This window comes from Accipiter gentilis, chromosome 6 (genome assembly GCF_929443795.1).
Source record: "Accipiter gentilis chromosome 6, bAccGen1.1, whole genome shotgun sequence".
Classification (NCBI taxonomy): Eukaryota; Metazoa; Chordata; class Aves; order Accipitriformes; family Accipitridae; genus Astur; species Astur gentilis.
Window position 1 is genome coordinate 43,229,497 of NC_064885.1, and position 278,346 is coordinate 43,507,842.

General features: G+C 44.3%; 6 protein-coding genes across 23 annotated transcripts; 4 read left to right on the forward strand and 2 right to left on the reverse strand.

The window, feature by feature from the left end:
• Positions 1 to 1,232: 1,232 nt before the first annotated feature.
• Positions 1,233 to 73,633, reverse strand: KCNAB1 (potassium voltage-gated channel subfamily A regulatory beta subunit 1). Of its 4 annotated transcripts, none has more exons than XM_049802654.1 (15): positions 36,061 to 36,188; positions 35,630 to 35,744; positions 27,520 to 27,563; positions 21,310 to 21,347; positions 19,796 to 19,875; positions 18,900 to 18,944; positions 17,643 to 17,687; positions 16,954 to 16,997; positions 13,245 to 13,331; positions 8,286 to 8,371; positions 7,055 to 7,175; positions 6,275 to 6,369; positions 4,619 to 4,739; positions 3,388 to 3,476; positions 1,233 to 2,742 (listed from the first exon to the last, which is right to left on the reverse strand). In XM_049802654.1, exons 1-15 carry the CDS (start codon positions 36,158 to 36,160, stop codon positions 2,653 to 2,655), a joined length of 1,200 nt encoding a protein of 399 aa, XP_049658611.1. In that variant the 5' UTR covers positions 36,161 to 36,188; the 3' UTR covers positions 1,233 to 2,652. The 4 variants fall into 4 exon arrangements, with proteins under 4 accessions (XP_049658611.1, XP_049658612.1, XP_049658609.1 ...); XM_049802655.1 differs by having other exon boundaries at positions 36,152 to 36,186; XM_049802652.1 differs by lacking the exons at positions 35,630 to 35,744; positions 36,061 to 36,188 and adding an exon at positions 72,378 to 73,633.
• Positions 73,634 to 82,398: 8,765 nt separating this feature from the next.
• Positions 82,399 to 113,788, reverse strand: GMPS (guanine monophosphate synthase). Its single transcript, XM_049802446.1, has 16 exons — positions 113,649 to 113,788; positions 107,465 to 107,646; positions 103,756 to 103,870; positions 102,101 to 102,198; positions 100,943 to 101,046; positions 99,025 to 99,218; positions 98,554 to 98,719; positions 96,817 to 96,968; positions 95,999 to 96,172; positions 94,342 to 94,447; positions 93,178 to 93,293; positions 92,048 to 92,173; positions 90,794 to 90,909; positions 88,967 to 89,097; positions 87,197 to 87,369; positions 82,399 to 85,609 (listed from the first exon to the last, which is right to left on the reverse strand). Exons 1-16 carry the CDS (start codon positions 113,673 to 113,675, stop codon positions 85,508 to 85,510), a joined length of 2,082 nt encoding a protein of 693 aa, XP_049658403.1. The 5' UTR covers positions 113,676 to 113,788; the 3' UTR covers positions 82,399 to 85,507.
• A 1,295-nt stretch (positions 113,789 to 115,083) lies between these two features.
• On the forward strand, positions 115,084 to 129,257 carry SLC33A1 (solute carrier family 33 member 1). Of its 2 annotated transcripts, XM_049802777.1 has the most exons (6): positions 115,084 to 115,983; positions 120,116 to 120,306; positions 120,942 to 121,126; positions 122,094 to 122,211; positions 123,073 to 123,288; positions 124,966 to 129,257. In XM_049802777.1, the coding sequence occupies exons 1-6, from the start codon at positions 115,230 to 115,232 to the stop codon at positions 125,131 to 125,133; spliced, it is 1,632 nt and encodes a 543-aa protein (XP_049658734.1). In that variant the 5' UTR covers positions 115,084 to 115,229; the 3' UTR covers positions 125,134 to 129,257. The 2 variants fall into 2 exon arrangements, with proteins under 2 accessions (XP_049658734.1, XP_049658735.1); XM_049802778.1 differs by lacking the exons at positions 120,116 to 120,306; positions 122,094 to 122,211.
• A 238-nt stretch (positions 129,258 to 129,495) lies between these two features.
• C6H3orf33 (chromosome 6 C3orf33 homolog) lies at positions 129,496 to 134,342 on the forward strand. 2 transcript variants are annotated; one of them, XM_049803281.1, is made up of 5 exons: positions 129,525 to 129,706; positions 129,799 to 129,858; positions 131,550 to 131,703; positions 132,471 to 132,631; positions 133,137 to 134,342. In XM_049803281.1, the coding sequence occupies exons 1-5, from the start codon at positions 129,614 to 129,616 to the stop codon at positions 133,407 to 133,409; spliced, it is 741 nt and encodes a 246-aa protein (XP_049659238.1). In that variant the 5' UTR covers positions 129,525 to 129,613; the 3' UTR covers positions 133,410 to 134,342. The 2 variants fall into 2 exon arrangements, with proteins under 2 accessions (XP_049659240.1, XP_049659238.1); XM_049803283.1 differs by lacking the exon at positions 133,137 to 134,342 and having other exon boundaries at positions 129,496 to 129,706; positions 131,848 to 132,574.
• A 3,394-nt stretch (positions 134,343 to 137,736) lies between these two features.
• Positions 137,737 to 221,926, forward strand: PLCH1 (phospholipase C eta 1). 11 transcript variants are annotated; one of them, XM_049803235.1, is made up of 24 exons: positions 137,737 to 137,828; positions 152,077 to 152,194; positions 175,694 to 175,840; positions 176,898 to 177,141; positions 179,503 to 179,632; positions 182,455 to 182,625; positions 189,482 to 189,575; positions 192,324 to 192,527; positions 194,108 to 194,228; positions 195,753 to 195,924; positions 198,822 to 198,929; positions 201,173 to 201,334; positions 204,066 to 204,137; positions 206,927 to 207,021; positions 207,728 to 207,825; positions 209,269 to 209,448; positions 209,545 to 209,652; positions 210,635 to 210,759; positions 211,208 to 211,292; positions 212,070 to 212,216; positions 212,618 to 212,697; positions 214,707 to 214,766; positions 215,248 to 215,608; positions 218,689 to 221,926. In XM_049803235.1, exons 2-24 carry the CDS (start codon positions 152,116 to 152,118, stop codon positions 220,794 to 220,796), a joined length of 5,151 nt encoding a protein of 1,716 aa, XP_049659192.1. In that variant the 5' UTR covers positions 137,737 to 137,828; positions 152,077 to 152,115; the 3' UTR covers positions 220,797 to 221,926. The 11 variants fall into 11 exon arrangements, with proteins under 11 accessions (XP_049659192.1, XP_049659183.1, XP_049659185.1 ...); XM_049803226.1 differs by lacking the exon at positions 214,707 to 214,766 and having other exon boundaries at positions 207,725 to 207,825; XM_049803228.1 differs by lacking the exon at positions 214,707 to 214,766.
• A 30,958-nt stretch (positions 221,927 to 252,884) lies between these two features.
• On the forward strand, positions 252,885 to 263,135 carry STRIT1 (small transmembrane regulator of ion transport 1). 3 transcript variants are annotated; one of them, XM_049802884.1, is made up of 5 exons: positions 252,885 to 252,909; positions 255,677 to 255,779; positions 256,575 to 256,650; positions 262,431 to 262,530; positions 262,626 to 263,135. In XM_049802884.1, the coding sequence occupies exons 3-4, from the start codon at positions 256,638 to 256,640 to the stop codon at positions 262,523 to 262,525; spliced, it is 108 nt and encodes a 35-aa protein (XP_049658841.1). In that variant the 5' UTR covers positions 252,885 to 252,909; positions 255,677 to 255,779; positions 256,575 to 256,637; the 3' UTR covers positions 262,526 to 262,530; positions 262,626 to 263,135. The 3 variants fall into 3 exon arrangements, with proteins under 3 accessions (XP_049658841.1, XP_049658839.1, XP_049658840.1); XM_049802882.1 differs by lacking the exons at positions 252,885 to 252,909; positions 255,677 to 255,779; positions 256,575 to 256,650 and adding an exon at positions 257,658 to 257,953; XM_049802883.1 differs by lacking the exons at positions 252,885 to 252,909; positions 255,677 to 255,779; positions 256,575 to 256,650; positions 262,626 to 263,135 and adding an exon at positions 257,658 to 257,953 and having other exon boundaries at positions 262,431 to 262,545.
• Positions 263,136 to 278,346: the final 15,211 nt, after the last annotated feature.

Sequence of the window (278,346 nt, forward strand, 5' to 3'; positions counted from 1 at the left end):
TTAGAAGGTGGCAGATGTATTTTGCAGGAAATCTGCCATCTAGAGAAAAGTGATTTGAAGCAGCGCTTTCTTCTACTATTACTGTCAGTTCACTGAGTCTTTTATTAACGGCTTTTCATCTTACCTTAGTTTTTTGATACTGACAGTTGCAGAGGCCTGGAGCATAGTGTGTGTCAGAATTTTTCTGGAGGGAGAAATTTGCAGCACTGACAGCCTGAAACAAAAGCGGGTGGGTGGGTGGGTGGGCTGGGTTGTTTTCTACAGAAAGCCTAGTCTTTTCTGTGGACGTCTTCACAGAAAAGCGCTGGGTTTTTTTTTGTTGTTGTTGTTTTGGGGTTTTGTTTGCTTTTGAGGTTGGTTGGTTGTTTTTCCCCCTTGCAATCCCCACTACAAGCCACACCCAGTTTCTTCAGTATAATGCTGAAGTTTAGCCTAAAGCTAGGCTACTGCTTGGCACCCCATTGCGCCCAGAGCACTAGGCAAGCTGACTTCTAAGCTTTTGCTCTAAGTAAGGGACAATGCCATCTCCTTTTCAATTAAAAAAAAAAAAAAAAGTTGGGAATTAATATATTTTTAATATGTTGTTGGATTCCCATCTATCTGAGAAGGGGAAGAAAGAACATTACGTTGTACCTCCAGAGATGAGAAAAGGAACTAGTCTGCTACTGGGAAAATAAATCTACTATTAAAATAATTAAGCTGTTAACTGTATAACGGTCAAAGCCTTTGAGCTGCCCGTGAAGCAGATTTTACAATACTGAAATAGTTAATTTTCACAGCTAATACTGCAACATTAGGGGATGTGGCCCAGGGCAGTGAAAGTAAGTAATAGCAGGGAGGTGAGCAGTGCCTTCGGTGGCGGTCTCCACCTCGGCTAGCTGTGACTGACCAGCCCAGCGTCATTTTGGAGAGGCTGGTGACGGAGCGGCAGTGGGATTTCAGTGAACTGTCGGGAGGACGTTCACGTTGTGTTTTATTTCAGGACAAAATGTTGTATACGGCTGCTATCAGTCTGCCTTAGGAGACTAACTTCTAGAAGTACCTTCTCCAAGACGCACAGCCAGACCAGCGCAGCCCGTCGCTCCCCCGCGTGAGGTCATTGTCCCTTGCCCAACACGGGTACAGCTGAAGATTAGCGTTTCCCTGTGGAACGATACATATCCAGTTTCAACGTAAACCATTGCTGTTTCAAAATCGGTCTCGCTGTTAGTAACAGGTCTCCAAGTATAAAATTAGATGCACAAAATGCTTTTATTGTGTCCAAGCAGAAGTCAAAGTCAGACTGCATTTCTGGATATACAGCAGCTAAGTTCATTTACACATACCATAGCTCATTGGATTAAATACAGGAGAAGACAACTCAAGTATTAATATCTGTTCACGTGGCCCCCCGTGAACGCTGCACGCTCTCTGCAGGTGTCCTGGCATTAAGGGGACTAGGATACAAGGGTCCTACAAATACTGTACATAGCTGTACCCCCTAGGAAGTATGTGCCCAAAGTACGCGAGTCAATACGAGTGAGGAACATTTACCGAAATCATAGGTGCGTTTTACAAAGCAAACTCATGGTAAAATGTGACGTGGTTCTTGGGATGGGCAAATTAATATATAAATGCTTACTATCAACTCCTGTAGAGGGATGAAGTGCTCACAAAAAAACCCTACCTGTTTAAACTGTGTCTTAAAAATACTATGCATTTACTTATGCCCGATTCCAGAACATGTTAAAGCAAATGTGACCTTTCACCAAAGTACGTACCTGACTTGTTTCTGGTATTTTTCAGCAGCTATATATTATATATATTATAAGTATCTATATCCTTAAAAGCTCATGAATATTGAAATTTGCAATAGCTACATCTACAAGCAGGCAGAAGTAGAGGCAGGTTTCTGTAGATGCAAAACCCAATATTTTATCATGGCTTTCTTGGTTTAAGGTTTATGTGGAATTAGAATTTTGCAAACAGCCGTTGTTTTTATTAACCTGGCATGCGTGTTTGGGTTTTCTAACTGTGCTCTTCTGGCTTGTACTCGGAAATACTTCCCAGGAGCACTCCACAGCTGAAATAATTGTATAGTTAGGAGTTGAGCTATCTAATTTCTAACTAATTCTCTGTCTTACATCCCTTATTCAACTACAAATGAAATCTAAAGCATATATTCGGCATAAAAAAGAAAATGGAAGATTTGAGCTTGCCCCTTCTATCTGTTAACCTGAAGAAACTTTATAGTTGAGATTTCCCAAATGTGGTTTTATTAAAACCTTAAGTTGTATCTGGCTTTTCTTCATTGAAAAAATAGATCTGTACATCCTTCTTTAATTACCAAGTACCTGAAGGTTATAAATTATTTTTTGCTTTACAAGTGTTTTTCACAGCACAAGCATGAGGTGCTAAGAGTAAAGTAAAAATTAATGAATTCAGTCGAAGGTAAGAAAATACAAGGTTATTCTTGGTTAGAAGAGAGATCAACTGTGCTTTTAAATTTCACTGCAGATTAGTAGCAACAGCACACATCTCAAAGGATCCAGTGACAGTAGACACCGAGCAGCAAGCTGCTGAATGATTCTCATGACCGGATATTAATTCGGGGCTGTACTTCTGTACAGAGCACTTTTAAAACCATGCAGTCCAGGGAATTCATGCATTGCATTATGATCTGTAGTCCTTCTTGCTGTAGGGCTTATTTCCCAGAATATTATCTATTTCGTTTACAATATGGGATGTCATCTTTGGAAGGACCTAGGGGCAGAAGAAAACAGAAGTTTAATCAAGCTTCCGTTAAAAGGTTTTTCCAAATGTAAATCCAGATTTTATCAAATAACGTTTCCTCTGGGTTTTTGTGCAGCAGATATTGAAACATTCATCTAATACCTTTCTCCCTTAAAGGAAAAACTGCTGTCGTATCTTTACCCAGTGAGAGAATCACAGAAGTGCTCCTAAACTTTATGTGCACGGTATTGCTCAGCTGCCGCAGAAAGCGAGCTGGTGGCAAGAACATCAGAGGAGGCTCTTGTTGTGAAAAGCAACAGAGAATAATTAAGGTGGGTGCAAGTAACACGTGCCCTGTGGGAGACTTAGCACAGAATATATCACAACATGTCCTGGAATCAGGGCGCTTGCTTTTTCAGATACGTTAAACCTGCTGATGCCACCCTCCTGTTGCTGGATACGGCGATAACTACCAGAAATGGTGGTAAGTCACAGTGATGCACCGTAGGTTTGCCTAATTAACGTGCGTAACTAGAACTGGAAGATGCCTGGAACGAAATGCAAAGTATTAAAACTACGTTAAGAGAAGGAGGGTGCTACTCTCAAGGTGTGCTGGTGTTACCCCCGCAGGGAGCTAAGCACCTCTCTTTAGGTGCCACCACCACCTGCACTTGCCTGTATGGCTCCCAGGTTCTCTATCAGCTGCTCTGGGTTGGAAGATCCTAGAAGAACGGAGCTCACCCCCTCGTTTCTCAGGCACCATGCTGGGAATAAAGTCACAAGATGGTCAGGAACATAGGTGTCACGACACAGTGTTACTCCAGATCCTAACGTTTGTCAGAGCTTCTATCTCTATTTGAAAAAATAATGACAGCATTAGTTGTCTCAACCTTCCCTTTACTCCTCCGGCACTACCAGGAAGAAGATGCATGGGTCGGATAACAGACCATATCGCGGATCTTCCAGCATCCCGTCTGACCCTGGTCCCTGGCCCAGGAGTTGTCTTAATAGCGGGGTTTGGGGTTTTCCCTATCACAAATCACAAGGATTCACCTCTTTGCTATTTGAACCAGGGATCGTTTTTCTAACAGACGTGTGGTATTTTTCAGCCTTGGCTCTCAGCAGCACAAAGATAATTATTAAAAACAACCCCAAAACAAGAAAAACCAACTCTCTTTTTAAAAAGTAGCGTTCTCTTGTGTCTGTCAGCCCAGTGCGCTGAACAACTGAGGTCTTCCACCTGGGGAGGGACCGTTCGGAGAAACAGGCAGGTCAGGGTTGGACCCCCGAGGATAGCCCAAGATACACTAGCCCTCTTGTCAATCAAAGCCTGATGGTGATGCTGGAAACAATCTTATTTTAAGTAATTTTTAACTTTACTGCTCAAAAAAAGGAAGTTCTTTTGTGTGAGGCTAATGGTTACCTCAAAAGCAATACATGGCATATTTAATTAACGCCTACAGTGTGTTTGTTTTGTTTTGTCTTGTTCTTTTACTGTGTTCCTTGAAATGTATTAGCGTTTTCCTTGAGAGGCATTAGCCTTCTCCTAATGAGGTGTTGCATCGCCCATCTTCAGTCTTTCTATCTTTCTGGCATTTCCTTCCATAATCCCTGATAGCAACTAATCATTTAAGTGTTTAAAATAGATACAGGCAAAGACAAAGCCATCCTCTGTCCTATTTGAAAGACGACCCATCTTTTTCTGTGCTACCATTTGCCTAACCATCACTGACACTTAACCAGAAGACAGCAGCACTAACAGAGCACCCGTAGCTTTAGGGCTTTGTACAGGGTTTCCCCAGACTCTCTCTCTGCGTTTCCCTTCCCACCGCAAGGATGCGAGCTAGGTGATGCGCCGGTGACAACGCATCGGCGCGGTGCCGTTCGTCCCCGTCCCGTCACCTACCGACGGCCAGCTGAGGCAGCGTGCACCCGAGGCGCTCGGCGATGGGCGACAGGTCCTTCAGCTTCACCTGCTGCTTTCTGCCCTCCTCGCTTATGATTTTCTCTTTCAGCCACTGGTAGCACTGGAGGTGAATTACATCGCAATCGACTGTTAGCTTTAATCTTCCGCAACGGAAAGTTGAAGGCAATTATAAACAGCTCTTAAAAAGCCATATCCAACCCAGGAGATAATGGAGGCTGAATAACACAATGCTTTGCTACCCGAAGCAATTACGACAGGACCAGGATGTCTCCTGTGAGAGCCTATATCTATATCTTTCTGGCTTTATGCAACTAATGGACTCGGTCCGGAATCTGGAACCTCTGCAATTTTATTTTTGGACCGCTGGATCCCATCGCGGAGCGGAAAGAAGTGAAGTATTAGTCAACTTGAGAAGATCTTGACACAGACCCCCCACAACAATCGTGAGAGAACATCTGATCTTGTTCAAGATTGACTATTGCCATTCAAGATTAGAAAATTAATTAAATGAAGCTGAGATTGCAGTTCTCCCAGCTCCAGATTCAAAACTTGATTCTGCTTCACTCTCATCAATTTAATTTGGATGCCTCTCTGCAATGCTACCTGCTTAGCCAGCTTTTACCGAATATTAATAATGTATTTCATTTTGGGAAAAAAACCCCACAAATGCAATGAAATACCACATTTGAAAACGTTGCCCTTTGTAAGCGACTCAGTGCAGACTGCATCTTTCCTTTAAAAAGCACCAAGCTGAGCAAAAAGCAGCACAGGGATGTACGTCAACCTGCTGGCACTTGTCAGGCAGTGTTGGCTTTTGCCCATCAGCTGTTACAGAGGCTCAAATACCACTTGAGTTGGGTTTTTTTCCCAAATCCATGACATTTCAGCGCTCTGCCGTTTTTCAAGCTGTTAAATAACATGCCTGCCACAGGCGTGATATGGGAGGACACCCCATAACACCCAATAAGAATAAAATCCGGACGATTGTGGGAGAAACCAAGCACTGCGGTGACACCGCAACGCTAAAACCTGTTAGAGAGGGTGGCTGCCCTGCCCGGCAAAGGGCAGGACCGCCGGGGACCCACAGGTTTCCTGGGGTGCTGGGGGTCTGCCCTGCCTGCGGGGGTCCCTGGAGGGATGCTGCGGGGCTGAGCTCCACCACTGCTCACCCCGTGCGCTCGCTGCCTCGTAGGCTGGTGCCCAGGGAAGGGTAGGCAGGAAAAATGATGTCCAAGTCTGTTCTACCCGCGCCGTGTGGTTAAGAGGGTTCGAAGTCACAGCAGCTGTATCGATTAACGTCAGCTGGGAGCATCAAACACGACAGAAACCTTGGGCTTGTGCCTTCTCGTTGACTATGGCTGGTCCATGTAAGGGTGGTGACACATCCTTCTGCGGACCCCACCGGAGCCTGGCTCCAGTGGCGTGCTGCCCCACAACCGGCGCGAACCCCAGCGTCTTTATAACCCGGATTCTCCCGCACTTTGAAGTGTGGTTGCCAGAGAAACCAAGCTGATCCATCCATACAGCAGCACACAGGCCGGCCTTCTCACGAGGGATCCGTTTTCCCTTTGTTATTTGCTTGCCCTCGCAAAAGCGGCACATCTACTTCTCTCAAACACGCAACAAAAAAAGTACCTTTAGTGCAGCCCTTGAGCTTTCAGGGACCCCGTTGCCGTATTTCCCTGAGATGATCCCACAGGCTAGCGGAGACCACGTCATTGCTCCGACCCCTGCAGAGAAAACAGAGGAGGAGATTTTTAGGGGACTGGGGGAAATCAGAGTTGTATCAAAACCAGGACTTTCAGTAAAAAAAAATAAAAGCAGAACAATCGCTGCTTGTTTCTATTGCCGCTGGCAGTGACGTTCAGTTGGAGTCTTCCAGGAAGATGCTGCTGATGCCCTTAAGGGGCACCGACTAGCTTATTCATCCAAAACCTTATTGCGAGACCCTCCAGCCCCATCCTGGCTCCTGCTGCAGCAAAGCACCTGAACTCCTGACCAGGTATCTCCTACACCCGTCCTGCCTTACACCACCACGTCCTTCCTGCGTTGGCCCCGCCTGGCAGGGGCACCAGCTCCCCGCCGTCCCCGCTCAGCCTGGTGCTCAGCCCCGCCGCCGAGGACACCCCGGCAGGAGATGCACAAGGAGGCATCAGTGTCTTCTGATGCCGGGCAGAGGTGGCACCCACGTGGTCCACGGGAGTCAAAGAGCAAGAAGCAGCCGTCTCAATTAGCACCTATTTCTATCAGAGGCACAATAAGCCCGTTTTTCTTTTGCGTCACTAGATAGATACTTGTCTGTCCCCTTCAGATCCAGGGAAGGCGAGTGCTGTTCCCATGCAGAGCCCCAGGTCGGCCTGCTCTGTATTTCTTTCTGCAAGTGAAATAGCTGAGAGGCACGGCAGTCCGTCTCACCGATTTTGTGATATAATTCCGGCAGCTGAACCTCCACTTTCTCTCTTTGGAAGAGATGGTATTCAGCTTGCTCACACACGGGCGGTATCATGTTAAACTGCCTGGCTACGGAGTAGGCTTCCTGGAGAAAAGAAATCAGTAGATAAAATACTTCACTAAGCAAAAGCATCTTGCAGGACATAACCTACCAGCCAACCCTCCTTGAGCGTGCAGGTGCCAACGAACTCATTTCGCTACCCCTTAGCAACGCCACGCACATCCCTCCGAAATCTGCCGTGCCGAGGCAGAAACGCAGCCGCGTCCCTGGCTGCCCTGCTTCCCCCCACTGCCCCTGTGCCCACCGCAGCAGGGAACGTGCCCACCTCCCGCCTCCTCCAGCCCAAAGGTGCTTCAGCGCCAGCGCGGCGACAAGCCAAACAACTTCCCAGCTGAGATGGCTGGTGCCGAGCTTGTTTATTGTGTTCTGACCCCGCCACGAGAAGCAGGGACCAGCAGGACGCTCTTGGCATCTCTTAGAGTGACAGAACGGTTTGGGTTGGAAGGGATCCTTCAAGGTCATCTAGTCTGACCCAGCTGCCGTGAGCAGGGACATCTTCCACCGGCTGAGGTTGCTCAGAGCCCCGTCCAACCCGACCTGGAATGCTTCCAGGGACGGGGCATCGACCACCAATCTGGGCAACAGCAAATGCTTCTAACAAACCATTAAGGATGAGCTGTCGGGACGCTGGTTGCCCCAGTCTAGGGGTTTTCAGGTAAAGCCAACGAGAAGGTCCCTACTGCCGAGCAGGGATATTTCCCGTCTGGACGTGACATGTTCAGAGCGGTGCCACCCACGGGGAACTCTCCGTTCCCACCGCAGCGGTAGCTCCGAGGGTCTCGCGGGTCGTGGACCTGCTGCCGAGAGCCACGTCTGAAACAGGGCCATCAAACAGGCGCCTTATCAAAATTCTTGAAGTCAGATGAATAAAACCAAAATGAAACAAACCCCAATTAAGTGACCCAAGACACCCAAGCCCCCAGATCAGCCCATCTTCTCCTAGTTAACACTAGACTCATTCTGGAACAGGTTTTAAAATTATTTTAGATGAAGAGATGCTGGATGGAGCAGAAGGCAAACTTCCCCAGCCCAGACACCTGCTTGTAGTTCAGGTCCCAGCATGGCTTTCAGCAGACTCTGCAGCCTGGATGGAGAATTACCAAGTGTCAACACTTTCCTAAAAATCAACTTTACCATGATCTCCATAGCGCTCCAGCGCGATGTTCCCCAGTACATCGCCATGCCTTGATTTATTACATGTGTCATCGCTCGGACAATTTCTAAAGGAGGGGAAAAAAGAAGTATGAGAACCGCACAGAGACCAATTTTTCAGCACCAAATCCTCCCAAAGCCACTTATAAATGCCAAGTCCGCTGACAAGCCTGAGCAGCTTTGCATTAAACAGTACTTCTGCTGTGTTGTCTTGCTCGAGCATGGATGAAAAAGCATTGACAGTGTGAATGTAAAGACATTTATCCTGCAGTTGTTTAAAAACTGCTTTTACTGACTGGCCATTGCCTACCACGCCTTATGGTAATATCTCTTTTAAAATTTAACACAAGAGGGCAGCACAGTCGAAAACTAAAATGAAAGATAAATTAAATTTATTTTAAAATTTGTTTACCGAAAGCATATATCTGGTCCTGCTTCTTTTTACTAGGAATATTAGGATGCTGGGGATAAAGTTGCGAAACTGGATGATGGAACCCCGCACCATTGAGGGCCCCGCCGGCCGTGGGAGGAGCAGGCGGCACCTCTGCAAAACCCGGCACAGCTCCTTAGCGCAGCAGTCCCACGGTCCTCGTTTTTCTTTGGGGAAGATGGAAGCCTACAAGGCTATAAGCACCAGGGCAGGATCTTTAATTTCCATCCATCAGACCCCTGCTGAGCATCCCTGTCTCCTTGCGGGGGGGAGGGGAAAGCCATCAGAAACTTCAGTTTGCAAGAAAAAGGAGAAAAAATTGTCTATCCCTCATGGTTGCCCAGGAGGTTACAGAGCCTGGTAGGATGCCTCCCTAATGCTATAAAGAAAATAGCCGCTGCTTACTGTTTGCAACTCATTTTTAAGGCTGATTTCTCCCTGGGAGCAGCCTGCTGGGTACGCAGCATCGCGGGGAGCCCAGGCAGCACCGCTGCAGAGGAGCGGGGTCCCCGGCACCGAGCGGGGTCCCCAGGCCACAGCAACCATGACAGTATACATAACTGCCCCGGCTGCAGTAATAAATTCATATTTTTTACTCCTTGCCCTTTGGAGCCGAGCAGTGGCTGCCAGGGCACTGGCACTCCGCCGGCCGCTAACAGCGCATCATTTAAACGGACAAAAATGGGCTAAACGCGCTCTGAGAAGCAAAAGAAACTAGTACCTAGTCACGATCCCAGTGCCGCACGAGGCACCTCGCCATCAGCGGGAGGTCAGCACGCTTTTCCCTCGGGAAAGCGGCAAGGAGCCGATACTCTACACCTGCACCATGAATTTCTGACCCATGGAACTACAGTGAGACGACTCTGCTCGGCCGCGGGGCCGCACGGAGAAGCCCTGTGTGCTTGTGACATCCCTGCCGTTACTTGGACAACGACTCTGGGCATCGCTGTCTCAAGATCAAGATGAGCTGCCTTTTATATCATGAGGATTCTCATCCTATTTATGGAAAAAAAAAAAAAAAAAAAAGAGCTTGGCAGAGGGGTGATTACACTGCCAATCTTGACGTTATTGTGAGATTTCTTCTGCAGGAGGCGACAAGCAGCTAAAGATGATGAAGTCTCCATTTATAACCTCGGAGGGCTGTGCGGGAGACACTGTGCCTCTTGCGCTGGGCTTCTGCCTTCCCACTGAAAAGGGACATTTCCTCTCGAGGGAAACGTCGGCTTGAGAAGTTTTTTCCCTGATGAAGAGCAGAATTCAAATGCCAGATATTATTTTCTTTTTTTTTTTTCTTCTTCTTCATTTTGGCCAAAGCCACACTTTTCCCTATTTCCAAGCATTTTATTCTTGGGCATGTATTAGTCCGACAAAATGCCCCACTATCAAGCAGCTACCTTGCTACCCGCAGGCATGCTGTGTGCGATGGGCAGGGGTATGGCAATCCCTCCCTCCTCGGCTTCTCACTGCGTTTAGTTTTCTATTTTTGCCACACTACCATTTAGGAATTCTTATAAGCATTTCATCATATGCCTCTTACGCATTTCAGTCCATGGTTGTTTTCATTTCTCCCACCTCTACTCCTTTCAAGAAAAACTGAAGTCAACTCAGAAAATATATATATCTCTCTCTTGTTTACCAGAGACTGCTCCCATGGGTATGGCGATGGGATGCTTTGTGAAGAGCACATGCCTCGACCGCTCGGTCTGCCAGCTGGGTAGCACAAATGGCATCACTTAAGAAGGGGCGATTTTTTCTTAAATATAAATGGGTGTTTCAAAACCCAGAAAACAGCCTCCAGCAGCCTAATAATAATAATTGTGAAGTAACTTAAAGTTCCCCGATAGGAACCGTGTCACCTTCCCTCCCCGCTTGCCAGGGCTGGGGGCTGGCCGTGCAGTGGGTGCCCAGTCCCCCAGCGCCGTGACAATGTGGGGGGGTCTCACCAGGGGACCCCGGGGTCCCCGCAGCCGGAGCTGCCTCCTCATCTGCTGGAAAAGCTGCTTGGGACGGAAAAAAAAAAAAAAAAAAAAGCACCTGCTAGTGCAATTGGGGGGATCAGCTCTCCAGCCTGACTAACGAGGCACGAGAGTGGCAGAAATTCAGGGGAGAAGCACAGACCCTTCCCATCGCCCATCTCCCGAGGTCCCTGTTCGGGGGGACCACGCGACGGCAGAGCCCCCCAGGTGCCGGGAGCAGGATTTTTCCCCCGGATGGCCAATCCCAGCGAGGGCAGCCCCTCGTCCTGGCTGCCGCGGGGCCAGGAGGGACACGGCTGTCCTGGCCAGGGACCTGCCCGGCCCCGACTGCAGGGGTGCGCGAAGAGCTTTGTGCGGGGTCCTCATCTCCAGATGTCCCCTGAAGCTAATATTGCATTGCTTTTACAACGAAAAGCTTTTTTAGTTTGCTCTGAGACTTTTAAGAAAGGGAAATACATTTCTGATTTTTAGATTCAGCAAGCTTTGCCTGACGCTTCGGGGACCAGAGTCACCTACAATAAAGGAATCTGTACGAAATGTTCATCTTCTCTTATTAGCTCTCCGTTACCCACGCCTCCTAAGGCAGCCTGAGTGGGTCCGTGACCAGCCTGGGGGAGCGGGAACCGATTCTGCCCCAGCTGGGCTGGACCAGGTGAGTAGATCTGAACGGCTGATCCATCGCCTGCTGATGCCCACAGACACGCGCATCACAGCAGATGGAGCACCCCGAGCGACAGCAGAGCAACCTCACCTGCCTGCGTGCGGCAAGCGAAGAAAACAAAATGAACATTCAAAGTTTATCCTTTGATTTATTTGGCCGTGCCTTACCGCGGACAGCCACACTGTTTGCTCGAGCAGGACCCTCACGTGTTAGGGTGAGCGGCACGAGCAGGGAACGTTTGAAGGCTCTGGGTTTTAAGGTTAAGGGTTCTGCTCCATCAGAAGCAGCTATTTGCTCGTGGGAAAAGCATAGGCACGTAAGGAGATGGAGCGGGAATTGCATGTCTTGTGAAGGTAGCTCCGCGCTTACTGTGCGTGCCAGATAGTGCAGAACCGACAGATGGTTCAACAGATGCTCTGGGATAGAAGTGGCTTAGTAGGTGAACCATAAAAAAGAAGCATGAAGTACATAGGAAGAATCAACACCACACCATTCATAATAAAAACGCCCCTTTTTTCACCCTGCTCAAAATCTCACCAAGCACCACAGTTTATACCTTATTGCCAAGCTCCAGCGCTGCTAGCAGTATCTGTAGCATCTTAAAAGCTGCAAGCGCCTGAGATCAGCTGTCTGCGCGGGCACGGGAAATATACTCAGCGCTGCCTCATTAGACGACAACTGACTGAGCAGAGAGGTCATTTCTCCCTCCGGGATACAACATGTCATCTTCCTTGACCTCATCAGCTACTGCAAAAGCTGCACTGCTCCTAAAATCCCAGGCCAGTTCCCTGAACCCGTCGCTGCCGGCACCGGTCGGCCGGGGCAGCAGTAGTGCCATCCGTCCAAGGTTCGTGGCCGGTGGCACGGCCCTGGTATCGTTAAGAAAATAGGTGTCACGACCGCCAAAAGTCACACCGGGAGCTTCGAAGGGGCCTGTCAAGCTCCAGGTCTGTTTGATTTACACATACTTGTCTATGACAGCTTCTGCAGCCTGCGAGCCTTTCTTCTTGCTATTTTTTATTTAGCTGTGAAGCTAATCTTCTGCCACAGTGTGAATGGTTGTGTTAACTCCGATGGGAAAAGAGAAGGAACGGGAACTGGTGCCCATTAAATAGGGCGCTAACCCCAAAACATGTTGATGAAGGCTCCTGGAGAACTGGGCTACACCACCACGTACCGAACACGCATATATGCTTATCGGCAATCGTGAAACGTGATTAAAGCGCGCAGTCACAGATCTACCGAGTTCCTAAATCCGTTCCCTGAATTTCCACCAGGACCGAGGGGCGGGCGGCTGCGGTGCCGAGGCTGAGCCCGACCCCGAGACCCGGCTGGAGCTGCTCAGGCACTCGCAGCAGGGAACCCTAAAGCTTCCCCGTTGTTTCTTGTTTCTGACCACGCTTTGGATCGCACCCCTGGACTTAGCGCCGGGAGAAGTACGTGCTATGCGGGCAGCCCAGGGGACAGGGACGAGGATGGGGACGGCAGCACTGGCACGCTCCCCTCTCCAGAGCTGACCGCACCAGGGGCAGGGATGTACCGGTTTCATTTGACACAGAGAAGACCTGCCTTAAATGCAAACGCAAATTCCCTTCCTATGAAGGAATCAGGAAAGGGAAATAAAAAACCAAACAATGTTAAGGCCACTGCTGGGACGTAAAGGAAACTTCAATTTCCTTCCAAGAGATACAAATCCATTTCATTGAAGTGTAAATATATGGGGCTCCAGGATATTACGAATGAGGTATTTCATATTTAAGCTGCCACACCTGAATATTTAATAAAAAATTGTTTTTCATTTCCTACCGTCATCGGTCTAAGCCTGTAAGCCAGGATCAGTCACATTAAAACCTTTAATTCAAGCTTCCACTAACCTTCCATGGGCGTATTATTGTCTGGCCGGTTGGCGAAGACGACGTCCACGTACTCCAGCTGCAGCCTCTGGAGAGAAGCCTTTAGCCCTGGAAACAGCAAAGCAGAGACAAGAACCTGCACGGTCAGAGCGAGGCAGGAGTACGGCGGCACACAGCTGACAGGTACAAAACGGTGCCGCATTAGCACGGAAATAGAGCTCGGCGTACCTAACGTACATACGTATAATATATATACACACGCAACCACATAGCATAGGAGAAGGATGCTGCGTAATGTTGTCGCATATCTATGCGGCCATATTAAGAAGAAAACACTGGTTTGGCCACATGCAGAGTCCCCCTCTTCCATGAGAATTTGCTTTTATTTTTTAACTACGCTGAGATTTGGATTGGAATCGACACCGGTTATCAAGCGTGCCCGTGGCCAGCCTGTCAGGAGGCAGCTGCCAGGGCCCGACTTCAGCGCTCCACTTCTGTCCAGAGTTTATTTAATCTAAATAATGTCACAGAGCCCTTCTGTGCAAGCCCAGGGGCACGTCGCCTGGGTGCTGTCCCACCTAAGGAAGCCCGGCCCCAGGGGAGCCTTCCAGAAACGCGAGCCCAGGTGGGAGGACGGTGGCCCTCGGTTAGATACGTTATCGTGAGCAGATAAAGCACCACGAAGGGCTTTACCCTCTCCGCAGGGTCAGCAGGCTGTGCCCACCAACGCACTGCATAGGGCAGAGAGAGTTTTGCAGAGCAAGACGGGGCGCAGTTCAGCAGCGACAGTCCAGGACTGCCCAGGCTTCAACGGCTTCTCTAAGAGGATCTGATGGGAGGTGGCATCAGAAGCCTACATATATATATTATGTGTGTGTGTGAGAGAGGGAGAGAAGAGGATTTCTAACACTTATTTTCTATGAATCTTCCCAGGAACAAAATGTTTTTATGAATGTTCACGAAGAATGAGCCAAAATAGAGCAGTCTGAATATGTTCGCTGAATTTTGGGATGAAAAAAAATGGCCATTTTTGCCAAATGTATTTATAGAAAATAGCTAACGTTGACCTTAACATTAGTTGCTATGTGTTCTGTGAAGTTATTTCAACTGCTGCCAGTATTTTTCTATCGTTTCATGAAGTAGCTCCACAAGAAATGGAAAATGGATGGGTTTGGACTGCCTGTGACATGGCTGCAACTTCCCCCAGCGCCTCTGGGTCTAGTGCCACCAGCGGCCGGGACACCGCCTTGGGGGGTGGGGGGGGGGTATTGAAATGAAAGTTCAATAACATGTTGCTAAAAAAAAACCCAACCACTTTCTGCAGCATTACCTTAATATGAAAATCATATCCTAACGTAGCTGAATTCTGTAAATACTAAATAATGAAAACTACCCAGGATGATCCCAGATGTATGAGCTGGCTACTATGGGGCAAAATCAACCATGCTCCAGTGACGCTCCTTGTCCCCAAGAAATAACTCCTTTGCGATGGAAGATGGCCAAATCTGCATCCCAGGGAGGAGGCTGCCCTGCTCACCCAGTTCGCTGATGCCACGTTCATCCCACCTCACCCCCTTGGGACAGCATTAGCCAGGGTGTGATGTGGGTGGCAGTGACATCCCAGGCAAGGGGTGGATAATACAAACACAGTATTAATATTTTCCATATAATTTACGTCCTAACGCATACAGAACAAATCCCGGTTGTTGAAAGCTGTGACAAATGGGCCATTGCAGATTCAGGTGACAAAACATGCAAATGGCCAAATACAAGTTAAAGCTGCCGTTTCTGGCAGGCAAACCCGATTTTCTGCAGACGGATGCTACCTTCTGATAAGCAAAGACCAAAGCATACCTCCCGCCTATTCCGCAGTGTGTATCGTGAACGGGCTGGTCCCCCCCCACGCCATCAAACCACCGACACCGCGGCACACGTGTAATGTAGATGAGCCTGAATCTTTCTTTTCTAATTTGTCTTGACAGCAAACATTAGCTTAACCAAACACCACTGTAAACAATTAGGACTTATCTCATGAATCAAAGAGGAGGCTAATTACCCCAGCACACCCGGCGCAAGAACGAAAATCACTTTTCGCTGCTGCAGCCGTTGCGGCGTGTTGGTTGATGGAGGGTGCTGCTCCCCTGGGGCTTCAGCCCTGCATTACCCAGGCTGGCATCGCTCCGTGCTGGCCCGGGGCTCCCCCGAGGACGGCGGCGCAGAGCATATCATTTCCTACTAACCCAAAGAACACGTTTTGCGCATCCCTCCGTGGCAGCAGGCAGAAGCGGCTCAAACAGCAGCAAGAGGCGGGCGCTGCGAATCCCTCCGCAGGGAGGTGAAGCACAGGGAGCAAGCCTGGTGCTGCCCTTCTGTCCCGAAGGATCCCCGGCCCCCGAGGAGCCGGACACCCCCCGTAACTCCCTTCCACGGCTTTACGCAGCTTTTCTCCGAACCCTGGCTATTTTTGCTCTGGATTTATGCAGAAGACAGATCCTGGCCCCCATGCTGCTGGCTGCTTGTCTGGGATCCGCTCACAATCTGCACGGAGGGGGGGTTGTCAGACCCCATCAGGTCCTCCTGGGGGGTCTTGGGGGTCTGCTCCAGCCCCCGTCAGGAGCCAGCCCAGGCTGGCACCTCTCACTGGGAGAAGGTCGTGGCTGACATTGCTGATCCTTAATAGGACAGAAACGTGTCTTTTTATGGGCCCTGCTCTGCGTCCTGCATGTAAAATCCTGTTTTAAGTTATTGTTAACTGGGCAAGTTATAATTATGCCCATGGCCACTGCGCCTGGGTGCCTGACCCAGCACCCAACAGCCCTCCAGAAAGAGCCAGATCGGGTGAAACACGCTTATCCGTATAGAAAAATGTATGTGCTCTCACTCCCTCTCCAACAATAACGCATCCGAGAGGACAAAAAAAAAGCCATCGGAATGAAGATGAGGAGCATGCGTTAGACCCAGCAGAGACTTGGGTGAATAAATCCCGCTGGATGAGTAAGGTAACGCACGGCATCGCTCAGCGGGATGTGGGACCGGGTGCAAGGAGCTGGGCGAGGGAACGTACAACCAAATCGAGAAGAAACAGCACCGAGAGCAACCCACAGCCCTCCCCAGCCGGCTGCTCGGCAGATGGGACCAGAGAATATTTCTGCAGGCTGACATCGTGCCCCGCATCCTCATCCCTCCCTGCTCCACCAAGGGAGTCCACGCAGCCACGGCCACGTCTACCGACCGCCCTGGTCCCTCCGGGAAAGAGCCGGGGGGGGTCAGCAAAGCAGCTCCGGACCCACCGAGCCTTCCTGCCTCCCGTCATCTCACGGCAAGCAATGAAACCCCGGCACGGCAAACCCCGCTTGCCGCAGGTAAGCGATAAATCTGCAAGCGACGCACACGCAGCCGGCCAAGGACAACGCTCTTGCTTATTACAGCAAAAACCCGAAAGGTTATTGCTGCGTGGAGGTGTGGTAGAGAAGGCTTTTTGCGTGCAAAATGCGTTCGCTCGCGCTTTTTGAGAGAAGCCAGAATAACCCTGCAGTGCTTTTTGGGCACTTCAGAGCCAGGCTTGGGAACTGCCCTGCGCAGGGCTGGCACGGAGGAGCCGTGAGCGCCGGCGTCGAGGAGACCTGGCTCGTGGGAGAGCGATCGCCCTGGGGTCCCGCTGGTTGCATCCCACCGTGCCCGTGCCGGGATACTCGGGCACAGCCAGACCCCCGCCCCGTGCAACACGTACCTTCAATGATGTGTTTTCTCGAAAGCCCTCTTTCTGTTTCAGCTCTGCAAAGAAAAAACGGGTACGCGGCTGTTAGAGACCTGAGGTGCTGACAACCGGGGAGCGTTAATTTTGTATTCTGGTTTAAGCATCCCAAAAATGAAGTTACAACTCGTACGACAGAGAGACCCTGAACTTCATTTGGGTTCCCGGTCTCAATGACAACAGCGCCTGGGACGAGTAATGCCATTTACTTTAACGTGGCAAGAGCTACGGATATTGCCTGAGTGCAGAGCTACCGTCTGGCATTTCTAAGAGGAGGGGTGAGGATGCTGGCAGGGCAGCAGGGGGTGCTGGGGCCAGGCAGCGCTGGGATGGAGCTGTACCCTGGCCGACCGCCCGGTACTGAGGCTTCCTTGACATTGTCGGTGATTTTGGAGCAAGGCAGCCTTCACCCTGCTAGTTCCAGCTCCTGGAGCCGCAGGGATGCTCGGGGCGGGAGCGTACCCAGCGCAGCATCCCGGCCTCTGCTGGGGGCTGCCGCCTCTGCCGGGCTCCGACTCCTTAAAAGACTCCGCAAAGTCAGGAGAAAGAAAATGAGAGCAGCAAACCACCCCTCCAAGTTGCTATTGATCTCCACCGGGTTGTACGGCTGTGAAAGGGAAAAGCACGCAGCAGCAAATGCCACTATGAGTAACTGTGAGACTTACTTTCCTCCCCAGTACAGCTTTGTTGTTATGACCAGACTGGACCTCCTGCAAACAGAACAGAAAAAATTATTATTGTTAAAAAAACTATACGTAAGCAAGCAGGATGGTGTTTATCGACACGCGGCAGGACTCCGGCTTCCCGCGGCGGCGGCCGTGCCCGGTTTCGCAGCCCCGGGCTCAGAGCGGGTGTTCACACATCGCTATAATCCTTTTTACAACAGGCCACTTCTCCTCCCACGCTCAGGTCTGCGGCAGGCAGGGAGTGACCAGAGGCCGGTGTCTGGAAACTGAAGCTAATTCAAGTGAATTGACCAAAAAGAAGACACATTTTTAATTACGGAGTAAGCAATCTCCAGAGTCCTTAACCAAGAGCTACAGCGCTATTCTCCCCTGGTATCCAAATCCAGTGCTTCTTGTTATCATGCAGCATTCCCAGAGTTACTAAAACTCCAAGAGCAGCACATTCACTGAATTAATCTATAAATTCCCGTGTGATAGTAAATCAAAGATTTATCATTCGCAAACTACTCTGCTGCATAACTGTACGTGCACAACACAAAATTTCTCCAGCTTTTGCTAGGCTTAACTTTTTTTCTTCCCCAGTATCCAGGATATTTCTTACTGAATAATCATTCCCCTAACACAGGGGATACTGATTTTGGAGCGAGCACCGCCAGAACCCATTCTTCAGTTGAAGGCTGAATACGACACACAGGGGAGGTCTTTAAAGATTATGTAAATGCTCTTAAAACTACACAACATATGCTAATGTGCATCATTTAAATTAGGTATCATCTCCTACCAGGCTACCCAAGATGAAGGCCCATCACAGCTTTGCATTCTTAATACGCAGCCTTACGTACACAGATAAGGATGCCGATGCACAAACCATCTGTCTCGATACACCGTGCACGGCAACGACGGCGGATACGCTCACAAGTTGCGTTAACTCTGCCCGGCACAGAGGCGACGGTCGAGGCAGCACCGCAGGCTGACGATCGCAGCCTCTTAAAGCCGGTGTGCGCTCCCCCCCCAAAAAAAACAGGAGAGCGTTTTTATTTGGCGCTCGAAAGGGCTGGCTGCCTGCTCTGCGTGCGACCGTCGCACACGCGAGCCCCCGGCACCGCCTGGAAACCGCAGCACTGGCTCCTGGGCCAGCATCGCCTAACACCCATCATTATTTTAAAAACCAGAAGGATTCTCCTATTCCCAGGGGTCCCGCTCGTTTGCGGGGAGCACCGTCCGGCGGTCCAGTACCTCCAGCCCTTCTTCTTCAGGATGTTCCCCAGGATGACTTCAGCCCTGCGCAAAAGAGAGAGCCCCACGTGAGGGGATGCGGGAGGATGCTCGACGCCAGGTACCCGGTCGCAGCCGCCGTCCATCCCAGTTCCCCGGACAGGGACACCCAGACGCCAGCCTGCAGCAGCCCTCTCGGCTGGGCGGCTCTCCCCTCCAGGGGTGATGGTGACCCAGCACCGGCTGCGACGGGGCGGGCAGACATCCCCGTCACGGGGGACGGTCCCCCCCAAAGCATCTTGTCCACCCGCTCCCGCTGGGACAGCCCTCCACCCCCGTGCCCTACGTCTGCCTGAACTTGCTCTGGGAAGGCAGAGCCGCTTGGTCCCCCCCGCCCCAGGGACGTGATGTCCCCATCCGCCTTTTAGACTAAATACAAAGCTGTATAAATCAGCCCGAGTCAAATATATTATGGATGGATATTTTTTTTTTTTTTTTTCCCCCAATTCCGCAGTGGCACTAAGAGCATTAGCTCTGCTGCAGCCAGAGCGGTTCCCCGCGCCGGGATCTGCGCCTGGGAGCTGTCACTGGCACAAGCCATTCATCACCATTATGATGACTTTTCATTTATTCAGGAATGACTTTTCATTTATTCAGGACATTTCTCTCCCTGTGCCAACAGCAAGCAGCACGAGTGATACATTTCAGTCTTCAGCTGGGTACAAGAGTTTTGGTTTAATTTTTTTTTTTTTTTAAAGAGTTCTCCAAATATAAAGCTTTTTCTCTCCCCCCTCAGGGGGCAGGGGGCTTCCCAAGCACCACCAGAGCCCTATCCATCACGAGTGACTGTGACCCAGGGGGGAGCGGAGCCAGGCAGAGGGACCCCAGGGAAGCGGAGCGGGATGCTGGGCACTCACTTGCCGGCCGCGTACACCTCGGCCGTGTCGAACAGGTTGACGCCGCTCTCGTAGGCGATGGTCATCAGCTGCTCAGCCACCTCGGGGAAGCAGAGACGGAGAGGTGAGGGGTGGCAGATCGCATCCCGAGCGGCCGGCGGTTCGTCCCGCACGGGGAGAAACCCTTGGAGGCTCAGCAAAGGGGGTCCAGCAGGGCCGGGAGGGGTGTCAACATCCCCTGCCCGGGGGGTGAGACCCTTTGGCAGGGCAGCCAGGGATTCGTGCGCTGGCCCGAGAAGCACCAAAACACGGATTTACATCAACTTCCTTTTGACTCATCCTGGGAGGAATTAATCTCTTCTCATAGGAACTTTCTAATAGGAAAGCAGCCAAGAATTTAATAGGGTTATAGAATATAGTCTGCAAATCTGTGGGGTCTAATACAGAAAGGGTATTTCCATGGCAAGAGTTTAATTATTTTTTTTTTTGGCTACCAAACATGCCATCCTGCAGTTCTCCAGATGACTTCAGGAGGTATTTAAACAGCTGAAGGTCATTTCACGCAATCCCCATCAGAGTCCCGCTGCTCCCTGGGGGGATGCTGCACCCCGAGGGGGCTGGCAGCTACCCACGCATGGCCAACGTCCTTAGGGTGGGCTTCCCTCAAGGACGGGGCTGCGTTTCAGTCCTCTTTTTCCATGCGTGAACACTTTTGCATTGTCTTATTCTAAGCAAGAGGGCCAGAGAGTCAGGGAATAAATTTATAATCGGACCAAGTCATCTCCCTTCAGCCTGCAACGCCAAGGAACAGGAAGGAACTCAGTGATCCATCGTCAGCAGAAGAAATACCACCAAAGATCAAGTGACTTAAAAAGCAAAAAAACTTTGAGTTCAGACTCCTGAGCTGTTTTCCTTCTGCCAGAGTTATTTTGGGGCTTCGTCTCATGTACTAGAGGGAAGGCAGCCGGGAGGTTGCATCTCCTTTTGATGGATCTGCAGCGTACCTGAGACGGAGGGAAACCCACGTGCTACCCAGCACTAGGGAGGATTATTAACGGAGATTAAAAGCCATCTGGAACAGGCAAGAGTGCGTAGGAAACCCAAGTTCATTTTCATTTGTTTCATCTTATTATGTAAAAAATAAATCATCAGGCAGCTCCTTGTAAGCCAAGCCCCTGCCTGTATTTATGACTGTTGCTGGTTACATACATGATGCAAAAATAGTTTCCGATTTCTGCTCCAGGAACAGTGCCACTACCAATGGTAAGGAGGAAATATCGCTCCAAGCAGCATGGAAAAGAAGATCGATTTAAGGGATAGGTGGGGTTTTTATTAAAGTTGATATCTGGAAATGTCAGATTCATTAAGGGTTTTTTTGCAGAAGCAGCGCAAGGTTTGTATTGCTTTGCATAGTAACTCTCTGCCATTGCCTCGAACAGACACGGGCTCTCATTTCGGTAGCCATGGTTTCATTTAAAAATATCTCATATTGGTTTTTACTTCATTGCATTACGCTTACACCAAGCATTACTTACCTCATCCGAGATTTGACCTCCAAAAGTGACCCACGTCCCTAGAAAGAACAAAATAAGCTGTTACTATGACAGGTTTTTGCCAACAAAAATTTCACGCTACCAAAATTCAGGCTCCTTGGGATTAAACAGGTTTAAAATGGAGTTAACTGGCTCAGAGGCTGCTGTGTCCTCGAGCGAGAGCTCCTGCAGCCGGGCAGGCACTGGAGACCCCTCTCCCGGGGCGGGGGGGACGACGACAGCGGGGACCCAGGACTGGCAATGAACCCGCTCAGGGAAGCACCGTTAGGATGCTGTGCTGCCAAAATACACAGTTTTATTGAAATGTGAAGCTCTCTGCAAAACTGATTTCATTTTCCAAAGCTTCAATTTGACAAATTGGAAAAAATTTACGATGCTGCTGAAACATGTCATTTGGGGAATGAAACTCTTCCTAAATTTGTGCTTCAGCATTTAGCACCATACAAGTCAAAATTAGAAAAACGGGGGAAAAAAAAAAAAGTATTTCTATTGACATGAAGTATTTAAAACCCAAAGTGACTTTTCTCCAGGACCTTTTCCATAAAGCCAAGGTCTGACACCAGTGCAGCTGATGAGCAGCGCTTTCGCTACCTGGCTCAAAAAGTAGCTGCAGTTTAGACTCGGTTGCAGACTCTGGTCTACTGTTCGGAAAAACTTAGGGCATTAGTTCTTTATGACCACTGCTTCGGAAAAAGAAAAAAAAAAAAAAGATAACATCCTGTGGTGGAAACAGCATGTGGATTTAATATTCCTTAAGCTATAGGAATATAATTTCCTATATATATTTTATATGTGTGTATATATATATATATTAGGAATACATATTTCCTAAGCCACTGGAAGCAAGAGAGGGCAGCGAGCCTGGGAAGCGCCAGGCCCCATATGGGACACTGATCAGACGGCACGTACTCACCCTGGCAGACATCGCTCCTGCCCTACTTCTCTGACCTTACAAAACCCCCCCCCGGAAAGCGATGCCGAGACACAGGAGGCGGCTGTGACATTACCTGTGACTTCTGCCAGCTCGTCACGACGTCACTTTGAGCTACGGCACAACTTTTCCCCGCGCTTTTTCAAGACCTGCACGCCAGCTACGTATAAAACCACGCGTTACTCATTGAGTGGATGGATCAAAGCTCACGTGGCTCACGCAAAAACCCTCCGGAATTTAAAATCCTGCCCTATATTGTCCCTCCATAAGGAGGGCAGAGGGGTTCAGGCCCCGAGCTGGAAAATTCAGTGCAATTTGGGCAAGACGGAGGAGAGACCGGGGAGGGGTCGAGCTGTGATGCTGCTAAGGGGGAAAAAATTAAATGCTCCCTGCCTGCTGGCACTTGCAAAGGGCTTGGTGCAATGGATGTGTAAGCGCTCCCACACCTTCATTAAAAATGTATTGGTTAGCTCATTGCTCACAGCGAGCGTGGAAGATGAACCTTGAGCAGGAGTCAGAAAGCAGGGAGCGTGCCTGCTGCGAACGCTCGAGCTGCTTTGATCCGTCCCTGGTTAGAAACAAAACAAGGAGAGTCGGCTCCGTTCGGAGGATCTTGCTCTCTTTCTCTCAGAAAAGGTCAATCTGAATTTATTTTATACATAGGTTTCTTTGAGTACAAAAAAAGTTATTTTTAAAGATGCGTATTTATGGTGTATTTAAACTGAAACTCTTGATCTCCCGCAGAACCAAGTTTTCACGGATCAGAAAGGCGTAACACAGCTAATGCTACCAAAATAAAAAGAATGAGCAAAGACCACATGTATTTCTAACTAATTTTGCATTTACTTCTGCTCTCTCTGAGGGCAATAATTGGGCGACAGCAGCACCCGCCCAGCCCAGAGCTGCCCCTGCCTGCCCCTGTTACGCCTGACTGGTTATAGACCTCAGGAAAGGCATTTGCTCTTACTGTTGGAGTAAAATGCTCAGGTCCTGCACAATTAAGATAAAAAGGGAAAATACGTTTCAGTTTATCATTAAGCTTCTTTATGCAGATGAAACAAAAATCCAAATGAAGCCTGATTTCCATGTTAAAGCTTCAGAAGTGTTATTTTTATAGGAATACATTAAAATGGATTCCTACTGAAAAATGGGTTGAGACTGTTTATCCCAAAGTGATTATTTTTTTTTCCCTTAGTATGCATACAGGTCCCCAGCACAGGTGAGAAGCAATTACTTATACACCCTGTGGATCGCCCATCCTCTCTCAAATTTAGGTGACTATGACCCGGTGACACAAACCGTGCCCCAGCGAGCCGCAGAGCGTAACGGTGGGGCAAAACGCTCCAGTGTTTGGGTACACGAAGAGCAGCCCGAGCGCTGGCCATGGCTTGCGTAAGAATAACGAGCACTTTATATCTTTAAATGTCAGTAGTAAATATACACAATAGTGGGTACACCTGCCCTGGGTCTCCCCAGCGGTGGGTGCAAGGGGCTTGGGACCCTGACGAGCGAGCATCACCAGGACCACATGGGTGGGGAATCCTTGGGTTTTTTGTGTTTTGTTTTTTTTTTTTTCCTTGATAATTGCAAAAAGCAAGCAGGGAGGCGAGTTTTTGCTCGGCAAGGTGACCTCTAAAGCATCAGAGGCGCTCGGGAAAGCGAGATGCTCTGGTACGGCCCCAGCCAGAGCCAGGAGCAGGGAAGGCAGCACAGGAATCCCCCTGCCACGACCACCCCGGGCAGTCGGTGTGGGGGGGGTGGTGGGCACCTGCACCCAAAGCAGCTGGGGCAGCTGCGGGGGCTGCGGCACAGCACAGCGCCCGCTGCTCAACTCCAGTAAAAATAAAAATTAAAAAAAAAAAAAAAAAATCACTCCAGAAAGCACAAGGTGCACTTGGCATTTCAAACAACGACTGAGGATGATTCACAACCTCAGCCAACGGGAGTATTTTGGAGGAAAAATATACTAGAGAAAGAGATATTTTTTTGAATCATTACTTTTTCCCTTTACCAAGTCACTCTCTTTCTCTTGCCTATCCCAATTCATTGCTCAGAAGCGCATCCCCCCCACGACTCAGCGTGGCAGTGGCAGATAGACCTCCCTCTCCTGCCCCTTGCCCATTGCGTTGTTCCCTTGCATTGGAAAGCAATTTCCCAGCTGGATATCCTCACCTTCAACAGAGGAATTTCTGTATTAAAACTGGATTTGGCTCCATTTCCATCGCACACCAGAGCCTAGCAAGGTGTGATTATTAGTGGGCTATTCGCTGATGCAAAATTCACCACTTGATAATGTCATTGCCAGCAGATGTGTCACCTCTGCAGGAAAGAAAAAAAAAAAAAAAAAAAAAAAAAGGCGTTCCTGGCTGGAAGCCAAAGCTTTGCCTCCTGCCAGTACAATTTTATCCCTGGCTCGCTGCTGGCGAGCACGACGCCACATGGAGATCTGGCACGTGGATCTGGTCTGGCACTCGAGCAACCAGCAAATGCTCAGCCCTGCACGCCGCGAGTGCCTGGGGGAAAATTGGGGCCCTTTGCTGCCGTCCTGGGCCAGCTGACGTTTGGGGCTGGGTTTGCAAAAGCTTCGCCCCAGAGCGAAGCACCAAGGGACGATGGCGGCCGCCGACCCCTTTCTGCTCACAAAACGTCTGGGTTTGTACCCGCTGGCGAGCGCAGGGTATCCCGCCGGTGGCTGCGGGAACCGCTCGTTTGGGAAGGTTTCTTCTGCGCTTTTGTACATCGAATTGGATTTGGGGGTTTGGGAAGGCTGGTTTCGTCCTGCTGCTCGTTTCCTTGGAGTCAAGACTAATCACCTTGTTGGAGGCCGTCTCAACGTTTTCGAAAAATCAACAGGCTGCCTCCACAGGCAGAGTTCGCTCTGAATTAACTACAAGAAAAACGTGACCTTATTTTTTCCCCCCCTGCATCACAACCGTGTTTCTGAGCAGGCATCACAGAAAGGACCTCATGCGCCTGCCCGGGGTTAGACTATTAAGATTCCTCAAATAAAACCTCGCCTGGCTTTAACTTGCTCAAAGGAGGAGGTGAAATCCCAGCCCGGCTGGGAGCCACCGGGACGCTGCGGGATCCGGGTCCCGCGGGAGCTCAGGGCGGCAGAGCGGTCCCAGCCCGCCGGGAGCGATGCTCAGCCACCATCGCACCAACCCTTCCCGAACGTTTTTCCTTGTGAAACATGCCGCTAACACGCCTGACCTCGTATCCTCACTCAACACTTCTCGCGCTGCAGGCAGCACCCAGCAAATGAATTAATTAGAGAGCGTGAGCTGGGAGAAGCGGGACGTAATTAAAGGGTGCGCGTTGCCTCAGCGCTGCCTGCCTTTGATTTCTGTCCCGCTTCACATTTTTCTCCACTGACTTTTTCATGCTACAGGATGAAGCACACTCCCACCTTGCTGAGATTTTGGAAGGCTTTTAAGGAAGATTGCTGAGCCTTCAAAAACTTTAGTAAACCTTAGATTAGATTTTCATGCTGCAGAGAGTTTAAGGAAACACATTTATCTCTTCGGGAGCTGCGAAAGAGAAGCTATTTAAAAAAAGTGATGTAAGCCGGCACTCAAAGCAGACACCTGACGGACCTGCGCTGGGAGGGGAGGACGAGCTGCGCTGCAGAAGAAAAACCTGTACGTTCAAGAGAAGGTGGCAACTGAATTTCGGGCTTTCCAGTTCTCCCCTCCCCTGCGCCTCCAGGCACGGCAAGGGCTTGTAGGGCTCACTGCTTCGGGAACAGGCTGGTGCCTGGCTCTAAACCGATGCCCGGCAGCTCTCCCCCAGCCCTGCCCTCGCCCCCTCCTCAGTCCCCACTCATCCCGTGCAGCTGCACTCACAAAGGCTCAATATATTTAGATGTTGCTGCAGCTCCACGTGCTTGAAAGGAAAGAAAAGCTCTGCAAGACGTTTCTTCCTGCTGCTACTTCCTTCCCATCGCTTTTCTCCACCACAACATTAGCTCTTGGTGAAACTGTAAGGATGATAAATAAAATCTCTGCACGGATAAGAAGACAACTCCTTTCAAAGCCTGGATCTATTTTAACCAGAAGAGCTCTTCTTGGCAGAATAGGCCTTATTTGCGTGACTTGTGATAGAGGGTGACTTTCACATTGCACTCTATTTTAAAATCAAATCTCGAAGCGTCTTGGAAAAAATGAGCTAACCCCTCGGGCACCTGCCCTGTGAACACAACCGGCACCAGCTGGGGACGGAACGGGGAGCTGGAAGGGGATGCCCGTAGCCACGGCAGGCACCGAATGCAGGCAGAGCCCAGGTCCTTGCCCGCTCCTGCCTTCACCAGCTCGCCCCCGAGGCGGCAGCACAGGAGCCCAGCACACCCAAACGCTGTCCTAAAAACGCACCGGTGCCTCCACCTCCCTGTGCCAGCACCTCTGACCCCCGGGGCAAAAAGGAAACCCCCTTTAATACGGGGCTGGAGGGGTCCCGGCAGCGGTGAGCATCCATCCCTGGGGGGGTCTCTGCGCATCCCCGGAGCCTTCACGCTCCTGATGCCCCACAGGACGGTGCTCGCAGCAAGAAAAACAGCCTCCTCCTTTCTACAGCATTTGGGTGGGGTTTTTTATATATATACACACGTATAGATGTACTTTTAAGCATTCTTCACATGAGTGGTTCAACGGCCATCAAAGAAATTACTCGCATGAGTAGAGCCATCAGGAGATGTCCAGTCCATCGCACACGCTCTTACCCGGCAGCTGGAGGCCTGCGGGGCCGGCACGTATGTGCCGCAGTGCTTGTAGAGGCTCTTTTTGATAAAATATTGATAAGGTAAAATATTGATAAGGCATTCGTTAGTTTTCAAATCGGTATGGAACAGAAATAAGGTACACACACTGGATAAAATAAAAATCTGCCCGCAGCCCAGGCAGATTGCCATCCCCCGAGACGGGAGCTCCGACACTCAACGCCCTTGGGGGCACTCACAGACATCCCAGACGTGGTCTCTGCGGGCTGTCCCTCCCGGGGATTGGGTCGTATTGGAAGGATTTTTAGGCCGTAAACCCTCGTACGGTTCCACTCGAGCGCTAAGGGTGGAAAAGCATCTCCTCACGCCGTGGGCAAGCGCCCCGGCTGATGCGCACAGCAGTTATTAACACACGTAAGGGCTTCTGCCACGAGCCATCTGCAAGACTGAGCGCGGGCTGGGGCTCTGAGAACACACTTTTTTTAACCGAAATACCAGAGCAGCTACCGCTATCCCAGGGCTACGGGCAGCCGCAGCGTTTACTCACCCAGCCCGAGGCACGAGACTCTCAGTCCGGATTTTCCAAGGTTCCTAGAAGGAAAAGAAAATAATTAGCAAAATATCGTTAAGCCCTCAAGGGACACACAACTTAAGCACACGGAAAACCAGCGGCTGGAGAAGACGAGTCTCTGCTTTTGTCCAAATCATCTGTTTTCCTCCAAAAAGGGGCCGACTCTCCCTCCGCCCGGCTGCCGGCTGCCCAGTTTGGAGAAGGGTGGATGCCCTGCCATCATCCTTTGCCTCACCAGGCTGTGGGAGAAGCTCTGAGCGCTTATGGGGCTGGGAATAAACCCAGATACATTCAGATGTATCTCACATCTGATGTCGTTTGGGGTCCCATGAATAAGGCACGCACGTTCCCTTCGCTTTCATCATTGTATGGCATTCATTGTATTAACACCCATTAAAGTATTCACCTTATTCAGCTTCACTTTTTTAATTCACCCTCATATTTGTCTGAACGGTGACATCCGTCGCAGCAGACCCCTGGTCCGGTTACCGCTGATAGCCCCAAACTCCCTGAACAAAACACCCCAGGATTTCCCAGCCCGAGGGGAGGCAGCGCCTCGATCCCTAACACCGGCTGCTTTTCAACATCAGCGAGATAAAGCTATTACCCTTCTCCCCACCTCCCAGAGCCAGGCTGGAGACAAGATAATTAGCCCTGAGGCCAGGAAATGTGCCACACATTAAACCCCTACCCCAACTTAAACCTATCGCTGCAGTACAAAATATCCTTTTAATTATACCCTCCTGCTTTAACCTTTACGTTACAGCTGGATCTGTGCAATTTTTTTGCCAGATTAAGGTATAATTTGGGGACCATCTATCTACCTTCCACTGCAGAGTGCCGCAAACAATCACTGCACTTTTTGCTGCTCCTGATGAATTATTTAAAGCCAAAAAAAAAAAAAAAAGCCCTGCTCACTCATGGTGAAAGGGGTTGGACAAAACACCTGACACTAGCGCAGGTCGTGCCCTGCTCTTTCAGATCTTTCAGCTCTTTCTCTTTTTACACGCTTGATTTTGTGGCCATTTCAGGTATTCACTCACACGCCACGATTTCCCATGTGGGAGAGCAGGAGGTCAGGAGAGCCAGCCCGACTCCAGCAGGCAGCCCTCCCGTCCCTCCCCAGGGCCCCCTAACACCACTGCTGTACCCAAAATTTAGCGCTGCTGAAAGGAATTTAAAATTTTGGGAGAGACAGGAATTTCTCCTCAAGTAGCTCTTTGAAAAGCTGGAACTGCATTTCCAGGACCACAGGCCCCCCAGGCTCACAGCACGGTCAGGGCAGGCACTGACCTGATTATTTTTTTTCCCTTTTCTATTTTTTTTTTTTTTCTTTTTTATTATTTTTTTGGAGTGAAAGCACAGCTGGACCCCTGCATAACGAAACCCATCAATGCACAGAATAGCACAAACGATGCCAGTCCTCCCCTGCTCGCTCACCAGCACAAAGCATAACCCTTAAAAAGTTCAAAGGCAAATCTCCAGCAGCTGCCTGCGCGCTCCAGAGCGAGCTGCAACACTTCTGGCAAGAAAGAAGAGCCCGGGCTGACGGGATTGGGATTTCCATGTTACTTCTGGAGAAAGCCCACCCGCTGCATACTGCTCTTTGGAGAAGTCAAGTGCTACCCTGCATTTCCAAACAGTTTAAGCTTATTTTGTAGAAGAGCTTTTTTAAGTCCTATTTCTCACCGAGCCGTTCTTTGCCTTCCAAATCGTGGTTCTGTCTTTGCACAGGCACAAGGCTACGAGGGCACAGCTTGGCCACGGAGCTGCACCCCTCTCTCTACATAGATATAAATACACACATATACCCTTTATATATATATATGCATATACATACCCTTTATATATATGCATATACAAACGCATACGTATATAGACATCAACACAGCGTGTGAGTGAAACCCTGTGGTGTTTGCATGCATTTATAGGGTACACCACTCCCCCAGCAGCGGGGTCTGCCACAGGGTCTCAGCCCAGGTACCGCCTGGCTGTCCTGTCCTCCTTCCCCGCGGGTCGCCTGTCCCCCCTCCCCGTGCCACAAAACCACGTCAGGGCTCGTCCTTCTGCACGCCGAGGACCTGGGGAGTGAAGCGCACACACACGGGAACCAGGCTTTGCTCCAGAAAGCGATAACCAGCTCTTTGCAGAGTCTGGTCCGCTAATGAATCCGGACAGAAATATTGTGTTTGAATTTCCAAAGCTGTCTTTGCCATTTACTTAGCGTACATGTGACCTAGGCACTTGGAAAATGTTGTGTCTATAGTCAAGAGCCGACGGTAAAAAAGGCCAAGCCTTTGCAGCGCAAGTTCCCTCTTGCAAAACGAGCCCAGAAGCTGCTCGGGAGGAGGTCACCCGGACCCGCAGTCCAGCCTGGAGAGCATCGCCAGGTCACAGCGCCCAGCTACTCCCGTGGCTTCCAGCCCTCCGTTTGCCTGCGAGCACTTCACTCAACTGCACGCTCTAATTAGCGGGCGGGCAGCCTGAAAGCATAGCGGCCACACCGACGCACGGAGTCACAAAACCAGCTAAAAACCTGGCCGGCTCAGGATGGCTCGCCTCCCAGTGCGCACCTCGTGCTGCTTAAAAGCACACAGCCACCGATTTGATTACTGGTCCTACAGCAGAGCAGTAATGTGTCTGAAAGAGCAACAGTTCTTGAGATCTAGTTTTCTTCTACCCCCCTAAAAACCCCAAAAAACAACAACAACAAAACCACCAAGCAAAAATATATATGTGTATACATTTACATCAGTTTTGCAACTTCAGGGTGTATGTGTAGATATATTACACACACACAGATATATATGGACACACATGCCCAGAAGCCGCAAAATTGCCAAGTACAATCAATGGCCGGTTTCTAAGTAACCAGGCACTAAAAGCCCTTTGTGCTTCCCTCTCACCGATTCCCAAATCCGAGACGATTAACCAGCTCAGTCCCCAGAGCTGAACCGGCAGCAGCTCATGCAAACCGCTGAGGACAGCTGCTGGGATGGCGATTGGGATGGAAAGGCGAGCAAATCCCAAACGCGATGAAGCCCGGAGACGCGCGGTCGGCATCGGCTGCTCTGGCCGTGCATGGGCTGAGCATCCTTCCCCAGGCAAACCTGCGGGAGCACCCGTGCCCACGGGTACCGGGGCTGCCGTTCACTTCCAGAGGGAACCTTCCCACTCACAGGGCTCCAGAGGGACGGCACGGGATGGGGGACATCAGCTGGGAAAGCGGGGGGAGTCTCTGCCATCGCCCTCCTGAGCAGTGATGGACAGCTTGGGTTTTTCTGGGCCGGTAGCGGAAGCTCTCAGCAACGTTTTCAAGGCCAGAAATGGTCTTTTTATACAAAGTAATTGCATGAATTGGCACTTGGCTATCGCCGACCCTCGCATGCTTTCCCTGGGGGATGCTGAAGCACCCGGCCAGTGCTGTACGGGGGCCGTTGCCCCCACAACCCAAGGCCATCGCACCCACCACCCTGCTCAGGCTGGATCCAGCGAGGGTCTCTGCTCGCACCCAGGGGTTCGCCACATAGGACAGGGTGGCTGGGAAAAACCCACGTCCCACCAGCAGCGCTTGGCTCCAGGAGGAAAGGGGAAGACGGCGCCTTCACGCGTGGTTTCGTTAGAATTGCCGGTCAGCGCATCGGCGTTAGGGTCCCAGTTGTCTCACTTTATTCGGCGCTTGCTACTGCCAGGTGGGGAGGAGATGGGGGTCCCCCCCCCCAGACAGCCACCGGCATCCGCAGCAGTGGTACCCGACATCCCACTCGCGTGGCAGCCAGCGGTGCTATTCGCTGCCACTAAACAAAGTCCTGAGCGTGCCGTTCCACCTCCGAGCCCCGACCTTGCCTGCCCAGAGCAGGCAGCCCAGTCTGCCTCCCAGATACCTGGCACCACCACCGCTCCTGGGGGTTTATGCGGATGCTGTTTAATCACTCTTTCAGGAGGGGAAAAAAAAAAAAAATAAAAAGCTCTTTTCAAATTGGTAGGCAGCGCTGCTGAGCGATGAAGTAGCCATTTAAAAGGATGTTGCAGGAGCCTCAGGTCTCTCAGGATTGCTTTGCCTAACCTAGAAGCAGCTGATTAAAAATGAGCTCTCTTATACATGCTTTTTTTTTTTTCATTAGCACAGCTATCTCGCTTCTCCTCTCGCTGACATTCAGCTTCCCTTGCACTTTGCAGAACCGGAGCAATTGCACCGCTCCCCACAAATCACTGCCCAACCCAACCACGTGCAGAGAAGCGCCAAGAGTTTTACCCAAAAGCGGCTTTGTTTTCTTTATCCCAAACTTGCACCACGACCAAGACCTGAAGCTATTCAACACCTCGCTCTGAATTCTTTTAAAACCAAAGCCTGAAGCCCAACACCCCTGTGCCAAAGCGCTGCCCAAGCCTTGGCTACGGCAGAGCAGAGCCAAAGACAGGCGAGCCCGGGCGCTGGAGAAGCCTCCCGAGGGGATGGGATGGGGAAAGGTGCATGGGAGCGGGGACAGCCCCCGCTGCACGAAGGATGAGGTTTTGTGGTGGGGACATCGGGCAGGAGCCACACAAACCTCACTGAAAGCACCCAGGTCACCGAATCCTTTCATAAAGGACATTTATAGCCACACTCAACACATCAAAAACCATAGGGTGCTAACTGACTTTGCGAAGGGACACACCACACCGTTTCTGCTGTTTGTAACTCTAAGATGTATTTTAAGTTTAACTTTAAATCTTTCCCGTTTCCTTCTCCAGGGAGCAGGCGAGCATACCGTGGCATTATTGCCCCGTCCCAGTGCCAGGGACCAAACAGGGGACGGCAAAAGACGTGGGGACACAAAGCCCCCGAGAGCCCATCTCGCACGCTGGTTTAACATACCGATTCTTTCCTAGCGTAAACCAAAGGTGACATTTTCCCAGCGCAGCCGGGAGTTGGAGCCAACGCAACCATCCCCGCAGCACCGGCGGCTTCGCCAGATTGCGCTGGGTTAACGAGCGCAGGAGATGAACGCCTGATTCATTGAAAACACAGCTTGCAACTCAGGGATGTTGTTAAAAATACACCGAGGTACCAAAACAGCGCGGGGAGGAACGACATTTCCCTTGACTAGGCTTTTTCCAAGCAGAGGGCACATCCATCTCCCAAGGATGCGCCGGTTCTTGGCGGCGTTTGGCCGCTCCGAGACGCCGGCATCCGCGGCAGCATCCGCGTAGACCGTCAGCCTCCAGGAGCGGCGGCTGCTGCTAAACGCCAGCCAACGCAACACAAACAACGGGACGGCATGTACTAACGGTGCCGGCGGGAAAAAGGCTGGGAAGGAGGCGTTCGGCCAGCACCCGCCGGGGCCGGGAGCCCGCAGCCGGCAGGGAATGGCACCTTCCCGCTGGAAAGGAGCGACTCGAGCAGCGAGACCCAAACAGGCAGCACAGCCACGGGGCCCGTTACCAATCCCTCTTGGTCTTCACCAAGAAAATCAAGTTCTCGTTTTCTCTTGCTAGTGGAGAGAGCTGCGCATACGCCACATCTGTGCCTGCTCCTTCCTCATCCGCCCTCATCATCCTCAGGCTCAGAGCCACAGTCCCCAGCGTCGTAGGGATTTTGCCAGGGGTGAGCTTGGGTTTTTTGCCTGGTGGTGTGGCAGGCAGCACCCCAGCTGAGCGGGCATCAGGTCCCCAGGAGAAGGGTTATTTCAGCCACACGGAGACCTAGAAAAATCTTTGCTCAACTGCTTGTGCCTCTTTCCAGCCCACAGCAAAGAGCAGAGCCTCTGCCCGGGCAGTAGTTACTGGGTCCCTGTGCCACAACCAAAGCTTAGTTTTTAAACATGGAAGAAATTCTGCTCAGGAAAGATACTTTGGTTCTGGACCTGCTGTGATGCTGAAGAAGCCCAAGTTAATTACAAGCAGCTAAATGGGACGGGTGGTCACGGGCTGACACCAGTCCGTGCAGGGACGTGGAGACCAGCCACTGCGAGCACAGGCTGGATCCAGCCCCGCGTACACGCTCAGGGCTGAAAAAGCCTTCAGTTCCCCAAAGCCGGGGGTGGGGGGGGGGGGAAAGCATTTTGCTCGTTACCCACTTTGCTGTGAGCAAAGTTACAGGCAAAACCAAGGAAAACGTTAGAGAGACGTATCAGATTTGAAAGATGGGTGAGAAGAGCTTGTTATGTGTCTGAGGAACCAGGACCTGACATGCACGAGAAAGGCCAAGGTGGCAACTTTTAACTTCAAGAGCTCTTTGGTTCAGCATCAGGAAGTCAAAAACCGACACAAAGGGAAGAGAGGGGACTTGCGCGTTCTGCAGAAATACAGAGGGGTGATGAGAGCAGCGAGAGGCATCTGGGATAAAGCCTGACAGTAAAAAGGCAGGGGAAAAAATTTACAGTTTTTCAAGAGCCTCAGGAGCGGAGGAGGGTGAAATCCATTCCCAGAGGATTTTTCCTTGTAATGTGGCCGTGTAGGAAGATTAGATTGTGTCTGAAACACTAATTTTGGTTAAAAAGACAAGAGCCAAAGGTTTAAAATTGAGATGAATATTTGGCAACGAAAAGTGAGAATGATTTGACTGTGCAGCAATTCTAAACCCATTTAACTCCTTCTCAGGAAGGATATTTGATGGAAGTAACATCCTAGAGCATTGCTGGCTACCTGGAAGTCTGAAATCATTTCTGTAATGACAAAGAAAGAAGACTTAGAAGTCAGCTGAAAAATTTTCCCCTATTTGCCAGTTTTGCTTTTAAGAGCCTTATTCAAGCTACCTTGCAATCTCCCTAACCACCCCATACAGCAGCAGTGCTCCAGGGCACGCATGGCTATCACTAGAAATTACTTTAAAATTCATTTTTCATCAATGTAAATCTGCATATAGGGAGTTTCTGCAGTATTTAACCAAAGCTTTTTATTCCCTCAATTCCCCTCCATTGTCCCATTAGGAAAGTCTTTTCACTGGAAGAGCTATTTGCAAGCCTCTTCCAGACCTCCTCTGCTTAAGCCAGTTTTTCAAGTAATACTAAGCCATTTCTTGCTGAAAAAAACCCCTGTCTTTCCCTATGACGCTGGTGTCCCAATTAACTCACAGGGCATGTGGGGGGTGGCCAATTATAACCCCATGGTCATTAAGGGCTCACCTCACCACGCTGAGGAAAACCTTTTCAAGTAAAATTGCATGTAGATGAGAAGCACACAGTCCTTGCCTTAAACCAGCGGTGCCCAGCCTAGCCCCCGCCTAAACCTCATTTAACATGGTACAGCAGCGAGGATTGCAAAAGACCTGAAAAACTCCTCGGTCCTCAATTTGCCTCTCGCGCTCACCCATCTCTAATGGCTTTTCTGGGAACTTTTAGTTGAATTATTGCCTCGGAAGGGTGAGTGCTGACAGCGCAGTCTGAGCTGAACAAGACCAAAAGGAATATATCGTTTATGTATATATATTTCACAGGCAGCGAGACCCGCGCAGCCCTGCACCGTGCCCTCCTGCCTGCTTTTCTGAGCCGGGTTACGGGCAGCGTCGCAAAGCCGAGCCGGCTGTCCTTGCAGCAAAGTCTCGCTGTCAGGGCCAGGGAAGAGGCGAGTTTTAGGAGGGACGTGAACAGGGAGAGGGTGGGATGAGTCTGGAGCAGAGAGAGAGCTCCCAGGGGGAGCGGGCACGGGCATCCTGGGGAGCCACGAGAAATGAGAGGAAAGCCGGAGAGCGGCGGGGCTGACGAGGCTTGGCTCTGGCAGAAGGTATTCAGAGAGAGGATTTGGTAAAAAAAAAAAAAAAAACACAAACAACCAACAACCCACCACAGTGACATTTTTATGACTAGGCACTGCTAAGACAACGCATACCGGCACAGCCCTGCACCCCTTGCGACACCCCCAGAGCTCGCACCCTTCCAGCAAGGTGCCTGGGTGTCGGCAGAGGGGATGGTCCCCATTTCATGGCCCAGCACCTCGGTCTCCCCCAAACCGGGCTCCATGCACCCAGCCGGCTGCAGGAGGGGGCTTTAATTAAGCGCCTGACTCATCTCCTGCGTTTGAAGCCCCATATTTGCATGGGTGCCAGGTAGTTCCCACTGGCATTGGGGTAGAAGGGACCACCCCAAACCCACGCACGGACGCCCACATCCTCCCACACCGCCGGCAGGGCTCCCGTCCCCAGCGGCGAAGCATCGCCGAGAGCCGTGGCCGGGTCTGCCGGCACCCGGTTGGGTCTGGAGAATTTTCAGAGCTGACAGCCTCTATAATTAAAAGAAAAGGGGGAGAAGACAGGGGAGAAAACGTGTCTACAAAGCAGCCCGTGCCATATGGCAGGAGTGGTATTTGTCTCCTGTGGCACAGGGCAGAAAGTGATTGTAATTATTCACTTTTAATTAATTCCAGTGTAGGGGAGTCAGTAAGAGAGCCCATCAATGGCGGCGAACGCTGCAGCACTGAAGGCAGCACCGAGCACCCCATCACCCCGGCAGTGATCCCTCCGAAGCCGCATCCAGCAAGGGGGGACGGAAACCACAGAGACCCAGCTCCCCAGGTACCCCAACAGGAGAGACCACCTACCCCAGCACCCAGCCCTGGTTTGCACGGAGCAAACCCGTTTCCCCTTGCACTTCACCGAGCAGCAGGAAAGAGTAATTCCCTTTAAAACAACCTTCACCATTAATCTTCCAGCACACGCAGCGCCACCCGAGGACCAGATGCTTCCCATCGCGCACACAGCTGGAAAAGAAAAGGAGGAGCAGCAGCTTGAGCCCCATCACAAGCCCCCCGCATGGGGACCCAGCCAGCTGAGCCAGCACCCACCAGCAGGGATTTATGGTCTGAGCCACCTGTGCTGCTTAATCAGCTCATTAACCTACAAGTGGTTCCTCCTATCCTTAAGGGACGAAGCAATTATAAGAAAATACATCCTGGTTGTCCAGGTGGGAGATTTGTTTTGCTGCTGCCCTTCGTTGTTTGGAGGGGGGAGAGTTTGGGTTTGGTCACTTCCATTAACGCACACCCAAATCAGCCCAAATCTTCCCTTCCCGGTGCCGGGCAGGGATGCCACACCATCTAAACCTGTACTGGTCTCCGTAACCCCACCGGGTCCCCGTTGGTTTGCAGAAGGGGATGTGCCTCCTGTTCAATCCAGAACCATCTGCCTCCACGTACGGGGTAAACTTCACCCGGTGTCCGACACCAGGCTGAGCTTACCGGCTGCGTCGTGCTTTAGCGAAGCTGATCCCAGCCAGGATTCCAGCCTGGACCAGCTCTGGGTCCCCCCAACCCTGTGTCTGGCCGGCCTGGAAATATCTCCAAAACAGCCTGGTGTTTGGTGGAGGCTAAAACCAAAGAGTTTAAGATTTTAAAGCAGTAAGTGATGGTTGGGCTGCTTGGAAGCCGAGCAGCTTTGCTTCAGTCTGAGGTGCGCTGAGCAAACCCCGATTTAAGCTTATCTACTTCCAATAGTCTCATCTGTACAATGGGATCAGCCTAACCATCCTATCTGCCTGTCTATCCGTCTGTCTGTATATCCATCTATCTGTCTGTCTATCCATCCTTTATCTATCTATCAGAAATGAGAGTGAGAGGTTTTTCTAAGGAAAACCATAAGTTTGAAATAAAATCTCTGCAATAACACATACAATGACTAAAACATTTTCGACTCCACACCCACAGAAGAATCATCAGGCTTAGAAGAGCTCTACAAAAACCAGCTAATGCTGCTTTTCGCTTGTTCCAGCCCCAGTTTAATTGCCCTGTGTTGGTGGTTTTGCCCACAGAAGCCAACCTCTGCGAAAAATGCAAAACCGAGGGGACGGATCCTGCGCGGGTCCATCCTCCCACAGCCGCCCCGGTGGCCGGTGCCCCTCCAGGACCCCGTTTCACAAGCCCCCGGGGGCTGCCAGGGAGAGCGGGTTGGGGTCCCGCGTTGGCGGGGGCATCGCTCGCCCCCCGGTGCGGGGCACCTCCGGCTCCCGGTGCCCACGCCGCGGTGCCCACGGCCACGGCGACAGCCTCGGCGCGAGGGAGGCGTGCGGGGGAGGCAAAATCCGGCGCTCCCCAGGCATTTCGAAGTATTCCGGCGTGCAAAAAAAACCCATGCAGAGAGCAATAGATGGGGTGGGGGGAAGGAGGAGGCGGGACGGGAGAGAGGGGCTTTGAATGGAGCAGAGGGAATTGGGAAAGGCATCGGCGTCTTCAGGTGCAGAGACCTGCACACAGGTGGATGGATGGATGGATGTCCTCCACCTCCGCTACAGAAAGGAGGGGTCGGGGTACCCCGAGCACGGCGCAGCCCCCTCGCACGACTGCACGCACCCTCGTGGGTGTTGGGGAGAGCCCCAAGGCGGTGGTACAGCCCCCCAAGTATCCGATTAAGCAAAACTGGGGGAACCGTGACACTGTTTTCCTGCATATAAACTGCAGATAGTTTGGCTTATTGCTACAAAAATGTTAAAAAAAAAAAAAAAAAAAGTCACTGTTCCTGAAGCTGGCGGTGGGAAAACAACGTTGCTTAGAAACATCCCCATTAGTGCTCCAGACCCGTTCTGTTCTGCGCAGAAAATGAACAAAATATGTAATTTGTTCCCTGAAAAAAAAGAGGCTGTTTCAAGTAATAACAAAAACCTGATGAAAGTAGAGACCCTTTCCAATTGCCCTCTCCCGCTGCAGCACATCCAACGTCCTTCGCCCGTGACCTGCAGAGCGGGGAACAACAAAGTGTAATCCCAGGCTTCGGAGCCGTGCTTGTCCTTAATGCTTCTGCTTGCTTCGTATCGTACAAAACCCTCCCCGGTTCGGCTGCTTCCCACGTTAACGAACCCTCCTTATTACACCCCGCTTCTCTCTCCCCATCAAATGCCGGAGGGAGCCCCCCTGCACCCCCTGAGCCGAGGGAGCTGGTGGTGATCGCAGACCCACACCCCATCCCCTGCATTAAAATGGGCAGCAAGGGGCTCCCATTCGGGGCTCCCCGAATTTCCCCGCTCGTACCCAGTGAGGTGGGGTGGGACAACGGCTGTGGGGGTCCCCAGGACGCGGGGAGCCCCGTGCAAACTGGTGGGACGGGGCAAGAGAGGGGTCACCCCCCTCCTGCCCGGTCGAGCTCTCCCCTCCGCCACCACCGAGCCTTTCCCGAGCCTTCCTGGTGCAAAACTGTCCAAGTGCGGGGCGGCTTTTCTCCCGGAGCCGTGCCGTTGGTAAGACCTACGCCTCCAGCACCGACCACGTCTTCAGGGCTTTTGCTCCTCTGAACTTCTGCCAAGACACGCGCGGGGACATCTCCTTAGCCTGGCGATGCCGAACCAGAGAGCAGCGTGGATACGCCACAGCTCGGGCCGAGCAAGGACGCTCCGTATATTCTGCTCTGGGAAAAGACGCCGACTCCGCATCTCCTCACAAGTTTCCAGAGTGACCCGTCGGCATCTGCTCAGGCTCCCCAGCTCCCTGCCTCCCCAGGGGAAGATGCTCAGCTCTTCCTAACGTCTCAGAGCCATGTAAATGTTATTTGTCATGATTCACTGGGCTGCCACAGCCCCCAGTGCGGCTTAGTCTTGATGTGAACCGAGGGTGAGGCAATATGGAGGTGTTAATTCTCCTCTTTAATTAACTCGGGTGGTTTCCTGCTTTTAAAGTTGGATTTCCTTTTACTTCATCAGCTCAAAAAGACCTGCAGATTTTAGACAATCAAGAGCTGCCCCTCTAGCAAGCTCCGATGGCAGGAGGTTGTCTCTAAGTGATGTGGGTGGGAAGAGAGAAAAATAATGGTTTCTGTCTCCCATTTTGAGAACAAAACACTTCACAACACGCACAGCAGTTTCCACTAAATTACCGCCCGTATTAGCAGTAATTGCAGTGATGCAGAATCGCAGCTTTCCGCTGTTTTATGTATTTTAAACCCGTTTACGTGTGCAGAGATAACGAAGTGAGGGAGGTCTGTGTGCCACTGGAACACCTGCACGTCCTGGGCAAGCTTTGGTTACGGGCAGATACAAATCACTGCACCCCGCTTCATTTTGGGTAACGCTACAAAAATCGGCACGCCGCCTCACCAGCCACTTCTGCTGCTTTCGGTTGATGTTTTCAACCGCCTGTCAGGTCAACATCACATTTCACCTAGAAAATGGCTTATTACAGGATGGGCTTTAAAACCTTAGTCCTTGGAAAGCAAGAACGGTGCTTTTTAACCCAAGTCCTTCCGAGTATCTTTCCTTACTCTAATATAAACTACCTTCCTGCTTGTCCCTCAGAAGTATTCCCCATTTCTAAAGGGAACTTTTTTCACCTTAATTCAAGTGGGAAGTCCACCCTGCCCTGTGGTCCCCCCGCAGTAAAACAGGTTTTGGGGCAGCTGGTGACTGTCCCCACCGCTGCAGCACTGATGTTAAGTATTAGGTTAATGATGCAAAATAGGAAAAAAACCTGCTACGAGTGGAATAGCTGTAGAGGCAAACCAGGACAGTATCGATCGGCTGAAAAACAACAGCAGCGAAGCCAGGAGGAGGGTCCTGGGCGATGGGAACCCCGGCTCGGCGGCAGGAGGGGCAGCCAGCCCAGGCGCGGACGGCGCGAGGGGACAGGCGGGTGCCTAAATGGCATCTGGCCCCCGTTTCTTGGCTGCCTTCACGCTTTCCAACTCATCTCCCGTACTCGTAGGGCCACCGGGTGCGTAGGTGGTCGCTTCAGCTGAAATTCCCCAGAATTTTTTTTTTTTTTCTTCTTTTTTTTTTGGCTGCATCCTCAGAAAAGTTGCAGATGACGCATTAAAATGTAGATAAGGGAAAATAGATGGGCCGCAGCCAAGCGCAGGGGCTGCCGCGCGTGGCTCTGGCAGACGTGCCGGCGTGCTCAGCCTCCCCGCGTGGGATCCGTGCCATCAATGAGGCTCCCGTATGCGATGCTCTTGCCCACTCCCTCGCTCCCAGCGAGCCCGGCCAAAAGCCGGTCTGCCGGGCGGCTGGGTGCCGGCACCGGAGCGGATCCGCCGGGCACGGGCTGCCCGGGTGGTCTCTAGCCCGCAGCCGGGACAGAAACGGTTGGGGAGAGTTTGCTGCGACGGCATCTCTATTCCCAGATCTGCCCCAATGGGGAGCGCTGGGTGGGGATGCCGGAGCTGGGGCAGAGCTGGTACTGGTGTTCCCAGGGGAATAAATCCGCCGGGGGGGCCCTGATTCCAGCAACCGCATCCTGGAACGGTGCGCAGCCCACGGCTCTCCTGCCCCCACCGTGTTTCGGCAGCCGTTGGACTCAAGGGTGAAAGAGAGGGAAGGAAAAGGTATTTGTCATTCTGCGGGGATGCTTTTAAAGTGCATCCTTGTAAAAAAAAATTTTTAAATCTTGCAGTTCCTAAAGGATTTGAATGAATCAAGTCATTTCCAGAAATAAGAGAGGACCAGGGAGCTCTCCATCCCACCTGTGCACGGGCTAATCCACAGCTTCCCCATCACCCCGCAGCGGTACCCAACCCCGGGGGGCTACAGATCTCAGAGGGCTGGACAAAGACCCAGCAAACCTGGAACACGTGCCTAACCCTGTTACACTGACCACAGCGATTCCACTTTATACGTGTAGGAAATTAGTAAGCAAACCCTTCGCGTGCGTAGGGTGCTGACCATACTGTCGCTAGTCAACACGTCCCATAGGGTTGTAAATAATAGATGCCATTTTCTCTCATTTCAATACTACTTCAGACTGAAAGAGGCAAAATAAAAAATTTAAAAGCCCGTCACTGGTTTTTCCTTCCCCATCCCTTGACCCACCTTGGAAAGTATTACTCATTAAGCTGAAGTGATTGAATAACCTGAAACTGGAAAACACATGTTTTCTCCACAGGCAGGAGAGGCCAGTTCTGGCAAAATCACAAGACTAACGAAGGGGAAGGAATCTGAGCAGCCCCGGACAAAGGCTGGGTGCTCAGCACAGCCGTAAGCAGGTCTGCCCCAACTGCAGCCAGGAGCATCCGCAGCGGGGTCGGCCTGGGAAGGGGAGCCTTTCATTTTGGAGGGGCAATTTATTCTTGCATAAATATTCAGGTAAAAGCTATTTGCATGAACTATTCTAAAAATAAGCAGGCTGAGGCAGGGAGACCACTGTGACAAATAACTGGATTTTTTTGTTTTAATTACTGTGCGGGACTTTTGCCCTTTCAGAGAGAAAGGACATTTTTGACAGATTTTAAGTACTTCAGAAATCGCTTGCAGCACAGTTTCGCTGCCAGTGCACCTGAGGCTGTGACCAGCCAGTTTTTTCTGGCAAATGTAATGCCAACAGGAAAATACAGGTATGCCATAAAAGTTTTATAACTTCGTACCCAAAATATTTCTCTAGCAGCTTGCTTACAATACAAGGCACATCTTTTATGATGACTTACGCGACCCCTTCCCGAGCAGCGTGCCGGCTGGGTGTACGCGGAGGGAATCCTGACAGCCTCAGCCCCGCTCTCGTCTCTCCCGCGCCCTTTCTGTGCAAGGAGGCCATCTCCTTTATTGAATCTGAGGTTCTCCAGACGCGTTGCATCCAGCTGAACCGAAGCCGCTGGCAGGCCCTGCGACAGACTCTCACACCGCTCTTGCACGCTATAAGCAAAAACCGGGCATCAAACGCGCACCAGCTTTCCTCTTTGGGGGCTGCTAGCGGCAAGGCGCCAGGACCTCGTTGGGCTGCCACGTACAAAGGGCCTCCAGGACCTTCGGCACCTGATTTTTCAATAAGCTTACTGCTTCTCCTGCTCCTCAAGCCCTGTGTCCCATTGATTATTTCTGTTTGTTCTCCCAGCAGAGCTTTGATGGAAAACAGCTCCCAAAACTCGTCAGCGCGGTGCCTGCAGAGCCCTGACCGAGCACCCGGCCACGGCATCTGGGACACCAGGCGCTGCTCCCCGCTCCCACCCACCTACCAGGAGGTTTTATAGCGCTACAAAAATAGTTTGAGAAACATTTCTAATACATTCGGATTACCACGAGGAGCAAGCCTCGGTTTGCCAAAGGGGCGATGCCGCGTCTCCCGCGGGGGATGCTGCGGTGGCAGCGACTGGCCGGGGGCGGTGGGAGGGCATCGCTGCGGGACGGCGGTGCTGGGCGTCCCACCAGCCACCCGGAGAGACCCCGGCACACGGCAGACAGGCCACAGCCTGCCCCAAAAACCTGCGATCCCTCCCACACGCCCAGGGCCGCCACGCTCTCACGGGGACTGCTGTATTCCTTCATCCTCTCTGCCGCCTCCGGAGGGGTGTCCAGCGGAGGACACGGGTGGAGAGCAGCTTCGGGTCGACTTCTAAAAGGGGTTTATTCAGGAGCTAACACCTTCAAGCCCCTCCAGAGGGTCCCGCCAAACACTGCTCTCACTCCTGCAGAGTGATGGGAAGCATCGCCTGGACCACCCCGAAGAACGGGGATAAGGGACACGGGAGCCGAATCCCTCTTTGCGTTAGGAAGATCCATCCACCGACTTTACATCGGGTATCTACCCCCCCCCCCCACCTGCCACCAGACCTTGGTTTGTTGGCTATTTTCCAGCTACTGAGGTGCACGGAGGTTTTGCTGGAGCAGGAGCCGTCCCTCTCCGTCACAGCGCTCAGCTCACGCCGAACCCCAGGCGAAGGGGAGATGTCTGCTGACGTGTAGCAGGGAAATGGTCACCCCAGCTTTAACCTCTGGGCTCACACCGTGTCTCACGCAGAGCGTTTTCTTTTCCTTACCGAGAATTAATTTCTTAACAAATGCGTTCTACAGATGGCAGTTTATAATGTTAGTCTAAAATAAAAATAAGCGTGCTCAAAATTCAAATTGGATTTTGCCAAAGCAGCCATGCTAAAATAATACATTTTAAATATCTTAAACTGTGCACTTCACAAGTAATTAAATTAGCAGTGTTTCTGCATTACATCCTTTCTTCCATCCATTTAAGCATTAGATTAACGTTGTCATGCAGATTTTAAATGGACGATATCACGCTGCGGGGAATGGTTGGGGACGAGCAGAGCGGAGCAGGGTGTTTTAGCAGCCGGTCGGTCGGTCCACCGCCGCGAGCCGGGGAGATGCCCCACGCTGCCTCGTGCCGGGGAGGGGGACGACAGCCACCAGCCACCACCGTCCCGGCAGAGTGGACCCCCGGCGCGGGTGGCACGGGGAGCAGCAGTGCCGTGACAGCCACCCACCGGTGACGGGGACGGGCTGCTCCCCTGCCCTTGCACCGCTGCCCCGTGCCCTGCACGGCTCGGCCGCTGGCGAGCTCCAAGAGGCTGTGCAGCTCATCACCGGGATACGGTTGCATTATTTAAAAGCTTCCTTAAAATACCATCATTTTGCTTCTGCTTAACCAACCCGACATGAGAAGCGTGCTCTTTAAAACACCGTTTGTCCTTGAATTCAATCTTGTTCTCCTTAGCTCATCGCTCTCTCTTGGGATTAAAATAGGGGGGTGGGAATCGACGGCAGACCAAGCCCTGGCTTGTTGCTGTGCCCCCCCCAGTGCCTCCCAGTGCCACCAGCCCCACAGGACAGCGAGCCTGTCCCCAGTGGGACACAGACACCGGGACAGGCAATCCAGCGTCCCCAGACCTTGCTCCGTGGGGTCCAGGACACCGCGCTGGGGGATGAGGAAGAGCTGGCATGCCAGGCTCGCTGGGGAAGTGGGAACTATCAGGACACAGCTGGGCAGAGGTGATGTCAAATGCTGACACCCGTCCTCTGCGTAACAGTCGCCCCTCTGCGCTAACGCACGAGCCAGCACCGCTCCGGCCGGTTGCGTGTTTCTCCCTGAGCTAGACCGCACTGGAGGATATATAATTCAGCTGGTGAACAGATGTTTCCAAAGTCCCTGATAAATGAGGAACGTTTTTACAAAGAATATTTGAACCCTTGGAAAAATCCATTTTTCACTTAACTAAAGTTGATATAGGAGGTTGTTGGCCTGGTTGGGCCTCTGGGGGAAAGAGGGGAGAGAAGGAGAAACCCCGAGCAGAAGAAATCCCTTCGCTGCAGCGGGGGAGCGGGGCAGAGCCTGCGGCATCGCTCCTCCGGCCGCAAAGCCACGCGCGGAGAGACGGGCAGCAGCCACGCTGGCCTCCGCTCAGCCGGGCTGGCACCAGCCTTGTAGTCTACTTCCAAAAAAAAAAAAAAAAAAAAAAAAAAAAAAAAAAGATGACTTTTCTCTATCTGCAACCTGGAAGAGGAGATACATTTTCAGTGCTTACACTCAGCCCAGCCATCTGCAAAGTCTTCATTTACTGAAGACAGGAAAGCCGGGGAGTGAGTATACCTTTGACAAACTCCGTGCACTACCATATTTTTAGAGTTTGCACAGCAAACTGTCGGTTTTAACATTGCAATGTTAAACACGGCTTTTGCATCAATGTAATGCGACGAGAAAAATCCGGACCACGCTGAACCCACAGCCTTACTTAGCAGCTACAAACTGCTGGAGAGCCAGTAGGAATCTGAAAGCAGCACAAACCAGCACAGTTTTTGTTTACTCAACTGGTTCCTTTTTCTCCTTCTTTGAGTTATTCCTGCCTTCTTTCTAGCCATTACAAGCTACCGTCCTGGGGGGAAAAACATTGTGAATTCAGTGTAAATCCATTCTGTTCACTGGATTAGTCTTAATTTACACAATAAAATGAAGATCAGATGATGAGCCATAAAAATCAACCTGACGTGGAGAGCTACTGAAATAATATGTAATTTTATATCCAAATAATTGTGCCATTTGCACATGAGTGCTTAAAACTGCTTGTAATTGCAGCAAGACTTAAATAAACCCTGGATTCCTAAATATATGACGTAGTTACTACGGTTAATGCTTGTAGTATGACGCACGGAAAAAGAAGACACAAGTCCTGAAATACTGCAAAGAAATACCTGCTTTTGCTTAGACATCTTAAAAAGCGCAAGAGCTTTATCTTCTGTTTCCAAATAAATTTTGCAGCCCAAACTGACCCGTGTGCTTTTCCAAACCTGCCAGGCTGGAAGTTTGCTTCTGACTCCTGTAAGCCCACTCTTACACCGCCTGTACAGCCAGGGACGGTGCACGGGATCTGCATACAAAACGTGCCTTACGATGCAATTCTAGCGTTACTAATACCACGCTTCTACATAAGAAATTTGCACTTAAATTAAAGCACTGCAATTTTTGCTTCTAGCCCACGGGTCACCCGGGGTATATTCAAAGGAGTGGAAGAAACCGCCGGCGGCCACCGAGGCAAAAGTCATTTTCCTGATGGTAATCCCACGTCTCAGACACGGCTCTGGGGCTTTGCAGGGCTCCGTGCCCCCCAGGCAGCGGTTCCTCCTCCTCTGCAAGCGCTCAGCAGCTGCGCTGGGAACTTCTCCCGGGAGGAGGAACGGCTGCGGGACGTTTTCCAGGAGCAGGTTTGCTCTTCTCCCCCGCTGGATGACCCAGGGAGGGAAGGAGCTCCAGAGCATCGCTCCCCTCCGGGCTGGGACCTGCCAGCCCACAACACTGGAAAGGTTTGAGTTAACCATAGGATTGGGAGTTTTATACTTGTTATATACCTTAATTATGTTTGCCAGCGGATATTTATTTAGGCAGAAAAGTGGGATGAGGAACATTTTGTGCCATAGCATATTTATTGTGCTTTTCCATGTCTGTAATTGGTGTGCAGAGACAAGGGAGCGCTGCTCTGACCCTGGCTAAGTCAAGCCCGCGGCCGCCTTTCCCGGGGGGGGGGAAGAGAGACGTCCCACCGGAGCCACTGGAGAAACACACCCACCGCTGCGATGCGATGCATTAGCAGCTCTTTATTAATGCGCTTCGACAAAAAGCCACTATTTCAGGCACAGAGTGAAGAAAAATGCCTTCAAACTGCTGATGAATTTTTAGCCGGCAGGATGTGATGACCTCCGCTGGAATGTGGCCAGGGCACTGGCTCGGTGTCACTGGGGACACTGGAAGGTCCCACAGCCTGCAGCCTGGCAAGCAGCAGCACCCAGGCAGCGAGCCAGAAAATACTCCCCAGTAAGAAAAGGATTGACGAGGCCACCCTGCACCGGGCTCGCCGCAAGCGCGGGCACCCATGATTTCGAGACGTACCCATTGCTGCGGGAGAAGGGAGCGGACAGGCAGCAGCACCACGTCTCCGGCCAGCTTGGTCTCCTCCAGACCCTTCGTCTTCATTCGGGTTCGTGCCGGTGCTTTGCCCTCCGGAGCAGCGGCCGGGTGCTGAGCAGGTAGCTGAGTACCACAGCACCGGCACCGGCGAGAGCTCGGCAACTCCCGGGTGGCCGGGGAAGGTTTTTGGTTGCTAAAGCTGCTCTAGACCTTGCAAAATGCAACAGTGCGGTGGCATGGGCATGGTGGCCACGGGTGGCTCGTGAGACGGAGCTGGGCATCCCACATCGGGTTTCCCCTCCGGGGAACGGTGCCCGGCCTCTCCGTACCTCGCCCCAGGCTCTGCAGCGGCCGCAGGGTGGGCACAGAGTATTGACTCCACCAGCTTGCCTTTGCAGTTAAAATTTTTTTGTTTAGGCTCGCACCGGAGTTAATGGTCAAAGCTGCCGCCATCAATTATTTATGAACACAAATAGATAGATGAGCTTCGTAAATTGGGTCCCTCGTGCCCATGCGCGGGCAGAGCTCTCCTAAAGAGCTATTTTTGAACTGCTGACGGCCCCGAATCGGCAGCAGAGCGGCTGGAGCGGGAGCTGAGCCCCGAGCCCCATGCCGCCCAGCTCCCTGCCACGTCCTGGGCACGGACCAGGCTGGCGGGGAGCCGGGATGCTCCGGAGAGAGGCTTTGCCCTGCTGCGAACGTGACGGTAGGGCTGCCGAGGGAAGGCTGGTACAAGTCTCAGTTTGAGAAGAAGTTGTTCTCTGCGGTAGCTGTGGCACATCCCAACGAGCCCTGCGCACCAGGATCGGGGCTGGATCCACTTTACCGACAGCTTGAATTGGGCTGACGATGAATTTGAAAAAAGTGCGGCGAATTAGGAGGGAGAAGAACCCAGGCTGTGACCTTCTGATGGTCCAAAGCAGGTGAAGACCCAGCCTGCCAGCCCTCCTCCCATGCTGCGCATCGGAGGGATGCGAAAATACCTCCTTTGTTTTCAGCAGCGGTGCGGCAGATTGCAATTTTCCAAGCCGAGCGCTGCAACTACATCATTTTCAAGGAAAGACTTGAAGTGATCCCAAATATTCTCCCCGAGCCTCTGGGCAGGCTCACCGGTGGGACTGAACTGGAGCATTAAAGAGGATAAAAGGGAACAGCCCCTCTCCCCGTTCGCCTTCTGCAGGCAGGAGGCAGCTGAGGCTGTCCCCGGCGGTGACAGCAGAGGTGATGTCTGGGGACGTCCCGTCCGGCTGATGCCACAGTCTGACAGGGAGGATGCAAAACAAGATTTAGGAAATGCAAAGCAGAGCTTTGCTCACGCGAACGCCGGGGGGACGCACCTGAGTCCTAATATTTGCAGATGTTCCCCGATGAACGCATTTATTCCCGTAAACTTTGTCTTTTATATTCCTATACGGTCTCCCAGCTGGAACGGGTCCAGAAACCTGTCATTTGATGAAAAGCCCCCGAGCTGGCTCTTCTCCCGCCCCCACCCCTGTCACAGGCGTAGTCGCCGTCTCTCCCTTTTACATAATCCCACTGGCATCAGGAGTGCCTGGCAGCCGGGGGAGGCAGTGCCGGGGTCGGGAAGCATCTCGGGAGCGATGCGGAGCCGCGGGGCAGCCCTGCCAGCGGGGCGGCAGCATCCCTTGGGGTCTAAGGGGGGGAAGCGGGTGTCGGTATTTTTAGCGTAAAACGAGGGGCAGCTTAGCCAGCACGTAGTTTTAAGCGGCACACGCTGTATAGCTTGGCATCAGGGACACAATTCAAGCAGAAAATGAATTGGGAAGGACTTCAGCTCCAAGTGTAAGGGAGCTGAGGGCTTTATAGGATTATTGTTGCAGCCGTTGGGAAAAGCCTTTGGCTTCTCCGGGTGCTGGATTTCCCTCGGACTGAGGAACCAACCCCAGAGATGAACACGAAATATCGGCCCCATCGCTGTTGGTAGGCGTCTTCCCTAACTGAAGGTTATCTCAATTCAGCAGCATCGCAGCTGAGCCTGGAGGTTTAGTCAGCTCTTCCTCCAAATTCCCCTTTGCTTCTCCTCTTGGGGAAGAAATCAGCTCTAGATACGGAGAGATTTGGGAGCAGAAACAGGGATTAGTCATAAAGATAAAACATCAGCCTTGTCACCAACGAGATGCTATTCTTGATGCAATTCCCCAGGTCTCGGGCAGCCAAAGCCGGGGGAGCCATCAGGGCTGTGTGGAACACCAGCGGGAGAATTCAGCCCTCGGTATTGAAACCTTATCTAGAAATGAGCCAGAGAGGATTCAAAGGCCCAACTTTGGAGGCTGCAGGAGCGTTGGTGTCATGTGGGCAGCAAAGAATTGCAATTACCCGGCGTGTCGGTACACTGATAGCGCCGGGAGCCCGCGGGAAATCAACAGAGATAACTGCTGACAATTAGTACACGGTGTCCATAAACCTAACGAGCAGAAGCCATGACTTGGTAACAGATCGTGTCTCGGAACGACATGATCGAAGCCACATCTCCCACAGATGCGCTTACCGGGGAAACCGAGGCAGGGAGGTGCAACGGCTGGGACAGGGCTGCAGGAGGGGACAGGGCTCACGGGGAGCTCCCGGGGGGCACCGCTCCGCCGGCCCCTGTCTGTGGGCATCTGCCGAAAGGACAAGTTATACTGATTTTGAGAGTTGCCTCTCTTGGGGCAGGACCCGCTGCCATCCCCCAAATACCACCCTGCCCGCAACACCCGGGAGCCAGGACTGCCGCCCTCCCAGAACCCCCCCGGAGCACTGACCCTGCCCCGCCAGCCCCCAGCACCCCGTCCGGCTGGGACCTGCCTCCGGGAGATATTAATCGGCATTTCTGCCCTCACGGCGGGAGCATCGCCCGGACCTCTTCTGCTGCCGACACCGTGCCGGAGTGCGCAACGCTCCTTGAGAAAAGTTGGTCACAGCTGAGCGGCAGAAAGAAGCAGCCAGCAAGGCCGGGCTTCCACTTGGGCAAAGCCTCCGTGTGATTTATCAACCGTTCGAGCAACTCACAGCAAATTACATCTGAGCATCCCGTTCGCTCTGCTCCCATACGTCCCATCTATGCAGTTCCTGGAGAGTTAATATCGAAATTTTCAGAACTACAGGATCGCCTAAACCAAGCCCTGCGCTGAGCTGCCCGCACGCTTGAATTTTGGGTAACGGTGCTAAAGCCAGCCTGGCTTTGCACCAGTCCCAAGGACCGTAAAACCACGCAAAACTGCATCCTCGGCCCACGCTGCTGAAAGGGACATCCCGAACAGGCAAAAGCCGACCGCCAGAGTCATAGAAATCCTCCCTGTTTGGCATGACAGAGAAGCTGTGGCTGCCCACACCAAGCACTTCAGGCTGAAGTCACAGCCGTTCATTATTTTTCCTGCCTGGGTTAGGAGGAACAAAAATCTGTTAGATGCATGAAGCAGTTTGTAAACATGCCCGTGATTTTTATTTTTTTTTTTTCTGCATTTCACCCGGAATTGGCCTTGATCTCATCTTCACTAAGTGAAGCAGGTGAAAAGTCAGTAAGCGATCACCATGATGAAATGGTACCCAAGGCAGACGCTTCTTTTTGCTCCATACGACACACCGCAAATGAACTTTCCCTGTCCAGCCTCAAGCACGCTTTGCTAATTGATTTTTCTGCTCATTAGGACCAACATAAGTTATACTGAGCACTTAATAGAAACCATCTTAACACCAGTGTCGTAAATTCACAACGTTGCATATAATCTACCCAGGCAAGTGGTTTTTGTATAAAATCACAAACACATATGCCTGCACGAACATGAACACCCAAATGCTATTCGGTTATGCACAAGTTTAAGAATCTATTAATAACCTTAGTCGAGAGCTCCTCTGCAAAATCAGATGCATCCAGGCAGGCAATTCTTTAGAGGCAAAGTAAAGAGCTATTACACTGCAACGGAACAAAGAACGATACCGTGACCATACCTATATTTCATGCCCGTTTGCTTTGCGGTGGATTCTTTTAACGAAATGTGGTGCTGAGGGGTAAATGTCCCCAAACTGCGAGCAATAATAGCCACTGTCCGAAATTTCGCCCGGGCTGCATTCACTACGTTCGGGGTAGTGGTGTTCTGCTTGCTGATGAGCCTGTCTTCACCATTTCGACTCTTCAAGTTGTGCTCCGTGCAGGCGATGGACACTTGCATCGCGCCCTCGGTACACCTCTAGTCGCCCTCCGGGTCGCGGCCGGAGCCCCCCGGCCGCCCCGACGCGGGCTGCGGGCTGCCCAGCGGCGCGGGGCTGGGTCCCAAAAGCCGACGAGGAAACCCGCCGACCTCGAACCCACGGGAGCAGCCGAGGCAGCGGGGGTCTCCGGGAGAGCCGGGCTGCGTCCCTTGCGATGCCGGGTAGAAAGCAGCCCCGAACTCGACGAAGCAAATCGCGAGAGCAGGTTTCGGCTGGCTCTCAGCTCTCCCCTTGCGATATTTGCCGCTGCTTAGACAAAAGCATCCATCCAGTCAGGTGCTTTCAGAGGCATCAAGCCGTTCCTTCATGATGAACCGCCAGCAGCGGCCGCCGCTCTGTCTTGATGCAGGCTCGCTTCTGGTGGCCGGGTTTAAATCAATGCAGGCATGCTGCAAGCGCTGGCTCCAGCACCCGCTGGACCACGAACTGCTGAACAGGCAGCCTTGCCGGCCGAAGAACCATCCGCTCGCCAGCCAGTCTCTAAGGACCACCGAGATCCATCGGTTCGCCTTTGCCCAGATGCAGCAGCCCGCTACATCCCACCCATCGCAGCCCACCCGAGGCGAGGGGGGGGGGGTGGGGGGGGTGGGGGGGGGCGGCGTGGCCACGGCTCCGCAGCGGTTCCCGGGATCGGGATCGGGATCGCCCCGTCAGGAGCCTGCGGGAAGCAGGGGAACGGGCCTCCTTTGTGCTCAGAGGGAAGGCAGGCGCTTCAGGCAGATGCCTCCCATAAAAATAGCTGCCGGCATCGCCGAGCAAGGAGAGGATCTCTTATAGCGGGGAACAATTTGATGCTAAAATGGGCTAATTATGACCAAAATAAGCGAGGGGGGGAGGGGGAGGGGGAGAGAAAAATCGCTCTGCTACAATATGCCAGTGAGTTAACACGTTAATCCCATGTTTCTGGCACCCGGAGCCGCTGCCCGCAGACCCACGCTCGCAGCAGTGCCAGGGTTAATCCCTTCTCCCCCCCCCCCCCCCCCCCCCCCAGCATCACCAGCCGAGTAAGCCGCAGCGTAAAGTCTTTGAAGCAAACCATCCCCGTCCCTTGCTGCAGCCGGGGCCGCAGTCGAAGCAGGGAGCCCGGCTCGGAGCTGGCAGCTCACCGGTGCCCACCGCCGTGTGCCCCCTCGCCCAGGGCGCTGGATTTGGGTGCCGAGGGCAGGGGCAGCCCGGGGACCCCACGGCTGGGGAGATGGTTGCCAGGGGGGTGGGAGGGCGAGGTGGGGATTGGGGTGGTTTGGGGTCACCCCCAGGACCCCCGCCCGTCACTGCCACCCAGCTGGGGGAGGACGGGCGCAGACCCACGAGAGAGGGTGCCCACGGGGTACGCATGGGTGGCAGCGCAGAGCGGGTGGGTGGGCGAGGGCCGGGGCTGCCGTCACCCGCTGTCCCTTCCCCAGCCCTGCGCAAACTGGTGGGAAATGGTCCACAGGGCTTCCCCGCACCCCACTCCGAAATCTGCCCTCAGACTCCCAGGAGGGCTGGGGTGAGGGTGGGGGGCAACTCGGGAGGTCCTCTCACCCACCTCCTGCTCATTGCCCAGGCTGCCCAGGACACCCAGGACCCTGTCCCATTGCCCAGGCTGCCCAGGACCCTGTCCCGTTGGGGTCCGAGCAGGTCCGAGGCTGGAGACCCCCCCACCCCGGGCTCTCCGGTGACCGTGCCAGGCTCCCTCCTGCTCAAGGGACGCGAAGGTGGAGCGGGAGCGGTGGCAAGAAGAAAGAAGCTGGAGGTGCTGGTGCTGCGACGAGGACCCGTTTCGAACTCAGGATGACAAACCTTCGATTTCCTCCCCCGCAGCGGGGGCACGCCACCGTTTTCTCCCTGCCCCCATCCTGCTGGGGGGGGGGGGGGATGCGAGAGCGGCTGGGTGGGCAGCTGGCAGCCAGCCAAGGCCACCCACCAGCCCAGGTGACACGGTGAATAGCTTCTGACGACGTCTTTGCAGTTCGTTTCTCTAATGGCTCGTTAACGCTTACACGGCATGTTTCTTCAAGGATGGAAAGCAATATATCAAAGAAAGTTACTTTACGATATTCTCCAAAAGGTGATTAACAGTTAATCCTACAGCAGACCCGCAAACCCCCAGCCCTGAGCAACCCCCTTGGACTCGCCCCCAGGCACGGGTTTGGGGCAGGCAGACCCCTTGGCGTGGGTTTGGAGGGAGGGAGGGCAGGGCTGATCTGTGGGGTGGAAGTCAGAAAGCGAAGTACCAACTGGGTGAAGTAACCACCCCAAGGCTCTGTCTCAGGCACAAGATTTAGCTTTGAGAGTTTCCAGGCATCTAATCGGTGAGTTAGCATTACAGATCACAAATAAACGCTGATAAATACCCAGAAAAGAGTGTGTCACCTCAGGGCACAAGCCGTGGGGTCGCTGACACCGAGGTGCCCCACGGTGCGGCCTCGTCCAGGACATCCTCCGTGTCTCCGTGGGACCGGAGCGTTGGTGGTGGTGCCCACAGGGCGCCCCAGCCCAATGCAGACTAAGCACCCAGTGGGCTTTTGGAGCCCAGCTTTGCACTCCAGAGCCCAAAGCAAGACTGACATACAGCATCCTCTTGCTGGGCACAGATATTTCAAGAAGATGTATTTTTACGTCTTGTTCTATACGCATCTAGAGGGTTCCCATTGCAGCCAGCAGCTGGCTCTGCTGTCGCTGCCGAATGGTGACACTTGGTCCTGGGGACGTGCCCAGGTCACTGCCACCCAGGTCCTGGTCACTGTCCCTGCTGCCACGGCTGCCCATGCCCTGGGGGTGCCAGGGGAGGGCCAGGGAGAGGACAGAAAGGGACAGTCACGTTCTGCGCTGGCGCATCCCGCAGAGCACATTAACTCAAGCTGCTTAGCTTCGGAGGTTACAGTCTCTGCCAAAGAAATATGTATTTAAATATGGGATTTATTTCATTTGCTGAACAAGATAATCACTTCTAGACTAAAACGTTAGAATAACATAATTTTGTATCACGAAAATCCCGAGCTTATAAAACAAGAGGTATGCGACAGCCTCGGCGGAGGACGGTGCTGGGGCACGGTGGCAGCTCAGGCTCAGCCACGAGCCTCTGGCCAGCTCTCCGTGTTGCTTCAGTGCCACCAAACCGCTACAGAGGCAGCTATTTGCCAAGACGTACATATGCATTTCCCCCCTGAGGAAGATGACAATCGCTCATTAAACAACTTGCTCAAAATGCTTCATCAAGCAAATCTGTTTTAACACAGATGCTCGCGACCGCGCCGGCTTTGCCTTTCCTGCGATCCCCGTTAGCCCGCGCCCCAGGAGCTGCTGCATCCGTCCTGGGGTCAAACTAAAGACAAGAGCCAAACACAGACGAGCAGGATGCTCTAGGCAAGCGTAGAAGCCAGGAGATATTTCTCTCCTACACAAATACACGTTTCAATGCCCTGGACAGTCTGTTCCTTTGCCCGGGACCTTCCAGGGGTGGGATGACGAGCATCGCTGCGGCGAGCAGAATGGAAACCTCCAAAAAGGAAAAAATACTACTTTATTCGGAGCAGGTCTGGTCCCTGCAGAGGCACCGAGGGGAGCTGGGGCCGTGCAGCGGAGCGGGTGACGGCCAAGCCCTACCGCTAGAAGTGGGGGACAGGGGCTCTCCGCTCCCAGGGGCCAGGCAGCAGCACGGCTCTTGCTGGAACGAGCAGGAAAAAGATGCTTCTGCGGCCCAAAATATAAAAATTAAAATGAGCTCCTTCCATCTGGGTTGGGCGAAACATTTCAAGCTGATGCAGACCCGGCCCCCTGGCACGGCTCGAGCTGAACATACCGCTTGCTTCTTTCTTTTTATTTGGTTTTTTTTTGTTTTAAGTTTCACCTTTTAGTGAAGCAACTTTGAAATGTTATGCCAAGTCTGGCTTGAGACTTTACTTCTTGGTGGCTGCAGTCATAGGCTATTTACACTAATTACTCTGCTGTGCCGTTCTACCAAAGCAGAGCATTCCACTGGCCAAATATCAATTAGCATCTTACTCATTTCATTAAATTTAAGCTGATTGCCAGCTAAACCTGTATTTTCGGTAATACCAATATGCTGCATATAAATTCTGGCAGGCTCTGTCAATCTTTTAAGATGGCAGGTCTTAATTTCATGCCTTTCTTGTGCTCAGACCTCAGCAGCAGGCTGTATTGCAATAGCCACGTATGTTAATTAAACAATACGTACCGCACGGGCAATGAGGATACATTGGCTGGGGAGCATGGGGTAAAAGGTAGAGCAGATCGCCTCTGCCTCCATCCCTGCGCTGTTCGTGCTTTACCAAGTAAAACCTTTCAGTGTTTTTTAGAAAAGAAAACGCACAGGGATTGGCACATCTGCAGGGACCTGTGGGGGCCGCGAGCAGGGCAGCGACCCTGGGATATTCTCAATGAATCACAACGTAATTAGGGTACGTTTTCACCTTATTTCAGTTGGAGGTTTACGCACCGTGGAAGACACACCGTGGTGTTTGGCTGCAGGTTGCGGTACAGAGGAGAGCTGGACACCAACCACATCCAGCCAGTTACATAAACCCACATCCCTGCACGCTAACCGGCAATCCAGGTCACCAATAACGATGCCACCTCAGCCGGTTTAAGCTCTTTAACCGAAATACTTCAACAGCAAGAGAAGCCAGCACCTTAGTACAGCAGCGAACGCCGCACCCGTCAGCACCAATGTCGGACGAGCCCCTCTGCAAAGTTTCTTTGCTAGAAGCCTTCCTTTTTAGCAATGCATAAAATTATTTTCAGTTTAGCTATTTTTTGTTTGTGTCTGCATCTATATCGTCTAGTGGAGGAGGGAACGGTTAACCATACTTCCCAGCGCACTTGAGAGCACCGGCTGCTCACACCAGGTCACGCTTGTGCAGCCACAAGCCTCCCGCAGGGCTGGTGCCCCCGGGGGACTTGGCCGAGTCCCTGCCGGGCGGGCGTCGGGGACCTCCTGTGAGCTGGGGACAGCGGGTGCCGCTGACCGAGGCTCCTGGGATGGGAATCTGGAGGAGCCCTGGGGTCCCGAGCAGCCCCACGCCTGCCTGCCGGGGGCTGCGTGCCCGTACCCCTCGGCTGAGGCTTGTGCTGACCCCAGGGCAGCTCCTGGCAGGTAAAGGGCACTTAGCCCCCAGCACAAAAAAGCCGTGTGCTCTTCCCGCTGGGGTTTTCTGGTTCTCTGAACCCCGTCTCTTCCAGGGCACCCCTCAGGCCAGTGCATTTCGACGTCCCCACCAGCCCCGCGGATGCTCCCCGAGGCGCCGCGGGACAATAAACCAGATTTTGTTCCCGATACCGCCGCAACGCTATGCATAAACAGAAGTTTACGGCTATCATCGCTCGCGACGGCAGTGCAAATAGCGTTGCATCACCACTGCGTAGTTACGTGCAATATTAAATGCAAAGTCTGAACCCTTTTCCCCGGTGCCGCAGACACAACCTCTCCCCGCCAGCAGCCCTCTGGGCCAGGCTGACAGCAGCTCCCTGGGCTGCCTCGGCCGGGCATCTGCAGAGGAGACCCCACCAGGACTCTGCACACCAGCAAAACCAGCACCTAACCCGGCTCTGAGGTGTGAAACACAGCGCAGCCCCTAAGGACCAGCCGCTGCATCGCCCCACAGCTTTCCCTCTGCTCCCTACGGGGAGGGAACCTGTCCTCCGCATCCACGGCCGGAGCAGCACTGGGGACCCGTGAGATGCAGCAGGGCAGAAAACGTCACTGCTTCCAGGCCAGAGGCACATTAAAAATGTGATTTCAGCGGCGTTCATGATAGAGTTTTCACCACGTGGGACGTTTTGACAGGTGCTCGGCGGGACTTTGTATGCGATGTAGTTGGATCGGCCAAACATCGGAAAGCTGCGTGGAAACAATAAAAATGCAGCCGGCAGTGCTGTGATGGCAGGATCCCGCTCCCAAAGCGGGGCCTGTGGAATGCAGAGTTCTGCCCTTGGAGTTTTCCACCTAAAAAACGCCCTTCTTTATTTTGTCGAACAGACCGGACCTCGCTACTGCAAGCAGAGTCTGTCCACAGCTGCCTTTCCAAAATCCAGTGCAGAGGTTTGAGGCGGTAGTCTCCAAGACTGGCCTTCACGAGAACTATCGCAACATGCTGTCGCAAATCCTTGATCTTCAGACTTCCACACGACAGTTCCTCTGCAGCACAGCAGGACGCGCTCAGGGAAATTCTGCGTTATGTCCCAATAAAAGTTTCACTGGGCCATAAAAGCTCTGTTTGTAAATACAGCCCATGCGCATCGCTCAGCCATTTCACTCCATCTCAATAGCTGTTTGAAAACAGGTTTCCTGCTGGGCTAATTACTTATGATTGCCGCAGTTCCGTTACATCTCCGTAAATTGGGCTGATATGGACACTGGCGAGATAACGAGCGCTGCCACCCAGGAGAGCCGGGAGAAGAGCCTAGGAGCGAGCTGGCGTTAGGATGCATCTCCCGAAAGGGCTTCCGTGGTATTAATTTCAATTAACAGCCGAGGCCCTGCCGCAACGGGATGCTCACAAGCTCAGCTGAGGAGTGGTCCTGTCTGAAGCAGCAGCAACGAATCCCGCAGCTATTTGTAGCTCTTTTGGGTGTATCTAAACCCACGAGGAATGTCGCTTTTTGATAACAACGCTGGAAGCTTGGCAAGGAAATGAGCTGCAGAACAAAAGCACTGCGCTTATCTAGCAAACAGTCATCCTATTTTCATTGGTTTCACATGAAAACCTTAATTTGCATTGGTAATTGCACTTGAGGAAGACTGATCAAAATTCCCATTAAACGTTTTTAGTTAAAACACATCTTTCTGGCAGGTTTTCAGCCAGGCTGGCTGCAGCGCCCAGCCCAGTCTGCCTCGGACAGCACACGAGATCTGTTAGCGGCTCCGGCCCCGCAACCTCTGGCCGGGCTCCGACCTCCCAAAGGGACCAAAACCAGGAGCGTAACAGCGTGGGCAAGCGGAGCCAAGGCTGCTGGCTCTGCTAACACGTGCGATGTGTTAATGCCGGGGTATAAATAAGGCGGCATCGCCCCAGCGCCGGGGAGGCACGCTGTACCAAACTGTAAACGCTGCCCTGTTCTTCTGCAGGGATAGTCCTCACGTTCGCGTTACAGATCCTTCAGGATGTGATGAAACGATAAACGAATCAAAACCGGCGTGAAAAATACACTAGCTTTGCTTAATTCTAATGAGAATTGAGCCAGATGCGAGCAGGGTAACAAACGTGTGGGATGGCTTCCCTGCCGGCAGCGCTGCCGAGGGTTTCGGCTCTGCCCCAGCAGGAGCTGAACCCCCAGAGCAGAAACCCTCGGCTACGGCCTCGCCACGGCTGCACCGGGTCACCCTGCAGAAAAGGAGGTTTGAAAATAAGCAGCACCAAGGGAGAAAATTCCCCTGTTCCAACTTCCTAAACCGACCCGGTTTCAGAGCCCTCCTTTTCTTTTTTTTTTCTCCTTTGCATGCATTTCTACATGATGCGTGCAATCTGTACGTCATATAGAGATCCACCCACAAGGGACTCATGAGCAAACTCCCATCTAATTTTCAATCTCCCCGGGTGTCCCCGTGGATGCTCATCGGCTGGGCCAGGCGCCGGGACCCCCGCCGAGAGCCGACAGCCCCCCCTGTACCGAGGGAGCCGCCTGCTACCAAAGAGCTTTGCAATAGTTAGCCAGCTCTATGTAATATTAAATAAATTGTTGCTTAATATAATGTGAAAGAATCAATACTGAAACTGAGACCCAGAGCTTTCCGTGTCTTACAAAGAGGATGTAACTCACCGGGCGCCCAATTCAATTAATCGCTCACTTATCCTGGTGCATAGAAAACATCCACCAGCATATTGCCTATCACCCTATTAGATGCTCTAGCCCTGCTCCAAACCAGGTAATTTAATTTTTCCATGTCATCTATTTCATTTCTCAGCTGACTGAAAGCCAGTGGCTTGCAAGACAGGCTCCAGAAATGACCATTATTTTAATATATTGCAATACAATTGAACAGGACTGAACACGATTAAAACACTTAGAGGTGCATGAAGCTCTCTTGCACAGTACAAGAGGTTTTCTTGAGGTTTTTTCCCCCTGCCAGGCAAGGCTGGAGCCCCTGACATGGGTATCCCAGTTACAGAGCAATACATCCCAGGTCCAGAGGAGAGGAGCATCCCCGGCAGCAGCAGGATCCTGGGGAGCCCCGCGATATCCCCAGGCATTCGGGGTTGCCGTGCCAGGCTCAGGGACACCAGACGGCACACGGCCGCAGGTTGCTGGACGCTTTTCTCACTTCTGTTGTACTTCGGGGGTTTTTGAGGGAAGCGGTACCCAGCCCCGCACACCCAGGGCAGAGCCTGGTCCACGGGCACCGAGGGAAGCGATGTCGGCCCCAACGCCTGCCCCGAGCACCAGCTGCACATCAGCCGCCCTGCAGAAGGGGTTAAATAACAACTAAACATTTCCAACTACAACCGGGTTTTCCACCATAAAAATATAAAATAGTTAAAGGAAGGTGAAGAGTCAGAGACACACACTGAGGTTGGCAGCTCGTGGCAAGCAAGTGGGTTTCTGGTTTGCCATACTCGTGTTCTAGACTGTGCATACAGAAAACGCAGATTTTTGCCAGGTGTTTTGCATAACCTGATTGATAAATGTATTCCAAATAAAGCTCGGCCCAAGCTGTGTTCTTCCAACTTGGCGGTGCTTGTTGAAGAGTAGATTTTGGGCGATTATGTATATTACTCTGTTATCCATACACGTCAAATATCGCCCAAGCACTCCTTTCAACAGCTTCAAACTCTAAATTAACTTATGTGAAGAAATATGTTGCTAAGGTCTCGGTCTTGAATGCTGAATAATACACAACTTCATTGTGCCCTTTTCCAGGACCTGCCACAGCAGATGGATGGCTAATTATCGTGCAATAACTTCTGATTCTTTGAGATGAGCTGGCAGAGGGTCAGAATAAAGATGAGCTACAGCAGACTGCATTGTTTGCAAAACTTTCTTCCAACGGATACGCCTTCGGCAAACGTCCCACTCACCCAGGAACCCTCAGCTTTCACTTGAGCTGCATCTTTCTCCAGCCAGCAAGGGGACCGGCGCTCTTTTGTGAGCAAATGAAATGAAAGCCAAGTATCTCCATCAGCAGTTACCTTCTTGTTCAGCATTGGCTTATGTAAGTACTATTAAAATATCACCTTCCCAAACGGTACTTTTTAAAAAAGATTTTTAATTCTTCTCCTGAGATTCTCTCTTTCAACTGCAACAACATTTCTCATTATTAAAGCGCGTGGCACAGGGTGAGAATCCCATCAGCTACATCCAGCGAAACTGGCACAAGACCTCGCTCCCTGCATTGGAGAGAAAACTGTTCACGTTGACCAGCGCTCCCAAAATAATGAGAGGCATCTGCTGGAATTCGTCACCGAGGAGAATTACCACATCACCTAGAACAATACCATTTGCTGAAATGCAGCAGATTACTAAGAAACAATCTTCAGTCCAATTAATTTTATCATTGCCTTTTCACACTGCCAGGCTCCTCTTCAGGGAAAGTGATACAGCAAAAACCACCGCATCAGCACTTCCTCCGCGACTTACTTAGTAGCCTACACTGCTAGTTAAAAAAAAAATATCATCATTTCAGGACTTCTGGGATCTGCTTTTTATCTGAACAGGGTGACTTTTCCCACCAGGAGGTCTTGCCGGAGCAGGCTTTGGGACTGTTTTGTGTTTGCCCTGGGGTGCAGGTAGAGCACGCTGCTGCCAGGCAAAACCAGGGACTGCAGGAACTCTTTAGCTCCCTAATTTTCCCCCCACACTCTTTGGATTAAGGGGGAAAATATTGCTCTTTTCACTCCCAGAGCGCTCTGCAAAGACTTTTAAACTTTTTTAAATTTATTTTTTTTTTTGCACACGAGGCAGGAGCATGATGTACCTCAGAACGGCATAATGTCATTTTAGTAAATTAAATACAAGGCACCATCAAGTCTTCAGGTGATCTCCAAGCACTGCCAAGAACTTCCAAGCCAAGGATCCACTGTACTGCCCAGGGCCAGTGCTGGCCAGGCAAGTAGTCCCTGGTCTCAGAGCACATCCCAAATGCTATTGAACAAGCACTTTCATACTGGAATGGTGCCCATTTAATTAACAAAAGGATTTGCAAGAGGATCGTTACTTATAGCCAAACGCGTAACCACTCATTAGGTCCTCAGGGGAAAAGAATAATTACTCTTTCAATCTACGGGGTGTCTTTTTCTGCAGTGAAAACTGTGCGTTTCCCCTACCCCAGCTGGGATGGGCAGCTGAGGGCTGGCAGGGGGATCTGCTTACCCGGCCTGTGGCTGGACAGCGGGGGCAGGCAGCTCCCCCCGCCAGCCTCACTGTGCCTGTTTGGACACACTAAGGACCCCCGTGTACTTCACAGACATCCCAGGAAAAAATAGCAACCGTGCTACTGGAATTACGGAAACGCTGGGCTGTCTTCTAGAGTCTTTCTGGCACAGGGATGAAGCCAAGCAACTATGAAAATAAACACTGAAAACAAGGAGGAAAAAAAAAAAAATGCTTATCAGGCAGTAGCAGGTCTGCGGCAGGCAGTTTAGCCATGGAAAAAGATGCCTTTCAAGCCAGCCTCCCCGGGGAAGCGGCACGGAGGGAGCCCGGCATCCACGGAGGCCTCTGCTTGATGGCAAGACGCAGAAATAGAAGGGTGGTCACCTCAGCATGGGGGAAAACACAGAATACTAAGAAAAATACAGTTCGGTTGACCATTTTGGCTTGCTGAAACTGTAAATAAAGCAACTTCTGAGTCAAAGACCCCTGCAAAGACTCGCCCCGCCGAGCTCCATCGCTCGCTGAGCGTGCGGAGCGTGCCTAACCCATTCGTACCTGCCCCGCCGTGACAGACCGCCCAGAGGATGGGACACGCGTTGGTTGAAGCAGCATCTTCAAACACTGCAGTTACAGCGAGTATTTCACAGCGGACGGCGCTAGAAAGTATATCTAGACGTACCGAGAGCAGAATCCCCAGGAGATGCCCCGTCCCACGCTCCAGCTCTGCCCCGTGTTAGATTTGTTGCTCCCGCGTTATTTATTGTCATCGGTCCTGGGAAGCGGCCGCAGGCTGGGGCCGTGCCGTGGGGCAGCCCCGCAGCGGTACTCCCTCCTCCATCGTAACCGAAATCTCCATCCGCTTCCCTGACCTGGCAACTGTTGCCTGATGTTGGAGTAATTCTGAGGAAGAGGAGGAGACCGCAATCCGATGATGAGGGGTCCCCTGCGCCCGACAGCTCTCTGTTAAAATCAAGCTTGATTGGAATCACGTTGCAGCTTCGCCTCCTCTCAGACACTTACTCTTTGATTCTGCCAAATTCTTCCTGATATCCCCAGGTCTTAGAAGGGCACTTTTTATCCTAAATGTTTTGCCTTTGGAATCTGCTAGACTGGACAAAGTACCCCATTTCCAGGAAAGTTTCTTCTTTACATTACCCCAAGCTTGCAAGCCCTGCAAATTCTAAATGCAATGAAAAATCACTGTTAATAATCAGTAGCGTACAAACTAGGATTAATAACCAAGAGACAAAACCGAGAGAATTCTCTAAGCACAGATCGGGCCCTAGACCTGTGCTGCTGGGGCTGAAAAGGGGCATTTTCTGCTCATACTGGGAGACGCGCAGTGGGAGAGATGGGCGTAGGGGCAGGAGGCGTAACTGCAGGGAGGGAGAAAGATGTTGGAAGAGCAGCTGCCGTCGCGTTTGGTTATTTATTTCAATTCAGCAAAGCAAAAGAGTTGCTACTGCGTCAATATTGGATTTGCATTGAAGATCAAAATCCATTTTTATTCCACCTGAACTGTGGCCGTCTGCGATGCCAAGCGCCGAGTCAGCATTGCCGGAGCACACCCCGCGGTCGGCGATACCGAGACCCGCTCTCAGCCTGGCACCGAAGCCAACGCCTTCGAAGCCTTGCCAGAGCCTGGTTTTGTGATCATTTCCTCAAGGATGGAGCTTTGAAACAAACCGGCAACCCTGAGAACTGCTAGAGGAGGTTTAGCTGGGGTTTTCCTAAACTTAACCCTGCCTCGATCCACGGTTCAGCAGTTTGTGTCAGTGCGACGTATGGCGAGGTCCCAATCTCAGCAGATCCCAAAGTCACCCCAAAGAGTCTCAGATAAAATCTGTTTTAAACAAGACCACACAGACTGGGTTTCATCCCAGGGCAGGCACACAGAGTGCAGACCTCAAACCTGTACATAAATATACCCATAAATATCCCAAACTTTCCAGTCAGCTCCCTGGAGAGATGCTGGATACACTCTGCACCGCCGATGCCGCGGCAGGGAGCGGAGAGCAGGCACGGCAGGCAGCACCTTGCCCGCGGAGCTGGTGATTTATTCAGCATCTGGCAGGGCAGGCTTTCAACCTGGAGTTTGACAGGAGCAGAAGGTGCGTGAAAAGCAGTAGCAAGCCTGCAAATTCCTGCTGGGCACCGGCGGGAGCTGCTGCTCTCCACGCGGCTAAAGGTTAGCTGGGATTTATTGCTGGGGTGGTGAACTGGGAGGACAAAATTTGCTTTGTCTTCAACCTACAGCGTGGGGAGCTTCCTACCCAAAGGTGTGAGTAACCCTGGAAATACCGGCGGGGTGGATCTGAGCTTTTACACGGCTTTGTCCCTGTCATTGAGGACCTTATACTGCAAAAGGAGCGTGCGTGCACACGCGTGCGCGTACACGCGTGTGCAGGCACGCACACATATGTGTTTATCGCTGGCGATGACAGCAAGCAGAAAGCAGCGGGATCGGGGAGCCAGCATCGTAGGAGCAGCTAAAGAGCTCCTCCTGCTGAAATCCAGCCGGGGAGATGGGGCTCACGCTGCATGTACCGTTCTTCCGAAGGAGTAACGTGGGATTTCTTACTTCGGGGAGGAAATATCACGCTACAAACACCGTACGCACATGCGGGTACCCTGTCCACATCCTCGCCCGCACACGTCCCGTTTCCATCCTGTCCTCCCCCGTTCGTGTATGGTTCGGGCAAGAACCCTACAAAAATAACACAAAAAACGAGGAGCAAGCGGAAACTAAAATCATTTGGAAAAAGGATAGACATGGGAGTATCTTCCATCATCCTTGCACTAGATAGCAGGCCATATAGTTTGGACAGACTAAAAAAGAAAAAAACAACCTTACAAAAAATTACGCTGGCTATTAAAAAGCAGGCACAGCTGGATGCAGCTCTATAGATCAATCTGCACAGGAAATAGGGAAGACATTAAGGCTGTAAGCTATATCCCAATAAATATAATGCAACTGTGCTCTGAATTGAGCAGATTAGGACAGGATTACAGTGCAGGATTATAGGACCACATCAAGTGCTCTCATATATTTTGCCATCTAAAGCTTAGATATTTTAAAGCTTCGACGCATGAAATGAACCTGAACAAGGGAGCCTGGAAAAGCAGCTATGGCAAAGTGATCATTCCCAAATTCCCCTCTTCTGTGGTAGGCCTGTAGGGGTATAAAGATGACCCCAGAAGAAGGGATAAGGGCTGAGGACTGCGATCCGTCTGCTCACCCCTGCACATTGACCCGTCTCCTATCGCACGGTGTAAGCACAGCTGTACCTGCACAAGAGCAGAGCATCCCTGCGGACCAGCCACACGGCCCAGGCAATGCCCAGGAGCGGGTCCTGAGAAGAGATTATAAAGGAACTGAACAAAAATGCAGTAATGCCTTTCCCGGTATACCATCTCGGCTTTCTGCCACTTACAAATTTGCTGTGCTAGCGGTTAAATCCACCCCTTGGTATTCAACAGCCTTTGATAGCCTTGCCTGATACCTAGTAACTTTTTGACCATGCTCATACTTTCAGCATCCAAAACATCCCACGACAGTGAGTTCCCCAACTTCACGACAAGATGCAGGGAAAACGTTTCCTCTGTTTTAAACCTGTTGTCCAGAAATTCCATTTGCATTCTCCCCGGTTCCTGCGTTACGGGAGACAGTGAGTTACTTGCTACAGGCTGCTCCTGATTTTAAACACATCTGCTGTAATCCTTGTCAATCATCTTTTTCCTAAGCTAAAAGCCTGTTTAATCACCGGGTGCAGGGACAATCCCATCACTCAGAGCCCTCTACCTTCTATAGCCCAGCTTACTGTATCCATCTGAAACGGGATGGCCAGCACTGACTGCAGGATTTGAAATGTCAGCTCCCAGAAATTTATTAAAAACCCAGTATGTTACCGTTAGGCATGTTACATTTTCTAAAATGATGTTTGCCTTTTTGTCTACATAACTCAGGGATGGGGGGGCGGACTTCTCAGCAATAGTTCTTCCGCAGGAGTATTTTACCTTTTTGCCCATGCCGGTCAGTGCCTTCAGTGGTCACCACAAAATCCTGGTACTCACCAAAAGCTTTTTGCTATTTCAGGATTTGATCCTGTTATCTAAGTGCCATAATTGTCTTGGCGAGGTTACCAAACTGGAGAGCCTTTCTAGTAAATTTAGCGTGTTTGATCTCTAGTAATACTTAGAAAGTAAGTCATGATGTAGTTGAAGAACGACATTCGTTCTGGCGCTGCAGACTGCATATTTCACTCCCTTATTGCTTTTCCTGACACTGACTTGTACCAACGCAAGACACATACCAAATTAGCCATACAAATCACAGCCCTTTTGCCATCAGTTTGTCCCTAGAGCTCTCTGGTATTTTGTCTTGCAGTATTTAGCCACAGTAAGTACTTTCATTTTTCACAATTAAGAGGTATCACCTACCTGGTCGCAGCACTGTTTTTATCACCAGCACCTCTGCCCGCCGTGCACCAGCACGAGCCACGTCCTCCTCCTCCTCACGCACCAAACGAGACCACAAGTGATTCAGGGTAAAACAAAAAAAGAGTGAGAGCAAGTTTCACCATCAGTTTGTCCCTGACGATGTGCAGGTGCCCTCTCCTCCCCGCTCCTTGCTGCACCGGCTGAGCGCTCGCTCTCCGATAGAGACATTTCCCATTGCAACCAGAAAAGAAAAGAAAAAGCAGCCCATCCTGCAAAGGTCTACCTGCTGGCCAGTCTTTGTACCAGAGCTTCAGCATGACAGTCCTAAATTTCAAGTTTTTAATTGGCTTAACCAATGAAAGCAACATAAACTGGGCAGAGCATCCCAGCGCTTTCTCAGGACGCAGGGACTCCCGAAAGTTTCCCGCAGGACAGCCGGGGGGTGGGGGGGGCTCGCTCCAAACGAAGCGAGTTTGCCAGGGGCTTGTGTGCTGCGGGAAGAATTCACCCTCCCCGAACAACACCTCAACTAAATATAAAATAGATAAAATACGAATAGCAAACTGTACCCCCAGCTCCAAAGGCTGCTGCATGGGTTAATCCAGCAGTGCCTCGGAAGACCACGACCTCCCTAAATACTTTCCACATATAACGTTTGCCAACAGCATGTTTTGCAAAAGTTGCCTGGGTGCTTTTGCAGACATATACATATAACATTTCACCTCCGGGCTCTCAAACTGCAGCTGCCGGAGCACAGAGACGCTATTTTAACCATGCACGAGCAGAACGTTGAGGAGTTTTATAGTCACAGCTTCCCAGCCGTGAGGACAGACCCAGCCCGCGTAGTTTGGTCTTTAAGAGCTCCAACCCCAGCCAAGTGTGTATGGTAGGAAGCCGTGCAATGGCTGTTGGATGCAAGGAATCCGTTGGATAATAAGACACCAAATTGGCTTTGCAAATGGTGTTTCATCTGAGAGAAATACTATTGTCATCAGAAACAAACTAAGCTCATGCACTGCTGCACTTTGAGTCATTCAGTAATAGGCTGAACTAAGCTGTATTTGCTAAAGCAATGAAAGGAGAAAGAACCAATCATCCTATAAATAAACCAGCTTATGAGTATTTAGTAAGTGTTTCTTGTTAACAATTCATTACTTTCCACACGTAATTAAATAGCCCTTAACAAAAAAAGGCTTCTTTATTGTGCTGTCTTTAGACGGGACCTATGGACATCTGTAGAAATGTCTGGAAGGCAAAACGAGCCATCCTGGAAAAGAAAACGTTCAAGCTCAGTAAGACTAGAAGAGCCCCTGTACTTCTAAAGCTAGAAGAGCAAAACACCTATAGAAAGCAGCAAGTGATGACTGCTGGGAAATGCCTCCCGCCCCGCACAGAGCCCTCTGCACAGCCCCCTCTCCTGCAGAACTCTGCTTTCTCCTGGATACATGCGAAACGCAAGACGTTATAGCTGTTTCTGTCAACTATGAAAAATGCACATACTTAAAATTAAGCATATGCTTGAATCCATCAGCTTCAATAGAAATTAAGCGTATGCTTTATTTTACCATGACTAAAGGCTCTGATGAATGAAGACCACTCCATTTTATAAGCTGAGAAACAGAGAGGGGTACGAAGCTATTTGCACCAGAGTCTGCGCTAAAGCTGAGCGACAACCCCAGCCCTTGGCACTGGGTAAAGCCTCAGAGCCAACACCAGCTACCCCTGGAGCACAAGGCAGTCCCAGACTATCTCATTAATTACATTTTTCTGTGGCTTAAAAAGTCACTCTCCAGCAGGTTTGGGGATTGCGTATCCATCCCCACAGAAGTTTTCTCCCCAGCCTCTTTGCAGGTTTTCCCCTCCAGGCTGGGCACGTTTTCTGTGCAGCAGCACGTAGAGATGAGCGTTGCTGTTGAGATTTGACCAAGGCATTTTTGACTCGGCAGCATCCAGGTTCAGTGCCAGGCAGGTGTCTGTACATCAGGGTGGATAATCTCCCATGGAGGAAACTGAAGACACCGGATCCTAACTGTTTTATGGGAACACTGTGTGACTACACCGTTACTTGTGCTTCTCAGCGAGGGCACAGTAAGGGATAAACTATTTCTGGAGTGGACCAACACCACAGAAAGCGCAGAATCAGCAGAGAAATAAGATAAATTAGTATTTTCATGTGTGTACTAACACCGATCGTTTCTAACACAACTGCCACATGGGATTAGGATCATCAGAAGGGGAGCAAAAGAATTTCTCATTAGAAAGGAGGCAAGCTTCCAGATCCAAAAAAACCCAGTTAATCAGAGTATCTCGCTCGGGGACAGCATCGCTCCTGCTAACCCAGAGTGACACCAGGGATTACTTCTATCATAACTCCGCTCGAAGCATGGCATCCCTGGGATGCCGTTCCATTGCCTTTGGACGTTTTCCCTTTTCATCACTCAAACACTGTGGGCTCGGTTCTCTACTTATTTACATCGGCTCCCCATTGATAACCCCAACTTGCTCCAAGGATTCCCAGCCGGCGCCGGCAGAGCAGAGGTAAAAAGCCCTTTGGCCTTTCTTCTGACGCTGGGTCCAAAGCATTTCTTTCACACACTCGGTCCTCCCTGGACAGTGTCTCCAAACAACGACAAATTTCCCCAGCCAGCAGCTAAAGCCGTGACACAACTGTTCTGTTTCCATAAAAATAGTAAATGTGATGTCTTATTTCAATTTTAAGCTCAGACAGGCCATGGGCAAAAGTCAGTCTCTTGGGAAAGCAAACGTTTTGAAGAAATTTTTTTTTTTTTTCTAGTAGAATCACAGAGAATATATCTACTTTCCATACAGGATGCCAGCCTGTTAAAATGAACCTCTTTTGAAACCAAACAAAATGACAACCGATAGACTAAGTACAGTGATGTCCTTTTCACCTGCGTCCCTCAGGCTACACCCTCTTTCCCCAGGCTGTCCCAGCTGCAGGGAGGATGAGGTCCTCTCCCTTGGATGCTCTTTCTAACACACAAGCCATGTATTTTGCAGCCTGAAGCCAGCCAGACTCTGGTTGTCAGGCTTTCAGTCCGTTTGCTCCAGTTTAATAGCAGAGTAGGGACAGACATCACATTACACCTCTATTCTCCGTGTCTTCTCTTTCGCTGTTCAGCCATTATCCTTTTAATGCACATCAATAAATGAGTTTTCATTAAAACATCGGAAAGAGTAAACACTTCTACCCAAATTTGAAAGAGGCAGTTCAGTAGATGGACAGAACCAACCAGTGTTAGAAGAGAAAAATCAAATTCAAGAGTTTTCAGAGACTCGGTCACATGCATTTACCACTGCTCAAAGTCATGCTAATTCTTACAGTGCTCAGAACGCTTAGAGAGGAAAAGCTACGAAACCAGCCAACGTCTTCAGATTTTGTAAGCCTGCCTGAAGGTGCGCACAGGTCGCTCAGTCAGGTTTCCCGTCCTTTTAGCTGTTTGCCGCCAAACGGACAGCCACCGAGTACCCCAGCACGGGACACGCAGAAGTACCTGTACTTCATTCCCGTCTTGGCTTGGACGGTCTCTTGCAGCGACAGCCCGTGCAGGTGCAGGAATTTCTCCAGCTGCTTCAGCTCGGCGGCTCGGCTCAGCTTTCCCGGCCAGCCCGCGGCGGGAGGGCAGGCTCTGGGAACCGCGCTTTGCTTTTTACCTTTCAGGAGGGCTTCGCTCGGCTTCTGCAAGCTCGGCTTGTGGGGGGGGATATCCGCGCAGGAGGGCTTGTACAAATGCATGGTCCACACGCGGGGCTGCGAAGAGAGACCCTCAATGCCCAGCGGCTGCCCGAGCGCGGGGTCCTCGGGAGCTCCCACCCCACAGTCCGCTGGGAGGAGAGCCCAGTGCCACCACGCTCCCACCGGTACAAGACGGCGTGAGCTGGGTTGTGTTGCCCAAGAGGACCACGGGGCTACGGAGCGGTATTTTTCTCCCAGCCATTCTTTATATTATTGCAATTGGCTCGTTTTAATAGATGCCCAGGATGGATTCTGGCCAAGATCAGCAATCTTGTTCATCTGCTGAAACCTATAATGGTCAAGTACTGCAAGGGATAAGGACTGCCAGTGGGAATAGAGCACTGACCCTGTTTCCCAGGTCTTATATTTAGATAATGAGAAATATTTGTTTGGGATTCAGTCCAAGGCCAATAAACGTAAAACAAATATTCTCACAGGGTTTATTTCAGGCCTTGGGCTGGAGAGATGAATACTGCAAGCATCTCTTATGCAAGTGATCAAAATATTTTCTTTTCTCGTTGTGAACTCTCACAGCTCGGGTTACCTGGTCTGTAAATTTCCCCGGTATCTGCAGCCTCCTGGGACTTTGACAGTTAATAAGAAAACAAAGGCTACGGAGGGGTCAAACACCAAGAAGAAAAAAATAACCTGAAACCAAACAGAAAAGCAAAATGCTTGAGAAAGGAATGGGCTGTGGGCATTGGAACCAGGGCAGGGAACAAGCACCAGCTTTCGGGAGGCTGCGTGCTCCCGCAGGAGCCTGTGCACGGATGGAGAGGGGCTGTGGGTGGGGAGCTGGCAAAGCCCCTGAGATGCCACCAGCTGCTACAAAACCTTCAGCTCCACAGAACCGGCTGCCTCTCGGCACGGGGCAGCAGGCGAGGGCACAGGTACACGTCTGAACACTATGCCTAGAAATAAAAGTACCAAGCCAACAACCAGTTATTTCACCACTGCTAAATAGCAAACAAAAAGTTTCTGGTTCTCAGGGTCTTCATCCCTGAGGGGTGATGGGAGAAACAGCACAGGTTTTGCTGCATCGCCAAAGCCAGTGACAAGGGCATCCAGTGCCCTCCGGTCAAGAGGACGTCCAGCAGGACCACAGTAACCTTTTCTAGCCAACACCAGCCCACAGCAAACGAATCACGACGGTGTATGATACACAGCATGGAGGCAGATTTCTGAGGCTCTTCTATTGTAAAAACTGAGCCCATTTTCTGACTGTCATTTCAATCCCAAATACATCGGAAAAATAAGTTAAATAATCAAGTGATGGATGTATCATGAACTCAACTAATCCTTAAATCTTTCAAAACAGATAAACAAAGACTGATCCCAAACCCAGAACATATTTTAAAAGATTATAATTCAATGTCACGGGGGGGGGGTTGGCACAGACATTTGGATTACTCAGTTATTCTTTTTCTGCAACTCTTGTATCAGGGCCCTGAGGGCACTGACGGACCTCAGCATCCCCGATCTCCCAGGCTGGGGCGGTGGAAGGGATCCTGCCCTGTCGCCCCAGGGCCCCCCCAGCCCCGTGGTACCCTGACACACGGCTGCCTGAAGAGGGGGATCCTGTTCTCCTGGTGCTGACGGAGCCCAACCATCAACGGTGGGGTGCAGGCCGTGCTTTCGGGCTCTACTCTTTGCAACGCGAGTGCACTCAACAGAGGGATGCGTGCCCTGTGACTGCAGCCATACCTCCCTCATAGGAACCGCATTTTTTCCTCCCAGGGGTGTAACACCGAAGGCTGTGGCTGTGATCTCCGGTGCAGCTGCCTTTTGTTTTACCTCCCGTCAGATCCAGCTCTTTCCCCATCTATAACGTAAGGTGAACCAACGGCAAAGAAGTATTTCCGCAAGCTCTCCTGAAGTTTTTAGACGTAAGAGTTTCACGGGTTTGGAGCTTTAGGGGCTTGTATGGATCAGCATCATTAGAAAAGCGGTTCTCCCAAAAGTTATTCCCCAGTGCTTCGCTTTTATAGCACCGTTTAAGACCACAGGTACCTGACCGCGGGCTGGTGTGGCCGATGAGCACTGTGCCCGAGAAATTGCTCAGTCTTAGTCTGCAGCCCCACTCATTTCTGCACTTAATCCCTACTTGCTCCATCTCTCATAGTTTTACCTTGTTTTCCTTTCAGTTATCCTGTTTCTGACTTTTATTCTAATGACATGTTTATTAATTTCTAATCTCAGCATGTCTGCGAGATCTTGCTTTGTGCCCGGCACTTCAGGCATCCCCCTCTGTCCGGGATTAGGGAAGATTTCACCTGACTTCTGGGCTGAAACCCCACTGTTACTGATGCTTTTGTGTATTGCTGGGCAAAACGCTGAAACCCCCTTTGGCAGCAGCCCTGTCTCTCGAGGTGAATGAAACCCGCATCGTTCCTCTGCCAGTCCCCGAAACCACCGTGAGCGAGCACGGCCGCCCCGTCCCCACGATGCTGCTGTTTGGGGACAGCGGGACTGAGACGGCAACACCAGGCAATTCATCTTCAGGTTCCTATTTCATTAAGGGTCTTAGTGCAGGAGATTAGGGTGTCGCACGTCTAATTTCCACTAATGCCAAGATCCCCTTATATTCTTTTTAAAGGAGTAAGGCCAGACTCTGGAGGCTGCGACATTTAAGATCGATGGAATTAGAAGTTCAGCAGCTGCTGGTTTCCCCTCCCGAGTGGCTTGTTCGCTGCTGCCCCGGTCCGGAGAGGGAAGGGGGAGACGGGGACCCGGGGCCAGCATCACCCAGCAGAGGCTGTCCTGCCATTTTCTCCTGTCACCCACACAATCCCTGCTCAACAGCAGCAACTTTTCAACTAAATTACAGCCACTTGGACAAAACAGCTCATGAGAAATAAGGCTGAATAACCACAGAGCAGTTTGTGCCGAAGAAGTTAAGGAAACTAAGAAACAAGTTTGCAGTGTTTCCAGCTCTGTAACACGCGTCCCTCATGGTAGAGGAAAAAAACCCCAACCCCTAAATAATCAGAAAAGTCAGACTCGTAAAGCCCCAAAGCTTCCTATTATTATTATTCCCATCATCATCACCGCCACCGTCGTTTCCTAGGCTGCAAACTGCTGCTGCCTGCCCAGCCAGCGGGGTACGTACCTGTGGGGCATCCCGGTGGTGTAGGCGATGGTGTACTCGTGGGAGAGCTCGCAGACCCGCAGGTACCAGTTCATCTCCAGCTCCCGCAGCAGAGCCAGCCGCCGGGCACGCTGCTGCGGCTGGCTGGCCCGGGCTCGGCTCTCCTTCCCGCTTTCCGAGGAGCTCTTCAGGGCTCTCTCCCTGCTCCCCAGGGAAAGCACCGACTGCTTCCTCAGCTTCAGGGTTTCCTCGGCATTCTTATTCCCCACGGTCCCTGTGCGTGCCGCCAGCATTTTGCGTCCCGTCTCGGCGCGAGAGCAGCACACCCGGGCACTAAGTCACTGCCCTCGAATCATTTAAACTGATTTTCAGCACGCGCTTTCCTCCCTCTATAACCTCATGCCGGCCACAAAGCTGTAATTAGATACGTGTCCGCGGAGCTTAACCAGAAAGAAGAGCTGCAACCTTCTCATGGAAACATCTGTAGCAGCTTCCCGCTTGCCAGCGGGCTTTGTTTTGCAACGAATAAGGAGGACAGTTCTTAAAAAAAAACCATATAAACACATGCAAAGCAGCGCACCTCAACCGGACTTGTACAAAACAAGGTATTTAGATGGAGAGCAGCAGGGAAAAAAAGGTCCAGCTCACTACAGCTGTAAGTGTTGGAGGGCTCCAGCCGGCGTAGGTGAAGTCACGCGTGTGCTCCCCTCGACGGCAAACCCACAGCCACGTGGGCTCGCACGAGCAAACTGCAGCGCGGCTCCTGCTGGATGCGGCCTCGGAGCATCAGTGTCTTCACCAACACGACCGAGTTAGAGCTGAGCCGGCCGGTCCATGCCTCCTCCTCCTCCTCCTCCTCCCAAATGCAGTGCTCCAGCTCCTGGGGTCGCCCCGTCTGGCAGGAACTTCCATTCTCCACAGGATTTGTGGAAATTCAGGGATTTGATCACCCCTTAAGATGAGAGCAAAGTTATGACTTTTCCCGATTCATTTGCTTGCTGAGCAAATGGTGTTTGGAGAAAATGTATGAAAGGAGCGGATAGTAGAATTGAATCAATTTCCCTCTCTGGTTTGAAATGTTAAAGCTGATACGGAGATTACAGCACTAATCACAGCAGCCACTTTAGGAGCACAAACATATCCTTGTTTGGAGAGAGAGGCAGGCAAAGAGGAAAAAAGCCCTCTAAAGACAAGCAGGATTTTAAAGCCATTGCATTGAAAACATCGAAAAGAAGAGTAATCACCCACCCGTGCCCTGCGCAGAAGGACGTGCGTCTCTCACAGGGAAAGGCAACCTGCGAGCAGCTGCAGAGGGATCAGGGGCTGGATGAAGAGCTTCAGGGAATCAGGGAAAAGGAGCTCGGGGGGGGTCTCTGGCCCAACCTCCCACTCGCAGCAGGTCTGGCACCAGCCCTACGTGAGTTTTCCCACCTGAGCCTTGCCGACCCCCAAGGCTGGAGTCTCCCCCAGCCCTTCGGGCAGCCTCTTCCCACGCTGCACCACCCTCTGCCGAAAAACCTTTTCCCAAGGTCCATCCCGAAGCTCCCAAGCTGTGGCCGGCGTCCCCTGCCTTATTACCACCTGCCACTTCCCTGGCCAGTTTGGATGTCCCACCTTCCCACCTCCCCTCCAGGCATTTTCCAGGCTGCTGCTGGGTCCCCTCTGGGCCAGCCGGGACCAGCCCGGCTCTTGCCACCCCTCCTGGACCCAGGTCCCTCCAAGCCTCCGGCCACCCGGGTCCGCCCCCCCCCCCCACCAGCTTTCGGGGGCTTCCCGAGCTGGACGTGGTCCCAGGTAAGGTCTGCTGGCCGTGCTCGCCCCAGGGAGCCCGGCGTGGGATCGCCCTGCTCACAGCGACAGCGCTCTGAAGTCCTATAAAATTTACCTTCCACAGAAACTAGTGTTATCCAAGCTATTTAGCGGAGACGGCACTAAAAGGTTCTCTGGAAATCTAGAAAAATTACTCAAAATTTGAGCTATTAACAAATCCTCGCTCTGTGCCTGTTCTAAAATGTTACCTCATTTGTCATTAAGCTTTCGAGCACTTCCCAAAAAGGAAAAGCTTTCCAGCAACTCCAGAAGCCTTTAAATCAACCCTGAGCAGCTGAAGTAATACATACTTATTTTACAGATAGGTACTCTCAAGCCCTATACGATTCTTCAAGTTCTTTCACTTGGAAGTTGGCTAACAAAAGCAAATTAAAGTTCTTAAACACTTTGAATAGGCACAATATGCCTTTTATACATCTTCCACGTTTATAATTTCCTTAACCACAGAAACACCCTGCCCAAAGACCTTAAAAGGTATCAGTCACCTTAAAAGTAAACTAAATTAAAAGCAGATGCTGACAATTTGTTCCTCTCTAAATGGAGCATTGTTGGTCGTACAGCAGGCTATTGTGAGGGGACGTGTTCCCGTAACGTCCCATTTAGGCAGGTAACGCTATCGGATATTGTCTCTTGGATGATTATATATTCTGGCAGGTAAGGAGACCCCAGCTCACCTTATAAAAAATGCAGAAAGATTGCGTTCCTGAAAGCAAAGCCAGCCAGCTGGCTTTAAATATTGATACTGCATTTCTGTGGCTGTTACTGAAATACTCGGCTTCCTCACCGGCTCGCCGAGGGAGGGTGACCGCGCCGTGCCGCAGCAGCACGGAGACGTCCAGCCTGGCTCTCCGGGCCGGGGGGCTGCGGGCAGCCCCCGCAGCCCTGGGGCATCTCCCAGAAGGGCTGAGCCCTCTGCCCCAGAGCATCCCACCCGGCACCAGAAATCCTCTCCCGTCGGGGTACTACCGGACCAACACCCCACTCCCGAGCACCGCCAGACCAAGACCGGTCTTATTTCCCAGACAAGGGCTGGTGATTAATCACTAACCAGTTTTCCACGAGCTGCCCTCCCTCCCGAGCAGGGAAAGAGGGGAGAAGGCAGCGCCCAGGGACCCCGCTCCGGGGTACGGGACCGGGATGTAGTGCCCCGGAGAGAGAAGCTTCAAAGTGGTCCTGGCTTAGGGCTGTGGGCACCGCCTTCCTTTTACACGGCTTTTTCTAGGCACTCATTGGTTAAATAAGCTGCTCCGACTATAATTATGTATTTCTAACTCATTTATACACTGTATAAACGTATAAAAAACACGTTTGTGAGCTCTGTACTTGCAACTGACCGTAAGTTCTAGCTTATTATTAATACCCTTATTCCGGGCTTTGCAAATTTCTGTGGCTCTTCTTAAATCGCTTCATAAAATTTGATTTTTATTCCAGCTGCTGTCCCTAGAGTTGGACACACGATACGGAAGCCATCTCCGCGCCTCTCTCCGCACAAGGACCCCCACTTGCCGGCCGGGTCCCCCCCGTGCCCACCCCAGGCACGGCAGGTCACGGCGCAGCCCCCACCGAGTCCCTCCTCGCCCCAGCAGCCGCCCAGCTTAATCTCCCCGCTGCCGAGCGTAATGCCCTGCACTTATCTGTATTAAATGCACAATCCCGAGCTGTCTGGAACAAAGGGAGGTTACAGCAATAACAAGAGGTGCGGAGGTACAGACAGAACAGCCATTACAAAAACCGAACAATATCGTTCGTGTTGCCAGTTTTGAAGCGGAACGTTCCCCGTAATACCCAGCCTCACCACCCCAGCATCAGAACACGGGTTTAATACATTTTCCACTGGCTCAGACACCAATTTAGCCAAACCTCCTATTTTTCAGATGTAAATAAGAGAACCGTTTCTAAAAAAGCTCCAGTAGATGTTTTCTGCTCATTCGGTTCCCGTGATGAATTAGTACACTTCACACAGTTTGCATTTTTAAAGTCTTTTTTTAAAATCTCGTAAGCAGGGTTTTTTTCTTAGGATGTGCATTTCAGTTAAATCTGCGTTAAATCATCACGACATGATGCAAGGAAAGTGTGTCCTGATTTTCTTGACAACAAATTTATTTTGCCTCATTCCAAACTGAAGGAATGCAGGATGCAAACTCTGATCCAGCAATTCTCCAGCAATTCCACTAAAACTCATTTAAAATTCATCCTCTTCTGAAATGATCTTAAAATCCACCTTAGCTTTTCAGATGCCACTCTAGCCTCTTAATAAGCGTTCCCCAAATTTTTCCCAGCTATGTATACACACATCTAAAATCAATTTGCGTACACAGATATAGCTCATCGCAAGCAGGATAATTTAGCAGCAGTTAATAACCCGGAAGGTCCTATTTAGAGGCTTTTAAGCAGAAAAATGCAAGCTTTCTGCAGGTACAGATTGAGTTGGAAAATATCTGTAACCGATACCTAAGTAAACATATAGCTTTCATCCCATAGGAGCGCAGTAATTTTCAAATGCATGATCCAATTAGCAAGAGTCTAAACGATAGCCTTTAGGCTAACTGCACTCCTGCTCCGTACTGTCTTCTACTCAAGATAATTGAAACCCCATCGGGGAAAGATTCATTAAGGTACTTAATTGGTTTTAAGTGGTTCACCCTGCTCTGACAGCATTTCAGCGTGGTGACTTATGGACAGCAGGACCAGGCAGAGCCTCGACTCCTTCCCACGCTGCTTGGCCAGCAGCTACCGGCTTTGTGCCCGGGACCACCGCTTTGTGCCCGGGACCACCGCTTTGTGCCCCATTCCGGGCGCAGAAGCCTGCGGGCAGCACCCGCTGCCTGCTCCGGGCAGGAGACAGGGCAGCGTGGGCAGAACCGGGCAGGAGACGCGCAGGCATCCTCAGCAAACGTGCTTCCCCATGGCACCTGCGAGATCACTGACGAGCAGCTTTTCTGGGTTTGCTCTGGATTGCACCGAGAGCAACTACTGATCAAGCAATCCATGATTAGAAAGGGGAAGGTTTTCCAAGGTCAAGGGGAATTCAGACGTTCCGACCTTTCTGGAGGTGAGCGGCTGCCCAGGGCGGGCAGGCGGCAGCGGTCACGCCTGGCCCTGCTCTGGGGCACGTGCACCAGCCTTGGAAGCCTGACGATCCCCCGATCGTTCAGCATCTGCTTTCAAACAGTACAAAAAGGTGCGGAACCACCCACGTTGTTCTTTTCCACATAAATTTCAGACAAAAAAAGGCTGATCTGCTTTAGTCGACAGGATTTCGAGTGGTTAACTCCCTGCTGAGCAGCTTTAGCGCTCCAAGGATGCATTTAAAATTCTTCCTGGACAGGTTTGTGTGCTTAGAGGATTGCGTTTGGTTTCCAGAGGTGGAGAGCCCCGGTCGGTCGGGGGTGGCAGCGAGCCCCAGCTCTGACTCTAAGCCGAATCCATGGGATGGACCAGACGTGGGACATTGAGCTGCCACCTGCACCCCCAAAATCGTGTCCAGGAGCCGTGTCCCCACGCCGGGGTGCCGCCGGAGCAGCGCAACCAGCACACCCATCGGAGAACCCGCAGGATGCCGTTGCGTTACCATGGCAATCGGCACTACAGAAGTGACTAAAAATAAATGCCGGCTCTGCAAAGCACAAAAGACGGTCCTGAATCCGAACCCTGACTCAGCCGCCTTCAAACCCGGCGGTGCGTGGTGCCGGGTCCCCGTTCAGCAGCCGCCCCTCTTTGCGCAGCGGGGACGTTCCCCCCGCTCCCTGCAAAACTCAGCGCAGGGCAGCAACCTCCCTGTTGCACAATTTCAGCATTTGCTTCAGTGCCGCTCCACCACAGAGCTCTACCACCAAGACGCTCTGGAGCTCCACGGGAGCAGGTGGACTCAGAGCCCTCACAGGGCTGCAGTCATCAAGGAAACATTTTTTTTTTTTTTTTTTTTCCCCTCTAAAACCCCTAAAAACCTGCTGATTCCTGCTGCGTTCCCGATGTCCTGAGCAGCATCCCACCTCCACACCAAGAAACCTGGACAGCTAGGTGAGCCCCAGGCAGATCAGACATGAAAAGATAAGCTGGACACTTCTAAGTGACTTGTTGCGTGTCACCTTGCCCAAACAATAACAAAATTAACCCGTGGAGCAAACTGCAATAACAGCACCGAATCACCAGGGTACACCTTAAAGCGGACCCAAAGGATAAAAACTCCACAAGAACTTAATCCCAGGTATAAAACCCGACGTGCGAGCGCTGCACGAACAAGAGCCAAGCATTGCCTTGGGCAGAGCTGGAGGACCGGGAGGCGACGGTGGAGAAAGGCGCTGAGCTTCCCTTTCCCCCGTGGCATCGCAGGTTTCCACTGGGGAAATAACAGCACAGGGACTCCGGTGTCCGTGGCCGGGTCACGGTCCCTGCAAGCCCATGGTCAGATGGCAGTCCACGTCAAAGCGTGCTAAATTATGCATGGCAGCTTTGAATTATTTCTTCTTCATTAAGGAAAGTGTGCGCACAAATACGTCGGCAAACACCCTTTTCTGCAGAAAGGGTGAATCTGGCCACCGTCCCTGGGAGATCGGCCCGGGGCAGCCAGCGGGACACGCACACACGAGGGACGGTCCCCAAGCCCACCCCAGGCACAGCCCCTCAGCTTTGTCCCTGTAAGGAGCAGAAAGTTTTTCTCTTTAATTAACATTTCTCTTAATTAACACACAATTCAAACTCAGGCTGTCCACGAAGCTTACACTTACCCCAGAACATTTTTCCACAGTTTTCTCACCCTAAAAAAAAAAAACATGAAAAAAGGAAGAAATCCTGCAAGCAGCTTTATAATGGCCTTTGTATCCCAAACCGCTCTGGGGAATGATTGACAAGAAAAATATCCCAGCTCTAAGGGGGCTCTTGAACACACACTTAAATCAATTACGTCCATAAAAAAGGAACCTGTGGGAGTAACGGGGCACAACGTGCAGCTAACAAGCCCGAAGCGAGGGCTCTGGCAGAGCCCCACGTAGTCGCAGCTTGCGATGGTGATGGGGGAAGCACTCAAAGCGTGCCCTGCCTCCCCACAGCTAAACCAACCGCTGGAAACGGAATTCTCTGTATCGTTCCCACTCCCTGGGGCTGAAAACCCACAGCCCTTCCTCTGAGGGCACCAGCGGCGAGGCTGAAGATGCGGGAAGCGCAGCCCTGGGAAGGACCTCCCGTTCCAGCCCCCTCTCACCCCCCACCACCGGGATTTGCTTCTCTAGAGTCGGGCAGTGACAGGATTAGGGTGAGAGAAATATCCCACCCAGCTGCTTCGCGTCTGGGCTCCCCCACGTAGCCACGACGGCTCTGCCGGCACCGCAGCTCCCCAAAGGACAGGGCAGCGTGCCCCCGTGTTGGCAGCCCACTCCCCACATGCCCCAGAGTGGGGGGGGACAGTCCCTGGGAATATTTCCATGCAGAATGCCCACTGGACTCCTTGTTCCTCCATGATGCTTATGGGAACAAAATCAACATTTCTGCGTGCGGTTACGCACCCTGCTTTGGGGTGGGTTTGTCTGGGTTTTTTTCATCTGCCCGACCTTTATGAGTTTAGGATGTCACCTCTAAGGGCTGCCTTTGCTATCTTCAAGACCAGTGCAAGCAAAAGCATAAAGGAATCAACAGCCGACTCATTCAAATGTTAAAACTATACCATTTTAAAACGAAGTAATTAAGCGGCACCGTTTCAGTTTTCTGCAGTTCACGCTCGGGCAATTAAAGGAACAGAAATAATCTGCTCCCCTTGATGAGATGCAATTCGCCTCCCGGCACTGCATTTCCACAGAAACGGTTATCCTTGGGACAGCAAGAGCACTTTGTCTCAAGTTCTTGTCTGTGAAGAAAACACAAAAAATTCAATGGGAAATTAAATTTCAGAAGGAAGAGTCACAAGGGACTCTTGATCTGATCTTTAGGTAGAGACATGGAAATGCTCTGGCTGTGACACGGTGCTTCACAAGCCCACTTCACTCCTTTACATACGGCTCTCTTCACATTTACACGTTAGCCAAGTAGGTTAACGGCCTGAACCTCATTAAAGCCAGTTGCAAGCAGCTATTACATCATTGCACAACAGCCTCTTTGCAATCTGCTTCTAATTCAGCAAGCAAATAAGGCAGAAACGAGAGCGGCCCCGCAACAAGCGCTGGGGAACCGCAGCAGCACATCCGAGCAGCGGGAACCCCGGCCCGGCGATGCCCGAGGGCCGAGCTGCAGACCGAGCCAACCTCAAATTCAGCGTTATAAACCTCGCTTTGGAGCTGTGTTCGCTGTAAAATACAGTAGAAGCTTTTTAAGGTTGAAGCTTTTTGTTCTATTAGAAAGATCATTACTGAACTAAGGTGGAGCAAGAGAGAGAATAAGGATTCTTTTAAATAAAGCCAGCACAGGACAAGAACAGCAGCCTGTTAGAGGTGCCCTGCTATTTAACTGATACAGCATCACTAGAAAACTAATTTAAGTATTTTTAACTGAGGAAGCGAAACCAGGGGAAACTCCAACATGACAAAGAGGGTACCATGCAGGAGCAGCCTGTGCTGAAGAGGTAAACAAACCTCTTCCACATCTGCGACAAAAAAAAACAGTAATCCAAATTCTTTTTAATTTTGTGACGTTTCTGAAAAAGCTTTTGTGGAAAATTACAATTTTGTGAAAAACATTGCGGCTTCATTTCTGCAACTGTTCTTTCCCCGGCTGCTTTCATGCTGCGAGGGGCTGCTCCCACTAACTTCTTTGTTCCTGTAACACGGACCCCGAGCACCTCCACGCTCCCTGGGCTGCACCCAGAGCCGGCGGGACACGCTGGTGGCTCCGCTGGTCCTGCTGCCAGGAACCGGGAGGAGAAACCCGAGGAGCATCCCTGCTCCCTGCCACCCGGAGCCCCGGGCTCCCCAACAAGCCTGACTCCGCAGCCGTCGCCTTGCTCAAAAACCGCCCCCGCAGCACCCCCAGCTCCCAAAGCGCTTTGGGGTGATGCTCAGTCAAGACTTGCGTGCCCTCCGTACCTTGGATCCCGCTGCTGCGTGAAATCCCGTAACGCTCTCCCGAGAGGCTGGAAACTGCGACAGAGGGTTTTGCCCCGGAGTCTCCTGTTGCTACCGAGCTACGGAAGAAAAACACGCAAAATGAGATATTTGTTTTGAAGAACTCCCTGCAGGAAGACAATCCCCCAAAAAAGCAAAGCCCCGCAGTGTCTGCGAGGTACCTGGGTCCCAAGCACGGGCGAGTGCTGCAGCTCCAGCTGCTGAGGCACGACAGGAGATGGAGCAGAGAGCTGCCAGCAGCGCGGCAGCCACTCAGAAATACTGCCCGGAGAGCTGGATGAGAACAACTTGCTGTTACACTCTTTGGGGGATAAAGGGTGTATTTAGATCCCAGATCAGGGAGCAGATCGTAAGCAGGGGCTTAATCAAACCCCACTCCCACAGTGCCCTCGAGCCCCTGGCACAAGCGCTGCCTACAGAACCAGAACCACCGTGGCACTCGAGGCCAAATCATTTATACCAAAACCACGGTTTACTTGGATTACGGAGCGTAGCTTGTACGCTGCAAGAAAGGATCTTTACACAAAATAAATGACCGGTGCCCACTCAGGCTCTCTGCTGCGGAGGACAGCAACTCCTGACTGCATGTGAAGGTTTTACTCTTAACTATAATCTCAGCTGCCTTTTTTCTTTTTAGAGGGGAAATTTGCAGGTAGTCTTGAAACCGTGACCTACCCCTAAAAACAAGTAAACACCAGCAGCAGAGGTCTGCCGCAAAACCAACTACAACCCCAATGCAACGAGGTGCCGGAGGCGCATCCCACTGGGACGCTGCAGACCCACCGCCGGCACCCCGAGGGACAGAGCAGCCTGTCCCAGTCTGCGTGAGCATCGCCAGGGCGTTCGGTTAATTAACGGGGCTGCTAGAACAGAGCCCTAGAAAAGGCTCTGTACACGTTTGTCAGAAGAAGTTACATTTGCCATAGCGTATCACAGTACAAAAGCATGCACGGGGCAAGTACCACGAGCGCCCCGTTGTTCTGCAGCGGGGCGTCCCGCGCTGTGACACTGCAAGGGACAGCCCTGCCCCAGCAGGACATCTCGCCCCAGGACTGCAGCCAGAAAGCACGACTGCCACAGAACAGCTTTTTCAACCCGAAATGGGCAGTCCATTTATAACATAGTATCTACACGTAAGCCCTAAAAAATAAGTCACACCAATGTTCAAACATAATATTTTTATTTGTGGATAAAAATTAAGGCTCACAGTACTTTATCATTTCACAAGCAGAAAAATGTTAAAAATTGAGAATGATGGGGAATGCCCCCAATACAAATTCCTCTAACTGCTGACATGTTTTACTGAAGACCCGAGGTGAACAATTGTACAGGGCAGCTACAGTTATTAGTTTGTAAACTAGGTGCTAAATATAATCTTTTAAGAAATGTGAACAGAGCATTATGTTTCTCTCCACTTCTGGCTGTCCGATACACATGGATTCCATAAAAACACTCAAGAACCGCTGGGATAACACCAACCTTCCTAAGAACAACCCACCACATCTACAATGCATGGCACAGGTGTCAAACAGGGGGAAGAGCACTAAAGATCACAAATTCAATTTCAATAAGACATTTTGATTATAGTGCAATAGTTTATGCCTAAGATTTTCAATATTCAACTTTCTGGCTTAAAAAAAAAACCACCAAAAAACCAAAGTATGTGCCTAAAGAGCACAGAAATTGCTGTCAAGCTCCATTTCATTACAGACATGAAAGCAACCCGGGTGATTAAAAGATGGTAAAAGTGTATGTCAAACTTCAGTATACACATAGTATACAGGTACACATCATGCCTATAGTTAAGACGCAACTCCAAGAAGGACTTCCAAGTGTGCAGCATGCAGTGAATAGAAGATTTTTGTCCAGGTATGCTGCAAGTTTGTGGTCCAGAAATACAACAGGTACTGTAACCCCCAACCCAAGGTGCACCATCATTGCCGCACAAGTTTTCTTGTGAGTTACATCATAACTATGGGACTATATACTGCAGATTTATTTACACGGAGACCATCTAAGTGTCTCGGTCAAAACTGAGAACGGTTTGGGTTTAAGAGGTGCTCTATAATCTTTGCATTACTTTTTAGTAACTCCTCCTCTTTTGCCTATTTGCTGTCAAGGCAACACAAACCGGTGGCAGCAGCAGCAAGAGCAAGCCTACTTACAATACGCAACAGCTGCTAGAGCGTGACAAGGATGAAGGATTTCTGCATCACAACAAAAAGGTTCATTTCTTGTCATTGCACCCTTTACATCTGAGACACCAACACAGTAATGAAAACAACTATCAACTTTTTCTGACAAAAAGTTAAAACGTACTCTAAGGCCAAAATTTCATTAGGGAGGTTTCTTTTGAGATAAGCTACAAAGAACATTTATTGTCAGCAGAACCCATGCTGTAACAGATTCTGCCACAGCAAACACCAATTTACAGTATTTTTGACTAATAGCTCTTACAGATCGCAATCCAGTAATAACAGAACATTTGTATTGGTAATACTTCACTTACATCACAAAAAGCTCATCCAAAGGGCTCAAAGAGGTTATGACAGATGTGGGTGAGAATTACCACCCCCATTTTATAAAGGAAGCAACTGAGATATCGATTAAGATGAATGTGCCCAAGCTACAAAACCCTGCCACGAGCAGGGCTGCGAGGGGGAGGCAGTGTTCCTCACTCCAAATTATACCAGCCACTGGTCTGCTGCTCTCCTGCATGCCCGTGTCCCCCAAGGGTTTCAAAGAGCAGAGGGCTGTAACACACCATCTCCTCCCCCAGGTGAAAAACCACCACTCAATGACACAGGCAAAAGAATAAATTTACACAAGTTAGCCATTTCCTGTAAGCAGAAATTAAACTAAATTTCCATAATGGGTAGGCAGTAAGTGTAAGAACAACAAGTATTTTACTCCATATTTTACTCCATTACTCTGTGGTAATCTTGCAGCTGAATGAAATGCAGCTGCTTAAATGAAAGCAAAGGGATAAGAGGGATGAGCCTGGATACACAGTTACGGTTCCACGGGTGGAGATACCCAGCAGGCACCCAGCAAGCTGGTCAGGTCAGAATTCAACTGTTATTTTCACAGACAACAATCGCAGGACATGCTCAAAATTCTCAGGTGGATGGAAATAGCTTTGCCTCAATACATCAGAAAAGCACAGGTGTCCAAAGTAACCATCTCTCAAATTATTGCTTACTTAACTACATGAACAGCAGAATATGAATGACGGAAGGGATCTATACAGATGGGGTAAGTCACCTCTGATACCATGACTCCACACTAACCACTATAATGATCTTAAAGATCAAGCTAAATACAACACATACAAAAAAAAAAAATTCCTGTAAAAGCAAATGCGTAGAAAGTAAACTGTCATCAAGTATAAGGAAAGCACATCGGCAGCAGGCTGCGAAGGGACTGTTGCACAAGCGTCGGAGGACAGAAACAGGATTCGCAGATCCAGTAGCTCTGGCGCAACAGCTTTCCAAACTGCACTCCCATTTTTACGCTTCTATCAGAGTCCTCAGAAGCACACAAAGATACTTCACTGTCTGGAATTTGACATATGCATACATGCAGTAAGTGTATACTAAAGATTAGCCGGTGTATACACATCTGTTACCAACACGCACACCTACCGAGCAATGCAAGAGGGAGTGAGTACAGAAAGACAGACAGAGGTAATTTCTTATTTTAGCATTGCTCTTTTGGAGCTCAACGTTATTGCCATGGGCTAATATGTCAAACAATATAGAACAGGCTAAACAGTATACAACAGATACACAGTAATTCCACAACTCAACAGTACCCACTACTCCATTTGGCAAAATATTTATTTATAATAAATCTGTTCAAAAGCAGTTGGTCACAAAGAATTCATTTTACATTTCTAGGCTGTAACAATGCTTTTGGTAGAAGTAAATAAACTGTCTCTTTTTACACAGTGTACAAAAACAAAGAGACATTGAAATGACAGTTAACAATAAAACACATGAAAACGGGAAGAATTGATAAGACAAAGGCAAAAGCAATAGGAATCTGTCTGCGCACCGGCAATGCTGCCATGATTATTTACCCGTACAAATCCTCAGCCCCACTTAGTTATTATCCCCAGCACAGCTCTTAACTGCAGGTCTATGCTCCAGGAGAGGAATCTGATGCGATGTAGCAGCTCCAGTCACTCTTTCACAGTACTGCATGTCAACACTGGGAATGGTTTCTGATATGATTTAGACTGCACACAGTACTTTAATAGAAAAAAGTTAATTACTCCCACTCCGTAGTTCCTGGTGGCTTTGATGTCAAGTCATACATCACCCGAGAAATGCCAGGAATCTTCTTAATCTCTGCAACCATTTTTAACACAACCTATTGTGGAGGAGGGGGGGGAAGAAAAAAAAAAAAATCAGAAGAAAGCACGTAAAACAGATCTGATGAAAACTATCACAGAAAAGCTTAGAAAAGGAAAACTTTGTTCACACTAATTCTGTTATACACAAGAGAGAAAGAGCCTATAGCTATTAGCACATTACCACCAGTTAAGAAATAAATCAACTTAAACACAACCTCTAGCTTCATGGTATCTGCAGTTACATTTGGAACTTGGTGATTTTTGGCACTGATAATAAACCAGGGTGTTGATCACAATACACTTCCCTCAAGGCAGCAGCTCTTCAAGCTTCAAAACTATTTCTTGAAAGTTCAGCATGAACATATGCTGTTAGTGTTACTATCAATCATTTTCAGACTTTTCTTAGACCATCTCCAGCTGAACCACCACCGAACACAAAGCAACAGCCTGAGTGAAATTCCTTTCAAAATAAAAAAGGGAATTCTAAAGGTAACAAAAAACAAAACAAAAAAAAACAAACAGAAAGAGGCATCCAACGGAAAGAGCTTCCATTTAGAGTTATTCTCCAGAGTTCACAATCAATTCATGTTAGCAAAAGTATTCTAGATAAGAATTTGCTCATCCTTAGAAGTGCAGCTTCCTTAAAAATCCCACAGTTCACAACAATGCCACTTAGATGACATGTTGTTTTATAATGCAAGCATAAATTAAACAATGCATTGCTTCCCATGGAAAAACACAGAAAATTTTTAATCAAATATGATTATGTTCCCCATAAATACAGGTATTGTCCACAACCTCTACTATTTTGTTACTCCAATATTACCCAGTCTTAAAGTGACCGTTTTACATTTTGAAGAAAGGGGGGTGAGGGTGGTTTTTCTGGTTGTTTTATTTGTTTTTAAACACAAACTTCAAGGTCAAATGAATCCTAATTTTATATAATGGAATAGTTTACATGGTAACTTAACCTTGAATTGTTTCTTTTTAAATGGATAATAGGCTGCCTTAAAGTAGATGACTTCAGTTACATACAATTACTAAACAATGCCTATATGCTTTTAAAGTATGTAGGAAAAAAAAAGTCAATCCTGTTCTTCATCTACACTGCATTCCCAGAGACAAAGTACTTGAAACCGGCCATGTATAGTTTCCCAGAAAAATATGCCTGAACTTAACTCCTAAATCCTTTTTGTGACCTAAATAGAAAACAGCACACTTTGACATGTTAAACAACAGGTTCCAGCAAAATCAGAAGTGGCAATCAAGGGCAATTCTGTTAAGTCAGGACATTTCTAATTCCCAATGCAAAAAAATTAACTTCAAAATCCCAGGAATGGTTGGGGGAATTCTTTCTTTTTTAATTGATGGTGTTTTGGCTCAACTCTGCTCAGAAGCCTCTGTCATACCCATCTGCCAGCTTCTCATTTTGTTAGTTTTCTCCGAAAACACCACCATATTCTTCCTAATGAATACTATGAAAGAGGCAAAAAATTGCAACAAAAATCAAAGTCAAGGCAAGCAATCAAGAGAGGGAAGAAAGTCAAAATGAGTCATCTACAATACTAGCTCATGTTGAAAAGAAACTCAAAAACCCGTATTACCTCTTCTGGAACCTCATTACCAGGAGTTGCTGCAATACCAGTCATAAAATCACTTGTAATAAAAGTTCGAATAACCACAGATCTTTGACAGGAAGGTTGTTTCTGTAGGGGGTCCCGATCAAAATGCAACGGTGTCAGTATTATTGGCATCTGGCTAATTTTTCCAGCATAACCTTCAGAAAATAGTAGTATAAAGTCCATTAATTTGGTTTAAAGACACAAACGTGATAGAAGTTTCACAGAATTTCCCACACGTACTTCAAACTATATACCAGGAGCTACATTTACATCTTCTGGGATCTTTTCACTACTGCTACCACACCTCAGAAGATCACACGCAGCGGTGCATACACTAAAACCACTCAAATTGCCACTTGAAATGATCTTCAGCATTTGCAGGCATGCAGAACAAAACCAGGTAGTCTCCGTTATCCCTGTAATTTGCCATGAATGCAATTTAAGATCTACCTTCCTTCCCACATCATATAACCATGGGGTTTTATCTGTCCCTGAATCAAGCCCAATAAAGAGCCACTCACAAGTATCTCTGCATCTTTGACATATTTAAGAGAAAGCTCTTAAGTATCCCTGTTGCTGGTGGTTGATAGGTAACTCCAGACAATCATCTCTCACTTTTTTGTTTGTTTGTTTGTTTTTAAAATACCTCCTTCTGAAAGCCAATACACAGACCCCCTAATTTCACTGTTTAAATGATCTAGAATTTTGAGATTCAGGTGTGTGGCAGCCTGCAGAGCCGGTCTAACACAGATGCAGGCTCTCACCCTCCGCTAGCACCAGCCTGAGCTGTTGGTACAAAGAGAGTTATCATTTAGTGAAAAAGACAAGTCTTATTTTTGGGAGTAATTCATTCACACAAAGCCAAGTGTCACCAAAAGTTAACAAGACACATCTACAGTTTTACAAACACAATTGACAGTGTTATCCTCAGCCTTTTGAGGCTATTTTTGTACAAATTATGCGAAGACAGCTTTGCAAAAAGAGTATGTATTTTCAAAAAGAGATATCCCTTGTAACTTGATTTATACAAAATATAGGCAAGTTTGATGAACTGCTTCTCACACATACTGCATCTTCAAACATAATTAAGTAAAAAACCAAAACACTGAAATACAGAACTAAACTACTATATTCCCAGACTCTGCTTGTGTACCATATCACAGGGTATTAAATGCTCCCTGCATGTTAAGGGTTTGAAGTATTACCAGCTGCTAGCCTGAAATGCAGCTTTTACTTTAAGAAATAGGAAACTACCACAGGTAGTGAGCATCATCGCCATTAGAAACTTAGTATTAAGGCTCCCTTCTTTCCACAAAAAAGCCATTATTTAGAAACTATGTCATATTTCTTTACACAATTTATTTACTTCAGGTAACTACTGATGACTGAGATCAAAGAGAAGTAATTTGGCCAACCTTCAGCTGGGCTAACAAGTACATTTTGCAGAAGTTTGCACTGCAGCGAAGCACCACACCTCTGAGCTTCGAGACATGTCAGAGGCAAGGCTCAATCCCCCGAAATCCCTTAGAATTAATTCTGCTAGCAGAAAGGCTAGCAATACCTGTCCTTTAGCTATCAGCTTCTACAGCTTTCAGAAAAGGCTCTTGCCTGTCATCCCATTAATTTATCACTTTTTTGGAGATAATTCAAGAAGCTTGTGGATTTTGACAGTACCGCTATAACTATACCCAGTTAGGTTTGAAGGGATCTTGAAACAAGACCTTAATCCATGGGATAAGGCGAAGTACCTACCAGACTCCCTGAGAATATTGTGAGCCTCAAAATCAGCTTGACGTAAAGTGCTGAGGACTCCTGTTGTCAGGAAAGTGGGGGTGACATCTGTAGGAGGTTCTTTGACCGGTGGACCGAACACATACACAACTCTGGAAAACAAACAGGATGGTAGAAAAAACACATTTTGCATACATAGAATAAAACAGATTGCCTAAAGACTGCATCTTCAGTATTGCAGTGACAAAATAAAACTAGGAAAAAAGCGTAATATTTCATTTTGCTCCTTAGCTACTAACTAGAGCTTAATTTAACTTTATGCATATATATTCTATAAACGTGACATGCACGCTAGGTTTGGAAGTCAGATGTATTAATTTATTTTGGTTTGCTAGAGACTAGCAACAGCCCCAGTATTACTTATTCAAGAGAATAATCCTTTGAAAAAAACAGAAATACTAACTAACTCAGCGGTATCACAAAGGGTGTTTTTTCAATTTTACTTTGATGTTAGTAAAAGTTAAAATTATTCTAAGAAAGCTACTTAATAAGTGCTTACAATTTCTGTCTTCTCTCCTAATAGGAAACCACCAAAAAATACCACTAAATAGCAAACCTTATTGTTAATGAATAGCTGTGTTTTCAGCACAGAGAACTAAGACTGCAATTTTTAAATCTACAGAACTGCATCGGTAATAAAATATCTTCTGAATTCAAACCAGTCACATCAGCTTTATCTTTCTAATCTCATTCATTGTGTTTTATAGGTTGCAGAACAAAAAGCAAAGTATAATATTGTCTGACTGGCCTCATACAAGGATCTACTACGACGTATTCACACAAGTTATTTGAGTTTGTAGATACAAACCAAGAATACTTGTCTAAAATCCAAAGCAGAAAAATATGCAAGCTTTACATTCTGTATTTTTGTTTGTAGCATAAAGTCTGCAAGCATAGCTGGGCAGAAGACCAACTATTTCAGCGCACTCCTCAAACTGCCAGCTTCAGCGTCCCTATAAACAGCAATGAAAGATTCTGAAAACATGCCCTGGTACAGCAGAATTCCCTGAGATGTGGTATATTCAGGAGGGTAGTATTAAATCCAACAGAGCTTAAAGAAGACAGCAATGCTGTAAATCCAGCACATACTTTGAAATTTCACACACAATCCTGATTTTATGCCTTCTTTTGTTCCCTCTGCATTTAGTTTAAAGCAGTATCTTGCAATGCGAGATCTTGGCTTTAAGAATAATACCTCTTTCAGTAGGGGTCACTTATATGACAAAATTAAGTTTTGCTATAAGCAATAATAAGCAGTTTTGTCAGAAAGTCTACAGCCAGGCAAGGAGGATATGCATTCTCCAGAACTGACTTGGTATCTAAGCAACTTCATCTGCTAAAAAAGTTATGGAATCAAGTAGCTAGAAAGTGCATATTAACAAAAGAGCTCAATTAAGATGAAACTGCCCAGCTTTGGAGCTCTCCTATGTGCCATTAGAACTGACAATCCCACGTAAATCCCCTTTTTGACACAGAGCAAAAAAAGTACTGCCTAACAGCACAACTCATCAGCAGGCTTGGAATCTTTCAAAAAAAGTTACACTGCATGTTGTCTAAAATCAATTGCTTAAAAACAAAATAAGGAGATAGGCTATCAATTTCTTTTTGAAATTAGTAAATCCAAAAATAAACCTGTTTTGATTTACTGTGTATTTCTAACCTCTGTATGTATACCTGTCCAACATATAAAAAAATTCTACCATAGCTTAAACAGGAGAATGCTTGTGCATGCTAAACTTCCATATACTAAGTAGATCATTAGAAATAAAGATAATTCAAAATTCTTACCTGTTTATGTTGTGGCACATGCGTGGTATGAGCCTGGCAAGAAACATAAGAGACTCCCAGTGTGGAGCATCTTTACTAGAGATGCCGCAAACGTAGCTATATGAACGACAGTCACCCTACAAATTAAAAAAAAAAATAAATAAAACAAAGAAAAATTGAACATGAACTTTGCAGCCAAAATTGTTCACAAGACTTTCCCGTTCATCCTGTAGATTATTTTGTGCCAACATTTAGCAGACACTAAGCTCATCAAATCAGGATGCCGAGAGATACCAAGTGAATGAAAAAAACAGAGTAAGATGACAGACTTCTCACGAGCTAACAAGAGAGTATAAAAGAAAAGATTCAGAACGGAAAGATTCTTATAAGGTGACCAGAACATAGGGATTGACTGTATCGCTATTTTTCATGACACCATCTGAGGAAGGCCTGTGACAAAGTATAGGAATCTGCTGACGACACTGCTGTTACTAAAACAGTAACAAAGCTGACTGCAGAGTTCCCTAAGTGACACACAAGATTAAGCGGCTGATAATAAGAGACGTAATTCAATACCGATAGTGCAAAGAAAGGTACTTTAGAGCTATGACTACTCAGTAAAGAAATCTTCCAAGTTATTGCACACAATTCCATGGAGAATGTCAGCTCAGCATTTGTATTTGGTTTGTATTTCTGTCACTAAAGGACAGCCCACAAAAATGCACATAGCATTAGCAAAGGAGTGAAAGGAAAGAAAACACTATGCCATGGCACAGATTCAAGTGTGTCCATATACTGAACAGCCTGCACTGCTCTGGTTCCTTTCCTCTCAAGGATAAGGATATAGTACAATTCAAAAAAGTAAGAGAAAGGGCAACAAGCATGTTCAAATGTAGGAAGCAGGGGTTTTTTGACCAACTTAGTGTAGGACTCCTGAGCCTTAAAGGGGCAACAGGATCACAGCAGAGGTCTACAAGATTATGAATGTTTCATGAAGAAACTGTCTGTAAGTGACCAGCATTATTCAACCTTAATGACATCCTCAAATATAATACCTGGCATTTATTCAAGTGTCTATTCAGCTATCTTGACACTTTTGCGCTACACCAGTACTGACAAATGACAATAACATAGGTATCGCTGTCACTTGAAGTTTATGTTCTTGAGTCAAGCCCTTTATTTTCAATCTCAAAGCAGCAATTATTATGCTTCACTGCAGCCTGCCACACTGCTATGAAGCAGCTTTCACAACATCCCTGGAATTAATCCACTTACCTGCACTCCCACAGTTTTGATTGGTAACAAGAAGGCATTCAGTGAATGTAGGCTTGTAATCTGCATCAGCTTCTCCTGGTCTTCTTCAGTTGTACATGCTTTGACCCTTTGCAGCAAAGTATGTGGCTATGCAAAGATGCAGAAAAATAAATGTTAATTAAATAAAGCCCCCAAGCACTCAGACAGAACTTACACAGTGCAAATAAAATTATTATTTAAGTAGCTGTTTGCTTAAATTTAGTCTACATTTACCCCTTGGAACTATTTAAAAAATACCTTTCATTTAACAACTAAATTTTAGCAAAAGCAATTTTATTTGATTAGACTGTATGTATTTTAAGCTGAAGCTCTGCAAGGCCATAGGTGAAGCTCTTTTCCTATGCTCAATCTCTCTTTCACAGAGCTATACTTTTAATTTTTGTTGTTTATTTCAGATACAGAACAAAGCAATAGGCTGTTATGCTACACTACAATTCAATACGTTTTAAAAGAAAAACATATGTAAATACTCGCCCTTCAGTATTTACCAAAAAAAGTTTTGGAAGTTGTTTTGAACTTACACCTTAGAGCAGGCCTCTGCTAATGACTTTTCACCCCCCTGCAGTTTAGTTCAAGTGAGCTTACAATAATCACAAAGGTCATAACAGTTAAGAGATTGAAAACATAAACATCACTGATCAAAAACTTCAAGTTTCTGTTCTGGACATCTGGCAAGCACTAGTTCCTCACTCCTGCTCTTTCATTTAGACATTCAGTGATTGTTAAGGCATGCAAATCTAGAAAGTTACAATTATTTCAGGGAGGGAAAATCTCTTCCTGGTACTATGTGATCTGAAGTACCTCCAAAAGTCTCATCTGCACAAAGTTTACCTGAAACAGAATTTATTTACTTTTTGAAAGATATATAAACTTCCATTTTCCAGAAATTGTTCAACGCTTGCACTAGTCATGGTGCTAAAAACTCTACTGTACTATACTGAACGGCTTCTATTGAGTTGTACTGGAATGCATTATTCCTTAAAGAGCACAAACAAGTAGTTTTAAACTTTTAGCAGCCTTAAGCCTATTGCAGGCCACTACAGAACAATCATACTACTTTTATGCATATTAGAATTTAGCAGTTTTCTTACCTTCTTAACACTTGCAGAAAAATCTGCAACTATTTTCAAAATGTTGTTTGTTTCAGGAAAGTCTTTGCACACATAAGGTTCTTCAGCACATATCACTCTGATTGCTAGACCAGGACCTGCAACGCAAAGTTGAAAAAAACTTTATACTAAATAACAGGAAAGCCGACATTCATCTAAGTGTGACAGCATCTGGACCAGCAGGTCAGTCATTGAGCACACTATGCTTTGCCATTGTACCTATACTTCAATTGTCTTAACATCCTAGAAGACAAAAAAATACACAAGCAGTTTATTCTGGAACAATATTTCTGTTTGGTACATTTAAGCATTATTTACCTACACCTTAAATTGGCTGGTTGTGTACAGCAGCGGTTAGCGGTGATGAAGTGTGGTGGATGGCAAGCCAAAGTGAACAGGAACCTCCTCCTTCCCTTTGCTAGGCAACTGGGATGAAAGAGTTGGTTATAACATAGTTGAGTCCCCATTGTTTTTAAAAGGCCCTTGACAGCTATTTGACCTTTCAGCTACTTAATACAAAAGCACATGTAATTTGCTGGAAATGTCTGAAGACAGCTTCTTGCATTTCATGTGATGCTGATGCATTAGCACAACAGCCTACGTGCTCTGCCAGCAACTACTACACACCCTGCAGGACAATTTTAAAACACCCGGACAGAAAAACATAACCCCCCTTAAAAGGATGTGGGCTTTGCTATATTATATATCTTGACGTTTTCTGGTGGAGAACTGTTGTTATTCTCCATGCAATCATTTTCAAAACAGCAAATGCCCCTTAGAAAGGCAGACAGATATAGGCCATTATTTCAAGTAAGATACATTTGACAGCCCAGGCAGCATTCAGCTGCACTTCACTGATAATTCTTGCTTTGGCTTATACAACTAAAAAGAAACAAATACAGCTAAAAGCAAGTCAATTATAAACTTTTCCTTTAATCACTATACATAATAAAGCTGCTCTCAAATGCTCCCTTCCTGAAAAAAAGATCCTGCTTAAGTAAAAACTAATAAATCCATCAATTTTTTTCCTGTTTAGATGCAAGTTTCAGGCTACAACATTGATTTATTCTACAGGTTAAGTATATTCTAAACAATACTGATGTGATTCATAGCCCTTCACTAAGTAGCACAGACCAACTCTCATACCTGGGAAGGGATGCCTCGAAACCAGCTCTTCAGGAAGACCAAGTTCTCTCCCTAGCACTCGCACTTCATCTTTGTGAAAGTCTTTCAGTGGTTCTATTACTTTACCCTTAAAAAAAAGAAAAAGCAATTTACACTGCAGCTTACATACTCAAACAAGAAGCCTCAAATGTTTAGGTTACAGCAGCCACACTGGCCTGCTGTTCACAGCACCAGCTGCCACCACTTACATAAACACTGGAAGAGAAGTACATGTGAACACAGGCTTTAGAAAAACAGTTGCAGGACAGACGCTAAGACAAGGAAGTTCAAGTTCATGCCAGAAGCATCAATGGCCCAACCAGTGTAGATACAGCCATAGGTCAAGCCTGCTCTGACTGTCTTCAGAAATTCAGACTGTTTTTCCCTTCCCTAGATGTTCAAACCAATCTAAAAACCTTGAAAATACATTGTACAGTATTAGAAGCATGGGTCAGTAATGGTTACATTCTCTCCTATGGCTGGGAACTTAACTAACAACTGAGCAGCTTCCAACAGCGTTATTAGGTGATGTCTTGTGTTGATTCTTTCTTATTTTACAACACAGTTAGAGAACTTAGCTCTGCATGAGAAAGGCATTCAAAAAGCTTTTCTGGACTTTGGACTAAACGGACTGATTGGGAGTGCAATCAAAGGGACAGGACTTGGGCTGCTTATCTTCAGAGAGTTCAACCTCCTGTGTTCGTATCATCTTCAAGCTCCTGGTCATCAACCAGAGATGTCCATGTTGGGCCATTTCAGAAAGATTTGTGAGCTCTTAAATTGACAACTGGCAAACAGATTGTGTGCCACCAGCACCCTGCTGGCAGACAGCCCATCAGATTACTAGTAACATGATGGAGAAGCTATATAAGAACAGAAAGAACTCATCCCTGTAGGTACCTGAAGGAACTATCCCTAGATTTCAACTCACTTAAATGTATTATTCTCATGCTTGCTCTCGAAAGGAGAGTACTATGCTTGCAGTGCTGAATGTTACTCGAGGGTCAAGAGGAGGAGAACTTTGGCCCTCTCTCTCAACTGCAGCTGATTATCTTTTCACTATAGTAATGTCAACCCTCTTGCCTGAATCCATAATGTGCCAGATCTGGACTACCACTACCTAAAGGTTACCCATTGACTAGTGTTCAGAACAAGCTACAACAGGAGGAGTAAGTGATCCATTACATCATGAATTCCAGCTGAACCATAATAAAGTTATCTGAGAAGTCTTAAACTACTCTCCTGCTAAAGGCATTTGGTATTGCCCTGCTTCTTTACTAGGATGCAGGTTTGTTTTGAGGATTAAAGAGTGAAAGGGTGAGGAAACAGCTTTCAGCTTGTGGTTGAGAACACCAATGAGAACACACTGAATGAATCCACGTTCAATCTGCTGACATCTTCCTCAGTATCCAGTGCAAGACAATACTCAAGCAGTTTTGACTACTTTGAGAATGTAGCAACTAGAAAGAAGTGTAATAAATTGCAACATATTAGAACAGAATCTAAAGGGCCTCATCAGAATAGGGTCCCATCAACATGGGACAGTTGTACCAGCAAAACATAGAAGTTGTTCATTTTTGATACTCAGCTTCACATCTGTGAGAACCAGAAGGATACAACTGTATCCTTTTTCATTTACCTCTTCTCTTAACTTTCGAATCAGCTCTGTGTCATTATGATGAGTTTTGATGACTTCAGCTTTACCACTTGCAACAAGGGAAGCGCTTTCAATGAGATCAGGTCTGAGGGTACCCTGAGCAAGAAAAACCTCTTCAGGTTTCAGGTTCATTTCTCCGATAACTTCATTGGCAATCTGTAAGGTCGAGAGAAAAAAGAAAAGTGTTCCGACCTACTTTTTGGTTGTCAAAGGTCTAAAGGAAGGTAATAGATTGCCCAACAAATGCTACTGAACTGCAAAAGCACAAACAAACAGGAAGACTAATTATGACACTAGCCCACTGCTGAAATAGTCCTATAACCCCGTATTTTGTTGAACAGAAAACAGGAAGAATATCTTCATACTACAGGAATATCACCATCAAATGTTATATTCTCCCTGCATCACCAACACTAGTAGCTGACAGATGGAAAAAAGATTATCTTCAGCAAAGCAGCAGAACCATGCCCAAATTCACATTACCCATCAATTTGGTGAAAAAACATTACACAAAGTTTATACAACAGCAGTGAACGGCCAAACAATATAGTGTATCTAAACATGATGGTGGGTCTAGTACAATGCTTGTGAACCACATTGTGACCATTGATTGACTGCCAAAAATGTTAGGCTTAGGGTAACATACAACGGCTTCTTTAGGTCATCCACAACTTATAAGACCACTGATGCCACTGAGTGCACAGCGCTTTAGAATGAAAGAGTCTGACATAGAAGATGTATCTAGAAATCATTTCATTTAAAAAAAAAAAAAACAACCAACAAATAATTATAAACATTACCTTAACAAAGGTGTCACCAATAATTTTTCTTTTTTCTTCAGGACTTGTAGTCATATTTAATGTCTTGCTAATTCTTTTACGTGGAGTTCTGTCCTCATCAGAGATGGGCAGAGTTGTTGTACCATTATAGAATGAATGAGCTGCATTCACCACTGCATGAAATTACAGGAATTTTTTGGCAAAGCCAGTAAAGATTTTTATGCAAGGTTGCAAAAAAAAAAGTTTCAGTCTATTGCTTTAAAAAAAGAAAATAAAAATCATTCCAGTCCTTTGACTATTAACTGCATTAAATAGGGCTGTTCAATACCTCAAGAATTAATTGTAACAAAAGCATTTTATTTCTCTTAATTAACCTATGCTAGAGGGCAATTTTTTTCATATTATGAGACTAGGCAACCATGTGAAAGTTCAGTTCTTGCTCCTCCTCTTAGATTATAATTTACTTGCTTTATTTAAAAAGTTTACAGGATGGTATTCCCCTCAAGGCCTTTCTGCAACCAAAATTAAATAATGCACTATTTACTCATGGTACATTATGCCTCTTAATTTAGAGAGGCTTTCCATGCAGAGATCAGCTAGGAGGCTCTTTGGCATCTTTTACCAGCGCTGAACTCCATGACCTACTGATGGAGCGTTTGCAGCAACGGGATTCCCTCAATTTGTTACTCTGGCAGCCTGCCAGAGCCCAGGTTTATTGGTCTACAGAGTGCAAGAATAAGACACAGATTTTCCACTAAAAAACCAAACAAAACCAAAAAAACAACAAAAAAGAAAAAGCGTGTGGAACAAAGAGAACAAAGCTTAGACTTTGCTGCATCAGGATACTGCAGCCCAATCTGCAAGACACTAACATACAGGCTCCCTGCACTGTTTCACACTGTCAGGCTAGTGGAAAGCATCACTCACCTAGTGCCACGCTTCCTGACCAAAACACAAGAGAATCATTTGACAACAGTACTTACGCACAGCCCCAGGAATAGGCAGCTATTACTCATGAAATAAATCAGTCAGGCAGTATAAAGGAGATCTCATTGCTTGCTCAACTCAGACATACATAATTTGTCGTCTTTGACCTCCTCGTACCTCAGGTACCAAAAAACTCTCTATCTTCTCATCAGCTATGACAAGGTACCTTCCACTCTCTTGTACTGTATTGCTTCTCAACAAGCTACTCCAAAAACAACTAAAATGCACCTCTTTAGAAGCCAGGAGAACAGAAAAAAGAAAAAAAAAAAGCCTTGAAAAAGTTATTTTGGCTATAATAGCGTTCAATCACTCGAACGAACTCATAGTTTAAAAAGAAAGAGATCCAGGACAAGAAATAAAGCCCCAGTGGAGGACTGCTAACCAAGCCACTGAAGAAAACTGCAATCAAATGAGTTTTGCAGCAGCGGAAAAGGATTACTCAACCATCGGCAAAAAAGTGACTGAGCACCAGTGACCAAGGCACGTATCCACCGCTTTGCCGTACCCCAACAGCAGATATTGCATCTCAACAATTGAAGAGATGGGTCAGTTCGTTGTATGCTCCAATCAAGTAGGTACGGCTTAGTATTTTAGGTTTGAAATTTTGTGAATAGGCCTAGGTGGTTCCAAATTAGCAACCATGCTTTGATACATAAAGTCTGAGAACTGCGAAGATCAATTAGAATCAATGAAACAAAACACTAAATGTACATTTTAGGAGACTGACCACGTCATTAGTAGTATCAGGCATATTTAACAAAATTATAGTACCTTTAACTTGAATCCCAAGCTTTTTGAGTGCCTCCTCCACAGACTGACTCTCTCTTTTGCGCATAAATCCATTATCTATGTGTACAGCTATGACTTGATCTCGGTTTAAAGCTCGGTTCAGTAGAGCAGTACACACTGTTGAGTCCACACCACCACTGAGTAAAACCTAAGGATGAGGAAAAAAGGAAAACCAACAAAATTTGGTCAGCTCTCTACAGGGGAAGTGTCAACAAATAATTCAGATTCAACTATGAGGATCAGAACACTATCTACTTACAGTCAATGACTTGGAAGAAAACAAGTAGTCAAACAATGTATTGACCCAATTGTGCAAACTTTCTAAAACCTGTTTAATCTATTACCCAACTCATGACAATTCTGCATTTTTCACATAACCCAAGTAACTGTAAGTGTTAGCGTTTCTGTCACACTTTTGCAAATAATCTTTCCGCTTCAATTCAATCTACTTACCAAGACTTTTGATGAGCCCACTTTCTCTTTGATATTTTGAATGCACTGAAGTTCTCTGTTTTCCACTGTAAAGGTACCACTGCATCCCGCAATATCATAAAGAAAATTTTTCAGGATCATTTTTCCATTCACTGTGAGGCTAACTTCAGGGTGGAACTGTGCTCCATACAGTTTTTTAGATTCATTTGCTATGCCTTCATTGGTGTGAAGAAATAAGCACGACACAAAAAAAAAACAAAATTGGAAGTGAAGTGCATAGCCAAGAAATTCAACCATACACTTTGAGTGATTCATTCTGCCACATTTTGGCACAAATCACCAATCAAAACTAAAGATTCTGGTTAAGATTAGGAACAAGGGTACTGTTACGTATCTAGAACACACAATCCCTCAGAAACCAAGGAAAACACTCAGACATCCTAGGAAAACCATTTTGAAAATAGGAAATAAATTACATTAGTTTTTTTCCTCACCACATGACACCTCATGCAATCCTGCAACCAAGCCACGTTGACACAGCTGCATCCACATTAAAAGGGTTGTGCTGGTGAAGTTGTGCAAGTGGCCCTACAGGGGTACGTTTGTGAGCACCACCGCTTTCCTTCTTAACAGTCTCTGGAGGGTAACTTTGAGTAGATCACAATACTGCACCTTGCACCAAGTAAGTGTTGGTCAGACTGGGATTAAAAAACAACAGCAAGGAAACTGCCTAATTCCACTGACCTGCGTTAAGACTCCCAGGTGCGCTGTATCACTGTATTTTCTTTCGCTGCTGGAAGCCTGGCTACCACTTCACCAGCATTTCTTTGCTTGCTTAGGCACAAGGAGCCATAGGCTTTTGTAAGAGCCCACGGGAAATGGCACAGGAAAGTGTCACAGATAGGAACAGTACAACTGTTTCTAATGCCCTCCATGAAGCGGTGTTAAAGATATCAGAGCTCTGGTGGAGCCTGCACACTGGATGCAGCAAACTTTACATAACAAAACAATTTATAGGGCTATCTGAGTAGGCATGAGTTCTAGACCGCTTTGAAGGCAAGCCAGAATATAATAAATGCTCCACCTAATCTTAACAGTAGTTTGGAAGGAAACTTTCCATAACAAGACATCTTTAAATCTTTTAAAAGGTCAGTTTTTCTCAAATTAGTTACCTTTCTGATTTAAGAGCAGTATCTCAAGCTTTTTTTTTTTTTTTTTTTTTTTAAATGAAAGATTTAAAATAAAGCAGGTGAATACTTTGAGATCTTACTAAGGGGCTCAGCAAACTTAAGACCTCTCCAGGTCTCCCATCTCCTAGGGAGGAGACTCAAAGAGGCTGTTTGGCATTCAATAATTTGAGTAGCTTTCAAAAACCAAATTCTAAGGTCCTATATTTTTCTGTGACAATCCGTGTATAACGTTTGAAACACCACTTTCAGTACCAACATTATTTTTGCTCAACTGAATATTCATGCAATAATATTAAATACAATAACAAGTTAATCAAGCCTTATTAATTAAGCAATGTTTGACTTGTACTATTACACTGCAAAAACCGAACACTGCTTACACTGCATGCTACAGTATATATCTTCTTCTCCCCTGCCTTAAGGGCACACAATACTTCATTTCAAAGAGAAACAACACATGCATACTTTGAAATAACATAAACTGTAAAAATAAAGTTAATTTTTCCTTAAACCATGGATTTAAAACCAAGACCGTTCACTTTGAAGTCTGTTTCTTTCTTTACTATCAAGACAGCACAAGATGCAAGCAAACACGTACCAGAAATGGTTAAAAACAATTCACTTATTTGGCAATTAAATAACAGAGATAGTCTGTTCCCATTTGGTCTAACTACTGTCTGCCATATTCCTTCCTTTAATGAGTACTATCAAAAGACAGTTTCAATTTTGTCAAAAGACCAAATAAATACCTGCTATAATGTTCCCAGACTGTGCAACCACTTTGAATCCATCAGCTACTTTATCCACACTATCTCCGTGAGTGAGGAGCACAAGCTCTTCCTTCTGAAGGCCCCTAGACAAAGATTAAAAACTAGAATCAATTAAAAAAATAACAGAGATGAAATCAATTAAAAAAAAGAACAGAGACCTAACTACCTGCATTTCCAAAAGAAGCCCTTAGGGATCCCAGTAAAAGCAGATCTCGTCTGACTAGGCACATTTGAAATATATGCAGGATTTCCTTCCCAGAAACAGTCATCTCCAACTCTGAGATGCCTCTGTTGGAAGCTACATAAGTTCTTGTACCATACATCCTTCATGCAAGAAGTGATTTATCTTAATTCAGAAGGGTGGGAGTTTTTATAAACATGCCAATGTGGAAGTATCCCCTCTTTGACACGTAGAGCCATCTAGTGTCAATCAGGACACTTGGAGTCCTTTTTATTTCAATGAAGTGAAGTTTTCTTGCTCAAAACTACATGTTTTGAGGACAATTTTGGCACCTCAGACTTTAGGCAGTGTATAAAGTTCTGCAGTAGCCCTACAGCAGAAAGTTAATAAAATTGGAATGCCAGGTATAAATAAACTGTTAGAATTATTACAAGGAACTTGAGAGGCATTGACAAACTACCAAGAAATCTAATTCTGGTTTTATAAAACATCACAAAGCAATTTTAAAGGAAGGAAGAAAATGAATGGTTTCAGATTTTCTATTGCCTTTCAAAAATTGGATGGTGCCAACCAATACAAGAGTAAGGCACTGCACAGGAGAAGATAAGAGCTTAACACAAAGATTCTCATGCTGTGGTACAAAGATTCTCATGCTGTGGTACACTTTATGGTGTCTCAATGAAGACGTACTACTTTGAAATAAGGGGGTTACACACTATTCCAAGCAAATATATTTGCATTTCTAGAGTCAACTGAGAAATTATGCCTAAATATTTGTTTAAGCGAGTAACTTGCTTACTCATGGACACAGCTATAAAAGTTTTATGAGAAATTATCAGACAAGCATGGGTGCAATGTCACTATTTTATTTAAAACAAGCTTCCTCTCACATCCAGACACCAATTTCCAGACTGGTATTTCCACTATTGTTTTGATAACTTAAAATGCCTACATACCTGAACAGTGAACATGTATTATCCAGAGTAATGCTGAACACTCCATCTTCTCTAACACTCTTCTTGTGCACCGTACCTCCAAATACCTTATTCATCATCTGTCAAAACAAAAATACTACATGAGAAAGTACCACTTTATACCTCAGTATGCCTATGACTGACAACAGCTCTAGCTCTCCAATACATACCAGCCTAGTTTTTCATGATTATACTCATTTAATATATTGTTTTGGAAATGATAAGAATTCTCTTCAAAATTAACCATAGTCCTGTATTAGGCTCTTTCCCTTCTGCTGACCTTCTGTCAGCATAGCTGGGGACCACTGCCACGCGTGAGCAGCAGAAATCCACAACAGCAGACAATAGGCAGAGATTTGAAAAATTATGCATATTCAATAGTGTACATCTACTTGCACTACTGCTCTGCAAATCAGCTGAGTATCTGAGGCCAGTTATCACAAAAACAGTTAAGCTGCTGAACAAAAATCTGATTTATCTATTCTTAAGTTAAGGGCCCTCTGAGAGGCTTAAACTTCTCAAAATCTGGCTCCTCAGCTCCAGAGAACCAGTCGAAAACTTGAGTCTATTCCCTCAGTGTTATTTTTGTGACTCTTAATAATCCTTGCTATATCAGAGTAGTAAAATTCTCAGCCAGGTTTTTTCTTTCTAAAACCTCACCTTGTTGTTTGGAGTTGGATATCTGCATTTTAGATTTCAGAAGTCTTAAAGATTTTTTTCCTTCCAAATGTAACTGGCAACTTAAAAAACATTTTTAGAGTTTCACCTTCCAACTACTTTAATCTTCAGAGATTTACGGCTTCGTTTTAGACCTAGTTTGATATTATCCTTACTGCGCTTGACTGATTTCAATCTTTTATAATGAAGTAGTAGTGCATTAATACACAGACTTGATTCATTTCCGTAAAGTCAGCTTTAAGGAACTCCCCTGCTTGAGGCTAGCTAACGTGGTTTTCAATTTGCTTGGCATTTTAAGGCACATTTTAATATAACACACGTTTCCTTTTAGAACAGGGAGTGCCAACATTGTTTCCGTAATTACCCGCCTTTCTAAAGGAGTTTTTCCAGCCATTATTCAGCACTTCTGAAGGCCTAATAAATCACTAACCTGGGAAAAAAACCAAGATGCACAAGCAAAAGTCGCACACCTAATCCATCCTTTGTCTCCTTGGAAGTTTGTTTCTTCACTCAGCTCAGATCTACTAGATCACTGCAGGATCACTACTAAGTCCTAAGGTATGTAAGTGTTGGGGGCGGGTTGGGACGGGGTCTTAAGCACTCTTAAGAACTATGCTAGAAACATTACACGCTTGAAAACAAAAGGGGAAAACTACTTCGCTTGTCTACATGAGGGGCACATTTTCCAATACCAACTAGACAGAATTAGTTAATGACTGCCAGGTTACATTTATTGTGACAAAAAAAAGCAAAGAGAAACCATTTCTGCTACTGATATGGCAGAGCCAAGAGAAGAATACACAGTATGCTCAGTTTACCAATTAGCACTTTAAAAATATCTTTTGCATACATGGCATACTGCTTATATTTGAAAGGCAGGTCCTTTATCAGTTCATCTTCAGTTAGTATCAGAAATGAGGCCTAAAAGACAGCTGTAGACAAACATTTCTCAACAGCACCTGCATGCCATAGCAGATTCCAAGAACTGGTTTTCCTATTGTAAAAATTGCTGGGTCGAACCATGGTGCATCTTCTGCGTACACAGAGTTTGGTCCTCCAGATATAATGATAGCTCTGCAGACAAAAGATAAAGAAAACGTTAACCCAAATATATTGTTTACTTTAAAATCTATTTACTTTAAATATTGACATTGTCTCGTAATGCTCTTAGAACTCTATATATTCTAACATAAATTTTAACACACATACCCTAACATATAGCTTAACTTTGCTATGCTACATCTGTCAAACCCAGCAGCTTACCAGAACAGTATTTCATCAGTTTAAACAAAGTCAAATATAAACCATCTTAAAAAGTGACTGTATTTTAAATTCCTCATAGCCACGTATCAACTACGAGAGAAGCACGATAGCTAGGATCAAATGCAGAGTATTAGCGTTAAGATATATATACTTCGTGACATCTGTGCCATCTGGAGGGGAGTTGCATTCAAAAAACAGCCTCCAAATTTCTAGAGCTGCTGAGAAAATGTCCCTTAATCCACCCTGATTACGAAATGAAATGGCATTAGCAACAGGTTGTGAATTAGAAGTCCAATACATGCAAGCATGTATGGTTTGAAGTTAACATTTCACACTATAACACAAAATTAAATCTTTTCAAAGGGGAAGAGAGAACTTTTGTAAACCATGAAGATTTGCAAGATTGCAAACTGCAGAAGCACCGGCCAGTGGGACAATGGTTTTGGCCTCGGCCCAGGATCGAACACGGTGTACCAGACCTTGGACTCATGTACTGTTTATTTCACAGAGAACATCAAATTTGTTATGCAGAGCAAGAAATGCAAAATGGGACGAGAGAGAAGGTGCATACACGGAAATAAATGCATCTACTAAAGCTTTCTTCTAGCATTATTTAGTGTTTGTCATGCAAGTACTGACACAATAGGATTTTTCTATTTTTAAGCAGCAGAAATGGGCAGTGTGCTTACAACATCTGCACCACCAGCAGAAATAATCATATAATAACAAGCCCACGCACCGAACACCACCTCTCAACTGCAGTCACGCAGGGTACCTGCTCCCACCAACACACAGCTACATCTCCCCTGCAGCCCACCTCCACCTCCCCAGCCCGGGCTCCTCATTTCACCACAAAGGACGAGGTGGAGGGCAGGATGGGTGCACCCCTCAGAGCCAAAGCACAGCGGCTTGGGAGTTGGAAGCAGCATTTATTTCTTTGTATGTTGGGATCTACAAGTGGGCTTTGAATAAGCATACAACTGACACAGGTGTAATTTTACACTGAACAATCTTGACAACTAGTACCTGCTGTACATGTACAGGCACTTCTGTTCAAGTCGGAGACATGATGAATTTTTCTAAACCCAGACGCTGCTAGAAAGAGCCTGAAAACTCTTAATGCCTGGTGGTATTACAGCTTATAATAATTCCACATACAAAAGCATTTATTTGCTTAAGTGCCATATGTATACAACACTGTTTAATATTAGAGGAAATACAGCCACACCTACAAATCAAACATTCTTAAGAGAAGTCAAAATAGTTATACACTGTCCTATTCAAGAAGCAGAGTCTTAAAAATCTGCTTTTTTCCATACCAATTAAAATCCCATGGAATACAGAAAGGTTATCCAATGTGCCCAAGTATTAAAGAAAAAAATTATTAGCTGAGGGTGAGAGAGGAACCTGCATCTTCTCAACTGTCCAGGAGAAATTAAAACTAGCATGGGATGTAGATTTTGAGAGTTTTACTGCAACACCATGTAATTGCTTACATACCTTCTTGCATTGGTATGAATATATCTTTCTCTGCTTTACCTTAAACCACTTCCAAAACAACCTGACCTAGCTTTGGAAAGCCTGTCTGCAATGGATTAAAGGCACATCAGGAACCACGTCAAAATACCAAGAGTAAAATGCATGCATTGATACCCCAACCTCAGGACTCACGCCAGAGCTCAGACAGTGCCAGAATTCAGCCTAACACCAGTGGAGCCCCTGGCTGTGGCACCTCCTCGGACCAGGATCTTGTGGAAACTGCTAATGCTTATGTCACATTTAGATGAAACTTCTCACTAAAGATTGTTCTGAAACTATGAAAACTGAGGAGCTGGCTTTTTAAACGCAACATGTAAATACAATTTAGAAAAACGTTCAGTCTTGCTGCCCATCTCAAACGTTAGCACAGACCAAAGTGCAGCTCCTCGGCCCATCCAATGCACGAGCTGCAACAAGGACCTGACTATTCCCATGGCACGTGGAATATATATCAAAATCTTGCTGTAAAACCACAAACTCATTTTTACAGTGGTCACTAAATAAAGGCACCCAAAGGCTGGTGTCAGTATTTGTTGAGCTTTCCTGGATGCAAATGATTGACTGAGACTGTGGACACAAAGCTTATTGACCAATCTGGGTAACCAATAACCTGAAATCACTATCATAACCTTGAAAAGTGACCTTTTGAATGAAGAGGTTTTGCCACATTTTAGAGAGCAATTATTTGGAATGAAAGTCTAACAGGCCTAATCATGAGACTTTGAAGAACCTTCAACTGGGGAAAACAAAAGGGGGAAAAGGTCTTCCCAGTGCTGCAAACCCGCATCAATATCGCACAGGCCTGAGACAAAAATCATCAAGATCACTAGTACTGTGACCTACACCTCAAATCCAACACACAGGAGATGCAGGAATTCTTTTTAAACCAGTAATTAGGTATGTCCATCTTTTAAAGACCTGCTTGCTGGAGAATTATAAACAATATCTGACAAGAGAAGGTATTTTTCAGAACATTTCTGAAGGAGAAATTCTTCACACAACAGCTACCTGATAGGTCCAGCAGCTCCTGGGTTTTCCGTTCTCTGTGTTTTCAGAAGGGATCAATAAGTTCCTATTTGACTTACCAAAATACACTGTTTACTGGTTCACTAATTATCATTGATTAGAAAAATGCAATTCTGCAGCAAAGCACTGTCTTATCTGTTGTCAGGCACAACCGAGAAGCACACATGCACCATATTTCTGGATTTATACCAAACTGACAAGAGAGGTGTGTGATGATTTGTAGACTTCAGGGTACTTATTTTCCCCACACACAAGAGAAGCATACCCTGATAAGCCTAATAAAACAAGAAAAAGAAATGTACAAAGTACTAAATTGTGAAACCTTTTCTTGCTGCAAACGAGTGGTAGTTTCAGTTAGTATTTTTAGTTGCTTCCCAGAAACAGCTTGGCATGATTTACCACAATATCTTCAGTATCCAAGTCACTTAAATTATTTTTTTTAAATTCAACTAAGAAAATCATTTTTAGAAACTCAGAAAACTTATTTTCTTGATTAATAGCTACCCTAGTTTAACAGGTAGAACAGCAACATCATCTAAATTTTGGCAGATACATATTTAAAATGCAATCTCTTAAATTACACTTACAAATGGAAATGATTAAAATGACATTAAGAAGCAAATATACAAAATTTCTATTACTGCACAAGTTTCCCCAGCAACACTCAGGTGTTTCTGTGGATAAGCTAAAGATGCAATCATTAAGATCATTACAATGAAAGCTATTGCACGTAAAAACCCAGGCAATTACCAGCTCTGCCAACATCCACAAGATACCGTTAGACTGAAAGGGGAGAACAAGCAGAACATCCAGGCAGAGACATCGCAGCAAAGGACCTACCGAAACCCTTGTTCTCTGATTGCAAAGGCTGGTGTTTCCAACGGGAAGATCTCGGACTGGACGAACAGCTCGCGCACCCGACGATCTATGACTTTCCCGTACTGCGCTCCGGCATCCAGAATGACGACGGCTCCCTCGTAGTGGCGCTGCCCATCCTTGAGCTCTCCTCCGGCGTTCTCCGGCTGTGAACATCACTCACGTCAGTGCTTTATGGTGACACATCACAGACTGCAGACTTTAAGCCACATCTCTTAAACAACTAACACCTGCAAAGCTTGCTGAGGTTGCCTATGTGTTAATTTACAATTAAAATGATAAAGACTAGCAGAGAAACTTCTAAATGAAAAAATCCTCACGTTTATAAGGACCAGTAGATGCATTGGCAATATAAAGGGGCTATGCATTAACACACAGCACATCCCTCCCAAGCAGCCACACAAATGTGACAACCCCATCTCCCAAAACACACAGGGTACAAATGAGGGAAGAAAAATGCTAATAAGCTAATGAAGGCAGAGCTTTCCATAAGAAGTCATATGCCCTGTTCACTGCTACAGCCACTCCAGCTTTTTCCATTTTACAGTTCCTTATAAAACCCAGCACACCCTATGATAATTAAGAGCATGTGCCTTTTTCTCAAGCAAAACAGGACAGGGCAAAGTCAGAAGAAAAATGTTTTTCTCCCATCACACTGCCTCATATGCTGAACTTTCACTTAACGTTACCTCCTGGCGAGAATAAAAAGGAAAAATTGAGAACAAATGTCTCTGCTAAATGGTTTTACAAAAAACCCTAACTTTTGAATGCAGCATTCAAGCAGATTGCACATCAGAACAAAGCAATGGTTCTCTTTGACCCCGTCACATTTGAATTGGTTGGCCAACTTCAGCTAAATCTGAAAGAGGGCTAGAAAACACAAGGACAAGTTTCTTCTTTTTTTAAAATTTTTTTTTTTTTAAAGAAACTGTGAAAAGAGGCAGCTATTCCATGCAAGTGTCCTTGTCGGAATATCTTCAAGGAAGAACGTGAACACAAGCGCACTGTAAGACACCAAGAAATTCATGCAGAAAAAAAACTGCTGCTTAAAGAAACTGCTTACTTTGGGAGTGTTTTTCCTCTTAACTTACAGCTTACGCTGTTTCCTTGCCAATGTAGTTAGATGAAGGAAAAACTGGGAAGGGTTTTACTTCAGCAAACACTGCCTCAAAATACACCTTGAAGCTTATGACCGTTTCAAGTTTTAATTACGGCATGTTGGAGCTGTTCTGCACGTCTGTACCAGGCAACACGTCCTTCGACCTGGGGCTCGCAGGAGGTTCCCACCGCTGCTGCTCAGGCTCCAAAGGAAGCTGGGGCAGCCTGCAGTATGCCCCGGTATTTCCAGGTGGGTCGGATAATCACGCCCACATCAACCACAGGTCATTCTGGAGGAGAGCATCATCCTGCTGGGACACATTCTCCCCAACAAATACACAGCAAAGGCTGTCTCTGAGTTTTCTTTCTCAGCTACCAAGAGACACCTCAGATAACCATCTTCAAATTAGTCAAGGAAGGCAAGCATGCTGGAAACTTCCGAAGTTCACACTAGCTGGAAAAGGTTTTATCTAAATTAAAGGACATAAGCAGAAAAAACAGTACTAAATCCCTCAAAAGCCTAAATCCAGGTTCAAGTCAGTTACTTAATTTCTTTCCTTCAGCTGGTAGTTGAGTGTGCCTGATGGGGAGCTCTTAATGACTTTTTAGTCTTGGGTTACACAACAAAAAGGGGCACATGTTGGAGGAGAGCAGACTTCAGCAGCAAACACCCCTTCAAATCCCCTGGTCAGATGGAGAGAGGTCAACAGAACTGTCTTCTCTTCCAGTGGAAGGGAGGGAATCACTTTTAGAGTAATTCTGGGCATTTTCACCTAGCAATTTCTAAATTAGCAGTTCTTGCGAGAAAGACCAACATCCTTATTCTTTCCCGATCCCATCTTGTGGCAAACACTATTCCTTGCAGTGCTATTTCTTATTAAAAGTCTTCAACTGTTTCAGAGCATGTGCTATAGCTTGTACCATGAAGGGACAGAGCTCTGCAGCCCTCTCTGCTTAGTGTCTGAGATTGTCCACTTCCACCTACAAGAGACCAGGGTGGGACGTAAGCAGTCCCCTCCAGACCCCTGGGTACACCACGGGTGCATAGCCAGCCCTTGCACAGATGTGTTCCACCTGCCAGCAGTGCTACAACACACTATACCCCAGTGTTTCCCAACCTGCAGACCACCCCTAAGAACCTGCAGAAGGAGTAAGAAAGCAGTTCAACGCTGTGAAGGCAGCTTTTACACTTTACAATAAAAAAGACTAAACCCAAGTTATTGTTGGCATCAGCTCAGCTGGACCGAAGGCTGAGCATTTACATCTGTAGCTAGTAAATAAATCTGATTTTCAGCACCCTACCCTGAAGGCACCGAGCTGCTTTGAGCAGTAAGGTGTAGTCAGCTGGGCCCAAGCAACAGCTCTGGAGGGGGAAGACATGCACGTGAAACAAAAAGAGCTCAAAGTTACATTGGCTGTAGTTTGAGAAATGTTGCGTAAGGTGGCATAAGTAGGTCTGTATCCCAAATGAACCTGCACCTTCCTTCCTTCTCCTCAGCAAAAGCAGGACAGTGATAGATACCCCTTTGTCACAAGAACAAACCGGACAAGCCTCTGCGCTGCAGTCACCCAGATGCAAGCACTGGGCTCTCGAACTGGCAAACCCCTTCACTGAGCTGCCCCTGCTTCTTCACTCTTGCCATGTATAGCATCATTTTGCACAATGATCAGAGGAACGCTTTCACAGATAACTGCATCAACATTAAAATTACTTCTTAGCTGTTTACGTGGCCCTGAAAGATGACTCTTTGCGGCTTCAAGTAATAGCTCATTGCCCAAGTTTCACTAGGAGTCCTTTAATACCCTCCCCAAAATCTCCAAACCCAGCCTAGAAGGTTTTTCCTTAAATGATGCTAAGGGCATTTGGGCAAAAATCCAGTAAAAGCACTGCATCCATCAAGCAACACAGATCTCCTTACGGGGAACACATTAAGATGAGCAAGGCAACATGCACCTCACCAGAAAAACAAATTAAAAAATCATTCAGTTGGTGGCCTAATAACTCACTGCTCCCTTAGATGTGGGCTTAGAGTAAACTACAGGCTAAAATAATTTTCTCCTAGTACTACACAGAGCATTGCCCACTGTCCTTTTCTCCTGTAGGCAACCTTGCAGCACCTCCCCAGTGTACGTCCATGCAAACCCCATCCGGGAGTTAATGCAGGTGACCATTACCACACGGACTGCGTCACAGGAGTTTTTGTACTTTACTTTTGAGCTTAAGTAGAACTGTAAGGAGGTTCAGGTCTGAAGAGAGCCCAATAGAAATGCTACCGTAAATCACATGGAAAAAGAGGAAGGAGAAAGGCGGTAAGTCAGTACAGGATCTGGCTTTATTTATTTAAAGGCACAGTTCCAAGGCTAGAGATTTTGAACCCAAATTTAACAAGGGAAACTTCATTTAATAAAATCAAAAAAGGAACAGATGCTGTCAATGTGCAGCCAACAAATCAGTTTAGCTTGTGCGTTTGTGTACCATACGCATGCCAGGAGAAAGATGAAGAGGATACCAGACAGCCCAGCTCCTGCAGGGACAGGGTTTGTGGAGCCAGCACCTCTTCCTAGTGGGGATTCTCCAGTTTCTAATAAAAGCTCTTTTTCCCCTCAGTAGGGGTATAACTAGAGTTCCTTGTCTTCTCCTGGTCTATTTTCACAAAAATCTGGAGAACTTGCTATTTTTGAGAACTTCCATCGAAGCTGGTTTGACAGCTGTCCAAGGCGGTTTAGGCGTTGGGGCACAGCAGACAGAGGCACCGTTCTGATGTCCCGAGAGTGGGACTAAAAACAGAACGGAACTTGTGCACGCCAAGAGAAAAATGGGGGGTGAAAAGTCTATATTCAGCTAATTTAAATCACAAGTCACCCCAAAACCCATGTCATACGTGAAGAATTCCTACTGTTCTCTACGACTGACGAAACAAAGTGATTACACTATCAAAACGCTGTATCTCCAGACTCCTGTTTGCCCGCTGTTTCACAGACCCAAGACCTGGAACCGAGGTCCTGAGTGCCACCTGAACCATATCGCTACCTCTGACTGCACTGCCATGGCAAGGGTCAGCCTCGATCCATCATTTCAGCTCTACCACTTGGTAACACTGAAAGAAAAAAAGCTTCCATTGCTGCTGGGTTGTTTTTTTTTTGGGGGGGTGGGGGGGGGTGGGGAGGGGGTGGGGGGGTGAGGGTGTCAAAAAAAAAAGAAAAAAAAAAAAAGAGTTCTATAACAAGCTGTGGTAGGAGACCTGCCATCAGGCTTGCATTACTAGCTAAGGACACCACATATCTTATTCCTCTGTGTACCTACCTAGTGCTTTAAACTAAGTCTGCAGGTTCCTAACAGCTCAATTCTGCAGAATCAGGGAGTTTCTCAGCATTTCACACACCCACACACTCGCAGAATTTTCATTAATGCAATTTATAAAACTGTTATAAAAACACATTAACATACAGAACAGTCATATTCTGGAGTACCAAGAAACACCTGGCAGAGCCCGGTCTGCAGCAGTGCTCCCCTCTGTCCGAGCCCTCAGCCCTGAGCTTTCACCCACACTCATAACTTAGGACAAGCCTAAACCAGGAGCCTTGATCTGGCACTTTCAAGCCAGCACAGGTTTTACAAGAGTTTAATTGTTTCCCTGTGGTATTAAAATTAAGCAGGTATAAGAACACTTACTCATGTTTTTTTCAAAGTGTAACAGGAAAGTAACTCCTTCAAACTCAGGCAATCCCCGAGACTGATACAAGAGCCCCCAACCCGTTATCTCAAACGGGCTTTAATTTACATAAGTTGCATGCAGATTTCCCATGGCTGCTGGGACCTGGCCCCCTGCAGAAACCGCTCTCCTTAGCTCTCGTTACCCGCTTCCTGCAGAGAGCGGGGTTCGTGGAAGACGAGCTTCGCGTCCTCGCACAGTTAGCTCTGGGTGCGACCACCCCAGAGAAAAGGAGCCCTTAGGAGCAGCCCTGGCCAGGAGAGGAGATCGTGTCGATGGTCAGGGAAAAGCGTGTCAGAAAACGTAAGTAGGGACCAACCGTGCACTTAAAGAAACCCCTCAGGGTCACGTTTTCTTGCAAACTAGATAAAAAGTCTAGAAGGCAGCTTTTATCTTACTACAGGAGCAGCTTGAGCCCGCTTGCAGGGTTTTGGTTCAGAAGTTGCATTGTCAAGAAAAAACTTCAACTTCACGATGGCACGAGTCATTCTATCACGCCGGCACACAACAGCTACGCCAACACACATCTCTTTGGCCACCGTCGCTGCAAAACGGACACGGGGCGATGCTGCGGGAGCGGCACGATCCCAGGGAGGGGGGTTCACCGGGACAGGGCCAGCGGGCCCTGCACGAGGGCTGGTGTGGGCAAGCCTGCCCGCTTCTGCGGCAATTAAGCGAAGCGACTTTTCTCCCAAGCTGGCTGAAGGAGCGACCCTTCTCCCTGGGATGTGACGCCCCGAACGGTGTGGCTAGCTGCCGGGGAAGGTGCTGGCCGTCCCCCCGGGGAGCCCCGTTTCGGTTTTACCTCAGAGATAGCACAGGCCGTGCAAGGCACCGAGCAGACCAGGCCCGGGCAGGCTCGGCCACACCAGTAGCCAACATTTTTTTTAAAAAAAAACCAAAAACAACAAACCCTATCAAAATCCAGATGGCGAAATTAATTCATTTCCTCAGAGCAACCGCTGTGGTGACCGAGAGAGCAGAGGGAAGCGCGGCGGGAGACAAGGGGGGGGCTGAGGGCAGGGGACGCGGGCAGCTGCCCACCCCGCCGGTCCCCACACCCACAGCCGCCCGACCCCGCTCCCCGGCCCGCCGCCGGCCCTCGCTCCGCGCCTCAGGGCCGCCCGCAGCCCCGGGGGAAGGCCAGGCCCCGCCGCGCCATGTGCCCGTCGGCCGAGGCGGCAGCCAACCCAACCCAACCCAGGCCGGGCCGGGCCGGGCCGGGCCCGGCAGCACAAAGCGGGGCCTGACGGCGGACAACGTCCCGGAGCGGGCCGCCGCGGCGGCGGTAGCGGCGTGGGGGGGGGGGGGGGGGGGAAGAAGCGGCGGACACTGACCTTGGCGTCTCCGTTGCAGAGGGCCATGGGGGCTGCCGGGGCGCGGCGCCGCCTCCGACCGGCGGGAAGCGGCGGGCGGGCGGCCCCGAGGTGGGGAGAAGGGAACGGGGGAAGGGGAGGGGGGAAAAGAAAGGGTCGTGAGGAACCGCCGCCGCGATGAGCTAATGCCGCCCGGCTGCGCCTCCGCCGCGGGGAGGAGGAGCCGGCCCGGCCCGGCCCCGCTCCGGCGGAAGGGGAGGAGCGCGGTGGCCGGGCGGGTTTTGGGGTCAGAAACCGGGATTGAGGGGGTTTGGGGGTGCGCAGCGGGTCACGGCCACCGGCTCGGGGTGGGTTTAATGCCCCCGCGCTTCCCCCCCCCCCCCCCCAACCGAGCCCGGCTTACGGGAGGTGCCGGGGCTCGCTTCAGTCCGTTTTAAGGCTAAAAACGCAGGTCGGGACCGAGGCTTCGCGACGAGCGTTTTTATCTGTGCGTCAGTATTGCCTGGGATAAAGCGCACCTTCTGCTTCTGCTCGGGTGGAATTTCTTAAAAAAAGATACCGAGGGAGGTCATGGCACCGACGGCTGTCTGCCGGTAACGCTCCCGACACGTTTTGGGAAACCCTGCTCAGAGCTTTTAAAATTATTAGTCTTTGCACTTAAAAGAGGAAAAGTGCGAGTACGAGAACTCGGGTGGCTCCTGGAGTTGGTGTCGCCGTCGGATGCCGAGCAATTCCGTCCCAGGGATAATACCAGCCTGCAGGTTTTGTGCTAAAGGTTTTAATCGCGTTATGGCTGCGACGGGTCTTTCGAGAATAATAATAATAATAAAAATGGAAGAATATTTCAAGAGTTAAAAGGGGAAGAAAAGCGAGACACACAAAATGCGTTTCTGATGGTCTCGTTGTCACGTAACTGTATAAATAACGCGTAAAAGAACGGCGGGAAGAAAAAAAGAGTAACACTCGCTTACCTCGTTTCTTACTGATTATTATTTCTGTTAGTACGGGAGAGCCAAGAGCAAAAAAAATAAAAAAATAAAAAAAACAAAACTTAATTTTTATTATTCACCTGCTGTTTACCGACCATCTAACAAGGCGTTTTACCGGCCGGTGGCGGGTGCCCGCTCCCCGCACAAGGTCTGAAAGAGCCTGAGGGGCCCCGAACACCGGCAGGGCCGGGCTCCCCGCAGAGGCAGGCCGGAGCGGCGGCTCCGGGAACCCCCGCAGCTCCCCTCTGCACCCCGAGAGGCAGCCGCACACCGCAGCGGGGCCGGGCCTCACTCGCCGCCGGGCCCCGACCGACCGCGGCCGGGACGGACCCGGCCCCAGGCCCGAACCCGAACCCGGTCAGTCAGGATTGAGCAGCAGCGGGACGTAGCGGCGGCCTGACGTAGTTCTACCGCGGACCAATGAGGCGCAGCCACGCCTGCCGCGGACGCCCCGCCTGCCCGGAAGGGGCGGGGCGGTGGCGGTTGGCGGTCGCCGGGGCCGGCTGCGCGGCGTCTCCTCAGCGGCGGCGACCGCTCACCGCCTCGGCCGCTTCGGCCCGCGGGGGACCCGGCACGGCCCCCGGGCCGCCGCCGCCGCCGCCGGGCGGAGAACATGTCGCCCGCCATCGCGGCTAAGGAGGGCGGCCGGCAGCGCCGGGCCGGGAGCCACCACCACTGCCTGGACGTGAGGAGCGAGGCGCCGCCCGCCCTGGCGCTGTGTGGGGACGGGCTGCCGGGCGGCGAGGCTGAGGCGCTGCTGCCGGCGGAGGCGGGTTCGCGGGGTTCGCGGGGGTGCCGGGCGGAGCTGGGCAGCATCCTGCTGCTGCTGGTGCTGTACGTGCTGCAGGGCATCCCGCTGGGGCTGGCGGGCAGCGTCCCCCTCATCCTGCAGAGCAAGAGTGCCAGCTACACCGACCAGGCCTTCTTCAGCTTCGTCTTCTGGCCCTTCAGCCTCAAGCTCCTCTGGGCCCCCTTGGTGGACGCCGTCTACCTGCGGGGCTTCGGTCGCCGCAAGTCCTGGCTGGTGCCCACGCAGTACGTCCTGGGGCTCTTCATGATCTACATGTCCACCCAGGTGGACGTGCTGCTGGGCGACGGGGAGGGCCGGGGCCCCGACGTGGTGGCCCTCACCGTGACTTTCTTCCTCTTCGAGTTCCTGGCGGCGACGCAGGACATTGCGGTGGACGGCTGGGCCCTGACCATGTTGTCTAGGGAGAACGTGGGCTACGCCTCCACCTGCAACTCCGTGGGCCAGACGGCCGGCTACTTCTTGGGCAACGTCCTCTTCCTGGCCCTCGAGTCGGCCTCCTTCTGCAACAAGTACCTGCGGTTCCAGCCCCAGCCCCAAGGGATTGTTACCCTCTCAGGTACTGCCTGGGTACCGCCGGCCTGCGCGTACTGATGCTGGGACAGGGACGCTTCTTCTCTGAGCCCGGACCAAAGCTCCGTTCAGAGCCAGCGGTGGTCTGGCACTGTGGACCAAGCCGGTTTGGTTTGTCCCCTGCCCGTGAGGATGCGCAGCCTGCTGGGAGGCTGGCGGAGTCCACTGCCACATGCACCGAACTTCCAGGCTTCTCTGGGCTTAAGAGTGTGGGGAAACCTGCCTTGTCGTTATCTTGGCTCACCTAAGCACTTTGGAGAGAATTTCCCCCTCCCTGCCCCAGTTTAATGGCCGTGGAATAAAGATTATTGTTTAAAAAAAAAAACTAACGGAAGAAAAGCTTTGCCTCTTTTTAAGGAGGCCTTTTAAGATCATCTCCTTCTGGGAGGAAGGAAAGGGGAAATTAAAAAAGAAAAGGCTCTCCCAAGATGGTATTGTTCACAGAAATAGAAATGACAAGTGCTCAGGGTTGACCATGTAACCTTTTCTGGACGAAGGCCTTATTTTAGTAAATTAAGGGGGATTTTTTTTTTTCTCTTTAATGAATTAAATGGGAGTCTGATAATCCAACCATAACTAGCTGTTAGTGTAGGGATGTGTTCTGTCTGGGGGTTTGTGGGTTAGTTGGTTTTTGGGTTTTTTTTTTTCTTCCAGAAAGGTTATACATGGTGCTTGATGTTAGGCGTATTACCTAGAAGATGCTTAAAATGCATGTGTTTTGGTTGCAAGGGTGAGTTTAGCCAGCTCAGCTTATGGGAGGACTGGAAAAACTGGCACCACTTCTGGTTGCAGTCTCGGAGTGACCATGGCTAGCAATGAAGAGTACATTCTCATGGCTTTAGTTTCTCTTCCCTCTCTTACGTTGATTGGTCTGCCTGTATCATGTAAGAGAAAGGGTGTGCCAAAACTGAGTTAAATTGTTGTTTAAAGGCTAGGTTTTGTCTTCTATCCTGTACCCGTCTTATTGATAAATCTGGATATCAGTTTTCCAAGACCGCTCTACTTATTTTGTCTATGCAGCTGTCCCAATTGCTAACTAGTAGTCTTTCTCTTTCCTTTCCGTTGATAACCCTGCGCCTGGTCTACAGGTCAACAAGCATATAGAGTAGTCCTCAAAGTAACCCTGCTGGTTTATTGCTTCCCTTTGTTTTCCCTTACCGTGTAGTTCATCAGTGCTGGCGTGTCTCTTCCCTCTGGCTGCAGCAGCAGACTGACGTCTTTTACTGCTGATGCAACTTGCAAACCGCTAGTGTAGTTAAGAGAGCTTGGTTTGTCTATACTTACCTCCACCGTCCAGGTTTTTTGTTGTCTTGGCTTTTTTCTCTCAGTTCTGTTTGTATAAATGGATTTCTTGCTATTAGAAGAGTGCTGTCTTTGGAAAAAAAAAAAAATTATCCCGAAACTAAAACACACCAATGCAACCTATTTAACTTGTCCTGAAGTACTAACCTGGGTGGAGTAAGAAAGGCAAATAACTTGGACACTATAGTTGCAGGATATGGGTTTTTTTGGTGGTAAAACTGGCTGCAAGAAATTTCTGTTCCCTTGTTCATGTGAGTGTATGCCGCAATTTCCTGTGTCAGCATTTCTCCTGAAGCAGCTATAGAGCAGGAGTACTGTAAACCAGCTCACTGAAACAAGGAGGGTGGCTTTCTGGTCCTAGCACTCATCTTTGTAACAGGGCTCATGATGAGCCGGTTTGGGCAGTTAAAGGAGCAGAAAACTTTACAGTTTGAAAAGGTGAATAGTTTTCTGCCAGTTCAGATCTCTGAACACTTTTGTCATAGGCTGAGTGCCAACGTTAGGGAAAGAACAAGTCAATACTTCGTGACCCCAAGTCAGCTTCAAGTTGTTGAGAAGCAACAGCATTAGTAGATCTCATTTAGGAAATAATATGAACAAATGTAAAACCATTCATCAAGGCAAATGCTATGTTATGTTGGTTTAGGCTAAAGTTCTAGAGAAGAAGATGAGAAATACGTTTCATTGGGCTTATTGTTTGTGCTAGCACGTATAGCAGTTTATCACTTTGCTGTTCAAATGACTTCTTTTTGTTTTGTTTTTTTAAAGGAGGGAGGGGGGAAGCTTACTGGCTGGGTTTGATTCCTGTCCAGTTTGCCATGCAGTCACATGAATGCCTGTTCCAGCATGAAGGAACAGAGGCAAGTATGAGTTCAGGAAGAAGGTGTCCCTTCAAGGCAGCCCAGACTTACCTGGGCCAGTGACTGTGGAGCGCCCTTTTTCTTGGGAGGAGTTGTGCAGCTGTAGAATTACTTAAAGCTGTTGTGATGAAACACCGGTACCCGCTCGCACACCTATTTGATGGTTATTTTCCGGCCTGGTCCATGCCTGATCTAGTTCAAAAGTTTGTTTTGCCTGAACACAATGGTTTATTTTGTTAGTAACAGTGTAGAAGCAGAGACAAGATAGGGATGGGGGCAAGGCAGCAGTGGTAGCACTAGAAACTTTGTGCTAGAAATTCTTTATGTAAACTATAATTTTAAAGTTCTTTTGCTCGTAGCCTGTTAGTGGACTTTACTGTATTTGAAAGAAAGTGTTACCTTATTTTTGTGTGAACTGCCTACAACCACAAAAACATATTTTTTTTTAATCTGGACTATTATATATGGCTTTTTTTTTTCTTTTTGGTTTGGTTTTTTTGTTTTGTTTTGCTTTGCTGCTAATCCAGCCATTGCATTGCTGTACTGCAGCTGACAGGGCTGACCTGATCAAGAGTATTCATGCGATGATGCTCAGAGCTATTTCTGTTCCCATCCTCGCACTGTAGGTCTCTCACTGCAGTGATAATGCTTAGTGCTATTATTAGAGTACTACTCCTGTAAGGCTTTTGTAGACAGTAGCTGTGATTAGTGTGACTCTGAAAATTCATCTTTTACTTAAAAATACGTGTTCTGGGTGCCTTTGTTTAACAGAGGAGAGAGTAATCTTACAGCATTGGTTATGAGATCTTTATTTTAGAAAAGGGAAAAGTAGCTGGTGTGAAAGCGGCAGAAAATGGTTTGAAACACCTTTTTTTCTTTTACACTGAGAATGGTAGGGTATACCTAGAGTAGTCTTCCCGTGTTTTCTTCTGTGCTTGTTGTGCTTGTTCTCCTCCTGTGCGTAAGAAGCAGCTAATAATTGACTAAACCTTTGCACTGTCTTTGCCCTTTCACCAGCCCTCGCTGCTTACTTTCAAGTCACCATGAGGCTTCTGGAGTTGCTCCTGACCAGGAAGATAAAAGGCTACTTCTGTCTTACCCTCTGCATGTTACTGAGTTCTTTCTTGCCTCTTTCATAAAGGTAGAGGATAGGATTATCTCAGATTAATCCATTCACTAACTCAAAAAGTACTTGCCATAAAGTATCAGTGTGTTTTTACTATTGCTGCCTTCAAATCCACAATTTAGCAAATATTGTATCTGCTTAAAATAGAGCACTTAAAAGTTAGCAAGTATAATATCCACTTGAAACAGACACATTTGAGTGACTCTTTACAACTGTGTAAGGACTTTCATCAGGCCATCTTTACACTCATAAGTATAAATCTTTGTTTGCTTCAGATGGTAGATAGATATTATCCAGCCAGTGTAGAACTGCAGCACAGAATAGTTACATGACTACATAGTAAATCAACTAGAGAGTTGTGAATGACTTCTTCCTCTGAAGTTCTTTCCCCATCTTGTAACTATCAAATGTGGGTTTTCCCCCTTTATCAGCTTTTAGTGGTTGTATGTGTAATCCTCCAAAATTTTCATTTTTATTTCTGTTTCTCCTCCAACATGCTCATTGTGGTAATAATGCACAGAACACCAGGGAAGTGACCCGGTTTGCTGCTGCTCATCTGTCTGGGATCTCAAGCAAACATGTGGTTATAGAGTGAGAGGCAGGGAAGAGCTATGTCAGTTACTGTATGTAGCTATGTGTTTGTGGTTTGCTTTTGTTGCTTGTTTTTAGGAGGGTCAATGAGTAATGTTCTTATTCGATTTTTTATTGTTAGGTTTATATTTTTGCAAAATAAATGCATTTTAGATACTCAGTGAATTGTTAATGAAGTGTTGATGATGGCTGCTAGAAAGATTTTTTTTTTTTTAATTTTATTTCTTTCTGCCCTCCAGATTTCCTGTTTTTCTGGGGAGCTGTCTTTTTAGTTACCACTACACTGGTTGCCCTTTTGAAAAAGGAAAACGAGGAACTAACACCAACAAAAGAAGAAACAAAAGGCATCACTGATACATACAGGCTGCTATTCTCAATAATCAAGATGCCAGCAGTTCTTACTTTCTGTCTCTTGATTCTCACAGCAAAAGTAAGTAAATACACATATGAATTGTTAGGTGCTGGTGATATCAGAGTCTGAAAGGTTGCTGAGTCCCTCTCATGTAACTTATTTCTTAGTTTTGCTAGTGGCCGTCATCAGAATTCTGAATTTTCACATGAAATTTGAAACAGAATTGCTTATATCATCATGCTAAGCAGGGTTGCACAGTGGAAAACATTTGACTGCGCTTTTATAAGTGTTTACACAAGCATTAAAGTAATTTGGTTTTTAAAAACTTTTAAACAGTTAGGCTGTTTGTGTAGTCTGCAGTTAAAAGGCCAGAAAATGTTTCTTTTAACATAAATACTATTCCCAGAATCAGCAACGCTGTACACGCTAGGTTTCCATGGCTTCTTGTTGGCAATCGTGGACACCAACAGCAGTTAAGGCATGGGCATGAACGTCATTGCTATGTTTAATGTTCATGGTATAGTTCTGGTGCTGATGACAATAAGAGTCTGCAAGCATAGAACATGTCTCAGAACTGATTTGGAAAACAAATCAGAGATAGAAGTGACTTGTACTCTACCACATTTCTCAATTTACTTAATACTGAGTAAACTGAATTTGTAGTGAAACTATCACTGCTTTCGTCAGTTTATTTTGTCTAACTTAAATTGCAGGTTGGATTTTCAGCAGCAGATGCTGTAACAGGACTCAAATTGGTGGAAGAGGGAGTCCCGAAAGAGCACTTAGCTCTGCTGGCAGTTCCAATGGTTCCTTTACAGATAATATTGCCTCTGATTATCAGCAAATACACAGCAGGCCCCCAGCCACTGAACACATTTTACAAAGCTATGCCTTTCAGGTAAAACCGAACAAATCTCATTTTATAGAAATGTAGTAATTTGAGTCTCCAGATCAAGTGTAGGATTTCTTGTGTCACTCTCTAACTTCCAGATATGAGAACGTAAGACAGAATTCTCTCAGTAAGTTGAACGCTGTGTCTTGTGCCTCGAAGATGGTTCATATAGTATCACATGTAAGAAAGCAAGCAGAACATGAGGTGTTTTTAAGAGGCATCTACAACAGCATTAGAGCAATACCCTTCTGCTCTTATTCAGTGTCGATAGCTCCTTATTCATGAATCCCTCTGACTAGATCTGAGACTGTATCTGTAAAACTATGTGTGCTTCCCAATGTAGGAGTGGCAGAACGCATTGACAAGTCATTTGGTGCATCTGCTGGATGTATGATTTACTGAGGTAACTGAGAGGAAAAGAAGCTGAGTTAGGCTGATACAGACAAGGAGACAGTTCATTTCTGTGTTAAGTGTTTTATATAGGAGTTTCCTTACGGAATTCTACAGGCAATGAATCCAGCAAATTACCTAATGCCATTACCTAGTAAATCATGTAATGTGTCTGTAATGAGTAGCCGTTAACTTTAATGTTTTCTTACGCGACAACGTATGTTTTTGCCAAAAAAAAAAAAAACCAACCCAAAAAAAAAAAGGTGGGTAGATCTTGCTCCGGCTGAATTTGGTTGGGTATCTTGTATGTTGCTTTCTGTGTGAAGTGACAGAGAAAGCTAGTATAGGACATCTGGCAGTGAATTATGTTTATGTGGAAGACAGAATTGTTTAGGTATAAAATGTTTACAATTTCAGTGCTTGTCAAATATTTAATATCTAATTCTATCTTAGAGTCATAACTATTTAGATTTAAACTATTTTAATGTATTCTGTATGTATAAATATACAATAGTTGCTTTGTATCAAGGAAACACACAGGGAGAATTATTTGAATTACGAATTAACTTTCTTATTCCTCCAGATTACTGCTCGGTCTGGAATTTGCTTTTTTGGTATGGTGGACTCCTAAAGTAAAACATGAAGGAGGATTTCCTGTCTACTACTATGTTGTAGTATTGTTGAGCTATGCTTTACATCAGGTAACATACACTGTATGTGGGAAGGGGAGGGGAACAGGAGGGCATTTCGTATCAGTCCACTAGAGGATTATAATTGCCGTTATCTGCTTTTGTCCTTAGATACACTACAATTCCTGTAAGTCTGACCTGCATGCTGTATGGCTATATTTGCTTTCGATACTCTTGCCATAATTATTTCTCCTTCTTCTGTGTGCTACATTGGACATCTTCTGTGGAGTTACTTTTAGTTGAGCAGATCTGCTTTTGTTTCCCAGATTATTTTTTTTTTCCCCCAAACCCAGAAGCTCAGAAGCATGGTGGAGTTGGAGAAATCCCAGCATTCTGACTGAGTTTCACAGGCATGATGATGATCGTGCTTATTGTGCAGATCCATAAAGTTATGTGATCCTGGTCCTAGAAAAAATGCTTTATTGATTTTGAAGGAACGTCATAATGGATCTGATCCGAAGGCCTGGAAAACAAACACCTGATACACACTGGGCTTTGGATCAGAACTAAAACGTATTCAATGCATTTAAAAATCAACTCTCAAGGCAAAAGTGTTATTTCTATATGCTATTTTAGCTGGCCTTATTATACTGCGGTTTGATAACCTGAGTCATTCCAGTACATGTGAGGCTGGCTCCATTTCAGCGTGACTTCAGACAAGTGGCAAGGCTACTTCTTGCTGTTAGTAGAGAGCCAGACTGCAGAAGTAATTTCCCTCTTGTGCAATTTTTAAGCTGTTGGGATTATTTTTCAGTCAATGTTGCTAACTTCAAGTAATGTCTTAGAACAGTTTTTATGTTAGGGTTTTTAGTTGTCATTGTCTGTAACTGGGGAGACCTTATTGTCCTGTGTGTTTTCTTACCTCTTCTGTAGATCACGCTGTATAGCATGTATGTTGCAATAATGGCTTTCAATGCCAAAGTCAGCGATCCGCTGATTGGAGGAACCTACATGACACTTCTAAATACTGTGTCAAACCTGGGGGGGAACTGGCCTTCCACCGTTGCACTCTGGCTTGTGGATCCACTCACGGTGAAAGAGTGTGCAGGGGCCCGGGAACAGACCTGTGGAACTACAGTTGCTGCAGAAGTAAGTTTTGGAGGCTGTGAAAGTCCCTGTTCAATCATTTCTCAATGAAATTGCTTCTCTTAGTATATTTTGTCTTTGAAAACCTTCATAGTGCATAGCTTTTGCTTAGAAATTCCCACTGATCGAGCTAATTTTCCTGTCTGATAAAATTAAGTCTGTTTTTATCTGTACACTTTTAATAGCTAACATGTTATCAAAGATTTGCAGTTGCAGAGTAGTTGTCCGTTTCTTCCTGGGCTGGGATGAAAAGCTGGTCGTAGAAGCACTAGATTGGTGCCACATTCTCTGTGGTGTAAGGAGGCTGTAGTTACATTTTCAAGAGGATACCTTGCTAAGTTCAGAGTTGTGTAATGAGGTGCTCTGTTCTTGACAGGCTGGCTGTCCCCTAGGTCCCTTAAGTTTTGTGGTAGGTTTTTGTTCCTTCTGTCTTTCTGGAGGCTTCCTATCTGGATACCTTGCTACTTTCTCCTGTGATGTTACTTTGCTCTCTGTCTTTGATCTTCACTTTCCATGTGAAACTGAGTGGTGTGACTGGCTCCCTTTGCAGTTCTGGGGAGCCCTGTGGAAGAGAACAAAGAACATGCTGTGCTACTGTACACAGATCAAACAACAGGACGCAAAACTGCCTGGAAAGCAAGGTTTCAAATTCACCTCCTCATGAGAAAATGAGAAATTTTAGCGTGACTCTTTGGAAGGGTGGAAATATTTTGGCAGTTTTTGTTGGGGCTTTTTTCCATACTCATGACTGAGATTTATTTCACTCTTGAACGCGAGGACTCTTTGGGATGTGGAGGTTCTCTACATAAACAAAGTGTTCTAGGAGTCAAACATGACTTGTTGGACTGGAGTTGCAGTTTTTACTAGTTGCAGAGGTGAAACTGCTTCCACAGTGGGTGCTTTTTCAGCCTGTGCCTCATTAGCTTGCCACCACTTGGGTTCCCTCTGCCTGGGCCTCTACTGAACTTAAGTCCTTCCTCCTTCACCTCACTCCTCTGATCTTTTTTCACATCCTCCCTGTTGGTGGTGTTCCACCACCACTCCCTTCTTATTCCTAATCCAATCTTGACATGTCTCAGAATAACAAAATGCTGGCAGAACCTCAACTCAGAGGATTGATTTATCTTGGGATTATTGCAGTATTGAAAGATTAACAATAGCAGATCATGTGCTTTAAATGCTGGAGTTTTTGTCTTCCAATTCTGCAATTAAAAAACATCCTGGGCTTGTTTTTCCCAGAAATGTGCAGCATTTTGTGCTGTCTATTTGCAGATCCAGTGTGGTGAGATGCAAGGGTATAATTTCTAAAGAAGCAGTTTGGATGGCTTGGGAAAAAAAAAAAATTATTTTTTTTTCTTCATGGGATTCAGAACAGTGATTGCACCTCCAGGCCAGCATGAGACAGCTGGGCCCTTTCTGTTTTCTAGAGTTAGCCCCTTGGGCCAAGATGCTCCATTTCCCAAATGTTTTATAACAGTTTTATTACTCTTCATACTGATGGTAAGCTCAAAAGCCTCTCTTACTAGCTCCATAAGAAACAAGGAAGAGTAAACAAATATATTTTGTCATAACCAAGAGCAAGTAAAAAACAGTGGATATCTAGTGCCTACTTTCTAAAAGGCTGTGTTTCTGTATCTCCAGAGAATACTTAATGCATCAACTTCTGCTTCTCTGTTTCAGCTCTGCACAAAAGCTGGTGGTTCCTGTGTTACTACCTTGGATGGTTACTACGTGGAATCTGTCATTTGTGTCATTCTGGGATTTGGCTGGTGGTACCTACTTGGGCCAAAATTTAAAAAGCTTCAGGACGAAGGACAGACTTCGTGGAAGTGCAAGAGGACCAATTGATGCAGTTTAAATACTGACTGGACTGGCAAGGTCATTTTAGTTTTATTACAAAAACATATCCCATAACAAATAAACAGGAATATAGGTACTTTTAAATGCCACATCACTGGAAAAATGGGTGGCTGAGGCAGTGGTATGTTTGTTATGTGATACCGCTTGCCCTCCCAATACGAAAATGTAAGTTCAGAAAGTAATTGTTAAAAAATGGCACCTATGTACTACATACATATCCCAGAGCTCTAGCTTCAGTCATGGCTGCTGGTATAACCAATGTCTGAATTTCTATACAGTAACTATGGAAAAGCTAATTGTGCCATGTCTGTCTAAACAGCAGCATTGTCAGCTAAGTTCCAGCTCTTTATTTTCAAACAGAAGTGATCTGACACAGGGAATTGACCCGGGGAAGGATGTCAAAGGCATTGTGACTTGTAGGTTAAGAGTGTTGTCCTATGGAATTCCTTGTGGGAAGATAAACATAAAATGTCTGTCGGCTTTGTTTCTTCTCACTTTCTGAACTGTAATCACACCTCAAAGGATGAAATGTTTCAGAGATTCTTTTAAATGTATTTTCTGGCTTTTATAAGCTTTAAAGATTTATAAGAAAATATTTTTATAAACAAATTAGACTTGTTTAATTTATTTCCGCTGTTTCAAAGCATTTTGATTTACATTCAAGATACTTTCTTGATGAAAAATTGCTGTAAGGTAGGACTTAAGAGTAACGCACAATAATCTAAGCCTTGAGTCCTGAAGATGTAAACTGGATAGTGTAGCAGCTAGCACACAAAAGACAGGCTTCAAAAGGAGAGGGCATGCAGACCTTTGGAAAGCAGTTGTTACCGAGGGAATGAATTGATGGTGTTGGTTCCTCTTTGTCACTATAATTCAAGCATTCGGTTTGAAAATCAGTGGAAAAAATGTGACTATTCCCAGCTAGGGGTAAGAAAAGATGATCAGTGCCTTTGAAAGCGATTCGGTGATGACAAACTTGCCAAATTCCCAGCGAGTTGATGTACGACTTGCTGTCACACAAATCAAACAAGTTAAAACCCTGTGGTAGAGCTGCTACAAAAATTTGTTACTGATGCTGTGTAGTGGAAACATTCCAGTTGCATTTATCAAAAATGACTTCCCTCCTGAGTGCCTTAGTGACGTACAGCAAGTGTACTGTATGCCTAGAGAGGGGGCACTTGGACATTGTTGGATGTATACGGTACATCATTATTAAAAAAAAAAACTATTAAAAATACCTTTGAAAGGTACATGATTTTCTTTTCCATTCTGTGTTTCTTGCCTTGTCAATATTTTTGAAGTATTGCAATCCTGAGCTTGGTGTTCCAAACTCTGGAGGGGGTTGTGGATCTTTTGTTACTGTGTTTCAGGAAAAAAGCAGGTTTTGACTGACCGGAGGGGATGTAGGGGTGTGTACAAAGTGTCTATGTGACATAAAGAGTAAGAAGGTGTCCAGAAGAGGACAGTGTGACCAACTGCTTCCTTGGGCACTGAAGCCTGTTCCTCTGTCTCTTCCCCTCTCCCTTCTCAGTGACACCCATGACGGTCGGTGGAAAGCCAAACCCTGAGCTGTCGACCTCCCCTGGCTGTGATCTGCAGTCCAGGCACAGCACATTCTCACAATTTGTTTCAAGTACAGCAAAACCAGTCAAGCTAAATAAAAGCATGTTGTTTTTACTCCCCAAACTAAGTGTCTTCCAATTTCACCTCTGCATAAGCACAAAAAGAATATAGTGGAGATGTGTAGTCAAGGGTGGATGCATCTTTCAGCTCTAGCCGGATCATCTCTACTGGATTAACTATGTATGAGGCACTTCAGTTCTGTGTCTTTAAGCAGCCCGTTGTTCTAGTACTTTAATCGTATCTTGTCCATAGCTGGGGAATTTTTTATTTTTTTTAACTTTTCTGACTCTAAGGAAAAACTTCTGAAGTGCAGAATATGGGAAATTAAATCTGTAGGTATTTTAGAGTTGGCTTTTACTTTGCAATTTTGTTTCACTATTTCTTAAGGTGCCAGTGAAACTTGTTATTAATAAAGATGGGTTGAGGATTGCTTATCAGTATGTGAGATGATGTTGACAACATCAGGATTAAACATAAACTCCAAATCAGTAGTAATATGTATGAAATGTGACTAAATTAAATAACTGTCTCCTCTTTCAAACTAGAGGAACAACTGATATATTAGGGTTTTTAATCTGTGTTGCTATGTTGTAACACAAGTCAGAAATGTTTCGGCTGTACCAGCTGATTAGCAGGTTGCTGAAGAGAACCAGTAAACTTTTGGTCTTGCTATATTTTTTTCTCCCAACCCTGTTTTAAAGTGAAATAATTTATTTTTTTGAAAGAATAGAATTATTGTAGATTTATATATCTTTAACATTAAAGAAAAAAAACTTTTTAAAAAGGCAAGAAGAAAGAAGCAACCCAGCCTCTTCCTTGAGAGTCCGTTACTAAAACAGGAGCTCGAGACGGTGAATGGTACCAGGTCCTGCTATAGATCCCTTAGTTGCTGCAGGGGCTTTCTGCTCCTATCTGGCATGAGCGGGCCCTGGGGGGGGTGGGTCAGATGTGTGTTATCTCTAGCAGAAGAGAAATAGCAGAAACCGTATTTTTGTAGGTAAACGGTTTGTCCTGGTTTAAATTCCTGAGCAGGACCATTGTGAAGCGAGATGGGTGCTTGGGGAAGGGTAGAGTGAAGGGTCGGTGCAGGAGGACACAGGGAGGGGAGGTGGAGAGCAAGAGCTCTCCCCTTCGGTGCCCATTAGACACATCTGTCAGCACAGGTCCGGACTTACTGTGCAGGAAAGACATCATCACCTGCACTCACAGATGTAGTGTGTTGTCATTTCCCAAGACTTCCTTAAGAGGCAAATACTGGTGCTCTAAAATTCTATTCTGCAATTCCAGTGCCCAGAAAGAGGGTGTGTAAGGCAAAGTTTAAGGTCTGACAAGCTGCGTAAGATGGGATTGCGCACCCGCTGCTGCTGCACCCGGCCTCCTGCGGCCCCGCAAGGAAATGGCTGAGGATTGAACGTGCTGGTCCTGCGTCCTGTGAACTTTGGTGCTGTCGGTGCGCTATCCATCACGACCACCCGTGGTTCTTATTTTAAAATACCAACTCTACATCTTGCCTTTGTTACGGACACCGAAGAATCTGCCAGTGCCAATTGTCAACAGTTCTTTGTTTTCTGTAAAGCTGTTTTGTTTCATCGTCTTCTGGGTGTTCTCAGTGTAGTTTCACATGATGATAAACGCTGTTCTAAACTGGCTGATGAGAGAGGGTGTTCAGATGATTTTTTTATCTGATAAAATAGGGAAGAGAGGAGAGTTCTGCCACTGAGTCAATGCTGTAGAGCCCGCTGTGGGAAAGCAGAGCATCTCCCCACAGCGGGGAATGGAGCAACTGAGTTTTTGTAGGCAGCGATATTGTCTGACTCTGTTGAACCCCCCCGCCATGAGACAATGCTATTACTTATTTAGCATTTTACCCAACATGCGCATTATAGCAAAGTCAGCAGTACGCTTCCAAATTGTTGTTTGGCTACAAGTTATGGTTTTGCTGAAAACAAGAGTTTGCACTATTTCTGTATTTATTATTTAATTCTAAAATGTTCACACTTGGTAAATAAAGTAAAACTACCAACTATACTGCTTTCTTTGAAAAACATTGTAGGGGTAATATTTACTTGTCCAGCTCGCCTCATAGCCAGTAATTTAAGAATTGTTTTAGTTTGAACCTTAGATAAAAAGTTTTGATTCAAGTATGGGTTTTGACCCCTTGGATTATAATTTCCCAACTAAATCTGTGCTTTTCCTGAAATCCTGAGTTGTGACTGCCATCGGTATTGTCTCGTGTACGGCCTGTTTGTGTAGAAACCTAGAACCGGGTTGAAATGGAAGACTCGGGTAAATATAAATCCTGTTTTATATTATTGTCCGATTATGTTCTTACAACGCGTGTATTTCTTTAAAGACCGTATAGGTGCATTGCACAGACGGGCATTTGGTTCAGCTGGGGGAAAGGGTTGGCTTGAGCCCTTTGGTAACGAATTACGACTATTTGTTAGTTTTGAACTAACGTAGGGAAAAGAATAAACAGTGATGAATACAGGAATGTTCCAAAGTTGTTTTTTCTCTTAAGCTAGCGGCCCGAGATGCGACCGGGGACCTGCAGGGTAGCTCGTTTCACAGGCTCGGCGGAGGCGTGCCACAGCTTGGCAGAGTTAAGCTCATCGCCGGTTCGGTTTAAACGCCAACCCGAGGGAGCTGGGCGCTCGTAACGGCGGCCAGCGCTTACCAGAGCCTGCCTTTAAAGCTGCCCGAGCGGAGGAGCGTTACCGCGCCTGGGTCCGAAGGTTTCTGACGGCTGGCTGCGGGCCCCGAGTCCCAAAATCCCGGCGCTCCGGCCGGGGCTCCGGGCCGGCGGGCGGCGCTGCGCTCCCGGCGGGGAAGCGGCGGGGCGGCCATGGCGGAGCGGCGGAGCGGGGCGGCCGAGGGCCTGGCCGAGGGCCTGGCCCGGTTTTCCGAGTGGGCCGACGGGCACCTCGGCCTCCTGCGGGTAACGGGGCCGGTGGGGCGGCGGGGGAGCGGGGGAGGGGACGGGGATGGTGGCGACGGCGAGGGCTGAACCCCGTTCTCCTCCGCCCGCAGAACCTGAGCGCCGGGATGGCGGTGGCCGGGCTGCTGGTGCTGGCCCGCAGCGTCCGCATGGTGAGTGCGGCGGGGCCGAGGGGTCCCTCCGGGGCCGGCGGCCGGGAGCCCGGGCTGACGGCTGTGCCCTCCCAAGCGGCATCTCCGCGGCCGGAACGGAGGGCAGCTTCCTCGGGCCTTCTTGTTTTCCAACGCAGAAGCGTGTTCTGCATCTCCCCGGTTCCCGCGGTCACGGGTCGCTCGTGGGGTCCGAACTGCCTCGTACCGCTTAGTCCAAAGGGAAGGCGAAGCAGAGGTGTTTTCCTCGCCTCTTTTTTCCGTACTTCCACCAACAGAACTGCTTTTTGATTATTTTTAAACCTGGCCCCAACGCTTCCTTCTCTTCCTAAAATGAGCGGTTCACGGCAGGCGCTAACGCCTCACCGCTAGCTCCAGGCAAAGAGCGACCCGTTCTCCCGTGGTCTTCCAGCTGTTTGAAAAATAATAGTTGCCCCGGTCTTCCCTCCGCACAATTCCAAATGCAGTTTGCCCTGAGAGAACATTTGCATAAAGTTTTCAGTTTAAAATCTTACCAGAAAGCCAGAACTACAAAGGTTGCCAGAATTCTTTTTTCTCTCTTTTTTTTTTTTTTTTCTGTTTTGTTTGGGTTTTGGTTTGATGGTTTGGGGTTGTGTTTTTTTAAACCGAGGGTTTGGGAATGTGTTAATCAAGCTGTTGGAGCCTCCAGCGCAAATGAGATCAGACTCGAACAACTTCTGTTTGTAAAAACCTTCAGGCTTTCTGCCTGCAAGGTCCTGAATCTCTGTATTCCTGGTGGGAGACCTCACGGACCACAAAAGGGAAGGTTTACTGCATAAATAACATACAGTAGAAAGCTCTTTGAGTTTAGTCGCGGTATTTTGGCTTTTTATTTCCCCCAATGGCTGGCGTGTCACAGCAGTTGTAGGTAAGCAGGTCGGTACTTTTCATAGTGGTGTGTGTAGAAGTAGGTCAGTGCTCTACAAAAGGCTTCTTCCAGTGAGACCTCTAGACGTTAATGTCTGAAATTGTGGGTGTTAGGCCATCCCCGGTGCCCGTCCTTCTCCCTCCACCCCCTAAACCAGGGGCCGCTTGGTCCCTGCCCTGCTGCAGGCCAAGTCTTTGCTGCTGCTAAGCTTAGTTTTCCTGTGTGATCATGTAACTGTCCCTTTGAATCCTCCCGTTAATCGGTGGCTATGGTATCAAATTTTATCTTCTTGTGATCTTTTCAAAGGTGTACACCTGCTTTTGTCCCTCTCCTCTTTTATTCCTTTATCACAGGCTGTGTTGCTTCTGTCCTCCCCACTCCGCCTTTGTTTTCAGTGCATCTGCTCTTTGCTCGCATCTCTAAATACGCCTTGGCTTCCTTTCAGCCTTGTTCTAGCAGCGTTCAGGCCACTTCTAAAACACTCTTTTCGTGGTGAATCAAATGAACTTCAATATGTAGTGCTCAAAAATGTGTTTCTGTTCTTTCTCTAAACCTCGCTTTCATGCCCACCCCTAATATTGCAAGTCCTGTAAAACAGGGAACATCCCTAAGTGTCTGGAAAGGCTGGCATGTAATGGCTCCTGCAGCTGATTACCATTAAAAATATATGCATATACTTGCCCATGCTGTCTAATAATAGATCTGTAATTAGCCAAACTATTTTAAGAAGTTGTTGGATTTAATGTTTTTGTAACTGCCTTACTTTTTTAAAAAAAATTTGTCTTGCTCTTCTTTCCGTCAATAGACAGCAAAGTTTACAAGTGCTTTGGATATACCTGTGGAGTTTGTAGAAAAGAATGTGAAGTTGCGGGGAAAATTACATCGCGTAACTGAGAAAGGCCTGGAAGTTGAACACATTCCCATTAGCATTCCTTTCATTACATCAATACAGAGAAAATGTAAGTAAAAGTATGTGAAGAACAAGGATAGGAATGAAACGTTGTTCTTCATGCGGCTGCACAGAGAACAGGTAGGGGCAAGCTTGAGAGGAAGGAGTAAGGTACAGTTCTGGCTCTGCCTTTTGGTCTTTTCCTACTTTACAGGTGGGAAACTGGGGAATCGGAGGCTGCGAGGAGACCTGTAAAAAGAGCTTGGAAGTACAATATTTGTATTAATTAGCATCATTATCGTGATATTTTTCTGGCAGCAAAAGCAGGCAGTTCATTTGCTTCATCTCCTTCCTGGCAAAAAGACTCTATTGGGATTACGCTTTTTTTTTTTACGGATGAAGATCCGGCAGCTACATATACAAACCACATTCTTAGGGACAGTTTTCCTGTGACTTTGCAGAAGCTGTCCATCAAGTCCGTGAGTCACAGGGGTGCTTTGGGAACACCTGCAGGCGCTAATGCTTCTTGCCTATTGTTTCTGCCCCTGCAGATAAAATGATAGTGACTGATAATGAAAGCAGTTCTTTCTAATTGTATGCAAAATAAACCAGTTTAAACCACTTATGCAATCTTGAATTAATTTTTTTTTACTGAAGGAGAGATGAGACCAAATTCTTATTCACAAATAAGTAGTGCTTTGGGGAACTAAAATGTATTTTGGGTTTTTTTTTTTAAGTCCATGGGAATAAATTCATTACCAACAGCTGAGGGTCTGTGCTAAGCATGAAATTTCCTTTGCTACATTCAGTAACAAAGTTCTTTCTTTCTATAATCAGGGCAATCAAAAGGTCTTCTGCTGGTAAGGCTTGCTGGAGTGGAGTTGGCTCCAAGCGGCATGGCCTGGTTACAGCGAGAGTTGAAACCCCAACAAATGATATGGTTCCAACTTCTCGGAAGGGAGGACTTGGCACTCCACTGCCTTGTTTTAGTAAATAAGGTAAATGCAGTGGCAAAAAATGACTTTTATCTGCAGTTTTGAGTTTGACTGTGGTTATGCAATTCAGTTATCTCAGTACATTTAAGGAATGTTATTGTTTATAATTTATTTATATATATAAAATATATATGTAGAAAATATGTTTATAATTATCTATCTTGATATGAATTTTAAATGTTGTATTTGTAAATCTGATTTCAAGACCAGTATTTTTGCAGGCTGGTTCATGACATGAGTGTTATTTGTCTCTCAGATAGTGCTAGGCTATACTGTGTAGTTCTGATTAGCCTAATGTTTAGTCTATCAAATGTTCTCTCACAAATGTCTTGCATTAGTATTAGGTTTTAACAGTCTGCTGGGTTCCTCTTAACTTTTAACTCTTTCTGCCAGAGCGTAGATTTAGCCACAAGAAAAAGCTTGTATCTCGGAGGGACTTCACACAAAAAAATAAATAAAAGTGTTTTAAAAGTGAAGTGAATATATTATTTAATGTGCCTTTTTATAGGGTCGATTTCTCAGCGTGTGCTTAAATGAAGAGCTCTTGAGACAAGGGCTTGGCAGAACAGCACGTATTGAAGGACTACATCATGATTCCCGCCTGTACTGGAAACTTCACAAAAGACTGCTTCGAGCAGAGTTAAAGGCCTTGAAGAAAAATAAAGGAATATGGAAAGAAGAAAGCTACTCTGAAAGAATTAGAGATCGTATAAGCAACAATAAATTTGTACAGACATTGAAACAATTTGCAAGCTGGTTAAGAAGCTCTATACAAAGGTAAAAAGGGAGACTTGCTTGGAGGAATGCCAGTCACCCATGTTATGTGCTTTATGTAAAGTGTAAGTTTATGATAAAAAACAGTGCCATAATTTCAAGGGTCCCTGTCTTGAACAGAAAACCCATAGTTACTTCATGCCATATTATAACCCCTATGGGACTGAAATTTAGTAGTAGCATGCAGGCCACAAATTAAAATGTTCTGAAGCCGAACTTTTCCACAATAATGTCCGAAGTTAGTTGTCCAGTTTTCCACCTGCTAAACACCTACACAGCTCTGTTAACTGCCTAGTGAAAGCAGTCGACAGTCCAGTTTTTGAGAGGTGCAGAGTGTTAGTTCAGCATGTTGGGCCTTAAATGCTTCTCTGTTACATGTCATTACTACATAGCTCACATTGGTTAGAAAACTCCATTTCAGACCTTTACAAAGCTTGTGGTATGTGTTTACACATGAGCATTTTGTTTGAATTCTGTTCTAACACTGCTTTTGTGTATAGTTTGTGTTTCAAAAATCTTTCATCTTGAATAATGAGTTGCATTGTTACCAATATAAAAGGTAATTTGTTATAGCTGATCTTAAAAAGCTGATAAGGTCATAGCAAATAAAGGTTCTTGGGGGGGGGGGGGGGAAACCCCATCAGTTGGTATATCAAGAATATAAATTAATATGTCAGTAATCCAAATTTTTAGAAGACAAAATTCAACTGAAGAGAAAAAACTGATGCTGTTTTTTTCTGATGGTTCTATAAATATCTAAAATTAAAATGAAAATGAAACTTTAACATGAAATTTGAAAAGGTGGACCATACCATGCTAAGAACTTAAATTCTTGGTTTTGTTTTATTTTTGAAACGTGTGTTAAGTATATGAGAGCGTATTGTTCTTTATTTTGTAAATATTCTCAGAATAAAGGTTGGATTTCTTATGTTCATTGTTACATGTTACCAAGCACTTGACCTTTGTTTAACCTCCCACAGTCCTAATATTTAAAGTGAAGTGTTTTACAGATTTTCTTTCTTTCTGTGCGATTCCTTGCCTGCCACATACTAGAGAGAAGAGCATGGTACAAAATAATCTTAATAGCTGAACATTGCTTGTCTGACAATTAGTTGCTATGTCATTTTCTCTGCTGACTTCAGGGCACAATTGTGAATCCTAACACTCTAAAAAAAAAAAAAAAAAAAAAAAAGGCAGCTTCTCCTGGGGTAAGAATAGATGTCAGTGCTTCTTTACTATTTTTGTTCCTGGGTCCTCTCAGGGGTGAGGCTGGTTTTTGCAAAGCACAGTGAGCAGGTAGCCATGAGAGCAGGTAGCCATGAAGTACCTGCAGTACAGACCTCAATGTTGGAAATCAATGTGGGGGGCGGGAAGCGGCTCTGTGGGCAGAGGCAGACCTTGACAGGAGCTGGAAACCATGAATCTGTGCCTGCTTAAAAAAAAAAAAAAGGGAAAAAAAGTGAGGCATCTGGTTTTATACCTTATACAGTGAAGGGCTAGGCCAACCACTGCTGTGGTACTTGGACATACAAGTCACGGTCAGGGATTCGGTATTGGCCGTGGCATTCTCTGAAGCAAAATTCAGAGTTGATTTTGAACTGCAAATTCAGCCTCAGCAATAATCCACTTCTCCTGGGGGATTATAGGTGTTCCTGTTCCTACACTTTGTAAGTATAAAGAGCTTTTCCAAACTGGGCATAATTGTACAGGTAGGATTTTTTTTTCTGTAATAATTAAAAATAATTCTACCTGGACTTTGCACTTCTATTTTGTAAATGAGTCATAGGAGGATTTATCACAAAAAATCCGCTGTAAAGCCGAAAAATCTCAGGAAACAGAATGCTACATTTCTAGCAAGCAGAGGTGAGAAGTGGGTGAGTGTGAACCAAGCTTGTTCCCTCACAGTCTTGCCTCTTAGCCCTTTTTAGCCTTGGTGAAGTTCAGAAAAGCCCTAGAGCTTTTTCTGAATGACAGCAAATCGCTGTATCCTTTGTGTTAGGTTGTGGTTTATGAGGGATTTTTAAAGGGTGGCAATACAGCTGCTGTATCACTTCTGTCGAGGAAGCCTCCCCTTGGTCTGAACTAAATTAAGTTCCCTTCCCTGTATTGGTGGCTGTGAGGTAGTCTTACAGAAATAATTTTGGAAGGAACTCTGGAGATGGATATCCAAATCTTTGAATTCAGGCCTCCGATCCCGTTTTGTGTTTGTTGCACAAGACAAAAAGTTTTGGTGATGTGCTCTTACTGCAGTTCTCGGTCAGAATACAAACCCAGGGAAGCAGCTTTGCGTAAGGGATCAGTGCTGTAATGGACAACACTAGTCTCACAGAGAGTAACCCAGTGGTGCGGGATTTGGGATTGCAGTGACAACTGACTTCATGAAAGTCGACTCCTGTAATTGTTTGTTAATGCTGTTTTCCTTATCATCCAGGCTTATCTGTTTAAAAAAAAAACCACCACCGCACCCTCCCCCCTCAAAAAAGCACAACTCAGTTCAAAGCTGTGCTTTCCATCTGTGCAAGGCTTGAGAGGTTGCAGATCCTGTCTCCGTGGGAGGCCTGTCTATTGAAAAAGTGGTAACAGGAGTAGAAACAAATAGCTCTGCAGAACCGAGTTGAGGAACTGGCTGAGAGGTCAGGGGAGAAAAAGCACTTTATTATCTAAAAACACCCTGCGCTGCCTCTGAGGAGCACTATCCCGTTCCTTTAGCCCCAGCTGCAATACAGGCAAGAGTATTTCCAAGCAGAGGGTGCAGTTCGTGTGTGGCTGAGAATGAGCATAAGGACAAGAATGAAGTGGTTTATCTCTCTTGCCTTGGCCCTGCAACTCTGAATGCACGCTGAGCAATAAAACATCTTAAAAAGATCATAGGGGGTGAGAGGCGAGGCCTCTAAATGGCCCACTAAGAAAAATATCTTCAGCTTTGCACAGGCCTTTTGCTGCCGGTGCAGCATGTAAGGCAAATGGTTGCCGTAAACATTACCAGCCTTTTTCGGAGCCCACCCAAAAGCGGTGGGCACGGTGCCGTTCGTTAGTGTCCTTTCCTGACAGGCTAGCAAAGCAGCTTGGCCCCGTGCGTGGAGCGAGGCCTTGCTGCCGCACAGCGATGGGTGCCTGGGATGGCTTCCCCCCGCCAAGGGACGAGACAGCGCAGTCACCTTCCCCAGGCTACACCTCCTCTTCATTGCAGTATTCCCGCTCCTCTCCCCGTCACACCTGCTGGTTCCCTCCAAAACGCTCCTCAGTCACCCACGGGACTATCACATATCTGAAGTTATAACTCCGAAAGCGAAGTTTTAGACTTGACCTCCTCCACCAGCGGCACGTTCCCTCACGCCAGGAGGAAGCCCAGAGCTTTCGGTGGCCGTCGGTACACCGTACGCCAGGGAAATCAGAGCTGTGTAAGTACCGGTTATCGCTTCCCTGCCGTTAGGTTCCATTAACCAACGCAGGTGAACAGCCCTCGAAGTTCACCGTAGATATTTAAAGAAAAGGAAAAAAAAAGTCAGTCAAACCCGACGATTTCCCTCCCTTCCCCGTGGGATCCCACCCGTGCTGGGGGGGAAGGTCCATGAATGCTCTCTCCGGCTCCCAAGGGCGGTGGGTGCCTCCCCGGGGCTGCTCTGTCGTCCCGCCGGCGGAGCCTGTGAGGAAAGGCGGTGAGGAAAGTCTGTGAGGAGAGGCGGTTAAGGAGAGGCTGTGAGGAAAGGCGGTGAGGAAAGTCTGTCAGGAGAGGCGGTAAGGAGAGGCTGTGAGGAAAGTCTGTGAGGAGAGGCGGTGAGGAAAGACCGTGAGGAGAGGCGGTGCCGCCCCGCCCAGCGGCAGGTGCGGCGCTTTCCGCCGTCCCGGGGCTCCCTGAGGCGGCGGGACCGTCCCGCCTCGCTCGTCTCCATGGTACCCGCCGCCGGCGGGGCGAAGGTGAGCCTGAGGGGCCGCTCTGAGAGGCTGCCTACGCTCCCTCAGTTCCCGCCGGACGGCAGCTCCGCCTCAGCCCGGACCGCTTGTCCCGGTTCGGGTCGGGGCACTCTGTGAGTCCCTCCGTGGGAAGGCGCTACCGGGACAGTTAGGGAAAGGGCCCCGCGGCTAGCCGTGAGGCGGGGTAGCGCTGAGGGGCGGGCGCGGCGCCCCGCCGACTCGCAGCGGACACACAATGGAGCAGGTTGAATAGGAGCGGGCGAGCGGCCGCAGCAACACCGGGGCTGGATCGCCGACCTCGGCCGCCGCCGGCGCTCCGCTGGCGGGCGGGAGAGAGCTCCGCTCCGGCTACGGTGCCGCTCCGGGTTTCTCCTACGCTCCTCGCCGGAGGGCGGGCCGGGCCGGGGCGGGGCGGGCGGCAGCGCCGTGCGTTTGAACGGGAGAGCAGGTTGAGGCGGCGGCGGCGGCGCGGGACGGGACCGGAGCCGAAGCCGAACTCGGCGTCTCCGCGGTGAGTGGGGACGGGATGGGCCCCGGGCGGGACGCTGCCCTGCCGGGACGCCCCGGCCCCTGAGGTGCGGGCGGGCTGGGCGGCGGTTGTGGTGCGGCCCCCGCGGGGGCTCCCTGCGGCGGGACGGAGCTGTCTCCCGGGCGGGCGCGGACTTCCCGCCCCTCTGGGAACCTCCGCTGGGCTTTCGTTTGGGGAGTTAGGGCTGGGTTTTCCCGGCGTTTGCAGCCGAAAGTTAAGATGAGGGTTTACAAGGTGCAACTTTTTGTTTTTGTTTGTTTTTCACCTCACGGATAAAACGTCGTTGTGGTCGGTGGGACGCTGTGTATCTCACGGGACGCTGGTTGTACTCGCTTTCTAAAGAAACCGCCACCTTTCCGTCCCCTGGAGCTGTGGAGGCGTAGCCGCCCCTGGGGCATCCTCGGGAGCACCGTGGGGTCCCCGAGGGAAAAGCCAGCGCCCGCAGTGCTGCTGGTACCAGGGGCTTTTCCCTGGGGCCCCGCGGTGTAGCGGGTGTCGGCCGGAGTCACAAGGAGCTGCTCCAGCCGTTGCGTTGGCCGTGTTTGTTCTGTTGGTTAAATAATGAATCATGCCGGATAAACTTCCAGTCGTCTTTTGGGCTCTTTGCCCCCTCTCTTGGGGGTAAAACCTACTTTTGCCACGTGGCGTGGGAGGTTCTGCTGCAAGGCTGTGTCAGAACAGTTGCAGCACCGGGTTCGGTAAACGCGGAGAAAACTGCGGCTGTTTGGTATGCCTTAGACTTAGGCCAGACCGTGTTAAATGAGGCTTAACGTAAAATCTTGACCCCACTGAGAGGAGTGGAGGACGTCACCCGAAGAGCGTTGCAGGGTGCAACGCTTGGTCCTGACCCTGTAAGGTGCTGGAATAGGTGGGAGCTGAGAAGAGTCAAGCCTCTTGCTGGATTGAGTCTGTCCTAAAAATACCTCGTTTGAGGGCTGATAGTCTACTTGATAAACCATTTTTCAAGTAAAAAGAAAGTACAACGAGCTGGGAATTATATTCCATACACGTTTTGTTGTAATCAAGCAACTGTATAATTCTGGGAACTTCAGCTCTAGCTGACCAATAACTGTTTTTAGAAGAAGTGCTATTAAATTCCAGGGAGAAAGATACAAGCCTTATCTGATGAACTAGTCATAGGCTCTTTGTTTAGAGTGTGCTTTAACTCCTAAGTTATAAAGCACAGTGTTTGCCTGTTTTTAGTGGACTCTCCTGATTTACTTGTCCTTGGGGCTTCTGGCCTGTATGTTACAAAACTTAGAGGAAGAGAAAGAAAACTTCAGGTGTTTGTTGTTCTGAAATGTGAAACAATACCTGCATGTAACATTACTGAAAAGACAGACAGAATTCAACCCTGCAATGAGAAACCTAAGTTAAAGATAACATGGTATATGGAAAGAAAATGCAGACTTTTGGGGAGGTGAGAGACAGCAGAGTGCATGGATGCTGTTAAAAATCTTCCTGTTTCTTTCAACGTTAGCTCCCTGGAATAAGTTTGAGAACACTACTTTTTTTAAAAAAAAAAAAACAAAAAACCAAAAAAACCAAAGTACTTTGAAGGATGCTTTTTCTAGGTTTAAAAATGCCAGTAGGCTGTTACAGAAAAAATGTTATGTTTTATCAGTTGAAGATGCATGATTTGTGAAAAATGATCTGACTGGTTGCAGACGCTTTCTGGTTTTGTGCTACCTATTGTCTATAAAAATGGGGATCAGCTGGTGGTTTTGGATCAAGTGGTGCACAACTCATTATTTTAACAATACTGGCTCAGCTTGGGAGGTTGCCTAGGGAATTGATTTAATGCTTCTGTCCTTTCACCCTTTGAGGCGGGTGTCCCATGATGACTTTGATCAAAATCACCAGTATTTGTAAAGGAGAATAAAATTTTCACTCTGTAAAAGCAAAGGAGAGGCCACCCGCTATTAACAGATCCCAGTTTTGCATGAGTTGACCTGTAATTTAAAACACTGTCAAGAAATACCCGTGGCAGTAAAACAGTTTTATGATAAGCATCAACACACAGAATGAAAATTAGTCCTCTATTCAGTATTTAGCTTCCCCTTATTGCTGGGAAAGGTTTTAATGCTGAAGCTGTGTATTTCTGTTGGCTCTACAAAGTAATCTTTCTATAAATAGAATAGTTTTCCTTTAATGAAATCTGAATAAGGATTTTCTTTTTTTAAGGTGTCACCCAAGATCCAATTCAATTTCAGTTGAAACCTAGATGGCAAAGCCAGGGCCACAGCTACACAGGGTGGAGTGGTGGATTTTTTTTTGTTTGTTTGTTTATTTTTTCCTATGTTTGCTTTGGTTTTTCTAAATAAGTTTAAAGAAGTCTGAATGTTAAAAAAATATCACAAACACTCCAAATTATAACATCAAAGGTCTGTTTGAAGGTCTGTTAGAGACCTCCTGTATTGTCTTCAATAGGACAGTTTTTCCTGTCTCTGTCTTCAGAGGAGCTAAGACTGCTGTGCATAATTGTCTTGTAGGGTCTTACAGAAACTTCTTTTGTTAGTGCGTCTAATTTACTTGAATGTGCTGAAGTGAAGGTGCTTTAGAAACACAGTTATTACGGTGTTTTCCTCTTGGCATAGTAAGACGCAGAGCATGTTCTGAGCAATCACCATGGCTGTTGTACTGGAAGGGTGTTAAAGCCACTAATCAGCAAAGTGCAGCTCCCCCGGGTGGTGGAGCAGGCCTGAGCAATGCTCCAGAGATTAATTGGTTTGAACCACTGGGTCTGGACTATGCTAGGGATAAATCTGTCTTTGCTTCCAAGTCCGTAAGCAGAAGGTGCTTCCACTGGAGTACTGCTGATGTTGGTCAATGTTAGTGCAGACTGATCTAATGGCCAGGAGGCAGGTGTGTGTACTCTTTTTTTTTTTTTTCTTCCCCCCCCCCCCCCCCCCCCCCCCATTTATTTTAGGAAGCTGGAATTGTTTTCTGTAACAAAGGTGGCTTTCTTGTTTCAGTCTCCATGGACACTGAGGGCATTATCATTACTCCAGAGATCTGAGCTTGCCATCTGCTTTCCTGAGTCACGGAGCCTTTTGCTGGTCATCTGGCATTGCAGAAGGACTATCTAGTTGTACCTGGGTAGCTGAGAGTGATGTGGACCATGCATTTCTTACACTGTTCTTACAAGGGCAGTGCAAGTGCAAAGGAGTGGAAGGGAGAGGTGGGCAGAGCTGCTGGCAGCGGTTTGGAGCAGACACCTGCTGCAGTGCTAGAAAAAGCCGGGGACAAGATGCTGGGGATGCAGTGTACCCCTGCGGAGGCTCAGGTCCACTGGTGAACAATGCAAAACTGCTTCAAGGGTGTTTGGCCGTGTGCATTAAAGCAGCATATCATTCTCGGCAAGAGATGTCCACGTGAGTCCCTTCAACTTGAAATAACTCAAGGTTGCTTGCAAGAAATTTCAAGTAGAGACAAGCCGTTGTATAAAGCAGTCCATGCTCCATTACAGACTTCATTTATTGGAACTGACGCAAAGTTCACATACCCATGGACACAGAGCATGACCAAGTGTGTCACTGAGATGGCGTACGGGATGATGTGTCAACTGCAACTGCATGGGCCAAAAATGGGTGTTGCTGAGCCTCGTATCAATGTGTTTCCCATATTCTTTGCTTGGTCTTAGGTCCAGCCGTGGGTGATTGACACATTGGTTGGCAGTGAACTTGGTAGCATCCCCACAAGAAAAAATGGAAGAATATTGGCAATTACCAACTGTGTCAGCTGATGACGTACACAAAGGGTCTTGTTGTATGAAATGTCTGCTCTTTGGAGGATTGCATATCAATCGAGTAGCCAAATATCATACAAGATGCAGATCATCCATGCTCATGGCTGGCTGTGTTGGCACAAGTCCTTTCCAGGCATCTTATTTTTATCTTCATGTTTTATCACGTTGTTTGAATTGTTCTATGCTACAGCAGAGCAACATCCAGGGTTTCATAGTTAGAGCAATAGCTGTAAGTTCAGCAATAGGTGCTTCAGCTATTGCAATAGCAGTGTTGCCTATTTCAAAGAATAGGGTCTCATGTATTAACAGTGTGTCTGAAAATGACTTGTCCGAGTTATTATTTATGCCTAGTGAGAGATGGATACTTTCAGGTGGGATGTAGTGTGCTCCATACCACCTGCTTTTTACAGGGTATGTTTCTGCTGATCTGTTGAGGAAGAAAAGGTCCTTCTTAAAGCTGTGAAATGACCTACGGGAGAGAAATATTTATTTTAATTTCTAAGAGAATTATTATTTTCTAAAATTATGATGGGTAAGAACACAGTAAGCTCACATTTCATGTTCATTATCATGACTTCCTGTCTTTAAAGCATCATTTTGCTGTTGGGAAAAGGTCTTAAAGTCTGTGCTGGGTATTTTCAGAAGGTCTTGAAGGTGTGTTATCAGCAGCTGTTCAGTGACTTTCTCTCTGTATTGAATCTCTCAGGGAACTTATACTCTCTTCACTTGCCTTTTAGGTTTCACACCCCAGGCAGAGATGCATATGGCGAAGCAGTGCTAACCAGAGCTTCAGCTAAAAGCAGTACTTGATATGTTCTTGGGAGACCCGTGGTCTCCTTCTGCTGACACTCTCAATAGTTCACCTGGTCAGCATCAGCGCCACTGGACTGAGTGGTCTGAATGGGAGTTTATTTTCTTGACCATATGCAGTAGTGTAATTCATTGGAGTCTGTGGAAATTTATCATTTCCAGCATGGGAGGTAAAGTTGGATTTATCCCCCCCCCCCCGATTTCAGTTTTTACCTGAAGAATTGAGGCATGAGCTAGGAATCTCTGGGAGTTCACAAACTGCCTCTGAGATTAATCAGTTCCCCTGAGTTTGGGACTATTCATATTGGGGTGGATGGCTCTTGGAGCTGACAGTTCTGGGCTTGCTATGCGTTCCTCTGCCTACTTTGAAGTGAGTGGTGGTGTTTATAGAATAAATTGGAGAAAATGTAAAAGAATCTCAAAGTGTATAATAGAATCTGAAGATGTGTTGTTGATGATGCATGAAAAGATAGCATTGTCAATGTGGTGAAGTGAGTTGTCTCTCTGTAGATTAAAGTTTCCAGTGTAGAAAGACTCTTGTGTTCAACATCTAGAGTTCGAAAATCTTTGTGCAGAAAAACCAAAAAATGATTTGGATTAATGACTTGGTGTACAGAGAGCTGGCAAAAGCAGCAGAAAGGTGTGCAGAGTACTGGAAAGCTGTGTAAGGAAAACATTCATGTACACTTACTCATCTTCATTAGTTCCATGTCTGGTGGGATGACTGTTACACTGAACATAGGGTGTGCAAGGCAGGTGTCTTCTGAAGCTGTGCCCACTGAGCGATAGAGGCAGCAGCATGCTGCCTCCTGGAAATAATTCCTTAAACAGGAGAAAAACAAATTCCATTTAGGCTTCTTGAGGAATGGGGAGCAAATGCTAATTCCCTTTCAGGGTCTGTTGCCATGGGGAGTCAGTTCAAATCCTTTCTAATGCCTTCCTCAGCAGCAAGTTGTGCTGACACATGCTTTTCATGACTTCCCAGAAAGAACAGAGAAATGACTTGAAACAAAAGCGCCATCAGAATTAACAGCTACAGGAAGATTAAGGTTTGCTGTTTGTTAGCTGTGGGTAGGACAGATAAGAAAGTTGTCCATTATAGAGGCTAACACAGCTTGACTGGCCTCCTGCCTGCACTGGGTGGGCTACAAGGGCGAGGAATGGGTGCCGGGCAACTTGTTGGCCAGACACCACATATGGTGCTGTCCAGTGAAGCCTATCTGTTCCTTTCCTGGAAAGGGAAAGGGTAGTTTATGGAGCAAATTGTGGGCACTAGTCCTCTAGCATGATCCAGGTTAGATGCAGTTAGGGTTAGGCTGAACCTCACATACCACTAGTGCCATCAGGAGGGAGATGTGCAGTCACTGCTGCCTGCTTTTTACGCCTTGACACTGGCCAAGTGAAGCGGGTACAGTTTCCTGAGTGTCCCCAGCAGAGCATTGGTACTGGGATGAGGGACCGAACTGGTGTAGGAGACAACGGAGAAAGCTGTGGTCCGATGTGGCCATAGCAATGTCAGTGATGATACTGCTATTTCTGGCTTGCTGATGTAGATCATTAGTTGCTGTATAATGAAAAAAATTTAGAAGCACCTTTTTCAAACACTTAACAAGTGAACTGATATCAGAGTCTGTCTTTATCTGGTGAACAATGTGTGACTAAGATTAGTGTTTAATGCTGTAATGGGGGAATAGCCAAAATACCAGGTTAAAAAAAATAAAAATCTGGATTTTCGGGAAACCTCATCTGTCTAAAGAATATGCAAGTGTTAACATCTGTATCCCAAATCCAAACTCTGTTGTGACCTTCCCCCTTTGAATAGACAACTCTGACTTCTAAGAGTTTCTCAGAAATCCAGCAAAATCCACAGGAAATTTTTCTTTGCTACTGTGCTGGCTTGCACACTCTGACACCTTTATTGCCACCGTTGTGCCAGCACAGCTGTTCTTGTGGCCTCATGGCACTTTAGATTAGGGAATTTATTTGGCAAAAAAAATAAACCAAAGAAAAAATGTCTGATTTTATTCCTCCAGACCAGTTCCTAAAGAAATAAGAAAAGGATCAGATACTGGATGGTTTTCCTTTCTATTACCAAGTATTATTAATAATATTTTTTCATGCTGGTGATATTTATGGATAAATACTTGCTGTTGAAAAGGGAGTGTAACTTTGGGGGTACTTTTAAAGCTTTTTTTAAATACAGGATACTTTAACTTTTGGAAAGTATCTGTACATTTATGAATAGTTTACACCATAGGTAGGTGAAACTTTCTTTTTTAAGTTATGAGAGTGACATCGATTTCTGGGCAGAAATGTCTTTTTGTATCAGCAGTATGGATCTTTCACCTGATGCAGCTGAGGTGCCTTGCCTATTCTGCATGGCTCCTATACATGTAACTTTAGCATCATTTATGCAAGTTATTTTGAGTGAATGTTGATATTTGATGCTGATTAAAGTGGAGATTTGCACAGATGATGTGTGGAACCCTTAGAGCCTGGGTTTATGTGACAGTTAAATCTAAATCTGCATGAATTCAGACCAGCTTAAATGCTTAGCAATATTTGGGTGACTGTTAGTGGCTTAGTGAAGTAAGAAGCCCAAGACTGCAGATGGGTGTATGCCCCGTGAAATATTGTCATATTAGTATTTTATAATCTCTTCAGATTTGGATTTCAGGTCTAACTATGGCTAAGCTTTTCATCCAGTGGCTACTTTGTTTTGTAGATACTGCTTTAAAAAAATACAGTCCATGTTGTGCAGTAGCTGGTCTCTGAAAGCTTGAAGGTTGTTCCACCAGAAGGTTTGTTGATACTTTCTTTAGAAAGTAAGAACATGGACTGGAAACAGCAGCTCTTTTTCTAATGTATAAAGCCTGGAAAGAAGTTCCTGTTCATGACTACTGATAAAGTGACCTAGGAGAAATCCTGCAGCATATTTTAACATGCTCCAGGGAAAGAAAGTTGGTGAGAGCAAAAATTTTCCTGGTTGCATGTTGTGGTGTAAACAGAATTGCAAATGACTTCACTGTCTCTTCAATATCTGGTATTCTGTAATATTAGCATAACAAAGGGCTGAGCCCTTGGACTATTGAGAGGACTTTCTAGGGTAAGTGTCTCCTCTTCTCTGATTTTCACTGCAATGTGTTTGCCAAGCTGCTGAGTGCTGATGACACCTCTAGAAATGATGTAGAGGTTGATCTGGAACGTTTCTTTGTGGAAGAGGTTGTACAGAAAGACCAACGATCCTGTCTGGGCGGTCCTCATTCTGTTCCTGAGGTAAGTGAACCTTTTACTTAGTCTCAAACTTAAGGTAAATCGGTTAACCTACCTCTGGTCTAATAAGACATGTAGATCTGTTGTGAAGTTAAATTGCTTAGCTTTTGAATACTACCTCAGTATTCTCCAAGAAAAGTTCAAAGTAGTATTTGTACTGTGATTTGGTATTTATTTATTTTTTGTGTTAACTGGAAGCTAACTGGATGCACGTGATGGCGGTCAGCAGAGATTCTGAGTGCCCTCACCACAATCACAGCTGCCAGATTAAAGACCAGTGTTTCTCTGGACAGTATATTCCTGCTACTTAGTGCCAGCCAGATGGTCTTTCTGCCCTCCCATACAGATGTCTCTAATGCTTATAAGAGTGCTCTCTGGCCATATCTGGAGCTAATACAGTATTATTTCCAGTCACACACTTAGTGTGTCCTTTGCTTGACTCTGTGTTGCTTGTCTCCATTTCCAACCTATTTTTTTTATTTTACTTTTCCTTTATGTCAGTTGTAGTGTCCAGTATCTCTGAACTGTTTTTTTGCTGTAAAATTGATCATTAGCGGTATCTGAAACAGGTGCAAGCTTCCAAAATCTGGAGCCTTCTGAATATTCAGTGTTTTCTGGACTTTCTTTTCTTTTGAAAACAGAATTGCCAGGCACATGTGCTTCTTTAAAAAACAAAACAAACGAACAAAAAAACCCAAACAAAAAACCCAAAAAACTTTGGTAGAACTTTTTACAAAATATTTGTTTTAACCATACACCATTTTGTGCTAAGGAGAGGAATACACTTTTTATAAATTATACTTTCAAAATGTGTTCACTGGATAGATACTGGAACAGGGAGCTCTGAAACTGTAGCAGTGGTTTTGTCGGAGGGAAGTGCTGGTGAACTGCAGTATCTGTCCTGTTACTAGGAACGATTCACAGTATCTGATTGACCTAATACTGTTATCTGTTGAAGTGCTTCAGAAACAAGAAGGGGAGCAGGCAGCTGAGAAAAAGTGAGATTAGCAATCTCTCCACCCTGTATACTGCACACTTAACTACCAATTAGTCTGAGCGTTCTCAAGAGAGCTGTGCACTGGACTCAAACGAGTTCCTGTCTGGTGCTAAATGGATATGTGCTTAATACCCTCTTCACATTTGAGACCTGCACAGTGTCCAGGTTAAATGTTAAATAGTGCAGATAAATATTTAGATTATGCTGCTGCTTTCTAAAATAGTTCAGTGCTAACCATAACAGCCTGAGCTGAGAACGTGTTTTGTTCAAGTGCTGCTCACCTTCCAGCTGCTGGTATAATGCATTATGATTCCCTGGAATGGGCATCCTGCTTCTCTGCACGACTTGGTAAAGCATGGGGTTTTTCTTTACAACAGGAGAAACTGCAGAATACAGTGAGACCAGGGGGTGTCAGGTGTTATGTTCTTGGTGTTAAGCCTCTTGTAATAACAAGCATCTATCACAACCTCGGCAGAGCATAGGTATCCTCTGCTAAATTCAGAAATATCTTATACGTTCCTCTCTACAACTTTTATAATCAAATAATTTCCTAAAGAATGCATATAACAAAACTTTCCTTGTGAGTTTACCCACTATCTTGATAACAAAAAACATCGTATTTGTTCATCTCATCCATCTATATCTACACAGATAGATGTGTATATATATGCATGCATACACACATGAATACATAAGTTTTACTTAGTTTTTTGTATCAAACTTCTTTAAGCAAAATCGGTTTACTTCCATTAATAACTCTTTTGTAAAGTATGGTTCAGTAGAACTAATCATAGCTCTCCTCTTTGGAAGTCTTTTATGGGACACAGTACTCAAAGTACTAAAATAACACAGCTGACACACGTTTAATGGAAATTAATCAGCTAAAATAGAAGATACGGTTCCTTCAAGTTCCTGTGTTTCTGCAGACCCATGTAATGGACTCCTTTGTTCAACTTACATGTTAATACTATTTATCCAGGTATGAAGTAGAGGGGTTCTTGACATGCTGGAGTAACACTTCTTTGCTTAGGTAGTGAAGCACCAATTGCTTTACCTCTTGGAATGAATGTGCCAGGCTCAGGGCTGAACCTGCAGGAATTTTGCCTGTTGTGAAAGAGTGATACCCCTAAGCTGAGAAACCTGCAGAGCAGAGAAGTTAGGAGTGTTTTCAACTCTCTTTCTGAATTGGTTGCGTTATCAAGTAACTACACAAACTAATTTTGAAGTCAGATTTGTATCTGTTCAGGATTTAGGTAACTTTTTGCAAAATAGTTTTGGTGGTACAGTCTTTCCTGTTTAAAGGTAATTATATGCTTACTGGCACTTTTTACTCGTATAGCTTATTCTACATGTACAGATATAGCCTGTATAACATTCTGGTTTATGACATAAACAGGATGTTCTTTTTTCTACTATGTTATTGTTGTTGAAATGGTGCAAATTTGTGTACAGCTAAGTTCCTAAATGCATGTTCATTTGAAATGATGGTATTTGTTCCAAAGTGTGTGGTTGGTTTGTTTTTTGTTTGTTTTTTTTTTTGTACAATACAGTAAGGCATGATCTTGGCTGGGCTTTCCCAGAGCTCTGTAACAGAGAAAGCAAATAACTTTGAGGGCCATTCAAATAGCTGCTGGTGTGTTTTAGGAAGATTTTCTTACAGGATATTTGTATCAGCTCATGCAGCCACTTTGGGATTCTGCCTTCATCCCTGACATTCGAGGGAGAACCTTTGTTCTAAGGGGCCACCATGGTGTGGGAGAACCCTTTGTGCAAGAACAAAGGAGTATTGTATTGGCATGAAGCATGGAAGGGAGGGGAGTAGGCTGAAGGGTTTCTTTCAGAGGCACTGCATATATATATCGATAGCAACATTTTCCCTACAAATCTCCCCTATGATACGAGTTCTATGTGGGAGCTGAGCAGGAGATAAGATCTCTTTTTATTTTGTGTAAATTCTTAGTGACGAATATTTGATATGATTTTCTTAATTAAAATATGGTGCCACTTGTATATTTATAGCCTAAAGCAAAAAGCCTGGCGGTAGGCTGGACCGTGATAGTAGAATTGTTCCTACACTTTAAAAGTAACTAACAGCTTGTGCCTTGCTAATTAACGCTAGAAGAGTGGCCCTAGTTATGGCAAGCTATAATGAAAGCTCATGGCTGGCAAGGGCAAAAGTCCAAGAAATGTAGAAGACGAAGTCTGGCAGAGGTAGTGGGTATTACTGCTTGGTGTTCCAAATATTAGTAAAATATGCCTTTAGTGTAAACAATACATGGGCCATACCCAAAACACATACTGTAATGGAGACTGTGATATGTTTAAGATAGAGCAAAACAGAAACAGGCACTTTTGGCTCACACCTACAGTGGATCATTCAGACCATCTCTTCTCCTCACACAGACAACAGTGGAGAGGCAAATCTGACATCTGCAGCAACAGCCTCCTCACAAACCTGCAACAGAACCATTGTAGATATCGGATTAGTATTTGCCTATCAGTCTCTGATCAACAGTACAAGTAAACATAAACATCACTTGACACTTTTTCACCAAGTTTTTGGCTTCAGCCCCAATGCTAGCTGCTTCTCCTGCAGAAGAAAGCCTTGCCACCTTGCAGAGTGGAGCATCCCTGGCCATGAGCCCATCTGATCCAACAGCTCTCTGGCAGGAGAAGGGGAAGCTGGGTCCCCTCTACCTTGCCTCCAGGTTGCAGGATACTGCTGCACCCTCACAGTACCAATGCTGTTGAACGTCCTCTGAGCTCATTCAGCCCTCCAGAAACAGGCTGCGTTTTTTCCTGGATTTGTGAGGTGAATCAGTTGAGGGGTGACTGACAGAAGTGGTGGGGGAGAGGAGGTCTGCTCAGCTGTTGCAGGGGACTGGGGTTGTCTCCATGTGGACCAGAAATAGCAGATATTTCTGGGCTCTTCACAATCAGCTGCTTCACCTTCACTGCTGCAGGAGACAGCATTCATTGCACCGATGCACAGGGAAGGGGAAAAGTTCTCCAGGTTCTTCTGTTCCCTTATAGCTGAGTACAGTGTTTAGGTCCCAGGAAATAATTGTAGCTGAATTGGTCATTAAGGGTAATATGAGTCCTGTTGGCTATGATTTAAGATTACTTGTGTTCCTTTTTGTTTTGAAATCAGTTGAGCAAAATGGATCTGTGTTCCTCAGCAGAGCTGCAGTCCAGGCATTTACAGTGTGCTGGTATTTCACTCGGGGGGGAATTTGTTACTAAGCCCCCCTGGCAGTAGTTTTATTGAGGAGGCTTGAACAGCAGTGTCCTCGCATCCTGCTAGTGGTTTGCTTGGATAAAGACAGTTGGAGTTGTTTGTGCCAAGTGTGGGCGAGAAACCAGCTGGGTTGACCAGAGTGAAGGTGGGAGGGTGGTAAAATGGGAGACCAAAGTGGGCTTGTAACAGGAAGGGGTATCTGGATTGCTGAAACGAGAGTCTTGAACTTGATAAAATAGCAAAGGGAGAAGGAGGATCCGGTGAAAGGATTTGGTGTCAGAACAGGAGATCAAGGAGTCCATGGGTTTTTTTTGTTTGTTTTTTTTTCCCAGCAGCAAATATCAAAGAAATATGAAATGCTCGTTTGTTTGGCTGTAACCATAACTGCATAGTAAGTCCTGCTGGGTGGGATGGATTTTTGCAAGGTCCAACTTGCAAAACAAAAGGCTGAAATTCTTTGAATGAAAGTTCAGTGAAATGACTCAAACAAATACAGCCTTGTCTTGAGTTATAACCACCAGCTTATTAATGAGTTAACTTCTACTGTTTAGGTCTCTGAAAATAATTGTTCCAATTGTTCCCATTGTCCCGGATTGCAGCAGTGGAACAGCCAGTGGCTGTGATGGAAACACTCCCGGGACTGAAGGGGGGTTGTTTCTCCCCTCATTGTCAGCGATTGGCTTCAGCCACTCGCGTTCCCTTCACTTGGTTGGTCTTTGTTTTGCACTGGCTTGCTGTGCATTTCCATTTTAACTGGTTTATAAATATTATTGGCTGGATCCAAGAAAAATTGGCGGTCGGGGGCTTGGCCTAGTGGAGCTCTGGGGCCTGTTTCCAAAAAGACTGCTCTCCACTCCCAGCACTTATTGGTGACAGCATCTGTGGCAAATTACCCATGAATACTTTGATGGGCTTGTCTCTGGTGCTGCTGGCATTAAAGGCAGAACTTACCCTGTGACAGTGCTGGGAGCCTCAGCTCTGGCAGGCGAGCGAGCAGGGAAGGCAGGGGCCAGCACAGACCTGTGCAGGGAAGGGTTGCTGCCTGGCTGCTGTTGTCTCAGCAGAAGTTCTCTGCAGTCTGCCCCTGAAAAGAGTGCAGTGGTTCAGAGGTGAATCCCAATTTTCCTCCTGTGCAGCAACGTGGGCTTCTGCCTGCTGATAAGGATGCTTTGTTCAGGCAGCCATTGAGGGGGGGGTGTTCTGGCTCCCAGGTGCTCTGGTTTTGCTTTGGAGTGTCCTTGGCTGGTGGCATTTGCCAGGAAGGGTATTGCTCCCACTTGTTCTGTTTGGTCCTGTTGGTGGTTAGCTGTGTAATGGGGGTATAACAGAGGCAGGCGAAGCAGAAAAGATGGTAAAGCAGATTGATGGTTTATCATGTGCTTCAGCACTGGGTAGCATTGGTGCTCTGAGTTGAGATCATCACTTCCCTGTGCAAAGCTGGGATCCCTTAGGGCTGGAGGACATGCATTTTGCGTGGCTGACCTAAGCGCTCCTCCTCAAAGGTGCTGCTCAAACTGCCTGTCCTCAGGAGAGTTCGTCTCGAGCTCCCACAGGTGAATGCCTGCCAAGGGCAGGGGTGTGCTGGTGCAGGGGGAGTGCTCAGGGGGCTCTGTGTCCACATAACACTGCTCTGTGGTCTCAAGATCAGGAAGAAATTACCTTTGATTCACTTTTTTTTTTTTTTTTTTAAATAACCTTCCCTTGGGGGCGATTTATAGTTTTGTGGTGGTGTGTTGTCTGATGTGTCCGTAGCTTGTTAAATATGGGACAGCATCGTTAAATAGATTAAATTGATCATCTCTCCATGGCCCCCGCAATAGCCTGCAGGGGCTGTGGGGGTTGACTGTAACAGCAGACGCCTGTCGTGGGTGCAGCGACTGCCGGGTAGGGTGGGCTTGCTTCAGCAGCCTTCAGCTCGGTAGTCGTAAGCATCAGTGACAGTCTGTCTCTAGCTCGGTCCAAGCGATCCACCTGCGCCCTTTGCTGTACATCCTTGGAGATGGGCATGTCTGGAGAGTGAAGGACTACTCTTGTTGTAATGCTTTGTAGGAAGCCAATGAACTATTTTGCATAACGGGCACAAATAAATACTCTTGTAGTGCTTACAGTAACGCATTTCTTGTAAATTAACTCATAATTATCCATATTCTGTTTCACTTTGAAGGGTCGCTGCCTTTGATGGTGAGCAGAAGGTCATCTTACAATGAGTTACTGGAGTCTGGATAAGAAAAGCTGTCTGCAGTACTGCAGGCACTTCTTAGTGGACAACGGTGTATTTCATGGTAAGTTACAAGTTATCTTATATTTTTGGCTTTTCGCGTTTCCTACGATCAGATGCCAGTTAAATTTCCGAGCGGCGTATGTGTCTCTCGTTGGTAGCGCTCCCCTCGGGGTCAATTAGCAATGGGTGCTGCACCAGCCTCGCTTCCGCCGTCCCTTTACCGTGCTGCGGTGCAAAGGGGGGTCCCCGGGACTGCCGCTCCCCCCACCGCCGCCTTAGTGCGGGGCGGGGGGGGGCACGGACGCGGGCTGGCCGCCGCCGCGCGGGCGCGCCAGGGGGCGCTCCGGGACCGCCGCCCCCTCCCCCCCCCCCCCCGCCTCGCTGCCGGGGCTGGGCGCCGGGCTCCCCCCCGCCTCGCTTCCTCCTCCTCTTCCTCCTCCCCACTGTTTGGTTTAGCAATGGGCTTCCTCCCTTCCCCTCTGGGTGAGGCCACCGACAGGCAGGTGCTCCGGGCTGGGAAACTTAGCTCCAGCTCTAACTAAAGCGTTAAAGCCTGGAGAAGAGCTGCAGTTGGAGCGTGGGCAGTGGGTAGAGTTGCCTTGGGTGTAGACGGCGATTGTGTTCTGGAGCGGAATGGATTAATTGTGTTCACGTGGTCTGGCGCTGCCTTACACTTAAACGTTTCCTCCTGAGGCATTTCTAGAACTGCTTCGGTGAAATCTGCAGGTATGCATCCTTTGTGCTTCTAGTGAGGAGGAATTGAAAGTGTCAGGAAGGGCTTGGCTTCCAAGTATTGATCAGACGTTTGCACAAAATAGTTGCCTAATAGTCATCTCTAGTTCCCTTATCAACCCCTCGCATCCTAGTCTCTTGCCATTATAGATTACATGCTGTGATCGTTCAGTTGTTGAAGTATCCTTCCCAATAGCAAAGTTGGGAAATACTCTGAAGACATTTTGATATAAAAGAGTTCCTTTTCAGGACCTCTTTTGGTATGCTTTAAAACTTGATATATCAACCTAACTAGAGAGCACATGCATTCCCCATGCAGGTTTCTTTCCCTTTGCTGGGTAGCTTTACCCTTGGGCACGTGCTAAGGAACAGTGCTGAGCCCAGCCCATGCTCCTGCAGTGGGTAAGGGACCACCAGGACTCACAAGCCCTCCCTGCCTGGAACAGACTAGTCTAATAAGACAGCTGGACCCCTACCTATCCTACTGGGGGAGTGACTTGCTAATGCTGTTTCCGATAAGCACAAATTTCGTATTCCTTACTCCCTTGAGGTCAGTGATTAAAAACTGTCACTTTAGGGCAGATTTATGGCACTATTAATAACAGTAGTGTGGAATACCTATAAATTAAAGATAGGCATACTCATTTTTTTCAAAAGCAAAGGTAATAATTTTTCCCTATAGAACCTACATCTCCATTTTCACTGTGTGTTTGTCAGGAAGCTCAGGAAGTTTGCAGCGCATAGAATTGCGATGCAACCCACTGTAAACCAAACTGTATCTGCATTTTTGTCACTGTGGTTATGTCGCCATTGTTGAAGCTAATGGTTTAGTAGGAGAATTAAGCATGTGTCAATTTGTGCATCGTCTTAACAAATGCCTATTCAGCGATAACACCATTTTCCTCTGTACTGCTTTTTTCCTTGCCCATAGGCACTGCTAGTTCTATTTGGGACACCAGTTAATAACTTTTCTGTAAGTCAGTCCGACAGCACCATTGTCGTATTAATTCATCTGTGTGCTACATTTGGGGCATGCGTTACAGGGAAGATGATTCACAAATCCGTCATTGGTGAACCTGTCATCTCCAGGCACAACTGTTCTGCTTCTCAAATGAAACTGAGATTCGTTCCTGGGATTTACCAGGCCACTCATGTGGTCTCACTGATTTTAGTGGGATCATGTTCCTTCGGAGTTCTCTCTGACATTGTGAAAGGAGAGAGTTGTCTCACAGGTGTCTTCACCCAGGTCCCAGTTCTCTGAGTCTGAGCACTATTGCAGTGTTTTGGTAAATGCCTGTTAATCACAATTCTCTCCAGGCAACAGTCTGCACTTCATCATGAGTGTGTAACTGGAGCAGCTACAGTTTTGGATGTGTATTTGCAGTTTTGCTATTCCAGACCAAGTGAAAGAAAAGTCTGGTCCATACTGTGTGACTTGAGGTGGTATTTTATTGTAGAGCAGGACAATGTCTTTATTCTGCTAATGGTATGAAGGCTGGATAATGATCCGTTAGCACAAAGTCCAGTAATCCATGAACGGCTATTGAGTGATGGGTCTGCAAAGTGATAATTGTCTAAAGTAGAAGACATAATTAGCAGGAATTCTAGACCAGAAAGATTCTATGGCTTAATTTATTTGTCTTTCATTCATGACCAGACAGGATTAATTATTTTTCCCGACAGAATCCTTCAGGGCTTCCCATTTGTCTCTTCAACCTAAGCAAGACACTGCAGTGACAATTACTTTCACTCTGAGTATGTGGAGGGAGCTGAAGTCCCCGCTGGACAGTGACAGAGGTGGCAGTTCCCAACAGCATGATGTAAGGAGATGTGTGCATGTCCTCAGGAATTAGCATGTTGCTCCTGATGATTGAGAGAAGTTGGTTTCCTATGGGATTGTGCTGATAAAAGGCTCACTGATAGATAAAAGGGTTGATGAAGCTTTTTAGAGATTTGCTTTTTGCCGGTGAGCCTTCTGATCCTGTAGGTCCTGACAAAGGCCAGCGGGATGGGTGGGTGTGAGCGGGCTGGGTGCTTGCCCCCGTTCCTGATGGCAGCCTTGCAGTTAAGATTGACCTATCCTCCTTAGCAACTTGGACTGAGCAGTGAACTTTGGGCTTTGCATGACTAAGCAAATGCCAAGCAACTAAATTGGGAGTTACCTGTGTCTGAGACCATATTTTCTCCAGCAGACATAAGGAAATTGTAATTGTTTAAAACTTTTTTACACTGCTGGGAAATTAGGAAAGAAAATCTAATATGAACTCTATGTGGGAAGGGTACTGTCTGTTAGCAGGGAAGGTACTGCGATCCAACCCCTTGTGATTTGCTGACATTTCAGTGTTTTTGTTGTATGTGTCCAGGTCTAGTGTCTATTCAATCTAATTTACACAGTGTTTTCATTATTTTTTTGTAGTTATTACTATTATAGTTTCATATTCTGACATTGAAAGCATGGCTCATCAGGGAGAAAGCACACAGAGCCATTGATTAGCTTATATTTCTGCATTTATGAATGCTAATATTCTGTAATCATTAAACAGAAAGAAGCTGTGACATGTTTAGCAAATGGCTGATTTTGTCCCAGCAGTTCTGGAAGTAGCTGTTTGTACTTACTAGAGTCAGTTACTTAACGCCAATTATCTTTTCTTCTTAAGTTTTCTCAGAAATACAAACCTTTTGTTTACATTGTGTTTCCATAATTGTAATTAATTGTCTCTCTTAGTTTCTAATTTTATCTTCTGGCCTCTCCACCTCTTTCCAGACCTGTGTTAATAGGGACTTGGCCACTATTGGTAGGATGTCTCGTTAATTCAGTCTTTCTCTCTTCTGGCCTCTCCACCTCTTTCCAGACCTGTGTTAATAGGGACTTGGCCACTATTGGTAGGATGTCACGTTAATTCAATCTTGCTCATATTATCTAAACTGCACTCTTTCGTTCAGAGCAATGGACCAATTCAGTTGTATCAGGCTTGTCTGGAAGGTTACATTACAACGGCACAGTTATTATCTGTAATTGAACCCGTAATCTGGAAGAACTGTTACACCTCAGGTGCAATCCAGCCAGATAAAAATATCCCACTGCATCAGTTGGGGTTCTTAAAAAGCATAGGAATATCTTTCTCCATAGAGACTTCAGGACTGGAATTGTCTACAGAGGCACACAGTATGAACTTTGCTGCTCAACTGTGTTCATCTCTGGTGTTTCTCTCTTACCCTTCTGGGACCTGTGTTGCTTTAAGAACCTAAATAGATGGTATTCCATTTGTTCACCTCCAGCTGAGGTGTTTAAATGCAAGAAACTCTTGTGGACAGTGTAAATAAGAATGCTGAAGCTCTGTGTTTATTTGGAGTAGTTTAAACATCTTGTTTTGTGGTAAAACAAACAAACACCCCCCCCCCCCCCCAACAAACAGAAAAAAATCCTCCCAAAAAAACCAACACCCAGCCCAAAACCCCAAACCAACCACCACCAACAAACCCCTCCAAACTGCCAAAACAACCCCAAAAAAACCAACTAAATGAAAAAAAAAAACCAAACCCCAACTTAGAGCAGAAACACCCAAATGAGACTGCAGCCCTGCAGGTTTAACCTGTTGGAGTGCGTGGTGCTTCTGTGTGAACGTTAAAACCTCACTTGGAAGACAAGGAGGGAATGCTTCTGCTCCAATGCAGGAGACCATCAGCTGCAAGTGAGGAGGTGGTGTAGGACAAAGCATATAAGACAGAGCAACAGGAGGACAGTACCTTGCTTGTGTGATGCATTCGTTGAAGGCAGATGCAATTTTGAGTGTCGTGGATTAAGATGAAGGTGTTAGTGCTGTGAGGCCCAGCCTAATGCAGTTCTGGTCAGCAGTACTTGAGCAAGGGGAGCTTGGGAACAGGCAGAGAAAAGGACTACAGAAGTGGAGATGAGATAAGTCTGGTTTGTTAGCTTGGAAAATCAAAGATTGAGGGGGGATGTGACTGCTGAATATGAATGCATTGCGAAGGGACAGCTCAGGGAAGAAAAGGCTTATTTGAACTGATGGGGAAAGTTGGCACAAGAGCAAATTGAAAATTGTCCATGAGTATATAGACACAGGAGAAACTAATGTACTTTGAGGTGGAGATTGGTAAGTTTTGGAAAATTGTTGAAGCATCCTATCTATACTCTTGCTCTGAAGTTGTAAATGTAATTAGTGGCAAGTAATATATTGACTAATGTGAATATAAGGCTGGAGAACTATTTAAGTGGTCCCAATTTAATTCTTTTGTCCAGTGAAGAGCAAATAAGAATAGTAGTGTTTCCATTCCATTCTGGAAAATGTTACTGTACACAGATCAGGCTGCTCTCTACCACACTATAATGATGGTTTGAGACATTTGCATGTTGTTAGGGAAGAAAAAGTATTGATACATAACTGTGTGCCTTTCCACAGGGCTTTAATGGGTTGTCTTTGAGTAACGAGTGAATATTCATACGTGTAATGCTGAAGTACTCTATGCATCAAAATTGCCTAAGGATTTCTCATAATTTTATTGGGAAAAGCTGCTAATAGTTGCATTTGCAGGATATTAAAATTCTTATTTGTTTATGTCTGAAATTTTTGGTTAAAGTGTGGAGGCTGCTGCTGTGCCTTGTACTCTAGGGAGTCTTATCTGCCTAGAAGCAAAAATGTCAGTTTTCTTCAGTAACAGCGAGATACAGCACTGTATGTGCACACAGAGAATAACAAACTGAAGACAGATCTGGGTTTAAGCTATTTTAGTAGTTTCTGTAGAATAGAGCAGATAGGCAATTATAATGTTCGGAATAGCCTTGAGGACTTGATGAACCCACTTTCTTTGCCTTCCTGTTGCAAACAGTGCCAAAATACAAAGTACATCATGCCTCTAGGCTTGGAAAAAGATTTTTTTTTTTTTTTTTTTTTAAATTTTCTCAGGGTTTTCAAGCTGTAAATGTGGATCATATTTTGTTTGTTTGCTGGCAATAACAATATTGGAGTGGCTGTGTTGTCAGACCAAACATCCATCTACTTTGCTAGCAGAAGTTTGGGGCTAAAAGTATAAAGGGTATAAAAAAGTCCAGTGTGTACGTAATAACCCTTCCTGTGGCACATGCTCCCAGTGCCTGACGGTCAGCAACATAAGTACTTCCTTAGCTAGAAGCTGCATCTAGATAATTGCATTTATTTACTTCACATCTGATAAGGGTTTTTTTTCTAAAGTTTTTTGGCGTTCGCTCAGGCTTGTGACCATCTGTGGGAATTAAGTCCAAAATTTATGTTGGCTGGTGTAAACCTTCTGCTTGAAGGGAAACAGTAATTCTATGCAACCTTGCCACGTTCAGACTGTAATGGATAGTGCAGGTTTGGTTGCTCAATTTCTTCACCTTTGAAAGACCATTGACTGGATGTACTAAACCGAGGGCCAAGCCTGTAAGGTAGATAGGTATTTAAGTCATGTTAGGAGTTTTGGTAGCTTTGAATGTCTGCCTCCTAACATCTTACTGAGGAAAGGGGTTGAGAACATTGTGGTGATAACATTTTTTTTCTGCCCCTGGGAAAGGGAAAGTGGCAAGAATGGGAACTTCATTCTAGACTTCAATATTGAGGTGCTGAGCCACTGCAGCGCAGCTTTGGTACAGTGCTGCCCTGGATATCGGTACTTCCACTTACTTCAAATGGCACTTTGAGGTAGACCACTCAAACATTTGTCTTGTGCTGGCACTAAGCAAACAATATTTTTCTGTAATTATTTTGCCATCTGACAGTGTGCAGTGAGCTGGTTGTCCCAGCCACCAGCGAACATGCAGGGGAAATTGCTGACTGCTGATCTGGATTCCTGCATCTGCTCGTAGTCTCTTGTTTCAGGAATATCCAGCTCATCCTTCAAAAGATTCTTCCAAATCACCTACTTCTATACATCCCAAGTTGAGGAGGGGGAGAGACTTAGTCTAAGGCAATTGCTTATTTTGAGAGATCATCTCAAAGATTTCCCAAATGTAAGGGATGTAATTTTGCACCGCCTTTATTAGATGAATGCCTACTGCTGTTACACAACCAGTTTTGGACAGCTTCACAAGAGATTGCTTACGGCAGGTGTTATTGCAGTGTTTTTCCATTCATTTCAGTCTGACAAGCTGAGCTTTTGTGCAAGTTCTTGTAGGATTTTTTTGCTTCAGTGATTTTGAACTTTTGTGTCCAATGAATGGGAACATAAAATGCATTATGGTTTACTTTTTATACAGTAAAATGGTCTATTTTGGTTATTAGAGCACAAGAGTTTTGGGAGAACAATATTAAATCTTTGCCGAATTGCACGTGTACATTAGGCTTGATGTTTGCTGGTGGGCAATGCTTTATAATTAGCTCTGCTGAAGCCTCATGCAAGCCCTGTGCTTGAGGCTACAGTGCTAAAGATGCCAGATGTAGACTGCAGAATTCAAGCTTATATCTTAATAGTCAGCTTCCATTTAAGTTTTATAATGATGCTTGGGAAAGCAGGACAAGTTAATAGTGCAGTAATTTATATTTTGATTTATATTCTGATTTATGTAGCAAAATATCCATAATTTATTCTTTGAGACAACCAGATGTAACTGAAAATGTACATGCAAGAAGGGCATTAAAGAATTTATTAAAGTTCATGTAGATTGAAAAGGTGCCTAAAAATGCCTGAAGAAACTGTGTCTTGGTGCTTTGTTGAATGTGTAACTACCTTTAAGAACACTATGTCTATCACTAGATGCATCCTTTGAGGAAAGGAGGAGTTTCATGTGTGGGATTGGTCTTGAGCTGGTGTATCAGGCAGTTGAGCTCTAATGCAAAGTGTTCTTCCCCTTCCACCTTTGTATGTTTGTCAGCTTTTCGAAGAACTGTGTCTTCATTAATGACAAATAAGTAGAGTTGATAAAAGCTTTAATCTGATAAAAATGACAAGTTGTTCATGCAGCTAATACAGTTTTATTCATTGCTAGCTGGCTTTTCACTAGGAGGTTGTATTACAGTTTAGGTCTAAGATTAAATTTGGGTGATGAATATGAAGATGTTATCTTCTTATTTCATGATCTATTTACTGTAAGAGGTAGAAGTTCTCTAATCAGCTTTTCTTGCTCTTTAGCAGAATTAGTCTTTGTACTAGTTTCCAGCTATTTTGACAGCAAAAAAGGAAAAACCGATGAGCCAGAAAATTAATATTCTTCTGATGCTGTAATTTCAAAACTGTTCGTTAAATCATATTCTCACTTATTGGAAAATGACTATTTTGCAGTAGAACTTGCACTGTTGTGCCTCTATTCAGTAATCTAAGCCTTGTGAGAAATGGGTTTTAGTGTTCAAAAATTGGCCTTCCATTTTGGCAATTCGGCAAAGGCTGGTGCTTTTGGTAATAAATTTTCTTTAATTATGAACGGGGATGTGGCTGCTGCCCGGTGCCATGGGCAGGTTCAGATGCTGCCAGGCTGTGGGGAGGGAAGACCATCCCCCGTGTCTCGGGCAGGGCTGCATGGCAGCCGATTCTCCGGCAGGTACGTTGGACCACAGCCGCTCAGCCCTGCCAAGGAGGCCTCTGCCTGAGCTCACGTGGCCTCTCCGTATCCTGGCCAACCTATAGCAGCAAGCATGAGGCAGGATTTTTGCCCAGGAATTACTGGTTCAGGTTTATGTGGCGTACGGATATTTTCTGTGCTTTTCAAGGGACTTTTTAGCTGGTTTTGTATCCCAACAGACGTGAGCTGCCTAGGGAGGAGAGGCCTGAGCAGCGATTCCCACAGCTGTCTGTCCTGTTGGTCATCTGTTTTGCTGTGGGAATATCTGCTGGTTATCCCGTGGGCTATTCCCTTGCACAGATGAGCTGTGAGTGCCTGGGTGGCAGGTTTAATGTATCTTTTATTCCAGGGAGCTAAAAATATTGGCGTTGGTTTGGCAATTATACCCCGAGACAAGCCAGCACTGTTTTGTCCCTCTGGCATTGCTTTTGGTACAAAACAAGCCACATTTTCCCCCATCTCAGCCAGAAGCTGTGAGCTGAACTACGGTGTATTTTAAATGAAAACATATCTGTAACTATGTGCGTAGAAGAGAAGAATTACAGTTTGCAGATATTACAATAAATCTTTAAATCCCCTTTTTTATGAAATGACCAGGATAGTTCTTTCACACTGTCTGCTTTGTACCTGGAGGTACTTGCTGTCTTATCTCAAAATAATTCCAGTGGTTTAATGACAGAACTTTTTTTGAACCACAAATTAAGACGACTGGAAAATAACATTAGCCTGGGGGAGATAGATTTTGAGTGAATGAACATCTTTTAAATGAATTTTAGTGCTTTTATAGCTGAGATTGTCAAAAGCTATTGGTGTGATGAGGCTTGGAGGATGGTTCACATGTTTCTTGAAACCAGCTTAAAAAGTTGAAAAACCCAGACTTTTAAGCACGCAAGTTATTGGAAAGTGTCTTCCAAGGAAGGGCTTATGAGGCAGAAAATGTGGGCAGGAAAACCAGACATACAAGTGAGTCTGTTATGTTTCCTGCCAAAGCTTATCTTGTGATTGTGCGATACCTAGAAATAGTGGTGGCTGTTGAAAATATGTACTGCTGTCTTATGGTGATCATTCATGTTAGTCGAATACAGGTAACAATAACAATTTCATATTCAGAAAGCTTGCTTGTCACCATCAACTCTGAGACTTTGATAGAACTTTGCATGTTGTGGCTCTACAGAGCACTCCCAGCAGAAGCGCTGTGATCCCCCCTGAGAACAGGGTATGTACGAGAAAGCAAAGCAAACTGGAAAGATGTGAGGGTTACTTGGCCATTGCTTAAATAAGATGTAGGTGCAGGGTTAGATACTATAAAGTGAACTAGTTGCCTTTTGACTTTTCCCTTTGCAGACAGTCAAACTCTAAAGTAGTGTGTCTCCAAGGACACACCAGTTTCAGATTTGACTCTGACTGACAGGGCTAGGGATTGGATGCAAAACGTGGCTTGTTAGTGAAGAGTTGTCATGGTGATTTTTTTTGTTTTTATTTTTTTGGAAGTTGAATAAACCTACAAGTATTTTCATACCATTTAGCATATCTCTCCTGAATAACGTCAAAGTCTTCATTTGTTTGCTGTAATGTTCTTGCTAACCTATATAGCTTGCCCTGATTGCTAAAGCCATATAGCATTTAAACACTTTTGATTTTAAAATGAACTTTATTTTGAAGACAACATAATGAGTGTATTAATGATTGGGCAAGGTTTCTTACAGAGCAGCTTAGGTGTTAAAGATGCTTGTGTATAGCTCCTCTCATAATATAGAATGATAGGAGTGTGAAGTAGTTTGCACTTAACACATTATCAAGTGCAATCTGATATATTAATAATAAACTATAGAGGGGTGACAGTTTATTTTTTGTTGTTGAATTGCAACTATAACACATCAATTTGTTTGAATGTAAATGATTAATAACTATCTAGAGGCTTCAGAGTGATAACTTCATCCTTTAATCTTGTGAACTGAGGTGTGAACCAGTGGTGGGGTAATGATGTAGCTGTTCCATTTCTCTTGTTGTAACTGAGAATGAGTGACACTGCTCTCTGCAGAGCATGACTTCTGCCATGTCCTGCCATCCTCAGCTGAAAGTGTGATTAGAAGCATAAACTTTGAGTGCAGTGAAGAACAATCCTACAGCGGGCTTGGGGGGTTGTTTCATCTTATAGGTTGCTAGATACAGTCAACGTATACCTTGCAGTGTACTGTGATCTATCGTGACATGCGGTGACTGTGTGAAGTCTTACTTTTGGTGTTAACATCTAAGAAATAATGATTTCTCAGTAAGTAAAAAGTGTCAACTCCAATTTATCTTGTCTCCCATCTCACTCAAGTTCTACAGTTTTGGGTTTTTTGTGGATTTTTTTTTTTTTTTTTCTTCTCGGTCACACTGTCTATCGTGTAACTTCTTCCTAGCACGGGCTAGACAAATTCTGTCCTCTTTTATTGCTGTCACAATCTTTGAGACTATAACTGGGGATTCCTTTGGTATGCTGATGTAAATGTCACTGTAAAGGCCAGCTGAATAGTGAAACAATTAGAAAATGCAATAAATCAAACATGTGAAGCATTATATACGGAGCCTACTTTATTCTTGCCATGCTTTCCAACGCTGTGCCCCTTGGGCTCCATCATAAGTAAGTGCAATTTATGCAAGTCTGAATGTTTCTGCCCATTGTTCCACGCTGACTATAAACCCACTGATTTCAGTAGCAGTGAGTTGGCTTAAACAAGCACAGTATTTAGCCAGTAGCATGGTAATTTTTTATAGCTACTGGGAGAGTTAGTGCTCAGCATCTCGCAAGAGACTACTTGTACTTACGAAATCAAATGCTCAGTGATGCACAGACTAACCCATTTGCATGCTTTGTGCTCTAACTGGCCTGATTCTGCAGAATGGCTGTTCCCCTTCAAGTCACTGACAGAGACAGGACGAGGGGGCACAAAACCTGGGGAAAAGGAGTGCAGTCTTACAGAGGTTCTCTCCTTCTGCCTTGCAGAATCCCATGGCTGCAGATGCTGGTAGTTACTTTGGAGTGAGGGTGGCTTTTCTCTTCTGCGTTCAGCCTGCGTCACTCTCCCATTCTTTAACTGGACTATGGTAATCTGTTCCTGACTGACCTCCCGAGGTGCCAGCAGGATTTCCTTGCGCTTGCCTATAGAGCAATTCTTCCCAGGCGTTATGCACACTTAATGCCTGGAGCATCTTAATCGCACTGCTATGCATGCATGTCTCATACCAAAAGTAGTCGCTGCTCCTGCATTCCCACAGCAGCAGCAGCAGCACAGAGCAGATGCTTCCAGCTTCCCTCTCAGGCTGTGCTTTTTGGTTTTGAAGAAAGTTGCCTAGTATTGTTTCCGGATTTGTGCTTTCCTGTCTTTGTGTTATGGATCGTGAAGATTTTGTCATCCTCGTAAATAGTAGTGCTGGCAATGTTCTGTACTTCTAAGGATTGCTTTCCAAATGTTTTAGCTCTGGAGAAATGCAGATTAAATTGAGGCTTTCCTGCAGTGAGAATTTCCATTCTACTTGCCAATAATGCATGAGTTACAAATTTAATGGCAGACCTTGAAGTATATAAAAATTTAAGTCCAGAAAAAGGTAAGGATGTTTGAGTTTGGAATTACTGTAGGAAGAGCTCATAACATTTCTGGAAGTGATTATAGGAAAATCAGGTAACTTTATCCTTATGATTGGTAAGTTACATACAATATTTATATGGACATTATTAATATAAAGAATGTATATATTCCTGTATATGGTAGAGGAAAACTTGATATTTTTGTATTGACTTGAAAGTACATTTCTCTATGAAAACATGTGGATTGTATGTGAGATACTGCTCCTGTGATATGGACGAACTGCACTTGTGTGTTATCTTAAATTATTACCAATGTATTTGCCTTTAAAAACATTCTTGACCTTTTCATCTGTTGGTCATTTTGCTGTGGCATGGCTTTCTATGGAAAAGAGTTTCTAGGGTTTTTTTTCTAGTAGCACTTATAAATAGTATAACAGATATGCAAATGATGTGTAGAATTCTGATCAAACAGCATTGGATGAGAAAGATATGTCTTTCAAGAATTACAGGACGATACAAAAAAGGAAGACATCTTGAATAACTTTCTTCAGTAACTTGTAGTTTATAATGTCTGATTGTGTTCAGTTTAGGTCAGTGCTGGATGGAAAGAGGTAATTATTTTCAGCCTCTAAGTGGATATAGAGTAAATGCTGTAGAGAGAAGGAGAAATCATGGTAGATAAACTTTATTTTTGTATTTTGCTCATCCTTAATGATGTTGGGTTGTGTGCTTTTAAAGAAAAAACTTAGAAAATACATTTAGCAAAGAGCTAGCTTGTTAAAAGTGGGTAGTTCAGAAGACATTTTCTAACAAGATCATCTAATTTTAAAACAAACAAACTAATCTAAAATAAAACCACCAAAAGTCATGGATCATACTTTGAGATATGATTTTGCCCACTATGAAGCATGTTAAAAAAATTTAAGGGCAGTGTTGGGGGCTGATATATACTGGGATTTTTTTCCTTTGTGTTTAGAATGGATTATTTTATTTGATAAGTATTTTTTAAGTAGGGAAAGTTACTGGAAATAGACACACCTATTGTATAAGGAATTGAGACTATTTTAAGAAAAAGTCAGTTATTTGTTTATCCTCTCAGGGAAGGGCCTCCTATGTTGGAGTTGGTATGCTACAGTTCCAAACACTGTATTTTTATTTTGGAGGTTTTTGTTACACAAAACTCTACATTAAGCTTTGATGCATATGGTTAGGTAAAGGAGACCAGGTGTTACTCCATCTGCTTTCTGAGACACAGAAGGTAATGGATATGTCCCCATTTAATAATTTACAAGAGCTAGCTTATTTGAACGGGGTTTTTGGAACAGTCCTAGAAGAAAAGCATCAGTTTCATTTTTGAAGCTCATGGAAATGTGTGTGTATGTGTAGATAAGCCCATCTTTTGCTGAAGTACTCAGTTGACAGTGAGATTCTGTTTGAGGTCATTTTGCAGTCTCTTTTCCTTAGCCAGGTATAAGAGCAACCGCCAAATTTCTTTAATCTTTTCCAGTTAGTAGCACTACCATTTCTCTGTCTGCTGGAGGCAGTTAAAGGATGCGGAAGCAGCGAGTACAACTCTGTGTCCCTTGCATTCAGGTTTGGCTGCTTTGGTGGCATTGCAGCAGTGCGTGTGGAGTCACGGCTGGGCTCCCGGGGTGTCCCCCCACACACAGGAGGGCTGACAGCACTGCGCAAGCGCGGACTTTGGATGCTGTGTTTTGTAGGCATGAATATATTCACATGCTTGGATGGTGGAAGAAGGCAGAGTGCCTGATCTCCCCCTTACTCAGTCTGGTGATTACTTTAGCCTGCCAGCACCGATACTGATAACAGCAGGATCACACCCCTCGCACAATTTATGCGCATAAGAGTGCTCGTATGATAGCGCCTGGATAAAAGGATAACTGAACAAGCAGGTGTTGTGTGTGCAGTTGTTGGCCGACTGTCTGACTTGGCTCCACAATGAGCGCTTGCAGGAAGCAGCAGCTCCGCGTCTGCCAGCGGTTTGGGTGTAAGTTTGTATGCAACTGCTAACCACTGTGAATGGGAAACACACTGGTGCTCAAAGAGGAGTTGGCAGTGGGACATTAATGGGCATGGTGTGGGAGGAGTGGTACAGCCTTCCTTAGGTATGGGTTTGGGTCTTTGGCTGACAGGTTGTGGTACTTTGTCGTTACCTTGTTACTGCTTTAGCAGAACACTAGGGTTGCAGTCAGTACAGCTAAGCAGAGAAACAGCAGTGAACTACATCGAGTTTCATTCACAGGGACTATCGCAGCAGCCTTTTTTGAGGTCATTATTAGTGCTTCTTTGGGACTGTTGTATCTTTACATCTATCCAAGCACCTGTAAGACAGGTATTAAGTATAGACTCTAGAATAGTAAGTGATATATAAAGGAATTAGCTTAGAACAGCATACTGTTCTGCGTGCATATGGAAGGCATCAACCTCCTGCTGTGAAGATCTTGGTCTTCCATGGATTTAATTCCAATAATAGCTTAAATCTATCCCAGTGTTATATGCACTCGCAATAAGTTAGCATATGCACATGGCAGCTTTGAAAGATCTAAAGCCTCTGTGTTGTTCGGTATGTTCTGAGGATGTTACCCTGCGTGAAGTGAAACACCTCACCTGCCAGCCTGACAGGAGTATTCTGTGGTGTGGAGTGCCACGTCCCTTCCCTGGCACTAGTGAGGTTTCAGAGGATGCTGGAGCTGGATGCTGATGGCTCCATGAGGGGTATCTGCTCTGCTTCTGCAGAGCCAAGGGTGTGGTAAACCAACTAGTAACTAGGCGATATCCTTGTTAACTACTTTGGGGTTGTTTTTTTATGTTTAAGAATTAAATACACTCTTATTTCAATAAATCTACAGAACATTATCATTATGTGCAACTGGAAAGGTTCTTGGAGTTTGTTGAAGAACTGTGCCTTTTTGAAACTATGTGGCATAAACTTAAAACAATTAAAATAATTCTTACTGCTTTGATGAAATGGCCAAATGCTGTATTGGATCAACATAAATGGTGTCAGTGTAATGGTATGCAGTAGTTTAGTGAAACCAGGAGTTAGTGAGTGGAGCTTGATGAAAGAAAAGTTCACAGCTTTTTCTGGCATGGAGCTTACCTGCAAGAGGAAATGTGAGTGCTTGTGTTTCCTCTTTACCATGTATTTTGAAGTAGTCCCTTAAGAAGCTCATGTCGTAGAAGACAGCCTGTTAGTATGCAGGCAGCATTTTGTGCTGGTGTGTGTGCTTCCTGGGTGACTGAAATTAAAATTATGGGAAACCATAAGCTGGCTTTTTTTATAAAAGTTACAGGAAACCCAGCTGTAGGTAAGGAAGTTTGTGCCTGTTCTATGTCTGTTTGTGCCTGTTGGTATCCTCAGCAGTATAACATATAACTGGTTTGGAGGCATTTTCATGTTACCAATAGAAACATTCATCAGCATGAAACTCAGATGCACAAGACATTGTTATTTTTTGAAATAAAATTACTTTGCTGTTTGAGACTGTCAATCCATTGCTTGTTCATAGATGACTCCGGGTTGGTGACTTGCACCAAGGTAACTTGAGAATAGAATAGATAAACATGTTTCTTTGGCAAAATGACCGTTTCTCATGAGTGTGAATAAATTAGCTCCTATCATCAGTTGCACTTTAGTCTTCATTCATTACTTTTAAAGGTTAATTAACTCCACCTTCAGTTCTACTCTGCTTTTTCCCCTCCTACTCTTTAATCAAGCCCCAGATGTAGATTTATTTGGCACCCTGAAGGGGAAGCAATGCTCCCTCCAGCCTAGTTGCTGTCACAGCCCACAGCCCAATGTGATGAGCGTGCTCCAGGTCCTGGGGTTTGGATTCTTCTTCCACCCACTTCATCCTGCAGCCACAGCTGCTCTTGTGCCCTCTGACTTATTCCCCTCACCAGGCTGTGATGCTGTACAGGTGCCAAGATTGCTGTGACATATTACTATTTGTTGATAAATTTGCAGGCATCAGAATTCACTCTTTGTGCTGAAGCTGGGACAGTTTATCCTCTGTATGTCTACTGTGTGGGGACAGGAGCAAGCTTTATGAAAGGATATTCTGGTGGGGTTTTTCTATTTTTGTTTTGTTGGAGAAGCTAAGGGGGGGTAAGATATAAAGGAATCTACTTGAAGTGTAGATCTCAAAAAAGGGAATCCTAGGCCCTTTAAATAAGGCACTTTTTTAGCAAGTCATTTTCTGTATTGCACAGTACTCTGTAAAAGATAGTCTCGCTGTAGGAACAAAATAAGGATCATAAAAACTCTTTGGGGATTGTATTGTATTGCCAGGTCTTTGTTTTGATGCTTCTGATTCCTTTCTGATCTCTTGGTGCAAAAGAGGAGGGGGCCTTAGTCTGGGAAAGGACTCTGGGTGCTCCTATGGCAAGAATAACTAATTATTGTCAAGGATCAGCTGTGGAGAAGGCATATAGCAAAAACCTTTTACTTGTAATATGAAAATAAGATGAGTTAAATTGATCATTCTAGAAGCATTAAGCCAGCAATCTCAATATGGTAGGCTGAAACAGCAGTTACTATGAAATATGTTATTACTCAAGCATAACTTCTGGGAGCTACTACTCCCAAGCTTTTGGTTTTGTTTGGGGGTTTTTTTTGTCTTTTTTTATTTAAAAAATTCCAGCACCAGGCAGTTCCCAGACCTACAAAGAGTTAAAACACTGCTGATAGATTTTGGTTGGTTGTTTGTTTTTCCTTCTGGGTAATATATATTTTTGTTCTTAAGCTTCACTGGTTTTGTGTGTTTGCATATTACTTAGTGAATTTACAAGCATGAGTTGTTTTTCAGATTTTATGATTTTCATTGATTGTAAGCCATTCACAATTGTTTTGAGTAGTCATAGCTTGTGTTTGGCTGGTTACTCTACTTGTTTTTGATTCTCTACCTTCTTGAGGGCTGCATGCTTTTCATCTGGGACTTCTAAGGCCTAGCACCAGCCTTTGGTGTCTCTGCTGGTGTGTGTGACTTCCTTGAGGATTTCTTGGTATTTGCAGAAGTGTGAGAGATTGTCCATCTCATGTCCATGCAATTCACAAAGATTATGATTAAATCCACTGTAAGAAGCTTAATGTACAATTCCGTAAGTTTGGAAGAGTTGATGCAAAACAAATTAAAATCTGGCATTAAATGTGATATGTGGCTATTAAAAATGGTCCTGTCTGGGGCCATGGATTCCCCCAGACCTGCATCTGCGGTCTCTGCTCTCCTGGGCTTTTTGGCTGTTACGTAACAGAACAGCAACCAACAGTTTGATGACGCTAGTGGTAAGCTGCGTGGTGTGCGGGATATTAGTGCTGTTCTATGGGATTTAGATAAAACGCACTCTCTGGGGGATGGAGGTAGGGAGTAAATGGCTTTTAATGGTATTAGCATAAAGGCAAACTTACAGTATACTCATGGTGAATAAATGATGCAAAATAGGGTGATGATGAGTTCAGACAACTGAGAATGTTGGGTTTTTTTGGTGTGGGGGTTTTTTTGTGTGATTGCATCTGGAATATCTTCACTACTTGGATCATGATAGTCTAATTGCATACTGTTCTCTAGTTAAGGGGGCTGTGTGCTCTTTTCTTTGCACATTCCTTCAATGCCTGCTTCTGAGAATGTGCATCTACATCAGTGAAAAATGGACTCCAAGTTGGATCCAGGTACATGATTCCAGTGATGCGAGCATGCTGTGACTCCTTTGTCAACCACCAACTATCTACTTTTTATATAATAGCCTCACTTAGAGTTCAGTTTCTGGAGTTTGGGGGTTTTTAAATCTGAAAACTTGAGATAATTACTATGGTGGCATTTGGGGGTTTATAAAGTAAGATGAACCATGCTTTCCATAGCGTAAGAGCAGTTACCCTAAGGTGAAGTGTAGGATCCTGTTCTGGTTCTTGGGATAGGGCAGTACAGTGAATCACAGGAGATGTCTACAGAAGTCCTGGGAATTATGTGGGTGGGAACAGCACGTGGCGGAGATGGTAATGGGGGGGTCTTTGGTTCTTCCCTCTCTGAAGAGAGAACAAACAACATACCTGCAATGTATATAGTAAAACCAAAAATACTGAATGTAGGGGAGAAGAGCTGATGTTGCACTTAAAAAAAGTAAATTCTCCATTTTATGGGTTTCTTTTATCTCAGGCTTAATGCTGATTTAATGCAGCTTGCTGCATATAATGTGGAAACAGAGTTTATATCCTCTTTCATAATTATACTTCTCATTGTTTGGTAATGCTCTTTATGCCTTATTTAATCTTTTTGTTTTGTCAGATGGCTATAACATTAAGTCCATAAAAGCAAGACATGCAAGACCAAACATTTTTTCTTTTGGTTGCACTTTGAATTATTAATTTCTTAACATATAGTAGTATAATGGGGAAGAATAAGAAAGAACTGTTTTTGTGGACAGCAGTAAAAAATTTGTTTTAATCTTTAATTAAAAAAAATAAATCTGTGTCACAATTTCAGCGGTGTAATCTTAATACTTAATCGTAGGACTCTGTTCCTAAAGCTATTAAATATATTCACATTCTACTGTATTTGTTTTGTTAAGGGCTGACTGTATAAATTGACTAAGGTTTGCTGTGGACACTTAAGCTGTTGGCATGTAGCAGTTGCACACACTGCCCCTTGCAAAAATAGGTTTTACTGGCTGTCCTGAAATTGAATTAATAACTCATTGTTTAAAGACCTATGGCTTTCTTGTGCTATCTCAGAGAAGCTGATGGAAACACAGGTGAGATTATGCTCAGGGTGAGCTGAGTGCCACTATTGCAATAGGCTGCTGTGAGTAAAATTAGGACAAGCATGGAAGTTTAGTTGAAACTTTGCATGTGCATTTGATTTACTGCACAGGACCCACAGAGTAAAATGAGTGGGGCCTTGAGCTTTTTTTTTTGTTTTGTTCAAATAGTTAACATCATCTCTTTGCAAGTAATGGTTCTTTGAATGCAATGTTGGAAACAATAATGTTTTAAAAGTGAAGTACCACTGAAACTGGCTAAAAAAAGTGAAATAAACCCCTGTTCACCCAAAACCTGTATTCTATGAAGATTTTGCTGTAGACTCTTGGCATAGAGAGTTTGCTACTAATGTTTAGGTAATAGTATTTTTTGAGTAATGAAAACCCAAAATATAGCAGCAAAAAATCTCAAACCTGTTCCTGCTGCTGCTTACTTTTAGTGTTACATGACTGGAATGAAGCATTGGTGAAGCTAATCAGGGCTGAAGGCACAGCAAGACAAAGCATTTAGGAGTTGGTGTAACCCAGAAAACCTTGGTGCAGTGCTGGCTGTCATGTGCGGGCAATGGGGCAGCTGGTGTGCACTGAACATCCTAGCTGGTGTCTTTGGGTGCTGGTGCTGCTCCTGCACAGTTCCTGCCTGTTGGTTCCAGTTGTGAAGTGACCAGCATATTTATTTAATCTTGGTTGAACATGTTTTATGGGGAGTGTATGTGTGTTTCACTGCTGTGATGTGCCTTGTATATCAAAGTGCATTTCTATTTTACTGAAAGTGCTGCCAGGTATAATGTTTTAATTCCCTAAATATTTTCTTTCTATTGTCAACTAAAGGGTCCCACATGCCTTAAGTGCTTTGTGGTAAAGCACAACAGCATGCAGATGTGCATGTCATAACAATGACTGTTGAGAATTAAATCAAATTAATTGCAAACTGTTGAAAAACAGGGCTTGTACAGGGAAATGGCTGTTAAACCTGTGAACAGAGCTGTAACTTTTTGGGAGAGATTCTCACAGGGTGTGGTGCTAGGCTATTCCCTGGTTATTAAAGACCTGATTGCACATGGGGATAGATTAGAGCAGAGCTGGACGGAAGGTACTGTTGGCTGATTTGGGGCGGATTAGAGTGCTTTTTGAACGTAAGGCTGCGTATGGTTAGTGGTCAGAGTTCCAGCTTAGTGTTCCCAGGCAGCAGCTTGATTTATTCAGCAGTGAGGAGCAGTGTTGTCAGGTAGAATAAACAGCATCTGCTTAACTTGCAAGATTTCAAGTCACATCTGGACTTACTGGGGGATTGGATGGCTTTCCTCCTCGCTTCAGAGGTCTACCATGTGCTGGGGAGTGTGGCTACTTCAGAAAAAGTCCAGCTGGCACAGATGGGTTTGTATCTGGTTTACCATTCAACAGGGAAGCAGCTCCTTCCGAAAAGGAGATGTTTGTACTACTGAGAATGATTATCATCGCTTGAACTAAAAATTAAAAAATGCTCTTTGAATTAAGGTCTGTTGTGCTTTAAATGGTTATTTTGGGAGGAAAAAATAGACTATTATTAAAACCCATTAAACTACAGGATGTCTGTTAGGATGATTTTGGACTGTCAAGAATAAGTTTGCATAACTCTGGGAACAGAATTGACTGTAGTTTTCAAAATTTTTTCATTTGAAAGAAAAGCTTTAAATATACAATGCATAAGCATAATATTTTATTTGAATTTCGAGATTAATTAACTTACTTTGTTCTTGTAGCACATAAACTACATTGTATTCTAGTTCTACCTCATTCATTTTCAGACTTTGAGCAAAAAATGCACAGCTAGTCCTTGTGTTAGAAAAATACCATATAATGGAAACCATGTCTTGTTTTCTCAAATTTTAATATATGTCTGCATCGAGGAGCTGCTTCATTTACTCAGTATTCATGGTTTATCTAGAGGATTAAATGTTTTTCTGGAACTGGTTTTCCTATTCCTTAGTGAAAGCATTCTTGAATTGCTCTTCTGGAGCTTTATTCTGAACTGCCTCTGTTCAATAACTTCACCTTATTCAGATGCTAATGTGTGGTGTCTATCTCTTGTGAATGTCTGGCTAGAGACTGAAATTAGCATATTAGGAATAGATTTTGAAAAGACTTTTTTTCTTTGTGTGCTTATATTTTATAAATATCTTAAAGGGGAGGATGGTGTATTTTGTAAATGGTTTGCAGAGTTGAAATTCAATGGGCCTATGAATGGTGTGGCATTTCTATTACCGTAGTCCATTCTTTAAAGTGGATTCCTTCTGTTATTAAAACCTACACAGTAGGAATGATGCAATTAACTCTCTTGCACGTTGACAATTCTTCTCTAAATGTTTGCATCCTGATGGTATTTTCTTGGAGCTGGAAAAGTGCAAGCAGAAAAGATGGTGCTTACTTGGGCACTAGACTTATTGCAGATGGCATTTGAGAAATGGAGAATGTTGAGACATTTAGCAGGAACTGGATTTCTTCTACTCTTTTGTATTGGTGAAAAAATTTTTTTAAAATCTATGCCTTATAACTTTGATTCTAAAGCCTGTCTGAAAAACGTGTATGTGAAAGGCATCTGTAACAATTACAAATGTGATGTAGAAATGTTTAGGCAATTGAAATGGTGAAGAAGAAACTGGATTGCCTTTTATGACTCTTCCTCCCCCACCCCCAACGTGGTTTTGTTGGCTGTAATTATCTGAGTGTGGCCCATTTTCTGCTTTTCTTACAGTAAAGAAATATAGTCCTCTTTCTTCTGCCTTTTGCTAGCTGCCCTCAACAACATCTTAGTGGAACCAGTTTTTTTTCTGTGACAACTGAGCTGATGATAATAGAAAGACTTATGTGAGAATTAGTTATTTTTTGTAAGAATTTTATTAATAACTGTTAGCCTTCGGTGCAAAGACGCAGATTTTCTGTGCAGAGTAGCTTGTTGCTTACCTCTTCCTGAGCTAAAACCCTGTTGCAATCGATCAGTCTGGTAGTGAAATTAAAACATGCATGCAGTTTGTATGCCAGGCTAATGTAGCAGTTCAACTTGCATATCCATACACACTGGTACAATCTTTTCTGATGGAGACCCTTATTTCTGTGCTGGAGGACAATTCTTGTTTGTTTGCTAGGTATGAATCCAAGGCAAACTTGATCTAAACTCAGTTCCAAAGTGAAAGGCTCAGTCTGCCAACAGAAGGGGGTGTGTGTGTGTGTGTATGTATGTATGTAGTAAATTTGAGAGATTTATTTTTGCTTCAGTTAATCTTTCTTCTTTAATGTTCTGAGTTTTCCATCCCTCCTAGTGGAAAGGCTTGTCTTCCTGGTACTTTGTGCAGCTTCAGATAGATACAAGTTAAAACTGCCACAGTTGACCTGTGGATACTGTGTAACATCTATTTCTGGCTTGATTTATGTCACTTTTCTGGCTCATCTTAAAGGACTTTCAAACCCACCTATTTATTTGGTATGTGCAATGATTTGGGGAAGGCCATATATTTATGGACATAATAAAAAAATTTATTGCACTCATGCACATCTGTGATGCTTTCAGAAGAGTTTGGTTCTGTTCAGCTCAACCTGAGTCCTCTCATTCCTCCAAGAAAGACAACTCCTCAGCAAAACCACCACTACTGATGCAGTTATTTGATGTGGAGTTTGGCTTGCCAACAAAAAGGCCTTTGTGCAAGGGAGCCGGGGAGGTTGGTCCAGGGACAATGGCTGTTTGTCCTGTGTTTGTCGAACATTTAGGATGCTGCTCTGACTGCATCTGACCTAGAGGTGCTTTGGAAGGAGCAGCAGGCTTGTTCTCCTTCATTGATGGCCTCGGGGTAGTGTAATGCTCTGATGGAAGATGTTCTGGCCATGTTTCTGCCATGGAGACAAACTGAGCAGGGCCACCACAATGTGCTTTGGTGTATGGGAGCACTGTGGGGTTTCAGCTGGCGCTGAGTCCACTGCTGCTTGTGCCACTTGCTGTGGGGGCTAAGGAGGTGTCAGGAGCTGAGAAAATAAATCCTAGCTCTGCCAGAGAGGAGTGGGAGGGTGTATTGGTCTTTGTTGTGATACCAAGAAGAGTAGTAAACAGAGAAGTGGTGAAGAGAAGAAAGGTGATAAGAAGAAATAAAGAGAGACCCAGATAGTGTTTGGGAGCCAGCCAGAGTGTAAACAAATCACCTGGGAGGTGAATTTGGAATGATATCAAGTGAGAGGAGGCTGTGAATGAATAAAAACAGGAGAAGGTAATTTAAGAGCATGGACATATACTGAGATCAAGAAGAAATGTTATCTTGATCCTAGTGTTTGGAAAACTGTAGGAGGAAAGATATGGGATGAAATGGAAGAGATGGGTATATTTTAGTAAAAACATAAAGAAACAAGGCCTTATCGTTCTGGATCAGATGGGTGGATAAAAGGAAGTCATCACAGTATGTGCTTGAAATTTGGTAGCAGGATGGAGAGGGTGTAAATGTGTGTGGTAGGGAGGAGGGATTGTGTATTTATAATTACGTTAGCAGTTCTAACAGTGTCAAAAGCACAAGATATAAGCTAAAGGATTACTGAGCCCAAAGGAATACAGAGTTTGAATGATAATCTCACCATTGAAAATTTGTGGAGTGCTGGGGTTTAAAATTACAATACTGTGTATAATAATATAAAAATATTTAAATGAGATAAGCATGGAACAACTATAATATATTTTTTCTTCAACATACGGTAAAGTTTTCTTTGCCTCATTTGTGAAGGTTTTTTGACAGATGATTTTTTTTTCCTATGTGGGGAAGCTAGTAGTGAAGAAGTGAAGAAGAAATAGTGTCTCTCACACAGCAATGACTAGTTTCCATCATTAAAGGTGCAAGTCAAAAATTTTATATGCTTGGCAGATGTTGGAAAGTAAGTAATTTTATTAGTGGAATTAGATGGCCATTTAGTTGAATTTATTCTGTTCTGCTTCACAGTTGAAAGATGCATGAGTGTTATGCAGTCTGGGACTCAGATGGTTAAGCTGAAGAGTGGAACCAAAGGGCTAGTTCGTCTCTTCTATCTGGATGAGCACAGGACCTGCATCCGATGGAGACCGTCCAGAAAAAGCGAAAAGGCAAAAAGTAAATTTCTAATATTTCTTTCAATTTCTGGGGCAGTTCAGTATTAGAACATGCATTACAGAGGGATCAATTAAATGCTTTCTGATGCTTATGTAAAATGTGATGCGATACTTACATGAAGGTTTTCAAGAGTGTGAGTAGAGTTTAACCACCTACTAAAAGTTCAGGATTATGAGAGGAAGGGGAATGTAGTTCAGTTTGATGTCAACATTTTCCATAGATATAGATGAATTATGAGCAAACTGAAGATGGACTTGAAAACAGACTATGCTGAACTCTTTTCAATGTATATATCAAAAATCTAAATACAGAACCTAGAAAAGTTTAGATTGAGGTTTCTTAATCTTAACTGTGATAATTTTCTTTAGGCATTATTATATCTTGAAGTTATTGTGTAGCATTATTTCTCATGAAACTGTTCCTGCTGCACTGTTTGAAATTGGAAATTCAAATTAGTGGTTTATTGAATAAAATACAGACTAGAAAATCACAGAGCTGTCATGGAGGCTTGAGGTTAAAAACAAGCAGTTGGGAAAGCTATAGAGAGTGACAGTTGATGTTTTTGGGCCAGTGTGTGGTGGTTAAGAGCTGCTGTGTTGAACAGCATAGCTGTTAGGTGCCATGGCATTGGGAGCCATGTTACCCTAGCACAGCAATGGGTTTCCCTGTCTTCCTAGTGTAGAAAGCACATCTGTGGGGGGAACAGTCCCTTTGGAGCTACACAGTGTTTCACTGATTGATAGAAGACACTTGGTGTCTGTCTCCTCGTGCTCCCCTTTGAGCTACATCCCCTGATGTAGCAGGAAGCGCTCAAAGAGCTTTGCTGTAACCTGCCTGTACCTGCATTGGCCTGCCCTTAAGGCAGCTGTACTGTGCATGTGGCACAGCCAAAGCAAGGATAAACCTAGAAATCAAAAGGCGCTTTTGGATGTGAAGATGTAATATTAAAAAAAAAGTTTAAAGACTCTTAGCCTGAATAATTCAGAATTGCTAAAAACAGAAAAAGGTTGGGTGGATATCCAAGCATGTCATCTTTTGTTCTCCCTTTTCCCCATAGTTGTCATCGATTCCATTTACAAAGTCACCGAAGGCCGGCAGTCTGAAATCTTCCACCGCCATGCAGAGGGGAACTTTGACCCAAGCTGTTGCTTTACCATTTACCACGGCAACCACATGGAGTCCCTGGATCTGATTACATCTAACCCAGAGGAAGCTCGCACCTGGATCACAGGACTGAAATATTTGATGGCTGGAATAAGTGATGAGGACTCACTCGCTAAGCGACAGAGAACACATGATCAGTATCCTTTTATGAGCCTGATCTCCAGCTTCTGATTCAGTATTTCTGGCTTGGTTTTTAGTGACTTCAGCATAGGCTGTCCTTTTACCTCCTATTAAGTGACCAAAAACCTTGCCATTGATTGCAATAGAAACTTGAGTAATGGGTCTGACATGGACACTTACCCGTGCAATAAAACATCAGCTGTGCCTTGGGGGCTGGATTAAACTGCACTGAAGTCAGGGGATAGTCTTGCATTTCGTTAGTGAAATTCTTATTGAAGGGTCAAAACAGTCATTTCTAGTTATCTCAATAAATACTAACCCCAGCATGATTTCAGGATTTCTGTCATCTTCTGTTTGCCCAACTGTGCTTTTATTCTTCTGCTGCAAATTGTGAGGTCTGTTAGGCATTGTTTTCCAGATACTACTAATTGAAAGCTTGAATTTTTTAGCCTCTGGACAGGTGAAACCCTAATGTTTTTGGGAGTCTTTCAGTAAACTGACTAGTAACTCTTGGCCATCTCTGTTTCTCTTGGTCGGTCTGTGTCAGATAGCTGTGTATATTTTTCAGTCTCCATTGATTGTCAGGAGCATAAATCTTTAAAGCTCCTTAAATGTTTCTTGTAGCCTAGTAACCAAAATGAACTTCTTGTAAAGATCATGCCTATTGAATGTTTTCTTGATGTGCTTTCTTTCACAAGAGTGCTGACTAGTATGTTAAATAGAAAGAATGCTCTTCCCCCTAAACCAAACCAAACAAACCAAGCCCATCTTGATTAAAATTGTAACCTCTCTCTTCTGCCACATGGAAATCTACAGTGGTCACTTGTAAATACTCCTCCTGGAGAATACACGTACTTCAGGTATTTTTTACTTTATATTTTCAGTGTTTAATTCTGAGACAAAGTAGGCACAGATCCATTTGGGGGATGAATTGCATGCTCTGTTGCACACATAGTTGCTCTATTTATCCATGAGCTTTCTGAGGTGCACATATGTGCTGTATGTTTTCTACTGGTGAAACATCACTTCAAGTCTTGTGTTATCAAATATGGTAGCTGGGAGACTGCAGATGAAATGACCCTGTACCAGTTCCAGCTAGTGTAAGAACTTAGCAAAAGCTGCAGAGGGATATATGTGCAAAGAGGGGGTAAAAGGTACCAGTTAGAAAGTGGGGAAATTCAAGAAGAATGAAGGGAGAAGTAGAAGAAGATATCAGAGCAAGCCTGTCAATATTTGAAAACTTGGAGTATGTTCTCAGAGGAGAAGCTAGTAGCAGAAATGAGAGTGCAAAGGGGCTGGTATTGTGAACCTAGCTGTAAATAATTGTTATAAACCAGTACTGATTTTAAGCATTTGAATGAACGCAAGGCCTCGGGGGGGGGGGGAAATTGGTTCAATGTCACCTCAAACCCATGAAAACCTGCAGAACATCCCCCAAAAGGTTATGTTAGAGACGAGCTATATCCTGTGTGAAGAATCACCTCTTGTTTTCTGAATCTCACAGCTGCTAGCTTTATTTGATGCCACTTTGTCCTTGTGAGGGGAGAAACAGCAAATGTATGAGCGCTATCCATTTTCTCTGTGCAACTTACAATTTTATGGAGTTGTTGCTGCCCTGTGGAAGATGTGGCACAGAATGAGGGCAGAGATATCAGAGAGAAAGTGGTGGACACAGAAGTTGTCCAGAGATGGAAGAGTTAAAAATATACAGATGAAAGAACTGTTTGACAGTCTTGGAGAGAGCATGGAAAAACAAGAGTAGTTAATTTTTAATGAGGTTCTTATGGAAACCTCAGGCCGATAATAATGTACTTGGGCTGATTTCACAGTGTCTTCCTTATTCCATCCTCTTGCACTAGATTAATATCATCCCCAATACAGATGGTTATTGAGCTTGATTCCTTTGAGTTCAGTCATGAAACCAGTAGCCCTCAGATACAAGTCTTAATTGCACCATGTAAGAGGTACAATAGCAAATCGTACGAGACGGTATACAGTAGTAAAAATGCTTTGGTTTGGCATCAGCATGGGGAAGAACCAGGTAGGTAGCACCAGGTCTTTGCCAGAAGTGACTTTATTTCACAGCGTACCCCAATAACTCTAATGCAGGCTGTGGGAAGTCTTAATTCAAATGTTTTGCCCAGAGGTGCTGACTTGAAAAAGACATGGTTGTGAATGCCAGATTGAATAATGCTCATTTCTTCTCCCTGGAACATGTTAAGCTCCTCTGCTAAGGAGGGTTATCGCCCTGCCCAGCAGAGCTGGGGCAAGGTCTTGTTCTCCTGAGTTCCAGTCTTGTCCCTTACTTGCCCAACTGCTCTGTCTCCCTTATCTATGAGGAAATCACCCTCTTCAACCTGTCCTTGACACATTTGTAGCTGGGTCAAACAGACCTTTGAGGAGGCTGACAAGAATGGAGATGGCCTGCTGAATATTGAAGAGATCCACCAGCTGATGCATAAACTAAATGTTAACCTGCCCCGCAGGAAGGTCCGGCAGATGTTTCAGGTTGGTGGCTTCTAACACACAGCGTTGTTGTGGTAAGATAGTGCCAGTTATGATCTATTTCTGGACAGATCCAGAATAGAATCTGCAAGTTGGGATTTAAAAAAACACTGTCCTTTCTAGCACCTCAGAAACTTCTTCCAAGTCTTACATTTTTGTAGACAAAGATGCATCAGGACATTGTTTGAAATTACATGAACCACATAAAAGACAATTTATTAATATTATATTTTCAGATGCATTATTGTGCTCATCTCTGTGAACTGAATTGTTGTATGCTGGCATTGATGGACAATGAAGTTATTCTGTTTCTATTGAAATCTTTTTCATTTCCTTTATGGACAATTATTTAACAGAAACTAGCTTTATGAAAGTAATTAGTGGTGTGGGGTTTTTTTAACAACTTCCTCTTAGCTAGAATCAATTTTTTACTTCTGTTGTCTGAAAACAGTTACCATTTTCCACCAGCCCTAGTGTTTACTGTAGGAAAGGAAAGGTAAGCCAAAGACATAATGGAGAGCAAAATAAAATTTTCTTAACTCTTCAAAACAAGTACCAGCCAAAAGCTGGTTTGCTATAAAACATGGGAAAGTTTGAAGAATCTTCTATAGTCAAAAGTGCTTTGTTTGTTTGACATAAAATCCGTATTAGAGATAGATCTATGAAGTATCAAGTTACTCCCCAAAGACTTGAGAAGTGTGGAAACTGGTGGGGTTGTGTTGCGGAGATGAGTTCAGGTTGTACTTGTTCCCACAAATTATAAATGCCACTTAAGATATATAGTAGATATAAAATGATTTATAATCCCATTTGGCACCAGATAGCTGGGAATTATTTTCTTCTTGGCTTACTTTCTGTGATCTGAGTTTGTAGCTCAGATAACAGTAGCACTAGGAAGGTGTAATGAAATGCAGCTCCCTGAGGTCTTTGGGTTTCACTGGTAGTTGACTGCTGCAGGAGAGGCAGAGTTGTGAAGCCATGTACCAAGAAGAAAAAAAAAAAAGTAGTTCTGCCTGCACTTTTAAACTGTCTAGGAATGAAGTAGGCCACTCTAGCAACCACCAGCCTTTGTATAATCAGAGGCAACTTTTGGTTAAAAATAAGCTGCTTAATTTATTTTTATTTTGCTGCAGTTGCTGCCAGCCTATAGCTGAGTTAATATCCTAGACCTCACAGGCATGGTTAAAGTTAAGGTTGAATATAGAAGGAGTGCTGAAGGTGTGTTTACTGTTAGTCTTTTGGGGCTCAATCCTAAAGGCCTTACCCCATGAGCAGTGCTTTGGGCATTGCTTAATGCAGGATAAATGGAGTGGCAAAGTGACTCTGGGACAAATCCTTGTCCCTATATCTAGCTACTTGGCACTGTTCTTGGACTTGATCTGCTCAGGTGGTACTGTTGGTGTGACTTGGCATTACAGCTGTGGACAAGGCAAGAGCAGCCCCCAGCCTGGAGGAGCACCTGGGGCTCCATGGGGGTGGCCAGGCTTATGAAGCAGTCCTGGTCCTGCATCTGGGAATGGAGTATGGGGCTGCTACTTTAGTTGTGTGTATGTACTAGGAGTCACTGGTGTAAAGATGGGTTCCTGTTCTAAGATATGCTTTGAAGTGGAGTGGTTTATGTGAAGGGAAAGTAAAACTGGATCCTTGGAAAGCAAAGCAGGTCAGAGATGTGTTCATTGCATCTGCTATTAGACTAGCTCTTCTTCTGTAGAAGAAGTGAGGTTGGGCACCAACTGGAAGAGCTTTCTTGAGAAGGAAGTAGTGATAGCAGGATGAAGATGCCCTCCATCTGGAGAAGAACTTGTATTTGGTGTACCACTGTAGAGACAAGCTAACAGGTTCAAAGCCAAGTCAGTGTTAAAAGGACTCTGCGCAGAAAGTGTTCTGACCTGGGCAGAAGGAAGCACCATTTTTAACAGAATGTGTCTTGGGAATGCCAAGGGGGTTTATCACTACAGAGAAAAAACATTATATACAGCTATGAACGAAGGACATTATTCATGGGAACAATAGCACATTTCTAAACATTTATTTCATTTTGTCTCCATTATCTGCTTACAGCCTCAAACTTAGAGTTATAGCTTCCCTGAAGTTTGTTTTTTTTGTGGAGACCTACATAATATTTGACAGCAGTTCTCCAGAATACATTCTTTGTTTTGAAAATCCAAAGCAATCCTCTTAGGCAGATGTTCACAGTAAAAAGCTTGTATTAACATGCGTTAAGTACTGTTTTCTTTTCTTTCTACCTCTGAGGATAAATAAAAACTGCCATTAAGACTGGGGCTATTGGGCATATATTTTGGTGTGGAGTCTTACTGCTGCTGCAGACTCGCCCCCTCTACAGAGGGCTGACAGGGGGGCTGAGAGTGTTGCAGTTTGAATTAATGTACATTTAAGACTGTGATATTGTTCTGAGTGGTTTAAAATGTCAGACCCTGTTGTTAGGGGACACCAAGGGGTGACGTTATTATGTTCCTTGCTATGTTTTAATCCAGGATAACTGCAGGGCATACAGGAGAGTAACAGAGATCAGAATAAACCCCAGGGTGAGCCTTCTTACAGGGGAAACAAATTCAAAACTAAAGATGGAATTGAGACTTTCATAGGGAACCTGTGGCTTTACTGTAGTAATTGTTTTCACCAAAAAATCCAATAGACGGTCTTACAATTTTGCAGTTATTTTAGCTTACTATGATTTGAGTCTGAACAGAGTCTTGCAGACTAGAATTTATTAAATTTCTGTTTGTGTACATAAATCTTGTTCTACTTTGTTTCCTGAATTCACCTGTGTTTAGCGTGCTTACCTGAGTGTCTTTACCTCTTAGGAAGCAGACACAGATGAGAACCAAGGAACCCTAAATTTTGAAGAATTTTCAGTGTTTTACAAGATGATGTCTTTACGTCGAGATCTCTACTTACTGCTCTTAAGCTACAGTGACAAAAAGGATCACCTCACTGTTGAAGAACTTGCTCAGTTTCTAAAGGTGGAACAAAAGGTATGTGAATATTATGCATCCATATATATGTACCTGTAAATACATTCAAGTATAGGGAAAGAATTTTATGGAAAAGTTTAGCTTGGGGCAAGGGGTAAAGCACAGATGTAACAAAAAAGAAATCTAGAGCCGTTACTGTTTTTTAAATACTTATAAAAAGACTTTGAACCTTTTTTGTACTCTGTGGTAGAGGAAAGGCAAGTGTTAATGTTTGTTTTTAATGGCATTCAGGTAACATTCACAGTTCTTAGTTACAGCTGATTATCATGTGTCTTAGCATGGTTGCTTTCTTTTACATAGGTTGTCTGGATTGTTTATTGGTGTTGTGGGGGGATGTTCATATTTCCAGGAGATGCCTTTCATGCCTAAAGGTCTTGGCAGATATACTCTAAATTAGGATGATATGTGATATGTTTTAAAGCTAGAAACGCGTGACAAGAGCAGCAAACTATTTCTGATTATCTACAAATGGTTTGCCTGCGCATGACTTAATGCGGTACCATGTTAAGATGAGTCTTTGTGTTCACATATCCTTTCCTGTAAGCAAAGTTGAATCCTACAATACTCTCATATATCCCAGGAGTTCCCAAGTATCAGTAGTAGTAGTAATTATAAAGACTGCTGCTTTTATTATTAAGGCAGGAGTTTCAATATTGACAAAGAACCTCTTAAATGCAGCCTAAATCTGTATTAAATTTTAAGGCAAGATTACACTTTTGTGATATAATACAAAGGTGGATATTGTACGAACCTGGCCGAGGGTGAGATGTCTAGGATTCTATCCTTTTTCCCTTCTGCCTTCTTTCCCCAATTTTTCTTCAGAAAGTCTGTTTTCCAGGCATTCTCGCAGATGTGTGGGACTTGTGCAAAGAAAATTTCACATCTGGAGGTCCCACTTCTATCTGAAGCTCCTCAGGAAGAAGCAATTGACAGAAGTGAGGTTCAGGGAACCACAGAAACAGACACTGATAGGGAATTTAAAAAAAAAAAAAAAAAAAGAAAAAAACCAAAGGCATAAGTAACTCAAGAGGCAAAGCTGGGTCAAGATCAGAGATTTTCCCCCAATATGCTTATGAATAAACTTGCTGAACAAAAAAATCTTCTATCCATTCCTATATATGTTGCTCTAGTGGAGATTCTCATGCCCATCTTGAAAGAGACTGGATTACTATAAAAATAATCTGTGGAACCCAGGGAGAGGACTTGTACTCTGGACAGTGAGGAGCACAGAAGGAACCTTGTGATCTCCAGGACTCTTGTTTGCTTCTGGCAATTGGTCCTGTATTGTTTGGTCACCCTGTGTGTCCTTGCAGAGTGTTGTTACAAAACAACCGCATGAAAGTAAATGCTAACATCCCAACCCACTTCAGCTTCCCGGGTATAGATGCTGTGTTTTGCCTGCAATCATCGAATAATCTCCTCTGCCATTCTGGGATCCTGCCTGCGATGACTGCTTTTTCTGAGTTATCCTTAGCATAAAATATCAACAGTCTGTGCTGTTTTGTTGCTGATTTTCCCCCTGTTGGCCACTGTGGCAATTCCCTGGCATGTATGACTGGTTCTTCCTTCCTCCCCCTTGAAACAAGGAGCGCTATCACGTCACTGATCTCTCTGTGATAGCCTCAACACACAGTTTCCTGCAAGCAATCTGGTCCTGGCAATTCTGCTAATTACAACTTTAAAGCAGAAAATGTTTTTATTTTTTTCCCTTTATGCTATTGCCCTAAGTTTTTTTTGAGCTCACTGCTTTTTCCTTTGTTTCCTCTTTAATCACTGTCTTCTACTTGGGTGCCCTTCAGTGGAGCACCCTTGACAGCAGCAACAGCAAGGTTGACACTGATGAGAAAGCAAAGAAATGCTCCGGGGAGGACATGTTCATGGAGATGCTGAAGTGCCCAGAAACAGCTGAAGAGCAGTGGTATGAAAAGGGCACTCAGGGACCTGGAGCAGGAAGAAAAACATGTGAAAGAGGCAGAAGAGCTGTCTTTGTGGGTGCACAAAGACATTATGAAACTACTGATGCAGCAGAAAAAACAAGTTGACTGTCAAGTCTGGCATACTTCATCCTTTTCTCTGTCTACACACTACTCAACATGCTGAATGCGGACAGGGCTATCTGCTATAAATGGTCTGCTCAACATTATTCCAAAAACAAACACTAAAAAGAGTAAAAGCGTGATATCCTGTAGATGAACCTCTCAGCAGTGTAGTTTAGAAGCACCTTGCACTTTCTTTGCCTCTTCCCTCTGGTCTTCCCACTTCCCAGTATTAACAGTGTTGGAGCAGATCTACCCTTCAATGTTTTTAGAACACAAACATGGTAACAATATACTCGGGTAAGGCAAGATTGCCTTCAAAAGCTGATAATGGTTCAAATCGTAATGCAGCTCTCAAGTGCCTTCAACCAAACAGCATTTTGGTTTTGCTCTTGTCTGGCTGCTTGGAAAGCTGTGGAGAGTCTGTCCAACTCCATCTGCTACTCTTTTGGCAAGACTTTTAAATATTCTGCAGCCTGAGGATAGAACAAAAGGGGTTTGGGTTTTTTGTTAACTTGCTAAGCTGGCTTGTTTTCTTAGGAGAGCTCCCTGTTGTGTACATCCCAGACATGTGAAACAGATTATTTCCATTTAGGTGCAGTTAAACTCAGCTCATTGCTATTGAACTTGGAGTTATATGGCTTCAAATATCAGAAGAGCAGAAAGTAGGCTGGTTTCCTGGAATGACTTCTGGTCCTGCAGTCCTCTTGGCACAAGTGGCTGTGAGGGAGGAACGTCCCTGGATGTCCAATTATGTCTGCATGCCTCAGTGTTGTCCCTTTGGGAGTGTCCTTTCTTAATAAACTCATATCATTGTCTGAGTTGGTCCCCTCCAGAGGAGGATCTCCCACTATATGACAGATTGCTTCCACAGCAGGATGTCCAGGCTCTTTTGACTGACAGAGCTTGTCTGATACTTGCCATTGAGTAGTGGGACTTAGGTGAAATAGGCTTTACAAACATCATCTTCCCTGTTAAAGAGCAGCTTTGCAGTTGCTAGCCGTTCTGGACCTGCACTGTAGAGTGAATGGCCTCATTCCGCCCCAGTGTTGGGATCCCCATGGCAATGCTGCTCTGTGTCTGGGGGGGGGTCAGCTGGCCTGTGGCTGTTATCTGATTGCTGTCAGTCCTTCCCTCCTCCTTTCTGCTGTATCCATATCACATCCAGTGTTTTTATTTTAGTCATAGCAGAGACCTTTTTGACTCTTGTGCTGGTGGCTTCATGTAGTTACAAGGCTGCTTTGGTATTACAAACCTGAAACGTTTAGGTTTGGTTTTCTGAGGATGAGGTTTCCCATGTGCCTGCTTGCCACTGCTGCCTTACCATGGATCAGTTACTTTGCAATACAGTTTTCATCTGTCCTGAGAAGCAGGACAGCCCGCTGTGATCTTGCCTACAGCAGTGTTCTCTGCATGCATGTTGTATGATGCGCCTTGTCATACTCCCGAGTGACAGGAACCAGCTGGAAATGTTAATACCACACCATTGTATTGGTATCAAACTAGTACCTTCTGTGGTTAAAAGAGCTGCTGCTGTATGCAGCCTAAATGAAACTGGTGGCAAAAATTAATGTCCCCGCTCATTGTAATTGAACTGAAAAGGAAGTAATTTTATGACAATTACACCCTCGGAACATGCATATATAATTATGTAAAGCTTTCCTTAATTATTCAATACAGGCTAGTGCATTTTGAGTTAAGCCTGATTGAGAGAGTAAGTTTACTCTTACTAATTGTCTACACTATATATACTGTATCACAGGAATAACTAGGGATGTGGTGAGAAGTGGGGACTAAGTACATTTTTAGAAAATGAGTGTCTTGAAACAGCTGTACCTACTCTCTTGGAAGAAGTTTTAAAGGGATATGAGACAGTACATGCAGGGCATATGTTAGGCTATGATCTGAAACTGTGTGTACTGAAGGATATCAGAAACCAGTACCCCAAAAGGAATGGGAAACTGTAAGAATATCAGTATTTGTACATGGACTTTGAAAAGAGGAGAGACTGTGGAGCTTGTTAATATCAGACAGGGAAGACAATACCAGATCATAATGCCTGACCAATCCTTGCTGCTTTCTACAAAAAATCCTTATTGCAGCAATGCAAACTCACAATTGGAAAGCAAGCTGATGCCTTCCTCCCTCTCTCACGCTTACACAAAAGGATAATCAGTATAACTGATTTATGTGGTGACTCAGTATGTCATGACATCTTTCACATTGACATCTTGTACTGAAATTGGAGGAATGTCTTTGCTTTGATTATTTATATTTTGATTTTTCTTATAGAATTATTAACTGTGAACAACTAAAGCCTAAACTGTTAGAGCACTGTTGACAGGCTGGTGGGTTGGTGTCTTGTCTAGGAACACCTATTATTAGCATTGTACTTATTTTCTAACTTCTTTTCCTTTTTTTTCTAAATTCTCTTCTACTTTACCTTTTCTCTTATTTCCTTTCCCATGAGAATGGGAAATGAGAACGATTCCCATTCTTAGCTTGTGGACCTTTGACAGAAGAGGGCTCTCCCATTATCTAGCATTGCAGTGCTCTGCAGCTTCAGATGGCATTAGATTTTTGGCAATAGGTACGTCTGACCTGCTTCCAATGAGATTGGTAAAATCAAAAGTGATTTCCCTCTTCTTTCTCATACTTCTACATAGAAGATTAGGTATAATGTTGCTTTTTTTTGTAGTTTTGTAGGATCTTATTTTAAGAAAATTGACTGGTAGTTCATTTATTGAAAAACCAAGGTCTTGCTTGTTATTGAAAGGCTGATGCTCTGTTAAAGAACATATCTGCATCAAAATTAAAGCTTTTAACCAGGAATAAAAAAAGTAGCCATGTAGCCAAGGGATTTTGCAAACTCCACTATTGACCATCTTCAATAATCCATGTATCTAAATATTCAGTCATCAATAACAATCACTACTATTTGATATAATTTTTAGTGGAATACTTTAAAACTTAATGAAAACAAATTTAAATGAGTATCCTAAGTCACCATCTCTCAAGCTGCAGTTAAAAAGCACAAATCAGTGGACTTTTCCCTCACAGATGCAGCTTTGGTCTAGATTAGACATTTTTGTTCCTAGAGCACACAAGTACCCTGCCACTCGGACATCAAGGAGCCATGTGGGGTAATGAAAAAGTTAATTCTAGCCAGCTTGTGCTGAAGAAGGGTCTGCTATGAATAGTGTTTGCAATCAAGCAGCAACATCTACTTGAGCTACAGTAACCAGTTATCTTTTGTACTGAATTGTTCTCTTTCCTATTATCCTGTGTAATTCCTGCAGGTGTCTCATGATTGTTGGCTTAGCTAGGAGATGTAAATAAAATGTTTGGAGAAGGAAGTGGGCTGAGCCATGCTTTCCCTGTGCAAGATTAAAAATGGGGAAGGGTGAAGGGGAGAAAGACTGGAAAATATCTCCAAGTTTTTCAGCCTGAGTCACCATATGAGTTGAACTGCTCGCTTGCTTTCTGTTACTATATTTCTAATGTTGACATGTCTAGTTTTTTCCCCTCCTCTGGTAATTTTTCCTAATTGGGCCTTTTAGGCGTTGGGAGATATGGTGAGTCATGGCACCCACATTTCTTAGGAGGAACTCAGCACTTGGCAGGATCAGGCCTTTAGGGAAGACCAGATCAAGAGAGTCAGCCTGCTTCTAGATTTCCGTATAGCTAAATGCTGATGCTGGGAATACTGAGCTACAGGAAACAACGGAAAGCGCAAATTCATCAAAGGGTACAGACAGAGCAGAGCAAATGGAATTGGTTTTGCCATCTGAAAGAGAAGTCCCTCAGAGAAAAGTTCAGAGGGACCATTTTTGGATTTAAACAGTAAATTTCGTGTAATCTGCATGATGACTAACTTCACTCCTGCCTTTGACTGAAGCAGTCATGTTAACAGAGATGACGTGCTGTCTGAGAGGGGACTGCATGTTCCTTTGCTTCCAGACTGCTCCACATGTCAGGGCATTTGAGCTGACTTTGGCAAAGGATGCAGAGTACAAACAGTAAACAGAATAATGGTACAAATAAGCTGCCAAAGATTTTAGTGTCATCATTGTCATCCTACGATATTATTAGTGGAGGAAATGAAATACACCCAATTGTAAGTCTTACTGTGGTTCTCTACAACTTCAGGAGGGTGGGAGTGAGAAAAGATGAGATGACCGATGGAAGCTACTTCTTTCCTTTAGTTTTAAAGGAAATATAAATGTATGGTGATACTGTGGCCCCACTAGTCAGTTAGGACTTCAATTGTGGGCTAGTTGAAACTGATGACAAAACTCTTACTTGTTTCAGAAGAACCGCTGTTTTTCATTTCAGAATCTAATTATTTATCTCATAGCCAGTATATTATAGTGAACTCTCTTGAAAGTAATGAAATCACAGAAGTGGAAAATGCATGAAAATGAAATCAAACCCTGCCAAATCTTTTTGCATGTTTAAGTAGATCATATTAAAGAATATAACTTCATAGTTCTCATTTCAGCAGTATTGCTCAGTACAACTATTATTAGAGTGTGCTTAACAGCTAACTTTCATCTTTAAACTAAAATGACACAGCTCTAGTCATTGCTACCTCTTACTTCTATCTTTCTCCACAAAGGTAAGAGCTATGAGGCTTGTGCAACACTAACAAAAATCAAATCAAAATCTTAAAGTTCTTTTACAGTGATGTTGCTGACTGTCCTATTCATATTTGACTGAACTCAATGTTTGATCATAAGGTTTTTCAACTGGACCCAGAAGCCTAAAGTAGATTTTGGCATGCTGGTGACATAGTATTAAAAATAAGTGTTCTTCTGCAGATGAATAATGTGACACCAGAGTATTGTCTTGACATCATACAGAAGTTTGAAGTATCGGAAGAAAACAAGAAGCAAAATGTTCTTGGGATTGAAGGTAAAGGTTTTGGTTTCTAAATTAGTCTTGTCTTGATGTGCTGTAGTGGAATAGAAAAGCTTTAACGGTGTTTTGGTGTAGCTTAAAATATTTGACTGCAATAGAAAGTTACCAGCCAATAGAAGATCAGCAGTCAGTAGTGTAGGTGCATTTTTGTGGGACGTGGGAGAGACGAGAGTAGGTAGGGTGAATTAGCAGCTAATGTTATACAGTGATACATCATAGCCATTATACAGTAATGTGAATGCCTTACGCTTACATGAATTTATTGCTAACTGTGTCTTTGTAAAACACTAATGTAAAACGTTCTATCCCATGTGTTTTATACTATAACCTGTTCTAACTGAAGTAATAAATGCAAAGTTTTATTTCTGCTCTGTCTCTGTAGATCTGGAATCGATCCTGTACAATCCATTGATTTATGCTTAGGTGAAATAAAATATGGATAGTTGCATTTTCTTTGGGTTTTAATTCCTTATTCACCATGTTTGCTAAAGCAATTGTAAATGGTATATTTATTCAGAATCCAACTTAGTATCAAATCAAAATCTGACTTGGAACAAAATAGATTAAATGCCATGGTGTGTTAATTTGCCTGGAAGATAGCTTTCATGAAGCAGCATAATTTACATGGTGATTTGGGGGGGAGAAATCTTCCTCCACATAGTAATTAAATCCTGGATATGGCCTCCCAGTTCTTAAACAAGCTTCCGTTGTGACCCAGGGCACTGGACTTAAACTGAAAGCAAAATGAACAAGTTATGACACTTAAAAAAAATATTTCTGAAAGCATTTCTGTTCCTCTTAACCTTACTGCCACTTCTCTTATGTTTTGAGTTGCTTTCAGGGTTGGTATTGTTTGCACTATCCTTTCAAAATATTTTACATTTCTCATTCTCATAGGAGGTATTTTTAAAACTTTATCTGTTCAATGCTGGTCTGATTAACAGGGATATAAACTAAGTACCATCTTCTCAGATAAACTTGCAGCATAAAGAAAACTGTAAACTAGAGTGAAATTGGCTAGATTAGTGAATCGGCTAGCATGGGCCCCCGTATTCTCTGTGCTGCAGTGCAGCCCTTTGGGAGGCTGCTGCCTTGTCTACATGGTATCTTCAGTCAGGATAGTGCTTATTACAGCAAAAGAGTGGCACTGGGGCAGAGCCTAAGTGTCAGCAATAAACTCAAAAAAAAAAAAAAAAAAAAAAAAAAAAAAAAAAGGCATTTACTTCCAAGTCAGGATGTCAGTTTGGCTCCCATTTCTGTCCTGTGATCTCTATAAACTGTCAGATCTTTCTTAACTTTGGTAGGAGTGTGTTCTTTTGTTCTTGACACTATTGCTACCTTCTGAAGGTTACTTCTCAACTTGGCACCCATTGGGCATCAACAGCAGCATGAAGTCCTGGCAGATCTGCAGAATAACCAAACCTGTACTCTTGCAGGCATCATATCCTATATCTCTTCTGCAGCCCAGATTTGAGGGATTTCCTCTGCCTCCTCTTATTTACTACAAGATGTTACACTTCTGATGGAGCAGAACAGGATAACTCTTACCCGTTAAAATTACAAGGGTCCATTGAGGGAAACATGGTGCGCATGTCAAATCTTTTCCATCCTGCTGAACATGAGGCTGAGGTTCCGTTCCTTCCACCTGTCCAGCTGTATTCCTCTAAGCAGGTCACTTGCCCTCCAAGGCACAATTCTGCATCCCAGGAAATGCAGACTGATGCTGCCTAAGCGTTTGACCCAATTTCTCAGTTATACTGATGCTTTAACAAGAATCAAGAGGGGTAGGGGATACCAGTTTGAGAAGGAGGAGGAAAAGACAGTTTTTGTAACAGTAATGACTCATGGTTTAGATGCATGCTGTCTGTTTGCAGTAGCATCTAGATGAAGAGATCATTTTTATCTTGTTGAGTAACTGTGAGGAAGGATGTTTTCCTCCAGCAATTCTAAGAGAAACAATAAACAACTTCTTCTGTTCTGCTTATTAGTGGAATGGTTTTGTCTGAACTGCAGAAGGCAGTTTGAGCACACTTGTCTTAGTCTGTGCACTGGAACCTAGGGAGGTTCTCCACGGTTTCAGAATTTTTACATATGCATTTTTGTCATCTACCCCTTTTCTGAATGAAACATCAGATCCGAATGAAACATCAGACCTAGAAATAGGTTGGGCAGTGGCTGTGCTGATCTGTGGTTTTTTTCAATCTTCTCATATAGCTACTGCTTGTTATTTTTATGCTTCTCTTAAAATACTACTTTATTTTTTTACTATTGGTTGTTCATTTCTGAAGGGACTTATCAATGCCATGTTTTGCAAATGCTTGTTGATTTTTCTGGGTTTTTTTGCGGCAGTCATAAATGCCTTTCTAGATTATATTTCCTTTTGTAGTTCAAAGCTGTTCGAAAATTGTCTGGGGACAAGGGCTGGATCTTGGGAATGTATTCTTTTCAAAGGTGTTGGAACTTCCGTAGGCTTCAAAAAGAAATACCTGTGCGTGTCCCAGTAGGAGACTGAGTCTGTGCAGCCTCTTCAGTTTGCAAAGAAACAGGCAAGCCACAGACAGCAGTTAATATGCTAAAAACATGGGGTACAGGAAGATTAATCACTGCTATGTGATTCAATGGTTTTGGAGACATGAGTTAGCACTGAGAAGCATAAACAGAAAAAACAAATGTTAGAGTGCAAATCATTTGCTTCCTAATACGTACTGCATCAGTGGCAAAATTGTTTCTCTTTGTTCAAAGGTTTCACCAACTTCATGCGCAGTCCTGCTTGCGATATATTTAATCCACTGCATTGTGAAGTGCATCAGGATATGGATCAGCCCCTTTGTAACTACTTTATTGCTTCATCTCACAATACATACTTGACAGGAGACCAACTGCTGTCTCAGTCCAGAGCGGAGATGTATGCACGAGTGCTGCAAGATGGTTGTCGATGTATTGAAGGTATACTTTTAGTTTAGCTTGCTGGTTGGGAGAAGTATGAGGGATATTTCTTCTAATCACAAAGTCAGTGGCAAACTCAAAGCATTAATGCTTCGCTGTCTGATTAACTTTAGTGGTAAACTCCTGTCTTCTAGCAGTCTAAACAGAATTTTTCTGTTGGGAATGACCTTCTCAGACAAACATCATAGACTCCACTGTTTTCTCCTGCCTGCTGCTGTGGTGTTATGCTTTTCTCAGTCAGTGCAAGTTTTTCATCCTGCCACATTTGTATGAAGCATTTTTTTTGTTGTACAAGACCCAGCAGGGCAATGGGCAGGCAACTGTTTGGGGCCCTGCAGTTCCAGCAGAGCAGCCCTGGTTGTTCTGCTCTGTGTTTCCCCTGTGCTGGAGGTTACCCCTTCACAGGAGTGCTTCCACATCCACGTTGTTCAGAATAAGCTGAGCCAGCAAAGACCTTTTTCTTTCATAAGCTGACAGGGAAAGTGGGTGTTTGCATGTGCAGTTCCTCCTGTGGATGCAAAGGGAAGACAAAAAGTGCCTGTAGGAGGAAGACAGGTGAGCAAATAGTGCCTCTATCAGCACAGCTGTGTTTCTATTTCTGTCATCATCTTAGAGCTAAGAAACCTGGTTTTGGTCTGCCACAATAGACAGGTAGGATGACATTTCATTGGCTGGATGCTGGTGGAAGAAAATAAGATGCTGTTTGTCTGATAGCCTGGAGATCGCGTTGGATTCTTGTTTAAGTTCTGCGTGATTGAAAGAGTAACAAAACGTCAGTATTTTTCTTTTCAAGATTTTGGGTGAAGTCTTTTTGACAAATTTAAATTCAATATTAATTTTTTATGACTAGTATTACAAAACTAATTTCTGGAAAAAAATTGTTAATCTGAGTTTAAATCTTAGAGAAAGTGAATCTGAGAAAATTGGGTGATCTATCACTGTACTTTCCCTTCTTTAGGAAAGTTCACTAGAACGCACAGTGGTATGTTATTTCACTTGACCTCAAAACTGTTGTAGATATTGTACAGCCTAGGTAATAGCTCTGTAGCTTTCTCTTTGTGAAGTTTTTAACTTTCTGTAGAGGCAACAGTAGTGACAAGTTCGGTGTAAATCCAGGGTACAGTAATTCATTAGGAAAAGTATTGCTGTCCTAGTCCATTCTACATGTGATGGATTTGATGCTACTCTTACTATAGTCAGTTATAAAACTGCAAGTTTAATTGGGAGTGGAAAAAGACTAAATTGTTTTTAAATAGTCTTTCAAGCAGAAGCTGCTTTCCCAAGAGGTAGCTGTAACCATTATTTGACCTAATAAATCTTTGTAATTTTATATATGAGGAAAAAAACCTCAGTGTAATATAAGGGGGAAAACCAGTTTTAGGTTGCTGATTTCTTATTTGGTAGAGGAAAAGACTGTTGTCTTAGTTTTAACTCAGTTGGTAGGTTATAATAGATTGAATGAATCTTGTTGACACCTGCATGGTTGAGTAGTGTACATGAGTTCTGCTGGCAAGCAGGATCAGCAGAAATGTATAAGGTCATGTGCATCTCTTAACATACAGCTTTTTTTGTCTTAATAGTGGATTGCTGGGATGGTCCAGATGGAGAGCCGGTAGTGCACCATGGCTATACTCTTACTTCTAAAATACTCTTCCGTGATGTGGCAGAAACTATCAATAAGTATGCCTTCATCAAAAATGAGTAAGTGTAGAGTCAATTTTGAAGCTACGCCTGTCTCTTGTGTAGTTAATCCCATGTCAAAATCAAAAATCAACTTTGGGAAGTACATACATTCCTTTAAACACATTGAGAAATTATAAAGTTGATTCTGTTCCCCTGTTTATTGCTTGTGTTATATTTATTGCTCAACTGCATGAGCTCTTTCCATCAGTCGAGTTAGAAAGTTCAACCTCAGTTAGAAAGACCTTGCATGCATTGTAAACTCAGTAATATTTTGAACAGTCTGAAACTGTTGAATATCTACAGATTATTTTGGTCCTGTGCTTGAACAGAACTTCCCACTCACATCCACAGGGAAATTCTACTTAAAAATCAATACTGTAGTATTCTCTACCTAAGAAAATTGAAAAGCTGTCTCATATGTAGTATGAGAAAATACTGAGATGTGGGGTAAATTTTGGGTTCTATTTTGTTTGCCATAGTACTATGTAACAGTTTATTATGAAAGTCATGGAGTTTAATCGTATATACACAATAGGCTCAAATCATGAGTGGGTGTATAGAATTTTGAGTAGTTTAGAGAGAATAAATGGAAAATGCTCACTCCACTTAAAAAAAAAAAAAAAAAAAAAAAAGAAAAAAAAGTGACCCAACAATGGGTGTGTGGAAAAAAACCCAATAACCAACAAAACCAAACAAAGAACCTGAGTCCAAAAGTTTGGTGTTATTGATTAGAAATAGAAGGTGGTGATTTCAAAACTGAAGGAGGTGATCTTCATTTGGTGTGTAGTTGGCATGTGGGGTTCCTTGCTGTAGGATTCTGGGACTGCCAAGAGTTTAGAAAAAATGGGGCAAATATGTGGAAGAAATAGGCTGTTATATACAGAAACAATGTCTTTAGCTCAGGAAACTTAAGCTGCAAATTCCTGGAGCATGGGAGAGGATTCTAGAAAGTATTGCCAAATATTTCTTCTCCAGAGTCTGGGTATCTTCAGAGATTTGATCTCTCTCACTGTAGCTGCACTTAAGACAAAGGCAAATCGTTCATGCAGCTATCAATCTTTGGAAGACGAAGAGAGAGGAGTTTGCAATTCCTTTGAATCTGTTTATTTCAAAATGCTTTTCTACAGGAGCAGCTTTCTGATCAGTTACAGCTTATGAAGACCTTGTATGTGACTTGCAAAGGAATAATGTACCTTCTGCTCAGTTACATAGAAAAGAAAGGCATTGTATTGCTGATGAGCTTTGTTGCAAATTGCTCTGTGCCTCACACTTGGTGATCATCAGTTTCAAGCTTTGTCACCCTGTGTGCTAGTGGGTAGGGTTGAAGGGAGAGGACAGAATTTCCTACAGGGACTATCCAAGGGATTCTGACAGAGCAGGCATTTGGGAGTTCATGTGCAAAATCCTTCCTCCCAAAGTGAGTTTGTTTCCAGACTACTGACAATGCAAAAGCAAACTGCTTAAACCAGTTTATGTGGTAAGCTGTGTGTGTCTTCTCTCTTAAAACACAGTTATGACAATGTCTGGGGGTTTTATTCCTAGGTTTCCAGTGATACTGTCTATTGAAAACCATTGCAGTATTCAACAGCAAAAGAAGATTGCTCAGTATTTGAAGGATATATTTGGTGACAAACTGGACTTGTCATCTGTAATCACTGGAGATTCCAGGCAGCTTCCTAGCCCTCAAAATTTGAAAGGGAAAATCCTAGTGAAGGTAACTTGCTACTGGTGGCATGTTCAAAATGCAACAGAAGTCAGCATGCGATATTTATCATAGATTTTCTTTGGTTTGGGGGGAACAAGTTCAGCAGGACCATGTGGATTAGTACAGATGCACTAAGTGACTTACAATTCTGAGCTTTTCAGAGACATTGAAACAGTTTACCGTGGACTTGGTGAGTGTCCCAGAGTATTTCCTTGAGTGTTTCAACAGGGATGTGATGTCAACAGCAGTGGGAGGAAAATTCTTTCTATTTCTTAAGCATCTTATCTGAGAGTCTTAAAGTCAGAGGAGCTTATTTTTAAACCTTAGCACTGAGTCAGGAGAGCAGAAAAATGATAAAATGCATCATTATGAGTAGAAAGAACTGTGACACAGTTACCTGAACTGCATATTTTCTCTTTTTTTGAAATTTGTCTAATTTGTTATTAGTGGATATTGTTCTGTATGGTTCATATCCCTGTAGTATCTAAACATTATCCTACAGTGTCTCCTTGGACAAAGTATTTTGGAGTAATATAAAAGCGTTTGAAAATTTCTTGCATTTTCTTACATTTCCCCCTCACCCTGCTATGAGCAGTAGTTCATGAAATGAAACTATTTTCATGGTTCATCAGCTCTGTTTATGAAAGAGCAGCACTTCAGAAGGTGGCTATAAGGAGCAGCGAGGGAGGAGGCCCTGGAGCACTGAAGTTAGTGTTGTATGCAAGATTAATTGTTTGAGCCTCTCGGTATAAACAGATTTGCTCTGAAAGGAATTTCAAAGACCAAGATGGATATAGTAAGAAGGAAAGGCAAGGCAGAACTTTGAGAGGATGATTAACAGAGTTGTGGCTTATTAGATTGTCTTATTTACTTTGGCACATAGGGGCAATTACTTAGCTGTGAGCTCTTGAGATATTCTTTCCCCCCACCCCCCATCCTCTGTATCAAGCTGGCTACAAGGATTCACAATTGTGGTTTGATGTTAATTTGAACATATTTCAATGTATAGTACAGAGCTGACTGAATTGGAAAACCTTTGAGTGCTCTACTGTGACTTTGAATTTCACTGAATCAGTTTTCTTGTGTAACTGCTAGTTAATGAACTATGCAAGCATGTACTGTTGGTGTTTTAGGGAGTCAAACAAAATAGTATGTAATGTCAGTCACGTGACAAACCCCAGCAAACCTGGCTTGAAATACTATGTCAATGTACTAAAGGCAAGAGAGCTTTGGTACTCTGCTGTTCTTACGTAAACTTTTGAGCTGGTCTTCCTAGCACATTTGAGTTTCTAACTTTAGTTTGATTCTTCAGCTAACAGTGCTGAAACCCTGTGAGTAGTTACAGAATGGTGTGGAGCTGAGCTAACGTTTTCAGACTGAGGAATACTATTTTAAGTATCACAGTATCTTTTCACAAAGGCCTGTCTCCCATGTCCTGCTTAATTTAACCAGTCCTGTTGGAAAAGATAAAATCATATTTAGGAATCAGCATCTTCTTGACAAGTAAGCCAGTTTCTCATCTTTTTGCTATTATTTTTGCTCTGTTTCATACATTTTCCTTTGAAAGGCAGTATTGATTCATTAGCCAAACAATTTCAAGTAATGGCATAATTTTCATCTTGCTAGTGTATATAAAGAGTAATTCTAATAATACTCACAGATTTAAACCAGTATAAAGGTGCCAGCATGAAGTGAATTTGACTCACTCATTAGCAGGGCAACATTATTAATTTCAAAATGCAGTCTGTAAATGAATACTCTTAATTTCTGCAGAAATCTGAGTGTAATTCTCATCTACCTCTGTTACTGATGAAGCAGACTGTGAACATTTCTGTAGTGAGAAAGACACGCACAGAAGTAATAAAACAGAAGTTTAATAGGTGACTTATTATGTAGCAGATGGTAAAGCAAGAGGCAATGGCCACAAGTTACAGCTTGGAAGGTGCAGACTGGATGGCAGGAAAAGCTTTTTCAGCTGATGGTAGTGCAGCATGGAAAGAGGCTGCCCAGAAGGCTGGGGGAGTCTCCACCCTTGAAAGTTTGTAAGACTTGGCTTCATCTAGAGCTGGTAATGATCCTCCTTTAGTGTGAGGTTGGTCCAGAGACCTTCAGAGGTCCCACAGCCAACATTTCTAAGGTTCTGTGATTGGGCTTCGCTATAAGTGATCGTACAGGAGAATTAAAGAAGAATGCTCTAAAAATTATAATTAATCTGTCAGAGCCCTTTTTTTTTTTTTTTTTTTTTTTTTACCAGAAGTAGCCAATAACCTCTGTGATGCTCACTACTCTAATCAGATGCTGGAAACTAGACATGGAATTAAAGTAATTCCTTTCTGATGTAGGTATATGACATTCACAGTACTGGATTAGCAACTAATTTTGGATTGCTGACTACATTCTTGCATGAGCATGCAATACTAAAATAGGCTTTGCTGCTTCCTTCATGTTGATGGCTGCTTGCAGTGAGTTCTTTTGTGGCTGCATTTTCGATTCTGATGAAGAGCCTATAACAAAATCTCAGCTTCTGATTTTTAGAGTTTTACTTTAAATATACAATAGTCTACTTGGTAGGGGTAGGCCTGAAATATCCGAGAGTCAACTTAAAAAAAAAAAAAAAAAAAATCTTTTGGACACTTGCTGGCTTGCTCCAGAGATGGGAGGTGGTATGTTTTTTTTGAAAGAGCTTGCAAAGATCTTTCACTAACAAACTCTTCCAGAAATACTTAAATTATCACCTGTGATAATCTAAGTCCTTGAACCAGTTTGCATGAGACTCTGAAAACAAATTCTAAACTCTGGTCAGAATTTACATAAGGGATCCTTGAGGAATGGGCTATTTTTGGTCTTTGCACTAAATAACACTGACCATGTGTGCATTTATTGTGAATATTTCTTCCTCGTTTTAGGGTAAAAAGTTGCCATACAGTCTTGGAGCAGATGCTGAGGAAGGAGAAGTTTCAGATGAGGATAGTGCTGATGAAATTGAAGACGACTGCAAATTAAAGCCCTGCTATGTATGTGCATATACACAGTTCCCAGAACACTTAGATCTCTACATTTCTTACATGGATACTCCATAATCCTACTTAAAGTTTTTAACTTTGATTTCTAAGTCAGGTCCTTAAGATACAGAAGTTATATAATTCCACATTTAGATATGGAATGACATTGTTTGGAAATGCACACTTTGTGTTTTAAATCATATAAATAACAAATTTAAGTACTTTAGGTACACTAGACTGATGATGCCAGCACTATAAGCATGCTAGCCTTTTTGTTTGGGGTTGGTTTTTTTTTTTCCAGATATAAATGTGTAGTACTCAAAGCAATGGCATGATGGAATTGCTACATAATTGCTAGATGAAAATTATGAAAGGAGACATACAAATGAAAAATTTGAAGTGTGAAACATTTTTATTTTCAATCCTTCTGTTTCTTATGTTTTGACACTGAAGACTGCTTTCTGTTCCCTTTATTTCTTAAATCCTTGTTTATTTTTCTGCTGTTAATTTTATTAACACACTTTTGCTGCAAAGTGAAACTGGTGTGCAATGCTAATACACATTATCCAGTGGGTGTGTTTTTTCTAGTGTGGAGGCAGCCTTGCTTCACCATTTAAAACATTTGAACAAAGAAAATACTATCTAGGGAGATGCAGAAAGAATAGATCGAATTCAAATTAATATTTAGCAAGTCTAATGTTTATCTCTACTTTTGAATGTAGCTCAGTGAGTTTGCCTCATTGCCCCACGGAAGCAGCTATCTGTAAGTCTCATTAGCGGGTTTTGGTTTACATATTGAGGTTTTAACTTGTCTGTATTTATGCCTGCTATTAGCAACTGAGGGTTTTTCAGAATAGCTTGGGATTTGCTTTATAGGTAACAGGAGTCCCCAACCGAACTGGTTCAGAGGAAGTATATGTTTATGCTGGTTCTTCCCCTACCCTGATGCTGCTGAAGTGCTAGTGTCAGCAACATCTTTTGGGGGATTCATGTAGGCCATGCAGAAGGGCTGATTTGACATGCATGCACACGCCCCTTAGATAAACAACCCCCCTTTATGCTATTGGACAAAATCATGATTAATTCATTTCTTAATTATTTAGAGGTTAGATTGCACTTGCATGTCATTCAACCCATATGTTCCACAAGACAGTCTCATACAAAAGTAGAGCCTTGCAATAAATGCTTGAAGCATAGGATAAAATCAGCTTGCTCAGTGACTTAAAGTTATATTTCTGTTAGTATTTACTACAGAAGTGGAAATACTTGGTATTAATTTATGAGGAAGCTTGAAGACTCCTGATCCCATAAATTTTTAGGAATATGCTTGGTTTTAAGTACAGGTACAAAATTCTGCAGGTTTAAATTCAGGGAAAAAGTATATATTGAATGAACATAACTCTAATTATGGGTATAGTAAGATGAGATAAGATTGTTCAAACAGTTCTGAAACCAATGTAATACCTGATTCATTGTCACGTGCTGTTCAATAGGAGCAGTCTGTGTAATCCATGTATACTTTAATAACATGGCTTGAGCACTTCTGATGAGATGATGCTTTCTTTAACAGAAAGACCTAAGAAAATTTGGCAATCCTTAAAGCCAAAGCAAAACACAGGATGTCTTTTGGGGCTAGAAATGGAACATGTTAGGACAGAACAGTTGCTTTCGTCTCCTGTCTCAGGAGAGGTCTCACACCCCATGGACAGAGGAATGCTAGGTGCACACTGTTCGATAAGATCCATTTTTATTTTAAGCACCTTATGTAAGAAACTGATTTGTGTCTGTATAGGCCATATGACTGTTGTTAATAGTAATTGCTTCCTCTTTCTTACCATTCGGAGCAGGAATCTAATGATGCTTAGGTTGTCTGGTATTTTGGAGGAAGTGTGTAAGTGCATTAGCTGAGAATTCATGCCATCTTCTGAAAGAGAAGGTCAGACTTGTGACAGTTTTGAAACAAAGAGCTAACACCGGGGCCAGGTTCTGGGGTGATCTATGTGATGGACTGTGCTTTGCTGAGGCAGTGTAAGTTGTGTCAGGAGGACTAAAGAGAAAAAGGAAAATGGAAATGGCAGTAAAAGCCACCAATAGAAAAGGCAAAATCAAAATTATGGAAGAAGCTTTTTCTTGCACAGAGAAAGGAAATGTTGGGATGACTGTGTGGCCTGAAGCGTGTGTAATGTTCCCTCAAGCTGTCCCAGAAGTGATGGACGTAATAATCTACTTTAACTGGATTTCTATATGTCTTTCAGAATAATGGTGCAACTGAGCACCAGGTGGAATCTTTTATAAGAACAAAACTGGAATCTCTGATAAAAGAATCCCAGATCAGGGACAAAGAAGATCCTGATAGCTTCACTGTGAGAGCCCTGCTAAAGGCAACTCACGAGGGGTTAAATGTTAACCTGAAGCAGGTATGTGGCGTTTTCCCCTTCCCATGCTCTGTTGAATATTAGACAGTGCCATGTGTATTGCATATTTTTCAGATGAGAAAGCTGATAACTTATGAACAACTTCTGAGTTTGTTTTATCCAAAATGAAAACTTGGAACTATTTTAGGAAAATAGCTAAGTAAATTTGAATGGTCAAATGTGAAGAGTATGTTGTTTAAATGTGTTCTGGTTTATTCCTTGTGAAACTTGGAAGCGACTAATTCAGTAAGTACCAATATTGCAAGCGTGTCAAGCAATTTGCTTTGTATCTAGGTTATTGGGGAAAGATCCTTTTTCTGTTGCCTTAGTCCTATCAAGACTGGCTGTGATAACTGTCAGCATCTGCCTGTAATGTTGATGGCTGTTTTGTACAGCACTAAAACACAGGATTGTGCTTTTACTGCCCTAAGCGAGGTTCTGTTTTTTTCGTGACTGTTTTTTTCGTGACTGTTTTTTTTGTGACTGTTTGAGATCAAGAATGGTATGTTTCTTTTCCCTTTTGACATCAAACTGTTTTTGTAAAACAGTAAAACGTATTGCAAATTTGAATACATGAGTAAACAGTACCTTGAATCCACGGTGACCATGCTTTCACCTCAACTGGATGCAAATCCCAGTAATGCTTAATACAGAGTGAATTGTTCTGGGGGACATGTGCCTACTCTGTAACCAGTATAGTCTTAAAAGGTCAAGTGCATGTAGCTCTGCTTTCTGCACATCTTCCCGCTCTGTAGGGTTTATGCAGTTCTTGTCAATCTCTTTCTCTGAGGCTGGACCTATAAGACTTTTTCCTGAAGCCAGGCTTGACTACAGAAAACATACTCGGCTTGTGCTAATGCTTGAGACATCTTGTGAAAGCTGTGTTGTGGTGGGAAGAGGCTGTAGGAATGCAAAGGATGAAGCCATCTGACCCAACAGAGAGGGGTTATTTTCAGACTTGTGGCTTTGCAGTGCAAGAACAGAGTCAGCTTGCCTGTTCACTTTGGCCTTCAGGAGGTCAGAAAAGTGGGATTTCAGAGACCAAAATTCCTATCTTAGTAAATATGATCAGATATGAGCCATTTCAATACTATTTCGTGTTAGAATAATTACATTTGGTATGTTCTCCAGTATGAGGAAATGTTTGGCCTCTAGATAGCATTTGAGAGGTAGGGGGTTTTGTTTAAAGAATGCAAATTTCCATGAGGTGTTGGTGTTGGATATGGTGCCTGAGATTACCCATTACATGTCATTGACATGACCAGAATACTGAAAATAATTCAGTAATGCAAGTGCATTATTCAAACATCTGTCAGGTAATAATATTGAAGTGATAGAATTTTCTAATTTATTTATTTTAAATTATTAAGGGACATTTAGAGATCTCTTCCCTTGTTGCAACAGTCCCGCGTGAAGACTGATTGTGTGTGACTTGTTTTCAAGGGTCTTAAAGCAATACAGAGCTGAAAAACTAGTAGTAATAAGTTAAAACAACTGGAAGATTAATTTGTAGCAACTATTGACCTAGACAGGAGAAAACTAAATGGTTAAATGTTGTGATGGTGTAGTAATTCTGTAACTCATTAGCTAGCTTTGGTGGTGTTGTAAAGCTCTTTTCTAGTAGCTGCTGTGTAGATGTGCCCAAAAGGCATCTGTTGGGAAATTTTTCTACTTTTTTACTGGTCAAATCTCATTTTCCTTTACTTTGTTACTGATGTGCATTTCATTTTCCCAAAGACTTACTATTATTTCAAAAAAAAAAAAAAAAAAAAGCATTCATGATGTAAGCTTATGTACTAATCTCCAGTAATTACCAAGTAGGGTTTTGGGGGGGCGAGGGAGGAAGGCAATGTGTACAGTACTGTCAGTTAGGTCTGATAATAGTTTGGATTTGCTGTTGAAACTGTCAACTCTCACTCTTATCTGAGGGAGGAAAGTACTTTATCTGTTTTACGGAGACTTTCAGCCTGAGCTAGGAACAAATCTTTGAACATACTTACAGGGGTTATTGACTTTCTTGGACCTGAAGAAACCATCTAGTGCCCTTATCATTATGATAGCCAGAAGTGAATTCCAACTCAGCACTGAACAGGGAATAACCGGAGTTCATAGGACTTGCTGATACACTAGGGGAATATTTTTCAGCACCTTTAGGTTATTGTTTTTCTGTTTAGAAGGTAAAGGGATGTGCTTTTCTGACAGAAAAAAGGTAGATGCTGCCAGGAATTACAAAACTGATGTCTAGGGGCAAGGCTATAACTGTGAAACTTGGACTTCAAGCTGCCTATGAAAAGTCCACATTTACTTGCTAGGAGATTTCCCCCTACTCCTTTTCCTTTGTGGCTCTTTTAAAGCACACTTTCAAATGTTGTTGTTGCTTGCCTGTTTCTGCTAGACTGTTTTTTCTACATGGTTGGTTGTCGTCTTGAGTGTTAATGTTATTTTTCCTTATTGTTAGAGGATTGCTAAACTATCAAGTATATAAAGAAATTAGAGAAGTCCTGTAATGAGATTTTGGATTTCAATTTGTGTTCACAGATCAGTATGTTGTGTTTAGACTCTAACTCACTTCTATTCTCACTTGCAATCACTGTACTTTTCTAATAGTGAATCAGGGTGACATACAAGAACTTATATTATGCTGAAACTATGTTTTTTAGAGACTGTAGCAGACTCCTTAAAGATACTTCTGAAGGTATCTAGTTACACTTTTTATTGCACTTTCTCTGCACAGAACCTGGACACAAAAGAAGGTGGAAAAAAGTCTCATAGCCGATCATTAATGGGCAACTTCGGTAAACACAAAGTAAGTAAAATGATAGACTCGGTTTGCTGTTCTAGGTCTGACAGCATATCAGGGACACTGGGTATGTTTTATTGCTTGAGACAAGTATGGTGTGTATGGGGGCAGTGAGGAAAGACTATGTGATTACACTTGGTATATTTATTGCTGTTAAGAAAAATATTAGCTTCTAGCAGTATGGAGAACCTGTTGAAGATGATCACACAAACTCAGGAAAAAAACTTGCCTGACCAAAAAGATCATCTTTACCAGTGATGTGGAATTGCAGATGTTCTGATCAAACTTGCAGCAGCAGCAGAGCAATGTAGACAAATGCCTTGGTGTATTCTTGTTTTCCAGACCTCTGTCCCCATGATTGACAATGTTTGTTTGATTTGAGGTCCACTGCAGTGCCATGCAGAGTGTGCTGACTAAGTACTGGCTTTGGGCTTCTGCTTTGTAAAAACGCGTTCTTTTCTGATCTTTTCATGGTTTTGCATATAGTATTTATATGTTCATGTAGCTGCTAGGTCAAACTGTCTGCTTTGCTGGGTCTTCACTGTGGCGGCTCTATTGAATCAAGCAAGAGTTAACGTAATTCAAATGAGCATGAGGTTTCATTTTACAGCTGGACAAAGAGCAGCCACCAAAAGGGACAGTGCGCTCATGTTTCCTCCCATTCCCATATCCTGACAAATGTGTTCCTGTCATCTGCCTCCCCTATTCCCACACTCCCACAGTGCCGCGAGGCTTGGATTTATTGAACATGTAGCCTCAGCATGAGCTGATTCAACTGAAACTTCCTTCCTCCAGAGTCAATTAGCAGATACAAAGTAAGTAAATCAGCAGATAGGCTTGTCATGAGAGAGGGATGCGGCAGGTCTGCAGCCGAGTCACTGTGCCATCAGTGGCTTCCTCTGCCCCCAGCCTGCTAGATAGCCATTCTTCTTCAGCACTATCTGTGGTGAAGGCTGCAGCTGAGCAGGGAGCACACTCTCTAATTGGTTATCTGAACAGCAGTTTAGGAAAAACAGCAATTACAAAATACTTCATAGAACTTAATCAGCCACCGGCTCATCTGCCCTGAAGCCAGCTAGGAGCCATCAAAAATTCTCTAGGCAGACAATACCAGGACTCATATTTACATTTTGATTATAAGCTTGCATCAGTTTAAAAGCAGTCATATTTCTTTCAGCAGCTTTAGCTAAGTGCATATTATTCACTCAGTATGCGTTGAGATCTGCAAGTACCTGTTGTTGTGCATGATAGTGGACACTTCACATTGTAACCTGTGCTCGCTGATGGGAACACAAATGCTGTGGAACGAGATGTCACAGACGAAAAAAGTCAGCCGCTAAAAACTGCTGGTTATACTGAGGGCTGGAAAGTACATCAATAATGTAATTACTTCAACTAGTTACCCTAATGAATACAGCAGGCTGGAATGCCCATTCATTTTGTCTCTGCTGAAAGAAATAAAACAGAGTATATATAGAATTTTTTTCTGTTTCTGGTAACGATTGTATTGTAGACTGAGGCAATGGGGACGTCCAGTAACTTCCCCCTTAGGCCTTTCTAGCTAAAGGGATGCCTGGGAAGGATGGTTACTATTGATATTTTTGCAGGTACAGAATTATCCACCCAGGGATATTGACTTGTGATGTTTTCAGCCAGCTCTTGTGCCAAATGTATCCATGTATAAACTCTATACAAACTGCCAGTGGAGGAACAAAGATGCTAAGGCTGGCAATTCCTGAAAGTTAACTGCAGGAAACAGCCACAGTGCAGACCTTCAGATTCCAAAACTGAACCATGCAAATGATTTCCAATGTAGTCAACTTTATTTCAGCACTAAATACAGCAAACTAAATTATGTGTATTATTGGTGTGTCACAGCAGGAGAAAAGAAATCTGTGCTCTATTAGCCCTATGAGTAAAATGATAAGGAGCTCTCAGTTATATTGTTAATTGTCTCTCAGTGAGAAGGGAATTAAAGAAATTCACTTGAAGCTATAGTTAGTGTTACAAAAGATGTAATGTTGTTGGAAACTATTAAATAATAGGTGCTTATGAAAAAAAGGTGCTTTTGAGGTTTTAGTCTTTTTATTATAGCTATTTTCTTTACTGTATCCTGTAATAATTTAGAATAATTTGAATGCTTGTGTGTGTGGCTCAAAAAGCAGCAGAGAGGTGATATTTGAAAATTTTGCCCAGACTCTGTTCTCAACTTCACAAATGAATTAGATTTTCTAAACTGGGGGGGAAGCATAGGTGTAGGTGGAAGCAATGCACTGTACATTTAGATCCTACTGTGTGTTACTGTTTGTTAAATATGATACTATCCATTAGAATTTCATCAGGACCAGTGACCGGTGTACTGGCAATAGTGGAGCAATGTCGTCCTCTCACATCAGGAGGGAGCAGGGGAGGGAAGCTGCAGAATATGCAGTGGCCTGCAATGGACTGGCCAGTTTGCAGAAGTAATTTTCTTCAGTCTTGGATTTGTTTGCTTGCCAGTAGATAAGCCTGCTCCATGTCTTCAGGCTTGGATCCTTGTAGTCGGACAAAGTGAGATCAGGGCACAGATGCTTTGTGTTGGCTTTTCTTCTCTACACGTATGGAAACACTTGATGTACCACCCAGGGTTTTCTGCTGTCAAACCCCCAGGGGTCATTCTGTGTCCTTGTAGGACACTGGTCCTGTGCTGTAAACCTGCTGCTGCTTGCCCACCCACCTGATATTAATTACAGTAATGTGAATTTATAGAACAACCCCATAAACTGACACAGCTGTACTTGATTCTTTCCCAACAGAAAGCTGTAAAGGCAGCATCCAAATACCATAGTGCATCAGATGAGGAAGAAGGCCAGCAAAACTCTTCAGGGAAGGAAATGGGGCAGCTCCACAGGTGAGCTATGAATCACCGGAGTTTTACAGCTCAGTTAAAGCTAGAGGCATGTTTACTACTATCAATATTTATATGTCATTGCCTCAGGGAAGTATGTTCTTGAGAGCAGGTCATTTATGACACTGCTGTTGGGGTATATTTTGTTGTGACTGCTGTAGCTTGGTATTTTGATTGCGTAGGTTTTCAAAGGTTGCAAATAGCAATTACCCTTAAACTGAAATAAGTGTGATAGTAATACTCTTCTAATGGAAAAATGCCAATCTACATTCTGTATGCTGTACCAAGTGCTCAAAGAAAACTGTTTAGGCTAAATAAGGGTACATCACAGCCCAGCCAACTTTATTACATTTGAGAATGTAAAGAAAAAGCAATCAAAAAAGTGCCAATGGGAATGCATTTGTTGTCACTGAAATGCTCCATTTTCAGACACAGCTCAAAGCTGTCTGCCTTGTTTTTGTTGACAAGAGTCATGGTGCAGTTATTTCATTATGTTTTAAATGAAAAATTTTGTTTGTGTAGTGTGACTATAGAGGTACAAGGGGAACAGTCATCTCGAAGCACTCTCTAAGGAGGTTTGCCACATGTGATTCCCTGTTCATGGTTGGTTGTTTCCTTATTGATGAAAAGAACAGGAAGGGGGATTGAAATATGCTTTAAATACTGAAAAATTCCCAATTTCTTTTATACATTAAATATAACTCAGCAGACTAGCTCGTCGAAGAAAAACGGTGAAGCTGTGCCGAGCTCTGTCTGACCTAGTGGTGTACACGAACTCTGTGGCAGCCCAGGATATAGTAGATGACGGTAAGGCTGCTGGCACAAGACTTACACATGCCTTTTTCACTTTTCTGTTTGGATAGGAAACATGTCTGTGTTCTCAAGGTTTCTGTTGTTTTTCAAAGATGTTTTAAAGCAGAGTAGTTAGTTACCTGTTCCTTTTACTTAACTATGGAGAAAGAGTAAAGCACCACCTTTTCCTTCCCTAGGAAATATCCTTTTGCTTGCTTTGACATTCATGTTTTAGTAGCAATTTTTAAAATGAGGCTTTTTCAGAGAACCCTTTCCTGTTTTCACAGTTTTATAGAATTTGTCATCATCTTTTAACTTTATGAATTTTAAGTAGCATTTGGTAATGTGATAGTTTTGAATTGTGACAAATAGATGTGATCCCTGTTCAGAAAGCATGCAGTTTGTTACACTAAAAATGCTAGAGGCAAAATGGAAATTGAGAAAGTTGCAGAGGAATTTGTGGGAAAGGTCACCAACTGTATGTGAAAAAACTGTGTATGAAATTCTTTAATTACTATACAATTAATTCTAGTTTCATAGGAGAGAAATTAAGGAGGGTGAAAGCACTGTGGAGAAACAGAGTCCAAGAAATCCTACAGGAACATAGTCTTGCAGAGTTTCAGTCTTATTGTTCTGATCTGAGAGACAGCTCAGCTTTTTCCGCATGTCCAGGTGCAGTTAGGTGGTACTGCTGAACCCATCTGATGGCTCATGGTCCTCTGGAAAGGAGGGCCTCCTCATCAGAGCACAGTACTGCTGCTGCCTTTCATCTAGATCTTGTGCTTTCCTGACCCTAGCTGAAGAGATGGGCATGGTGGGGTGGTACAGTTGAGTTGGTCTAACTGCTCCCTTGAAGTTGGGTGCTCTCGCCTAGGAAAGTCTTCTGGTCAGTCTTTCTCCCAGAGGACTGATCAAAGGGGGTATGCCTAACAGGATAAAAGCTCAGAGGGAAGACTTATGAACTGGAAAGGATTGGTTGGATTATTTAGAGAACGGATGAGTTTGCAGGAACTTGTAGGAGAGACAAGAGGGTTGAGTGCTGCTATTAATGTGTTGCAAGCATAAGAGCGAAATCCAAGCCCTGCTGGCACTTCTTTCCCCTGGCTGTAAGCTCTTCAGTAAGATAGTTTTGATCATGCTGCCATTAGTAGATTTCTCTATAGATTCTTCGTAGCAGTCATGTCTGGGGTTCCGCAGGAGAAAAGGCCCTAGCAAGTAGCTGGAACGCTCACTTGGCTTTCCTTTTAAGTCTGGAAACTTGAGGGTGGAACAAAAGACCCTCCTGGAAGGGGAAACTGGTGCCTTTCAGTTATGCAATGTACTTGATTTGCATATGACAAGACAACCTACCATAACTTTGGACTAAATCTCATGTTCCTCTTGATTAATACCAGTGTAACTGAGGTCTGAGTTCAGGCCCCCATCTCTTGGGATTGCTTTATGACTTGTTTATTGCAGGATCAACAGGGAACGTGCTATCATTCAGTGAAACAAGAGCCCACCAAGCTGTGCAGCAGAAGGCCGAACAGTTTATGCTTTACAACCAGAAACAGCTTACAAGGATCTATCCATCAGCCTATCGGATTGACTCCAGCAATTTCAATCCTTTACCTTACTGGAATGTTGGTTGCCAGTTAGGTAGGTGTTGCAGGACAAACTTACTTCCCAGTTCTTGAGTATGTGCTAAGTAAATATTATCTTTATCAATGACAACTGAGTTTTCTTTTTCAACAGTGGCACTAAACTACCAGACTGAGGGACGTGTGATGCAATTAAATGAAGCAAAATTTAGGGTAAACGGCAACTGTGGTTATGTCCTCAAACCTCAGCAGATGTGCAAAGGTAATGTGCCACTATACATTTATTATTTTAAGTGTCAAGCCTTTCAGAAAGCATTTTCATAGTGAAGTTGTGAAGACACAAGAAAGGAAAGTAAGAACATATATAGAATCTTTCATATTTCCATACATTCATAACTCTTAGACTGTGTAAGTACCAGTATGCAATCTCTTGCTGTTATTATAGATATATTTTTGAGGCCTCCATCTTATTAATATGTGCTTAAAAAAAGAAGGGGTACTAGGATAGCCAACTGCAAGAAAGTAGGAAAAGATATGCAGTGGCCCAGGACCAAGTATCCAGGACTTGGTCCAGCTCTCAAGCAAGTCAGTGGAATTATTTTGTTCCCTTTAAAAGGATTTGGTTCAGTCCTCAAAATGCTGTTAGAACAGGAACCATGGTTTTCAGTGTTATGCAATGGCAATCATTCTATGCTTTGGGGATTTGGGATCTGGTTGTGCGCCTGTATTTCTAAGTAATTTTCTTAATGTGGCCATAAGAAGCAGTGGCATTGATTGAAAGGTACTTGAGAAATGGTAGAGGAAGTGTGGGTACTTGAAGCAGGCACTGCTGCTGCAGGAAGCAGCTTAACCCTAGCTGCTTGTTCTCATTAACATCTGGGCAGCTGTGCAAGAAACATGATCAGTGTGCTGATCTGGGTTATAACTACTGGTTTTTTTGAAGCTACTACTTCACAGAAGAAAAGTTCTTTTGGGTTTGTTTTGTTTTGTTTTTTCCCAAATGGTTCTTGCAAAACCCTACTACTAGAGGGGTCCTTTCAGTCTTGTAATCATATAAACAAGGGCTGCTCAGGTAAGAAAATGTTATAAGAAAGTGGAATGGAATTCTAAAACTAATGAAAAGCTGTTCCATACTCTGTTACTTGCTTATGACTGAGTTTTGGCTGTATGTACGCATCTGGGGGAGGCGATATTTATTCTGTGTGTCTTTTTCCTTATGGTTCTTGTTCCTTGCCATCTTTTAGGCACATTCAATCCCTACGCTGCTGATCCACTTCCTGCCAGTCCTAAAAAGCAGCTTATTCTGAAAATCATCAGCGGACAGCAGCTACCTAAGCCTCCTGACTCAATGTTAGGAGACAGAGGAGAGGTAAGATACTCTGATACCAGCGAATGCTTCCATGAGAGGTCCTGGAGTAACATGGCAGCATGTGACTCAAATAACTTTCTCCTTTTTTAAATACACCAATAAATTTCAGATATTGTCAAGCTTTTGGTCAATAAATAATACATTTTCCCACAGAGTCTGTATCTTACGCATGATGTTTAAGCACTGATTTGTTTTGTATTTTGAGGGTGACTTCATTTTTTTGAAAATTAGTCATAGCTCTTGAGATTACAAAACGTACACTGATTTACATCGATTTCTACTTCATGAAGCCATTTCCTATGATTGTACTCCTTGAAAATTCACATGAATCAAAGTTTTTTGAATTCTCATATGAATTTAAATTAACTCTTTGCATGAATTTTCTTAAAAATTGACCTTCACTTGTATAATTGGCTTGCTTTTAAAATATTTTGTTTTCAAAAAATAGATAATAGATCCCTTTGTTGAGGTGGAAATTATTGGGTTACCTGTTGACTGCTGTAAAGATCAGACCAGGGTGGTTGACGACAATGGTAAGATAATCTAGCTGATTTCCTCTTCTTAGAGTAAAATATTAAGTAATTATAAATGATTCAGTATATGTTATTACTTTCTAAATTGCAAAGCTTCTTATCTAATGAAATCAAATGATTCTATCTTGACAAATTAATTCTGCTTTCTAGACAGAATTTCTGGTGTGGGGAGACAGACAAGCTAGACGTGAAGGAAAAGAACTGTTTACCGCAGTATCTTTCTCCTGGATTGTTCTTAAATCTCCCTTATGCAGAAGTTCCAAATATATATATTTTTAAATGTATATAAAATACACTTATAACTTTAAATGTAATGAAAACAAATCATGTCCTAGGCAATTTCACTGCCACCTCAGCCTTCATGGGAAGGAGATGAATAACAGAGTGGGATATCCTGTTGCAGGAGGAGAGGTGGCCATCAGTTCTCATAGGCAGTTGCAAAACCATGGGGAAAAAAAGGTAGTTCCTGTTTGTTTTGGTCTATCTTTAGCCTACTATAATTCTGCAAAACAACAACTTGCCTTGGTATCCCTGCCAGCTGTGCAACCAGAACCGTTTTGTTTGTAAAAGCAGTCCAAGAGACAAATCTCTCACTTTTAATTACTTACATAATGGAGATTGAGAGTGCCTAGATTGAGATGAGCAATGAATAATGGGTTTTCATCTGTGTATTTGGTCTGCTTGTTTCTTATGCCTCTTGATATGCATCATGAAAATTGAGGCTAGTGCTGTCTTATGGACTTGTTTTCCAAAATTTCTGTTCTCTTTGTTCTACAGGGTTTAATCCTGTTTGGGAGGAAACACTCACTTTTACCATCCACATGCCCGAAATAGCTTTGGTGCGATTTCTTGTTTGGGACCATGATCCTATTGGACGAGACTTTGTTGGACAAAGAACTCTGGCCTTTAGCAGTCTTGTGCCTGGTTAGTCCTACTTGTTTTTCTTAACTTAGAAATCTAGTTGAAGAGCAAACACCTTTGAACTTAAAGTTTAAGGTGAGGTTATCAGCATACGATCTGTGTCTATGTCTCTGAGACTTCATGTATGAGCTTGGACAATTACCCTGATATCTTAGGGTGGTATATTCACCGTTACTTGAAGGAGTTTGGGTGTCTGTGCTTTTTGAAATTACTACTGGTGCCTTTTATATAACTTTGAGGCAATTTGTACTGGGGGGGGCTTGGAAAATCTGTGAGAACATAAGTTTTACTAAAGGCATAAGGTGGCTTCCTGTATATATTTCACTTTTATAGGCAGTTATTGCCAGTTGTGCATAAAATGCAAACTGCTGAGTATTTGTGGTGTAATACTTTTGTTTTACTAGGTTATCGTCATGTGTATTTAGAAGGACTGACAGAAGCATCCATATTTGTTCATATAACCATTAATGAGATCTATGGAAAGGTAGGTATATCTGGAAAAATACATCTTCCATGACTTTTTTTTTTTATTCTTCTAATAAGAATGGATTTAAACATACCACAGAACCTCACAGGATTTATCTGGTTTCTAAATGATTCTTGCATCTTAGTTTTGTGGTGTTTTGTACACTAGATTAGCAGTGCCTAGCTTGCTCTGGCACTGATCAGTAATAAAGTTTAAACAAATGATTCAGATCATGCAGCAGTGAAAAAGCACAATATCTGATTCTCTATTGCCCTCAACTTCATGTCTTCATTTATACTCGTATCTGTATAGGTATCTACATACACTGCTAAGCATCAGCATGTTCAAGGAAGCAAAACAGAATTCCTTACTCATAGTGTTTTCTCTGAGGAGCACTGAGCCAGGACACCCATTCGCAGCTCACCCATGTCCAGTAAAACACTTGGCTCTCTCCAGCTGAGATACCCCAGTAACAGCACAGACATGCTTCTGTCAGAGTGCTCAGGAAACAGAGGAATGTAGCTCATGGTGTGTGTGGGGTGGTTCCTTGCAGGTGATCAGCAAGGAAAGCATAACATACTGTTACTCTAGTCTTAGTGTGCATGTCCTTATGAATGTTCTTACTGTTAGCACCTAATAATTATCACATCTAGATACAGTAAGTACATTTTTTCAATATGTTTAAACTAATTTTATTTTAGAAGTAAATCTTGAGAACTGTAACTGCTCCAGAACATGGTATTTGACAAGCTATTTTTAGCAGCTAATTTAAGCTTTAAATCTTTTAGGTTTTAGTGCATATGTTTTGTTTTTCTGCAAGTTTACTAATTTTAAAACATTTTTTTAAATGAAGGTATAAGCAGAGTGCTTTTTCTCTGCATTTCTGCCATTTACAAGAGGTCATTGGAGATAACTAGCACAAAGAAATTAGGCCATATTCAACAGGATGCTAAAATAATATAACCCTTTGTAGTGATTTAAAAAAGGCAAAACAAACACACAAAAAACCACAAAACACCCCCACCTTTATGAAGGGTGTAGGTTGAAAAGAAGTTAGCCCCGTCTTTCTCCCTTCTGAGAGTGGACGCAGAGAATGTTATGTCAAATATGTAAAACCACAGTTCTGTGAGCACCCAAGCAAAGCTCAGTGGAACAGAGATAGAAAATAACATAGACAAGGCCTAGGGGCTGAGATTTGGTATAGTCCAGATCCTCACTTAACTCCACTACCTTTGTCTTCACTGATCCCAGTAGATCACTGAATGATCTAATGATGGCTCTGTGAATCACTTAGATATCTATCTCACTCTCGACATCCTTGTCTCAGTGAAGAGACCAGAGTTTCAATGTACTCACCTGCTCTTGCCTCTGCAAGTGTTCCTCCCACCCGGGAGGACAGTAGCAAGGCAGTGGAGGGAACAGCACTGGCCATACCAGACCCACACGTGTTCTGTGCGCAAAGAAAAGCTTTTAGTATTCAAGGTAGACTTTGTTGCTCCTAAGTCAATGTAAAAAGAAAAGCAGTAGTAAACAGCTTGGAGTGCATCTGCAATGTATACCTAGATCTGTATGCATCTGGGTACATGTGTGAAATCACGTACAGTTTTGGTGATAGCCTGTAGGGGAGCCTGTTTGGCTATTGCTTTTGGCTCATGTGCTCTTCAAAGAAGAAATATACTCAAGGAAAATAGTAAAGAGTAGCTTCATAGGGAAGACAAGAGAAGAGGGGGGAAGACCTGTTGAGACTTGATCTCTATATTACTTAGTCTATTCATCTAATGCTTGCCTTAAGGATGGGCTATATTTATGTTTCTAATGTATAAACAAAGGCTGAATGCCCATTTGTATCCTTATAAGTGAGGATATCTGGACAAGTTTGAGAGAGACTAACATTAGACTAATAAATAATTTAAAACTTATTTGCTGTATAGGGGTTATATTTACAGCTGATGTACTATTACCTTATTTGCTTGTATCACAGTCTTGAAAACATTAGCCAAATGTATTTGCATTTTTTTGCCTTTCAGTGGAGCCCTTTAATCCTCAATCCCAGTTACACAATATTGCACTTTCTAGGAGCCACAAAGGTAGTCTTCATTAGCATGCACTTTGCACTTGCTGGGCACAGACTTTTCAAATGGTTCCTAATCGCATGATTTGCAACTACCAAACTTACATCATTCTTCATTCAGACTCTGAAACATTTGAATATTGCTTTGATGAAGCCCATGCATAAAACTCCAAGTTAATGTGTAGCCTGTCACTGCAGTACACTTCTTACAGTCTTGTCATCTCTGATTAGGAGACTTTGAGCAAACTTCTCTTGTAATTGTGGCAGGCTGCCATCCTAATGAGGAGAAATACAGACATGCATGAATTCATGGAGACCTATGCTGATGGTTCCTTGGTCAGAGTAGATGTGAATTGCTTGGTGTGAATTTTTGCTTTGCTGCATTTTTAACTTTGTCTTCATCATTCATAAATACTCTGAAAGCAGCCCTTTTCATTGTACTCATTATATAATAGTCTGAACTCACTCAAAACTGTGGTTATTCTTTTTCCTTTCAGAATAAGCAGCTGATAGGACTCAGAGGGTTGTTTAACAAAAACCCTAAGCATAATTCTGCTGAAACCAGCGGGCACTATGTACGGAAGCGATCTATTGGTGATCGAATTCTTCGGCGCACAGCCAGTGCACCAGCAAAAGGTAGAAAAAAAAGTAAGATGGGTTTTCTGGAAGCTACTGAAATTAAAGACAGTGCATCTGAACCAGTAGACTTGAAAGACAGAGAAGGAGTTGTAAGGCGTACAAGCCGGAGTTTGCAAGCACGTCCTGCATCTATGCCCGTGGACAAATATCTCCTTGAAGGACTGCCATGCCCAGAAGATGAAACTGCCCAAGATGCCCAAGGAAAAGAAAATGCATCTGGTAAGATGCTTCCAAAATTACTTTTGATGTAGTAAGTTGAAATAGCCCATTAAAAGACTCAGTTCTGCAGTCCCTATGCAAGTAGTTTTATTCAACTGAAGTAAGAGTTACTGGGCAAAATGACGTAAGCTTAAGATTGTAGTATTTTAACAGCTCCTTAAACTCTTTGATAAGTGAAACCCTGGAAAGCTGTCTACTCTCCAAACTAGGCAAATGAATTACAATAATTTCTGGACATGCTTTTAAAAGGATACTTGCCAAATTTCATAATTTAAGAACCAACCTTCAATTAAGCTTCATCAATTTCTGGTTTGCTACTGTCCCTTTGCTTACAGAAACAGAGCTGCTGGCATGATGGGTTTTCTGTCACCATTTTCAAGGAGGAAGAAAGCATGCAGGATATGGTTTTGGAAATAGTGTATGTAAAGACTAATGCAGACTTTCAAATAGATGTAAAAGGGGTAAAAGTAGGTCAAACTTTGTATCCAACAGTCTTGATAGTCTTCTTTTAACCTAGGTTACTTAATTTGATTAATTTGCATGGAAAGCATATGTTAGGATAAAATCTTGCTCTTGTATTATTGATACACAATACAATTTAGTTCTTGAAACAGCTTTTTTTCTAAGTGTATTCAGTAATAATATTCCTGGTTTTGAAATCCAGTTTTCCCATGACTATAGCAAAGTTAGTGTGTTTGACCTACCTAATATTTGATTTACTGGAATATTTAAAGAAGTCTAGGAAGCTTTGAATACAATGGCTGTAATTCATTAGACCTCCTGTCTTGACCCTGAGCTTGTCCCTAGTCTAGGGGATCTATACTGCTTTTTGGGGCCAGTTTTTTGTTTTGTTTTGTTTGGGAGGACCATGTGCACCCGTGGGGCTCCTTCCCATGAGGCTGTAGAGCTAGCCAGATCCTCAGCTTCTGGTCAGTTCTGACAGCGCAGCATTTCTGCAGTTAGCCCCACAAGGGCTCTTCCTTGGCTGGCGCAGAACAGCCAGAAGCACTGTTTGTCTTCCTTGGCAAGATGCAGAGAACGCACTGAGAACCTCTCTTGGCTGGGGGTAGTGGGGTGTGTGTGACAGAAATGCTGCTCTGCTCTGAATATTTACAGCTATGGAGCAGTGGCTTCCAGCAGCCGCAGGAGCCACCCTAAAATAGGAGAACTTGCTGGGCACAGATAAGAACATGTTGTTAAGCCACCTTTGCTCTACTTGCCCATATTAGTGGTTTTGAAGGAACAGATAACGTGCACATCATCTCGTAAAAGAAGTTACTTAGGAGAAACAGCAAGCAAAATTAAACCCATTCTTTTTCTACTACCCTGAGAAGAAACTGTAGATAGGAAAAAGGGTATTCCTAGTAAAGGAAGTTAACTCTGAAATGCTGTATTTTAAATTGAAAGATCCTCTTGATAAGCCTGGGAAGATGATACAGCTCAGCCATTCTTTGCAACAGATGTAATAATTTCTTTGATATTTCTTCCTAAAGATGCTATAAAGACACAAAATTCTTTTAGAAGAAACTCCTACACTTTTTGGACATCACAGGTATTCACTTACAGCAAAGCAACCTTTGCGGAAAACACAGGCCTTGGTGAGATGACCTAAAAAGCTGTCACAGGGAATGAATCTTGCCCTGTCTTACTACCAGAAGACTAGATCCTTTCCATTAGAGTCTCTGTAAGGCTTGCTCTGTAACCCCTATGGAGTAGGGCTGCCTAACTTAGACATAAAGAAATGAGACATGAAGAAGATGACATTCCAGAGAGTCCTCTCCTGTCCTCGAGGGACCTTTTCCCTTCTGTGTGCTGCAGGGCCATCCATGGCTCAGTGGTGGACATAAAGAAAAGCAACCTGGGGCCTTTTTTTTTGTGGAAGCACTTACCTTGAATCATGGTGAGAAAAGGTACAACACAGCCTTGTACACGTACAAGAATAGGCTGGGGTATTCACAGGAAGTAAGTTCAGCCCAAATATTTCAGACTGGGAGGTGGCTTCACCCTCGGGGAGGTACTAGTCAGATTAAGTGTTCATTATTGCTGGATGCCATGAAGAATGGAAAGGGCTGGACATCCAACAGAGATCTTTCTTGCTAAAATACTATGGCTGAATATATCTCTACTGCCTCAGTTGGAATTATGCCAATTACGCTGTCCATTTTCTCCTCTGTTCTTTATAGAAAAAAAAAATATCTACAAATTGAAGATCTTCCATCCTTATCTAGGAGCACTGGAAAGCTTGGGGAACTTTTCAGAGTTTGGAGATCAGCATTTAATGGCATGTTCATTAGAAACAGTTCTTACTCCATCAAGGGTGTTTAGTCACTGTTAATGAATGATCAGGGCTTCTCTTGTTTCTTCCTAGGGTACCTGATTTCTAGCATATGTTAGAAACAGTATATATTACGCCAAGCTTACTTCTACAGTCCTTGCTTAATTAGAAGTGAGTCGTAGAGCTCAGATTTGGCATATAAAGACAAGTAAGAAGATTTGGTGGAGAAAATATCTAATGCTTTTTTTTCAAGGAATTCAAAATCTTGCTTTCATGAATGCAGTATGCTGGTAGAAGATCAAAAATGAAATCCTTAAATTGTAGCACTTTACAATAACTACATGTATAAAAGAGTCTGGAGTCCATCTACTTGATGCTTTTTGCTCAGCTCTTTTAAGCATGCATCTTGTTTCAAAGTATTATGTTTTTTAACAGAGCTGTTTTGTTCTGTCTTTATTGCCATGCTTCTTTATAGTACAAATCTGAATAGGAACACAGCTGAAGGTAATACCATGTGCAAGCTATGATATGGTACCTCATTAACATTATTTGCAACAAATATTACATCACGTGCTTGATGTAATAGACATTCAAAGGAAATTTCAATGAAGTGCCTGCAGTTGTATTTTTCCATTTACTCATATCACTCAGATAATTTGTACTAAACCTGCACAACCCCATAATTAAGTTCTGTCACAACTGTACCTGATTTTGCGTTCTCCATTTGTCTGTCTAAGGACAAAATAGTTGTTAATAAACTGTTCACAATACTGTATGCAACTAACATGTTTCTTATTTAATTTAGCCAACAGTGATGACAATACAAATGAGAAGGAAACAAACTTGAAAGAATCTGTCTTTCCATCTTCTGAGAAAACAGCAAATACTTCAAATTTGGCATCTCAATTTAAGGAGAATGACCAGAAGGAGACTACAGTTGACTCTTTAGTACCACCTCTACAGGAGCAACCTGAAAATTTAGTTTTTGCAAGTGGTGTAGCTGAAACAAATCACCTCATAGACTATCAGGAAAATAATGTTTCTGATGGAACTGTCCCTCTAATGCAGGATTTTGAACTTTCTGCAGAAAAAACACATGACAAAAACTGTGCAGACAGTAGAAAGGAAGATGACACAAAAGGATCTAAGGAGGAGAAAATAACTCTTGTGGGGACTTCCCTTTCTCAAAAAGTAGAGATGGAAAATCACAAATATGACATCATCAAGAAAAGCACTGCAGCATCTCTTTCTTTGACAGGTATTTCTTCTACTGTTTGCTCTGGTGCTCCTGATTCGCACTCCACTTTAACCATGCAGGACAGTGACATTTCTCGCCTTATAGATGAAGTTTCTTTAGCAAATGAGAGCGAGATGGATAGCGCTGTCTCAGCTCTGATCGGACAGTTTGATGTCACAGATGACCAAAGTAATCTTACTGTGGTCTCCAACCTCCATGGCACTAGCAGCCAGACCTTCAGTAGGATGGCTACACACCCACACATGCTTACTGCGGATCTTAACAGTACCTGTAAGCACAACTTTACTACCACAAAATCCATCAAATCCCCTTTATTCTCAACTCCAGATACTACCATATTCTCCAGCCCTGAGACTGCAGAGTATTCTGTGTACACAATTATCCATGACGCAACTCTTACACCAGCTTTTGAATGTAAGACCCACAGTGAATTAGTTTGCAAGAAAAAGTTAAATAGTACAGAAAATAACTTGCCTAGCTTTCCTTGTCCTTCACCTCTCTCTTTGCTAAATGCAAATCCCAAAAGCAAATGTGGAACAAAATCTGGAACAAGCTGGGAAGCCCCCGAGTCTGCCAGTTCTTTTGCTTCTAATAGCCTCATCTTTGAGGAGACACTTGTTGACCCCCTTGCTGGTGAAAATTCAGAAAGCAGCAGTCTTGTAGAAGTACATGGGGATTCTCAAGATCTCTTGGTAACTGCATGCGAGTACAAAATGGAAGACATGAGCCAGTTGGCTTCCCCTTTGAAACTGAGGCAAAAGCAGGACACTGGGCATGCTGGTGAGAGGACCTCTGGGAACAGTGCAACTGTTGAGCTCTGTGCTGCTGCGCTGGACTGCTCAGATAACTTGAGGACTGCAGGGAGTCAGCTCCCTTTTCCAATGTGTGAAAATGTTGGCTTTTTGTATCATCATCATTCAGATAAGCAGAAAAATGTAATGTGTGCCTCTGAGAGATCCCAGCTCAACATACACTCACCAGTGCTCAAAAATGCTTTGGCTTTCCCACCTCATTCAGCCATCAAGCAGACTAGCCCTTGCAAATCCAAGAGTCTCGGTGACTTGACATCAGAGGATATTTCCTGCAATTTTGAAAGTAAGTATCAATACATAAGTAGGAGCTTTATCTCATCAGGCATGAGAGACAAGAAACTTGCTGCTATGAAGAATATGAGACCACATTCTACAGATGCCCTGACGGAACAGCTGAGGAAGCTGGTGTCCCTGGACCAGGAGGACAGCCGTGAAATGCTGTGCTCCAGGCAGATTGATGAAGACTGCCCGAAGGCACTGGTCAGAAAACTCTCATCCAGAAGCCAGAGCAGAGTGCGAAATATAGCCAGCCGTGCCAAGGAGAGGCAGGAGGCCGCCAGCAAGCAAAAATCTTCTAACACAGGTAGCGTAGCGGGCGTTGTCCTTCGGAACAAGCCTTCAGCATCGCCTCATGTTATCAACAGGCATTCAACGGGCTCATACATAGCCAGGTACTTGAATGGCTTCCCTGGGGAGGACATGGAGGGCCGAGGAATACCAGAGGGTGCGTGCGCTGCTTTGCACTATGGCTGTAGCGACCAGTTGTATACACGCGATTCTGTTCTGCAGCTGGAATCCAGTAGTGATGATAAGCCTGAAATTTATTTCCTGCTGAGACTGTAGATTGTAGAAATGTACATCTTCAGTGTTTACAAACTATTTCATTGAAATGAAGGATTTTTAGCAAGACATACTGTTTTGAGGGTTTAAATTATTTAGAAATGCAATTTCATGCTAGTGATTCACTCATGCTTTAATGTGCCCTTTCCTGTCAAAGCTTATGTAAATAGAAACCATACTCCATCCTTATGTATGTATTACTTTGATTTAGAAATTATAAAGTGAGGTAGTCTGGGGACTATTTGCATGCATATTTGTAGCATTTTGTATTTGTAATGTATGTCATTTTTAAGTTGAGCACATCTGCGCTCAAAAGCCTAACATTGCAATGAATGCAATAGTATTCTGTTTTCCTGATGTCCTATCCTACTGTTTGGAAAAACATTTTTAGTGATCACTTTTGGCCTTTTGTGCAAATTCTACTAAGACTAGTGCTTTCTGTTGTTGGTAACGTCCTTAGGATTAGACTGCTGAACTAGGACTCGTGCTGCCCAACAAGCAGCAGTCTCGGAATGGGACCCTTCATTAGCACCACTGTTTTTGCTCCGTCTTGTACTTAATTGTTAATTTTACATGTTTCCATGTATAAACTATGATTCTACAGCAAACAGTTTATAGATTTAGGGTTAGTCCAAATTTGTGAGTAATGCGTAGGTTTGTCTTCTGCCTGCTCTATGAAGTATAATGACAGTTGTCTTCCTTTTTGGTCACCGTGTTGAATGATCATTTCAGGACAGAGTGGAATGTGGGAGTACTTCTGCATTTATGAATGGAAAACACTTAATTTCTGCATATTTTGTTATGTATTTTTGCTATTGGTTGTGTGTGTAGCTTCAGTACAGTAGCAGATCTGTTCTCTGTATATTTGTAATTTTATTGCTGAATTTGTTGGCAGTCAGTGGAATATTTAAAGCTGACATGGTTAGAGTATTTTGACTGTCCATCTTCATCTTTTTCTATGAAATCTGAAAGTGAATTGAGTAATCTCAAACACCTGAAGCTTCCCTGTAGGGAACAACATAGCTTTATTCTGGTTTTAAGATATTTTTTGCCTTCGCTATAAGTTTTTTCTTGTATGTAAAAGATGTACCTTTTACCTATTTCTTTTGTAATGCAGAGTATTATTATTCTTGAAAACATCATTAAAATAGATTTGTAAGCACTTGGTTATATGGTTACTGAAACTGTAACAAATACAATTATGCTTAAACTAACAGTAGTTAGGGATTCCAGACATCTGTCTTGCCATGAGCTTGCAATAAGGTTTCAGAAAGGGAAAAAATTCTGTCATTTCACATCATGGTAATGGTTCTTAGCTAGAAATCTGCAGCTGAGCTCTTTTACTTTTCTGGTTAGGAAGCCATGTTTTTTGAGTATGTCTAACTGCCCGCATATTCTCATTTTGTTCCATTAAGAATCTAACAGATGCAACTGGCTGTTGTTTTGATCACTTGGGAGAGATCAGTGTATTTTCTAAGTAAAAAGCATTTTTCCATGGAGGAACAGAACCAGATACTGGATTAATCCCTTAAGCTTTGAACCTGAATTTCTGTCTCGGTACTTGTGATACAATTGGGAGGTGTGATTGAAGCTATTTCTAACTTTAGGGAAGTTCAGAAGCTCTGTGACTTGGAGTGTCACAACTTGGGCCAGTACTTTCAGAGAGGTGGTTTCAACTTGCCTGTAGCTTGTCTGCTGTGGTAGTTTAGAGACTGTTTCCAAGTGAAAGAGTAGATTTGTGCAGGCTATGATCCGCTCTGCTGAATGCTGTGTGCCACAGATGCTCACACACTGTGTCCAGAGATATATATTTGTTTTAGTAGAACCTATACATTCTTTAGAAATGACTGCCATTAAAAGTGCCTTGTAATTAAGCAGATGATATGATCTCCATCACAGGAGACAAAAAAACCCCTAATCTTGACTTGAAGGTTGTTTCTATCTTTAATTGGAATTAATTTAGAAAAATTGTACTGTATGTGCAGAAGGTCAGAATAGATTATTACAGTGGACTCTCATGACTCTAATCTCTTATGCTTTCCTCTTAATTTTAGAAGTTACTTCAGATGGGGACAGTTTTTTGTGTGAAAGTGAAGTTTGAATAGTGAAACAGGGCAGGATTTCTGTAGTGTAGACTCAAGCCAAAGGAAGATCTGGTTCAGTAGTTTTTCCTGTCTCACTGGGCTTAGTCTTGTTTTTTCTGTCTCACTGAGATTCAAATTATATTTTGTTTGCACAAGTTTCTTTTTGGTGGTGTAGCACATTGGGGTGTGCCAAAACCTTCTAACTTCTCAGTGTTGGAATACTCTGAGCCTTGAAGAACTCGAGTCAGAGTATTCAAGATGGTCAAAGGTCTTGTTGTGATCTAGTACAGGTGAGAAGGCAAGGAGTACTTATGTCAACTGCCATTAATTTTGGTTCTTGAGTAATCTGTAGGGCAGTTTATGGGCCTGGACATGGAGAACTGATAAGAAAGACTGTTTTTATTTCTGTTTGCAAAGGTGATATTATAAGAGAAGTTTTCAGTCTGCAGAACTTTAATTTGAATAGGTTCAGAAATGGATTTGGTCCTTACATGTATGTCTTCAATGCATGAAGAATGCATGAAATCACAAGTGGTGAGTATAGAAGCATGAAGATACTTGTGTTACCAGCTACATCTGCACAGAGAAGCTTGATGATATGATGAAGTATTTTGACTATTGGAAGCAAGTGTTCTGTGTAAAATGTTTGAATTGGAGAGGGGTCTAAGCCAAAGTCAGAGACATTCTCTTGCTTTTATGTTCATAATTATAAAAGAAAAAAAAGATTAGTAGTAACATAAACTACTAAAAAGTTAATGGTATTATTTTGCACATATAATACATTTGGATTAAATTTAATATTTTGTATTAAAGCAAGTGCACCAGGTATCTTTACAGGATAACCATTTGACCATCTCTCTTTTAATTTACTAGAAATGGAGAGCATTCAGACTTTGGAAGGAAGAACTTGAGATCCAGAAGAGCAGTCCATACTACCCTTGCAGAATAGACAGGTGAAGAATACTCCCCAGGACTGACCTGCCTTCTGTTTTCCTGTCAGCTGGCGTAGGGTCCATTCCAAGTGCAGTCCTATTTCTCTTTGCATACCAGGTCAGAAAGTATGTCTAATCCCCAAAGACATTAGGGCTATTCCTATGGTTACTGTTAAGTATTTGGTTAAGGTCTTCACAGAATTAGGAACCATTCTATAAGCACATGTCAAAGATCCTTGAAACCTCAAATTAAATTTCTGTTTCTTTTCCAGGTGAGAGTGTGTATAAACAAAAATTTATCCTTTGCTTAAAACTATCGATGTTGCTTCTGAATCTGGAACTTACAAATAGTAGAAATGTAGGGCAAGGACAAAAGATGGAACAAAGTTAAGACATCATTTATTTGATAAACTATAAGCTAGTAATTTTTTATGTGCTAAGTGGGAGGTTAAGACGAATTGGAGATGGGCAGACATTGCTCTCCAGTGAAGTCATTTGGTGTAAACCCATTATTCTAAAGGACATGTACTGCATTCCGTACCAGGTTATACTCTCACTTCCAATGGATTTTATATCTATTCAAGATTTCTCTTATCTTCAGTTTTTAGTTTAACTGAGCGAGCTCCATTTCCTTTCATGGAATGGAAGGAATATAAACAAAAGTGTATCCTATGGTGATGTGAACTGTAATTAGTGTGTAATACCAGTCTGCTGCAGGCAGTGTCTCATTTCCAAGTACTGGGCCAAACACATCTCTGGTATAACTAAAAGGTCTGATCAGGGGAGCTATACTAGGGATAAATTTGCCTTATTAGATATAAGCTTTTTGGCATGTTAAAGCGCGTGTTTTGGTTAAATACCACCTGCTTTTTCTTTGAATTTCTGATCCTTGGCATAAACTTGAAAATACAGCATACTTGGTCCATGCATGCCTCTGGGAATCGCTGCTGCTGCTGTGTGTTCACCAGAAAGCAGCTGTGCGAAAGCGGATGGGCTAACTGATGCTGAGACTGGGCTCGCTGACTGCCACACAGCAGTCTGGGGATCAGTCTAATTCTGTAGCTGCCAATTTCCAGAAGGAAATGGGCAGCCTCTTTGGGATGCTTTTATGAGCCTGGAAGCACGCTGCCAATCCAGCCGCTCCAGTGGTGATGTTCCCATCACAAAGATGGCCTGGCATATCTGAAAACACACTGCGGAGTCTCCCATATTGGGAGGATGACGTCTTATTACTGGTGGGTATTAGTAATATGAGCCCAGAACTGGTGTGATGGGACATAGTCATGGTCTAATGTGGTGATACTCTCAGAATCATAGAAATGTTTGTCTCATTGTGAATTTGTGCTGCAGAAATGATTGCAGTGTCAATCTAACAGGGGGCTAATACGCTTTATACAGTAATGCTAAAACGTGGTGCTGAATAGCAGTAGGAATGGGACAATTTTGGAAAACTGAGAATGCTTGCTTCAGTAGCTTTGTGTACTGGATAATAAAATGAAGGGACACCGTATCAAGAAATTCAGCATTTTCTGAACTTATCTGGGTCTTTAAACATCTGTGAGCATCTGACACATAGATTAAAAGAAGCATTGTATAGAGCCAGGATTTTTAGATATATGGATAGAACAGAGACCAGCAATCTACAATTCAGACATTCATAAGGCCATTCATTTTTCAGTCCTTCCCCAAAATTAATTAAACTGTCTATGAACAAGGCTGCAGCTTTTTGAAAATACATATAGTGAAGGCTTTTTTTGGTGCAGAATCTGTTGCAAACTTCAACTTATTCCAATGCTGATTATTCTCAGTGCTTTAAAAAAAATAATATTTCTGGTTGATGTTTGTCTAGGTTCACTTTCCAGCATGAAATTATGTATTATCTGACTGCTCAGTTGAAAGGGCTTCTTACCCCACAAGTTTCTCTCTCATAAACATGAAGCCACAGCCTCCTCTGACATCCTACATGGATCAAACCCCTGAAGTCTCTCTTTTTGAAATATTTTACTCATTCCTGGAGGTCTCCTGTGAAAGTTATAAAATTTCCAGCACAGTTCAAGGGCTGTAGGCACCAGCACTAGTTGCAACATATCAGGGGCAGTTATGTCAGTGGAAAGCATGGAGACAACATGATTTGTACCAGATTGTGGTTGTATTTATAACCTGAGGGCATTTAATTTTTTTGGCCGCAATATTGTGGTTGAAGCATCTGTGCAGTGGGTATCTACCATGCCTCCCAACTATTTTTTTAATTTTTTAAAGGATGGAGGTCTACTTTTGTAAATATGATTTGCATTTTTCTCCTTCTGTGATTCATTGAGATGTGTATTTTTCCTTGCTACTTTTTTACCTTGCTGTCCAGCTCAGAAATATGCTGTTTATTTTGCATTCCTCAAATTTTTGTGTTTTCTGCAAGCTTTAATCATCACCAATTTAACACTTTTTTTTTTTCAGTTCATTGATAAAACACAGGGCCAATGTCTAAGTCTTACAGGACTCCAATGCAAATGTTCTTGCTCACCACTGATTCACTCTCTGTAGTTCCATTTAGAGACCTGGCTTCTAACCAGCTTTGTGCTCTTCTAGCAAGTGTCCTAGTGATCATGTGTCATTCAAGTCTCTTGATAAAAATATCATGAAGCATCTGATTAAATGTTTTATGGAAGATTCAATACATATAATCATCATCACTCTTACCTGTATGAACTGAACTGTTATAATTCATAAAAAACAAGATGTCCAGTAAATCTAGTTTCTTTAATCCCATTTTGTTTTGTATTAATTACATTACCCTCCTTTTCTAAATAAATATTTCCTTTTTTTTTGTAAATTACTTTCATTACTTTGCCTAGCTTTTATATCAGTCTCTTAAGCAAGAGTTATTTCTCTTGTTGCATTTACTCTTTCAAATATTGATACATATTAGTTTTATTTCAGACCTGTGCAACTTTCTGAACAGTTGAAAAATCAAAAATTAAATATTGGGGCATCTCCCTCAGCCAATGATTTTTAAAGTCTTGAATACAAGTGCCTGTTGATTTGAATAGGTTTTTGTTTGCTATTTTTTTCTGTCATTTTTGCCAATTCTGAACAGAATAATTGATTGCTGGGAACTCTTACAAATAACAACAAGCTTTTGTGTATGTCCATTCCTAAACAATCATTTAAATGGCCAGGGCCAAGATTTCTTTTGCACAGTGAAGGAAAGAGCTGCAAATAAACTGCATGAGTGGCTAAGTGCTGTTGGAAACTTTGCGTTAAGATTATGCATTTGCTGAAAGGGGTGATATTTATCCCTTATGCAAAAGAATGAATGACCTTTATGAAAATGAAAAGCCAGTGCACCAAGGATGATGCAAATGATAACTCTTCTGATTATTTCATACTCTTATTTCAGAAACTCGGTCATGAAGTAACAGAACACAAAACCAAACAAAGGTATTATTCAGTTCAAATTCTTTCTCTTGAAAGAAAAGAAAAGCAGCTTTTTAACAGATTCCCAACTTCTGTAGTATTTTGTTTCCTATACCTTTCAATAGCAATTGAAAATGGATTATTTTCCTCTAAAACTTCCTTTTCAAGCTGTCTCCATCCTAATTGCATGTAGGTATAAATTAGCTGGAAGAAACTATTTTTCTTCACTAAGGATCTGTACTATTCTAGTATGTCTTGTCAAGTATTTTTAAAAGCAAGACTATCTTATGAATGCTGAAAGTGTTTTTACCCTTTCTCATCTAATGCATACATTTATTGCCTAGCAGGAAAAATCAGAAGAGGGGAATAAGCAATTATTTTCACCTAGTAAAGGCTAGTGGTTCACATCCTGGGTTAGCAGCCCTAAATTACCTTTCTAGTTTATGAAAGAGTGCATAAATTAATCTGTTCAGGAATCTGCAGAGAACAGTTAATAGCAGCAAAAATGAGAATGGAATATTACTTTTAAGAAATTATATTTTTTTAATTAAAAAGCAAAAAGGGTCTCTAGTTACCCCTATGTGATTGTTTACTGGAATATCTAATGCTCCTGCTTTTAAGAGCAGTACAAAACACTCCTAGTGTTAGGGATCCAATTTCACATTCTTCACTCTTGGCAGAGGAGCCTGTGTTCTGATAGAAATGCACTGCAAAGACATGAAAAGATCTGCTGGGAAGTTTTTCTGTTTCTTCTATTCATCCTAACAGGCTGAGGAGGCGTTTATTGCCCAGTCAGATTCACCACTGATGTATCAAACAAGAACTGGAGCAGTAGCCAGAAGAGTGATTTATGTGTGGGCAATGGGATGGGGAAGGCATTAGCTTTAGGCATTAGAACGCGTGAGAAACAGAAGTAAATATGTTGAACAATTTATTATTTTTTTTTAAAGCATTTGTTTTGTTTTGGCCAGTTATACTGCATTTCAGCAATGTTGAGGTGGCGTGACATGACCCATACGGTTGATCAGATGAGGTGATAAATCATGCTTATCACTCAGGAGTAACATTTTAATGCTATATTTTCAAGGTTAGTTTTTGTAAAGTCTGCCTGCACAGCTCTGAGAGGATGGTAAAACTGCCTAGTGCTTGAGATGGAGTTGCTGCTGTCCTGGTTTTTCCAAGACAGTTAAAAAAAACGCCAAACCGTAACCCAACAAACCCCTGGTTTTTCTTTACTGCATTTCTTGTGTCAGCTGCTGTGAGGTTTTTCTACTGTGAGGAGTGAGCACGGGGTGAGCATGAGGTGACTTGTGGATGCTGTTTGGATGCTAACGAGCCCAAGGCTGGTTTTGTTGCTCTCCTCTTGCAGAAGGGTGACTGGTCATTAGGGTGCCTCTTTCTGCCCATCTCCATCACCGTGATTACCAAGACCTGGTGCCACAGGGCACCGAGGCTTGCTGCAGCACTTCTGGGCACCCACTGCCCTGAGTGTGCCCCGTGGCTCTGGGGCACAGTGTGGGCTGTGGGGGGAAAAGCAGGGCATGTGGGGGGCACACCAGCAGCTGAGGAGGTATCCTTACATCCCAGGCTCTGCTACGTGCCAGAGCCCAGCTTGAGGCAGACCAGGGGTTCAAATGGCAGATCAGATCCCTTGGCTTAGGTACCTACTTCATCATCCTCAAGTCTCTCTTTCTGATCTCACTCCGAACAGGCATCTATGCACATTTTACTGCTTACAGGATCATAAATCCTCCTAGTAAGAAACATATTTTGTATCTTAAAACATTTTGGTCAGAGAGCTTTCTTCATTAGTTTCCCATTCTCATCTTAAATAAGATTAAGTTGTAAAAGAATAAAACATTTCCTTTTTAAAAAGTGAAAGCCATAGAAAGAACAGCCAGAATTTCCCTCAGAAGCATGTTGGGTCAGTTTTATCCTTGGACCAATGCTCATTTGGATTTGTTTTGGTAAGATTTTAATGCTCTTCCTATTTGCAACAGGGAAAACAATGTTTAGAACCCTCAGGCCACATGTATGAGACAGTGTGGCAAAGTGATTACACTGATTACAGATCTGCTTAGACATGTAGAAGGAGAAATAAATTGAATTTCTGTCAGAGATTATCTTTTAAAGTCCCGTGTTGATTGAGACAGAAATAAATGAAAATGGGCAGTGCCTGTGCTGGCCTAGTTGAGCATGGAATTTTTTGTGTGTGTGTGTAAAAAGCTGTGGAATTTGAAATGTGTTCTTTAATATGTGAATTTAGTATATGGTATAGCTGTGGACAAAACAGGAGAATTTACAGTCCAGGTACAGCTTACAGCTGAATTCCCTGCTGTTGTTTTGCAAATGTTTTCATGTCAGATGCATGTATAAGAAGGCGTCATGGAAGGGAGGGGAGGGAGGGCGGGCAGCTGTAGGTATTGCAGTGGCTTTGTTAGTCCTTTGCTTAAGGAACAGCTTGAGTTTTAATATGTAAACCCTTTGCAGCAGAGACTTGTCTTTGTCGATGACTTGACTCAGTCACTGCTGTAGTCCTAACAGTATTCCTAGGGTCCAGATCCAGCCTGAGGAGTACAGTCAGCCTCTTCTGCAAGTGGAGTTATGTTGATTTAATGCCTGCCTTTGCTGCTTTGGTTTACACATATGTGTGTACAGTGAAGACACAGGGGTAAGGAATGGCCTAAGGGAGTTTGAGATTCTGAATTGACTAAAATTTTACAAGTTACTTTGCGGAGCCCTTGCAAATAAAGATAAATCCTGTTTTTCCTGGTGGGTGCATTTAAAAGCAATGTGAACTTCTGTTTCAGACTTTATAGTGACATGGGAATAATTCCTTCATATTCAAAACAGTAGTCCTGGCACGCAGGGTACATAGCCACGTACAGAATGACACACACGAGTGGGAACTCTGGTGTCTTAACAGGCCAGAACTTCGGTTCCAGGTCAACGCAGCACTCTGGAACATCTCCGTACTCTGTGAGCTTCCTGGAGGCTGTGTCACTGATGGTCAAGGGCACCTTGCTGGTTCCCACTCAGACTGTGCAGTGGTACAGAGAGCAGAAGGTTTCAGGAGGAAAGCCCCCCATCTTGGACAAAACACTCATGTAGCATTGCATGGGACTTTGTTGGTTCTATGTTATGACCAGTACAAGAGATAAAGCGCTGAATTAGATCTGCTCCATTGCCTCCATGTGACAATTATTTCCCTGCAGCTCTGTTGTTCCCGATTTATGCAATGTTCTATAGTGGCATTGGTTGGATGGTCAATTTAAGTACATCTGGATATAGACTTAAATTTGTCAGTAAAGTCAGACAGTATTTATGTGATCCCATTTTAAGGAATAATAGTCTTAAGGAAGCACATTTTTAAGGGAAGCAGATGTCCTGAAGCAGATGATTAATTCGTGCTTAGTTTTCAAGCACTCATTTTGCTTACAGGGTTTTTAAAGTGGATTCTTTTTTTTTTTTTAATTTAGTGCTTCACATCTTAAACATTCATAGCCAAAATCTTATTTCAGTTAAAGATGTATTAGTCTAAAGTGACACTTTTAAATTCAGTGGAGAAGTTCTGCTAAGAAAACAGAATATAGAGAGTTGCAGAGTGTCTGCAAGTCATGTTAATTTGACTTTTTTATTTTCAGCACTACTAATATATTTTTCAGTAAAATGAAAATTTACTTGCATCCAAGTGGGTCCTCTTGCAGGGCAGAGTTCAGCAGAACGAGGGAATACAATCAAGTGCTAAATTTGGGTTCTTTAAGTCAGTGTGGATCCGGGGTGTAATTTCTGCCATTGATGGAGTTTCCCCAGATGTGTGCTAGGATGAGAGTCTGTTTCTTGACTACTTTGTCCAGAGTCAGTCCATTTAAAGCTAGTCAAAAGGCTAACTAGAGATGAAAGTTTGATTTAAAACATGTTTCAGGTTTCTTGTACTTTTCCAGATCTGATCTTCAAATAGAGGTGATGCTGAGTAAGGAATATGGTAATTAATACCCTTGTATTTATTTTGTCTTGGGACTAAGATGTTAAATATTTAAAATATATGCCTAGCCTTCGTAAGGGTGAGAGTGCCTGTGCTGTTTTGAATTAATTTAAATAAATAGTAGCAGTATTGACTTGCACCCCTGCTTTTTTTCCTATAGCTTGAGTGAGAACCTAGTTATGCATAGCGTTTGCATAAAATGAGGTTTTTGCATTAATCAGCTACATTCCTAATCCCGGAAGATAATCGTTACGATTTCCTGGATTGATCTGTGTATCAGTGGATAAAGGTTCAGCCCACTTGGATGTGTATTGCCCTCTGGAGGAGGCTTTTCGCTCTCTGGCTGTATGCACAGGGTGCATAAGGTGACTGTTTTTAATTGGGTACTCATTAGCCTTCTAAAGCTGGAGTGCTGAGTGGGTATTCACACTGCCGGCTCTCTTAGTACTGTACACACGTGCAAAGTGCACAGTGTTTGAGGGTATTTATGAAGCATGAGCAGAGAGAAACTGTTGTCATGTTATCTCACCAGATGGAAAAATGTAATGCCACCAGAAAGTGTCTGCTGTTCTTCAGAGATCTTATCCTCAACTAGAAAGGTTGAAGCGAAGGTAGGGAATCTGCTGATGGAATACAAAAACCAAATCTGAGAGCAGTTTGGGATGAGGCTGCCAGCACCCTTCAAGGGGCAAAAGGGACAAAGACAAAAATGTCTCAGGACCACATAAGTAAAGCCAGGTGATCAAGAGTTAACACTGCTGCATTGATTGCTCCATGTTTGAGTTGCGGGAACACTGGAGCCATGAGAGCTTTGTTGCAGTATGATCTTTCCCCATCCACAACAGTGTGAGAGAAAGTTGTAAAGGAATTCATCTTTCTGGATTTCCCTGAAGCCAATATGTGCTTTCATGAGATAAAACAAGATTTACTCATTAATATAGTTTTTAATTTGAAAGATAAATCCTCAGCAGTCTCTTTTGCCTCTGGCCTCCATGCTCAGTCTCTCTGTGCCAAGCACAGTACTGAGCCAGCTTTGCAGCAGGAATACTGCTAGACTTGACAGCAGGAGTGAAGGGAAAAGGCCTGATGCACACATGTCCAGTAAATTGTCCCTTTTATTTCCTTGCTGAAAGGCACTTCTTTTTTTTATGCAAAAGATGTGAAAGTGTGTTTTTCTTTTGCCAGTAATTCAAGTTCATACATTATCAGGCCCATAGGATGCAAGCCCTACTCTGCTGTAGGTCTTTGCTAGGAATCATGCAGAGGGATTCAGTCCAGTGCCAAGTGAAATGGTTTCTATCTCTGGTGGTTTTGGCAGCGCCTTCTGTTGCACTTAGTAGAGATGCTAAATGCTTAGCAGGATGAATAAATACAAGCAGTAGCCGACTTCTGCTTCTGAATGTGAAGTTTTAAACAAGGAATAACTTTATGTATTTTGTTTGAGCTATATAACAGTATGATTTAAGACCAAAATTCTTAGTCATTGATTATGCACGTGGAATCATACACATCAAATATATTTTCATTTGTTTCAAAGTGAAAGAGTTGTGGAGAAAGTGCTGGTATGGCTTGCAGAAAACAATGATGTAAGCATAGTAGTTCTGGATTTTTGATCCATTAAAGCCTTGCCAGGCTCAACATTCAGTCCAGAGACTGCAGCTGCCAAATGGATATATGTTCTAGAAGGATTTGTAGTTTCTGCCAAATAAAACTTTGCTGTGTAATTCTGAGTAGTTCAGGAGCTGCATGTATAGAAAATCCTTTGTCAGGGGGACAGCTTCATATCAGACTGGCAGCCCCAGGCTCCATCAGCTTCCAAAATTCCTCACCATGTTCAGGATAGGTGTTGGCGAGGTCTGCGGCAATCTCTTCCTCCCTTATGATTGTAGAAGGGGGCAGCAGGAGGTGTTTGTTCTTGTCAGATGAATAAAATGAGTCTGTCCTTTCGTTTAGTAAAAGGAATGCATCCAGTTACCCATGCAGCAGGAATAAGACCAGACAAATCCTATCTTTTTGCCTTCTAGAGCCAAGGCACCAAAACCATCATGGTGGTATGTTGTCAGGATGTTGGTAATATAAGCTAGTATCACGTAATTGTGAACGGTATGTATTTCTGCTCCAGGTATTGCTAAAGGAGGAAAGGGAGGATGATGTGTGCTTGCTGCTAGACTCCAGTGAGTTTAAGGCTGGTTCTTATCAAAGCAGGCTATGCCGAAAGATAATGCTTGAAGAAGGGATTTCCAAAAAGAAAGTTTGCAGGTAATTATTCCTGTAAAGTAAAGGAGAAGGACATGATAGTGGCAAGATGACTGTTGAGATGCTACAGACTCATTACCTCCCTAATGACTTGTAATTAAGCAGCAGTTTTGGAAAAGTCTCTGCTTGCTGAGTGATCTCCAGCCACCTCAGATCTAGACACCCAATAGGTATTCATTCCCCTGGGCATGCATCAAAATGCTCTGGATGCAGAGTCAGACTAGTCAAGTAGAAACGACAGAAGTACTAGAGAGCCAGGTTAGCCTCTGTGGACAAAGGAGAAGGAACAAGGGATTTTGGGGATGGGGGTGTCGAGATTTCTTTGTTTCTGATGAGCATGGAGAGCAAGCTTATTAGAAGACATTAATGTCTTTTTCCAGGAGCTGGACCCCAGTGAGGGGGAGGCAGATCCCTCCAGCTCTGCCCTCTAATGCCAGCTTGGCCCTGACTCGCCCACATTCGCTGTGAGGTCCCTGAAACACAGGCCCTGTGTTTTGGAATTTTATCATTTCCAGAGATGGAGCAGTGTGGAAAAGCTTGCAGGAACTCACCTGTATTTTCTATACTTTCAGGATGTTGACAGAAGGAAATTTGCTCCTTGCCTATGCTTTTTAAGATGCCCATTGGTTTAGAGCAACAGGTTTGTATCATGACAAGAGTACAATAGACAGTACTTAGATGTAAAAAAAAAATAATCCTAACGGAAAGCACACTTGGTATTTTTATCAAGTTATGCTGAATCAAGCAGGATTACTCAGTGTGTAAGTCTATTAAAGCCTTTATGGCTTCATCTGAATGTGAACTGAACTTTTAAGGCTGGAATTGGATCTTTGAGGGCAGGAGTTGCATGCTGCAACACTTGTGCACAGAGTGCCAAAGAACAGGTTACATCCTCCTCTTCATTCTTTTGTGACAATATATTGTCTCAATATTCTTCCAATATTCCAGTATCTCATTAAATTACAAACAAAAATTCCTGTTTTGCAGCCACAACTACTGCAGTCAGATAAGTGACTGTTCTTACACCTGCATCGTGTCTGTATGATGATGACGGCTTGAGTGATGGGTCTAGAGGAAGGGACAGGCTGGGATATTCTTACATGGGTAATAACAGCAAAGGGATGGGATACTCTTATGCATGCAATAGCAGAAAAAGGAGAGCAATGTTCAGTCTAGACCTAGAACCACTAAAGAATCCAAAAGGATTTGTGTTCACTTATGCCATTCTAGTAAAAGACCGGGGAGAATACTCCAAAATGTTTTAAAACTCCTTTTGGACTACCTTGAATACAATTCATCTGAAAAACAGAGAAAGCACAAGTCGGGAGGAACACCTTCAACTGTGTTGCTTATCAGATTCCAGGCCCTCTAAAATCCCTCTATTTTTGGATTTGGCACTGCTACTCTTTTTTAAATAGAAGTCTAGTCTCCTGTTGAAAAGAAATGCATACTAAAACCGTCGATGCTTTTCTTCCTAAGAAAACAATGTTAAGCTGTTTTTTCATTTCTAAAAGATTGTTTGGTATTGTGATTTTGCTCTGAATTGCTTCTCTGTATATATTTGATTCCAAATACTGATCAATGACAGTTGAAATATTAAAAAAGAAAAAAAAACCCACCAAACCAGACTACCTCCAGAAAGTTCTGTTGTTTCTTTTTTCTTCTTTGTTTCTTTAAGCCTAAGAAAAAGCAGCTGCCAATGCATTCAGTGGCTGTCAAATAAAGCACTGTCAGTAAGTCTGACTTGCTGTGAAATATTAGTAAACAAGCAGTTATGTTAACAGTAGCCAAGTTTAACAAGATCTCCACTTATTATCCTGTCATTTTTTGTGGAAGAATATGCCATTGCTGTCAGATCCATCTGTTCAATTGCACAGCCTGTGCATAGAAATCACCTAGTCTCACACATGGGGAAAGATTTTGGAGAAATCTGAAACTGAGAATGAAAATGAATAGAAGATCTGTTAATAAATAGTTAGAGCTCAATTTGGATAATTGACCGTCTGGCTGAGAGCAGCCAGGTTTTGTTACGTTGTGTGTAGTGGTGAAAAATCTGGCTATCTGGCCCAATGCAAACATGGTTTGTTGTAGTCTGCATAGATCAAATGTTACCCGCAGCTTGGTTCATCACAAAATAATATGGAGAGGAAGCAGAAGAGAGAACATTGCTGGGAAAAGCTATGGAAGAAAAGCGTGTAAGAAGGTATCGATTTAAACGTATTTTTTTCAAAAATAGACAAATTAACCTGATAACTTGCCATAAAAATCACTGCTGGTGTAGTTGGAATACCTTTCTTGGAAGTGGTGGTATGGAAAAATTAACAAGCCCTGGAGAAACTTCAAGGGATAAGTATATCTCCCTAATAATGTTCTGTTTATGCTGTTCCATCTAAGAGGTTGAAGAAAAGTTGCTGAGTAAGACAATAGTTGATTGAATGGTCTTTTGAACAAAACCAAAAGATCACCGTTGGATTTGGCTATGGGGGGAGTGAAAATCTGGTAAGAGGTTGGTTGTCTTCCTGCTCCTTCTGCGGAGGAGAGACCTTCTCTGGAAAAATAATTGGGAAATCCAAACTAGTTATATATCAGTCATCGTCAATCAATCAATAATGGTTTATCTAATTCTAAAAACAATTCAATAAAAAGTGAATCCTATTGCTGCTTTCTTCCATAGCGGTGAAGCCATCTCCCATCACTGTCAAACCTGTCTGCTTGCTTCTTGGGTACAAATGAGCTTAACAGGAATTCAAAGGCTGTGCGGAAAGGACTGGCAATGGAATGGGATGAAGAGACAGAAGCGTGGTAGGATGTTGACAGGAACTGTTTGGGGTTTTAACCTGGCTCCCTGAGCAACGCTAACACCTTTATGGAACTGACAGAATTACTTAATAGCTGCCAAACATATATTCGTTGAAGTTTAGTAAGTTGCTTCCTCAGACATTTAGGATTGATCCAGCTTTGTGACTTTTGCACGGCAAATTTGTGTCAACTGTCAAATGTCTTTGCTGCAGACGCTGCCAGGGACTATAGCATACTTGTAGAACAGACTTCCGTCAGCAACTGTATTGTCATTCTGGTGCCTTTTGCAGTTTGGGATTTTTACTTGCCTGTCAGTGCAAGTCTGAATAATACTCTTAGCTACTCTAAACTGAAATGGATCCTTTCATTTCCACGGGACTGGTTCAAACCTCAATGTATTTAATAGATCTATTTGGAGGTACTCAGGGGTGTCAGGTTTGGAAGATTTAGTGAAGTCACATATTCTGTAATGTCAAAATTTGTTTAGAATTTCCCTTACATCATCTATGTCATGCACGGTTCTTGTCCTTTTTGCTATTCCACACTATAGACAAAAAGTTGTTGATAGACAAAAAGTTGTTTTGTTTTATTTTGAGAGTGGCCTGTCCATATGGCCTCTCCATTTGGCAGCCCTGGCATATGTCATTTTGCACTGCTGGATTTATTATGTTGTCAAGACTTAATACACCTGTTCCTCAGCAGAGATAGCGTTGCTAGTAGGAAAACAAAAAGGATCTACCAAAGCATTCAGCTAGCATCTTTAAGAGCCAGAGACCAAATGTACTCCATTTGGTGGTACATGTGAAGCTGCTGGCTTCTGGCAGGACACTTCTGGTGTCAATTCCCCCTCTACCCTGAGTGAAGCATATCTCTCTTGCTTGCCTTCACGCCCCAGATGTAGACAGAAAGAGCCAAAGAGGGGTTGAACACACAATAGTACAGATGAGCTTTGTGTCAAACCAGGTATGTGTGGTCAGTCCTGCCCGTGGTTGATGTCGCTTCCTCTCTGGTCGTCATCACAGCTCCTGCTGCTCCAGGACAGCTGAGAGAGCAAGGAGCTGTGGGGCACAACTGGGGTGTCTCTGAAATGTTTGGCATTTTCTTGGTGGTTTTTTTCAGTTTGAGTGGGAGACTTTGTTCTTTGCCCTTTTATAAATGAAAACAAAATTTCATCTGTATTGGAGCAAGCTGCAGTATGGCTTTAGATTTCCACGGCATGTATTTTACCTCCTGTTTGATCAGCCTAATTAACGGATCACAGCCTCCAGTTCTGGTTGTGACAGAGGGCTTTTTTGGAGCTTTGAAACCGTTCCCTCAACTTACGTCAATTTTTGCCCCTCTGAGTTGTGAATTGTCAGGGCTTTTTGCTCCACCCAAACACAGCACAAGCATGTGGGCCGTCCTGAGTTTGGGGGTGCCTGGAGTGGTGCTGGTGGCTGGCCGCAGGGAGGACCCAGCTGCCAGTTTTTTTATTTGAGCAAGGACAGCAGGGAGTGCAGAGATAGCACCAGTATCTGGGCAGGATTCTTGTGTGCCTATTGCTAGCTAACAGTGTTAGGGTAGGTGTAAAGTCGAAGCTGCCAGCTGCGTGGTTTCAGGCAACCAAAGGAAGTGAACAATCTCTATTAAAACCCAATAAGATTGGTGCATGCATGGGAGTGTAATTGCATTCTGGGCTGCAATAGAGATATATCAAATCCTAGCTCTGCCCAGAGCAAGGTGGTGAGTGTCCACTGTCACCTAATCTGGAGGGATAGAGTCAGGCCACAGGAGCAGAAAGAAGCAGAGTCACGCTTCAGTGGGCTGTTACACTGGGAGTTTCTGAGCATTTTTATTTTTTCATTCTGGATGGGAGCATTTAAGGTAACACTTGATCATTATTTTTCAACTTTTTTGTAACTATGGAGACCAGCAAAGCAGAAGCTTTCTAGGTACAGTTGGAACTAACTTTGACATTTTGGTCTCTTTTGGCCCCTTGTCAAATCTTTTAACTTTCTGGAAACTGGAAAAAAGAATCAGTGGCATATGCAGAATATTATACTTTAGATTAAAATTCAGTGGAATAAATGTGAACTAATCTGCATTTGAAAACAAAGGCTAACTCTCAAAAGCCCCTCTCCCACAGCCACTGCTCTGAATATGAAAGGTATGTGCTGATAAAATCAGCAGGTATGGCAGCTCTCTTGTCAGACAGGCACCCACTTCTTTTTAGAACAAAGGCAGGAGGACCTGTACCTGGAAATGACAGTAGCTGAGGAGGTGGAAAAAGATGGTAGAAAATGTCTTGTTTGGAATACATATTTGAATCTGCAAATTGTTGGATAGGGATAGAAAAGTCTATATCATCTACCTTCCCATGATTAAATACTACTGTTGTGATAGGATTGCATTGTGCTGAGCCCCGTTTGAAGGAAGGAGCTTTGATGGATAAATTAAGTGAAGCCTGACTTTAAGGATTCATGTGTCTCAAGTTAAGCAATTTTGCCAAATGTACTATGTATAGTCCTGCTTTAGTTTTATTAGATGATCAGCAACTTTGTTAAAGTCCTTGATTCCCTACACACATGTTCAAGTATTACTGAATCAGAGAGGATAATTTATTTCCTCAGCATTTGCTTTAGGGAGTTGTAGTGTGTTTAATCTTGGGATAGGGCATCAGAGAAAAATGTTTCGTGTTTTGGTATTTTTTTTTTTAATTCAAACTAAAAGCTCAGTTTCAATCAAATGTTTGTGAAACAGGCAAGGCAGTCGCTCATGCGTCCTCTCAAGAGCTGAGGATCTGTGCAGTCAGTAATTTTAGTCTCCAGGGTAAGTCCTTGAGGGAGTCCTGCTGGAGGTCCCAGCAGGAATGCTCACCTCCGGCAGTCCTGGGCTTCGCTTTCTGGAGGAAAGCTGCTGCAGGAGCCAGGCAGGTTGCTGAGGTGGCTGTGGGGAAAGCAGACTGAAGAGGACATGTTTCCTGGATGGGGAGCAAATAGTCTCTGTGAAACAGCAGTAGAATCTGTCCCATAAGGAGAACCCATAGGAGGATTCCTGCTCCTAGACCTCAGCTTAATTTGTCCAGCAACTGGCTCAATCCTCAGATTGTGCTTCATTGGAAATGTGGCAGCACCTTTCCCCTGTGCCAGCCAGGAAATGAGTGATTACGTAGAAAAGCATGTTTTACTGAATTTGTATAGTAAATGCACATTTCCTTGAGAAGGTAACTTGGTGGTGCACAAAAAAATGAGAACGTGGAAGTCTGACTTGCACATAGAAAGATTGTTTACAATGCCTTGTTTGTGGCAACAATCCTTAACTAGCTGGGAGGGCTAAGGGATCAGTTCATTTCTGTAGCGATGTATGCAAAGATGCTCCAGACACGCACTGGGGGAAATGCATTTGTGGCAATGAAAATCTGTTAATTTGTGATGCAATGAGTTTTCACACGTCAGGAGACAAACAACTAATATGATGAATATGGATGAAGTTTAATAGGACTTTTAAAGTTATTTGGAAATGATCATCAGTACCCCTGCAGTTCTGTAATATTTCAGCCTACACAATAATCGCCTCATTCTGAAAACTGTTACACATGAAGTTTTAGTAGCTATGGGAGAATTCTTTTATTTTCTCTGTATTGTACAGAATACTGAATTTTATGACAGCATAATAAATGTCAGGAATAAATAAATGACTAATTCATTGTAGCAGTAGTGCTAGTGCCATAAAACATAAGTTAATAAATGACAACTGTTTAGACAGACATGAGCCACGCTTACTCTACAAGCATTTTAATTGCAGAGGGGAGAGTTTTATGAATTCTTTTCTATAAAGCCAAGGAATGACTGGCAGTACTTGAAAATAAGGCGGGATACTGCACTGGAAGTAGCCTGATTGTACAGTTTCAAGTATGGTTTGATACAACTGGACAAAGATGTCAGACATTACCACCCCATCTCTTCTCCATAGAGCTATCTGCTTCACTTCAGCAGTCTTGTCCCAAGTCAACTCTACTGTTTAAGATAATGCTGATAGAGCTACTAAAACCTTTCTTTTGCTACCTTGAGGTATTTTGTATTTTATCCTGCCTGATGTAACCTTGGTGTGGGAGTCGAGTGTCCCATCATTGCTGAGAAGACACAAACTGCATGGAAGAACTCTTCTCACTCTGTCCTGAGAGGTGGCCAGCTGTGGGTTGTGCTGTTTCACTCCCGCTTGGGATGGTCACATCTCCTTTCTGAGTTGTGTAGCTAGCCAAAACTGGGGGAAGCAGGTCTAGCAGGCTATTCCCCTAAAAAATAAAAATCCATGATAGTATCGGGTATATTGACGCGTCTTTGGTGCAATACCGTTTTTCTGTTAACCAGAATACACGAAGTAAGTGGCAAACAGTTCGTACTCATCACTCTTTCGTCCAGCCCTTCTCCTACAGAGTCCTCTCCCGCAGGGCCGAGCATGGCTGTTCCTCTGGCTGCTTCTTGCCTCTGCATCTGCCTATGTCCCCTGCTGAGCTTTGTCTTCCTTCCTTCCCACGGAACTCCTTCCCAAAACAGTATGTACCCAGCTCCCCTTTGATTCTGAAGAGCCTTGTCGTTCCTTTGTTTTGGACAGAAACGTACTTTCAGGTGGTTTCTGTAGCAGAGCAGCTCAGTCTCTGCATTCCCCTAAAATGTGACACAGCAGTAACTCACCTTGCCTGCTCCTGACACCAGGGCCCTGGGCTTGCCTGCTGGAGCTTTTGAGAGAAGACATGAAAATTAGCTGCAGTGATGATGACAGCTTGTATAAAACAGGGTATATGGTGTTCGGCATCTTCTTACCGCATTAGATAATATGAGATAATGTGGTACTGCCTACTAGAACCAGAAATGACAGTGTTCCAAGATTTATATGGTTTCATTACTTTTTGAGGTTAGATGATCAGCCTTGCAGAGTATTGGAAAGGTCCTTTTTTTCCTCCTTAAAACAGGAATGCTGCAAATGTTGTAGGAGAGCAGTCATAGGTGCAGAATGTATCAAAATCTGAATGTGCAGAGGGATCATTTAAGAATAGGCTATTAAGAATGATTCAGAAGACAAGTTGGGAAAGAGATTTAATAAGGAGGGACATTATCTGTCTTTGTTTTGCTTTGTTTCCCTGGAGCAGCTACTGTTTATGAAATCAATACACACAATGCTATGTAACAACACAAAGATAAAATGGTATACTGGGGATCGTTCAGAAACAGTATTTGCTTATATTCTGTGTAACTTCTTATGCCGTTACATACCCTTACTTGTATTTAAGATACTCTTTGTGTGACGGAGTATGAATCAGACATATAAGACTTTCATTTCCTAAGTCGTCCAGCTGGATTTCTCTTTCCTTTGCCATTTGATCTGTGAACGTGACCTTTCTGATATTATCTGTGCGCAGTGAGACTGTATATTTTGTCCAAGGACAACACACTGGCTTGTGCCAAGTGTATTATGCCCCAAAGCATAATGCAGTGGAGTATGAAGAACCACCCGAGGGAACTGATCCTATGTCTAGCTGTTAACAGCATTAATAGTTTTTAGGTGACTTCTAAAGCAGTGAAACTAATGGATACGTGTATGAGAACATAAATGTCAGCTACCATATGTAGTCTAGAGATACATTGTTTGGTGACAGTCCCATAATTTAAGATCTGTATTTAGTTTGATCTATGTCATTATGATGATATTTTCCGCAAAAGAGAAAAAAGTTAGAGAAGCAGCAATATGCTGATTGATTTCAATGACTAACATGGCTTATTTAGACATTCTTTGATACATGTTAAAATTGGCAGTGGAGAGCCAAAGAGACTCTTTGTAATTATGGTATCTCCTTCAATGAACTTGGAAACAGCTGTTAACAACAAATTAGTTAACAGCACTAATTAAGCTAGAAAAACAATATAGAGAGGATTAATATAGGCCAGGAAGTGGCTGAGCAGTGTAATAGCATAAGACAAACTAAATCTGTCCTAACAAACAGCCCACTAACACAGTTCACAGGTGGCATTGACACTGAGAAGGATGAGACTGGAAATTAATGGATTTAATGGGTTTCTTGAGGACTGGCCCTGAGTTGGCAGGGGAAATTAGCAGTCTGACTTTCTGCATGCTTTTTGTTTCAAAGGAGATGTTGATAGAGAGTGAAAAGGCAACTATGTTCCTCAGATTGCTGGAAGGAAGCCTGTTTTGCTCCAGAGATCTCTTCTTTTTTTTTTTTTCTTTTCTTTTTAAATGAACTTTGAGAACCGTACATCCGCCTGACAGTCAGACTTCAGTGTCCTGCCTGGAGATGAGGTCGGGACCAGCAAGCCTTCAAGCTCATTGCATGTGAGATCTTGCTCTGCATCCCTTCTTTGCCTTTCTGCTCCTTCTTTACCTGAAACTGTCTTTTCATTGCATGATCTGAACTAAAGCTCCTCCACTTCGTGGGGAGAGCAGGAGCTGCCAGGCCGCTAGTGCCCTCCTCTTCTGTATCTGTGCAGTCCCAGCCCTGGTTTGTCCCACAATTTGTCATAACAAAGTGCACATATGGATGTTGAAAAGTAGCAAAAGAACTGATAAAAAATGCACCCTATATAGATTCATGAGCAAGGTAATGCAATAGGATCATTCCAACACAAAGGTTATTTTCTACTTGCCTTTTTAATTTGAAATATTCAGAACAGTTTGAGAGTTTTGACGTGTAATAAAATCCTGACCTGTTTTCCACAAAATTGCAATTGTACAGCCTTGGCTTAATAATATATTGCCATCTGGAATTGGGTCAAAGCAAATCCACATACATTATATAACTTGAATTGGTTTATACAAGGAGAAGGGGATATAATATCTTAAGCCTTTTAAATAAGGGATAAGTGCAATACTGGGAATTTGTTAATATTATCCCATGCTAAATTTTAAAATGCATTTCCAGGTGCAGTGTTTAAAGATGAGGCTGTTTGTTTGATGGGATCATTTTGCTTTCATGTATCCGAGTTCTAATTGGTAGGGATGCCAGTAGACTGTTATCCTGTGGTTGGGTATTACTGTGGTCAGATGCTGTTGTGGTGAGCTCGGCAGAAAGACCTGAATGAACAGGGGGAGAGATCTTCCAGCCAGAAGAGGAAGCAAATAAATAACTTGCCAGAGTGAATAGAAATAGTTGTGGTTTAAAGTCTAGGCTCTCCTACACTGTTCATGAAAGTTAGCCAAGAACTTAAAAAATAGCTGCTTCTATCAGAATTATAAACAATTGTCCAAGCTTTTCTATTTTAATAGGAGAAAGTTCATTTTTTTTTGTCATTTTAAAGCATATTGACTGCTTTGGAGGCTAGAGGGAACTGTGTAGGTTGCCAGTGCAGTTCCAGGGCTCAGTTTCTTGGGTACTCTCCAGAAAGTTGCTGTTCAGCTTAGAGGTGATCTCGTGCTTTATTCTGCAATCTCAGTGCAATGTAAGGCTCGGTTGCTGCCTCCCTAAGTTTTTGGGGGTTTTTTTGGTTGTTTTTTTTGTTGTTGTTTTCTTCCCTCTATGGAATGAGGCTGGGCTGTCTTACAAATGTGCAGGTACATAAATCATACCTTACACTGACATTTCAACAGTTCCTTCAAGAAGAGGATCTGGGTGTTACTGGAGCCCTGCAGAGCTGCTCACATGTGGCAGTGTCATGCAGCACTGTCATGGGATGGACAGGAACATGCGTGTGCCATGCCGTGCTGTCACAGCTCACATTGCAACCGTTCCAGCTATGGAGCTCTGGGTGCCAGCGTAGTGGCGTGACATTTTCTAGGATAATATTTTTATGTGTCTCAGTTGTGAAGGTTTTCTTATGTTATCACTCCAATTTCAGAGTCCAGGACATAGCATAAAGAGACCAAGCCTCTGATCTTAGTGACCTGTACATATGTGTATATATATATATTATATATACATCATGCTTTTGGAGTGGTATCCCTGAAGTGACTGGGGTGCAAGGTGGCAGTACTGCAATGAGGAATGAAGTTCAGGGATTTTGCAGCAATAAGTGCAATACAGAAGTTAAATTAAAAATAGATCAACTAAAAATATACTGTTCATCAACAAGTCTTGTGTAGGAGCCTGAAACATGACATGTTGTCAGTCATTAGCCCCCCAAATCAATCAAGAGGTCATGTGGCATGGTGGCCCTGACAATGAGTAAAAGGAATAGCACTTCTCACCTGTTGCTGCCATAAATGCAGTCTAGCCAGATAGCAACTGGAAATTGTTTCCACATGATGACATGTGGCTGATCTGAGATGAGCTGGTGTCATAAAAGTCCCCTCTCTCTATAGGTGGCATGTAGACAGTTGTCAGGCACAGGACAAAGGCCAAAGAATAGGATTTTAAGACTACTTTATTTTAAGTAGGTTTTTTTATGCTGTCGTTGCCATACGCATTGCCACATTTAAGGTCATGACATGATTTGGCTAAAATCTGAATGTTATGGTTCGTGCTGCCCTTGTTCTTTCCCCAAGGAGACAGTTGCATCTGCAGCATATGGGCTTTTTGGACATAGAAGCTATGTCCAAAAACTGTTCTTTCACAAGTACTGCTGCTGTAGTGTTGTGTTGGCAAGGACAAGAGGGTGGTGTGGTTTGTGAGTTCTTAGCTCCTGGAAGGAGTCACAGAAGCGATCATCCAAAGATTAATTTAAGCTGTGTGTGAAGGGCACTGTTTCAATGGGGATTCTCTGGGATCATATTTAATTCACCTGAGCTTATTTTAATAGTATATAGAGCCATATTACCAAATCCTGCACTGACACGCGAACTCTTCCTCCCCTACTGATTGATGTACAATGCAATGTTATATATGGCAGGTAGCCACTGGTTTTCATTAGATGCAGGAGGACCTGGTGCCGTGAGGTTCACAATCAATAGCTCAAGGCAAAGGAGCTGCAAAAGAGTGATCAAGGAGATGATCAGTACATTATAAAATGTTAATTTAATAACTTTAATTAAGAAATACATGTTAATATATCAATACAAAAAGATAAAAAACACATGACATTGAATATTAATTGTCTCGGGTTTAATCTCACATAATACGTACAGAGTTTAAAGTCAATGTAATTACCTATGCTACTAATTTAATTAGCATCCATTTAGAAGAAAGCAACCTTTGACATTTGACAGCATTTAAACTTTGTTGCTTGTTCAGAAGTAGCTATCAGGAAAAAAAAAAAATCAAGTCCACTTAGGGAATGCCTGAAAGAATTCTAAATACTTTAAAATTGAACTATTTCCTTTATTTCATTCCCATGTGTATGCTCACATAAAAATAAGCATTGGAGCTTTACAATTCTCATTTTGCATGAATAATTTATTTTCAGGATAGATGATAATACTAGTATTCACAGAGCATACTTGAATCAATTATCAGCAGCATCAGTTTCTCTAGAGAGGAAAAGTGATTTGTGCTTCATGTGGGTTTCAGCATGTTCTCAACTATTGCTGGCAGTTGGTGATGCTTCTAATTGTTCATGTAACACATGGAATATTTTGACTTTAACGTGTTTGATTTTGTAACCTTTTCATTAGAAAAATTAACTACTTTGGAGCACCTGCTGAACTAGCAAAGGCATTGGTGCTCAGATAAATATAAATAAGTAATTCTGAGGTACACTCACAAAACATAAACTTCTTGTTATCTGTCAATAATATAATCTAGTATACATTGCATATATATATAATCTATATATAGCCCCAGAAGGTTTGTTTTCTTGCACACACTGCCCATATTTGCTCTCTTCATGGATTTTGCTTTAAATGTCAAGATAACTTATTAAAGGGCTATCTTTAGATATTATCTCCCTATAAGAATCTCTAAAAGTATCTTCTTTTCCTTTTTGTCCTGGCCTTTGGGCTTATCTGTGTGCCTTTTACTTACAGAATGATTTTTAAAGCATTAAGCCATTACAAAAGATAACATGCTCTTTATGAGGTTTAAAGATAGCTTATTTCAGTTTAGTATAAACGAAACAAAAATTAACTGAATCTGAGGAAAGCCTTTTACTGAACTAAATTTCTGCATTTTGCAGCAATTAACTTAAACAAGAAGAATTAGTGGTAAGTTTCTGTGTGTAAAGCAGGCCTCACAAAAATGACTATTGGCCTTTTATATTTTGAATAAGGATTTTATAAACCCATCTGCCTTCACTGGCAAATTAATGCCAAATTGCTCTGCTTCTCCAAACCGTGCCACTGCTACCACTTTCATTAGCATCATGAATATTTACTGGATTGTATATAAATGTATAGAACAAAGTAGAATAATCTATTAAAAATTTATTTTTTTTTCTGGAATTTAATTCAAATCTAGTTCCCTCACCAAATGTGTAGTCTTTTGCAGGATTCTTGCTGCCTCTTGAGCTCAGATCTAGAACTGGAAAACAGAGAAGGGTGCTGGACCAAAGGCTGCGGAAGGGCTGCCAGAGCAGCCTGGCAAAGGAGAGGAACCGCAGGTTGTTGCAGTCTGGGCTGGAGCTCAGGAAGCAGAATGTGTGCAATCCCTGCTCAGCGCAGTGAGTGTCTTTCGCCTCCATTGTCTGAAGCAACTACTAATTGGTTATCTTAATAAAACGAAGTTATCTCTCTGTTAAATTGCTCATTAAAAGGTTGGCATTGCAATGAAAGCATGCAAAATGCTACTGTTGTGTGTATCCCATCTGTATGACCATGTGCAACTTCTACTCAATGTGCTAGTAGAAAAGCCTATGTAAATGGTAAAAATAGCAAAAAGTAACACCAATTTTGGTGAAATTTTACTTGTGACATCCTTTGTCATTTGGGGTGCGTTACAAAACATGCTGATTCTTTGAGGAAAGACAGGTGAGTTCTGTCATTTATTCTTTGCTCCATAAAAACAAGGGAAGAGTTCAGAGAAGTGGTGTAACAGAAGTGTAGATCATAGAAACATTTTCCAGGGCAGGGCTGTTCAGAAAGAGCTGTCTTCCAAATATTGATTAAATTGGGATCTTTTCTCACGTGGTGGTTATTTTAAATCATATTCTTATGTCTGTGACTGTGATATATCATTGAAAGAATGGAAAAGGAACCATTCCTCAAGTGTTAAAGAAACAAAACCTTGCTAAGAGTGTTTATCTGTGTCTATAGGTGGGTGAGAGAGGAAGGGAGAACTGGCTCTATATTTTCCTTCCGTAGGCTCTGCATTCAAAGAAGAGAGTTTTGTGTCCAAAAATCGAGGACAAAATAGTATTTCTCCTCTGTAAATAATATGCAATATCATTAATTATAGAAATACTTAATTTGTATCTTTTTTTTTATCTTTCAGATCTGTTTTTGCCAAACAGTACAGCTGTGAGGCACTGCTGGCCTAGCTGCCCAGGACTGCAGGAAGGGGTTGCCATCTGCTGGCAACCACCCACCCCAGCCTGGAGCTGGAGCGCGCAGGCTGATGCAAGGTGACTGGGGCAGGAGAGATTTTGGGTAGTGGGACCCGACTCCTGAAGTCCTGGAGAAGTTGGATGATTTACTGTGATCCCAACAGTTCAGTCTAACTTGAACAGTAGCAAATATCACAAATTTTGTGTACCGTGGACAAAGTCAGGTGAGATGATGTAGGTACATGTGTGGCTCCTGCTTAGGAAACAGCCTGAACCTGTTGCAGTGGCCAGATTTAACTAGTGCATACCATCTGTGGCTGCTCTGGAAAAGAGGAGGCTAATTACTGTTGACCCCTGGTTTTGTGATTCAATAGTGGAACTGGCTTCTGAAAGCAAAACTCATCAAATTCTGTGAGCTCAGTCTGGGGCAAAATATGTTCTCAGTAAAGAACCTACAGAAATGAGAGAGCCAGGGAAGGATTAAACACCAAAATCTGTGTTTCTACCTGTAGGTATTGCTCCCAGTTACTCAAGTGGTCTGAACAGTAGCCAAAATGCTGGTGCTCAGTCATTTCTGAGCATCCTTGGCTTGTGCACACAGGTACCCCTGGCTGAGGACAGTGAGGTTCAGGTGCCCTGCTTCGTTTCCTGCAAGTGTAGTAGGATCCATTTGAACAGGGGCAAAGACACTCCAGAGTGAGGAAACACTCAGCTTTTTCAAAGCCCCAGAACACTAGATATATCTTTCCTGAGAAAAGTTTTAAGTACAGAGTATTTAGTTTCTTAAAAAACAAACACCACCACACCTTTTTGTGTGGATAGAGCTCCAGTGCCTCAGCTGAGCGATGATGCAACAGATCATCTTGTGGGTTCCCTGTAAATCTGAAGTTGCACCGTCTGTCGCAAGAGGGTACTGCAGCACAAGCGTAGAAGCTGCTGTTCTTCACACTACCTTTTCTTTAAGGACCTGGTGTTTACAGTCCATATCTACCTAGTAAAGCTGGCTATGTTCTTACAAACAAGATACTTTTGTTTTACTCTGTGCATGGAAGTGTCAATTTTTGAATTTTTTTGAGAACTTTATTTCTGGTTGGATAAAAGTTGGTAACATTTTAGTGGCTTTTCAAGGCTTGCAAAGCTTTTTTGAATTAAGTGATTTGTTCTGGTAATTTTTAAACCACATTTTCCCCAGCACTGAGGATTCATTTAAAAAGGAAAATAGAAGCTATAGAAAAGGAAGGGAACATATATCCATCTCATGTTCTCCCACAAGTAGTCATCTCCACAGAGGTATAGAACCTAGGCATACTTATGCCAGAGTCACCTGGAAAAGGAGAGAGAAAATGACTTGACTAGTTGTCTACAAAACGCAGTGGAATCCTTAACCAGCCCCTCCAGGAGGACAGTGTCAAATCTTGCATCGAGATCATGCAGATTAAGCTCCCATTCAGAAATGGTAAGTCTGCAGTGTGCAGAGCTCTCTTCCACTCATATAAATACTGTCTCCTTACAGCTGAGTCTCAGCTAGTACAGTTCGTTGTATCTTAGTATGTTTTTGACCTTAGTATATTTTTGCTTTATCAGAAGTTGTTTTCTTCTGGTCTCAAATTTTGTTGCCTTTTACTAACTGCGAACCTCGTTCAGGTTTGCTTTTTCCAGTTTTTAGGAAAAGGGAATCTTCATCTGTACGGATAAGAGCAAGATATCTGTAGGTATTTCTGCTGGGCAAGGTGCAGTTTAGGGTAGGTGACTTTAGGGCTCAAATCCCAGGGCTGGTTTATACTCAGTTGTGTTGTAGTTTTCTAATTCAAAGGGAAATGTAAAATGAAAGATTCTGAAGAAATCCTTCATTTTGTTCTAAAGAGGACATGGAAATTATCTTGCTCCGTCTTTATCCAGTGTTTATGGTTAATCTGAATGATCAGATCAAGAAATAAATTATTTAAATCTTAAGCACAGCATCTTAGAAAGTCTTTCACAATTTATGTTAATGAATATATCCTTTTTTCTTTAGCCAGTTTGTGTTTTGCCATTGTATTCCTTGCTGGCATGATCTAATGTTCTTTCAGAGGACACAGTAAGATGAAATAAAAATGTTTTCGGCTTGTGTATGACTTTGCTCAGCACATGAGCTGAAATCATACAAGCTAGCATTTGTTTTTGAAGGCAGTATCTTCAGTCTAGTAAGTTGTTTTCAACCAGGGAATTCAGGGCTGAACCAAGAACGGGAACACGCATCACAGCTGAGCAGTTTGGTTATTTGTTTTTCAGGAACAAGGGAACAACTAAAAGTGTAATTTAATATCCAGCTGTTTCCATCTCTTTGGGTACGGCCAGGGCATCATGGTAAAAAGCAAGTGCTTGAGAATTAATGATCCCCAGTTACAGGGCTGCTATAGGTACCCCTTGTTGCAGTGTCCCACATTGCTCCTGGTCTCCTGCACTGCTGCCTACCCACCTCGTCCACCCTCTGAAGGAAGCTTTTCCTGCCCATTTCAGTCTGAAATGGTAAAAATGTAGCCTGAGCACTAAACTTTAAACTTCACCTGGAAGAACAGTCCGTTGACAAGCCAGGGAAAGAGGGGAGTGTACCTACTGGGGAAAAGGAGAAGAAATCAGTTGGGAGCAGCTCAGCCGGTCATTCACCCCATTCGCTTCCCTTCGCCTCTGCCCTTGGGCTGCAGGCAATGCCAAGGGAAGGGGCAGTTCTTGTTTGTGCCCTGTTTCGCCCTCGGGCACAGGGGAGGTGGCTGGAGCCAGGGACTGGCCCGAGTAGGGAGAGCGTTTCTCTAAGCAGGTCAGACATGGTGTTCCTCGTTTCTGCTCTGTCCTTGCAACCATCAATTAATTGCTAGTCTTTAGGATGAGAATTGGAAAGAATTTTCCAAAAATAGTGAAAATGGCATTGTGTGCCTTGTTTCTTTTTGCCTGGTACCCTACCTCCAGGAGATCTGGAGCCAGAGGAACATTTTCAGGCCAGTGTCAGTGGAAGGCTGGAAGATGTAGGGTCTTGAACACAGTTGACTGCTTGAAGATAGGTCATGGCCACAACTGCTGCAGAACAGGATGGGGTCTGTCCTTGTGCTGGGGGTGGCTGGGGGCTCCTCTCAGCTTTTTGCCAGCAGAATGGAGCGGTGGAAGAGGTTACAACTCTGGTGCCTGGCCACTGGCGAATGTGCCACCCCCCGCCTGCACTGAGGCCTCTTCCTCAGGCTGTTTGCTGCATACAGGGTGCACTACAGGTTAACTTTGCTTATCCAGAGAAACAGAATGCAATAATTATTAACTTCATGTTTTTGTGATAGCAGAAAAATCACATGGAAAATGCAGCATGGTAAGGCTGGAGTTTTAACTTGAGCTTAGCAGCTTGGTCAATAAGTTAAGATACAGTGCAAATCTGACTGACGCATTAAATGCCTTTAAATTATGAGGAAAATGCCAATTTTTCTTCAGCTGTCACAGTAAAAGCCACACCAACAGGTTACACTAATGTATAAATCATAAAATGCATCCTCCAGAAAGCTGACATTTCCCAAGTCACAAATCCCATGGTGATTTATGGTGTATGATGGGTTGGGTTTCCTTCCAGAATAATAATCACTAGAAAGGAAGAAATTCAGTGAAGTTTTTATATGGAATATCTGAAACTTGTCCTATTGCTGACCCCTGAGCTGGACAGCTTCGGTTGCTGAGCTATTCCTGGGAGGTGTTTAGTATCCTGCATGCTCTTCAGTTCAGCAGCAAGCGAAGATGCGCAGCATTTCGTCGGACAGGGCTCCGGAGCCACTTGCTTTCTCCAAATATCTGCAGTTAAGTGTGCTCGGCTCTTTGTTCACGTACTGCCATCCCTGTGTGGCAGGCAGTTGTCCGTGGGCTCAGCAGGCTGCACAGAACAGGCTGGAAACCCCGGTCAGGCTACGTTGCACATTGAGACTTTGGACACTAAAGTGGCAGCTTTGAAATCTGGCATTGCCTTGCATGCCATCGTTTTGTAGCGCAGCTCGCCTTCCAGTCATCTAAAGTTCAGTACTAAGAAATCCAGCTGAGACGGTTTCTCATAAATTATGTGTCAGGCAGATTTATTCACAGCAATTATCCCCATGCCAGCTAGAAAGGTATTTACCACTCACTCAGCAGCCATTGAAATGAAACTATACAAAGACAAAACCCACAATCGTTATCGACATTATTTTTAGACACCAGTAGGGAACTAATCCAGAAATGACATTGCACATGTAGATGTCTTCACTGATAGTGCTGTTTCTCCATTATATTTACAGCTTTTTTTAATCAGGTATCTCAGCATTCAGCTGAAGTGCTCTGTCAAGAGAAATGACGTGTATACCCCAAGCCCTAGGAAATAGTGTGTGGAATTAAATATTTAGTAGCTGAATAAATGGAATTTTTCAGGTCTTCAGTTGCATAGTTATCAAATCAACAACCGGTCTTTATTTTGATGATGTAAATTTGAGTGGAAGTAATCTCTAGCAATTTTTAAGGGAGCTTTCAAATGCTAGGATTGGTGTGACTAATAAAATGCATCTCATTAGACAAATTTTCCACACATCTATTTTGCGAATGCAATAATCTGATACTTTCTCACATGTTAGTCTGCAGGTCACAAGAGAATATGGCAAAGTAATAAAACAATTCAAGGCATTTAAACATGGCTTTTGATTTGCTAGTAAATCAGTTTGTTGTTTGTTTTTATTTTTAAGGAAAAAGCTCAATTGAAAGAAAGGTGATATTAAAACAAATAGTACAATATTACAAAGCTATAAAGATTTTATTACTTGAAGCATTTATTTTGTGAAGATGAGTTGATAGGTCCCTCTAATCTAAAGCAGTGTAGCCTACAGTTGTTTATATGAATCGTATAGTATTTGTAAAACTGAAAGCATTTCTTTGCCAATCTACTGAATGCTGTATGTAGACTTTCTGATGTTAGAAGTATGGCTAACTAAAATATAAATTTGACATTCTAATATTTGATATCTAGGTACTAGTGAAATTACAATTAGAATGTACTCTAAACATATTGGCTATTTAAACAATAAATGTTGCCCATTTTCTTTGCAAATTGGGTGGTATTTTAGTGAGGTGTTCTGACAGTTGCTTCCCAAACATCAGATACTAAATCACTCAAATTCAGCAGAAGTAGCATAGCAAATGCATCCACGTTGTTGTTTCCAAGCAGTTGATATTTGCTTTCTCTGTTGTATTCCCAGCATCCCTCAGAGGGGACTGTGCTATGAAGAAATCCTGTCTCTGGTACAAAAGGGGAAGAGTTTGCCTCTTAATGAGGTGGTATGTGATTGTTTATAGCTAAATCTTTCCCTAACATACTGTCTAAGAAAACAGCACCAACTCAGGGAGAGGAAACCTGAAGCTCACGAAGCTGAGATGTTTGGCTCTGGCTCTGCGATCTCCGAACAAGCACAGCCTGTATTTCTGCTTACCGTAATACCCTGTGTGTACAAACACAAGACAGCGGGTGGCTGAGGGATGCAGAGATGCTGTAGTTTCTTATGTTAGACCTATGCCCATTATTGTTACAGGAAAATGAATTACCAACAGCACATTGTGGCAACGTATCTGTCAGCCTTGTGGCACCGGTATTCAGTTAGCCTGCTGGAAAGCTCCTATATAACCAGTCTACCTGTTAAAGAGCTGCACAAACACATTTCTGCTAGTGTTGGCTTGATTTTTCATGTTTTCTTTAGGATTGAACTCTGGCTTTAATTTCCCCCTTGCCCGTTAAATTTCCATGCTCGTGCTCGAGGGCAGATGCTGTGGGTCCTATGTTTCTTGTGGCAAAGGCGCTCGCTGACACAGCAGCATCGACAGCTCCCCAGGTCTTCCCTGGCAGTTTTGGTGCAGAAGCAGTTAAATGCCTTGGACGAGGATGGAGGATGGTGTCAGATCTTTTAAACCATGGCAGGCTCATACAACTCCTTTGTACGACTGGAGGAACAGCCAAAAGATAGCTATCAGTAGAATAATGAGATTTGTATTTGTAATATGAGGTGGGATACTTCTGAGCACAGCTAGGGACATTGTTTCTTCTAACCCTTCACCAAAGCTTTGGCACAAACACAATCAAGCAGCCTGCAGAGGGTTCTCGCCACTCCCCATGGCCAGCGGCATGTGCGGCTACGCTGGGGAACAGCAGGAGCTTGTGAACGACGGCATTCATAACTTCCAGCCAGCCAATGAATCCAACAACAGCCTCTGCTGGTTTTTTTTTTTTTTCCCCTCTGGCAAAGTCCACATAGATCTGAAGAAGAGAATTTAATATTTTCTAAAACGTCAGTACTGTTTTTTCCCTTAAAAATGCTTTCTCTTCTGGAAAGACTTGCAGCCGTGCTGGCTTACTCTGTTCCTTTTCCTCATTTTGGCCCTAATTCACTTAAAGTACTGAAGGCATTTAAAGTGCATTCCTAGCTTTGAGCAGTTAATGGGACTGAAATCAATGAAGCTGCTCGGAGACTGTTTTAAGTGAGACAAATCTGTCAGCCTTCAGTTCACTGAGGTATTCTAAAAAGGAGATCTCATTTCTGACCAAAACTAACCATCCAAGCCTAACTCTGAATATTGAGTATTTCATCATCCCAGCACAAACACAGAGGAAAAAAAAGTACAAAAATTATAATGTAATTTGGAACACAAATAAAAATGAGGGAATTGTTTTTCTTTTGTATTATTCTTCAGCAGGCAAGAAAGTAGATGCTTTTTGCCACAAATGATTCTCTTGAGTTTTTTCATAAGCATTGGGTAATCTCCTTGATTTTATATTTTGAAATTGTCCCCCTGCTTTTTTTTTTTAGGCTGTTGGATTGAGATCTATTGTAGAACTTACGTCTGCAGTTCATTCCTCCATTCAAAACAGAAGATGTGTTGTTTAAAATAATGTCTATATTGTTACATGATTCTTTGCTGCAGTTACAACTTTTATATCCTTAACCTCATGCTTTAGACTTACAGAACAATACTTACTATGCTTGCAGCTAAATTAGGGTAGTAGTTAGCAAAACTGTTGTGAACAGCAATGACTTTCTGTCCTTGCTTAAGGCAACTAGGCCTGGAAAGATCCCAATCTGTGAAGGTCAGATTGTCTTGTTAGGAATACATGGTTCCTGGTAGAAATTATTTCCATTAGATCAGATGTATATATAATTAGCAGAACCAAAACAGATAGGATTCTTACGGGAACCGCTATGCAGCCAATGAAGTTATTGTATCAGAGAGGTGTTTTTTTCAATAAATATATTACACAGAACAATCATATTTCTTTTTACAACAGGTTGGATCTTATCCCAAAAAAGTCTGCTCTGTAGCACAGCTGGGCAAAGAATGTAAAGCTCGTATTTTATTCTTGTCTCTCAAAATGATGTGATGCACTGAACTGTGCATGGCATAATAAAATGTTATGTAGCCCTGAGTTTCTTTTTACAAGTATACCCATTTTGGATAAGCAGTAATGAAATCACTTTCCTGATGTGGTGCTTGGGGAAGGGCAAGCATTTTTTAAGGAGACCTGTCTTGCTCAAGAATGCAGAGGATGGGTGAAAGCCAACAGTGAAGCCATACTAGGCATATCCAGTACCAGAAAATTTCAGTACTTGGAGAACTTGCCGTTTCAGTTATTATATTAGCATACCCATTTGAAACCAGTGGAAATCTTTTGACTCGTTTCCCTGGGCAGATGAATGTGATCCTTTGAGGGGACTCATTGAGCCTTTGTTGTGAAGTACCTGCAGGTCTGGAGGTGCTGCAAGTGCTGTCACAACCGCTGGGAAACAGCCTGTGGGAAATTCTAGAAAGTAACAGAAATTCTGCTGGTTTTAAGATGATGTTGAAATTTATGAAAAAGATGTTATCCCGTGATTGCTGTTAATTGGTAGACAGGAGCTGCAGGTCCCAAGAAAATCCTTTACGTCCTGTGCTCCTACTAGAAGAAGTAGGAGTCTGATCCTTCAGCCAGCAGAGTCCCTGCTCTCAGCAGAAACGTATCGGTGTGGACCTGGTGTTAGTGGGCAGACAGTAATGTTCAATGTTTCTGTTGCATCTGCAGAACTGGAAATTATGCCTCAAAGTACCTGCTCTGAAGCATCTCAAAGTACAAACAGAAACACAAGAACCTAAGAGACAGTGAGCACAAACTGACTGAGGAACAGGTTGGTCAAGATACTGATTGCAGAAACTGGTGAAAACTTCCTTGGGTGACATGACTTGGCTTCAGTTATTTTTCTGTAATTGTCATCTTAGAATTCATGCTAACCTCAAAAGACCAAAAAACAAGGACTGTTTTTAGTATGCAATGAAATCAATCTATACAAAGCTAAATTAATCAGTGATGTAAACCAACTGTCTTCAGTAAAGTTTTGCCAGAGTTGAATGCTGCTCAATCACATTGTGTATGTTAGCATGGTTTCTAAGATACTGATCACAGCAATACAAATAATTGTATTTAAAATATTCCACTGCCATTGATTTTTGTTGTTGTTGTTCATTCTAGATGAAAGTACTCTGCAGTTAGACACAAGTCATGTGTAGCCTGGGGCCCATGGTTTCCATTCTTGCATCTAGGACAAAAAATATTATTTCTGTAAAAATAACCAGATATTTAATTGCATTTCCTATGGGTATTTTGAAGGCTGTCTCTCCCAGCTGTTTTGTAGGTGTAGCATTAGACATGTATCTGCACACTTCTGCTCTGCCTCTGCAGTCACGGAGTGGGCAGGGAACTGAGAAGGTATCCCTGGAAAGCAGCTCCTGTGTTCAGGAACAGACCTTTCCTTGGTAGGGGCTGGGATTGCATCTCCATTATAACCAGTTCTAGTCCTTTGAAAATTAAATACTTGAGTTATAAACCTGCTTTAGAACAAGTTAGATTGTGTTGGTATGAAAAGCCAGTATTTTTTCCACCTGGTGCTCTACAATCTAACTTTGGCTCAATTCCTTTTTGTCAGGCTGTCTGATAGGAAAACTCCAAGGAAGATGTGATCTCCACAGCCATTGTAAGAGAGGAAGCAATGCTGAAGAAAGGTGATAACTGAAATTTACTTTTTTAATGTAAAGTATTTAATCTTTAATCAACAAGCACATAAGAAAGGGATAATCTCTTTTAGAAGATCTGCATAATGTGTTTCTGAGCACTGTCTTGTCTTGGAGCCCGCAACCAATTCCTCTGATCTACACAAACATCCAGATTAGAACTCTTCAAAACATCCTGTGCACCTGTTATATGGAATGGCTTTTTAACAGCATTTTGTGTCCTTTTCCATTTCAGAAACACCCAGGAAGAATCCCTGTTTCATTTAGTATCTAGGCACGGCTCTGAAATGGGATTATGTATAAGCTTGCTGAATGTTAAAGAAAATGTCCTCCTGTGCCTGACAAAAAGCATTTGGTTAGGGGCCTTTTGCTAACATGTGATGCACCTGTGTGTTCCTCTGAAAGTTCTGTACAGGACTTCATTTTCCCTAATAAACTTTGAATGGGCTTCTTATGCTTATTGGTCAAAACCTGTGGCCAGGATCACTCCAAGGGATCTTTATATGGAGCTCTCCTTTTATGCAATACAAGCTAGTGTGCAGTTTGTTCTTTTGGCTCATATCTGACACTCATCTCCATGTTTTGTCTCTTCTGAATTGGAGACAGTTTGCAAGGATTTATGCTATTTAGGACAAAATCATTCTCAGATTATTTTAGGAATGTTCCTCCCTTGAATTTTGTTACCCAGTACCCATGGGAGTAATGAAAACCTGTGACTGCACTGTAACCTTCCAGAGGGAAGATGCTAAACATGCTTCTGTGCTTTGTGGAGTACAAGATACGTGATGATGCTTAGCAAGTAACTACTAACTATAGAAATACATATACGAGTATTACTGTGTAGGACTTGGCTTGGTTTTTTGATAGGAGAGGGACGAGAGGAGATGTGTGAGACTAAGAATGAACTGGAGCCCTGTCATGCTCTAAATATGTGGATGCACATAAATATTACATGAACATATCATGTGGTGTTTCATGGCTGTAAAGAGACCATAAAGCAGTTTTTGCCCTTGTTTCTCTCACTGTTCAAAAAATGATCCCTCTTTATTCAGCTTTCTCTGAAACAGATGTGCAGTTGCAGGAATAGGAAAAGGTAACCTTGAATCGCTTGAACTCCTGCCTTTTTAGACAATTGAATGCATATAGCCAAAAACTGGCATCAGTGAGCAAGGCAACTGCAGCACGTTCCACATATTGCTCTATTTAAAGCATCCCGAGGCTCACAAGAACAACTGCAGAAGCAAACCTTAAAACTTGCCAATAAAACTAGCAGAGGGGGGAATGGCAGAACCAGGTAAGATGCACAGTTAAATGTGAATGTAACAATGTATTCTTAAAACTTATAAATCTGAGCAATGTAATGTGAAAATACTCAGCTATTTGTATTCTGTATGATGCACTACATATTTTAGTTTTCAGTAAGTGTAATCACTTTAAAAGCTAATTCTATTAACAGCAATGAGTTTAAAGTAGCTTGGCTTCCTCCTGTATTTCTGAATGCTACCATTTTTTTTCTCTTTAGTTTTTTCGTAGTTGTAATTTTAATTTGACTAGCAGTTAAACAGAACTGTGTAAAATAAGTTTTGTTTGACGGCGTTTTAAATATACTGTCTGTGTAGCTGAAATCTGAGCATAATGCTAGGTTAATGTATAATAATTTAGATTTTAACCCTATAAAGCTGAAGTGGCAGAGCAAAATGAAATTTTATTAATGACCTTCTCATTATAAGCACATTTCCACTTTCTCGAAGGAGAAAAGCAATTTTATAAAAAAGCATTTTATATTAATTGTCATTTTCTATTTACTTCACTTCAGAGGTTCAGATGATGAAACAACTGTAAGTTTAAACATGGTGTTAGCTCCGTACACAGTTATTCAGGTAGTACTTTTCCCTGTAAAAATAATTTTTTTTATACAACTTCATAGATATATTAAAAGCTTTTAAAGACTTTTATCTCCCTTTTTTGCACCACTACCACTGGTATCTAAGAAGGATAGCAGAATTCTACTAAACTCAGATACACCAGGATACTAAATGCTGTTTCTTAATTTTAGTTTTCATTGATATCCATAGAAATTATACTGATACTGGTATTCCACCAGGAATTAGTAATTAACCATATTTTGCATTGGTAGGATGTGTATTGTTATTTGTGTTTAAATATTTTAAAAACAAAAACCAAACAAAAAAAGCAATGTGGCCATAATCACTGAGACGGACCAGCCTGGCACCAGCACCGGCCCTTGGGTGCAGCGAGAGACGCAGCTGGGCTTGACTGCCTGCTGCCCGCGCATGCCTCCAGCCCAACCCCAGGTTAGAAATGGTTGGGCAACCTCGCTGAAATGAATAACTGCAGGGTTTGCGTGACTTCTAAATATGAAGCTGGCAAACGCCATCGATACAAAAGCCTGTCCAGTTCTGTGGTTAAATTAGATATTGAAGCACCATAGCTTCTATAGGCAGCGTGTATGAACGGGGAAAAACTTGTCTGTTGGGGCTGGCAGCTGGGAGACATGCAGGAGATGTGGTCCTCTGGGCATGCCCACGCATTCCCTCCTCCTCTGCTCATCAGTGTAGCGTTCAAGCTGCCATCCCAGTGACGGGTTAGTGGTTTGGTTACGTGTGTGCATGTGTAGCCTACGTGAGAGAAAACGCAAAGAAAACTTCTGTGAAATTCTGAGGCATTTTGGAGTAGGGAACATAAGACTGCGAGTTTGAGCTTGACAGGCCTGGGCAGGGAAACATTCCCTTCTTTACCTGTCAAGCCTCTGCCTGTTTAAAGTAAGTGGGAGCTTTTTCCACCTGGTATCTTGGGGCACCCTTGTCAGTGCAGTCAGGCCCAGACATTTTGGGGGTGAAGGCAGCTCAGTGAGACCACAGGCATCATTTTTCCCTTTGTAACTGGTAGGAGTTTTGACCAACTACAGACAGCAAAACCGTGCCAACTTAGTTCCGGATAAAAGATAAACCCCAGGGGGGGAAAAAAAAAGAAAAATAAGATAGTGATCAGATGAAGTTTGTCAGTATATTTAGGCTGTATTTAGCTTGGAAACCTGTGCTGCTGTATCCTGTAGTTGAGAGATCCTTGGCTTCACGGTAGTGCTTGGGCATCCCGTGGTGGGCAATTCCCAGGGCTTCTGACCTACAGAAGCTCAGAGCTCAGGAGTCTGTTTATCACATGCAGAGGAACCCTGCTGTAGCACAGCAAAAGTGCTGTGTGTTCGCTGCTCTGACCAGCCTCTTTCTGTTTATTTTGAGATAAATTCATGTTTGAAGTAGAGAAAAATTACTGTAATAGGGGAAAAAGAAAGTAATTTGTAGCTAGAACGCCAGCTTATATACACAGGTCACAGTAAGATTCCTTTATTTATTCTTGCTGCCATCCAGAATTGGCCTTTTTATTTCAGCAGGCTCTGGCTCAATCCCCGGAAGCCAGGGTTTGTTTCCTTGGTCTGTTTGAAAACAATACTTGCGACTGCAATAACCCACATTATTTCCCTCAATATTCTGCTTGCATGTGCATTCATTTAAATGGTGATTATAATGAAAGCTCATGTTTTAGGGTTTTAGCTGGTTACCTGCAGGTGTCAGAAAAGATTTGTTTCTTTCCAAAACACAGTTGCTTTTAGAAGTACTCTGTTTCTCTGCGGCTCGTCCCCCCACACCCTATCTGCACCCCAGGCTGGAAAGCAGACAATGCAGATGCTCTCTTTCTGGCTGTTGGTGCACACAGCCTTGCTCCATGGCGAGGGTAATACCGATTCTTGGGTTTAGACTCAGGATAGTTTTCTCTTGGACCAAATATTGGGACCCTGGAGTTAGTCACCTTCCTCTGAGGCCTTACGAAGGGGTTACCTGCTTAGATGTCTGACCCAGCCAAGCCTGAGCCTTGCGCATATCTCACGTTTCAGTCTCTCCTGCTCGTGGCATAAAATATAGTCTTCCAAGCAGTTGCTTTATTTGAACTTGAGTCTTGGGGTATCTGTCCTGTGACATATAGGAGATCAGAGCAAATGATCTCATGGTCATTTCTGTTCTTAAACTATGAAACACAAGTACTCCCAATGGCTCCCATGAAACTCTATCCCTTGGAGCCAGCTGCTTGCTGCCTCATGACAAATGCTGGGCACAGCATTCCTGCTGACCCATCAGGACTTGCCTGCCTCTCTTATCTTACTGCGTTTAAACTGGATCTCATAATACAAAACACCACATGCAGTAGACACAACGGCAACTTGGCAGAGCTCTGTCAAAACTCTTCCATGTACCCCAAGTAGGATTCAGCCCTTTATTTGTAATAGGACCTTTAGAAAAATGCCAAGTGAAGAGAAACGATTCCCAACAGAAGTAGCTTTACCTTACAAAGTGTCAAAGGAATAACAGTCTTTAAATGAAACAGGTAAGGGACTCCCCTGTGGCCAAAGGGCACTCAGTTTCAGAGCAGGATTTTATCTTTTTGCTGCGTGGTTGCTTATCTGTTTAATATTTTTATGGCAGTACATGCAGATTTTCTATCTATATGTTCTCTCTTTCCCTTTCAGTAGATATACCATGCAATATCATGGTGAGACATGTTTGTGTTGTGCATAGCTTTAAAAGAGCAATGTGGAAAACCTTAAATTATTCAGCATCTCTCCAAAATCTGTCTGCTTGATCTAGTGTGCAAGGTGTCATGAATAGTTTCACATTATTTATTAATCCTTTCAAAAACGTGGAAGGAAATCTTTTAACTGCAAAAGATGTGGTTTAAGATGTTGTAATATATTGGTAGTAATATGATCTCAAAGGTTGATATGCTGCTTTCTGGCAAGCTTCTGCTATTTGCAGGAAACTGATAGATGGGTCTTTGAAATTCTGATGCTGTATAGAAACATATTTATATCAAGCACTAGTCGTCCTTTCTGCATGCTCCTTGAAGAACTATTGCCTGCACTGGACTCCATGTCTCAATGTAATTTTTTAGCTTGTTCTAGGACTAGTGGGCAATATACAGGCTAGACTTCACGTGTTTGTGCCTGGCCCGACTCAGCCAGGCAGGTGGTACATTCACATTGGAAACTCTTACATTATTTTCCTACTTGAAGGTGGGGAACACCCTTGCAGCAGGGAATTACATCAACCTTAACTACCCTGTATCGCTGCAGTGACAGGGTAGGAGAGGGCTAAGTCAGGCACTGTGCACAGAAAGCACAGAGATGAGCTATGAATCCCTGACACACAGCTGCTGGCAAATGTCCCTTTGGGGTGTGGGAACTCGTACAGCACCCCCTCATTGCAGCCCCAGGCACACTGATCTTAAATGGGTGAGATGTGAAATAATCGCTGTATTTTTAATCATCTGTTGCCAACCTAATGAGATTTCTAGAAGGCGCTGCACATGTCAGGGATTGAATCCTGAATCTGCCAGGATAGCTGATATCAATAAAGCCCAGTACAGATGTTCTCCTGATGACCTGTGGAGACCAAGGGCAGAAGCGTGCTTGTCTCCTCCCTGTACCCTGCTGCTTTTGGAAGCGCTAAGCCTTGTACCTATCTGATTGCAGAGACCATAGCGTGGAAATCTCTTTGGGCTTTTGCTATGTATTCTCATTAGAAGGCCTGCCAAGATACGGTGACTCCATGCTAAAAACAGCAATCATAGATAATGTGGCCCAAGCTCACAGATATCTTTTTGCTCTGTGATAATCATGGTTTTGATGTGTTTAATTTAGTGAATTCAGCATCGATGTAATGTGGCCTTCATGAAAAAGACCATCTCTTCTCTTTCAGCCCAAGTCCCGCTTTCACGTCTCGTTGTACCTATACTTCTTGCAGTTGGCTGGATAGTGGGTTGTGCACTGATGGTTTACATTGTCTTCTCTTGATAGAAGTAAGTGACTTCTACAGTTATCATATACCATCCATGCTTTCTTTGGTTTGCACTGCCACCTTTTAAAATGTAATTCTCTTTGTTTTACAGGACAGAAGAATTTAGAGTTATGTTGATTAGAAGAACCTGGAAGTTAAATTGAAATGTCTGATGACTACAATATGTATAAAATGAGTTATTTTTAACATCAACACTGTAAACATGGTGTACACTTTTTATCTACAACAAAGGTTTGAAATGCTAATTAGAACATTGGGAAGAATCATCAAACCAATTCCCCAGTTTTCAAATGTTTTGTAATTGTGGGAGTAGTTTTGGAGTCCAGTGGTAGGTCAGATACCTGCCTGTTCTGCAGCCTGCTTTGTTGTTGCCACCCTCAATTTAAGCACTTTTGGAAACAGTATTCCCAGAGTTAGTGATGCAGTGGTGGACAAAAAAGTGAGTTAACCTCATTTGTGATAATGTGCCAAGCTGGGGAAGAAGTATCTCAATGTGTTTGGGAAAGTTTTAAGTGAGTTAAGATTATTTTTTAAGTTTTGTAGTAAAAATTAAATTGCTAAACTTAAAATATTGTGGTGGTACACTCTCCCTGTCCCAAGATCTGAAGTATTAGTGTCTAAATAAATTTTCTGAAACTACATTTAAATTTCTCATTTAAAAAAACAAACAGTCATACAAGCATACTAATACATAAAGCAAAAAAAAGGCCTTTAGAAAATGAAAGGAAGACAGGGCGAGTTACAAGGAAGCAATGCATCCTAAAAATGTATGACTTAGACTTTCTAAATCATAAAACATTTGGGTTTTATTTAATAGTATGTAGATAAATACCAAATTAACTGCTGGTATCTTCTGTTTACATGATGTTCAGGGCCCAATCTTGTATTTTTCCATTGGCAACCAATCCGGTTCTTGTCAAATTGAATGCTGCTGGACTCAGCAGGCACTGAAATGGATTGAGACCATGTAGAATTCCAGTCTTGTTTTCTGGCATGCTGGCAGCCTCCCTCTGCTGGCACCAGCCGGAGTGCAACCCAGCGAGACTGGAGAACAAAGCTAGAATTCAAAATGGAACTAAATAACTAGTCTGGAAAAAACCGCAATGCAATAGGTGAAAATTTAATTCCTACATCTTACAGGAATTGTTAAAAAGCACAAATATGGGACAGGAAGCTGCTGGCTGGATAGCAATTTTCAGAAAAGAGCCTTGAAATGCCATGTATGACAGCCTGAATTCAGGTCAGCAATGTCATAATGTTGGTGTGAAAAGTGAAACTTTGTCTGGGGTGATTATGAGAAAAATGGCCTGAGAGATGCATGAAATCACCCCCTGCTCTACCAGCAACGGTAAGGCCTCCCCAGCTTGCTGCAGCTGCCTTGGGCACCACGGGAACCAGTTGTGGGCCAGTGGGAGGGAACTCGGGGAAGAGCAGCAAGGGGGAACTGAGGTTTGTAACGTTTAACCAGTGAGAAGATGAGCACACTGGAGTGGTTCAGCCTAAGAGCAGACGGCAGAAAATGTAAGTCTTGAGCATATCAGACTTTTTGAAGGAGGAAGGGAATAATCTCTTCTTGGTGATAAACAGGCCAAGAAGTAATGAAGAAATAGAAAGTAAGATTCAGGCTGTCCAGGCACTGAAGCACTGGAAGAAATTTTTAGGCATAATAATCAGTATTATTATTGATTACTGGGAACCTTTGGAAACAGATGGACAAACATCTCTCGGGCATGCTGCAGGAGTACAGGTGATCCTGCCTTGGTGCCTGAGCGCGACAATATTTGACATCTCCTTATTCACGAGTCTCCATGACTATTAAGTACTCGCATAAAATTCTGCAGGACTGTTTGCAGAGAAGACGCAGAACTGATGGTAAGAAGAGGCAAGTACTACTTCCAACATTAAGCTTTTGGTATACATGGACAATGTTTTAATACTGGTTGCAGGATTAGGAAAACTCTGTATAACATTGAGTAGGAGCAGCTCACACAGGTCACGTAGGTAAAGCCATGTGAAGAAAGGCAGCAGTGCTATTACAGCAAGGAGACTGACGAGGGGGGCTAATGTTCAGATGAATGCATTGCACGTCAGTCAACTGCATCTAACTATGGACTACGTAGCAGAAAGGGCTGAGCCTTCTGTCACATATTTAATGCTTTAACTTCATATGGTCTTAAAACTTCCTAGATGTTTCCTGAGTCATTAAGAGGAGGAAGAGGCATGAGAGAACCATTTCTTTAGTTCAGTCCAAGGGGTGGGTGGGCTGATTCTCTGTATTTCCCAGTTTTCGTGCTCTGCTGTCAGCGAGCACGCTCATGTGCGTCTACCGAGGCAGTTCAGACTCATCTATCAAACAAGGGTAGAAGCTGAGAGGATCACAGGCCTTTAGGTGAGACAGGCTGTATGTACCACACAAGTGCTGGTAGGTGTTGCATGACGCACCAAAATGTAGTATACGAAACTGTTTGCCTTGCAGTCGTCTGAAGATACTGTAGTGCCTGAATTAGCCTTGGTATGGTACTCCTATGCCTTTCTTTAGAAACTTGGCCTTACGGGGCATATCGCTGAATATCAAACTTTTAAAATAGGTGCTATCAGCTAAGGAACTTCAAACTTTTTGGAAACAGGCAAGAGTTAATTTCTTGTGAGGCCTGAGGAAGTATTTTTAGCTTTATTATGTGGAAATTTCTTGGAATCTATTGTTATGAAACAGAAACATGTATGTCCTTCAAAAAGAAAACATCAGACTTATTTAAGGTTGGGAGGTCTGTTGTACAGCATAGTGTGTCTAGAATTGTGGTTCAGACTCATTGTCGCCTCCTGATTATCCTGTACTAGGCGTTTTGCCTTTTTAATTATAACTTGAGATAATTATATTCACCCTCTAGATAAAGTGACCTGGTCATTTAAATCAGAAATTATCATCAGATTATCTGAGCCACTGCATTTTCACAGACAGCTTTGAGCTTGTGAGCTCGAAGATTTTTGTACTAAAAAGTTTCTGTTCTCAGAAGACTAAATAATTAATAAATTCAAACCCTAGTTAGAGAACTGCTTGTGGGAAGCATGTCTTGAAAATCCTAGCAAGAGGTATTTTTAAGAGAATGTGAAAAAAATCTTAGTGACCCTTGATGGCGTTAGAGAAAGAAACTTTTTTTGAATCCCGCTCACGCAATTTGTGTACTTTTGAGAACATGAGGAAGGGACATCAATCAGACATCCTGTCTCCGTCTGTGGTCAGTGTCTATTATCCTTCAGGAATGGAAACAAAAAAGAAATATATTTGACTGTAGCGCAACCATGAAAATGCCTTTGCAACTCCAGCAGCTATTAGCAGCAGCACTGAAGCGTGACATTCTGTTTTGGGAATTCTCTTAACACCAAGTTACTTCGCCTGTGAATGAACTGAGGGCAAAGGGGCAATCCTGTTTCATCAAATGTCCTGAAAGAGAGGGGATAAACCCTGCAGTCTCTTGGAGAGCTGGAGACTGCTCATCTCTGCAGCAGCTGCTGCTTCCATGTGAGGACCTCCAGCATCACCAACTGTCTTCTGGTCACTTCCAGATGAGAACATCCATTCTAACTCACTCATACACCTAGACTATATAAGCTAAGAGGCTAGTTTAAGCCTATACTTCAAGCAGATACCTTATTATCTCATTTTAAGGACCAATGCTTCATTTTCTAAGACTGAGACCATCCAGACTGATACTAGCTCTGACTGTCCGAACTCTAGACAACAGGGAGGCTCCTTGAAGACAGTGGTAGGTGCACACGTAGTTCAATTATCTGGTATTTTTCAAACTCTCCCAGAAAACCTGATGCTGAGAACTGATTGCCATTACATGAAGTCCCAGTCTATGTCTTGTCTTACGAGCTCATTCTTCCTTTTGTGAGCTGACAAAGCAAATAGGGAGCTTCTTCCCCCGCACAACTTGTCAGCAGTATCTGGTGCTGCATTCCGCCGGCAGCGCAGTACAGAGCCTGCAGCAGCTCTCCTGCAGCAGCTCTCCTGCAGCAGCTCTCCTGCAGCAGCTCTCCTGCAGCAGCTCTCCTGCAGCAGCTCTCCTGCAGCAGCTCTCCTGCAGCAGCTCTCCTGCAGCAGCTCTCCTGCAGCAGCTCTCCTGCAGCAGCTCTCCTGCAGCTGCCTCGCAGCGCTAATCTGGGCTCTGACCCCTGCGGCTGCAGCGCATCCTGCGGATGGCACTGCACGGGTGGGCCCGGGAGCTGCCTGCCTACGGCTGCTGCCAGGACAAGCAGGCACAGACAGTGACTTCGTGGTGACCATGTATGTATCTTTGCATTTCAGTTTATTTACCAAGCACTGATGAAAACAGTTCTGAAAGATCCAGCTGACCCAAGCGATGTTTTCAGGTGTCTACCAGCATTTGAAATCGAATGTTTCAAATTAAAATCTTACCGAGCTAAAATATAAACAATGCAATATGTTTTAGCTTTACCTGATTTTTGAGAGCAGAAAGATCTGATTTGGCAAAGCAAAACAAAATAACTTGCTACGTTGGCTTCAATAGTGTCAAGCCAACTTGCTATATACAAAGGAAAAGAAGTTCCTGCCAGTTTTGTAGAGTAACAAAATAAGGATTATTCCAAGAAAATATGCATCCCACATGCTGTTTAAAGTGCACAGACCAGTGCAAAGTGGCCTTCTGCAACCACCTTCAGGACAACCCACTCGGGCGTCTTTTCATAATGAGCCTATACAATGCACTGCTGAAGCTTCCCACGCTTGCAGGGGTGTATTGGGTAACAAAAGGTTTGGGTTTTTTCTTCTTGAAAAATAAAACGAGTGTTTGGGTGCTAAGTTTTTTCTCTTGGAGAGATGCTAGTGAGTTAGGAGAAGAAGAAAATATACACACTCAGATTTCTTCCAAAATTCTGGTGCCTTGCTATTAAAGTGCGGCGATAGCTTCAGTTTTTCTGTCACCGTGCCAGTACGTAGAACATTTGCATTGTTATGATGCTGGAGGGGACGCCGGCTTCATTACAGCGTAACGCCATTAAGGCCTAAAGAGCTGTATTGCATCACCTGAGATCCAGTTCTCAATGAGCAAAGGTGGCCTGCGCATGTTTTGGGTGGACATCTTTTTCAAGACCCCTTTTCATTTCTATTGTTTCCTTCCAGATAGGATGATGTATTCTGTGATCCAAGATGATTGTTACTGATTAATTTATTATTCATCTTTTTTGTTTTGTTGGTGGTTTTTTTACAAAAGCTAAGTGGGAACACTTGGGTTCCTGTTGCTCCAGAGATTGGTTGCCAAGTTTGCACCACAGCCTCTGCCTGGCTTTCCCTGTTACCCGCTGAAGAGCTATTTGAGTAAGTTGATTAGGGGTGAGTCTCCGTCCATCTGTCCCGGGATGCTGCGGGTGGCTTCCTGGTAACTGTTCCAGTCTCTTGTTTATATTCCTTTAATGCTTGTAATCCAATTTAAGGATATCAGTATACACAAGAGCATTACTGCGTTCCTCCGCTGCGTACAGAGCGGGGCCGTGGTGAGAAAGCCTGCCTGTAGACCAGAGTTTATCCTAAGGACTCCTTCCCGCTCCGGCCCCAAGCCAAAAACAGGGGCTTTCGGGGCACTTGGCCCACCTCTCCTGTCTCTTCTGCCCCGATGGCTGATGCCAGCACGCCAGCCTGCTCCCCACCGCCTCCTTGCTTTTTACCCCTGCTCCCTCCAGGCCCAGCTTAGCTGAGCCTTTCACCCTGGCTTTAAGCGTCGCACTAACTGCAGGCCCTGCCCTAACCCCCTTAGTGTTCCCCAGCGGCGTTAATGGCGGACGCTTCCTTGCTCTTGGCCTTCTCTTGGTTGAAGTGGAAAGCGGAAAAAACCCACGCGGTCGGTCCTGCCCGCTCTCCTCTGCTATGGCAGTCCCGCTCCAGGATCTCCCCGGAGGCTTCCCGGCTCTGTCCGACCGCGGTCCCGGCGGGCGGGAGCGGCCCTTGCTCCGAATGGTGAGACGGGACCGGATGGGATGGCCGCTCCCTCAGCCCTGCTGGGGGCCGGGCCGGGAGGGAGACGGCCTGGAGGAGACCCTTGTCCTGGAAAGGGGGGGGGGGGGGGGGCTTACAGATTGGCACTGGGGGGTGGGGCCAGGGGAACCTTCTGGAAGGGGGTGGAGCTGCGGAGAGGCACTGAGGGGTGTGGCCAGGGGAACCTTCTGGAAGGGGGTGGAGCTGCGGAGAGGCACTGAGGGGTGGGGCCAGGGGAACCTTCTGGAAGGGGGTGGAGCTGTGGAGAGGCACTGGGGGGCGGGGCCAGGGGAACCTTCTGGAAGGGGGTGGAGCTGTGGAGAGGCACTGAGGGGCGGGGCCAGGGGAACCTTCTGGAAGGGGGTGGAGCTGCGGAGAGGCACTGAGGGGTGGGGCCAGGGGAACCTTCTGGAAGGGGGTGGAGCTGCGGAGGGGCACTGAGGGGCGGGGCCAGGGGAACCTTCTGGAAGGGGGTGGAGCTGCGGAGGGGCACTGAGGGGCGGGGCCAGGGGAACCTTCTGGAAGGGGGTGGAGCTGTGGAGGGGCACTGAGGGGAAGGGCGTGGCAGGGCAGTCCTGTGGCGCCGAGTGGAAGCAGGGCTGGCTGGGGTTGATGGCGTGGCAGGGCTGAGGTGGGGATCGCCATCTGCCTGTCCTCCTTCCCTCCCCGTCAGCCCAGGCATTGCGGGAGCAGCCCGGGACACGACTGCAGCACCTCAGCCCCGGGCAGGAGCCCCCCCGGCTTGGCTTAAAGCTGCCCCTAAGGTGTGTTTCAGCAAGGGCTGGCCCAGGCGTCAGCCCTGCCCCTGCCGCAGGGCTGTGGTGTGCTGGTCAGACTGCCCAAACCCTCGTTTTATGTTTGACCTGTAGCAGAGATGGGGTCGCCACAGGTAGGAGCAATGCTGAACGCGGCTGACTGAATCCTTAACCCTGTCTTGTAACAGGAGTGCATCAGACCCGCCGGGCATGAAACTGAAATACTTTCAAGTACATCAGTAATGGTATTTCTTCCTGTGTGTGGTAATCCAGGCCTAACTCAAATCCTACCTATGTTTGCAGACCTGTCCCTGGCTCCCATCTGGGAGTGGAGCAGAGGCTTTGGAGCTGTGTTCCTTTATTGGGGTTAATAGCACATGATTAATTACATTTGCTTTTCAAAATACTGTTCTTGTACAAAGCTGCAGAGACCATTGGTTCCTGTGTGAAAATAGAGGACTTCTAAGCTTTTCCTTTTTTTCCGAGAGGCTTGTTTCTGTTCCAAGCAAATACTCCAAGTTATGTAGCAAGATTGCATTTTGTTTGTTGCGGTTTTTGTTTACTGATGTTTAAGAAACTGACCCAGGGGATTTGGTGGCCGGTTTAGGTCAATTGATTTGCAGGACGTTATCGTGTTTCGCCAGCTGTAGGAGTTGTAGACGAATCCATCCTCGCACTGATCCAGGTCAAAGGCGTTGACTGGTGTGCAGCTGCATGGGCTATCCCAGACTGGGTGCTTATATTGCCAGTAGCCGTCAGCAGGTCAGACTTATCCGTGGTCTCTTGCTCTTGACATTCACGTAGGAGCTGGGTGCAGTGAGCAAGCAGCGCTTACCAGAGAGCAGGACAAAGGATCCTTCTGAGGGATGGGGCCCATCCTTCACCTCCAGCCATCTCTTCAGGGTGCTTGCTCTGTTCCCTTTGTCTAGAAAGAGGGTTGCGGCTTCTCAGTCATTTGGAGAGTGGTCAGCTTGTACCCATTTGCAGTCACAGCATGTTGATTAAAATGCATCAGTGTTTATCATTCTTGCAGCAGCAGTGCTACAAGGCCTTCCAGGTCACAGCCTCTCAAGCCTGGTGCTGTGCAAGGAAGCTTAGTCAGCGACCGTTCCAGCACCAGTGATTTATGAGTTGAGGTGTAATGACAGGCTAGAGGGCAAATAGGGTTCACACCTATGATAGCCTTTTCTGTTGTTACTTATGAAGTTGTATGATTTAAGTCATGATTGTAACCTTTTGTATATCAAGATAGCTCTGATCATTGGAGATAGTCTTAAAAGGATAAGTTACTCTGCCAATATCACGTGCCTCAAGCTGAACTGTTTAAAACTGATTTAATAATCAAATAGTAGCTACTGCATAAATACGTTATTCTGGGTGGTAAGGGAGGGAGAAGGTCACTAGAGAAGCTCAGGACTTGGATGAGATCCCCTCCTGGAGAGCAACAGTTAACTAGAATTAGGAATGTAGGGCTGACAAAGACAGCCGGGTTTACTGATTCCAGCTCTGAAAGCTGTCCTCAACAAAGGTGGGAAGTGTTTCTTGTAAACAGGTGAAAACATTTGGGTGAGTTTGTAGCCTCCTGTAGTTGCATCTGGTTGGAGATGCACTGGACAACTGATTTATTTAGGGAAGAGCCTGGGAGTTACTGCTGACTTCCTCACTGACACAAGCTCTTCCGTAACAGCAGTTGTGAGTTATGCTTTCTGCCATCCATTTTGTCTAGGTTACCATACCTCATCATGGTGATTAATGACTTTGCCTCACTTCATCGCCTCATAGCTGGACTACAGGCATGTGATTCATGTGGGCGTGAAGCCCAGTCCTTAAGAAAGTCCAGCCTAGTGCAGGAGGTCTCAACACCAGCAGGATAACTGTCTTCTGCTCCTATATTAGCTTCTCATAAAATAGTAAATCAAGTTGCTGGTGTCAGTCCTGATGTTCAAGGCTGTAACTGAAACAGTAGCAGAATACCTAAACAATTCTGGATGAAGAATATAGTTGACAAGCCTATTTTTGACGCACTGTGTGGCTACCAGAAGGTGACCTGTGCAGGAGGAAGATCTTTCTCAGGACCTGGTTCAACTCTGGATTGAATTCTGACTTCTGAGGTCCAACAGAAAACATACCATACAGTTTTCTGAAAGTGGATGCTGTATTGCACATCTCCTATTGCAGTGAGAACAATAGCAAGCTTATTCTTGTTACGATTCTGCTGGTGTATTATGGTTGAGATACAAGACTTGGAATAGATATGGAACATTTGGTAGCAAGTGGAAATAGATCAGAGTCTTCTCAGATAATTTTAAAACTTCATCAATAAAATCCCTATATAAGGAAGGAAGCCTTAGAACAATTGAATGGTCTACTTAGTAGCCTTACATGTATAATCTCACGAAGGATGTTTCTAGACTATTGTTTTCTGTTGTTCCCATTAGTGTAATATCTAATCGCTACGTGAGGGTCCGCATGGACAGTGGAGAACATACTGAATGGTACTGTTGTTGCCAGGAGATCAGTGTAGAACTGAAGCTGCGAATGGGAAGTCTGAACAGTGTCAGAATGAGAAATTTTGTCCCAAATATACAACTGATAGATTCTGCTATGTTTGCAAGATTTTGGGTCGTACCTGTAAAGGCTCTAAGGGGGTTGCATTGTTTGGAAGTCAGTGCACACATTCCTTTCCTGGATACAGGAAAGATTTCCCTTACCAGAGGTAATCATGTTTGGTGCGAAGTGTACTAATCATTTGTCATTACACGGCAGAGTCCCAGGCAACACAACAGCCTGCTGAGCCTGCATGAAGGAATGAATATAATTTCATAAAAGAGGAGGTGAGTAGGACTCCAGGGCACAGATCCAGCCTTCTGCCCATTACTGAGTCTGAGAGGCTTGTCTGAGCTCATTAGGACTCACTTCTGTTAAACACTGATTTTATGAGGAAAATGTTTTTTTTCTGTCTTGAGTCACCACCATCACTTCCTCCCATGTTTGGTTCTGGTGTCTCGATGTGTGATGTGGTGAGAACAGCTTGAGTTAAGGCAGACCAAAGGAGACATCGAGACATGTGGAATCTGAATAATTCAGGAAAAATCTGCCTGCTGTCAAAACTCAGATATATATATATTTATAATCAGTGTTGCCACTTTCATTTGTTTTCTGAACCAACTGCTTTCTGTTCTGTGGAACATTGCTCCAGTAGTGTAAAGTTGGTTGTATTATATAAAGTAATTCCAAATTCTGCTATGCTCACTCGCACTGTGACTGACACAATGTGTGCATCTTTGATTCTTCTGGAGGAGAATTTATTCCAGTGCCTCCTGATAAAATAATTTTTGGACCTTTTTTCTAGGTTAGTGGAAGGATTTAGTTCTCGGGTAACTTTTGAGATACTTAATTTAATCTTGATCTCCTTCTATGAATATTACAGCCTCAGAATTTATTTTTAAAAACTTTTTAAAAAAATTATTTTTCTCTACTACTTTAATCCTGTAGACATTGAAAGTGGGCTGTGTTCCTGTAGCAATCGTCTTCATTGCCTTTCTTACAAAGTCAGTAGGACCTGAAAGTGTGACAGAGCAATAAAATGACCCACTGATTTTAGTGAAACACTAGTAATTAGCCACATGCACTGAGCTCACGTGCATGTCTGTGTGAAATGCAATTATCCATTTCTGTGTGGATGTAAAGTAATAATGATCAGTGTATGGAGGGGCTTCACTTGGAGAGAACACATCCCAAAGCAGCTGGAAAGATTTTTGCCTCGTTGTGGACTGGGAATTCCTTGATGGTTTAGCTAAGAAAATGAATACAGTACTTAGCAGTCTGCCAGCAGCTGGTCAAATATGAAAAGCACTGGGGTATATCCAAAGGAAAATTAACAAATAACATGATATATTACAGTAACATCAAAACTTTTCCTGTGTTGAGTTAAAAAGTAAGAAGTCCCAGAGAAGGGGGAAAGAAGAACAAGGAATTTGGACTCTGAATAAATCCCAGAGAAAGAGCTCCCCAGTGCTAGGCTTTTCTGGGGAGGGCAGTCCAGCAGTGCAGATGTTGCTGGTGTGCTGGGAAGACTGAAGCATCCTCTGGGTCAGTAGCTGAACTATGCCATGGGGAAAAAAGTTAATCTCAGTTCCATGACAGTCTAGCCTTAGTTTCATTTCTGGACAGCTGTGTCTGATAAACCTTTCAGCCTATGTCCTGTGGTTTGTTTTTTGGTTTTTGGGTGGGTTTTTTTTTTTTGTTATCTTCTTGCTTTCATCTGAATTTGCCATGAGTGAAGGATGATTTTTAAGGTAAAGGACTAACATCAAGACACTCCATCCCTGTGAGAATTGAAACGAGGGTATGGGAGCCTTTGAATCAGAATGTGTCCTCACTTAAACTGTGAACTAGTTTAGGATGTGGCAGTGCTAGAGTCTGGAAGGAACAAAATACTTTACCGACCACGTTTAACCAGTAATGCTCTTTGAGGAAAGCAACTAAGGTAGCAGGGATGGGCTCCAACTGCATGGTTGCTGCCTTTGTGCCTTGTTTTGCATTGGAAGTAAACCTTGGGGCGTGGGCAGGGAATGAAGCGCAGGGCACAGCCTGCTCTGAATGATCAAGGGGGAGGACTGAGTGCCAGAGTATCTCTGACTTCTGTTCCAACACAGCCTGTAGGTTGTGGGGTTGGCTCACTTCAGTTTTTCTCTTAAGTCTGCTGACGTTTTTCTTTGGGATTAAGCACAATGTTGGGGAAAATCCTTTCTTGGGCAATTATTACTCATTAGCCATTTGGGTAAAAAGCTCTCCTAACAATGTTATAGAAGATGTGTGAATACATTATGGCTCCTCTGGACACAGTATATGCCATATCTTATTTTTTGCTGTATTGTGATTTTTCCATTGGGCGTTACGGAAGATTGAGAAAACTCAGGTCCTTTAGATTTTAATTTAAAGGCCCATGATTCAATACCTGATTGAATTGAACTGATAGGTTCAAAAAGGAAAAAAAATAGTAAGTGTAGCACATGTAGGAAAATAAGTAACACCCGGTTAAGAAGTAGTGGTTAAGAAGTCACTTGTCCGGAAGAAAAAGTCCCTAAGGGTTGTCATCAATGGCATCTTCCCTGTCAGAGCTTTTCTATGGGCTCCAAGTCCAGATGTCGGTCAGCGGCTTGAGGGTGGCCCAGCACCTCTCGGGGTGGTGTGGTCCTGCCTGCACAGCCTCGTCGGAGGTCTGCCACTGGCCTCGGCGAGCCTGTGGCCCCAAGTCCCTGGGCAACAGAAGTGAAGCTGTTTGACTGTGAATCACAGCATCTCAGCAGTACTTAGATGAATTATTTAGTGATGGTTGTCTGTTATGTGTGTTTGGGAGCTGTTTCGTTAATGCATTGTCAATTAATTGACTAATGTCAGTATTTACGTGTATTTTATATAGTCCCTAAAGTTTTGTCCGCCTGCTGCTATGGCAAGTCAAGTCAATGGAAACAATCAAAAGACATCTGTAGAACTATAGTGACTGATTCTTAGATTTTATGGAAGCTGACAGTGATACTCTAAGTTGCTTATAATATTATTTTTTTTAGGTAAAATTGAGAGGGTTTTTTTTCCCCAGACCTATGGACAAATGCAGCTTTTTGCCCATTGGATCCTGCTATATCTCAGTCTCACTGTCCATTACACTTACTTTTGAGTTTAACTCTGTCCTTTCTTGCACTGAAGTAGATCAGAGGAAGCTGTTAAATAACAATATTTTTTTCATACCTGTAAATGTTGGGTTTATTTCCCTGTACATTTCATTGGTGTTAACAAGGATACTGCGATAAAGCAAAAAGCCAAACTGACTTTTCAGCCAAAATGAAAAAATGTGAAATGTATCATGAGCAAGAGAACATGCTCCCTCCAGCTTGTCTCTTCAGATTTTGATGCTCTCCACAGAACTTCAGAGCTTTTAGAAGGGTAGGCAGAACTTGGCAATGGCAGCCTGACCAAACTTTTGGGGAAGGGGACTGTAATACAACCTCTTCTAGCCCCGAGACTGATGAGTGTAAATCCTATGGGACTTTTAGCACCCTTCATGCAGACAAATACTGAGAATGGCTCTGCAAATCGACTTTGCAAGTGAACAGCAGTTACTTACATAATTTAGATATTTTGTTTCATCCCTTTTTTCTGCCATGGTTAGGAAATGAAGGTGGTAGATGTAACCAATATTTGGGCAGTATTAACTCTTTACACAAGGAGAGTTTGTACCATAGTACCTTAGCTTTCGCTTGGCTAGTGCTTGCTCAGGTATTTGTAACTGCAGGTCAGTCTGCCAGTAATACATAGGAGCAGATGTTCCTGCTATATTATAACTTGTAAGATGTTGTATTCAAGGGTAAATCTACACAGCAGCAGGCTCCAAAACTGCTTTTTGTACCAAAGAAGAGAGTACCAAAATTTGTATGAATGTATGTAAAGGAAAATACAGCAGAGGGAGAAGTTGGAGCTTAAATGGGCAGGAAATGAGGAAAAACATGGCAGATGGACTATGTGACTGTGTGGTTATTTTGCAAGGAATTGATTTCTCTAAGAGAATATAGACAGAAGGTGACTTAAGTAGCTGGAAAAAAAAGACTCAAGAATAAAACTATCAAGGGCAAGGGAATTAGCGGAATCTAACAAGGAGGAGATAGCCCATATTCATCCACAAATCAAGATCAATTTAAATACCTGTCGGGTATTAACACATTTTTGTTTATTTTAGGTATGGAATACTTTCCTCTTCCAGAAATTCCTTCCCTTCTGTTGAGGTAATAATGATTTTATTTTTTTTTTTTGCTCTTTTTTGCTTTCTGGTTTTGAATGTTAACAAACATGCACTGATGCATACTTCATAGGGCACTAGTTAAATTTTTTTCTACATGCTTTCACAAATTCTTCCATCTCTCTCTTGTTCATGCCAACTTGATTCTAAGTGTGTTTTCAGTAAAACAGAAACACATTTTCTTAGGTGATGTAGCCAAAGCAGGTAAAATTTACAGAAAATGCAAACAGTTTAGCAACACAGTGTTTGTGATACCATGTTTACTGCTTTTGTAACTTTTGGCAGTAAATCTGGCAATTTACTGAATTTACAGGTACCTCATGCCAAGCTCATGGGAATGCTAGAAAGGACCAGTGCATTTGCACACAACTCGAACTCCTACTGTGAAATCTTACAGTGTCTAAATGTGGAGCTGAAGAAGCAGTAAAATATGAATGCTGCACTGAGTGACATGTCCTTCAGTCTCGTTTGTTGTTTTTGAGGCCTTTGGTAAATGCTTTCCATGGCATGTCTATAAATACTTCCCTGACATATTGACATTCTGTGAAAGAAAATCCTGGCTGGCACTAATTACTTTGCAAGCTGTGATGAAAGGTATATTCTGATTGTCTCTGCTTGTTTGTTTAATGTCAGATATCTCACATCTGAATGGTTAGTGCTGTGTTTCCGTTATGAAGACCTGAATTTCACTTTTGCATGAGTGAGGAAATCATAATTGCCACTGGTAAAGTCTGGTTTCAAAGATATATATATATTTTACATGTTAGTTTTCTGTTAAATGCTAATACAGGTCTTCCCTGTACTTAGCTGATGTGCCAAGTGACTTTTGGAGTAGACTAAATTGATGAGAGGTGGTGAATGATGTGCCTAGCCCCAGGACTGGTATCAGAAGACATTCAGACCTGTACTGCAGATGATTTCTCTGTTTTCTCTGTTTCTGGAGTGCAGCAATTTCCTACTATGGCTTATTTCAGTAGTCACAGCTATCCACACTGTTCTGATTCAGCTGCTTCAGCCAGGAGTAAAGCTAACCCTTCATTTCTTTTCCCACCTATTCCAAAGGGGGAATAAGGAAATGAGCAGCCTCATTTGCACCTACAGGCTTGAGCCTGTGGATAGTGTAGCCTGTCTGGAATCATAGAATAGTTTGGGTTGGTTGTGTGAAGGAAGGAAGGAAGGGGGGTGTCTCTTGGTGGGATGTTTTTGGAAGCGATATAGATGCATGGCCATATGTAAATCTGTCTTTTACAAACAGTTTGACTATTTAGGTTCCTACATTGACCAGGTCCTTTTTCTTTAAACCGTTCTCACTCACACACATCAAATCATGGAGTGCTTGTGGGTTGTTTTCTAGATGTCTATTCACTTGATTTCATGATTTCATGTATGAAAGGAAATATTTCTGGCCCTTTGGGCAATCAGCAATAACTAGTAAAACTTTGCCATTCTTCCGGTCATATGCCATATGTTTGATTTCATTTCACATACTTCCTTCTAGGCTTCTAGCTCATTGTTACAGCTGGATTGTCTGTAACAAAATAGATGGGAAAGGGAAGCAGTGAAGAAATGGGGGTTTGGAGAAGAGAGTCTTATAATTCATGAATGTAAAAGCTGAGTTTGATGACATGTCTAAAGCCAGCTGTCAAATGTGTCTGTGTTTTGTCTCCGTAAAAGAGTATCTGTTGTGGCTCTGGCCAGGGTGTTGCTAGATACTTTCCACAAAGGGTAGCTTTATTTCTTCCTGTGACGGTGAAAGAAATGACTGTGTCCTTGGTAGTATATATGAATTTACCTTTCCTGCTCCATTAGGAACTAGCGTCAATCAAGATGCAACTATTTTTACATGTGTATAGGTTGCTTAGAAGTGAAAAAACCTTCAGCGTGAGGTATGCCTGCTATTGAAAATCACAGGGAGGAATCTGTGTCTCCAACACCCAATACACTCTTTGAGTTTTTTGTCAGTCTAACAGGCAAATGAACCACAAGGTCTATCAGAAAAGTTTGCTGGTACACTATTAAACAGGTATTACAACTGATCTACCTGTATTGACTTATTCATGGTTGGGTTTTTTTGCTATTCTATTCACTAATTATTAGTGAGTCTCTATTTATTGATTGTGACGCTTAATGCTATTTATTCTGTATTTAGTGATCCACTGGTTTACTTACCTTCTGAATTTCTTTTCTCTCCTTGATGAGTGTTACCATGTCTAGCTGTAAAATGGGGATAATGGTACTTCCTGTTTCACAGTTTTATGGGCTTGAATTTGTAAA

What these genes read in the sequence shown, in the direction of transcription:
- KCNAB1 (XM_049802652.1), bottom strand. Translation starts at nt 72,649, where the DNA reads ATGCTGGCGGCACGCACAGGGACCGTGGGGAATAAGAATGCCGAGGAA. An exon ending in AGTCTCGTGCCTCGGGCTGG is followed by an intron (nt 21,348 to 27,519) that starts GTGAGTAAACGC and finishes TGTTCTTTCTAG; the next exon opens with GGACGTGGGTCACTTTTGGA. An exon ending in GAGAAAACACATCATTGAAG is followed by an intron (nt 13,332 to 16,953) that starts GTACGTGTTGCA and finishes TGCTGTTTCCAG; the next exon opens with GGCTAAAGGCTTCTCTCCAG.
- GMPS (XM_049802446.1), bottom strand. Translation starts at nt 113,675, where the DNA reads ATGGCCCTCTGCAACGGAGACGCCAAG. An exon ending in GTCTGGGAACATTATAGCAG is followed by an intron (nt 99,219 to 100,942) that starts GTATTTATTTGG and finishes ACACCAATGAAG; the next exon opens with GCATAGCAAATGAATCTAAA. An exon ending in TCAAAACTGTGGGAGTGCAG is followed by an intron (nt 90,910 to 92,047) that starts GTAAGTGGATTA and finishes TTTAATTTGTAG; the next exon opens with GGTGACTGTCGTTCATATAG.
- SLC33A1 (XM_049802777.1), top strand. Translation starts at nt 115,230, where the DNA reads ATGTCGCCCGCCATCGCGGCTAAGGAGGGCGGCCGGCAGCGCCGGGCC. An exon ending in AGGGATTGTTACCCTCTCAG is followed by an intron (nt 115,984 to 120,115) that starts GTACTGCCTGGG and finishes TCTGCCCTCCAG; the next exon opens with ATTTCCTGTTTTTCTGGGGA. An exon ending in TGAGCTATGCTTTACATCAG is followed by an intron (nt 122,212 to 123,072) that starts GTAACATACACT and finishes CCTCTTCTGTAG; the next exon opens with ATCACGCTGTATAGCATGTA.
- C6H3orf33 (XM_049803281.1), top strand. Translation starts at nt 129,614, where the DNA reads ATGGCGGAGCGGCGGAGCGGGGCGGCCGAGGGCCTGGCCGAGGGCCTG. An exon ending in GGCACCTCGGCCTCCTGCGG is followed by an intron (nt 129,707 to 129,798) that starts GTAACGGGGCCG and finishes CTCCGCCCGCAG; the next exon opens with AACCTGAGCGCCGGGATGGC. An exon ending in TACATCAATACAGAGAAAAT is followed by an intron (nt 131,704 to 132,470) that starts GTAAGTAAAAGT and finishes TTCTATAATCAG; the next exon opens with GGCAATCAAAAGGTCTTCTG.
- PLCH1 (XM_049803235.1), top strand. Translation starts at nt 152,116, where the DNA reads ATGAGTTACTGGAGTCTGGATAAGAAAAGCTGTCTGCAGTACTGCAGG. An exon ending in TGGTTGTCGATGTATTGAAG is followed by an intron (nt 192,528 to 194,107) that starts GTATACTTTTAG and finishes TTGTCTTAATAG; the next exon opens with TGGATTGCTGGGATGGTCCA. An exon ending in TTAATGAGATCTATGGAAAG is followed by an intron (nt 212,698 to 214,706) that starts GTAGGTATATCT and finishes TTTGCCTTTCAG; the next exon opens with TGGAGCCCTTTAATCCTCAA.